At 40.4% G+C, this 288,358-nt stretch overlaps 1 protein-coding gene across 11 annotated transcripts; it reads right to left on the bottom strand.

The window, feature by feature from the left end:
• Positions 1–31,762: 31,762 nt before the first annotated feature.
• On the bottom strand, positions 31,763–217,586 carry CHL1 (cell adhesion molecule L1 like). 11 transcript variants are annotated; one of them, XM_039548074.1, is made up of 30 exons: positions 216,830–217,586; positions 216,163–216,349; positions 169,644–169,722; positions 109,185–109,369; positions 106,764–106,869; positions 104,743–104,933; positions 95,128–95,250; positions 93,288–93,458; positions 91,118–91,165; positions 87,912–88,032; positions 84,042–84,226; positions 80,743–80,775; positions 77,482–77,613; positions 75,304–75,441; positions 74,157–74,268; positions 73,539–73,705; positions 71,581–71,746; positions 70,436–70,560; positions 64,691–64,792; positions 64,268–64,465; positions 63,100–63,170; positions 58,839–59,061; positions 55,072–55,187; positions 54,707–54,911; positions 54,207–54,329; positions 52,616–52,795; positions 43,221–43,382; positions 42,400–42,531; positions 39,913–39,985; positions 31,763–36,096 (listed from the first exon to the last, which is right to left on the bottom strand). In XM_039548074.1, the coding sequence occupies exons 4-30, from the start codon at positions 109,273–109,275 to the stop codon at positions 35,880–35,882; spliced, it is 3,711 nt and encodes a 1,236-aa protein (XP_039404008.1). In that variant the 5' UTR covers positions 109,276–109,369; positions 169,644–169,722; positions 216,163–216,349; positions 216,830–217,586; the 3' UTR covers positions 31,763–35,879. The 11 variants fall into 11 exon arrangements, 9 of the variants coding, with proteins under 9 accessions (XP_039404008.1, XP_039404010.1, XP_039404005.1 ...); XR_005601363.1 differs by lacking the exons at positions 169,644–169,722; positions 216,163–216,349; positions 216,830–217,586 and adding exons at positions 39,721–39,799; positions 132,783–132,837 and having other exon boundaries at positions 31,763–34,875; XM_039548076.1 differs by lacking the exon at positions 216,163–216,349.
• Between the last annotated feature and the right edge of the window lie 70,772 nt (positions 217,587–288,358).

Here is a 288,358-nt window from a genome sequence, read left to right on the forward strand (position 1 = left end):
TTCACTTCTCAGGAGTATCACTCTTGAGACCAGCATGCATCTCCATGACCAAAATTGTTCTGCCAAGCCGGGGACATGGTGATACTTTGGGGAAGGACTCACCCGTTGTGACATTATCTGATAAAATATGACCATCAGGGCCGGCTCCAGGGGTTTTGCCGCCCCAAGCAGCCAAAAAAAAAAAAAAAGCCGCGATCGCGATCTGTGGCAATTCAGCGGGAGGTCCTTCGCTCCGAGCGGGAGTGAGGGACCCTCCGCCGAATTCCTGCCGAATACCTGAAAGTGCCACCCCGTTCCGGAGTTGCCGCCCCAAGCACCTGCTTGATAAGCTGGTGCCTGGAGCCAGCCCTGATGACCATGTAGATCATTGTTGCTACCACTGTTATATAATTGCAACAAATCTTGTACAAAGGTTGTCAAGTAAGGTGTCTATGGAAAGGTTATGATTTGCTGAATATAATTATGCTAGTTGTATGCATGTATTTTTGTATTTGAAATACAGGTATAGAGCTAATGCTCATAACTTAAAATATGTTTCCTCCTGTGGTAATGCCCACAAGGTATTTAGCCTGCACATCTTGAAGGGACTGTTCAAGTTAAGTGGCCCATCAAAAGAACACTTAGCACACAATGGAAGACACTCATCTACACTGAATGGACTGTACTGTGAATGTTTTGTCTGGGGTATAGGTAATGATTTCCTGCTATGACTAAGCAAAATTATTCATGGACATGTGACTTGCGCATGTGACTCCAAACTCCATCTTTTACCTGTAATTTTCCACTAGCTATGCTGAGGGCTTTGTTTGAAACAATGGATTTCCCTCCACATGGCAGAAGCTATAAAAGGAGCTGGCAACATCTCCATTTTGCCTCTTTCCTGCTCAAGTCTCTTTTCTGCTCAGACCTCTGGACTATGGATTTATACTAATAGGAGCATTCTAACCAAGGGATTAAGGACCTTGCAAGGATTTGGAAACAACCAGAGACTTGACTTAAGCCAGCAGTTTATTCCGTCACTGCTACAAGCCTGAACCAAGGACTTTGCAATTATTGTATATATTTAATTCTTTTAACCAATTTTAGCTCTCACCTTTCTTTCTTTCTTTTTATAAATAAACCTTTAGATTTTAGATACTAAAAGATTGGCAACAGCATGATTATTGGGTAAGATCTGAGTGATACAGTGACCTAGGTGTGTGGCTGGTCCTTTTCGATCAGAAGAACCCTCTGTTTGATTAAACTGTTTTTTAAGAAACCACTCATCTGTAAGTCTAGCGTTTTAGTGGTGATACAAGAACTGAAATACCTAAGGAAATTGCTTCTCTGACTTCTTGTTAGCCAGTGTGGTGAAAAAAAAGCTTACTTTTGTTGCTGGTTTGGTATATCTCATGGGGGGAATAACCACCAGCGTTGGGGTGTGTCTGCCCTCTTTCTCAGCAGTTTATCCTGAATTTGGTATTCTTAGTTGTGACTCACTGAGGCACAGTTACACCCATACTAAAAGAAACAGGTAGAGAGCTCTTCAGATGAGATATCAAACAGCGCTCTCAAGCTCATGTAGTCAATCCAGCTGTCAAGGCACTTTTTTCACAAAAAGCATGGATATGAATCTCGATGACTTCCCGAGTTATAAATTTGAGGGTGAAATCCCGGGCCCACCGATGTTAACAGGAGTTTTGGTCTTGATTTCACTGGGGTCAAGATTTCCCCTGGGAGTGATTCCATTCTTCTTAGCCTCCTCATGTTGTTTTAATGTTGTCTAAAATGTTGTATAGGAATCAAGTCTTACTTTAAAAAAATAGTTCCACTTTACTAGACAATTTCTTGTCTTGAGAGTAGAGAAGGTGAAAGACTGGAGAAACATTGAAAATATTAATGAGTACTAGTTCTGCACTTTCACACATTGATGTTTAGGTCCTTTAGTACCTGTGAATATGTGAGACTTCAAAACTGGTTAGCATGATTATGACAGATAGAGATATTCAACTATATGTATACATGCTCTTGATCCTGAATATGTGCATTCAATAATAAATGTTAATTAAACATCATGTATGGATGCTATACCCACAAGGAGACTTGAGGGATCAATTTTGGAGCTCTAGTACCAAATATTAAGAGTGTAGCCGTTGTAAAAAATCTGTAAACCACCACTGATTTATTTGTGATACTGTGAATATATGGAATGCTGAATTGATATACAAATAATGGGATGGATTTTCAAATATTTTGTGAATCCAAAAATAAAACATTTGCTGAAAATCTTATTTAGCAAACTCTTTAACAGGTCACCCCAGCTGTCCTCAAATGATTTGAATACAATTTCACTCCAGCTTTACTGACAGATTTTCTTCATTACGCAAATACTTTTTGTCAGTCCCTGAGGTTTCTTTTGGTGGGACAAAAGATACATTTATACTGCATGTGCACATATTTCTCTTTGATTTCAAATCACTTTATCATATATCATGAAAAGATTAATTTGGTATTTATGTATGGCAACAGGATCTATTATTGGTCTGGTTTTTTTTGCATTTTATTCAGATTTGATTGAATTTGAAAAGTTATGCACATATCTACTTTCTCCAGAATGAATTGTGGTCTAATAAGCCATACGGAACACATTTCTAATTTTGGAAAACAAAGATTAAAACGGAGAACTTGGATGTTTGGCCTACTTCTCAGCTAGTGTATGCTCTTTTAGTTGACCATTCTTTTCAGTGACTTGCTGACCAAATTAATAATGTTTGTCCACACACACGAAAAACAAAGTAAATTTAGTTATATGGGCTTGGGCTCAAAATGAAAGAGTTTAAAAAAAAAAATTGCCAAGAAGAAATTGACACAATTGGTAAGGAAATATTGTGAGCCTGATTCTCCAATGCATTACACTAGTTTTATCAATATTATAGTTATTATTTGCATTATCATAGTGTCTAGGAGTTCTAGTCTTGGATCTGGACACCAGTGTGCTAGGTGATATACAAACACAGACCAAAAGATTGTCTCTGTCCCATAGAATGTATAGAATTCCACCATTAGAACACTGGTATAATGGATTGGGAAATTAAGCTCATTCAGTTTAAAGGTTCTAGTAGTATATTTGAAGTATTAAGGGTTTTTTGGTAGGTTTTTTTAAATGTCTACTTGACTGTGTCCATGTGGCAAAACCTTTAACGTGATATTTAGTGATATTGACAAAGTTGCTAATATACATCACAGAGGATGTACACAAAAATAGATGAAGTACAACCTTTTGTATTGTCTCCTGGAAAGCTCAGCTCTTGCCTTTTCTCACCAAAATTCAGATAGCATCCCTGATATATGTGTTCCCCTAATAAAAAATGCCATAAAGTTCCCTTAAATCTGAGGCAAACATGGCAAAAAGAAACTTGGGAACAATATAGTGGAGATGATTGATTTAATATACTGTTTGTAGTGTTGCTGTAGCTGTGTTGGTCCCAGGATATTAGAGACAAGTTTGTGAGGTAATATATTTTATTAGACCAACTTCTGTTGACAAAGAGACAAGCTGTCGAGCTTACACAGAATTCTGTCCTAAAGAACTCTCTCCTTAAGATCTCTGTGTAACTTCGAAGCCTACATAGGTGATAAACAGGCCTTTAATCCTACAGACACCAATATTATGTATATATAATAATGCTTCAGATTTCATTCAATTTTCAAGTATTTTGTATAGCAGAATACTTCTAAGCTTTTGGTAGCCAAATGTGTTGTTCACAGACTAAGACTTTGCCATCATACTCTGAATAGACACAGTATTTAGCCTGAAAAGCATCTTATGATAGAATAATTTGTAGATTTTGTGGATTTGTAGAATAATTTGTAGATTTTAAAAGGTAGGTGCTTCCAAAACCACCTCAGTGCCATGTAGGACAAACTAAATATAGAATGAGTAAGTTTTTAGTTCCTTCCAGTGACAACACATTTCCCTATGATTAAATATCCATATAAGAGCCAGAGTAAACATGCACAGTGTTCTAAAAGCCATAGAACAAGACAAAATCATGTCCTGAGAAAACCATGGCCTAAGGACTCAAAGCCTGATGTTGCTCTCACTGAAGTTCATGGAAGTTTTGCAATTGATTGCAATGGAAGCCAGATGAGAACCCTGATTCTGCAATCTTATTCACATGAGTAATTTTTCCCCATGCAAGTAATCAGCATAATAATTTGTGACGCATGAGTTTGCAGATAAAGCCCTTACAGAGAAACTGCAGTAGAGGACCAAAGTTGTGGAAAAGGAAGCAGTGAGGAAATCATAGGTGAGGAGATCAACACAAAAAGAATTTGTGAAAAATGGATTTTATAAAGATTAAGTGCACAAAATCCTCTCAGTGACTGCACATGAGAAAGCCCAGACCTATTGGTTTCTGGAGGATAAGATGGTTTGCTCTATATTGTTATAATAGTTACTAACTAGCAGTCTGATCCTCTGAGCACCTTCTGCAAGGGCTCAAACACATGCAGCTCTCCTGTACTTGACAGAAGTTGAGGCCACTCAGCACCAGTTTAGGGTTAAGAAATCTGGGTCACATGTTGCACAATAATAAATTGAAGCCGATTGAAGATTGGTGCAAAATGCCACAAATTTCACACTTAAAAGCTCATTTTAAGGATAAGCTAATAATGAAGGATCACTAAAGGGAAACATTTTGCCCATGTTTCAGTGTGCGGTTTCGACGGCAAGTGATTTCACACTTTTTTGCGCTTTGTATTCTCCATATAAGCGATACTCAACTGAATAAACTGTCCCTCAGACCAGTGTAAAACATGTTATATGACAATAATACATATGGGAAATTTGCATTGGATATCAGTCAACTATAAGACTCAAATGTTAATCTCTTGGGTGTGCAAAAGTGCTCTATTACCTGAATCTTTATGTTACTGCATAAATATAAAAGCTAATGAAGGCCATTATCTCAGATTAGATGATATGCCTAACTTATTTGTATGTTATCTATCATTAAAACATTTAATCAATATACAATGCTGCTGAACCTGTCTACTGCAAACATACATACTTTTTTACAAGTGAAAGCTAATCAATAACATTTCTGGTAGCATAATTCAATTTGCCTTTTAGACTTGAGGTAGTTTATGAACCACGTGCTACCTGAGCCATCCCCTGCTAAACTAAACCCCATGCTAAGATTCTTGCTGGATATCATATTGTACTTTAATATCATGCAGGAGGCAGTTATTCTGAAAATGGCATCTGTCAATAGTCTGATTTTTTTTCCCCCAGTGCTGGATGACTTCAGCTACTGAGAATCACAGAAGGCAATTCAGATCAGCACTATCGACAAGGTAAATGACCAAAAAAAACCTATCTTGCTGTCGCCGTGCTTGCTGTCATCATGGTAACAGGGCCCTAGTCTCAGTTTTCCTCTCACCAAATGAAATCAATTATTCTCTCTCTTTCTCTGGCTACAAGAACTCCTCCACCATGCCCATGGTAAGAAATGTTCGCAGTCCAGTTTAAACAGACAAAATGTGTTCCCAGTCTTCTGGGTCACAGGATCTCCACTGAGGTGTGTGTAAATATGCACTCAACCCTCTCCTAGAAGCTCCAGGCACAAGCCCCTCAAAAATAGCAGATGTCCGATCCAGGCCTCAAGCCCACTCTGCTTCCTTGCACTAGGTGTCTTCCTTCATTTATCCCCATCACGTCTCACCTTCTCTGGGAGTCATAAACAAAAAGCTTAAATAACTCTTCTCCTGGGTTTCTTCTTGAGCCTACCCAGCTCTCTCAATAGTTAATGCCAGGGATCTTTCACTGGCCTCCTCTCTCTTGAGAGACCAATGGATCCTGTCTTTTCCTAATCTCCTACTCTGAAGAGACCCATAACTTGCACTTACCAAGGAGCAGGAAAACCTCCCAACCTTCCTTCCCGAGCTCTCTCTATACAAGCAAAAGGAATTTTGTATACAAATTCCCTCTTTCCTATCCTTTCTTGCTATTCTCTACCGCTTCTGGTCTCTCTCAACTGCAAGTTTTCAAATCCCACTGTTCTGGTCTGAACCAAAACCATGCTGGGGCCAGTAGTCAGTCTTAAAGGGCTAGCAGGGTTTGACTACATTCCCACTATTTAAATACCTATGAAAATTATTTGCTGATAGTAACATACTTTTCTACCAACACATTTCTGTTGTAATTGTTTGCTTGGGCTGCAGTTCCTCATGTGTATTATAGTAAATAAAATATGAGGAAACACTTTTGAGCTATGAGACCAAAATTCCACATCAGGATTCTGGTGTTTTGCTCACAACTCATTCATGTAGGCACCAGAACTCTGAAATGAAATTATAGCTCCATATAAGTCATAGTCATATACTAATGTATAGTAATATACTAATGTATATTAGTGATAACTCCAATGGAAGACAGCATGCTGTACACTCAAAACATGTCCTTTATAACAATGAAGCCTTCATCAGAGACCCTATAAAAAGTAACATCTGTATGTTCAGCAAAAATTGGATGTTATCTTCATTGATTTTTTTTTCCTCAATTGTGAAAAGCACATTTACAAACATTAAGACAGCAAATGACTTTTTATCTCTCTCAGAAATTGCAGAGGCAGCAGACAAGATAAATGTCAGATGGTGAACAGGACTTAAAATGTCTACCTTCATAAACTCAAATTTGGCTATTACTTGGCTTAAACTCGGTCAATAAATAACTGTCTAAGTATTGAGAATATGGTTGATCTCATTAAACAAATTCTGCACTTTTTAATGAAACAGACCTAGTAAAAGAATAGAGTTTCAGGCATAAAGGCAAAAATATACACAAATACAATTAAACAGGCTACCAAACACTCCTAGAAATTATATTGCAAATGTTCGAGACCTTAAAAAGGTAACATTAATTGAAATGAAAAAATTGGCCAATTTTTTTTTCTGAAAAACATTCACAAGCCCTCTTGATCTTAGTACCACTTGAAATATTGTTTACACAGACAAAGGATCACTATAATAGTGTTGGCAGTGATTTTTTTTTGCCTTACCTATTTTACCCTGTAGGGCTTGATTATGCTGTCACTTACACCAATGTAAGCCAGGACTGACTCCACTGAAGTCAATGATGTTTCACTGGTGTAATACCAGTGTAAGTGACCTTAGAAGCAGGGCCATTGACTTTGACTGGATGGCAACTGATTTACCATGTGTAAAGGAGAACAAAATCAGCCCCATATATATTTGCTGACATCCTCTCTCATAAAAATCTTGTTATGGATATATATTACTTGCAGGTTCTTAAAGAAGCAGTTCCAATAACCCTTTGTAATGTCTTTAGGAACATCCAAGCTAAATAAAAAAAGATTCAAGGGCTAATCAGAAAAGATTAATACAAATATATGTTGGGGAAGGAAAATAAAATCATATTTTAGAAAAGCAGAATCTAGGAAAAGCTGAAGAAATGAGAATTCCTGAAAGCAAATATATTCTAGGGGCAGGAGTAAAAAGTAAACTGGGGCATAGCAAGGGTTAGAAAGTGAGCTGTCAAAACTGTCAGAGGCTGCACATTACAAACATAGAACTGTGTACAAGCATGACTGTCTGATATGCGTAGGGGTCTCAGCATACTAACATACGTTTAATGGTAGTGCAGTTTTATAAGTGTAACAGGGCATCATGTTGTAGCTTGGGGGGAAGACTTCATTGGTCTATTGAAACTCAGCAGGGGGCCATTATATTGCAAAACAACATATAAAAATCCCTCATCATAAAATTCAGAGAACTTAGATTGCTCATCTTACCCTATCTCAACTAATTTTATATGTGAAGCATGCTTTCACAGCACCTTGGCTTTTCCCATGGAATCTAGATGTCATCCCATAGAATGGGCTTATGGCACCGGTTTAGCTTTTGCTTCTCTCTTCTCCATGGTACAGAAGTACTTCATTCTTGTGGGCACTCATTATATTCTCCCCCATGCTATACGTTTGCTTTTCAATAGTGTCCCTTATTGTGAACCAATGTTCTTCAGCTTTCATTTTACACCTCACCTATCTGCTTCACCTTTCTCTAGGAAGTATAGTAAGTATAGTATAGTATAGACAACATTGGTACTATAATTTGTGTTAGAGTGACCAGATAGCAAATCTGGACAGGGGGTGAAGGGGTAATAGGAGACTATATAAGAAAATACTCAAAAATTTGACCCGTCAATTTATTCACTGAGTATTTGGATGGTCAACATCTATTCAAGAAAAGGACAGAGGCCTCTGGGATTCCCACAGACAGTGGGAAGGAGAGGAGAGAACAATGAAGGAAACGGAATCACCAGAGAGGCAGGAAAAAAACCAAGAGGATGATGTCATGAAAGCTAAGGGAGAGCAAGATTGCATTAACTGAGCATGATGTAAGTGTCAAAAGCACTAGTGATGCGATCAGGGATGGTCATTGTTAGAGACAGGACATTGGACAGGGAAGCTAGGGCTCCAAGGTGACACAGAGCATTCTCTCTAGCAGGTGCTTGGCTGACTGGTTCTTGCTCTTGTGCTCTGGGTCTAACTGATCACCATATGTGGGGTCAGGAAGGAATTTTCCATCAGTCAGTTTGGGAGTGACCTTGGTGGTGGGTTTTGTTTTGTTTTTTGCCTTCCTTGGCAGCATGTGGATGTAATCACTTGCCAGGATTATCTGGGTAAATCTGACAATTTCCCTGCCATTTCAAGGTCTTGGGCACTGATGCACCGTGGTCCCTCCTATTCTCTGCCTCTGACGTGTACAAAGTATCCTGTGGGCTGTTATACTTTGGTCTAATTACAGTTTTTGGTTTTAGTGTGCAGGGGCCAGATGGTGTTGGTGGCCTGTGATATACAGAAGGTTGGACTAGACATCAGATGGCCCCTTCTGACCTTAAGCACTATGAATAATAAGCATGGGGGTTGAGGGCCCAAGATTTGGTCATTAAAGGTATGTCTACCCAGCAGCTAGAACTTGTAATTCCCATACATATACTAGCTCTGCTCACGTTAGTGCCTAAAAATAGCAGTGTGGTTGAGGCAGGATGAGTGGCAGCTCAGGCTAAGCCATCTGAGTACATACCAAAGGGTTGGGCAGGATTGTGCTTGGACAGCTAGCCTGTGCTGCTGCCTGTGCCACACTGCTAGCTTGAGTGCACTAGCTTGAGTGGAGCTAGCTTGTGTCTCTTCGCACTAAGAGTCACACCTCATGTCTTCACAGAAGCCAGATCTTGAGAGGACAGGCACTCAATGAGATCACCATAAAGAGGAATGGAATCCAGGCTGGAAAGGATCCAGGCTAGAATTGGCAGAGAGGAAGCCAATGTGGACAACTTATTCAATACATGCAGAGGTCAAAGTAAGGAGATAACTTGGGCAATAATTGGAGAGGCAGGTAGGATCAGAGTATGATTTTATACTGGAGGAATAATAGATGAGAGGGTAAGAAGAAGAGAGGAAGGAGTTGAGTGGGTGCATAGGAGGTCAGTAGCCAGAGGGAACAGGATTAAGGGAGCAGTTACAGATAAAGACCAAGCAAGAATCCTCAGTGGCTGACAAGAGAGAGTTGTAGGCGAGGATGGAAATGAGGGATGGTTTGACTGATCTTGTCAGATTGTGCTTTGAAAGGGAGGAAGGTATGGACAGAAGACTTCAGAATTGCCAGAGTGGGAATAAATGAAGGAGGAGAAATGTTCCGTTTTGCAAGGAATGCGGTAGAGGTGAAGAAAGGTAGGATAACTTAATCAAAGAGCTTGGATCAATATGGAACCTTCCCCACAGGCATTTAGCAGAGCTCTGGGAACTAATTTCTTTTCTCTTAATGATCCATTATCTCTGAGTGGACATTGTACCCCATGAACACATTCAATACTGATTTCTTTATTCAGGGCTCTGTGGCTACCTTTCTGAGAGGTATTAGTAGGAAAAGCAGAATATTTTTTTCTCCAGCAATTTTTCCAGTCGGGAATGTTGAAGAGGAACAAGCGGTCAGCTCTCTACCATGAGTAATATTCACAGCAGAGGAAACAGGTGTCCCAAACTAACTCCCAAACCTTGTTTTCTCCTCATTTTTTACTTCCCACATTCTTATGCTTGTGGTGTTCATGTTGCCAGTGGAAGTAATTTATCTGAATGGGATTTATTTAGTTTTGTGCCTTGTAGGTTTGAAAGTCTTTTGGGGGTAACCATGAAGACCTTTTTCTTCTAAAAGAATACACAAACAAAACCATCAGCCTTTAAAACCTTTATATTCCAAATCCTGGAACCCTTTTGATACCTCCAAGCTGCCTAGACAGAGTTATTGAGGCCTCTGATACTGCAAAAAAAAATGCACATGCTTAACTTTACTGCCCCAATTAACACCTGGTAGTAAAATTAAGCACATACAAATCTGTTAGCAGGATTGGGGGCCATATTTTGTAAATGGTCACAGACATATGGGAGGACTCATTATACTACACAAATAATGTGTATGAAAAATCACAACTTGCAAACTTAGAACTAAACTCAAAACTTTTACATGTGGAATCCCACTTGACTCTAGTCAAACCAGCTATTCTCAGCAGCTGCATTTCTTTATTTTGTTTATAGGAGACTCCTAGAAGAAAAGCTACACATTAATTTGTAGCAAGAATAATTCTTGTTTGCATAACACAAGTTTGCCTTTAATTAGAAAAAATATTATGGGTTTTGTTAAGATTTTCCCTCAGAAAAGTTTGAGAAATTATATTTTGTGAAATTTGGAAGAGTTCTGCAAATTAAATTTGTAACTTGTTTGATAAACTCCACAAACACCTCATCATTCTCCAAACACTAGCAAGGAGTAATGCAGACAGATTTTAATTAGATTTTACACAATGTCTTCACAAAATATTTTTATCCTAGGGGTGGATATTTAGACAGTTATAATGAATACAATGGCATCTGTAGGTGTCATCTAGGAGGTCAAACTCAACATCTATTGAACTTGAAAGATCAATTTTACTTTTTTTTCTGATGTGCGTTTTCCAATTTGCTATGTTAGGAACTGTCTTCTTCTGTAGCTCTGTAGCATGCTTTAGGCACCACACACTTACATGGTACACTGAAAAATGCCTCCCAACACTGTGGGCTCAATCTTGCTCCCACTGAAGTCAATTGCAGAAATGCCATTTACTACAATGGGTGTCAAGTGAAACCCTGTACATTTGATCAAAGAATTCCAACAACTTATTGGAATACGAGATCTGACCCAAAAGATTAAATAAAAAAAAAGGATTAGAATTCAAGACAACCTTGCAAACTTGGAGAATTGGTCTGAAATCAACACAACGAAATAAAAAAAGCACTTTGGAAAAAAATCAAATGCATAACGTCACAATGGGGACTAATCAGATGAGTAATAATAGCGATAAAACATCTGAGGGTTAGAATGGATCACATATCGAATATCAACAACAATGTAACAGTTGCAAAAACGACTAATATTTTGGGGTCTGTAAGACATGGGAAGTAACTGTCCTGCTCTACTCAGCAGTGATGAGGCCTCAGCTAGGAGTATTGTGTCCAGTTTAGGGTACTACCATAAGAAAGTCAAACAAATTGGAGAGAGTCCAGACGACAGTGACAAAAACGATAAAAGGTTTAGACAACAACATGCTATATAGGGAAAGACTGGGAATGTTTAGTCTTGAGAAAAGAAAACTGGGGGTGGGGTGTGTGTAGAGGGGCAGACTCACCCCTGCGGCACTTCCTGCCGGTGACTTCTGGGAATTAGCTCAATTCCAGCTCTGGAGCGCCCTCTGCAGGCCAGTGATCTGCCTGTCCTCTGGCCCCTATGTCCCTCCCTGGACCCAGTGCCCTTTTACCTGGGGTGCTGCCCCTTGGCAGTAACCTCTCAGTCTTAGGGTCTCCCCTCCCCAGGGAACCCCCACCCACTATTCCCATCTTGCCTCAGAATAAGGCTACTGCCAGTCATTGTCTAGCCCCCACACCCTGGGGCAGGCTGCAGTATCAGCCACTCATCACTGGCAAGGAGGGTTTGGACCTGCTGCCTTGGCCTGTCCCTGGGCTGCCCTCTGCAACCCCCAGTACCTATTAGCCCAATGCTAGGCCGCAGCCTGGGGCTTTCCAGGCTGGAGCTCCCCAGCCCTGCTTCACTCAGGTACCCTATGTCCAGCTCCCTGCAGCCAGACCCATCTCCCTCTATAGCTAGAAAGAGACTCCTATCTGCCCCCGGCTTCTGTCTTTATAGGGCCAGCTGAGTCTGTTTGGGGCGTGGCCCCAGCTGCAGCCACTTCCCCCAATCAGCCCAGCCTAAAGGCTGCTTTCTTCAGCCACAGCCCCCTCCCAAGGCTGTTTTTAACCCTTCAGGGCAGGAGCAGGAAACCACTCTGCTACAGGGTAGGACCTGGTAGCTGTTTTCAAATACGTTGAAGGTTGTTATAAAGAAGACAGTGATCAATTGTTCTCCCTGTCCAAAGAAGGTAGGACAAATAGTAATCAGCTTAACGTGCAGTAAGAGAAACTGAAGTTAGATGCCAGGGTTTAAAAAAAAAAGACTTTCTAACTATATAAGGACAGACAAATATTGTGATAGGTTACTCCGGGGGCTGTAGAATCTCCATCATTGGAGGTTTTTAAGACCAGGTTAGATAAACACTTGTCAGGGATGGTCAGAGTATACCTGGTCCTGTCTCATTATGTGGGGTTGCACTATATGGTCTTGAGGTCCCTTCCAGACCTACATTTCTATGATTCTATGTGGGCATTCAGTTTAAAACATGCTCATCTTGGTTGTCATTTGGTTTGTTTCCTTGTTGAATGTATCCTATGGGCATGGTCAATTCCACCCCACCCTCTCATACATGTTTCATGAGAAAATTTTACAATTTTTCTACCAGCTCTCTAATAAAGAACAATAACTGGGACTTACAGTACTTTTTGCTTGTGGATTGTAAAGTGTATGACAAGGGAAGAAAGTATCCTTACCATGTAGAAACTGAAGCACAGAGATTGTGTGACACTGGCAGGGCTGGGAACAGAACCCAGGGCTCCTTAGTGCCTATCAAAGCCCTCTCCACTGGGCCCCACTGTCTCCTAAAGTCAAGGAAGAGGAAGCTAACTAAAGATCATGCTAAAGAATATTATATATTAACTTGCTCAATGCAGGGTCCATAGGGAAAGTGAATTTTCAAGAGGTATTTAAGTGAAAGGGACCTGATCTTCCAGCTCAGGAAGGGCATTTCATTTATAGAAAGCAGCATGAAAAGAGGCATAGAGGTGCCTGTAGAGAAGCAGATGAGCAGGACATCAAGGCCAACATGATAGGAGGAGCCTAAGGTGCATGAAGCAATGCAATAAAATAAAAGGTTGATGGAATAGCTCTGCTGCCTGGGTAGTGCTCCATGGCCTGTTTTATTCTGTATCTCTGAAAGCTAATGATAAAATATTCACTTCATTATTGGAAAGTATGAAACATCTTCACTTCTGCTTTTTTGTAATGGAAATTAAAGAAATAAAGTAAAAAATAAGCATCTCGTTATTTTTGAGCTTATTGTTGATTTGTATAGTTCACATGGATTTACAGTCTTCTGGTAAAAAAGACCATGAAGCCCATGGTGACCAGGAAATGATAGCAAAACTACTGGGGGGAAAAACCAGACACTCCTGGGCTGAGCTGCACTGTATGACAATGACAGTGCAGTGTGAATTCAATGTACTGTATGCATTTATTTGGGGTTTGTGTCATGTCTAATTCACCTTGAAATTGAAGTCATCACATTTTACTTTTCATCAGAAGTGTAAAGAGAGTTTGTCTCCCTATGAAAATAGGACAAATGGGTAGCACAAAGGTAAATTATTTCTAACTCATTTGAAGAGAGTCATAAAATAGAAGTGACATGAAACTGTCAAGTAAAATTCATCTAAACAGCTCTAGAAGTCTCAGAGGGAAAACTTCCTTTTCTGTAAAATATTTTTTACCAGGAAGTGGGTCAGCTGTATAAATCTAAATGTAAATTCTAATTTCAGCTTGTATAAGTTCATCAGTCAAACATCACTACTATGAACAATAGGGAAGCCTCTGTTTAAGCACCTGACTTCGTTTGACTTTAAAAATATAGTTTTGGTTTTCTATACTTACCCTGTGATTTCTCAGTCACTTGTGGAAGCAAACATGTTTCCCTTTAAGGTGTTCATAACAATGAAGTGACTTACAGACTGTGGGCCTGATTCTAAGTTCATATTGTGTAAATCAGAAGCATCTCCATCTAAATTATACTGATGTTAGACCAGTGGGAAAGATCAGAACCCAGTTCCCTGTCTCTTACGGCAGAACTTTTCACATGAACTCTCATGCATAAACAATGCTCAGAATCTTCCGCGTTCCATACACAACTCTTTCCAGCTTAGCTTACTAGGCTAGATCCTGGAGTATGGGTCACAAGAGCCCAGTTAAGGGAGTTTTCATGCAAAGACAGCATACAATGCTTTTTTTCCCCGCAGCACTGAGCCTGCTGCAGCTCTCCACAGAGCCTGCCCTGTGTTAGAGCAACCCTCAGGCTGCTCTAATTAATATTGCCTGCAATAGACCACAGGGGGGCAGAAATTGCCAAACAGCACAAGAGAAACTTAACCCTGGCCACTTTCTTCCTACCAAACCCCTTTACCCTGTTATGCCTGTAGCAAGGAGAACCAATGCTGGTTCAGAAAATCCAGTGTACATGGGATTGCTTCTACCTGGGCTGGTTACACTGGCTTTAGAGTAGAATACACCAATGGTAGAGTTCAAATCAAACAAACAAGAGACTCTGGCCTGTTCCTCTTACTTCCCACAGAGGGATTCAGTTGGAGACTCATCAAAAGCTAATATGTTTCCCACTTCTCCTCCCTACTGATTGTTAAGGTGTTGAGAAGTTATCATCTAGGAGAACTGTTTAAACGTGTTTTCTGTATAAAAGCTTATTTGGAAGCTCTGATCCATACCTTTAAAATAGAGCAAGTGAAGTGCGGGCAAAGCTATCGGGGGAGGAAAACCTGAAAAAAAAAAAAAAAGGAACCAATTTCATAAATAAATCAACCAAATCCTTATATGGTCTGGAACCTAAAAATGTGAAGACAGTGAAAATAGATGTTGCGCTACAGTAAAAAACCCAACAACCAGAGACTAGAGTGTTAGATCACATTTTATTATGGATGGGGAAAATTGTCATTTAATCCACGGGGAGAAAACACAAAATAATAATGCTCGGATGATTTCTTACAATCAATATGCCCTTAAATCTTTATAGATGACATAGCCAAGGAGATCATACAGGTTGTTATTATATAAAATGACACAGGATCAAGCAACATACCTGACACAATCAGTAGTTATAATAATATTGAAGTATTTTCCAGAAGAGTCACACATATGACTATTTGCCCCGTGTAACTACAGTAACTCTTTTTTCTGCTGTATATGGCAAAAGAGTAGAAGGGGTTTGGAATGGCTGAAATAAATCTGTGGGAAATGAAGATGACCATTAGGGGATTTGAAGGTATCAAATCATAGTTTGGTTGCATTTCTCTCTCCTTTGCAGTAGAAAACCTTCAAGCTGTTAGTGCATCAGAAACTAAGAAGCTAAAAGCGATTGCTGTTTGCATCGTGAGGGGATATTTTGTTTTGCAGAAATTTAAGTGGAAGATAGATATATGTCACACTATGCTCCTTATTTACCTTCAAAGATTTGGGTTTAAAAATGTAACCTGACAATGCTTCAGGATTAAACTCCTGAAAAAGGCAAGACAAATGGCAGGACTTGATGACAAAGTCTGATTTAAAGAACTATTTTAAAAATATGACAGTGTCCAGGTATCTGTTCCATGCTAGGGGTTTCTTTTAATTATTTTCTCTCCTATGGTAAAAGCTGAAAATCAATCTGTTCACTTTACCCATTATATTTCCTCCATTGTGTATGCACACACATGCAGACACGTAAAATGGAGGACAAAAAAGTTGAGTCTGACCAATGCCGGTCTTGTGAGGTAGGGTGCACAATCAAGTAGCACAAACAACCATCACTCCTTCTGTCTCACACACACACATACACACAGTTTGAGAGAATCAGTAGCAGCTGATGGCACTTAGCGGCACTTGATTGGGCCTGATTTCTTAGGCAGAGAGCCAATGTTGACCAGACTCAAGTGTGATTTATTTTTCTTCTTTTATCAGTTTACTAGTATGTCTTTGTGCCTAAAATATTCTCCTTAACTAAGGTCTAAGAACACTCTGATCCTGAAAACACTTATGCACATGAGTAACTTTACTCACATTAGCGAATTCAGTGGGACTCTTCATTGCATGTACAAGCAGGGGCGACTCCAGGCACCAGCACACCAAGCGCATACCACGGGCGGCAAGCCACGGGGGGCGCTCTGCCGGTTGCCACGAGGGCGGCAGGCAAGTTGCCTTCGGCAGCATGCCTGCGGAGGGTCCACTGGTCCCGCGGCTTCGGCGGACCTCTCGCAGGCTGCCGCCAAATCCGCGGGACCGGGACCTCCCGCAGGCAAGCCGCCGAAGGCAGCCTGCCTGCTGTGCTTGGGGCGGCAAAATACCTAGAGCCGCCCCTGTGTACAAGGTTACTTTCATGTGTAAGTCTACAATACCAGAGCCAAGAGCCAGTCTCTGAACAGGCACTTGGAACTGCATATTTAAGCCACAGTTCAGCAGAGCATGTATGCACATACTAAGTGCTTTGACAAACTAGATTCTTTGCTGTGAAAAAAGATTATACGCTGTATATACACACATATATATATACACACATGGAAAATGTCACATCTAGGAAGTGATACCATTTAGTAAGACTGCAATTAAAGCGGGATGTCATTTTTTCAAAATGTATCTGATTGTGTCAGCAGTAAGCCTTGCTCTAATGAGCTAACGGGCTCTTTTTCTTAAGGAAAGTTTCATTAAAGGAAGAGAGATGGGTGAATAGCCTAAGCAGCAGCATAAAGCTTGTCAATACTCACATCAAAAACCTCATCAAGACAAATATTAAATCAGTTAAAAATCAAACTATCAGGCAGTCTAAGAAAATGAGCATAATTGATCAATGTTCATGGTAACTTCCCTGACCACCTGGGAGACTAAAGTGTCTTTAAAAGAAAAGGAATGGTGCTTTAAGGCTAATTGAACCAATAATCAAAGTTTGTCTCTCTAACTCCTGGACTAGGCAGTCGATTACTAAAATAAATTTGACAGCAGACAGATAATTGTATGCAATTACTCTGTAAAGACTTGATAATTATGGCAAGAATTAATCTGCATTTTCCATTGAAGTGAAAGATATCAATTTTTAGTGGTTATCATCTTGATTATAAGACGAAAGATTCAACTAGGTCTTGTCAAGCTGTCTAGAACCTGAAAATACAGTGTGGGTTAAAAACAGGCTGATGAAATGAGCCACAGTTTAAAGTTTCTTTTCTTTGGCTGGGAAGTTAAATTAGAGATGTGAGAGCATTTCAGCATTCAGAAGCACTGCTGTCTGTGAGCAGAGCTGTTCAAAAGCTATTTAAACACGTAGAGAGACTAGCAAAAGTGTATATATTTAATGTGTTTTGCAAATTGGAGCCATATTGTGTACCCCTTGCTAATGTTGGCAGTATTTTCTAGCCCAAGCATTCAGCAATCATGAGTCAGCCCCCCCTAAATCATGAGATTTAAAAAAAAAATCCTTAGTTTTGGGATCTTTCATATGCCTTCCAGTTTGAGCCTTTAGAGTTCATACTTTCAGTGTCTTCTCTGCAGTCATGAGGGAGACTTTTTTTTTCTTTTTAGTATGAAATCTGAAAGTCTCATGGGATCACGAGACTCCGGAAGTTGGAGATTTAAGAAAACCAATTAATATTGCAAAATTTGTGATAAAACGCTGAGTGTTGGCAACAATGCACTGGTGAACCATTACTCACATGAGTAGAGCCACTGACATGAGCTTAAGGGAGAATAAAGATATACATTGGGCTAAGATACACATTGAGGGGGCCAGAAAAAGGTGGAAGCTTCAGAAAATTAGAGTCCCTGTAGCAGCAACAGTGACAGTGTCAGGGCCAGGAGTCACACCATTATTGCAAGTAACCAGCTATAGAGGAGGGGGAAAGCTGTTAAATCAATTCTTGCCAGTGTTTCTATATTGTTACACATTACATGAATTAGTGTGTTAAATTATCTGATTTCACTGCACTTTAAGTTGATTTACTTACTTAATGGCATCTCAGTTCCATGCTGAGTTTGGCTAAATGTAATGTGTTTATTAGAAAATTAGCTAGCGCTCACGCTTTTTGGTAAATTACTACCATATTGTCAGTTTAAATAGCGTAGTGATTTTTATATATGACGCACAGTTTTATAAACTGCTGCTCGGAGAAAAATAAATGCACAGAATGACGACCTGAAGTAACTTCCCCCAAAAGGATAAAGCAATTGTTACACAATTGTTTATTTGACACAGTATTTGCACTTGTTGAACAAATCCTCATAAAAATAACTCACTCTAAAACATCAGCAACATCTTTAGATACCATGTGCCCAACCAGAAATGGTGCATGTCCCAGTGAATTTAATTGTGCAACAGAGAGTGCTATAAGCAATTAGAAGGGGATCCATGAGCCCTGCACTAGCACCAGGCCCCATAGAGAGACAATTCTCTGTCACGAGGAGGGATAAAGAAGGACTGCATCTAATGGAGGTTGCTACCAGAGCCACATCTTTCATCCTAGTTTCTGTAGAACTTTAAGTACCACAGCATAAAGATGGTTCACAATTTAGCTTATACCATAACAAGCAGGAAGGTTATCATGGCCCAGCCACTATTTGTTGACTAAAGAGACAGGGAGAATAGATGCAACTATGCAATTAGATAAAAACTTACTCGGGATCTCTTCCATTATTTTGGATGAAGATTTAAATGTACGAGGTTTAGCTTCTTACAAAACAAAAAAATCACACATGCCACCAGAAGAAAATGTAGAGGGGTAATTAACCATGGTTATTCTTGCTCACATGCACAGGATTAAATTGATCACCAAATCAAGACTCAGGAAGGAATCTTCCTCATTGGCAGGGACAATGGTAGTGGGGATTCTTCTCACTGCCCCTGGAAGAATGAACTAGGATTAGGGTTGTGCAAAATATTGAGCCCTGAATTGAAGAATCTGAAGTGGATCTTTATTTGTGGCTGTTCTCTGAAAGAGAGGTCACATGGAGCTTCTCCTGTCTTCCTAATAGGCTTGTCTCCCACCATGTGATCATAGCGTTTGGGTTTGACAGAGGGCATTTTGCTTACGTAAGTTCTCCCATTCAGATAGACATTTTATCCCAGTCTTTCTCCCTCTTCTGAAAGTATTTTTACATGTAAACGTTCATTATCCCAAAGTTGAATTAGCAACAGATTCTATCACCTTAACCACACAGTAGATGCACAAACTCTGGATGGACAGCACATTCCCCTGCAGGGAGTCATGTCCTGAACACCCACATGGAATGCAGCACAGGAGTCTCTCATACCTATCGGTGTGTGGTTTAGAGTGGTCACACTAGAACCAGTCAGGACCCAGCATATATAGCAATTGTTGGTTTAGCTAGGCAGCCTATATTGTAAATAGCAATGTAAGAGGTTATTTCAACAGCAGCAAATCCTTTTGGTGCATTAACATTGTCACTCTGATGTGGTGCCTCTTTGACCTTGATCACAATTAGTGACGCTTAATGGGCAATTTCTCCACCCCTGGTTATACCCTATGCAGCAAAGAAAATAAAGACGAAGAGGAAAGGTACTTTCAGTGGCACTTCTGCCTCAGGCATCTCAAAAATTCAGGTAAAGACTCTTAATGTGTCAGTCAAGAACCACCCACATGAATTCTGCATGCAGACAATCTAGAGGTACACAGCACAACAGAAGGAAGCAATGATATGCAGCATGCTAGAAAAAAACCTAATATATTTATTCCATTAATTTTAACCAAGCAATGAATAGCTAACGTAGGTAACAGCTCAGATTATTGTCAGCAAAGAAGGGTCAGATGGTGATTGTAAAATGTCCCTTTAAGAGAACTAGCAAAGTACTGTATATTCCCTACAGCAGTGTGTGTTCAGTGCACCACCGAATAGATGAGTTTGAAATGTTGATTGATAAACTGATTGTGCTTTATCATAATCTCAGTTTGTGAGACTGGAGCAGGCGATAGGGTCTAAAACATAAATAATTAGGATTCATAGTTTACATTGCGATAGCGGCCACTATGCTGAGCGCTATGCAGACATATGGGAAGACACACAGGAGGAGGAGGAGAAAGAATATGAAGTGCAGAAAATAAAGTGGCCTGGGCGGTGATAGGCATAAGTCTTGATACTTCTTATTCTATATATGGCTTCTGTGGCGCGGGGGGTAAGAAGCACTCATCTAGTTCTGACATGGGAGAGAGGAATGATAGGAAGGAAATTCTAGAGTAAGTCACAGGAGTTCATAAAAGAAGAGGGAAGACGCTAGGGAGGGAAGTACGCACTGCATAGATGGGGAAGAACCAAAATGGACATGAAGAATGAGGCTGGACAACTGAAGGGTTGCAGTGGTGGTAAAGTGGTGGGATAGAACGGGACCAACCACCAATGACAATTCAGCAAATGAGGGAAAATGTATTGAGAACCTGAGTTTCAGAGTCTCCTCCCATTGTTGAGTCAGTTACCCATGAATAAGGGGGAAGGGAAGTATTATTCAGGTATCCCATAAGGGAGAGAGAGAAGGAAGGGCTGGACAGCCCTGACTCACCGGGGCTGCTGTGTATCGAAAGTAACAGACACTTCATTTAAGTTGTGAATCTGGAGATAACATGAAGTATATGGGATCTCAGTTAGCAACTATAGAAATATCTTTACTTCAGAATAGCAAATGATTTTGACCCCACAGCTCCTGCTACAACTATGAAGAATGTGAGCTCAGTATGTAATGAAGAGGAGGAAGTCGAGGTTACAAGCAATAGAGGGAGGGGACTTATCACTGACGGTCCCTGTTAACTCAGACAGTACCCCACTGGGTACAGTGGAACTGGAAGCTAAAGAATCAGCCAAGAGGAGGACTCCTGATGTGCAGTCAATAGGAGAGAAAAGAAATTAATCAGCAGTGTGGAGAAGGCATTAAGGGCTATTTTGGTGATACAGAGGTGTGGGATGGAATAAGAAGTGATTGGAGGTATTGTTTCAAAGGGGAGGTGATTCAAGAGACACAGCACTTCCAATTATACTCAGTGGGTTCTAGAGACAGACAATAAGCAAATCATTATGGACTTTCTTAACTGAATAGCAGATTAGTATCCAGCAGTAGCAAAACTGATTTGGAATCATTCGTAATGAAAGGCCCATTTGCCACCATAGGAGTCCTGGGAAAATTGGTTGTTATTGTTCAATAAATGGTTCTCTGTGAAAATCACTAATAAAAGATGTTTTTGTTTTTCTTTATGCACAGTTAAAAACAAAGCACAATACAAACTCTGCAAATCTCTGACCACCAGAAAACATCGATGGATCTGGAATCGTCTTCTAATTGCCTTCCCTTATGAAGAATTAAATTAGATCCCTGAGGGATGCATAGTTTTTTTTTCTTCATAGGAAGTGAATAATCTCTAACCACAGTGAATTAAGTTTAATCTCTCAATAATTTGGAATGCCAGCTGCTAATGAAAAGCTGTTTCAGCCATCTCTAAATTCAACTCTGATTACCAGGGCAATCCTATGTCTTCATCTCTTCAAAGTCAGCATGTTAAGAGTGAAACATAAAAAAGAATGTTTTTGTCGCCAGTCCTACTCTGCAACTGCGTGGAACTCCATTAATTTAAACAGGGCTTGTTTTCCTGGAGACACATGCAGAATCAGGGCCTTTCAATTACATGGATTTATATTTCTTGGGGGGGGGAGGGGGATTAGATACAGATTTATTTATCTGGAACCAGTCTGGGTTGGTTCTACTGGGAATTTTTCCCCACCCAAGGTTTGGAGAGACCTGAATACAGGTTATTACATATACAAGGCATTATATGCTTGGGTGAATATTTCTGTGTTACATCACTTTAGAAAGGTGAGAGCCATATTATCCCATATTCACATGTGGGGAAACTGGGGCACATTGAGGCAAAGTAATTTGCAAGGCAACAGCAGGTCAGGGAATAGATCCCAGGTCTCCTACCACCTCATCTAGTGCTCGAGCCACTGAATTACAGTTTCACAATGAGAGGAAGGAAGTGTATTTGGAAGCCAGTTCTGGAATACTATTACCATTTTTTTCTGAGGCAAATAATAAGGTAGATTTGTTCTAGAACATTTAGCAATCCATTACTGATCATTAGGACCCAGTCCTGCACTCCTTATTCGGACCTTGCTCAGCCAAGTTGGGTTTTGGCCCATGCAGGATTTGACCCCTAGAAATCAGCTGATAATTGACTACTGATCCATATGCACTGGATGATTTCACAGTGGCTGATGCAACATGTCCTATGGAATGATAGAAAGTAGTTAACACTGTGGGCCTTTGCCAATCTGCCCTGGAGGAAAATTCCTTCCCGATCCCAACTATGGTGATCAGTTAAACTAATAATCAAAGATTAATTGCCAGATTAATTGCCAAAATTAGGCTATCCCATCATACCATCCCCTCCATAAACTTATCAAGCTTAGTCTTGAAGCCTCATCTGAAGCTGGTTAAGACAGTCATCCACCACAGCAGGAGGAGGAAGCTAGACGGGTGGTTCTCTGTGACAGTGGGGCCTCTTTCTTGTCCCACATTAAATCATGCCTCGAGCAGAGTTCCCCAGGGCGCTGTCCACTGACATCTCGGATGCCTTTGAGGAGTATGCCAGAGGGGTAGACGTGTTAGTCTGGATCTGTAAAAAGCAACAAAGAGTCCTGTGGCACCTTATAGACTGACAGATGTATTGGAGCATAAGCTTTCATGGGTGAATCCCCACTGCATCTGACGAAGTGGGTATTCACCAATGAAAGCTTATGCTCCAATATGTCTGTTAGTCTGTAAGATGCAACAGGACTCTTTGTCGCTTTTTGAGGAGTATGAATGCTATCAGGGATTCTTTGCTCAGGGTCCCCTTCTAGTTCCCTGATTTTTAACCTTTGACCTCACACCTGTTCCTGATTTTCATTTGTTACCCCAAGAATTCATTTTGGGCCTGGGTTCAGTGGTTCCTCCCCGTCAGTTGAGGAGGCCTAGACTCACCTTTCTTGGTACATGCATTAGGTGGATCTTGCCCATCTCTAGTATTTCTTGGGAGCTACCAAGGAAAACCCCTCAAATCTGAATGGTCTTTAAGAGGCTCAAGAGAAGGAACAACCCCATCCTGACAGAGAAGCAAGGAGCAGCGCTCAGTCCATCTATTGTTTATTTTCAGAATGGCTCCTAGAGAGCACACAAAGTGCATCTGCAAAAATGAGTCAAAATGCCTCTGCTGGCTTTCCTGATCACATGGGTAGGCTCAGCCAATAAGGGAATCAGGACCAACACAATCCCATGTGATTCATGTGACCAAGAGCAATCGACCCAACTTGAAATTCAAGAGTAGCCCCAAAGTTTGTTAAAATAAGTATTGCACATGCACTCTTCCTAACAGATGAAGCAGGAAGAATGTCCCAGTGGTTAGGGACCTCGTCTAGCACTCAGGAGACCCAGGTGCAACTTTCTGCTCTGCCACAGCCCTTCTGTTTGACCTTGGAGGAGTCACACAGGGTGAGATACACAAAAGCACCTCTCTTGTAAGAGCCTAGATAATTACTGGGATTCACACAGCCTGAGTTAGATGCCTAGGCTCCCTACAACAGATGGAGGGTGTATAAAATGGGATTCACAAAAGCTAGCACCCTAGGCAGCTCCCAACCTAGGCTAGCCAATAGGACAGGTGTTTCCTAATCCTGCCCCTCTCAGGGAGTTTGGCACCTATGTCACCTATGCTAGAGGGAGACACCTATCTCTGCTTGGATTTTCAGCTGTGAATACTCCAGTGGAGATAGGTGATTAAGGTTTTTATTGCAAGAAGCTTGGAAAGGGGATGGAGGAGGATCTCCCTAATAACATTTAAACTGGTAGTTGGTTAAGTCCCATCCTCTTTCTGATGGGTAGAAGAAATCTGAATAGGGCTTGGCCACTTCTCAAGGTAGTAACAATCACTGAGCAATAGGATAGTCTGATGTGGGGTTCCCTCAGTCTCTCCTGTTGAAGCTATTCTACTTTGGATTAAATAATTAAAGAATTATTGGGTCAGAGAGAAAGCAAGCATGATAATGATTCTATTGTCTGGCAGTTATATCACTTACGTGGTTTGTGGGAGCCCCAAGATCCAGTCCCCCTGTTCCAATGAAACTTTGATTATTAATCCAAAATGAAACAGCTTGAACTGGAGAAATTGAAGTCACCCCACATGAGAATAGCCCAGTGCTTAAGGCACTCACCTGAGAGGTGACAGATTCCTGTTCAACTTCCTTATCCCCCCACATATTACATTACATTATAGGTCCCTTTTGATTATAACAAATTGTTTCACATATGCTCCCCCAATCTGCTGTCACTGCCTGCCTTGTCACCATCATCTTCTGAGGTTCCGGGGAGGTAGACAACATAAACACTATGGTGCAATGATTGTATAATGTTTGCTGTGTAACAATGCAATGCAAGAAACGTAAACTTTACAGACTAGTTTTTAACAAAAGTGAAGACTTCCCCAGTCTTGTGGCTAGACAGTGGCAGTACCTCCCGAGAGCCTGTGCCTTCATCTCAGCAATAAAAAAAGGGGGAAATAACAGGAGTTAGGAGCTAGAAGACAGGAAGATACTACAACCAGTTGCAGAATGACCACTAGAGGGCTGCTTGTCTCCAAAACTTTAAAATGCCATCTTCAGAAAGCCACACTGGGAAAAAAAAAAGTTTCTATATGAAGGACACTGGGGAGAGCTAGTAAGGGTCAGCAAGTCCCTGTGGAAGGTACAGATTGCTTCTCTGTTCTGGATATTAGCACTATATCGCACCACCTGCATCATAGAACATCCACCCTGAATATATGATAATGGCATCAAAGGGAGAAAAATAAAGCTCTTTTTGTCTGACTGAGTCACTGCAGAGCTAACAGGTTAACATTTTCTATGGTATTGTGAGAGTGACATGTAATCCATCTCATGAGCACTGTCCCACATCTCTGCAGTGAAACAAACATGACCTCCTTCAGCTTGCTTTAGATCTCACATTGCTCTCCTCAGAGAACACTCTTAAAGAGTTTAGTGCACTGTGGGTGTGGATACGCAGAACCAGCCTACATTGCAGTGGAGTTTGCTCCCTTCTTAGTAGTGTGGGGGCAAGAAGGTGAGGCCATTACCCAACCTAATTCCATTCCACCATGTCCTCTTTAGCATGATGCATGACCTGTAGTGGTACTTGGAGGGAGCAGTCCTTCCATTCCCTTCAGTGCCTGGACCTGTCTTTGCACAGGTGTGCCAAGAGGACAAATTTGTCTGCCCTCACCTTCCTCCACTCTGCCACACACACAAGGATCAGTCACAATCTGGCCCTTCTTCATTGCCTGAGACTCTCACTAAAAGAGAAGCTCAATCCACAAAAGCATCGGATATGGCTGAATGTTTATTTACTTGGGACACAAGGTGGGTGAGGTAAATGTTTTATTGGACCAATTTCTGTTGGTGAAAGAGAGAAGCCTTTGAGCTACATGGAGCTCTTTTTCAAAGCTTACTTGATTTTCATTGTTACTCTTTACTGAAGAGCCATTTGATTTGGTCTCTTACCTCCCCCCAGTTCCCTATCCCCTCGTCCCACCATGAACTACAGAAAACCAATATGACTCTACAAAATAAAATAAAATAAAATAAATATAAACAGCTGCTAACTGTTGGGACTCGTACAATCCATATATAAAGTGTGATTAAGCTTTGAGGGAACACACAAAAAAACTCCAGGCTTTTTATTTAGAGCCAGATTGTGAGCTCTTACACCTAATAGGGAGAAATTAGACACACAAGGAATCTCACTGACTTCAGTGAGCTGCTTGTATGAGTAACTACATACCAGAATAAGAGGTTCACAACTGGGCCCTTAACTTGAATCTTCCTACTTCCATCTCCAGCTTCCTTTCCACACAAGTTTGTTGTTTCCATAACTTTGCCACAATTGACTTGTATGTCCCTTCTCAATGATATTTCAGCACTGATATGCATTGTCCTTTCCTGGCTTTAAATCTACATGGTAAGTTAGGAAAATAATGAACCCTAGACAATTTATGCTGGATCAGTGTTAAAAAAAACAATGAAGAAGAGAATGCTGGCATAGGCCCCAATCCTGCAAACACGCATATAAAAAGTTCCAATGACGTTAATGAGACAACTCACTTGAATACAGTTAAGAACGTGAGTAAGTGTTTGCATGGTTAGCATCTTATTTAGCATTGTGCTTTGCGTTTGTTCTTTCTATATTATTATTTTTGCATTGCTTTGCTTCTTGATATATGCTCTAGCTACAGCACAAATTCAGGAGAGTTACTTCCAGAATTTATTTCCTCCGTGGCTGTTTCCTTCTCTTCCTATCTTTCTTTGATAACTGAGAGCTGGCTCTGGCAAGCCTTTCCTGACTTTGAATATTTGTCCACAACTGAATGCATGATGTTTTTTGCCTGGAGTTGAAATGGAATGGGTGCTACAGCAAACAACAACACTGTATGCAACTTTTACAGTTATTGTAATGGATTTCTACAGTAAACCTTGGTCTCTTCTGATTGGTATTTAGCACAGGTAGATGAAGGAGACAGTGGGTGATACCATACTGTGGGTGATACCATACTGTGTATACTAAGAGGATGTATTTAATAATGTTTAATTATATAGCACATGATGTCTATTAATCAAATAGAACACATTTCATCAGTTATTTCAATAAGTATACATATCTTCATGTGGATGTTTATTGGACTAGATCCATAGCGAGTGTAAATTCGTGTAGATCCATTTACACCAGCTCTGGTTCTGACTGTTGGTACAGAACAAGAACAGCATAGGACTAACTGAAGTTTGATTTAAAAACCTGAGGAGCTTGCATATTCAGGGAAACTGAATATGCAAGCCAACACAATGGCTTGGTGACATTTTTATCTTACGATTGACTTTTTTCAGACTGAGCTTCTTTTCAAGACTATTAGCAAATGGCAGTGGTCAGGAGAGGTAAGATGTTATTGAAATATTGACCATACAGAGCAATAGAAAGAATACATTGAACATCAGAAATAAGATTGTTGGGGTCCTTTTAGCCTGGCTATACAGGACATTGAAGGAATTGAGGTATCATGCTCTAATTTAATAGGTCACCACTCTATCTACTCTGAACCTAAAAAAAAAAAATCTAATAAAAAAAGTTTCTCCTCCTTTTTCTCCTTTAATTTGTGTTAAGGACCTCCAGGTTTGGCATCAGAGGATTGAAGTGAATCGAAATCTGTAGCTTATGCATTTGAGGGTGGCAGTTGCATCTTTATTTTCACTCCACTGGAGCACATGATTGTAAGGCTTTTCCTCTCCATTATGTTATTGAAAAAAAGTGTAATTCTCATTATATTGGAATATGAATAATAATAACAAAACTTTGAATGTCCTTGATACCTTCCTGAAAGGTTAATACTAGTTATTATATTCCTAGCTGTATTCATATTTGCATTTAAAACTCTCCGAGTTTATGCAGCTGGAAAATGTGTTAAAAAACTCCTGAATTCCTCCTATTAAAATGAAATAGCTGAAAACCCAATGGGGAGAAAACAAATGAGAATTTGCTTTCACCGAACCAATAAATTCATAACACAGATTAATGTGTAGAATATTATCTTAAAATAGTATGATGAATATCCTGGAGACTAGAACCAGTAACTATTTGTTGCAAGCAATTTATTAATCAAATTTGGCTATTAAATCTGTCATTGTTCATGAACAGATTTATTTTTAATTAATTGGTTTATTATTTATAATTGTTTTACATTAATATTAGAGTCAATGAGTTCTTTGCCAGCTGTTAGTAATTAATACTCTTTTGCGTATCTGCTATTTGGAATTTGCTATTTACGGTGTGTAATTGTCTAACTCAGGTCAGGTAGTACATTTTTTGTCTTCAGATTGGATGACCTCTCGATATCTGAAGAAACCACTGGGCACTAAATCTTTTTTTTTTTTTTTTTTTTAAAAGGGTAGGGATAACTTTATGGAGTGGTTTAGAATAGGAGAGAATAAGGCCAGGGAAATTTTAGGATACTTTTAGTCTTTTCTGTCCAGATCTACAAAGGTATTTAGGCTCTTGATTTCCCTTGTTAGGAGCCTGAATACCTTTGGGAATCTGGGTCTTCCTGTCCTCTTTTGCAAAGAAAGAACATTCATTTCAGTTGGCTTTGTACAGGGACTCAGACTTTAGAATATCTAGGTTTCTTTCTGAGTAAAGGATACAAAGATGAAGGTAAGAATTATTGGGTGTCTGGTGGACTTTACATTCAAATGTCTTTTGAAACATTTACAGAAATATTTGTGCATGTGCACGGTCCTAGTGAACTTTGTTTAAGCACTGTCTAATGCGACCCATTCGGCCTACCTCTATTCCACCAATTCTGGATGGATAAAGTATTCTTTTCTTCCTTGTGCAGGTCTGATATGTTCTATTTAACAGATATACCGTTTCATACTAAAGATGAATGCATTTCTGTGCTGGGTAAAATGACATTTCTGAATAGTTTGCTCACCACTTTAAGTTTATAGGTGCTTTGGGGGACATATAACTTTGGTTATGTGTTACATGAAAACTATTAAGATATATTATTTATATGTGCTAGGTTTATGTGTGACAATTGATTTCTCAATACTCTGCCTGTGGACACCATTCTTGAAGCTGCAGTATGAATTAAATGAGCCCATTGAAGTTCAGGAGTGACTAGATATGCTTTTTCTGGTTCAGGTTCATCTCCAGTTTTGAGTAGCTCACCTCTAGAATCAATGGAAGATGCAGGTATTAAACACCTTGAGAAATTAGGCCCAAGATGAGAAGACAGAAATGTTGGCCTGTGTGCTGGAAGCTACAAATCAATGGCTTTATCTGCCCACATCACATGCCCCTTCACTCTCTTGATGTTCAGTTCTTTTGAAAACACTGATCACATTTTCTTGTACCTAATCCTAACAAACTTACAGTGCATTTATAATACTGTATAATGTACAGTAGAAGTAAGGCAGAGTTATGACTTTGAATGTGTCTCTTGTTGAGACATTCATTGTTTTCCATGGCTTGGATGCATATGTTCAAATGTTTAAATTCAATAGATTTTTAGGGCCTGATCCTCAGCTGGTATAATTTGTTCCACTGAAGCCAATAAAACTGCACCACTTTACACCAGCTGAGGATCTGGCCTTAATTAACAAACAAAACAAAATTCCTGACAAAGAAATGTAAGAGCAAAAAAAAAAATGTGCTGATCACAAGTTAGGCATTTGAAGAATACATCAAGTCAAACTTTTATTAGCAAAGTTGAATTCCATGTATAATGAAAATATCTTTTAAAACCATACATGTACATAGGCATGATACAAACAGCAACTACAGTACAAACACATTTTTCTAAACCTTAATAAATTTACATTAACATTCATCTAGTTAAAAAAAAAAAAGGAATGGTGTGAACTTAGTACCACATTTGTCTTGATCTTTTCACATGAAGTAACAAAATATCTTGTGTAAAATAAAAAATACAGTATGCTTTGGCTCATACCCATATATTGGTTCCTGCATGAAAACGGAATTACTGCAGATAACAAAGCTTGATATGATAGTCAAAACTTTTACATGAAAGAGATGATGGTGAAGTGTAAACATGTATATGCTTTATTCTGAAACACTAAACATTAAAAAAGATGCTTTTGAGGGCATGATATTTTTGTCAAGTTAATGGAATTTCTGCCAGCAAGCCCTAACAATGATTTCCCTTCAATTTCTCTCTTCTTACATGGTTGTTATTTAAAATAATTGAGATACACTATATACAGCATGTCTAAATATCCTTTTTATTTGTATAACTATGACTGCTTGATTGAAATTACAATGAAATGCCTCTTCAGATGTATATAAGGCTTAGAAAAAAGTACCCAATTAACTAACATTGTTTTCCATAACTATGTGTAAAATTATTGTCAAAAGCCTGGAAAAATGCACCCTGCTCGTTTTTATTTAATTCACTTGGGGAAAAAAATTCTGATCCTGCAAACTTTTATTTACATGAGAATCATTGGCTCACATGGTTTGTCCCATTAGGTCAATGGGAGATGGGAGTACTCATCTGAATAAAGGGTACTCATAAGGGTTTGTATGATCAGGCCAAAACAAAGTGACAAATAATTGAATCACTGCATCATGTTGAAAGCTGACCTACAGAAGATATGATTTCCTATTAATGATATATACTAAACAACCTAACTACTGTAATTTTAATACATTTATTAATGGAGTTATATGATGGGGTTGCTGAACTGAACTCCATGACCCAGAAGGTCCCTTCCAGTCTATTTTCCAATATATTGATTTATTCATAGGGGAAAATAACTTGTCTGTTGTCTTAATTGGAAGCAGACACATGACCAAGACACTTATCCTGTATTAGAATCCAGTAGCAAAGACTCCTGGGGAATCCCACTGATGTCAATAGGAGAGTGCACAGAGATGGGAATATGGTTTTTAAAATGCATTAACTACTTTGGACTTTGTGCCCTTGAATTCATAGAGACTAAAGTGGAGAAGGAGGCCTTTGCTAAGAATACATCATTATGCAAGCTTTCTTTGTTGGGTGGATTGTGCATATTTTAAAATGTATTGCTCTAATACACTAGGGCCAGATTCCAATACCCTTACTCATGTTGAATGGGCCATACTCCATGAGTATGTAGTATTAGAGTAAATGGGAATACTAGTAGAGGCTAGGAAAATCCAACAAAGCATTTGGTCCCTATTACCAGGGAGTTGTAGTGACCCCCTATATTTTCTTTACCTAAGACTTTTCATTATAAAATATTTTTGCAACCTTTTCTTTGAGTTAGCACTATCACCTCCATTGTTTAAAGTGGGCCTTTGAAATTCATTAGGGAGAAATCCCTGGGGCCAGAGAAGTGCCTTTTCTTTGTCAGATGAAATTCCATTCATGTGTGGCTGAGACATAAACTTTGGAAAATCATCATTACCCTTCTGTGACTTGTGCGGTCAGTAAAATGTTGGCAGCTTCCCTCACCTCAGGAAGGTTTAAAAGAGGACAGTTGTTTCACGCTCATAGTAATCTCTTCATTTTCCTTAGACCCAGCACATGACTCCAGTAACCTAGTCCCACCTTTCTATGGAATATCAGTTTTCTCTTACTGCCAACTAAAATGGTTACTGTAATTAAGTACTCAAGCTGCGCTGGAAGTTTAGTATTCAAACTGACTGATGATGTATGATAGGGGAGCTGTTCCATTTGCATATAATAGAATTTGTTTTTACTTTTTCCTGTAAAAGAAACTCAAAGTTCTATGTTTAAAAATATTAGTTATGGTTGTAAAGTCCAAATCAGAAAATTTAGGAAAGGCCAGAATTAAGGTTGCATATGCAACATTTTTTCAGTAGTGCTTAAAAATCAAAATAATCAATCAACATTTGTTTGATTTTCATTTTTTTTTTTTTGTAAATAAAAAAACTCTACGTTAACTACCTATTAAAACTGCACACATTGAATGAAACAGGGGTCTTGTGAAAAAAATGCCATGTGAGCATGTAATATATATCTCATAATACATACACACACGAAGGCTGAATTAAGGTTGCATATGTGTATGTATTATGAGATATATATTACATGCTCACATGGCATTTTTTTCACAAGACCCCTGTTTCATTCAATGTGTGCAGTTTTAATAGGTAGTTAACGTAGGAGGGGTTTTTTGTATGTAACAAATGAAAAACCATTACAGATTTCCAAAATGTTATTTGATTAAGAGGATTTCAAGCACTACTGAAAAATATCAGAAATACCTGTTCTCTTAATTATGGTACTATATTTATGGTGCTAATACTTTAAATGCAACGTAAGTGTCAAAATGTCTCCCTCTTTACACCAAACCCCACTGAAATGAATGGAACTGGCCTGCTTTGAACAAAAGGAAAAATTGGCTCCAAAAGTATAAACTGTTTTGCTTTTAAAATGACATCTTTCTTGGAAGCATATTTTAATCTTCTGCACATTCCAGGATATAAAGTAGACATAATGGTGCCTTTAAAAAAATCCCTGCTGAAAAAGAATTACTGAAGAAAGAGAATGGAGCTAGACAGAGACAAGAATCTCTGGGAATTTCAGACATTTGTTTAATATTCATTGGGCAGAGTCCTAAAAAGTCAGTGCACATTTAAAAAATTTCATTGCACATCTTTTTGTCACAGTGTGATTTTTAGGCCCTGAGGCATAATGAATCACAAACATTGAGATTTAAGAGTCTGAATAAAAAAAAAATAGAAAAAGTACTTGTACTGACACAGATGAATAGCACATCATAGGAATGTTGTCAGCAACTTTAAGCTACAGATGAGCAAGTGATAGCTCAGGATGTTTATTCATTATTTGATAAGAGGATGGCCCACTAACATGGTTTGAAATTTGTGTCTGTTTAACATAGATGTTTCTGGGACAATGACTCCAGCTAAACCAAACAGCCTGTAAATGTAAGAAAAATGCATATCGTTGCTGACTTTTAATGGGCCATAGCATGCCTAATGTGTGAGCAGCCATCCAAACTTGCAGATGGCAGTGGCCCACAATCCTTAAAGGTTTGACCCTATCAGAGGTCCAAACCCTTTGCACAGAGGAGTGGCTATGTGGGGAGCAGAAGGATAAGGGAGACTCCTGTAATTGAGTTCTTACCTAAGACACTCTAACACCCTACCCTGGACCTTTCCCTCCTCCACAATCAGATTTCACTCTGAGGATTTTGTGCCATCTACGGAAGTTGGCACAGCAGTAGGGGAGAAGAAGAGAGTGTCTGACTACTCAATGGACCATTAAAAACAAACTAGAAAGGCCAGCAATTTGTGGATGGGAGCACTGGTGGTTGGGAACTTATTACTCCGGCTTTCTGGATAAGGCTAACTAGGGACTCTCCCTGTCCTATTAAGAGTTTCTTTAGAGGATGGGAAGAGATAAGATGAAAAGACTAAATGTAACATTTACAAAATCCAAGGCAATAGAAACATTTCAATTTTTTTTTTAAAAAAGAATATCCAGTGGAAATAATGGAGAAGGCAAGGAAACTTTCCTCCACTAGCCAAACATTGCAGCTATGTGCTAGTGCAGAGCACCCTAAAAGTGAAATGGATTAGGAATAGACTAGCAACAAATTGAAAATTGTAACACAAGTCTGGTCAATTCTCAGATTATTTCACTTTCAGGTTCTCATGCACTAGTGTCAATGGACACTCATCCTGTTGGGTAATTTGGAGTCATCTGGAATCCTGAAAAAAAGTCACCTTATGTGACTTGGAACAGGATGTAAAGTTTCAGTTTCCTGCCAGACGCCATGTGTGCGAGACTCTTTTTTCCCTCCAAAACTGACCAGTCCCTTTTCAGTGATCAAGTTGAATTAACTGTATAAAGTAAACAAACAGTACAAATAGTGAGACATTTGTCAAATTCTCCCCATTTTAGAGATCTGAGGTGCTAATAATACAGGATATTGTGCTAATTATTTTAACCTATGACCATATCATACTTCTACAAGCCACATATAAGTAGTCCCATTGGCCATTATTCCAAATAGATGCTAGATTTAGGGACAGGTTTTCAAAAGGATTCAGCACCCAACAGCTACCATTGTTTTCAATGATTGTTGAGCACTTTTGAAATTCAAGCCACTTCATTTAAGTACATGAATAGGAGCTGGTTCCTTAGGTATTGTATAAAATTAAAACCAATGTTATAATTATAATATAATAATTTGCATCGTGCAGCTCATAAAGTTGTAATTCTGGGTCCGAGCCTGCAAACCCTTACTCATGTGAATAGTCTTTACTTAAACTATATTTCCACTGAAGTACTTGCAATGAAATCAATGGAGCTATTTGTCTAAGGATTACTCATGTATAAAAGATTTTGCAGGAATTAGCTTTTATATAGTAAGATTTCTGCTTCTAACAATGGCTGAAATGTATTGTAATTGCAGATACAACCGTTCAAAAAGAACAACATAGAACTGCAAGGAACATTTGCACTGTACTGAAGTTAACAAAATATAAAAGCAAAAAACAAAAACGTTTTAAAATAATTGGGAGACAAAATATAAAGAGGCCAAATGTGCACAGTGCAGCTTTGCTGAGTTTGTAATGGGAATAAGTAGCAAAGAAAAGAACAGCTCCATTGGGAATTTTAAACCTTATTCAGTAAACCACGTAGAAAAGAAACTCTAATGTAATCCATTTTTTAAAAAAGGAACAATGCAGGAGGGGAAAATAATTTTTTTTAAAAAAAAAAACCTAAATATTCAGGGTTTATTTTTTGGAGAAACAATGATTTTTTAAGTATTATCCAAAAGAAAGAGGAAACGCTAATCTATGACTGTTTTATACCCAACTTGTCCCTCTTTTTCTACATAGCAATACAGACTCGTGCTAGGATCATTTCTCACTTCAAAATAAAACCAGTCTGTGTTTTCAGTTATGTAAATATTAACATAATATGTACAAGAGAGACCAGGCGGATTGTCTTTTATTGTACCAACGTCTTCTTCTGAAGAACTCTGTGTAGCTCAAAAGTTGGTCTCTTTCCCTAACAGAAACTGATACAAAACAAAGATATTACCTCACCCACCATGTCTCTCTAGTATCCTGGGACCAACATCACTACTACAAAATTGCAAATAATATGTACAATGCATTCCTGAAATGTATGTTAGCATACAAATATACAGATAGAAGGCAGACAAAAAACAGTTGCTTAGAAATGCAGCTTTCAAGGATCTTGGGAGGCAGATTCAGGTGGCCGTTTTAGTAGTCTAAAGACCTGATCCTGCTTCTTTAACACATAGAATAGATGTGGGATGAGCCTCGTTATCCTCTGCCAAAGGAAAACTAGTGTAACTGAACTTGTTTAGGGTAAGAGTGACAGCTACTGGAGAGAAGATATAGATACCAGATCGGAACCTGTTTCTTTTGAGAGCAGGTTTAAGATCAAATTATTTTTGGATAAAGCTGTTTCTCTAAGTAATTGCAATCAGCTCTAACCATTAATTCTAGAATTACTTACACAGACTTTCTTTTTCTTCATGAACATTAAATAATATATGGAATGTATTTCTATAGTGTTTTCAATTATTTTTTTCTTGGCGTTAATTTTTAAAGTAATCTCCCTTCTCCCACCCCCACTACCTTCGGACCTCCACAATGTTAAGGTCACTATATATTAGGGAATACTGGATGTAAATGTATATACAAAGTGACAAAGCATACATGAAAGAGAAAGTTGTATAGAGAAACACGTAGGGTAGCAAGTAACTATATACATATGTAACACTGAGAAGCTATGGTTTTGGTCAGACTGAGTGGTATATATTGAATGGGAGAGTATTATTCACCTGTTCTTTAAGAATGAAAACACCTGAACAATCAGGACTGAACAGTCTCAAAAATCATCTTTTGATAGCAGCGACTAATTCCCATATTACCTGGAGGTTGGAGTCCTGACTGATTCATTCTGCAACCTACATCTGATCACCTATGGTAATAGTTGATTACTAGTCAAGATAAATATGGAGATTTGAAATTAATCATTTACATTAATATTTTATGCACGGAGAGGAAATGTTGCTGTAGAACTTCCAGTGCTTTCGACTGATGCTTTTTCCTTAGATCCAGCATAAGCGCCAATAAATGAACCGTCTTCATTAAACATCCCTTGGTCCCCTTCTCCATAATCTACCAAACTATCAGCACTTTCCGTAGCTTTAATGTCCCCGTTAAGTGACTGGAGGCTGCCTTTGAGTGGCTTCTCATCGCTGTCACTATGAAATAAAGAAAAATCTTCCCAAAATCTAGCTTTGTATTACAATTACAACAGCAATTGTTCATTTCCTTTATCAAAATAAACAGATATATTGAGGGAAGAGGGAATCAGATACATTTTGATTGGGATACAATTTCAAAACATTGCACAGAACACACTATTCACTTGATTCGAGGTCAAGTCAATGGATGTGGTGCAGCTAATGCACCTTGCTCTGTGCATTGTTTGCATTTTGCGTTTTTTGTAATTTTGAAGTTAGTGGAATAGGTCAAAAAACAAAACAAAACAAAAAATGTAAACATGACTGAAAAGAATGGATTGCAAACAGTTTTTAGTTTTCCTTTTTTGTCCCCTTTCCTTTTTTTGCCATTGAAAATGGAGGTAGGGGGAGGGTCATAAGGATGAAAGGGAAAAGAGGAAAAGCTGAAAACCAGCTCTACTGGTTCATCATCATATCTTATTTTGTATCTTAAAGAGAGGCATAAAGAGACTGATTTTACAAAACAAAGAGCCATTTGTATTGCCCAATGCAGGGTCCATTTGTTTCACCTAGCCTTTGAAGTGGGGTAGGTGGATTGAGGTAAAGGCTGATGTTTGGGGGTACTGGTATTTTATTGAGTCCTGCTGCTTTTTGGAAGGGGTAAGCACTTTGTTTTTGGAACTTTAAATGATTGGCATGGTGCTGGGTGGGCACTTTTATTTATTCTGAGTAATAAATAAAAATACATTTTGCATATCTATCTATTTCGCAACTGCACACTCATAATCCACATTCACTCCCTGTGAGACACTGTTTCCATCTAGGGACGACTGGGCCATGCTATCGGGGCTGATGAGCCTGCTACAGCCTTGGGTATGAGAGCTGAATCTCTTCTGCTTTCAGATGCAGAGATGCCAATGCCAATCTGTAACGCAGCAGTTATTGCACATGCCACAATGTATGTGGATCTTGACTCATCTCTGAAATATCAGGCCCAAACCTCACTTCTTCATACCATATTCAGTACAAAAGAGCCCTGCATTTCATATGCTCTAGAATTACTTGGGAAGAGTCTTCAAATCTGTTTTGGGCTGCTCTGGCTTTGCACTTAATTCACCACTGAGCCTTCCCCGGTCCTATGCAGGGTTTGTGGCTGGATTATCCCCATATATGGCTAATCCCCAGTTGCAGGAATGACCCTTATGTTGGCAGGCTGTGCTCTCTTCAGCTACACCTAAGGATTAGGGAGCCACAAAGGCCCCAGACTCTGGATTTGTGCCAAATACACCCTGAGCAGCCCAGAGCTCTGGGCCATTCCCTTTGCAGCAGAGCTGGTTGAAAGACATCCCAATTTTTCCATGACAAAGGGGACAATTATTTTGCAATATTTTTCACAAAGGATCTGTTCCATTTTTCAACTAACTCCATCTTGATAAAGTGATGGAGTATATCAGAGAGAAGCCTGTGCATATCAGAGAAAAGTCTTACTGACCTGATGGGAAAGCATAAAGCCTTGTCTAATGGAACCTATCAGCATCATGGCTTAGTTGCATATTGGTTACATTGTCACATCTCCAGCCTCAAACTCTGAATTTACATATGTATATGAGGAAATGATTCAATGAAGTGTTAAAAGACACCTAGTGTTATTTGGCAAAGCTATTTTTAACAAATTTATACTAATCTATATTAATTAACATCCTTTTTTATTAGGCATGGCAAAAATAGTAAATAAGACACAACACCTAATTACTAAGAAGCAGTCAAAAGAGGCAATTTACAATGGGGACCTTTGTAAGGCAGCTACAAAAAAAGTGTTGGAAACAGTGAAGTCTAAAGGAAAGTGTATCTTCTGACTAAGGTATTCCAGTGGAAATGGCATGGGAAATCCCAATGAGCCTATTATTGTATATTCTGGAAAGCCCAGCATTTCCTGTCTCAACAAAGCTGGCAGTTTGTCACAGAAGTTTCCTAACTGCCAGAAATTCTTATACTATTAGAAATGGACAAAGAAGCAATAGCATTTTTTAGTCAAAGACATGATGTTACAAATTTAACTGGAATCCCTAAGACATTAGTCAACTGGGACATATTCCTACTCTCATTTATGCCAATGTATGCCTGGTAACTCCACTAAAATCCATGGAGTTCCACTGGCTTTACAATGAAGAAAGTGACAACAGAATATGTCCATGTGCATCTCTAGGATATCTAAGCCTCCTGGAAAGCTCATGTCCAATGATGATCTGAAGTAAATCATCTTATGTACATATCCAAACACAAAATGGTCAAGACTGAGATACTCCAATTAGATGGTTCTATTAAAGTGATTTAATGAGAACCAACAAATGAATCCAACTTACCGTGGTTGCACATAAAAATTGAGTAACCTCAGCACAACTTCACCAAATTACCTCTCAAGATGTGAATGTAATGGCACTGCCTGCTGGCTATCCCCTCACACTGCAGCTCTAGGAGCCCAGACAGCCTCAATAACCCAGCTGTCTTCTCACTCTTGTGCCGTATCAATGGTATATAGAGACTGTCACACATTGGACTGTTCCAAGACCAGATATTCAGGATAGGCATTAGACCACAAATTTGCCCCTTTCAGACCAGTGCTTTGAAGTCTTAAGCATCTCCTCCAAGATGTGATCAGCACTTTTGACTGCAATTGACTTCGGTGGGAGTTGAAGTTGGTAGAGACCTCATAGGAGGTGTTCATACTGCCATAGGATCACCTGCTATTTTGTTGGGTAATCAAAAGATACTAGCCTGTTACTTTACATTAATCAGTCCCACTCTGTTGACTTCAGTGGACAGGAGATATAAAGATATCTCAAGTATGTTTTCATCTTTCACGAAAAAAAAATAACCAGAGAAAAATAGAAAGTGGATGTAGATACTACAAAAATCAAAAGTTCAGTTATGCCATTCTGACTTAGCTCATACTATTACTGAAGTTATTAGTAATGTTGACTGAATAAGGACGTCAGTATCTGGCCCCAAAATTTGTCTCTTCATAATCAATATACAAAATATGTCTTGCTCATTTTCCCAAATGCAGTATTTGTATTTCTAGAAAATACAAGCTGCAGTTGAGGGTGAAAGTTACTAACCACATGATATTCTTACCTTTCTAAATATCTGTCCCATTAGAAGGCATTAAAAATTAAATAAAGATGAAATTATGCAGGAAAAAACCCTTATCCTTTGTAAATAATCTAGTATACATACTGGATTTAGCCAGCAACATTTGTGTTTTAAAAGCTAGTTAACCAGTATTCCAGTATGGTTCATACAACGATGTATTTTCATATGTAATGTAAATATATAATGTAATTAATTAGCCTTATTAGTCTTGAATGCAGCCAAGTGTAACTATTTTACTTCTTATACAGAAACTACTGTACTAATATTTATTTGCTATTTTCTGTCCTTTAAATTTTTCTCTTCTTTTGCAGAATGAACAACCCCATGTTACTAAGGGCCCAATCAAAACCCATTGGAATCAATGAGAGTCTTTCCATTGACTTCAATGGACTTTGGTTTAGGCCTAATATAAACATCATATAACAATATATATAAAAGGTGCTAAATAAGAAACAGATGGAAAAATAGGACTGCTCCATCAAAGATTACCTATATCATAACTTGGGTGGATTAAAGTGTTCTGGATATATCTTTACATTCATATTATCATCCACTCCCATGGGGTTTGCTTTGAAAATGAAAACATAGTGTTACTTGCATATTATAATAAAAACACATCAAATAAATACTTGTGAAGATATTGGGGAAAAAAACCCATTTGATATAGTAGATCATATTTACCTATATTCCCCAAAGATCTCATCTTTAATTGATTGAGTTTCAGGATCTGGATGCAAATCCTCCTTTTCTTTCACTGTATATATGAAAGAAAGAATAGATCTGTCCACCATGCTGTTTCATGCATCATTTTTATTTTTGGCAAGTTCTATGGGAAAACTGTCAATCATTATCTACAGCTGGAGGGCAACAACTTTAGTTAAGTGTTTTGCATTGCACAGAGGAGTATGTTTTCAAGAGGTGTAGAATGGAGTAGCTGCCTAATTCCCAAGGACCCTAGTCAGAGTTTTGCCGCTAAATCCTTGTACATTGCTTTGAAAATGCAGCTCCTACAATTTCTTTTACTAAAACACATTTCTTTCCTGTGCAAGTCAGGCTCTATCTGGAACCATAATGTATATTTAATTATGACACTATTTAGTTGGAATATGAATTTTCAAATTGGCACGTTGGAAAAAAGATGTAAAGGTGCATCTAGTCAAATATCCTGTCTCTATCAGCAGTGGGTAATTCAGGATGTTTCCAAGGAAGGTGTAAAATCCATGTAATTTTTTTACAACCCTAACTGTGCAGTACCATGTGGGAAATTTCTTCCTCATTTCTGCTGATGATCAACATACACTACAGAATGGCATATTACAGTCAATATTACTTTTATTCTAGCTAGTTTAATTGTGGTTAGATTTGGAAAAAAAATCATTGTGGGCACACAATTATCATAACTGAGTATATAAAATAGGTAACTTGCACATGCAAAAAAAAAGGTTAATTAGAGGATTTTAGTCCAATAAACATGTGCAGCTCTAGTAAATATGGACAAGATCTTTTAAGGAATTTTGGCCCCAAACCCCACTGAAATCAATGGGAATTAGGCAGCTTAAGTAATTTTATAAAAATCTGGCCCTGTGTGTACAAGTTAGGGCCCCAGTCCTGCAACTGGATCCCCTAGCACGATCCCCTGTGTTTGTATAGTGCTCAATGAAATAAAATAATATATTAGCACAACTGCTGTGAAACAATAACATATAGGGCTGGATAGTAACCCTACCTGAGTAAGGGGTAATATGTAGCATTTAACATTATAACCTGTGAGTCTAATGAAAATTATTGTAGTGTCTAATACAGTGGTGGGCAGCCTGCGGCCCATCAGGGTAATCCGCCGTTTCTCGCAGCTCCTGATGGCCGGGAACAGCGAACCATGGCCACTGGGAGCTGCACAGAGCAGTGCCTGTGTATGGTTAACATCAGCACAATGGCTCGTGGCAAGCAATCAGATTACCCTGATGGGCAACTTGCCCACCACCAGTCTAATACTACCAAACGACCACAGCCTTTAATTTTCACTTCCATATCTCTTATCACATTGCTAATATTCCCATTAGTTCATTTGGAGTACAAAATATGGAGAAAAATGGAACAGAGATTTCTAATTGCACAGCTCCAACAACCCATGTAATGCAAGGACTAGATCTAGTCAGAAGACATTTAAGGAGTCACAATTCATATCAAATTACTGACAACGGGTGAATCTGCCTGGGCATAATCTCAAAATTTCCGTGTGTGAGACCCTGGATGAAAAGTGACCATCTATCAATATGATGATCAACTTGGTGCCCCTACTCACTTCAGTGATACAGGATCATGGCCTAAACCTTCCCTGTTAGAAGTTGCTTCCTGAATCACACGTAAAACACCCTCACTAATGAAAACAATGAAACCCATAGGGTCACTCTGGGGCATAGAACCCCTATCTTTCTAAGTAGAAAAAAGTTATTCAGATGTTAACTAGTGACAAGATTGCTAGTGGCACCGAGACCACTTAGAGAGAGATTAAGGAGTCTGCTCTACAGCCTTAGCTAAGAGCCATGTGGCTTTTAGCTCATGCAGTAGAGGCTCATGCTCTAGAGGTCACAGGTTCAATCTCGCTCGCCAACATCCAGGGTCTGTCAGTGTTACGCTGGCAGTACAGAGCGCACCCATCAATCTGCCTCCCAATGACCCCCTCACAAGTCATCGAGCATTCTGGGAGCAGAACTAGGAGTGGGGCCATATCCCAGCCCCATGGAGATTCTGAGCAGTGCAGCAGCACACAAAGTAACACGGGGAGGATGTTGTAACTCAGACAGGCCCCCATGGCTGGCTCAATTACACCAAGGAGTCCCGGAGCAGCCCAGGATCAGGAAGGTTCAAAGGTGGCTTAAAGCCATCATAGTGCCTCCTCTGGAGTGAGTGTTCTGTGCTACACCTCTTACAAATGGAGCACCGAATCTCATCAGCTGAGTAAAGATTTGCTAATGTTTCTTTAAATTCACTCAATGTTATATTTATTAAAAGTCACAAATACAAATTTTGTATTTCAGTTGGCATAAGTTCAACCATCAGGGACTGAAGGCAAAATATTGAGGCATTTCCACTTAAATAAGAAGTTATTTGTGTGAAGAATGACTGCTATTATCGAAATATCTCAAAAAGGACAACAGCGCCATTTACCTGAGTATTTTCCTCCTTTATTTCTTTTGACAAAGCACATCGTTAGCAGCACTAAGGTAAGCAACGCGATGGCACACATCAGTCCAATAAACCAGCCTTGGGTGGAAATTCCCTCATAAATGCCGGCATAAGCTTTGAAAAAGGAGAGAAGTAAAAACATTTAACGAGAGGAAAATAGACTATCCTAACCATTTAATATTTTCCGAACTAAACCTGAATCACACCAAACTATCGCTATTTACTGCTTTACTGATTTCAGTCTAACATTTTCAATGTAAAAAAGAAAAAAATACAGGACATAAATAATAGGTATGAGGAATAATGTTCACATTTAAGTAAATAAAGTGTCTGCAACATAACATATATAAGTAATTCCAAAGGAGTATTTGATTTAGAGGATTAATGCCAAATAGGAAAGTTGGACAGAAAATTGATAGTCTCTCATGCAAGCAGTTTTGGGACAGAAATAGAGTTAAAAGTGTTCAGGATACATGCAAACTGCTCAGCTAGCCACATTGAAGACGTAAAACGTAACAGCACCTACCCTATTAAAATGGCATAGTAGCTAAAACCTGTAAATAATATGTACTGGAAATTATTTACGTGTCATTATTTACTACTGGGTAGACAAAATACAAGGCTAAATTGAAAAATGATGGACTCATTCCTGCTCCTATTGAAGTAAATGGCAAGAAGAGGCTAAGATTTCACTTTCATTGCACCACATAATAGGTAATGTCATTATTTCTTGAAAAATTAAAAATAAAATAATCTTGTTTTATCACAATGGATTTATCACCCTAAACGGTTTCATATCTCACCTCTCTCCCTCGTCTCAATTACATCTTCAAAAATGCTATTGTTATCAACCCAATTCTTAGTCACTAGACGAACTGTATATTCAGTTCCGGGCTCAAGTGCCTCAATGGGGTGAAACTTTTGGGTGGGATTTACTGCTTCTGAAATCTTCCCGATCCCTTTACCTATGAAATGTACATAGTCAAGTCACATTAATTAATTCTATTAATTCAATAGCAGGACTCTGAAATGCACAGTTACAAATTATTTAAGTAGCAAGTGATAGTAAAACAGCATACATGGATATGTTTAACATTTGCTTTTGGATAGTTTTTACAGTAGACAAGAAAAAAAAAGTAGAAAAGCATTTTCTGTATTTGCTCTTTGATATTCTGCAGGATAAAATCAGTGTCAAACTAAGTAATCCTGAGATTTATGACGGGTTTGTTTTAAATTTGAAGGATCAAAGTAAATATTGAAGGAATGACATATAGGACTATAGATCTGCTTTAACTAATCAATGCTTAATCAAAAAAAAACCCAACTGAATACGGCCTGTGTTTATTTACACAATCTGTGGCTTGATCCATCTCCCATTGAACTGAAGTAAATGGGACAAGATTGAGGCCCATACTATCCTGAAACAGATTATTACTTCTCTCATATGAACAATTACACTGGGATTTATACTCAAATTTTCCTTAGACAATAAACCTCCTTGTCCCCCTTTATTTCACATTTGTACTGAAGCTATAACTAAGCTCTCTTTTAGGTATACCTGAAGTTTTCTTTCAAATGGATTTTCATATACAATCTTTACATGTTCTAACTGATATTTATTTATATGAAAAGTATTTGCAGTCAATTTTTTTTTCTGTGGGTTTCCAACAAAGTCAGTCTTGCACTCCTTTTGCTTTCAGAACTCTCCTTGACATGAATAGGTGTTTTACCTGAATCCAGGACTGCAGGATAAGTGGTTTATTATGTATGCTTTTTTAAAAAAGCATTTAATGTTAATTGCAAAAGGAAGCAACTGTTATTCACTGAAGTGAAAAAAGCAGGATTTGCCCTCATCCTGGATACAGTATAGTATGTCATACTAATGAATCATAACTGTTCCTCTCTTTCAGGATTTTAAGCAGTAACTTTTGCTAAAATTACACAAGGAATATAAAACAGCACCCACATTTAGGGCCTGATCCAAAGTCCGTTAAAGTCTATAGAAAGGCTCAGAATCATTGATGTCAATGGGCTTTCAAATCAGGCCTCAGTAGAACCGTGCCCAGGTCTGGCGTTAGACACCAATGTTTGGGGGAAAGCATTAAAACATATGCCTTTTTACTTCTGTTCAGTTGCTTTATTTAGCTGGTCAACATTCTAAAGTCAACTAATGAAAGGGATCTTATGGTTACTCATACATACAGCATAGCTCAAAAACTGCTTGACCAATTTGCGCTTATAACACGGACAGTAAAGCAGTGCTGATTACTACTGAAACTGGTAAGCAAGCAAACAAAAAAGCTTTGAGCGATTAGCCCTTCTTGATAGCTGAAGGAAAAGAAAGAGAGATTAAGAGTGGAATAGACATGGTTAAAGGTGCTGTACATAATATGTTTTCCAAGGCAAGTATACATATATTACAATAAGTTGTTAAATTAGTAGACCACTGGGAATCAGACAGAACATGTTCAATTAGAATAATGCTGATGGTGAAGCACAGTGTATTAGCATAACTTAATCCATCTAGTGGTACGTTTTACAAAATGAACTACGGTACATGAGGCTGAGTTATAATTTTTTAATCAAACTGCAAATTAAGCAACAAGACATTACAGGTAAATTTTAATTACATTTTGTAAAATCAGGATGTCAGAACAATGTGTTTCATAAAAAAGCTACCCATAAAGTCACAAGAAATAAAGCTCTTCCATGTGAACTTTAATCCTGTTGGTCAATAAATGCCATAAAACACTTAAAGATGTCAGCCAGACAAGGTAGTCATATATACCAGTGTGTATGCAGCATAGGTCTGATCTGGTAGCTCTACTCACTGAGATCATAAGCCTGCAAAGCACTTAAACTTGTCCTTAACTTTAAACATGTGATTGGCCACGTTGAAGTCAATTTCTTTAATGCCATGACTCACTTCTTTAAAGTTAAGCATGTGCTTAAGTGCTTTGCGGGATCAGGGATTGGGTGTTTTGCCTTATTGGGATGGCCTGATTGGGAACAAAGTTTTACACCATGAGTTCTGCAGGACCTTTGATATCTGGCACCACAATGTTGCATAAAGGATTTTCTGTATCCTAAAATGTAAGATAGGAGTCCAGTGGAGACAGGAGCGGCGCCAGGGTTTTTGGCGCCCTAGGCGCAGGGCCGGCTCTACCCATTTCGCCGCCGGTCCCACGGCTCCAGTGGACCTCCTGCAGGCGTCCCTGCGGAGGGTCCGCTCGTCCTGGGGCTCCAGTGGACCTGCCGCAGGCGTGCCTGTGGATGCTCCACCGGAGCCACGGGCTCAGCGGACCCTCCCCTCCCGGCAAAATGCCGCCCCCCCCAAATCCTGGCACCCTAGGCGACTGCCTAGGTCGTCTAAATGGAAGCGCCGGCCCTGAGTGGAGATTGCATGTGTGTGATTTCTTTCCATGTCAATCTGGTCTGCATTTATAAAAGTAAATACTGTGCAATACCCATAGAAAAGAAATAATGGGTAACTAGGGAAGGATTGGTAGAGGAACTAGAAAAATCCTGAGGGTGGGGAGGGGAACAAAGATATACTGGTAAGGAAATGTTTGCTCAATATACTGAAAGGTCAATGTGCAGCAGAAATTAGCTTCAGAAAACAGAGCAGTTAGGTTAGGTTTTTAATCTACAATACAGGAAATAAGCTTTAGTAATAAAAATATACCACCAGCATTTGTCATCTCCCCACTACTATTTATCAGCCATATCATGGGATTCACATGAACATTAAACACTGAACTGCAATTTTACAATATTCCTTTTGGATTTAGAGATTTATGAGAACAATGGAAAATACTTTTTTTTTTATTGAAGCCTATTAAATAATGGGAAAACAAGATAAACCTCCCCTAAAGACGTACTATAGTGCTAGTTCTGCAAAAGTTAGCACATCTGTTATGAAACTCACTTATTAAAAAAAAGATTGGGAATCTTACAGTTGTATAATAATTATAAGTAATATTTTGATTTATAACAGCACCTGTTTAAATACATCTGCCTGAAATAAATGGAAAGTTAAACTACACTTTCATCAGTTTGCCTACACTGAATGGCTATTAAAAGTGTATAAAGATGCATCATAATTACACTCTACCTTCTGGGCTTTTGTATTCCAGGAGGTAGTTTGTGCTGATTGGGAGAGATCTTTTTTTTACTGGTAATTTACAATTACCGTCATATTCTTAAAATCCATTAGATGAAAATTAGTAGGCTATCCTGCTTAGCTTGACAGCCAGGCCATCCACCTTGACTTTTGGGTTGTTGGACTTTTGGACAAAGCACAGAAGAGAGGTTAGCTCATTTTGTCTTACCACCATTTCTGTTTCTGTTTACCTTTTGCTCCTGGCCACAGTTTTACTGGCTGTAACAGGTGGGAGAGGTGTGATTGTATTTAACTATAGAAAGGATTCACTAGGTAATGCTTGTGATGCTTAGAATAGCAGTAGGTGATCACCCGTGCCCTGGTTCAGGAAAAGCTCCTCTGTACCACCAGGGCTTGCAGAATTGCTCCCAGTACATGTGCAGATCAGCAGTGTGGCTTGAGAGGGCAGAAGACTGCCTGAGGAGTTGTATAAATGATGGGGTAGTGGGGAAGACCTGTCAATCAGTTTGGTCATAGTTCAAGAAATGATTCTCTCCATTAGGATGTTATTCTATATGGCTAAGAAAACTGTGTTTTTAGTCTTTCAGACTGTTGGGTGGCAAAAGAGAATTGAATGGGATCAGACCTTATGTTATGAGAGGCTACTATCATGATCTTGAGAGATGTCATAAGGGTTAGTGTTCTCAGGCTGGGATTTTAAATAAAGCCCAAGGGAAGTAGGTGCCCGATTGTCACTGAATTATAATGAGATTGCAACATGTAACTTCCTTAGGCTCCTTTGAAAATTATAGCAATAGTTACTGTTTCATGTGCATGGATTTTTCATTAACATTTGGATTTTTGTATAATCATTGTAACATACATAATTCTGTATCTTGTCAATGCTGCAAATCACTGGTAGCTCTGGATAGTATAAAAATTGACAACAAAGATTATTGAGTCAGATGCCAGGATATCAGAGGAGGATTTAGTTCTATTTTTTTAAGAGTATCTTTCCTTTTAAAATATATATTAATGTTATGTTATATATCATTTCAGGTGGCTAATTACACGTATAGCAATATTGATCATCAGGTTTTCTTCTGTCAATGTTTTTGGGGCAGTTTAAGAAATGCTACATGAATAAAAAAGTAATAATCATTTTCTAAACAAAGACAGCCACATTCTTTCATGGAGTTAAGCCTGAGATAAGCCCATAATATTTAATCAACTCTCTAAAATACAAAAAAAAAAGCTAAAAGCTAAACAATGTTAAATCTATAAAGTCTACACCTAAGTTCACAATTGTCACAACAGAGAAAAAACTGCTGATCCTAAATCACAATTTGCTAATCTCCAATCATTCATTTTAACATCAAACTGAAAATATAATTTAACTTTGAAACTTTACTTTTTTAAAAATTTATTCTGCAATGTAGTGCAAATGTTACAGAGCGGCAGTAATTTCCACCATTAGTAAAAATTCTCAGATCAAAATGATCCCTGTTTTACATCTAACCTCCTTCCCACCCCTCCTCCCAAAAAAACTCTCTAACTCTATGATGACTGATTGAATCATTTCTCTAGGTGACTGAAAAAGAAACTCGAGAACCCATGGCAACCCAAAAGCATTGGGAAAAGGATTTCTGTAGAAAAGGACCTAGGGGTTACAGTGGATGGGAAGCTGCATATGAGTCAACAGTGTGCCCTTGTTGCCAAGAAGGCTAACAGAATTTTGGGCTATATAAGTAGGGGAATTGCCAGCAGATCGAGGGACGTGATTATTCCCCTCTATTTGACATTGGTGAGGCCTCATCTGGAGAACTGTGTCCAGATTTGGGCCCCGCACAACAAGAAGGATGTGGAAAAATTGGAAAGAGTCCAGCAGAGGGCAACAAAGATGATTAAGGGGCTGGAGCACATGACTTATGAGGAGAGGCTGAGGGAACTGGGATTGTTTAGTCTGCAGAAGAGAAGAATGAGGGGGGATTTGATAGCCACTTTCAACTACCTGAAAGTGTTTCCAAAGAGGATGGACCTAGACTGTTCTCAGTGATGGCAGAAGACAGAACGAGGAGTAATGGTCTCAAGTTGCAGTGGGGGAGGTTTAGGTTGGATATTAGGAAAAAAAATTCACTAGGAGGGTGGTGAAGCACTGGAATGGGTTACCTAGGGAGGTGGTAGAATCTCCTTCCTAAGAGGTTTTCAAGATCAGGCTTGACAAATGGCTGGGATGATTTAGTTGAGGTGGGTCCTGCTTTGAGCAGGGCATTGGACTAGATGACCTCCTGAGGTCCTTTCCAACCCTGATATTCTATGATTAATTTCAAGTGCAACTGTGAGTCATCTTTTTCTAGTCATGAAAGGCTTTAATCTGAGCTTTTGTGCAAATGGAGTGTTCCCTGTGGTTCCCCATGACTCTTCCATGCAACTCAGTAGGCACAAGTTCTGCACAGTGTTTTATCAACCACCTGTACAACCACTTCTTGTATCTCAGCTGGGTTTTCCCACTAAATATTCATTTCAGTTAGAATGCTGATTTAAGAAATCTTCCCCTCTATTGACTGTATATTACATACTGGATTTAGTTCTTAGTGCTATTGGTGTTAGGGTAGTGACATGCAGGGTATGAATGGGGGATTACATTTGGGGCCTGCTCCTTATAGACCATTGATTAATAGTACTGGATTTGACCCTAGACACACACATTGCAGAGGAGAACCACATTTTAAAGGAACTATCAAGAAATGGCTCCTTCTGACTCAAGAAGGCTCTGGGCTGATGGGGAATTCTCTCCACACCAGGACATGCAATGACTACAGAAAGCTGGTCTAGCTCATTGAAGGATAACACAGAAGATTTTCCTTCCCCTAGCCCAGCCTGTTCATTTCCCACTTCCCTGTGTGCTGTGATGCAGAAGTTCACCATGGAACTGTGGAATGAAGCAACTTTGGGGACCTGCCATTCCTTACAGGACAACCTACACAACCTACTCCCCTAGGTTAAAATGCATAAATTCAATGGTTTTCAGATATAATGGAAAACAAATGAGTATTTACTTTAATACAGCTATTATAAACTCAGGTCAAATATGCCAGGAGCCAAACATGACTGAATATGTATCCACAACCCACCCAGATATCTGTCTTTCTCTGGGACAGTGTATTTTACAAAGCCCACAATGTAGCCTGTGACAGCTGGGTATGGTAGAGTAATGGGAGCTATAGAAGCCCTAAAATAGATAAGAGAGGTGCATCTTTTTTCTTTGAAAATGGAGCACATTGAATATGGGAATCACAGAGACAAAATAAAAACTGGAGCCTATAATGTTATTTTATGGAGTCTCATTCCACAGTAGAACCACACTTTCAATCTGCCACTTTAAATCTGGGCAACTTTAACTGATATGCCTTGACTTTTGAAAACACTCCATTTTTTGAGAAACTGCGTAACTTGTTTAATTGAGATAGTTACACATTTTATCACCCTCTTTGTATTTTGCATGCCCTCCATTCCTAACCTCAAAAAAATGAGGAAGTCACAGAAACATGTGTTCCTCGGCCGAAGGGCATAGATTTTGCATACTTTAAATGAGTCTGGACCAATTTAGCCTTCAGATAATTGCATAAAATTCCTCTGGGATTTCAGTGTAAGCTGCAGAGCTGTATCTAAGGATGGACATTGGTACTGTCAGGTGGCTCTCATTTAAATTACTTGAAAAATTTGTGGAATAGGGCACAAAAGTAACAGCAGAATAGGACCCTTAGAATTTACAGAGATTGTGCTGTTCTATTTGATGTGCAATCTGCTGCTCTTTTAGTAGAATCCCTTGCTGCCTTTGCCAACAAAATCTTTTGAAAGAAAAGAAAGAAAACATGGGGAAAATTAAATGTCAAAATTTCTATTTATCATGTTTCCTAGCCACATGTTACTGACAGCGTTACCAACAAAGATCCTTTTAAAACCTAGCGTGTTACACAGGGTTTTGCAAATTAATAACAACATCCTAAATGACCAAATGGAGGACTCCTGATCTCAGCAAAGAATACAAGAATAAATGGCTAATGACGTTGCACTGTTGCACTGTATTTTTCTGGGCTCAAATTAAAATAAAATTATATATATATATATACATTTTGTTGTCAAAAACAAAAGTCTAACCCATTTTAATCTGATTTCTAAAGTTATCTTTTTCAATTTAGCCATTAATCTCATCTAGCAGCAAAAAAGTTACACTTCCCTTAATAGTATAATAAACAGGGGGAACAAAAAGGATGCTGGAAATAGAGGCCTTTAATTAATATAGTGCCAGATTCTGCATTGCCCTGAAATAGCTGCACAGTACAGTGGTTTTGGAGGACATATGCAGCGTATGGTGGGCTTGACTTAGGTCAGTGAAAAGGCATCAGTTCAGCCTTCTGATCAGTATAGTATATAACCACAGCCAGTTACCTGAGGGAAAGAATGTGGCAGAATAACCCAGGCTAGGGGGAGTCTGCTCACTTAAATGAAATAAGAACTGGTCTGTGGTAGAAAACCTTACCTATCAGGTATTGGGTCTGGGAGGGCAGCATTATCATTCAAGCAGTTTTGATGATGGGAGTCCACATGAACTACAAAGGGAGAATAATAGAATATTTTGCACCTTGGTATCTGCCGGTATCATAAGAACTTTCCTGAATGATTTCATGAGCAAGGGAATATGTTTATGTGTGGAATTAATTAGATATGGAATCCTGGACCCAGATTTGGATGCGGCATTCTGGTCTGGGTAAGTTGATTCATGGAAATAATTTCTCACAGACTGCAAGTATGACTGGGGATTTTCTGAAGTCCAAGGACGTGTGTGTGTGTGAGAGAGAGACACAAAAGTGGGAAATGTGTCTTTAGATCCAGGCATGAATTAGGAAGGATACTGAGAGGCATCACATGCACAACCAGGTCTTTATGCATAAACATTCATTAAGGATATTAAGGATTAAATTCATGTGGAAGAAGACAAAAGGAGACGGGCTGTCTCTGTTTCACAGATGGGGTCTTAACCACTACTGTGACTGGATCATTTTTTGCCAGGAACTGTGCTTTGGCTTCAGCACCTGAAGAGACTATGCAGGGTAAAAGTCAGCTAAGATATTAAGTTACATGGTTACAATATGTCATCAGTGGTAAAAATCATGAAGCCAGGCCATTTCTGTTTATCACATTCTCTTTGTCCTTTGCTGTGGTATGTCAAAAACAATCATTGTTGATTAATATCTAGGAACTTGTTTATTGCTACAGTAGAACTTTCAGAGTTGCCGAGCACAGTGGATTTTATTTCAGTTGGATGAGACAGCCTGGCTTGTTCTTCTAATTTTCTTGCATGGGGCATGGGTCACTTGCTGGAGGATTCTCTGCAGCTTGAGGTCTTCAAACCACAATTTGAGGACTTCAGTAACTCAGACATAGGTTAGGGGTTTGTTATAGAAGTGGATGGGTGAGATTCTGTGGCCTGCATTGTGCAGGAGGTCAGACTAGATGATCATAATGGTCCCTTCTGACCTTAAAGTCTATGAGGAGGACAGCAAGTATACTACAAAGGTATTTCACTGGGTTAGTTCATGGGAAAATAATGCTATTTATGGAGCAAGTGCACTACTGTTAGCCTTATGTTACTCTTGATTTGTGGGATTCCCAAATTCTGCCCTCAAATGACAACACATGGCTTCCATTAATATTTCTCGGAATCCAAACTGTCCACTTAAGGGCAGAATACGGCCATATAATATTATTGAAAACAGATTTTTGTTGTTCTCCAACTTCCTGTTAGTGGTTACTAAATGCAAGCTGCTAGTTTTGGTAAAAATCAGCTAAGATGATTGGTTGGTTTAAGCTGCTGTTTAGTGACATAGAATGGCTAAACTTTTTTTTGTTTTTGGAGTTCATTTGTTTTTGGGTTCCTATATTTAAAAGTTCATTGATTGTGCTAAGGCAAAGCAAATTTAAAAGCAAACAATTTCCTCTAATTAGAGAGGAAAATGTCAAAGCTGGAATGTTCTCAATGGATCTTCCATTATCATTAAAACTCATCATTAAATTATACCCCCATTAACTTACTCCCTTCTGTTATTGTTAGTCCTTCTTCTGTGATTGGTTTCCCACAGCCTTTTATAGTACAGGCCCTCACATAGAATTTATACTTGGTGGTGGAGCTCAGATTTGAAAACCTCCAGCTGAAAGTCGAAGGGTTTGTAATATTGACGTCATTCAGTGCTCCAATCTCATCTGTCTCATTTACTGAAAGAGAAACAATAGAGTTCAGTCAGGCTTGGCAGCTAAATGTTACCAAAATGCGAATGTGTCAAGAAAGCTGATGGAAAAGATGCAATTTACAGTAAGTAGGAAGGAGGGTACTTTAAATAAATGTGTATCTTACTACCCTGATACATTTGAGAGTCTTCAAATGGGATTTACCATGTCTAAATCAATCAACTACATGATTGGGTAGTATGATAGTTGAAAAGGCTCTATGATTCTAGAGGTTTAGTTACTGAAAAAAGAGAAAGGCCTGACTTTTAGAGCTATGCAAAATGTTTGTCTAGAACCCTAAATGCATATTACCTAAGTCCTTAAACTTTGGTAGGCCTGCAGCCATGATGCAAGTTTATGGGGTGCTTGCAGGAAGTATAGTAGCTGGCTGCTATATAAGGAGTGGCCTCTTGAACACCCATAGTTGGCCCTCTCCAAAAATGGAGAGCATCCAACCCCTATAAAAGTACTACAAAAGTAAGAGAGAAGTTGCCTTACTGCTGAGCAAAAACGATGCTGAGCAAAAAGTTCACAACAAACACGTTCTTTGGCGACATGTGTTGTATGCCCACTCCATCCTCAGCAGAATACACTGAATTAATATCCAAACTTACCCCCAGTGTTTGGCTGTACTGGTAACTCATAATCAATAATTCAACATAAACTTTCCTCCCTGAGCTTGGCTGCTCCAGGACCATATCTGTTCTATCTCCTTAGCTTCTTCTGGCCCCAAAGAAACATTTCTATTTCCTTGATATCCTGGTTATACATCACTGGACCCACTTGATCACATGACTCAGCAGTAATTACCCTGACTCTAAATGAAGGGTTTTTACAAACAGGAGGAGAGCATTTGCCGAAGTGAAATCATTAAAAAATCTGAATAAATATTCACAAAAAAAAAAGTTTGCATTATTTGCCCAGCTGTACCAGCTATGTGTGTTTAAAGATTCTAAGCCTATGCACATGACTCATGCATTATCACCACAAATTATTTCTTCTTTGAAAAGTCAGGTGCATTTCTAAAAACAGCTATACATTTTCTCTGCACTATTTAACTATTGGGTTAACTGTCTGTGAATTTGAAAACATTTATTACATGATTTGATTAGTCTGAGAGTCTGAATGTATCATGATTGCACTTTGAGCTTATCTAGATGGGAAAAAAATATGCTGAAATCCTTCTTCCTGGAAAATGGAATTGGCCTGCCCCCAGCAGGCTAAACTAATGTCTGTAATTTTGGAATATTTTTTCTGTGCTGAACAAATTGTTACTTAAATTTTAAAAGGATTAGTTTTAAGTTACGGTCTATTTTAAATAACTTTATATTAAAATAATGTTTGATTTAAATACAACCTATTTGCTAAAAGTCTACATCGAAGTAGAACATGTACTTACTTATCTGATATTGCAAAATGTAGCCAGTAAGGAAGCCATTTGGTTTTCTGGGAAGACCCCATGACAAAGTGACAGAATCCTTATCAAAGTTTAGTATTCTTAGAAAATGTGGCTGTTCAGGGACTGGAAAACATAGGAATTAGCTTAGTTTCACTGAATGTAGATCATATTTTAGCAGCTCGGTATCAATACATTCCTGTTAGTATGGCATATAACTTCATCCAATATGTACAATTCTCCATTCTCAGTCAACATATGTTAGATGCTTAGGATCTGATCTGCAAGATGCTTGCTAAACACCTTTTGAGAGTCCTCAGCCTTGTTAACTCCCATTTACTTCACAGACTTGGACCCTTCTATTGGATAATTGTATTAAATGCTTTTTTTATGCCAGCATAATAATTTAGAGTCACACAGAGTTCTTAGTGGAATTAATTGGTCTGGTTTCAAGGAAGATGTTTGTTTAATTTCTTCCATTCCCATATTTTAATTTTTCTTACCTCCTTCTGGAGTTTGGAATATGGTTGGAGAACTTTCAGGTCCAGCTCCTTTTGCATTGAAAGCCAAAACGGTTAAGTGAAATTCACTAAATGGCTCTAGACCAGGAATCATGCCATAGTTTCTGTCTCCTGTAAATGTTAGGAAGTGTTTGTCTGGGCGATGTTGTTTTCCATCCAGCAAACTCCTTGTTTTCCACCAAATGACCTGTATTGAGAAGGGTAATTCTGTAACAGATTAAGTTCTGTGGGGATGAACACTGCATTGATTTCCCCCAACCTCACAGCAATTACTTTAAACTTAAACAGGATTCACCTAACACAGCATGAAAAGACATTGGATTATTTAAAGAATAAATGATGACAACCTTATATCCTTTTAAGTGTCCACGAACGCGGTCTCTTGGAATGCCGGACCAGATCGCTTTAACTAGTGTACTATTCATCACTTCCACCATTACACTTGAAGGAGCAGCATCTGGAACTATAAATACGTAGGTGTTACATACTAAGGATACTCCCTAGGATTTATTTTCAAAGAGTAGCTCTACACTTATGGTGGCATATAAAGTACAGACACTGCATGCCCAACTAGCATGGGTACAAATAGCAGCACAGATGATGAGTATGGTAGAGAGCTCTACATGCCTGAAATCTGGGGTGTGTGCCTTATATGGGTCTCTACATGCCAAAGCAGTGCCTCTGATTTCTACACTGCTATTTTTAGCAGTGTAGAGGGAAAAGTCTGGCAGAGGGAAAAGTCTTTGGCAGCTCCCCAGAGTCTTTCCTCACCGCCTCCCCCATGTTGGTGTCTTTCATTGTCACATGTAGCTACACACTGCAGGCAGTGTGGATGTAGCCTTCCTTTCACTGTGCTGTGTAGGTACACATATCCTACACGCCACAGCTACCCAGCTTGGCTCAAGTTATAGAGACTCATGCTTTTAAGTTCGGAGAGTTCCCCAGTTCAGTTCCAAATGGGGGCCATCACCTCTGTATCAGTGAGGATAAAAAAAAATTGTGATCAAGATTGCTTTTTTGAATGAGGTGTTAGAGTTCTTTCTTTAAGCAATTTTCTTTTAATTAAGCAATTAAATCAACTGGTTAAAGAGCAGGGTTTTAATCACCACAGAACATCAAGAAATCTACTCCAGCACCTGAAATAACTAGACCCAGAGTGAATGCCACATCGGTGGATACAGGATCAGGTCCATAGAAAGCACATTGCAAGTGAAACTGAACACAAATCTCCCTTTTTATTTACTTTCATTATCTACCAGATGATATGTTGTCCAGTGTTAATATTGTGACCGTGAAAAACCACATGTCCCTAACCCCACACTCACTACCAGGAAGTAGGGGATGGTTATTGTTTACTACTATAAACAGTCTCATTGAGACTCACAGTAGTAAGTGTTTACAGGGTCAGGTTAAATTAAACTATCAGAAAAATGAAATATGACAAAAATCACTGGCCATGTAAAAGAGCTACTTTCCAAACATGAATAACTCATCTACTTAGAACAGGTCATTCAGCGGAATCTGTAAACAAAATCTAATTGAGGGTTAGTTTCTTTATATAATGTCCACAAGAGTTTCCTTTTTGAGCCATTTTTTTAATGTTATGATGATGATGGCTTTTATAGCACCTATTGGGGCTAGGCACAGACTAATTTCATGTCAAGAAGGAGTCAGATTAGAGAGGCTGGAGGAACAGCCCTGGACTAACATCTATAAAATAATTCAGTTCAGCAGTGGCTAGTGCACAGCATGATGGATTAAAGAAGGATTTTGGTTGTTTATCCATTTGAATAAGTAATAAAGTAAACAGTTGTCTCAGTTGGCTAATCTCTTGTAGGTCTTTTTGTAGGCCATTCAAGCTGTCCATCCATTTTGCTGTTAGGAAAACAACTTGAAGGTTTCAGACATGGGATGAAAACTGCCTGACTTTACATAATAAGATTAAGCTGCAAAATCTGAAACATGTACATTTGTAGACACTTCTAACCCTTGCTTGCCAGCAGTCCTGAGCCCCTGCTGCTAATGACTAATGCATTGGGCATTTGTCATTTGTATCAGGGAATCTTGGCTCCCTCTGGTAGCTGGCTACATTGGTGTTTACTCCCTCATTGATTTAAATCCCTAAATCCTAAAAAGATTTTTTGCTGCTCTTGCTTAACTGGGTTGCCTACTGAAGGAAATCTTGGCTTTTCATCATTGCAGCTGGGGAATATAAATCCTCCCAATGTCTTTTATACATTGATTCTATAAACAACAGAGGGGAGAAAAAATTATGATATAGTGTCAGGGGGAATTGGAAGGACTATTGTCCAATAGTCTAGATATTGTAGCAGGGACTTCCACAATCTTACAGTAGCCAGAAGCATGTTTGTATTAACTCCACCAGCTTTGACCCAGCACTAGTGCTGTCATTTTTGCACTAGTGTTCACTGGAGGAACATGATTACGAAAGAGCACTGTGGTGTGAGGGATTGGCAGGTAGAGGTAGATTGTTGGTATCACAGGCTGATGCTGATATTACAAAAAAAGTATCAAATAATCTTATGTGGGAAACTGGGGCAAACATCATAACAGTCCCTTAGGGGCTTCAAATCTAGGAACAGATGTTTGTGGCACAAATGCTGATTGCTTGTATCAAGGCAGTCATTTAAGAAGAAAGACACAGTACAGACATTGGAAAGAATCTTGTTGTCGATGATGGACCTCACTTTGAGAGCTGGCCTCCAATTATGACAGGAACAAAACTGGATCCTCAGTTATTTGAAAGATCAAAGTTGCACTTGCAAAATTAAAGACCTGTTTGGGACCCTTTTTAAAAATCAGGGACTCTGTCTCTCGCAATTGTAAGAGTAATTTCTATAAAAAGCAATAATACTGAGTGGAATATTGGTGTGGCTGCAAACTGTACATATTACAAGCAGGACAAATAGATCCAGTTTGAACGGGATGATTGTGAAGGTCATTTCATGAGAAAGTACTCTGTTTCTTGCATGATGCAGAAAGGATAGGTGTGTTGGTATCATGACAAAAATGTACTCAAGATATGGAATGTAAAATATACTGAGGTGTCAACTGCACATGCAGGGTTGTGATATTACTTGGAAACACTAGTGTTGACACATTCCTCAATGTTTAGGGGGGGATCCTTAAAGATAGTGCCACCTGCTTTCCTCAGTGTGGCTGGCCCGTTCTGTAAATTGTGTCAAGGAGCCATAGCCATCCTCTTCCTTGCAGCCTTTGGATACCCTACACCCCAGGGGTGCACTGAAGGGGCATATGTCACTTCTTTTTGGCATGCAAAAGCTGAATGGTCTGTATGCTCTGTTTTAATTCTAAAATGCCCACAAACTGAATATATGCATCTGTAGAGTATTTTACGCCCTGTAGTTTGAGGTGAATGGGTTAGGCCCCAGTCCAGCAAAGTACATAAGCACATACTTAATTTTAAGCATATAGATCAGGGGTAGGCAACTTATGGCATGGGTGCCGAAGGCGGCACACAAGCTGATTTTCAGTGGCACTCACACTGCCTGGGTCCTGGCCACCGGTCCGGGGGGGCTCTGAATTTTAATTTAATTTTAAATGAAGCTTCTTAAACATTTTTAAAGCCTTGGTTACTTTACATACAACAATAGTTTAGTTGTATATTATAGACTTATAGAAAGAGTCCTTCTAAAAACGTTAAAATGTATTACTGGCACATAAAACCTTAAATTACAGTGAATAAATGAAGATTCGGCGCACCACTTCTGAAAGGTTGCCGACCCCGATATAGATAGTCCTTCTGAAGTCACTGGTGCTATTAAAGTGCTTAACATTAAACATGTTTTGTTGGATTGGAGCCATAACTAGGTGCCAGTTTAGGCAAGCAATTGTACACTCATTTTTTATATGCAAGCATAACTGACCTTTTTTTAGATAGCTAAATTTCATAATAAGGAAATTGGCACATAATCCTTCTGTTTCTTTTAGTATTCCAACATGCTATCACTAGTGAGTGACATTTAAGCATTTTTAATTGTGAGCTGGTCTAATAATACTTGTTATCCATTTATATTGCAATGTAAGAATCATCTGCACCATATATTTTTACAAAAATATTTCAGTTACTTACTGTCCTCTCCTGAATATCCAGTGGTAACATTTGGTTCAGGACCAGATCCAAAATTGTTTACAGCTTGGACTTTGATATCATAAGGTACAAAGGTAGGAGTATTCCTCAATGTCAAGGAATGTTTTTTCACGGTTTCCTCGTTCCAGTCTGTCTCTACTCCCTGCTGTCGCCAGCTGACTTTGTACTCCAGTCCTGGTCCATTTTGCTCCATGGGTTTCAATGGCTACAAAAGAAGTTAAAGGGATACTGATCTGCCTTTGTTGCTATAATCATAAAATGGCAGATTAAGTGGAGAATAATTTTGAAGCCATACACTAGAATTTTTAGAGAGAAAAAAATAACCTTCCCTATCATGTTATTTTTAATATGGCTGTAGGAAAAGTGTTATAATTTTTAGAACAGCACGGGGGAACAACAGCTGGATTTAAAACAGGTTAATTACTGAAGCATATCTTTCTACATATAGAATGCACTAACAGGTTTTGCTGCACGTTTTCTTAGTTTTATGGTAATATAAATATATGTAATCTTCATTACAAGTAAAACACAAATTATCTCAATTTTTTATGTAGCACAGCAAGTAGAGTCATTACAATTTAGATTAGAACATAAGAACATAAGAACGGCCATACTGGGTCAAACCAAAGGTCCATCCAGACCAGTATCCTGTCTACCAACAGTGGCCAATGCCAGGTGCCCCAGAGGGAGTGAACCTAACAGGTAATGATCAAGTGATCTCTCTCCTGCCGTCCATCCCCATCCTCTGACAAAGGCTAGGGACACCATTCCTTACCCATTCTGGCTAATAGCCATTAATGGACTTAACCTCCATGAATGTATCTAGTTCTCTTTTAGTCCTAGCCTTCACAAACTTCTCAGACAAGGAGTTCCACAAGTTGACTGTGCGCTGTGTGAAGAAGAACTTCCTTTTATTTGTTTTAAACCTGCTGCCCATTCATTTCATTTGGTGGCCCCTACTTCTTATATTATGGGAACAAGTAAATAACTTTTCCTTATTCACTTTCTCCACATCACTCATGATTTTATATACCTCTATCATATCCCCCCCCTTAGTCTCCTCTTTTCCAAGCCAAAAAATCCTAGCCTCTTTAATCTCCCCTCATATGGGACCCGTTCCAAACCCCTAATCATTTTAGTTGCCCTTCTCTAAACTTTTTCTAGGGCCAGTATATTTTTTTTGAGATGAGGAGACCACATCTGTATGCAGTATTCAAGATGTGGGCGTACCATGAATTTATATAAGGGCAATAAGATATTCTCTGTCTTAATCTCTATCCCCTTTTTAATGATTGCTAACATCCGGCTTGCTTTTTTTGATTGCCACTGCACACTGCATGGATGTCTTCAGAGAACTATTCATGATGACTCCAAGAACTTTTTCATGATTAGTTGAAGCTAAATTAGCCCCCATCATATTGTATGTACAGTTGGGGTTATTTTTCCCAATGTGCATTACTTTACATCTATCCACATTAAATTTCATTTGCCATTTTGTTGCCCAATCACTTAGTTTTGTGAGATCTTTTTGAAGTTCTTCGCAGTCTGCTTTGGTTTTAATTATCTTGAGCAGTTTAGTGTCATCTGCAATCTTTGCCACCTCACTTTTTACCCCTTTCTCCAGATCATTTATGAATAAATTTAGATTATCCTGTAAGATCTTAAATATGCACCAACCACTTCCCCTCATCTTACTAGACTAGCAGGCAACCTGCGGCCCATCAGGGTAATCCGCTGGCAGGCCACCAGACCATTTGTTCACTATTCCTGGCCAATGGGAGCTGCGGGAAGGAGTGGTCAGGCTTCCCTCAGCTCTCATTGGCCAGGAACGGCAAACCGCGGCCACTGGGAGTTGTGGGCGGCCATGCAAATGTAAACAAATACTCTGGCAGCCTGCCAGATTATTACTCGGATGGGCTGCATGCGGCCCATGGGCTGCAGGTTCCCCACCACTGCACTAGACTCATTTCACATAGACCATCAAATAGCCATCATATGGGAACAAACCAACATGGGTTGGATTTGAATAGAACTGGGAAAATAACATTGATTTTTTTGTGGGGGAGGTTGAGGGGAAAGGGTCACTGGCACTTCCAAAACACTTTTTAAAACAATGTTTGTGTTGGAACCACAGGTTGAACAAAACAGGTTGAACAAAAAATATTTAATTGAATTCAAATATTTCAGTTTTGACCATTTTAAAATGTTTTTGAAAGAAACATTCATTTTTACCTAAAAAAATCAAAATGTTTTCTTTCGAAAAAATCAAAATAAAGACATTTTCATTTTTTTCAGAATTTTTTTACGTTATCTTTACGACCAAAACAATTTGGCAAAATGAACAGAAATTCATTAAATGTTTCAGTGTCACCACATTTGTATTTTTTATCAAAAAAAGTTTTGTGCAAAAAATTTTGCTTCGATCTAGAGTTGAACAATGTGTTTTTATAAGTCAAACTACTTTTAGAATTTAATTATAATGTATATAAATCACAAAAATGTTGAGAATTCAATCAACATTTTTTCCATGTATAAGAAGCATTAAGAAAAACACTATAGCTCCAATCCAACAAATCACATGAACTCTATATTCAAAGTATTTGCTGAATCACATTTTAAATTGACTTAATTTGAATTAATATTTAATTAACTGCATTAATAATGTAATTAATTGAATTGTCATTTATTAACAATTTTGCATAACGTTTAGGAGCACATGACTGTTTAAAATGATCATCATTATTTACACTCTGACTTCTTCATTGCATTGCCAAAGCATTATACAGGGATTTAATTTTGTAAATCCCCTTGACTAAAACGCATGAAAAAGAAAATAAGAAAATAAAATTTACTGCTGGAAAATAAATTCCAGTTTAGGGTTAAATTTCACTCCCATTCAGCTATTATTTTGATCTTGCTTAATGCTGCAAAGCCTTGACTGAAAATTCTATTGCTAATGCTCATCTGATCTGTTAATCCAAACTAGGCAGATTAACATCATTTTGTAGAATCAGTGTGTGTATATATATCTGGCCCTTGTCTGCTGGAAATAAAGCATTCAGTATGTATCAGGCATTGAAGATCTGCTGCAAAGCCTACAAGAAGCAAACTAAATAAAAATATTTGTTTCCAAAAATAATCTAAATGAACCCAGAATCCCTGTCTGTTCTTATTTATCTAAACCTATCCAATCCCACTCCATTCTCACCTTTAATTGTTGTGCTACAACTGAATTGTAGATTGTAAGATTTTTGGGCAGAGATTATGTCTAGCTAGCAGTACAAATAATTAACAACAACATATGCTGTCTGTGTTGGTAGCTGCCTCTATGCAACTGCTTATAAACATAGAATTGTTCTCACTGACTATGGAATATTTTGTACAATGAAGTTTCACAATAAAGTAATAGTCAATAGACTTAGAGGGTCACATTCACTTCTGGGCTACACCGAACTGGGTTAACCAAACAGCAAATGTGAAAAATCGGGATGGGGGTGAGGGGTAATAGGAGCCTATATAAGAAAAAGGCCCCAAAATTGGGACTGTCCCTATAAAATCGAGACATCTGGTCACTCTACACCCAACCTAAAATGAAAATTCAGGTTGTGGAAATTTGTATGGTTCGTTTCTGCTAGAAACAGAGTAGAAAATAATCTTTCCAAATCCACTGCAAAATGTGTTTTATTCCAGTTACACAAAATATATTCCTTCTACAATTATTAAAACCTGTTTGGAATTAAAGAGAAAATATATCCCTCTGAACAGATGGCACATAAATTACAGACAAACAGTCTGGAAATCTGAAGTCTGTAATTCTGTCCTCAATACTTCTACAGATTCTTTTAACACTTGCACTAATGACCTTCTCCAGCTCTTGCTATATATGGGATTTCTTCTCCCCACTACACACTGTGTATTACAGGCCTTCTTACATTTTTCCATAGCATTTGTCACACAGGTGTCAAAAATGTATTTTTGAATGGTAGAAGGAGGAAAGAAATCCTTGCCCCATTGAAGTGAATAGGAGCTTCGCCTTTGACTACATTGGTCCTTGGATTTCATCCATGGAGTTACTAATGATAACTAGAAGTCAGCTAGCAGGAAGAAACCCATTAAACCCATATTGAAAATGTGGGTACTCTCTTAACATGATCCTGATAACTTCAGTAATGCTCCAGGATCTTCAGCTTGAAAGGAGAAATCATTTCACATATAGTATCCCTGATAGGAACTTTTAAATTACCTCCCATTTCATAACCATTTCATTTGGTTCAGAAGCTTCGACTCGGATGTTTTCTGGGTTCTTGTCTGGAGCTATAACAGTAGAACAAATAAAATTAGTTTACACCATCTGTCCTTCATTAATCCTATCTTTTTTCCCCTCTCCCCCATGCCCTACATCTTCACAAAACAACCAGATAGATGTGAAAAGTGCCAGGCTAATTTCCTTACTTGAAATGATTTGGCTTTGTTGCAACTAACCAACATGTAAATAAAGAACCCATGATTAAACATAATTACTTGACACAACAGAGGGTTAGTGAACAAATATGTAGTTTGTATGGTTTGATCTTGAGCAGCCTTCCTAGTTAGTTTTAGTCGATATCTCTAAACTGACTTTTTGGATTTCAGAGTACCAGATGTAGGGGGATTATTCTGAAGAGACATTCCCCCTGTTGGGAATGGAAAACAGAAGGTGTATCATTAGTGTGTGACACAGAGCTGAAAAGCTGTGGAAGAAGCTGAGGCGAGTTACGTAAAAAAAAAAAAAAACCCTAAAGCAAAAATAAAGCCTGGGCAATGCAAATTACTATGCAATGCTGAACAGCTGGCCTCTGCAAGTGCTTTCAGGAACCAGTCATTTTGTGTTACAATGAGAAATGTGTTGTGAATGGAGATGTGTGACAAGTTCAGAGCTGCTGGGAGGCTCACCATAAATCTTGCTAAAGATCCTATCTAGTAACTGCTTGCATATAAAAGGGCTATATTGTGGCTTTAAGGAACAGAACCAGCTGAAGCCTCTGGACCATCGCGCCCGACTTAGTATGCTGTCCTCCAGAGTTTCAGAGGGTGCAGGAGAGCACTGCTGCTGTGCCATCCTTGACAAATGTGTGGCATATGCTCCCTTTCGCAGGGTACCAGCTCTTCTGGCTGGTGTGGGTCACAGCTCTGGCCTCTCTCTCTTTCAGAGACTATTGAATATAACTACATCTTCAGAGAGACCCATTTGGCTTCAGTGGGACAAATCATGGAATAAGGTGTTCAGGTTTGCAAGAGTATAAAAATCTGGTCCCAGATCACTTAAACTGGGCTGAAAACAACCCTGTCTAATTTCAAACCCTCATGGAACAAATTGGATTGAGCGTTAGTCTAGAACATATACAGCCAGGAAATGAGATGACAGTATTTACCAGTGGGAGGTGTTTCATAGCGTGTTGATGATGCGCTAGCCTTGCTTCTTCCAACACCATTAACAGATATAACACGGAACTGGTAACTTATATAAGGAGCCAATGATAAAACAACGGTTGTGTTGTTCCCTGGGATTCTTGTGAGTTCCTGCCACTTCCCAGGCTCCCAACGATTCGCTTCAAATTCTACAATGGACTCTGGAAGGGGAAAAATAAAAATGAGAAAGATAATATCAAAAGCATAACTCTGAATTAAAGCCCATATAAATTCAATGGCAAGCACAGAAGAAAACAAAATTTATAACAAAGGTGCTTCAAAAATAACATTAAGGATGTATATGAACCTTATTTGTTTATTCTAGTGCTAATGACATAATAAAGGACAAAATAAATGCAAGACTATGGTACAAGAATCCTTCATACCATAAATGGGACTGTTGTGACTGTCTCCTGCTTTCCAGGATAATCTAACACTTCTGTTCTGTTTTTCTGAGAGAAGCAGCTCTTCTGGTGGGTCAGGAACATCTAAGAATTAAAGAGAAAATAGCAGAAAGAAAGTGAGTTGTATGTATTTAGGGTAAGATTTCAACAGTGTTGTGCATTGGCCTAACTGCTTCAACTGAAGGCTGTGGTAAAACTCCCATTGACTTCAATGGCGACTTGGTTAGGCCAGCAACAATCACTTTTAAAAATCCCACCCTTATTATATAAACACAAAGTGGATCCTCTGATTTTATGAATTGCTATATTCATTTTCAGGGAAATCTCATGTACTCTTATTATAATAACTAGTGTAATAGATTTCTTTTTTTCTTAATCAATATAAAGTCTATATAACGATGAATATATCGCAGTGCTGTTTTTAACAGAAAGCTGCATTTGCTTCACTTATTTATTATGGTCCAAACCGCAATGATGGGGGAAGAAGAGTGAACTTTACCAGATATTAAACCTACATCCTTAAATGTTAGTGGGAGGAGAAAATTCATTATCCCTGATGGATTCCCAGAATAACCCTATGCTATGAGTGGAGAAGAAAGTTCATCACCCAGCTTCTCAGTTCATGATCCATCTAGAGGCCAGGACAAAAGCCTCTTGGGTGCTTAGATGCCATGATGGTGAGTATGAAGTAACAACCTGGCTAGATCTCTCATCTAGGTGCCACAAAAGTGACTTTTAATCTCTCAGCAGGGTCATTACAACCCCAGCTACTGCTCCATCATATGCACTGTCTGTGTCAGAGCTGATTTTCAGAGCTACATATCAAGGTCTGTCTATATAGGAGTTTAGAATCTGACTTGTAAAGCTTTAATACAGCATCTACAGAGATGGATTAACCAGCAGGAGAGCAGAAAAACAGCATGGGAGGACAGACATTTTTTGCAGAATGACCTTGTGTTTCTCAACAAGTTTATAAGAGGCAATAGAGACGATCTATGGTTTGGGATAACATATGTTTGTGAAAATGCATATACAACAGTGAATGCTTTTGATACAGGCACATTCAGACTGACAGATGTTTATCTTCATCAGTTATTGTGACTTGTTTTGTCATTTTTGCCATCCATTTTACAAAATGTATATGGTCTTAGGAAAAAGAACAATTTCTCATAGCAATAGTATTGTGGTGCAGTATGTTTGTTGAAATAACATCTAAATACAAACAAAAAAAAAACAGGAAAGAAATAAAAAAAATCATGTTAAAAATAAAACTATGTTCATTATGAACATGTTCTTCAAACCTCAAAGTGGAAATGGTTCCATCTCCTGGAATCACTTTAATCTATGGCTATGTGACATAGTAATTAAACAGATTAAGGAGCGGCGCATTGAGGCCTTGAGCAAACCTCCTTGTGCCTCAATCAAGTCATCTTTATAATTGGCTAAAACTAGGACTGACACTGCATTTTTGTAAACTAAATTAAAGGCGAAGGCACAGGATTTTTTTAAAAAGTGAGCTTGTGCCTTCTTACCATGCTTATGATGTGTACAGAATGCTAAAAACATTCTTCCCCTCACCCTACCTCTTCTCTCCTCCCCAATTGTATTACACCTTTGAAATACACCTCTACCTCGATATAACGCTGTCCTCGGGAGCCAAAAAATCTTACCACGTTATAAGTGAAACTGCGTTATATCAAACTTGCTTTGATACACCAGAGTGCGCAGCCCCGCCCCTCCCCTCCCCCCCCGGAGCACTGCTTTACTGCATTACATCCGAATTTGTGTTATATCAGGTCGCGTTATATCGAGGTAGAGGTGTATCAGAAATACCCAGTATGGCCTCCCTAAATTTTGCTAGTGGCCCTCTTGGGGTCTCAGAGCATGTCTGTTGTGAGTTCTTAGATCTTATTTGGAGAGACAATGGTCCTCTATTTTAATAAAGATGTTCTCCAATATGTCCATTAGTCACTAATGGGCTTAACAAAACCAAACAGTCTTAAACAGTCCAACTAAAAATTCCTTCCTGCTCAAATTGTGGTGTCTTGTTTTTAGTGAAGTTAGTTCTCTGGTCACCATAGAGTTTTCAGAAAAAGCTTGAATTATTAGTTTGAAAAAAACAGATTTTTTTAAAATCCCATCTGGCTATTTTTTATACATCATAATAAAAACAAAAAAGGATCAAGACCATTTCCCCCCCCCCCCCAGCAGGTCAACTTTTAAAAGGGAATATAGCCCTTCATGGAATTTTCATAAGTAGTATAACAAATAGTCAATAAACATGTTGAATAACACAGTATTATAAAAGTATGGTACTGTAAATAAAAGGCATGTCATGTTGTTAATTTATTTTTTATTGAAAACCAGCATTTATCATTAAAGCATGAAGTAAATATAAAACCCTGCAGGTGAGTGATTTAAGTCCTGCTGCAGCCTCTGCCAAGAAAATAAACGAATTACATCAAAACAAAAACAAAAGCTTGCCCTTAAACTAACATTCCTGTTAATATCCAGTTCCCTTGGATAGGTATGTAGGCTCCGATTCTGCAATGGATTGCACGTCAGTGCACCAGGTCGCCAACCCATGACTTCAATAGGGCTTCACATGGGCAGAGCAGCAGACAGTCCATAGCAGTGTCAGGAGAAAAGGAGGCTGGTCCAGTGATTATGGTGCCAGCGTGGGACTTGGGAGAGCTGGATTTCAAGTCTCAGTTCTGCCACTAGCTTCCTGTGTGACATTAGGTAAATCACTTAGTCTCCCTGTGCCTTCGGCCTGGTCTATACTAAAATGTTAGGTCAACCTAGCTATGTCACTCAGGGATCTGAAAAACTCATATAACCGGCCTAGCTACCACTTCCCAGGGAGGTGGATTACCTACACTGATTTGGGAGAACCTCTCCCATTGGCATAAATTGTGCTGCTGTAGCATTTCAAGTGTAGACAAGCCCTTAGTTCCCTTTCTGTAAAATGGGGGTGTAACTGCACCCCTCCTCGTGATGGCTGTGCCACATATAGAGACTGATGAACCTGCAGCCCGAAGCTGTCAGATGCAAGGATTGAACCTGGGACTTCAGGATCTTAAAGCATGAGCCTCAAATGCTTGAACTAAAAGACTCTGTTAGCCATAGCAAATAAGACAATAGCCCTTAGTAATTGACTAGTACATAGATAATAGTACTTCCCTACCTCACAGGGGATTTTGTGAGGATAACTACATTAAAGATTGTAAGTCACTCAGATACTATGGTCGTGGGGATATATAGGTACCTTAGGTTCAGGACTTTAGAAAACAAAATAAAGCTGCCTCACTATTTTTACAGAATAAGTATTCCCAATCATAACTGAAGAGGTGCACAGGATGTATTCAAATAGCAAGGTAGACTTATGTATATATCTAAGGCCTGGTCTACGCTAGGAGTTTATGTCGAATTTAGCAGCGTTAATTCGACTTAACCGTGCACCCGTTCACACCAGGAAGCTAATTACTTCGACCTAGAGGGCTCTTTAGTTCGAATTCTGTACTCCTCCCCGACGAGGGGAGTAGCGCTAAATTCGACATGGCTATGTCGAATTAGGCTATGTGTGGACAGAAATCGACCTTAGTAGCTCCGGGAGCTATCCCACTCTGTTGACACTCTGGACAGCAGTCCGAGCTTGGATGTTCTGACCAGCCACACAGGAAATGCCCAGGGAAAATTTGACACACTCCGGCGCCTTGTGGATGTTCTGCAGGACCGCAGGCAAGAGGACAGAGCCCCCCTGTACTGTATCTGCAACCGCCCTCCCCCACCACAAAGTCCCAAACCCCCCTCACCCAAAGTAACAAGAAGGAGGGGCGACAGGGGCCATGAAAACTGTCACTGCACCCCTGCAGAGTGCACAAATACAAGAAGGCTCTCATTCCCTAAATGTTGAGAAGTCCTTCCCTTCCTGGCTCACCAAAGCCCAAATCCCAGTTTCATTCCCTAACTGTGTAGTTGATTATTAAAAGTAGTTTGCTGTTAATTACTATTTCCGTCAAGTTTTTCTACAGAAGACTGTCTGTGAAGGGGGGAGGGGAAGGGGGTTGTTAATTGCATAGGACAGTCACCTTTACCAGGGTACAGACACGGGGGCAGGATCAACAGCAGGTCTCACACACACAGTGCAGTCAGTAGGCACCCTGGTCGGTCTGGGAGGTGTTTTCCATGTTCTGTGTGGGTGGGGGGTACGTGACTTTGTGGCATGGAAGGGCGGTTACAGAACTTATGCAGCGGTCCTTGTCCCGGACCACAGAGCCACGCAGCAGGGGAATCTGTAACCGTCCTCCCCCGCCACAAGGTCACGTAGCCCCCGCACACAGAGTCCCGAAAAGGAGGGATGGCAGGCTCCGTTGAAACAACCAGTCCGGCACTGCAGACCGCTCTAGGAGCAGGAGCCTATCATTCCTCGAGTGTAGAAGCGGTGTTAACATCACTGCACACCCTACCCACCACAGTCTGCGTCCCTGTTTCAACCCTTTAACGCAAATTCATTAATAAAGAAAACGTTGTTAATTAACAATGTTTCATTAACTTTATTTTTAAACGTGTGTTGGAAGGGGGGAAACGTGGTGAACGGGGTATGTAACTGCAGAAGAAAGTCAACAGTAACTGAAGCAGGGGCAGGTTCAGCTTCTCTGTAAAGAAACTGAACAGTCACAGGTTACCCTGCTCTCTGAGGAACCTAGCTTTCAAAGCCTCCCGGATGCACAGCACTTCCCGCTGTGCTCTTCTAATTGCACAGCTGTCTGGCTGAGCATAATCAGCAGCCAGGCGATTTGCCTCAACCTCCCATCCTGCCATAAAGGTCTTCCCCCTTGCTCTCACAGAGATTGTGGAGCACACAGCAAGCTGCAATAACAATGGGGATATTGGTTTCGCTGAGATCCGAGCGAGTCAGTAAGCTCCTCCATCTCCCCCTGAGATGTCCGAAAGCACGTTGAATGATGACAGTTACCCAAGACACATTTCCCCCCCCCCCCCAGCATGCATTGTGGGGAAATCCCAGAATTCAAATGGGCAGCGGAGACTGCGGGAACTGTGGGATAGCTTCCCACAGTGCACCACTTCCAATGTCGACGCTTGCCCCGTTAGTGTGGACTCACAAAGTCGAATTAGTGTCCTTAGTGTGGACACACAAATTCGATTTTGTAAGGTCGATTCCACAAATTCGAATTAAGTTAAATCGAACTAATCTGGTAGTGTAGACATACCCTAAGTCAAAACTGGTAAGTTCTCGTGGGTGGTCCCTGTAATATCATATTCTGGAACCAGCACATTCCAAGTGGCTAGGCTGTATGCCGGAGATCTCCGTGGAAGCTGGGATAGAGGAATCCTCCCCCTGAGGTTGCAAAGTGACAGCATATCTTTTCCAACAATGCAACTAGAGCTTCCAGCCTTCAATAGCTCCTACAGCTGGTGTGATTGCCTCTTGCACAAGAGAAAATGATGAATGGTGCTCAACAAGGACATTATTATATGTGTTGTTGTATCAGAATACTGTGCTCTGAGGCCCAGTTTTCACAGATGTTGAGAAAGCATAGTCCTAATCCAAATTAATAGATGCTGCAGGTGCTCTAAATCTCTGAAAATCAGGCCACTGATGTTCTATAAATTGAACTGAGTGTGTAGAAAAACTGGTCTGAATCACTGCATTGTTTAACTTTTTGGATGTAGTCTGCAAACCAGGGATAAAAAATTACTTACCAAGGACAATTAATTGGGATTCAGCTGTAACACTGTCCAGGGATGTACTAGCCACACAGGTGTAAACGCCTTGATCCTCAAATGTCACACTTGATATGAACAATGTATCCATTTCAGTAATTATCCTTCAGGACAAAAAAGAAATTACATAAGCATGAGAGAGAATTGGAAGAGAAGCATATTATTGATAGACATTTTTTTTCCTGAAGGCCTGTTCATGCACGCCTTTGATAACAGACTCATTTGGAATAATACAGTGGTGGCATATGTCTGTTATTTAAAATTGTGTCTTAGCTGAAGATATTTTATACATTGTACTTTAGAATATTATCTTTGTAGCAATTTAGAACTCGTAGTTAGATCCTCAGCTGGTGTAAATGGCATGGCTTCATTGACTTGAATGGAACGATGCTGATTTACCCCTCAGTGAGGATCTGTCCCTCAGCCTTTATGTATGTGCTCAGTCATATTATGTGGTGCGGCGTGGGGGGCTGAACCTCTTCCATGACTAAAAAATAAAGGAATTTAATCCTCCAGAATTGTCCATTCCAGACACTTCATAGGATTAGGGGCTCAATCCTAATCCTATCAAATTCAATGGCAAAAGTATACAGGGAGCAAAATTCAGCCCTCATTTCATTCATTCCTATGCTTAGGACACAACCACTCAGAAACACACTGCTTTTCATGTATACTATTTACGCTAATGTTTCTAGCTCTTGCTAAGCATCCAGCACCCAAATGTTGAACAACTGGAGTGAAATGCTGGCTCCACTGATGTCAATGATAAAACACTCAGTGGCTGCAGTGGAGCCAGTATTTCACACTTGGATTAAGCGTAGGCAGCCAAGTTTAGTACTTCATTGTGCAGTGTACCTGCCGAATGAGACATACTGCACCACAGTATAGCAAGTAAATATGAACCTACCTGCGTAGCTCGGTTAAAAAAAAATCAAACTTTAAAATGTTTGAAAGAACACAGGTGCATTCATAAAAATATGTGCTGCATGCACAGCTATGATATGCACAGACTTGGCTTAAAGTTATAAAAAACATCCTGTCCCTAGGAAACAAAATTAACCATGCTACACATAACACAGTATTGTTTCAGAGTCAAAACAAGGAGAGGTTTTTATCAAGATTACCTGCCATCTTCTGTGCTTTTGATTTGCAACTCATCTCCATCTTTCCTCCAGGATAATTTAAAACTTTGTTTCAAGTGTGAGTCATATTCAGACTGACATTTCAATAAAACTGAATGTGATTTCAACACTTGAGGGTTTTCAGGAGTAACAACAAGTTTTGTAGCATCTGGTTGATCACAGAAAGATATTCTGATTAGCAATATACAGGTGATTGTACTACATTTCCACCATCAATTCAAATGCAGAAAATGATCATACGAGCAATATACTGTAGTTTTTCTGCATACAAGTCAAATTAAGGAGGAATATTTTTGATTTGAGGTTGTGCTAACATTTAGTGTACTATAAAAGCATTTTCCTTTGAGTTCAATTCATGTCAAAGAGGATCATACAGCCAATCAGAAGTTTATAGGAAAATATCACAGGTGAACATCCTAGCTAATGGTGTGCCAGAGTATATGACAAAATAAATGAGATAGAAAAACTTGACTATGATTTTTATGCCCAATCCTATTTCAAATAGATTTTGGCAATGACCCAGAGAAAATGACAAAATAATTAAAGTCAAGTGGGGAAAAATATCAGAATCAAGTTTGTTATTTTAAAATCAGTCTGAATGAAGAAACAGAAGAATAAGTAATGGAAAGCAATTGGCTACACTGCCATACAGTGAAAAGTAGCTTTGTGAACATTTCATTGTGTGTTCCCATATTTATAGTCTCTCATTAATTTCTAAACAAGTAAAAGAAGGGTTTTTGTTTTGTTTTGTTTTCTTCCCTAACTACAAAACCTGCAAAATCATCTTTGGCTCAGAGTCAAACTGCAGCCTTTTCTACTCATGCATCATTAGTCGTTCTTCAGGCTACACTAAACCTTCCGTAACATGTGCAACCCATTGACTTTAGATTATGTTCTCAACTGTATCTATCCAGCCCCATACTCCATTTCAAGACACACACAAAAAACAACCCCAAAACCTGTGTTAAAATGGAGTTAAAGCTGAAAGTATATATAATTACAGGAAAGCTATAATTATCCCCAAACCCAAACATTACAAACCCATCATATCCACTAAGTCTCTGGGCTGTTGAGAGGAAGTAAACCCTCCCACTCCCCCCCCCCATGGTGCTTAGGCCAATATAGAAATATGGAAAAAACTCCTTCCCAGTCTCAAAAAGGCTGCTAGCATAATGCCCACAGCAAGGCCCCCAAATTCAGATCCTACTCCAATCTGAGAGGGTAGAGGGGGTTATCACTCATGTTGTTGAAACTCAGCAGGTGCCCAATGCACTAGGGGGTCCAATCCCCTGAAAAATTGGAATTAGTGGTAGAGGTTGGAGAAGACAACCCCCAAAGAAGTGGGGAATGGGGTGGGAGGTTCCTAATGTCTGGTACAGCAAGGGCCCAATACCCATGCCCTCAACAATCAAAAAGGGGGATTGCAGTGGGGTTGCAGCAATGCTGCTGGGACCAGGTTAAAGGTGTGGAAGGGGGTGGGATGAGGGCAGTCCTCCCTAAAGTGGTATGGATTACAGAAGGAAGTTTGATCTGCTCTGGACAAGTTATTGCCAGATAGCTCCCAGATGTGTTATTAAAGCTGTGACCTAGTTAAGCCACATTCCTTGTGCCTTGTCATTCTTTTTGCAGTGCCCAGGACAATGTGAGGATCATCCATTCATGGGGAAGGACCATGCACTAAATATGCAAGAGTGCATACCTTGCCTTGATTCTTTCATGTTCCTTGCATTAAACATTGAATAGTTGTCTCTTGCATCATCCATACATGATGCTGCTTCTTTTGCTGGACTGGGTCCTTCTGAATCAAGAATTGTCCATAAACCATGTAATAATTTTTGAAGCAATTACAAGAAGCAGAATATACCTCTGCTTTGGAATATATTTTCTCTAAAGACTTAACATATTTCAAAGAGGTGTCTATTCATAAAATGAGAAGTTACCTCTGATACCCAGATTGGCAATGATTGCACGTTTTCCACTCAAATTTGTCACCCAACAAGTGTACGACCCAGAATCTTCTTTCTTTGTCTCTCTGATCTCCAAGGTGCCATTTTCATATACAGTGTACCGCAGACCTTCAAGTGGCATGGTGCTGTCATCCCTCATCCTAGCAGTATAATAATGGTTACCAATTATTTCCAAGAGTCTTGGAACCAGGCTTTCACACCAGGAGGAATTTAGGTTTAGCGATTATTGCAAAGGAATAACATGAAAATTTCTGGATTCTGTTCCCAGCTATGTCACTGAGTGACTGAATATCTCTGAGCAAGTCACGTTAGCCACACCATGTCTCACCTTACCAGCCTATTGGATATTACAATACCTTCCTCAAAGAGATGTTGTGGGGTTTTATTAATCTTTGTACAGCACGTGCCTTGAGATCCTTGGATAAAAAGCTTGTTTAAGTCCACCATACTGATATTATCTTATTCATTATTAAATTTAACTCAAACATGATGACTGAAAAGTTTCAATGTGTTTGTACAGTTAAATAACATGTTCAATATAAAACTAGTGATTTAAAACAAGCAGCAGGCAGGCAGTTATCAATGGCTTACCAACTAATGACAGCGGGAGGTGAAGCAAAAACTTGACAGTGCAAGAAAGCATTGTAACCAACAACTGTGGCATAGTCTTCACTGTCTGAGGTTAGCACTAATGGAGCAATATCTGCAAAACAGAACGTAAATCAGCTATGTTACGCTTTGGAGTGAGAATCAAACATGTTATTTCTCAGATCCACTTTCCAGTGCCCTCCCCGCCACTAGCACAACAATGAGTTCAAGTAACTGGGCTGGTGCAAGAGGGAACTGCACAATGGGAAATGATTCCATTTCTGGAGCCTCCAGCTGTCCTACCACTGCTCAGTGCAACTGCAGCTCAGATGCTTCGACAGCTACTGCCACCAGCTCATAAGGATCAATGGCTGGTGTATCTACTTAATGAGAAATGCACTGCCATACTCTATCTTTATACCATGCTCCTTCTCTGGAGCTAGTCGCTGGCTTCCCTCTCAAGCCCCACTGTGTAAATGCATCAGGAAACCTTGTTGTGAAAGACAACAGGAGGTTGGTTCTCTGACATGCAGGGGCTGTAGGGCCTAGGACATGCTCCAGAAATCTTGGGCTGGATGGGGAAACTACATTGGTTCTGCTGCCGATGGGGACTGCTTCCGCTAAGTCAATTCCCAGCATTATGATTGTTTCTTAAGTGAACAAATTGGTAATAAAAACTGAAATTCCAGATTAATGATCTGTGTAATAATATAATTGTACAGTCAAGGGCACAATCCTGGTTCCACATCATCGGTCTCAACTCAACTATCTGTTATTGTTTTATTTAATAGAAGTCCTTGCGCGAAGCACAATTCTTAAAATAGAGTATACACATGAGTCATTGTGTGCTTACACTAAACATATAATACAGTGCACGTGATGCAAGGCTCTTTGAATCAGATTACACAATAAATAGCATCTCTTCAAATTTTGGACCAATGCAAAGTTACAATGAACTTGTTACAATCCTGAGATTAATGATGAAAGCCATAGAACAACTGCCAGCTTTGGTAAACATTAACAACTGTGGGCCTAATCGTGCAAACTTTTACTCCCATGATTTAGCCTCAAGCAGTGATGGGTGAGCAGGATTGGGTCCTGTGGCAACAGCATTTTTTCCATAAGTAATCTAATGTTGTGGAGTACTTACTTAAAACATTCACATTGGCAGTGGCAAGGATGGTGCCATGCTTGTTAGTTGCCTCACACTGATACACTGCACTGTCCTGCAGTTGTAGGTTGGTAATGCTGATCTCCCCGGCAGAGACTCTGCCCCTATAGGTCCTTTCTGAAAGGAATCAAAGCATGTCAGTAGGATGAGGAATGAGCATTTCTTTGAGTTCAAGAGCATCTCTGAACTGCTTCCATTTCAGATGCAAGCCAAAAGGGCAAGCTGCATATTCAGTATTAGGCTAGCAGTGATGTACCCCAACCACCAGAAAGCTGCTCTAAAGCACTACACATGTCATCATTCCCAGGGAGAAAAAGAAGTGGATAGCTTGGCTTCAGGAAAATGTTTATCTACAGAGACATTTTACCTATGACAGAAATAGCATGGTTTACATTTTGTATATGTGTGTGCTGATTTCCAGAAGCACCTAAGGCATCTGACTACCCAGTTCTCATTAAAAAGAATGTCCAAATCACCTACAACATTTTGAATTTCAGCCATACTGTATGTTCTTTACAACTATCGGTATGATGGGATAGACCAAGGATCGGCAACCTCTGGCACGCGGCCCATCAGGGAAATCCGCTGGCGGGCCAGGACTGTTCGTTGACCTGCAGCAAACATAGGTTTGGCTGATTGCAGCTCCCAGTGGCTGCAGTTCGCTATGCCAGGCCAATGGGGGCTGTGGGAAGCGGCATGGGCCTAGGGACACTTCCCGCAGCCCCCATTGGCCTAGAACGGTGAACCATGGCCAATGGGAGCTTTGATCGGCAAAACCTGATACACTGCAGGTAAACAAACCGTCCCAGCCTGCTAGTGGATTTCCCTGACGGGCCGCGTGCCAGAGGTTGCCGATGCCTGGTCTATCCCATCATACCGATAGTTGTAAAGAACATACAGTATGACACTGTATACTGAGTACAGTATCCTGAGTAACTTGGAGTGAGAATGGAGGGCCATGCTGCAGCTTGGGTCGTTGAGAGGAATTCTGATGTTCTCAGCTAGAATTCATTAGAGGGGTTCAGCGTACAGCCTGCTGTGCTGGCTGCTTCAGGTGTGTCTGTGGGGGAGAGAGAGAGAGAGAGAGAGAGATGGCCTAGCCCTTCCCCACCCTAATTCAAGCAGATAGTGCCAGGGAAGGAACAAGGAGGGAGCAGGACCTTTACTCTTCAGCCATTTCCTGGCTTATCTCTGTGCTAGTCAATGAGTCCTAGCAGGGCCCTAGTATTGTAAGAGTCTGATCCATGTTCCTAAAAATGAGAAAATTACACTGACTGGCCATAGGCTTTAAATTACAATTGTAGCTTCCATATTATTGTTACTGTAATTCTTCTCCCTTCATTATCACCCTAAAGTATTCACTTTGGCTAAACCAGACAAATCAACTATCATATGATGCATTTGGAGTTATGTGCCAACTTTTGTGCTGGGAGTACAGTATATGCTAATCTTGTCCAGCTGAGTGTAACCCACACGCCTTTTGGGTGTGGTGTTCTGTCCCATCTAATGGCACCGAGACCCCTCAGAGAGAAAGTTAAATGAGTGTGTTCTACACCCTTACCTAACAACCAGTTGGCTTTTACCTCATAAAAGGTAATAATTGGAGATATACCAATCTCCTAGAACTGGAAGGGACCTTGAAAGGTTATTGAGTCCAGCCCCCTGCCTTCACTAGCAGGACCAATTTTTGCCCCAGATCCCTAAGTGGCCCCCTCAAGGATTGAACTCACAACCCTGGGTTTAGCAGGCCAATGCTCAAACCACTGAGCTATCCCTCTTCCCCCAAATGTGGCAGAGGCTCATGCACTAAGCTCCAGAGGTCCCCGGTTCAATCCCGCCCACCAACGAACTGGGGTCTGTCATCATTACCAGTGGGGGCTCATCCAGGATTTCAACTGGGAAGACTCTGAAGCTCGGGACCTCAGCTAGGGGAAATATGTAACCCACACACCTTTTGGGTGTGGTGTCTGTCCCATCTAGTGGCACCTAGACCACTTAGAGGGAGAGTTAAATGAGTCTGCTCTAGAGCTTTAGCGAACCGCCAGTTGGCTTTTGGCTCATGCACTAAGCTCCAAAGGTCCCCAGTTCGATTCCATCCACCAACGACCAACGTCTGTCAGCATTACATGAGCACACTATTTTGTATCCTGTACTTACTATCAATAGGCATTCCATTAAGTCTCCACTTTATAGTTGGCTCAGGCTTGCCAGTAGCTTCACACAATAGCAAAGCAGTTGACTCTATGCTGTAAACATCACTTGTGGGTTTCTTTATCCACCGAGGAGGTTCTGTTAAGAACAAAAATAACATATTAGCAGATGTTACAACTAGCAGGAATGAAAGTTCATGAAGATGCTGCTATCACTAATGGCTTCCAGCAGATGGCACACTCTATCAACTATTGCAGAGCAGGTTCTCTCTTAAAGGATAAATATATTCTCCTATTTTATTTTGATTTATAAAATGATTCTACCAGAGACATTAAAATAATATATACACCATTCTCCTCTGTTTAGATGGTGTTTGTTGAAATTAAATGCCAAGGAGAGGCTGTGGGAAGTGGACAGTGTTTGAGTGAAAATGCCCAGCTGTAAGTGCAAAGCTAAATGTTTGGGGACAGGAAGGCTGGTGAAAATGGCAAGGTTGTTTGGTTTGATATTTTCAGAAACACCCTCAATATGGGAGTCTTAACAACAGACATCTAATGTAACCAAAATGCAAATATCTATTCAATCCAAATCCTCCCCTTGAATGTGACCATGTGGCTTCCATTGACTTCAATGGGACCTGGTATAGGTCTCTGATGGAAGAACCTACAGTGTTGAGAATATTTTGGTGACTCAGGGAATGCAGGAGCTATATCCAAGTTTATCTCTTGGCCAGAGAGGTTTCTTGTGGTTTCTGACACCTTTGCATCATCCTCACAATAGCCAGACAACTGGGATCCCAGGGGCCTGATCCAAAGATCACTGAAGTAAATGGGAGTCTTTCTATTGACTTCTGTCGGCTTTGAAACAGGCCCTAAATGTTCAAGATAGAGCAGTCAACATTTAAAAATCAACAGAGCTAAAAGTTGCCCACATGGTGGTGCCAGAGATGCAGTGCTGTACTGCCCTATTTCCTTGTTCTTAGAACAGGAAGTAAATATAATGTCTATGTTAATGAGGAGAATTGTGTGTGTAGTGTTAGTGTTTGTTTTTGTAGGGTTTTCCTTTTCTTTCTTAAATACGTAAATGCTGCTCTTGGTTCACATTAGAGAAGGTCAAAGCAGCTCGTCTTGCACTTGGAGCAGAAGGTGGGGAGATCCTTGGTTCTTATGGGAGTTTGTTCCACATTATGGAATCAGTCAAAGCTCTGTCTCTTGCGCAGACCAGCTGTACCCTTGTGGTAGAAAGTTCCATTGTGACTGAGAAGTGGAGTTGTTAACCACAGTCCTCCATCCTGGAGCTTTAGGCAATCTTTTAGATATCCTGGGCCCAGGTCATTAAGGGTCTTGAAGATAAGGACCAAGACAGAAATGAGATGGTGACAATACTCTAATACAAAGGTTCCCAAAATGTATTCCAAGATCACTGGTTCTCGATGGAGAACTTCTGATAATCCAAAAGAGGCTGCCTGCCACATGGTGCTATCTCCTTGTGTTCAGTTGCTCAGCTGATTTAAAGGACAGCTAAAAATACACAGCCTAAGTACTTTCCTAATGCTTTTCAAATAAGAAACTGCTAGAGTTGCCTCATCGATGTTATGTAATTGTGAGTCTATAGGTGTCCGTTAGACAATCTCAGTATTAAAATGTAGTCTACACCATGAAGACACTAGAGAAGCCCTTCTCTATTAGGAAGGGGTGCAGTGCTGCCTATTAATATATCAAATGCAATGGATGCGGCATCAAAATATGAACATGTACCACTTAAATCTGCAAAATCCCACATTTATGCCATCAAGTTGCTGATTCGTGTGAGCAAGATGAGTAAAAGCAGACACCTCCAAGGGCAATTTACCCCTCTTAAAAGGGCTGCGAATGTGGGGGTTGGGATTACAATTGGTGTTTGTTTTTTTTAAATGAAGCCCCTAATTATTATATTATTATTAATTACTATTATTCTGACAATAAAGACTAGACACCCCAACCAAGATCAGGGTTATGATACCAGGCATTGTGCTAGTTAAAAGCTTCAGGGGTTATAAGCATTTTAAATTTGGGGGATTATATTTAATAAATAAAAGTGTTTGAAATCATGACAATTTGTTGTTGTTGTTGTTGTTTTTTAAAAGAACCTCACTCTGCTCAAACAAACAACAAGCTTTTTCTGTCCACATTCCAATGTTCCAGGCTACATCACTTTTCAAAAAGAGAGATTAAAATGTTCAAGCAGTCAAATAATTTGCTGGCTGAACATTTTCATATGTTTTGTCATAATTGCCTGAATCTTGGCCTTCAAACTATTGTAGGATTAGTAAATAGGCTGCATGCAAATGCCATTGCTAGAGAATGCTGTTATGAAGACGGGTTTTGTTTTGACATGCTTAAGTATCAGCAAGAGGAACAGCAGGTATGACACAGTGTGGCAATGAGAGCTAGATCCTGATTTATACTCTAGCAATAGGAGAGAGAATGGGCAAAGGAGCAATGCCAGTTAATATTATGGAGAGTAATTTTTCTTACTTGTTTAATTTTCTCTCCCTATACACATTCTTAGAGGAAAATCTGTCACATCCTCAGATGCTATAAAGTGGCATAACTCCACCAAAGCCAATAGAAATACCCTCATTTACACCAGCTGAGGATCTGACCCTGTCATGTGCCCAGAGAGAGAATGGGACTGAATAGGTGGCTCGGTGATGGATGTTAGTGACATTTACTGGTTTGAAACTCTAGAAAAGGAAACTATTTGGGCTCAGTTGTGCCTAACGTGATGCATGGGAGGAGACTCCTAATAGATCAAAATCCTATCAGTGACATCAACAGACATTAATTATATGCAAGGGAGAGGGGTTTAATAGCTCTCATAAAAAGCATTCTTTACGTGGCAATAGCAGTTTTAGATTTTTGGGGACTTGCTGGTTAAAAAACAGAAACAATAATTCATCACAAAGCTTTTCTCCCTGTGGTCAACATACTGAACAACTTAATTCATGCTATTTCCCTTGTATTTTACTATTTGAAGCTCATGCAATTGAAAAAACCATGACCGGATTGTTAAAATATTCAGCTACTGTAGAGACGTTCCATACCATCTGGAATGCTTTCTAAGAGTCAGCAACTTCCACGACAGGAGCATTTGAAACCTCTCCAGGTCGTGCTGTCCCATTCCTCCCCACATTCAGGAAGAGAAATAAATATTATGCAAAACAAGGCTGTGTCAAATGACAGGGCGTGATCAGTCACATCATGTGACAAAATGCTGTGTAGATACCTGAAAGGCTGTTCTTCCTCTCTGGTTGCCTGCCTATGGAGAAGTGAGGAGAGATGGGGAAGTGAAGATTAAAAATCGAGCAGCTGGCAGATGTGGATGGCTTAACAGTGTAGGAGAACATTTCTCTCAGAAAAGTGGAGTCTCTTTTTTACTCATGGCAAGTGAAAAATGTTTTTGCCGAGTCTTTCAATTATGTTTCAGTATCTTCCTCCCAGAGCTATTTTAGGTATCTTACCCATTAGCACAGCTGATATTATCATTTGGTAATGTTACTATCACTAAATGTTGTACTCTGCTCTGTGAGGGGAACTGTGAGTCCTGTTGTGTGCCTGGACACAGCAATACGGGGAGTGAGGAGTCACCACACACTCCTGCATGGGTTACCCACATTCCTGGAGCTTTCCCAGTGATGGAAGGAGGAAGAGCAACTGCCAGCAGGCTGATAGTCCCCCTGTGAGCAGGTGGTGGGTGAGTAGGTCCCCCAATGCACACATGGAGCAATAACCTGCTACAGAAAGGGGGATGGTGAACATCCCTGTGCCCCGGAGCAATGGGAAGCAGAAATCACATTGTGACTTTCACACTCTGTTGCTACTCTGTTCCTGAAGCAGCAACGTTACATGCTATCCGGTCCTGGGGCTGGATTGCCCTATTAACTCTGAAGAAGAGGCATTTATCTGCAAACTCATTCTGTTACTCATCCTCTGTGTAACTATGGGGCAATGCTTTTCTAGACTTTATTTTGACCCTAGATTGTTTCTCATTTTTGATTTAAAATGGAAGTGTTTTGCATTGTTACCTAACCCACTCAGTTTGCAGAATGCCTATTTTAAGATACTACATTGGCTGGTTTTATGATTCCGTTTCCCTCCACCCATAAATAAATAAATACTGGATAGGAAAATGCACGTATCAGTGCAAGCTCCATTGATTTCAAAAGAGTTACCCTGGAGTAACTAAGTTACTGTGTTATGCTATGTGCTATGTTATGCTATTATGTGATATGATACTAATCACTATTTTTAGACTGAATCTCTGACATTATGCCTACGAAGCGCAGCTGGCTGCCAATGGCTAGGTATGCGGTGAGCTGAGACTTCTGTTTATTATGTGATAGTTTGCTCCATTAACTTGTGCTCCACCCACCACCGTTTGTTTGTCTCATCCAAATGGTACATCTTGTCATAGCATAGACTGCAAGCTAAACTGCATGTCAGGGAACTTCAAAGGAGCCACAAGCCTCTAGTTCTTGATGTGTACCGGACAAGTCAGTTTCCGAGCTTCCTGACTTTTTCCTGGGTATACACCGTGCCTTACACAGTGGTGCCCACATTCCTGATGTGTGTACCTAGGTGCTATCATCATATTATTATTTGCCTCGCAAAAGCAAAGAAAGGCATTGTGCTTTATTATTAATTATCGTTTAAGAGTTGACAGTGTCCTTGGCCTAGGGAGTTTACCACCTAAGTAAATCCAGAAAATACACTGGGAGACTTCAAATGTAATGCTCCTGTAAAATGATTCACGTGGGCAGGAAGGGAGCTGTTGCTGTCCATGGGGATAGAACCCCAGACATGTGGGTCTAAAAGCATGAGCCTCTATGGTCTGCGCAGAAAGAACCAGGTCTCTTAACCAAAGGCTGCAACAGACTCGTAAAAACCTTCATGTGGTTCAGCCACCACAGGTCAACAGAGCCATCCAGAGTCAGCAAGGGTGACACTAATCGAGCAATTTTTCAACAATGTATTATTTTAGTGAAGGACTGAAGACAACAATTTGTGATGGCATCTTCCTAGCAGGAGCTGGCCTCACTAGCCTTTGTGGAACCAGAGATACAGTTTGCAGATCTAAAGTTAGACAAGCCCCCGGGCTAACGTACACAGATAGTACAGGAGTAACGATAACATTAATGAGTGAGGATGTCAATAACTGCTGGAAGGCAAATTAGTAGGAGATACAAAACAGAGCAAGTGGGGAAAAGTAAGTAGATAGTGAGTTCCCTAGCTCCTGCAGTCAGAGTTATAGTCACTTAAATTGTCCTGTTATGTTAACTTTGTTAGGATTTTATAAATATTACAAGTTGTGAAGGTTTGTCATGTGAGACACTGGCTAAGTGTGCATGATCATGTCGCCTTCGGCTACTTCTACCAGCTAATGAAGTTACTCCTTCATGCTTGTGCTTTTGACGCTGAAGGTCATGGACACTCAATCCCTTTTGATGACCCAAGGTAAGTTCATTTAGGGATGAGAGTGTCACAGGGAAGTGCTCTAGTGAAGATCAGCGATGGCAGGAAAAAGTAGGCATGGGTGAGGGATTAAAAGAAGAACAGTGTCACTAGTTGCACTGGAGAGGAAGGAGTGGTTCCAGAGGTGTGGGATGGTGTGACAGTAGAATTTGGGTTCTGAAGAAGATGAGGCTAAGGGATCATAAAGATAAGCAAAATCAGCAGAGTTAAAAAATGAGTTCTACCACAGTGGCAGAAATATAGGTAGCAGCAGAGTCCTGCAAGTGAGGCTGAGAAGTTTCAATACAACGTGGAAGGAGCCAAAGAAAAGACCAGAGTCCTGTGGCAGGAAATGAAGCAGATTGTTCATCTGTGATATTTTGAAAAACCTGGAAGGGAGCGAGGCAAGGAAACTGCAGTAATCTAGCTGAGACATCACTGACACCTTTTAGACGGTGGCAAATATAATTAAAAACACAGAGATTACTCTTTGTAACTATGTTATGTTCCCATTATTGAGGCCAGGATTGTTTCTCCTAATTTCTCCTTTCTATGCAAGATGCTTTGGAATTAACAGACAGACCTTACTCTATAAATTAGGAGTTATGTTTGAATAAAGCATGAAAGATCCAGACAAAGTTACTATATTTCCCACATTAAAAAAAATAAGTAAAAATAAGTACCTCTGATAGTTTCATAGATTGTAAGGGCAAAAGTGAACATTAGATTGCCTAGTCTGAATTCTGCATAACACATGCCACAGAATTTAATCCAATAACCTGTGCTTGACTAAAGCATAACTTTATATTTTAGATTACTGTTTTTGCATATATTACCATTTTTACTTCCCATGCTACAAAATCTTCATGGTTTGTGAAAAAAATAATCATTTTACATGAAATGTAATGCTACACTATGCAAATATAAAATCACTGGGACAGATCCTTAGCTGGTATAAATCAATGCAGCTCCATGGACTTCAAGGGAATTGTGCTGATTTACACCGGCAGTGATTCTGAGACCCCTGCTTGTTTATTATTCAAAATCTAAAACCCATTAAAATGTAAATAGCACCTTCCACGTGAACTTGAAACTCATGTTTCGCTTTCCCCACAGAATTGCTTGCTGTGCACTCATAAGTGCCTTCATCTGCTGCAGATACTTGTTCTATCTTCAAAATCTTTCCAAAACTTTCTGTCACTGCTCTGTCCTTGGGCAAATCTCTACCAACCTTGATCCAGTTAAGATGCGGAGTTGGGCTAGCAGAAAAAGAAAGAAGATGTTGAGTTAAAAAAAAAAGAAGTTGTAACATTTCACATCAGTATAACTACAGAATGTTGAAGTTTCTACATTTCCCTTTGCAAGATCATGATTTCAGAATTCTCGAAATGGCCCTCCTTCATGCACATAGCTACCCATTTTACTTCTTAAAACATCCTGGCTGGAGGTTTGATATTGTCCATAGCTTGTACTGCCTGTTGGTTAAAAGGGCCCTGTGTACAACAAATCTTTCATAGCTGACAGTGGGCCACAAAACAGGTTTGTATCCCTTGTAAACATATTGGTATGAACTGTAGTAGAGGCACTGAAGCTTGTTTTGTCCTGTTCCATAGGGACTTCTTGCAGACAGACGAGGGGGTAAAGACGTCATTAAAATAACTCTGCTCTGTACTCTGCCTGATTAGACAGGGCTAACCACATGTCACTGATGGCTGAAAAAGCTACTTTATATTTTTAGAAAGTTAGGAGCGTGCTCAGAACCAGAGACACTGAAGTACAGGACAGATTGCGGTCTGAACATTCCCAGCTGGGTTTCCTGACCCCAGCACCACACATGATGCATATACACAGTGTCATATCTGCTTACTCTTGTGTCCATCTGTTAAGATGGCAGAATGCCCAGGCACAAGTTACTCAAAGCCCCAGGTACTGAGAAATTATGTTCTTTTATGAACAGCACGGATAATAGTTCAAGTGTCAGATTTTCTGCAAGAGAGTTCATCCCTGATATAGTACTGAAACACAGATACTATGAAACCTCTTACATTTCATCCACACCAGTTTAGATCTTTGTACTATCTAGAGGAGGTTGCCTGCCATTTTCAAGATCTGGCTAAAATCCTCCGAGATGACAAAGTGGCAATATATTTATTGCTGTTGATTATTTTTTGACTGACTGGTCCTCGTTTTCAGAGTTTGATACTTGTCTCCATCTAGCCAATCTAATTCCTCATTGACAGCTGCAGGGATGAAACTGCAAGGAGTGGTAGGTTGGGGGAATATACTTAAGAGTCTGTCAAAAAAATTTCATTTTTTTTCCCCAAAGAAAAGTATCTTTTTGAATACAAGATTTTTTTTTTCAATTTTGGCCTAATTTGTACATGTTTTGATGTAAACCTTAAAAACCAAAAAGATTGATTTAAAAAACTATTTTGTTTCAGTGGGGATAACTCCCCCACATTTTGTAATTCATCCCCACCCCGACTTTTTTTTTTAATACTTGAAAGAGGAAGTACTTTTTCTCCAAGGTCATGGGAAATTTTGAATGAAATGTAAATGTAAAGTGTTCATTCCTTTTTAACATTTTGATGAAGTCTACTTTCCTTTCTCCTAACTGCTTTAATTATTACAAGGGGAAAGTTTTATGAGGAAATGTGCAGAACAAGTCCCCATACTGTCCTTGTTTTAACCAATGTGATCGGTTCCTTACATTCCTGAGCATAAAATTTACACACTTTTTTTTTTTTTTAAAGAATCCATCTACTGGATCAAAAGGAAGTTCACAGGCACAGGTGGCCGTGAACTAGACATGGAGGTATTGCAAAAAGGAACAAGAACCCATTACAGTTACTTGGAATCAATCCAACAAAGATGAGCTGTTCATATGCTCTCAGAAAATGGCAACCAATTGCAAAGTCATAATCTTGTCTATTCAAAGAGTGAGTGATGCCCTTTCAAGCAAGCATGGACAAACAAGATGCCCTGAACATGTTTGCTCAAGCAGATAAACACCCTGATTTTGAGGTTTATAGTGGGAGATAATTGCACTTGCTTTAATATGGATCATTTATCTGCTAACCACAGTGAGCACACAGGGATGTGGAGTTCAACAATACAGGTTGTAAACATGATGATTTAAACACCCATTCAACAGAGAGTTCTATCACACATCACCCAGGAGCAAATGTGTTTTCCCTGTTAGGTTTAATGGTTGGAGGGCTTTTAAGCTTTACCTAGTTTTCCTACGACAACTCTTTTTGGGGAGAAAGTTGCACGCATAAGTACAAGAAAGTTGCACGCATAAGTAAAAAATGGTGATCAGGAGGGAGGGCATAGGTAAACCTGATCCCATGATGATGAAAGTATTGCTGTATGCTTGCCAAGTTACCCCTGCACATTCGCAGGAATCAGGACCTAGAGGAGTATTCACAGCTAAATGCCACATCATCATCATGAGGATTGCACTTAGACTTTCCCATTCCCCACTCATTTTCCATCCTGCGCTAATGGCAATAAAAAAGATGGCACACCCCTGCCTGTCTGTATCTATTTGTTGCATCTTGTCTTTGACTATAAATTATTTGGGGCAGGAATGGTCTTTTCGTACAGTGGCAAGCACAATGGGGTACTGGGCCAGGACTAGGGCTCCTTGGCACTATGGCATTACCAATACTAATAATTATGGGGTTTGAGATTTCCATTTAATGCTGTGGGCTACGCCTAGGCCTAAGGATTAGTTATACTCGCATCCATGCATTGAAATTGGCCCAAACTAAAACGTGAACACTCCCAAATATGAATCTATATCTAATTTTGCAGATGGCCCCTTATCTTTATCATGGGCCAAACCAAAAGCCCTGATTCATAGAATCATAGACTTTAGGGTCAGAAGGGACCATTATGATCGTCTAGTCTGACCTCCTGCACAACGCAGGCCACAGAATCTCACCCACCCACTCCTGTATCAAACCCCTAACCTATGTCTGAGCTATTGAAGTCCTCAAATTGTGGTTTAAAGACTTCAAGGTGCAGAGAATACACCAGCAAGTGACCCATGCCCCACGCTGCAGAGGAAGGCGAAAACCCCCCAGGGCCTCTGCCAATCTGCCCTGGAGGAAAATTCCTTCCCAATCCCAAATATGGTGATCAGCTAAACCCTGAGCATGTGGGCAAGACTCACCAGCCAGACACCCAGGAAAGAATTCTCTGTAGTAACTCAGATCACACCCCATCTAACATCTCATCCCAGGCCACTTGGCATATTTACCGCTAATAGTCAAAGACCAATGAATTGCCAGAATTAGGCTATCCCATTATACCATCCCTTCCATAAACTTATCAAGCTTAGTCTTGAAACCAGATATGTCAAATGCCCCTAGTCTTTTACTCCGTTGTTGGGTTTGTTTCTGAATGGGCATCACGGAAGGCATGAATCCTTGTACGATGGTGCTCAAGAAATTGAAATCTCATTGAAGGTGGAAAAGCTCAGGAATTTATTGATACTTAATCAATACTCTGAACTGGACAAGCTAGAAAAGAAAAACAGGGTTTTGTTTTTTGTTGGGTTTTTTTAGAGTCCAAACTGTGGAAGTTGAATCAATTCCTAATGCACTCAAAAAAGAATAATAATTTTGAGTGATCACCGTACTGGAACATCTGCAAAATCAGTGATCACAGGATGGATAAATAACTGTGATATGCCAGTTACTATGGTAAATGCTGATTCTTTACTTATACTTGTCTATAAGCTGTACATTACTCACTCGCCAACAGGGAAAACTTTCTCCATTGTAACTCTATGCCAGTTTTCAATAAGTACAATTTATTTAAAGAGAAACTGCATGAAGATTTGGTGTAAAATTATATACTTCGTTGGAGAATTATTAAAGGTGCTTCCATTTATTCTAACTTTATTTCAGAAGGTTAAGTGGGTGCAATACTCACAGCCCTTCAGCAATGCATTCAAGCAGTAGAACTCCCCCTTTGATGACAGTAACTGATGAGCTGCTACCAGAAGATTCGGGTGGTATCAGTATTTTGGGTTTTCTTTCCTTGATGAAATTAGCTAAAAAGGAGAAAAGAAAAGGATCAGACCTTGTGCACTAAGGTGATCACATATGCCCCTGAATCATTCTGTACCCTCTAACAGTGCTAAAAATATTGCTTTGGTCAGAAGATTTCTGGAATATTCATTCATTCATTTTTCTTTATATTCGTGGTATTTTTCTAAAGGACCCTACCTAGGGCTCTGTTTTTTACTTACATTCAAAACACAACTATAGTAACAGGAATAAAATTAGAAACTTCTCTCCCTCAAAACCAGAGTCCTGAACCTGCAAACCCTTAAAGAGATACACAACTTTACTCTCATGAGTAGTTCTTCTCCATCCAGCTTTCAGGGCTGGGAAATGGCTAGGCTAGAGTCATACAACAGTGGGGGATTCTTTCTCTGGCTGCTACGGTTGATGTCTTAAAGAGGCAGACCAACCCAGAAGATGTGCGGGGCGGGTGGGTGAGGGAAGAATTATGTTGGCACAAGAGCTCCTGGTTGCTGATGATGTTGGTTGGGAGATGGCACTCTGAAAAGGGATGGATTTGCAGCTGCACCAGTATGACTCCCAAATGGTATAGGGTGAAGGGGTGTGTTACAGGGGAGCTGGTCCCTCTGAGCAGAACTGGGCCCAGCTCCCCTGGGTCAGAGCAGGTGAGCCCAATCCAGCCAATTAAAGGGACCTAGGCTATCTCTGTGCCTATTAAGTGTTACCAGAGGGGAGGAAATGGGAGATGGAAGGGAATGACTGAGAAAGGCCTGGCCTAGGGAAAGGAAGGAAAACCATGGTGGAGTGCAGCTAACTCCTGCGATGGGTCCCTGGAGCAAGGGCTCAGGGAAGCAGCCCTGGGGCCACTGCTCCAGGGAGGGAGCAGAGCTGACTAGAACTGGGATGCTGCCAGGACAGAAGCACCAGAGACGCCTGGGAAAGGTGACTTGGAAGCCTGAGAGAAGAGGAGAGTTAAAAAACTAGTCTCTGTTGTTTTATTTGCCTACAGTAAGAGGCTAAACCATCCTAAAAGGAGACTGGGCGTGGCAGCGAGTTTTTGGAAGCTGGGGAGAAGCCAGGTGACAGGGTGACTGGGCCAGATGCTCTGTTTCAACTCTGCTGAAATCTCTTCTAATCCCTCCAAACTAAGATCCAAGTCCCATTTCTCCAGGTGACAGCCTAAGAAGAACTCAGCTTCCCACCTCACATTCCCTAAGAAGTATGCCTCATCCTCAAACAACCTCCCAAGTTCCCAGTCAGTTTTAAGAACCAGTTCAGAATTTCCTGCCACGCCTTGAAAAAACTCTGTGGATTTGCTCCAGCCCCTCTCATGGACCTTTTTTTCTATTCTCTTACCTGCTCAGCTAGTACTTGCCTCCTCTCTGCTTCCTTATTTCTCCCCTCGCCCACACACTCTGACCAATGGCAGTGAATGAATCTTTCCTTGTCTGTTCTTGCCATCTGGAACAGTCTTACTAATACCTTTCCCCTTCACTAACTTTACATTGTCTTCTAAATCTCAGCTGATATCATATCTTTTCTCCTTTGCCAGCAACTTTGAATTCTCCTTCCCTCTACAGTTGCAGAATTTACAACAACTCAAGAATGCATTTGGGAATACTGCTTGAAAACAAGCCACTGTTCATCACAAAACTCCTTTTTACTGTACTGGGTTTCAGATAACCATTTACTTTAGAATGCCAACAAAAAATCAATTGTTTCTTTGACAATACGTTTTAACAATTTATATTGTTAAATGGCTATTCAGTAATAATTAATGGCCAATATGTCATTCAAATGTTCACTGATTCTTCAAGAAAAGCGATTTACTGATAATTTGGTAATAGATCATTTCTATCTTACAAGCCAGCTTTCTTCACCCCTTCTTTAATTGCGTTGCGTCTCTTTGTACAGTGTGCACTACACATACCAGTGAGTACATATGCTGTACACAAATATTCGCCCACACATACCTAGATTTTCAGACATCAATATCACTCTTGGGTGTCCAGCGTGAGACACCTGAAATGGGCCTGATTTTCAGAAACTGTTCAGCATTAGTCCTCTGAAAAATCAAGTCCCTCTCAGGTGTTCTTAGTTGGGAACTCCAGAAACTGAGGCACTCAAAATCACTAGTTAGTTTTGGAAATGGTGGACTTAATTTTAAAATATATTCTCTCATGATAACCATGTTTGGCAAAAAATAAGGTATTTGGTAGAACTGGATGGAAAATAGATTTTCCATCTCATGAAAAGTTTTTATTTTGTACCCAAATTGGAACAAAAAGGCATAATTTTGAATTTTTTCAGAAAATGAAATACCTCCCAAAATATAATTTTGAGTCACTTGAAACATTTTGTTTCACTAAACTCAACCTCTTTTTTTATATTGAACCCCTTTATGGTTCAATTTGAAAAAAAAAAGTAAATTTAGGAAAAATCCAAAAATATCAAAACTGGACATTTATATATTTTAATAGCTTTTTCCTTTAAAAAAGAAATAAAATTTCCTCAAAATCAATCCATTTTGTGAAAATGTTCAGTTTTGTCAAAACAGCATTTTCCAATAGAAAACTTTAATCTAAAATCTTCCAACAAGCTCTAGTATTTGGGTTGAGAATCCAGATATATTCTGTTAGCTACACACCCTTATCAATCTTATCCAGATTTTCTGCTATTGTTACATTAAACATCACAGCATATTCTAACACTAGCTGGTCATCATAATTCCTTCGTGATTTTTTTTTCATCTAGCTTTAAACTCCCCTTGAAATCACTTTCTTGATCAGCAAAACTGCCTATTCTAAAAAATAGTTTCTATTTGTCAGGACCTCTTCTCTGAAATCTTTATTTCACACGGGAGAGACGCAGTAACGTGAAAAATCCTTCAGACCTCAGTCAAGCTAGTAAAGACTGAGTCAATATTGATGCATGTGCTGCTTATACCCAGCAAACATGTTAAAAGTTTTTTCCTAAGCAATAACAGTATTTCATCTAAATTGATAGAATATTTCATTTTACTAAAATTTCAGATTACCCAACACATTAAGTAGCTCTCAAGTATTCTCGTGAATTCAAAGGCAAAGAAACAAACAGGTACATTCCACTCACCCTTAGTAACAGCAGCATTAGGTGAGCTTGAGTCATTAGTACGTTTAACTGAAATAAACAAAAATGAAAACCAAATGCAAACGGAATAGTTGATAAAAGGTTAAAAGGTCAAAAACAAACAAAACATCAACCAAACCAAAAAAAAAGAAAAGAAAGCCTACACAAAATACTTCCTTAAAGGAAATGTAAATATATTTTATATAAAACCACCAAAAGAATATAATGCAAATCAACACGGACAATGAATTTATGTATGTATAAAGAGTATTAAAAAGAGTGTAAAACTCAGGAAAAGATTCACTAAAAAGTGATTTTATCAAAGTTATGTTGAATAAGATTGGTAGGTTCCTAGCATTCATTAAAAGATTCTATCTTTAACCTTTTCTCCTTTGTTATTTATCTGCTTCTGACTCTCTCTAATTTGTCCACATCATTCTTCAAGTGTGGCACCCAGAACTGGACACATTACGCCAGCTGAGGCCTCAAGATGGATTAACCAAGTATTACGCTATATGAATTTAGTATTATTAATTATTTATCTGTTTACTCCACCAAAAAAATATACGACTTGTAAGTTAAATATTGAGGCTTTCAATTGGGAAGAAAATATCCCTGAATTTTTAGGAAACATAAATCCCCCAAAGTCAGATATTATTGAAAACAGAAGGGTGACTTAAAGCCAGCCTAAAATAATATATATTTGCAATTGATTTTTAACATATTTATTCTTGCAAGTGACACTTAAAATTACTGCAGCTGAATGAGTCAAGCAAAATGAGAAAGATCTTCAGCTGGTGTAAACTGTCATAGCGCCACTAAGTTCAATGAAGCTTTGATTACCATAGCCTGAGATTGTGGCCTACCATATTTTCTCTGATTTTCTTTCTTTCATTTTTTGACTTCTTTCAAAAGCACAGTCTCACTGTTTTCTGTACATTCTGTATATAGAGTCACTTTGTTTCCTTTGTTGTTTGGTTTGAACTTTGATACAGCAAAAAGAGTAAGAAAAAATAAATATATAGGAAAATGTAATTGCAAAACCATGAAATTGCAGTGGGACTCAGGTGCAGGTATAGTACCTGAAACTACCTTTTTCTCATTTTTGGAAAATGAAAAGATTTGAAGTATCTGGTGTTCTTTTCATCTGCAGAAAACTGGGTAGCTACAATGCCCATGACTCAGAAAACAAACAGTTCCATGTCTCCTACTCGCCCTTTCAGTCTGGAAATGCAAAGCTCATTTCATGCCATATTATGCTCAATTCCTCCGTGCTTTTTACTTCTTACTAGGGCAGCCATGCAAACTAGTTTTCCTCTTGCTCTAGAGTAGGAGTACATTTCCTATGACTGGGAAAGCATTGACACCCAGTTCTTCCCAAGATTATGAAAGTTGACGCTTTTGTAACTTACAAAATAATGGGGTTTCTGAGGCTTTTTTCTAAGTGACAGGTGATTTTGTGCATTCAGAGATGGAGGGACCATTCATGACTTCCGTTGATTTCTACCTTCTCTTGGGCACCTATCAAAAGTGGGCAGGGATAATCTTCTATTGTTCGTTCAGTTCCTCTCACAGTGGGGCACCATCCTTGGCTGGTGCTTGGGCACTACTGTAATATACTGATTACTATTAATAGAAGTGAAGGCAAATGGTACCAATGGCTCTCCATGGCTGGGCTCAGGAACAGACTTGTCAGGTACAAACCAAGAACTCTAAGCTATGGCCATTCTGAAGTTCTCTAATATCCAGTCAGCCAAGCAAGAACCTTGCTGCATAATAGAACACCTGGAGTACTCCCTGATCATGTTAACTGAAGCTCCCTAATGTCATTCTCCAGAGCCCGATTGCCATATCCAGGCAAACCCAGGCTCGGGGGAAGAGGCAGTATGGAATGCCTAATGATCCACTCACTGGCTGAGAAGGGAGTTGATTTCCCCGATGCATCGTGATTAGATTTCGTAGCTGTGGAGAACAGGAGGCAGACAATAGCGCTTTTGCAGCCCAGCAACTACAGAAGCTTTTTATCGGTTGGATCTAGCTCTCAGAGTAAGGCTTATAATATAGGAATAAGCATATTAACATGTATTTTCTTCAGAGAGAATCATGTTAGACACATGGCACACATTTTCATTCAGTGACAAGGGAGAGTTAAAACAATTTTTAAAAGACTTACTACGTGTAACCATCAGTGTCATTGGCATTTTCTGTACAATTGTCCGCAGCCTGGGAAATGCTGCAGAGCAACAATAATCTCTTCGACTGTCATTTTCTTCCACATTTGCAAAGTACAGATCTCCCTTAAGGCTCATGGAGACCCTTTCATCTTGTGGAATGTGTTGTAAATCTAGCAAGAAAAAATAATTATAATATGGTAATGATATCTAGCCACCCCCCAATATGCCTATTTGCACTTCCTGTCATGTGTTTGCTTTCAGGTGCAGAATAGAACTTTGATGCAAAAGAGGAAAGAGGTGCAACATAACCATATGTTGTCCTTTTACAGCCATGGGAATGGGAGTTTATGAAACAAGAACCTAAGTAAACTTTCTACAGAAACAGCATGAATTCTCTGGAAAGTCAGTTTTGTTCCTGTACTTTAATTCTGTAATTACTAGGGGATGATGCAGTGAAAATTCCAGCAAGTTTCAGTGCTACAAAGGCTTGCAGCACTGCCACGGATGCCTGGATTTCTAGTATCAGAGGGGTAGCTGTGTTAGTCTGTGTCTGTAAAGGCAGCAAAGAGTCCTGTGGCACCTTATAGACTAACAGACGTGTTGGAGCATGAGTTTTCGTGGGTGAATACCCACTTCATCGGATGCATGTAGTGGAAATTTCCAGGAGCAGGTACATATATATCCATAGATACATGCATCTGACGAAGTGGGTATTCACCCACAAAAGCTCATGCTCCAATACGTCTGTTAGTCTATAAGGTGCCACAGGATCCTTGATTTCTACGTTTCCACTGTGCAGAACCCAAACGTATCTTTCCTGTAAGTACACCTTAGAGTATGTAACTCCTAGACATGCAAAGGTTGTTTTGGCTCATTGTCAAACCAGCCAAATGTGGAATGAGAGCAGTTTTCTATCTATCTAGTTTGGAATCCTGTCTCCGATAGTGGTAAGTCCTAAGGGTGAAATCTGAATCCCACCAAAGTCAGCAGGAGTTTGCCATTGATTTCTGTTTGGCCAAGATTTCACCCTAGACATTTAAAGAAGAATGTGACAGAATCCCCCAAAACAGCAAATTATGCAATAACCGGACAATAGAGGAAGGTTATTCGTAATCTTGTCAATTAATGGTTGGCTTCCCTTCTGAAGCAGGATGGTTTATATTATTGGTATATTTCACCCACTTTACTGTAACTGAATGTTCTGATTATCTGCGTGTCTAACCCTTTCTAAAATGCTGCTGAGCTCTTGCACTCAGTGTTATTTTGTGGCAATGAGTTTCACAGGTTAATTATGTGTTACGTTAAACAGTATTTTATTTCGTCAACTTTAATGTTTTGCCTTTCAGTTTCATTGTATGTACATCATGAAAGGTGCAGAAGACGACCTGATTCACCTTTCTGTACCATTATTACCAGTAGCTTTCCATGTGTCTAACCATTCTTGTTACCTATCTCTTAAATCCCTCTACTATATCCTTTTTTCAGATGGAGTGACCAGAACTAAACAAAATATTCATATTGAGGGTATACTTTGATTTATGTAATGGCATTATAACATTTTAAATATTGATTTATATCCCATTCTTTAAAAAACTCATGGGACTTTTGCCATTGACTTCATGGGGTCTGAATTTCAATCCTTATAATATTGCTTGTGCTTTTGAATGCTGTTGCACATTAAATAGAGGCTTTCACTGGGTTGCCTACAATGCCACCCATATATTTTCCCTTAGTGCTTACACTTATAATTTTCATCAGTTATGAATTTGTAATGAAACTGATCTTGACAGGCATTTTAAGAAAGGCCTGTTATGTGTTGTGTCATCAAATGTTACTTACTAATATTCATCCAATAGATATGCAAAGGTGGAATTCCTCTGGGAGGATTACAGTGCAAAACTACAGCATCACCATACTCGACCTCAATTGGATCAATCTTTTCTTTTGGGAATTTTGGTACACCTATGACAAAAACAAACAAACAGTTTCCTTCATTTTCTTATCCTTAGCCCCCTTTTATACAAACAGCACATCTACCCCATATCCTTCCTTTTGTTCTCTCATTAAGTACTATTATTATGTGCATAAAAGCAAAAAGTAGCTAGGCATTTTTTTGAAAAAAGAGTAAGAAGACAAGATCCCAGCAAAAGAGTTTGTAATACACAAAGAACAAAGGAATTGGTATAACAGAAAGCAAAGTAATGATGATGTTAAGGGGAAGTCTGGCATAAAATCTGCATGTATGACTCTACACCAACCCATCTTGATACACATTTCTTCTCTATCCTCCACTACTTTGGGGGGTACGCTGGAGGCTAGTAAGGGCAGGACTGTGCTTTGATGATCCTAGCTGGCATAATGGCTCCCAGGGAACTATAAGGCAATGCAACTTAGAGCAGCCTTTAGGCAGCTGCTATAACTCGAGCAAGGGGCTGGCTTGATGTTCAGTCAGCCCCAGAATTAGAAGAGGTAGAAAGGTAGCTTAGGGTGATCTTTGCTTCCCTTTCTCTCAGGTGTGCAAGCTTTGCTGTGGCACAGCTGCAGACTGACCCTACATAATCTTTAGGGTCTGATCTTGCTATCCTTATACATATAAGCAGTCCTTTTGACTCACATGCACAAAGGCTAATGGATCTGGCTCTTAAATACAGACCAGTTGATCCAATAGTTTAGGACCCGATTCAATTAACAAAATTCATTGAAGTCAATGGAAACCCACAAGGACTGTGTATAAAGGCTGGGAACAGCAACCAGCCCAGCTGCAAGCAGAAACAAAGGACTTTATCTTGTTTGCCAGTCTCATGCAAGCACCACCCCCGAAGACACTACATCCACAAGTAAGGGGAGCAAGATTTTATCCTGGAACAAGCATAGAGAAGCCACAATGCAACAAACAAATCCATTTGTTAAATGTAACCACTCTTTAAGCAAACCAAGTTGAGACTGTTTCAGGGCAGGCACTGAATCCTGCTTACATTCGAGGCAAGTTAAAACTGGTGCAAGGTGTAATGCTGTCAGTTCAATACATAGTTAAGCAATAGTAAAAAAATGAAATATCAAGAGCCTAAGGGAAATACTAAAAAGTGCCAGCTTTGCATACCAGTTATTAATGTGAACTCCAGTGCAATGCAACTGCATATTATAACACGTTTAAATGTCAAAGCTCGTCTGTGCCAGATCCTCAGCTGATGTATAACTCCACCAAAGTCAATGGGCTGTGGTGATTTAAACCATCTGAGGATCTGGCCCATGGTCTAGGAGTAGGTTACAGTTAAGGAACTGAATGATTATTGGGGATTTTGCATACAAATATTACAAGATAGATTGAAACTGTGGTCTGTATAGTTCTATAGCGAAGCAGGATGCAGGACCTACCTGCATCTGAAGTTTGGGTGCAGAGGAGAAAACAGAGGCTTTGTGCCTGATACTCAGAGTGGGACAGGAAGTAAGTATCTGGGAGGGATTAGGGGAGAGATGCGTGTGGGTTATGCGGGGCCACCTCCCTACAACATGTATGCCAGCAGAACTGGCATGTTGTGACTCTGAGAAGTGTTTCCGAGTTAGTTTCTTCTTAAATTTCCTTCTGTGGTAACACTAGCTAGTCTGAACTGGAACAATTACAACATGATGTTGATTGCTTGAGTAAGAATTGTGTATGGATATCACTGGCCTAAGGGAAGGCATTACTCTGCCCATAAGATAAAATGGAAGGAATGTTCTCACACCTACCATGGATTATGAGAAATTATATCTACCAATCTTCTATTGGCAGAGAGATTAACAATTTTTTAAATCTCCAGTTTATAAACAGAGTAGGGCTCCCTAACAAGCAATAAAATGGAGATCCCATGAATCTCACCCACTTCATGAAAGACAATTAGAGAGAAACAGATACAACTTTAGATAATGTTTTCACCCCTCAGCCATAAGGCCGAGAAGCTAGCTTCCTTCCAATAGCTTCTTCACTCCTTAAATCCTGTAAGGTACACCCAGTGACAATTCCAGCTCCTGAGTCAACCTGACAGATAAGCAGATTAAACTGGAATTTAGGTCAGCTTCCAATTGATTCTCTTGCTGGGGCCCTCTCTGCCTAATCAGCTGGAAGGCAAAATTCTCCTACGTTCTGTGTTCGGGGAGTTATTAAAAAACAAAAAATCTGATAATATTGTTACCCCTTTGTGACCCAACCAGCTGCTCAAGTTTGGGACACTGTGGGTTGTTTTTATTAAGAGAAACTGTTGATAGTCAGTTATTTCTTTGATGTAATCCTTATACAAGAAGAAAACAACAGGAGATAGTTTCTTGGCTCACCTTTCCAAGTCTCTTTCAGCCAGCACTTAAGCCAGAAGCTCTCTTTTTTATCTTTCTCAGGGACACACTATCAGAGGTTTTCTGTCTGGTACATGCACACATGCACAACCCTACCTCAGTCATTGTCCTGCCCCTGTGTTTGTTATCAGCTTTAGTCAGCATGGCCAGACCACCGCCTAGGCTTGCCATGCTGGTGCAGACCCTGGGCATTGGTTTCCATGGTTTCAGTTATCAGTATACCCCGGGGATGGAATGGTTCCCACAGTTAGCCCGAATAGAAGTTGCTTAGTACACCCATCAACCCAACCAACTCTGTGATGTATGCAGCCACCAGCACCTCTGAGCATAACATTATCTTAAGAACTGGCTGTGCGACATCACTCCTAAGTGCATATAGGTGTATAGCATTTTTGCAGTATTAATCATTTTAATTCTTGGATATTAGGTAATCGATTGCTACTAATTTGTGGCTGATCACAGAATTTATAATAATTGAGCTAAGCTGGTAAGTGGTTCTGAGCTCTATGCAAGACGTACTGCTTGATGATAGATTTTGAAATTGCATGGAGTTATCCATACGGCACATGGATAATGTGAAATTGGAAATCAATCAATCAGTTTGCCATGACAGCAACCAAAAAGGTCATGTCGATATTACAGGCAACTGCCTACATACAGACATAAAGAGCAGGGCCAGACAATCATTCATAGCTCAAGGTACTCGATCTCACATTTTCATTACACAGGGGGAGAACAAGCTTGTATAATGGGCCTTAGAATGACCTGTTGAAATGCCAGCAGGTGGATCCTATCATGGCCCAGACAATCCATTGGCAGGAAAAAAAAAAAAGCCACAAGATGAAAAACGTCCACCTGCATTCTGGCTCTTATGGAAACACTTCCCAAAGCACACTGTGATATATAACACACTCAGAACTGTCTTGGGAACGGTTCCTCATGCCACATTTTAATTCCTGCCGAAGTAATATCTTGAGTTCTCTAATACCACAGTGTCATTAAACTGTGAGACACATAAGGATCAAAATTGGTCTGTGCCCAAGTTCTCTGCTTGTGACTGATGGTGACCCAAGCAGTGACAGATTGTTGCTTTCAGTGTCCTCTCACAGTCGTGAACCTGAGTATATCCAATCCCTAGAGTGACTTGCGATGTAATGACCACACGCTACTGGAAAATTCAAGATTAGAGTTGAATGTTTTGAAATACCACTGATAAATGAGGGCAGGGGAGAGGAAAAATTCAGCAAATGTCTTGTGGATTCCGTCTCCTATTTTCCTAACTTCAGAAAATTCAAAATCTCAGCGAAAAATGAGGAGGAAGGGGGAATTATGTAATCTTATGCTAAAACTAATGAGTGTTTTTAGTATAGATCCTGGGCCTGAATCTGTTCTGTTTCACTGGTATAAACCTGAAGTTACATAGGTCACTTCACTGCACTCTAAACTTTAGTGGGATTAGTCCAGATTTACTCAAGCTTAGCCTGCACTTAATGATATGTCAGCATAGTTTCATTGGTCAGGGGTGTGAAAAAAACAAAATTCCTAGTGACATAGCTATGCTGCAAAAATCCCCAGCGTTGGAGCAGCTGTGTTGACAGAAGAGTGCTTCTGTCGACTTGGGTAATGTTGTTCAGGGTGGTGGCATTCCAACATACACAAACACATGCACACACACACACACACACACTTCTGTTGGTGCAGGCGCTGTCTAAACTAGGGGCTATACCGGCATAGCTGTACTGACATAGGCTCCATGGTGTAGACCAGTGTTTCCCAAACTTGGGACGCCACTTGTGTAGGGAAAGCCCCTGGCAGGCCGGGCTGGTTTGTTTATCTGCCCCGTCCACAGGTCCGGCCAGTCGCGGCTCCCAGCCAATGGAGGCTGCTGGAAGTGGTGTGGGCCGAGGGACGTACTGACTGCCCTTCCCGCAGCCCCCATAGGCCTGGAGCAGCGAACCGCGGGCACTGGGAGCCACGATTGGCCGGACCTGCAGATGGGGCAGGTCAACAAACCGGCCCGGCCTGCCACAGGCTTTCCTTACACAAGTGGCGTCCCAAGTTTGGGAAACACTGGTCTACACCATGGAGCCTATGTCAGTACAGCTATGCCGGTATAGCCCCTAGTTTAGACAGCGCCTGCACCAACAGAAGTGTGTGTGTGTGCGCGCGCATGTGTTTGTGGCATCCCAAGTTTGGGAAACACTGGTGTAGACAAATTCTCAGTGTAACTGACAGCAGAATTTGTTCCATTGTTTAAAGAAGGATGTAATTAAGGTGCCTGATTCTACTCTCTTACACGGTTATCACTCCATTGACTTTGTGGATTGACACCAGTGTGAGTAGAGAATCAGAAAAGCGTGGTGTGTGGTGTGGTGTTGTGTTCGTTCATTCGTTCTGTGGGGGTGTTACATTTGTGTGGAGTCTGGGAAGGTAGCACTGGGAAGCTGTGCTGGAGAAGCATGCACTGAGGAGATTCTCAGATGCAATTCAGCCATTGAATGAGTCTTTCTAGGCAGGTATATAGTTTTATATATTCCCTGCACAGAAGGGCTCATCCATTAGCCCATTCATATACCTGCATAGAAGGACTCATTCACTGGCTGACTCCACCAGGTTTATACCAACTTTGCACCAGCAGACTAGTGAGAGAGAGAGAGAGAGAGAGAGCACATGCACACTGTTGTTGCCCAGTCTTGAATAAGAACTGCTAAGGAGACAGTGGCCAGGAGATCTCTATTCCCTGGCAATCCCCAATACCCAGCGCATTCCTTGGCCATTGATAATCAGCAGTAAGCAGAGCAGCCCTAAGGTTGATCTTCTTTATGCCAGGGATCAATCCCATGGCCAGCAAACCAGAAGTACATAAATGTGACTTATAACTTCCTTCCACCTGCACTGTGCTGAGCACAGCTTGGACACAGCCTGAGATCTGTCTCAGTGGATCAATTTCAGTTCTGGCTTGTGCAGTTTGGAGTTAAATTAGTAATTCTCATTGCAGTCTTTGAACTGCTTACAAAGGATGAGTCTGCTAATTTATGGAATGATTTCTAATTTCCACACTAAACTGACTAATGTAATGGCTGGCTGTCAATCTAGGAAGGCATCTTACTATGGGGTAGATGCCAGTCCTTGCCTACAAGGTTTTTGCTATTACCATTTCCCAAGAAGAAGGGCATTTATCCCCATAAATGACTCAGGGATGGTCAAAATAATCACAGTGAATTGGTTGGTAAATTGGGTGACCAACAGAAGTGGGTTCTATTCCCGGCTTCTGCACAACCTGCTGCGTGACTTTGCTCCATTACTTTGCCACTTTGTTTTCTCATCTGTAAAATGAGGATAATATTGATCATTCACCTTTGTAAAGTGCCTTAATGGCTAAATGTTATTTTAGCTCAACTCAAGAATCCTTTTGGTCTCTTCACTACAGAGTTCAGTATGCCTTTTCAAATTTTAGATACAGGCTTTGCCTTCTAGGTAGACTGTGCAATCGATAATGTGAGACACTGTATGTGATTTTATTTCTTGGTTAATTTATTTTCATGCTATGCTTTCATCCTGTAGTTTTAAGTGTTTTAAGGAAAGTAACTATAAATATACTGTAAATGAATGTTGTGTACATTTCACCAAGGAGGTGGTGTTACCTTGTGATCAATTAAATACAAGGTTTAAATTTCCAGTCCTCATTCAATTTCTCCTTCTGACATTGGGCACATTCAATAATTTAGAGTAACAGAATTCTAAGTTCAGTAGTTCAGTGGTTGTTGTCTGCATCCTTGTCTTTTTATGGCATTTAATATGTGTCACACTATATAGTAATCTCTACTTCCTGTTTTTTTCACTTAATTGTATATGGATACTACACAGACATATATGCTTAGATAAAGATGCATAGAGATTCTGCTACAGTTCTTGGTCAATTCAGTTCAATACAATTAAAGAGAATGGAAATCTACTTTTAATATGAGCACCCTTATTGCAGTGAGGGAAGTCTTGTCCAGCACACATCAAGCTATCAACATGTCTTGCCTCAATTACAGGTTCCAAAATTCAAGAAACAGGCATCGACTAAGAAAAGTATTCACTGGTATATTTAAGTACCTCTTCTTTTGGAATCAGGGTCAATGGATCGCCAGAATATCCAAAGACTTTGTACTGCTGGAGGTGACATACTTTAGAAGGGACATAAAACTGATGTCCTCACCATTTTGGGAAATTAAAGGCCCCCTGGCACTTTTCTTATGAGTAGTGGTATCAACCCCAGTGCCCTGACCAGATTCCAAAGTGAATAATTGTGTTCTGCCTAGAGCTTTGAATGGCAATGTTGCTCTTTTCACCCTGTCCAAAACTGTTGGGTGACATTAAACAACTACTGTGTCCCCTCCAGTAATGACTAGGTCATTTTAACTCACACCATGACATTCAGTTCAGTTCAACTGAAAATACAATTTCGAGTCAAACTGTTGTGTAGTGCTGATAAGTTACACCCCTACAGGCAGCTGCAATTTAGTGATGAGGGAAGTAATTCCTATCTATACACTCCTGACCTTTGTGACCAGGGTATCATGAGGCTTAACTGGCTAGTTAGTGTATACAGCACACCTCTCAAGAAAAAAAAATATCCATAAAAGCTGGTCAGTAAAAAAGAAAACCCTGGGAGACTATTCTCATGGATTTCATTTCAGAGTATTCAATCAGGAAAGAATCTCCCTGAAAAAGGAGAAGTTCCACAGACTCCATGAAGTTCACCAAGGACTTCACTGTTGTTTCTGATTTCAGGCAGGAGGTACTATGGGTAAAGGCAGCAGTATAAAACCAGAGATAGATAGAGATTGAGAGAGAGAGAAATAAATGTTTTTTCCCCACAGAAAGATCAAGAGGTTCTGCTCCCTGTGTATCTTGGAGGATCTGTCCCAACACAGAATAGTTTATGTGGACTCTCTGGGTCTCCTTTTCAGACTCTTCTATGCTTCTGTGACCCCACAGCTCCAATGAAGCCATGTTACCAGGCTTTCCCCTATTTATAGATGCCTTTAGATCACTTCTCAGGAGATGGTCCATGGCACAGAAAGAGGATGCTAGAAAAATAAATAGCCTTAGGCTGCATAAACTTTTCTACAGAGCTGGGAGAGGGATGATGCATGTTCCCTATTGTCTGCTATCTCTGCACTCAAATGGCCAGAAATACTGCCAAGGAGATAGGTGACCGCTCCCATCCATGGCAAAGGCTGAAATCAGCATGTGGAAGGCCTCCATCACATGCAGATCTCAGCGGGACCCACTGGCCCTATGTCTGTCAAGTGCTTTGGGATCCTTTGATAGCAGGAAGCTATAGAAATGCAAAGTACTATGACTGGCAGCATTGAATGAGCAAAACTGCTGTTTTAAACACAGAACAAAAAAATTCTATGACTTTTATGAAAAATGAAAAGAAAAGGCATTAAAGAGGTGTTTATTTTCATAGCCTCAGAAGAGAAATAATAGTCAAGTCAAAGCAAATCATTTTCTGCCACCAAATACTTAATTCTCCTAAGGACGCCATTAAAAAAGACTGTACTAACAGCCCTGCTGGCTTATTCTCTAGAGATAAAGCATGGTGAATTGTATTCAGCAAGTATCAGTGAATAATAAATGCTCTCCAAATTAATATAGCTGTGAAAATATGTACATAATTTACCCAGTTCCTTTTAAATTAAATTGTTTTGAGGATGTTCTTCAGCATTTGTACTAGAAAACTTAGAAGGTACTGATGGTTCAGTGGTAATATCTTGAACTTCCATGCTATTTACTCAGATTTGGTAATTAATTCCTAGCAAACAGGAGCTGGGAATGTTGTGGAACAAACTTTTAGTGAGTCAGTGGGGGGGGACAGAAGTGCCTCATACTACTCAATAGCAAGTGGTTGGAGTGATTACGAAGTAGCTAGGGATATGCTGGACTACCACATCAGGATTCCCAGATCATAAGTGTTTTTAAGTGACCCACTATTCAAAAAGTCTGAAATCAGTTCTGAGGCCTGTGAAAAGTCATCCCATTGGGACATTACATCTCAAGAGGATAATGGTTTGACACAATGTCATTATGTTGCAACATGGTGGTGCTTGGACACAACATGATGACAGCACTTTAAAATGTCAGAATGCTGCATTGCAAGGGCCTGTCAAACTGACTCACAAGTGTGGCAAACAGCGCCACAGGGATTCTTGGTTAGGAGGATAGTAATTTCTAGAACACGAGGACTTGAGGATATTGTGGTAAAACAGAGAAAAACCTTGATGGTTTCTTAGGGCTCCCTAAGAGATATGGAGGACATTAGGAGAAATATATGACATTCTGAAAATTAATAACTATAGCTTTCAGTTTCACTTTTTAGACTGATATCACCATGCACATTAGAATAAATAAATATCATAGCATGCCATATATGACAACAACCTTCACTGTTATACTGAGATAGCATCTAATATTATCTCCCTTCATTAAAATTTTGACTAATATATGCTGGCTATGCATACATACATATATAAATTCATTAAGCACCAACAACATTAACCACAAATATTGGAACAGTGATATAGCCTAAACTAGCCTGTACCATAATCCTGTTCACTTATGCTAAGCACCCAATAACACCTTGTATTTGCTGAAGTAAACATTTGGCACAAGCAGCTAGGAAACTTGTCAAAATCAAGATACATCTATTCTATGTCTTAGTACAAGCTAGGGATATACCTTCACAGATAAGTAACTGGAATGTAAAATAAAGATAACGAAGGAACAGAAGAACAGGTTAGGGAACTGTAACAAACTGATGAGTTGGATTTTAGTGACATGTAAAGAAATATGTAATTTATAAAATCATATAAATGATATCAGCTGAAATGTGTAACTTGGGGAACACACCTTCTGCATAAGGTGAATGTAGCATCACTGCATAGGGCTGTTCTTTGGAGACTGGTATCATATCAAACCTTTCTCCTGTACCATATTAATAAACTTGACTGACATTGGTTATTTGGTCTCGAGTATATTTAATGAAGAAATAATTAACCAAAGTATGGTCAAGCAATTGACTATGCAATTTATCAACAAAAAGAAACACAGCATTTCATTTGAGAAACTTACTTGGAACTATTATTTCAATTTCTTCTGACATGGCAGTTCCCAGTTCATTTGAAGCATAACAACGATATTTCCCTTGAAAATCAGCTATGATCCCCTGATTTTGGATCACAAATGTTCCTGAATTATTGGATGCAATTATCCTGGGATCGGATAGTAGATCGAATGGTTTCTCATCTTTAGTCCAATTAAAACTGAAAGGTAATACAAATATTAAACATAAGGACTTGGAAAATAATGTGCTGTCCTACAAGCATAATGGTCATCAAAGACCCATTCCTGACTCATTACAATGAATGGCAAAATTCCCTTTGACTTTTACAGTGCTGGATCCGGCCCCAAGAGAAATGTAGCTAACATTAGCTATGGGGCACATCTCTCCTATTGAGCACAGTACTTTGAGATAACTGACTGTGACACAAAATATTAATCTGGGCTGAAGGCAAGGACAATAAATGAAAGTCACAGTCTCAAAATACTGGCCACAATGAAAGGAACTACAGCGTTTGGATTAGAACCAGAGCTGTGAGAAACTTGGTGCTGTTCGTTGGGAGGGGTCCATGCAAACAAACAATTTTACTGGTTCTGGTTTCTGTAGATTTGAAAAATTTAGTTGAATCCACTGAGTTTCCCTTGGTTTGGCACATAAACATGAGATGTTTCAAGTGGCCTTTGATTTTGACACAAACTTCAATTTGGGTGTGATTTTGACACAAACCCATAACGTTATCTACCTTATTTACCCATAACTCAATCCAAGCTGGTTTGAAACTGGGCCAGGTGCATTCAGAAGTAGAGCTGGTCAAAAAATTTCCAATTATACAGGTTTTTTTAAATTGGAAAATGCAGTTTCATTGAACATTTTGCAGGAACACGTTGATTTTGAAGAAATTGTTGGCTCTCAACTTTCTCATTTTGTTTCAATAGTGTTAAGAACTAATTGAAATTATAAAGTGGAAACGAAACACTTATCAAAATGAAATGTTTCGTTTAGACTTATTATATAATATTATGTGTAGACATAGATCTATTTATATATCTATATAAATTCTATACTATTTTTATATTATTGAAACAAAGAGTTTTGATGGCCCCAAATCAAAAACATTTTGAATTTTATTTTGTGGGAAATTTTGACTTTTTACTCCCATTCAGAATGATCAATAAAATATGAGAATGTCTTAGTGAATGGACATTCTGTTTTCTGACCTGTCCTATTCAGAATGTTAGGGAACCTTGGCAACGGTGAACCTAGGATGACCTTTCAGTTAGTAACAAAACATGAAACAGGGCAAGTTAGTTGTTAACTTACTGCACAGCTCCAATCAGAGCCATCTTGAAAATGACTATGTCTTATTTAATATAAAAATGACAGTAATCTTTAAAAAAAAAAAACCAAAAAGACAAAAAAACCCACCAAGTTTTAAACTTTGCTCACTTTGTGGAGTAACGAATATCACAGAGTATTTTATTACAACCCCCCCCATAAATTTATATTAAAAATATTTGATGCAAAATATTATCCTGTGCTTATATTTGAGAAAACTATTGTGATATTAGGCACATACAAAATATCAAATTAAATGTAAATGTGACTACTTGGCACTTGGTTTAATGAGCTTGGTATTTTCATGGGGGAGAGGAGGCTAAGCAGTGTGAAAAGCAAGTTGACAGCTGGTACCCTTCGATTGCCATTACACACCTCAGATCTCTTGTAATACTGCTGAGTCAGCCTTGTGTGAACCTGAGAGTAAATTTAGCACACACTTGAGAAATGAAATATTTCCAAACAGGAAAAGGCATGTTAATCCCTATTCATGGAGTGAGTGGAAGAGATCAAGCAACAAAAGTTGGGTGGCCTAACAGGGAACGCAAAACTTAATTTATCCCCCAGATTCTGAGCAGATTAGTGTGCATCAATTCTCCCTTTCCCTGCCAAGTAAGAACAATGTTTAGGCAACAGTTAACAGGTAGAAAAGGAAAACAAACTTTTGATTATGCCTCTAGTTTAAAGAAACACTTACATGGGTTGTGGATTTCCTTTAGCTTCACATTTAATTGTAAAGTCTTCATCAAAAGGGTATGCAACTTGGGTCATGGATTGCTCTGTAATTGTTGGAACCTGTGCAACTGAACAGAGGACATTTGATTAGATCAAGTGCTATTCAAACAGAACTAAACACAGTTCAGATTATTTAAAGGGATCAAGGTTGCCAGACCCCATTATATTTTCCCGGCAAACATTTCAGATGCACTTTTATACATATTCTCCTAATGATAAAAACACTGTCAGCATTCTGAAGTCAGTGCTTCAACTGTCTCAGCACCAAAAGGGAGGTTGGACAGCGCTTGGCTGCAGCACTCCATGACATGGAGGGAGTATAATGGGATGGAGCCATAATTACATGGCTCTTGTCCTACCCTCCTCAGGCATCAATCTTCACCTGGAGCCTGATCCAAAGTCCACTAAAGTCATTTAGTGTTTTTCCATTGATCTCACTGGGCTTTGAATCAGACTCCTGTAGAACAGTGATGGGGGCTGCATGAGCAGAAGAAATTCTGCTCTGCCGTTCCTGTGTTCTCCCCTCTATGGCATCCTAACTTGTTCTCCAGTCTGAAAATACAACGTATCAAGAAGTTGCAACATAGCTGGTGTTCCTGCTTCCACGTCCCTGCCTGGCTCCAGCTCATAGAGCCATAATAGAGACCACAGTCTCTTCCAACATAAGCTAAAGATAGCAAATCTGGAGGCTGACTTTCTAATGCTCATGACTGTACTGAGCTCTGATTTGTTTTATGAGAGTTTGAGGGTGAATTTTAAAGCCAGGTGACTAGAAGAAAATACTTTCCCTCCTCACTCCTAGTGAGTCAAGCAGGTAGCGAATCCGCAGATAAATCAAATATGTGCAAAACACATGCGGGTTTCAATAAAATGGAATATGGAGGATTATACACTTCCCAGATCATGCCGTCCATTTCATTTCTGAACATTTCTGAACATCACATTGTTTGTTATACATTTTTAAGTCAACCACGCCATGAAGCTCAAAGCTCAAACAAAATGTAGTATCTTGCTGCACCATATCGTATTGAACCCTTGCATCTCTACTGTGTCCACCCTTTCCCACTAGCTTATAAATATTCACACATAATTCCTTTTTATTAAAATATAAAATGCTTCATTCAAATAAATTAAGGGACAGATGGTTCCCCCGAGTTGGTGCTTATGTTTAGGTGACTGCACAAGGAACCTGTTCTATCCTTGGCTACAAATGCAATCTTGTACACAGCTGAGTGCCAGGACTGCTCCTGGCTATCCACTGGGGCTAGCCACTTACGAAGGAAGGAGGGTACTGCCTCCCTGCACTGGTATGTAGAGCTAGCTAGGCATGGAAGGGAGTGTATGCTGAAACTCCTAGAAAGTGCATTTTCCATTGCAGATGGGATTGCTGGGAGGCATGGGGGTCACTGAGAGTTCTTGCTGGGGCCTGGAAAGGAGGGAGAGGTGTGCCCTAAAGAGGGCCAGTGCCTTACATTTATAGCTGAGCCCTAACATGTTTTGAAACTACTTATACGACTGGCTGCAGTGTCTGAGGCACAGATCCCCAAAAGGAGTTTAGGCACCTAAATCCCATTGAAATCAATGTGACTTAGGCGCCTAAATATGTTTGAGGATCGGGCCCTGAATGCCTAGGAAAAAAGGCCAGGTTTGTTCTTTTTTTATGAATAATTGATGAGACAATTCATATAACAAAAATATTAATGGGATTAATTTTCTTTCCAAAAGAAAACTAGTGGTTAATCAGCCTTATTTTTTCCCCTATGATGAAAGGTAGTTTGGGGGGCTAAATCTTCCTCCCCTTGCTCCTTTAGTCAGCTCCACTGACCTCAGTGGGATTGGCCTTTTATGAGGTTCATTACATATTTTACACATGCACTGAAGAAGAACCAGCTATGAGAAATATGCCGTTTGATGTGTACCGGGGCCAGACACGGGTAAAGCAGGTGCTCCTGCAAGCGGCATTCAAGTGATGGGAAATATTCTCCTGTGATAAAACTATTCCTTGAGATCCACATATGTTTCCTTTTGAAAATGAAACAGCAGGTTGCAAGGCATATAAATAAATAAATTGATATGTATATCAGACCAGCTGCAGAAAAACTCTCAGCCAAAAGGAGAGATTTATGCACAGGACAGAACTGAAACTTCTGAGCAGAACAGAGGAGAGGATCTCAAAGGTCAGTGATGTGCTATCTAGATAAGTTTACTGCAGCATCTAAATGGGTCTGAAGAAAGTAAATTATCATTTTATCATGTATAAACTCCCAAAAGGCCATGTTAAGGCAGAATAAAATTCAAAATGGAACATCTGAAACGGGGGAGAAAGCAAAGTGTTCTTCAGGGGGGAAGAAAGCAGAGTGTTCAGTAAATAGCTACAACTCACCTGATAATGGTATTTCAATACCTGCTGCCAAATTTAATACAAAGAAAAGCAGACATATGTTGATCCTTTTTGTGCTTAATAGTATCTCCATCTCTGTTCTGTAAAGAGGGAGTCCAAACAGAATGAAAGAATGTTTTTCTCCCACCTTCGGTTCAACGCAGACGTAAGGATGTGAACTTGCAACTCTAGTAAAGAGGAGACAGAGCCACGTTAGCTCACAATATTAACTTGACTTTAATGAGGTTATTAAATTAAAGCAACACTCATGGGTTCAGAGCTAAAGCAAAAATGTAAGCACATTAAAGGTGTATTAAATTGTACAGTTCCCCCCTTTGCTTCTGAAAGGTACTATAATAAAACTATAGCAACAGAAAAAACTTATGCACATTAATTATACCACAAAAATCTGATTACTTTTTGCTTTGAGTTTAAGAGCAGGGATGGGTATATTTGTAATCATTCCAGTTCATAAATTTTTCTAATTGAGAATAGTGCTAGTTGGAAAGCAGTGTAACAGATCTAATGAGAAAGTTTCTGTACTCCAATGACCCTATTCATAAATCTCATATGTTTTTTATCTTTCATGTATGCTTAAAACAGGGCATTTAAACAAATTTGATTCACTACTAAGGACCATCCTATGAAACCTTTGCATTTCTTCCATAATCCCAATACTACTATATGCAAGCTTTACACCCCCATTAGCCATCTTAGGGTAATATGTTACAAGGCAAAAATGTCAGGAGTCTGCCAAAAGGAGAAAATTTTCATCTCTAATTAGCATTTAACTGCTATTCACAGAGGAGTAAAAAGAGACAGTTCTGAAAATGCAGATTGTCAGTAGTATGGAAAATTCTGATTGTCAGTAGTGCTTGTGGTATCTCAGTTAAATATTAACCAACACAAGGCTGATACGTTTTTTAGCTATCTACGTATCTCTATCTGCAGTATTTATAGGGTATCAATCACCACTGTATGCCAGATATCATATGTTAGCATTACCTAGACAGGACAATTTTCAGGCAAGAAATGACCAAGAATGAGATAAAAGCCAGCTCAGGGACCAGCAGCAGCTGACTGCCAAGTGGCAGGAAAGTCAGACAGCCTATTTCCCCTGCAGAGGTTTCCTCTATGTGTAAGAAGGTGACAATCTGTTTCCTCCCTTACCCCAAGAGAGACGATAGTGAAGAAAGCCAACCAGCCAGCCTTAAAGGGCCCAAGAGGGAAAAGAGGAATAGCTGACTGACCTGCAACGCTTGTGGGCAGGTGTCATAAGCCATTGGTTTAGAACAGGGTGGGAATTGTGGCTTTGTAAGGTTCTGACTGAAGCTGGGTGGAAAGTAGAGATTTTTGACTAAGTTCTATTTAGAGGGAGGAAAATAATCTGGAAGTGAAAGTCAGGGAGTTTGAACACTGGTAAAATGAAAGTGGAAACAGGATTTACAAGAGACCCCTGAAAAATCATAATTGCAGTTTCACACTTCAAATAATCTTTGAGAACTCTCCAGTTTATCAGCAGCATGGAAGAGACAAAGGAAGAGGCTGACTGATAAGCCTCGTGCCAAAATCCCAGTCTCACTCTTCCGCAGGAGAGAGACACTTTTCCGAGGATGTGCTCTATTCCAGAAATGCCAGAACACGAGTACCAGAACAGTTGTAAGACTCTGTTGTGGCTCCCCAAAAAAGGGCCAGAACAGTGTCTCGGAGCGTTCCAGCAGGACTCAAGTACTGCCACTTTTAAATATTTATGAGACAAGGGTTTATATTACATCCACTAAATGGTCTTTCCAGGGATTTATTCTAACTATCCAAACCATTGAGAAGCTTCAACAAGCCACCATATTTTAAATCAACATGCCACAAAAATGTCTATTTCTTCTCTCAAATGTGAAAATTAACCTCAGATTACACGGTCTTTAGCTCAGCATGAGCAATGCTAAGTCTTCTATTAGCAGCTGTAAGATCTGATCGTTCATTGTCCATTACAGCTAGGAATGGAATCTTTAAAATCAGTGGAAAGAGGAGATTCCCATCTTTCCATTAGGACCAACAGCACCAGTCTTTAGGCCTGGAAGGCTCAAAAATGTTGAATGTTGACATTTGACACTTTTGTGCACAGGAAGTTATTTTAGCTATACTTTAGAGGTGTATGAAATGTGTTATTTCTGGTTTTCAGCTCACTTACACTGGTTTTACACCAGTGTAATTCCTTTGATTTCAAATGAGTTGCTCTTCACTTACACTTGAGTAAGTGTGAGTAAAGTCAGGGTCATTATTTTCCACTTCTCTTCCTACTACAGTTGGAGTTGCTGTAGAAAGGATGCCTATCTTTACCGGTGAAGGAAAGAGATGCATTTAAAGGGGACAAAACCCCCTAGAATTTTCTATATAGATTCTCCTCTTGGACCTTGCATGGTACCAATAGAACAAGTGCTAGTGTGAAGCATGAAGGCTTTACCAATTCCAGGTTTACCATCTATAAGTACACAGTCACCAGACAATCAGTGCGATCAGCCCTTTTATACCTGATCACATCATCAGCTATCCTGTATATACAAAGTACATAGTCTTTTCTTAGGTGACAGTCACTCGATGGCTGCCCAATACTTATTTATTCAGTGTCAGGTTCTCCTCTGTTCACTGCCCTGCTCATTGTTGTCTGACTTGTGCTTAAAGGCAATAAATCAAGACTTTTATCAGTGCTATTTATAACAAATGTATGCCCTGAATGCAACTTCGATGGTCAGAGGAACTGCAGTTTACACTGTGATGCGGGACTCAGCGATTGGGGGGAGGGTGCTGTAGTAAATCAGTCCCACTCTAGAGAGTTTTTATTCCGCACTCAGGTTTATTTTTCAGTATTTACAAGGTTGGCCCAGGGTAGGCCCACAGAGTACTCTTCGGCCAAACAAAAAGAAACATGTTCATAATACAAAAACGAAATATCTTTCCTTGCCCCCTCTTTGGGGTTTTGCCTTCTTATGCAGGCCTCGGATTCCAGTCCTCCCCCAAACTGTCCATTAGCTCAGTTGATTCCCTGCATAGAGAGGAAAGCAGCCTTCCACCCAGGAGAAACCTTTTCTCCTAGCTGCCACTAGCCCTTCTACAGTTTCTCTCTCATTTCTCCTCCCTCTCTCTCACACCAGAAGGGGTAAAAAAAAAGGTCACAGACAGCCCTTAACTGAGGTAACTTCTTTCCAGCTCATGAGGAAAAGGGCCTTTACCATTCTAGGGCTGATATATCTGCCTTCCGCCACTCTGTGGTAACTCTCCGGTATGACTTAGTCACAATGCTCACAAACATCTGACCAGAGAGTTGCTTGCCAGTTGTATGTTACTGGTAACAAAGCCCAACTTTTGCATATAGTGCTCTCAAGGTCCAGTATTCATACTGACAAACTCATTGACATCTGGGAGAAAATTCAAAGTAGAGGGAGCCAGAGTTGCAGAAGCATACTGAGGTAGCATGTTGGGAGGGAGATATGGAAAGGAGGTGTCCCTTTATCTGAACTGTATCAAATCTAATCGAATTTCAGGTTAAATCCAAGGAAGATGCTAAGGTTTAGGTGGCTTCCGTTACCTAGTCCATTAGCACACCCATACTACTTTTCATAGAGAGACAGACAGACAAATGTTTAGAATGGAGACATGATCTTTTATCACACGACTTGTCTCTGCAGACCACTATAATTAGTTGGTTCGTCTAGCTCTCGCTCTCTCTTCCCCTGTTTTGAATACTAATGCAGAATGCTGCCTGCACCAACACTGGGAACTAGTGAACACATTGAGATGGATGATGCTATATTTTCTTGAGCGAACTGCAACTGTGTTGAGCCCATCATTTTTGTTTTTTGTTTTGTTTTATGAGGTAAAACCCAGCTGATCTGTGAATTAAGCAACAGCATCTTTCAGGAGTATTTACCTACAGGTAAGTATCTGGCAAGAAACTCGAGAGGCAATAAGTGTAACACATCAACAGGCAGAGTAACAGTGACATTATTTTACTTGTGCAGTGTGTGGTTTCTACAGAACTATTATGACCAAACTGTTTCCCTTGTAAACTCAGTTCTGATTTAGATCTGGGAGTGTGTCAGATTCTCAAGGCTTATCACACCTTCACATATAGGAAGAAGTACACTAGGCTAGACTGTCACTATCTTTATACACCCACACAAGGAAGTAAAGAAGCATAGAGTGTCCTCTGCCACTTTTTCAGGGGAGCTACTCACACCAAAGGGCGGAGGGAAGGAGACGTAATGATGCCACTTCCTCACCTCCCTGCACCGGTTGATTGGGGAGGCATCAGAGGAGCTTAGGAATGGGCACAGCCTTGGCTCCATCACCTCTTCAGCGTGATGGCTCATGTACCTGAACCAACATGCTGGGTGCAGGCCTAGAATAGGTTACTTCTTCCCCAGAGCAGGCGGGGGAAGACTGGGAGGCAGGTTGTGATTTTCCAAGTAACAATAGGCTTCCTGGGCTGCTCCTGGGGCAATGCAATTGCCTTGCCCCATGCCTAAGGCAGATTTCAAAGCGATGACCTAGCCCTGGGTGAGGTTCTCCTTAGGGGGTGAAGAATTTGACTCTGTTCAGCTGCCTATTTGCAATCACTCTTTCACAGTAGCAGGTGTCAAGTCTAAGAAAGGATCAAGAGCTAAGTACCTCAGTGTGACAGGGCTAGCTCTTAAAAGCATGTCTTCTCAGACATGCCCTTCTCCATCTTTGCCAGCTCCCATTCAGCACTAAGCTCCGAACAGTAAGATAGTGGTCAAGCAGGGAGGTTAGGTCATATGTCTGCTCAGCGAGAGGGCAAATGATTCACCTTACTAAAGTTGACAAGTAGACCAGGCTGCCAAGTATTAGGCAATTTTCATGGATGTCATGCAGTAGGCAGCCCTGTCATGTCTCAGGCCCACAGCTAAGCTAGATATCATCAGCCCCTTCCACCTACCTTCTAGCATCCACCAACCCAAACACTCCAGCATCCATCCATCTAATCTAGCAATCCCTGAAAACCACAGGTGTTCTGTTACCTGAAAACCTCCAGGTCACAGAACACCCATAGAAACGCTCCAGCTTACCCACACGTTTTGTGCAGCACCATGTCTGACCCACACCATAACTTGGGGCAGAAGTTTGTGTCATATGCAAATTATTTGTAAATGTGCAGATTAGCTCATTAAATAATTTGCATAACATATCACACATATAGCTGCACAAAACCTGGCAGCTATGTGCAGGGTTTTAGTCATTCTTGTGCTAAAGTACAACAATCTCATGCTGTCTGCTATGTGCCAAGCAAGGATTTGCAAAATCTAGGACTTGGTAAAATTAACAGTTCAATTCACCAAGCTGGTAGCTAGAGCAGCCCCAAAGTGCTTGCCTTGGAAATATGTTTTTGTCCAAATGGTATCGTGCTACCCTTTTTCCTTGTGATGCGTTTTATTCGGGAGTTTGCACTGAAGGGGCTGACTTGGAGGAAGAGAAACCCATTATGTTACAACAAAAAAAGGGCTAAATCCACCACAGCTACTTTTCTTCACAACAAAATACAATATGAATGCTCTGTATATGAATTATCTATATTCTATGCCTTATCCTCTTCTCTGTCTCTCTTTATTTTCTCTTTTCTCTGCCTGAGGCTTAATTTGAATTCACTTCAGATAATTATCCATAGTTCCTTACCTGCAATTCATTATTTATTATGCTGTTCAGTTAATAGTAAATACTGATGGCTTTAAGGACAGCTCATTTGTTTATTTAATGAGATGTCCTTTACTTAGAGTGAACAAATCTTTCAACATACCTGTTTTATTAAGGAACCATGCAGTGTCAGTTTCCTGTATTGTATATGACCCTTTCCAAAAGCATGTAGTAAAAATATTGGGCAATCAAATAGGAGAGAAAATATTAAATTTCCATTTGTCTCCTAAACCTAGGGAGCAATTTTCACTACATGTAATTACTGTATTAAAATAGTTCATAAATACCAAGAGTGACAGCCAAAAAACTCAGATTACTGCTCTACAGCCAGCAAATGAAATTATATTGTACAGCTAAATACATCATCAGCCCAGCAATTTTGTTTCCTCTTAAAATATTTAAGTTTCCATCTCTGAGTAAGTTCTGTACAGTCCAGCAAATATTAATGAAACTACTGGACTCCCAGAGCCTAGTAATGGTTAATTTCAGAGATGACCTTTTTGTTAGCTAGGTTCAGATTTAATTTACCAGTAACTTATATGTTTAAAGGTTTATACATAAAAGTCATTGGTAATTAGAAAGTACAGCCTTCAGGCATGGCCCCAGATATGAGATGGGGGAGTAATAGAAAGGAAGTAAGTTGATTATTTAGTTATACAATATGTGGAAAGATAAAGGGACTATATACCACAGGGGCTTAATGAGCTACTGTTGCTCTTTCTTAGACATGACCATAGTCAGAAGAGATAAAAATACTGCTTCAGCCAACATTTGTGCACATCACAAAACAGTAGCGTTCTCTGCTCAAAAGAAAACTAGTGCTGAATTTCAGTTACGGCAAATACAGTGGCACAGCTGTGCTGGAAATCCATACACATGTGCTGGGAAATCATACACATATCCTGCCCACTCTGTGGCTAGTTTTAGAAGACGTTTTTATATTTAGTCTCCTTCTTGTATCTTTTGGGTTTCTTTGTGTGACCCCACCAATTTTGGGATCCCCTCTAAAGGGCCCTGACTACCATTTAACTCAAATCTCATGTGCTTAAGGAGAATAGTCCCAGAGCACACTAGATTTGAACAACCTCTTAGAATGAATTAAGGACAAATGTTCCCTCTCCATGGCTTGCATCCTCAAACAGTGTCACCCCTGTCCCCAGCCTTCTAGCTCTTGTTCTATTCCTCACTTTAACAAAAGAGCTCCTCTGCCTCCATTCCCTCCACAATTCCCCTCATGAAGTGCCTGAAGTATCCTGGTCCACTCCACCCATCAAAATGGACTAATTGCCCCACACTCCCTGCACTTTGCACTGCGAATTGTTCTGCCTCTCAACTGACCTCTGCCACACATTTATTCAGTGTTGGTCCTTCTGTGCATGATTCCTGGCCGGAGGTTAGCTGAGAACTAATAACAGGGGGAGTGGGTCATGTTTGGTGAACAGGCTGGGGGAGGAGGGAAAAAAGGCCTCTTGGAAGAAATCTGTTGTATGGAAGGTGGCAGGGGGAGTGATGAATCAGGTCTTGAAGACAATCTGAGTGGTTAGGATAATTTCAGTAAGTCAAGAAGTTTGGATGTTTACACTGGGCAAGATTTTCCCCTCATTGGTTCACACACTAGCTGCTTGGAACAAGTATATTTAAAGACCATGATTCAGGGGGACACACAGAGCTTAACTCTACTGATAATGACCCCTATTGGGGATTGGGCCTTTTGGAAAAGAGAATTCCACTGAGCATGTGTAGGTCATTAAACTGGCATTTTTCCATGCAGTGAGCAGGTGAGATCTCCTGTGTTAACCTGTGAGCTCCTATTAGCTCAGAGAGAGAGAGAGATTTATGCTAGTGAAGCACTGGCTGCATTGTAATGCAACAGCTGAAAGGAGTTTACTGTATTCTGTAGCTACAATATTAAAAAAAACAACATTTGGCCAGGGTGGAAGGTGAGCTCCATGCTGACTCTTATTCTTTAACTATCAATATCATAGGGATCATTTCCCCTGAAAGCTTTTAGACATCCAATATCAGTGTTAGGGGAAAATAACCTTCATTTAACACTATACCCAATGCCTATTTTGGATATTGCCAGTCATCTGAAACAATCCATAGTGTAAATGCTCATGGAGGTTAAAATATTCCTCTAAATCAGAAATATAGTCCAATGTGTGAGTCAGAGAACATATTTTCGTAAGCGCCAAGGATCCTCTCTGTCATTCCTGGAATTAAGTATTTAAGGGAATTTTTTTTTTCTAGTGGCCACTGATTTCTCACTAGATTTGGAGCTTAGAGTCAATGCATGACTTAACCATCAGAAAACTGTTTTGCTGGGTGGCCCTATAAACTCCATCTGTCTCTGCCTACATCATAGCAGTTTTCAGAACAATTACCCAAACAACATTTAAGATTTAACAAAATCAGCACAATAGATTTAGAATATATAAAGTTCTTATGTTTTCTATATTTTTTTAATTTTTGTACCATTCCTTTTTTATTATAAATTAATAAATTCCAAGGCCAGAAGGGACCATACTGATCATCTAGTCTGACCTCCCATAGTTCAAGCAGTAGAACTTACCCAAATTAATTCAGAGAACTTATATTGTTTAGAAAAACATTCAGTCTTGATTTAAAAATGTTCAGTGATGGAGAATCCACCCTGACCGTTGGAAAGTTGTTTCAATAGTTAATTACCCTGTTAAAAAGTGCATCTTATTTCTAGTCTGAATTTGTCTAACGTCAACTTCCAGCCATTGGATACCTTTTTCTGCTACTCTGAAGAACACACTATTAAATATTTGTTCTTCATGTAGGTACTTATGGACTATAATCACCCCTTAACCTTCTCTTTGTTATAATTAGATTTAGCTCCTTAAGCCTATCTCCATAAGGCATGCTTTCTAATCCTTTAATCATTTTCATAGCTCTTCTCTGAACTCTCTCCAATTTATGAACATCCTTTTTGAATTGTGGACACCAGAACAGGACACAGTATTCTAGCAATGGTTACACCAGTGCCAAATACATAAGCAAAGTAACCTCTCTACTGCTAATCAAGATTACCCTCTTTATGAATCCAAGGATTGCACTAGCCCAGGGATTGGAAACCTTTGGCACATGGCCTGTCAGGGAAATCCGCTGGCGGGCTGGGACGGTTTGTTTACCTGCAGTGTCTGCAGGTTTGGCTGATCGCAGCTCCCACTGGCAGCGGTTTGCTGTTTCAGGCCAATGATGGCTGCAGGAAGCGGTGGCCAGCACATCCCTCGGTCCACACCACTTCCCTCAGCCCCCATTGGCCGAAAACAGTGAACTGTGGCCAGTGGGAGCTGCGATCGGCCAAACCTGCAGGTAAACAAACTGTCCTGGCTCGCCAGCGGCTTTCCCTGATGGGCCACATGCCAAAGGTTGCTGATCCCTGCACTAGTCATTTTGGCCATTACATCACACTGGGATTTTATGTTTAGCTGACTAACCCCCAGAACCTCCAAATCTTTTCCAGTCACTGCTTCTCAAGATAGAGAACCTCATCTAAGTATGGCCGACTTTCTTGCTTTCTAGATTTATACATTTACATTTACCCATAATAATATTGTTTGCTTGCACCCAGCTTACCAAGCAAACCAGATTGCTCTGTGTCAGTGACCACTCCCTCAATTTTTGTGTTGTTTGCAGACTTTATCACTAATGATTTTATGTTTTTTCCTCAGGTAATTTATATAAATGTTAAATAGCATAGGACCAAGAGTCAATCCCTGCAAGACCTCATTACAGGGGTTGGCAACCTTTCAGAAGTGGTGTGCCGAGTCTTCATTTATTCACTCTAATATAAGGTTTCGCATGCCAGTAATACATTTTAATGTTTTTAGAAGGTCTCTTTCTATAAATCTATAACATATAACTAAACTATTGTTGTATATAAAGTAAATAAGGTTTATAAAATGTTTAAGAAGCTTCATTTAAAATTAAAGTAAAATGCAGAGCCCCCCGGACTGGTGGCCAGGACCCAGACAGCATGAGTGCCACTGAAAATCAGCTCGCGTGCCACCTTCGGTGCACGTGCCATAGGTTGCCTACCCCTGCCTCATTAGAAACACACCAGTTTAATGATGATTTCCTGTTTAGAATTACATTTTGAAACCTATTGTTTAGCCAGCTTTTAATCCATGTAATGTATGCTATGTTAATTTTATATCTTTCTATTTCTTTAATCAATATATTATGCAGTACCAGATCAAATGCCTTACAGAAGTATAGATATATTACATCAACACTATTGCTGTTATTAACCAAACTTTTAATATCATACAAAAAGTTATTTTCCATAAACCCATGTTGATTGGTATTAATTATATTACCCACTTTAATTCTTTACTAATCGAGTCTCATATCACCTGTTCTATTAATTTCGTGGGATTAATGTCAGACTGGCATGCCTGTCAGACAGGTCATCCCATTTACTATTTTTAACTATTGGCACAACATGAGCTTTCCTCCAGTCATCTGGCACTTCCCCAGTGTTCCAAGACTTATTGTAAATCAGCATTAACAGTCTAGCAAACTCCTTATCCAGCTCTTTCATAACTTATGCATTTAAATTACAAATGAGGAGCTAGACAAATACTGGGAAAGGTATGCAAAAAGTGGATAAATATAACTGAATATGTGTATAGAGGAGCAGAACGTTTGCTTTAATTAAAAGAAGGAGGTCATTTAATTTCCTTATGGTAGGCCAAGGTTTTCCAAAATGACTAGTGATTCTCAGTGGCCAGTTTGAGATGTCATAAAGGGGCCTGGTTTTCACAGAGTGGATGCTCAGAATTTAATGGAAAATTCGAGTTGTGTCCAATTCAGCATTAAAAAGTTGAGGCACCACTATTGTTTTTTGAAAATCTTGGCCTTAAATTGCCGTTCACCAGACCTGTATGACCTAAAACATTCACCCTTACCACAAATTCCCATCTGAGAGAAATCCCACAATCAGAGGCCTTTGCCCTCCCTCCACCTATGCCCACTCAGACAGACAGGCTTTGCAACATACCCAGACAATCAATGACTTTGGGATCTTTCAGACCAAGGAGAGACAGCATTTCCAAAGGAAGAGACTCGCTTGCAGAGCATTATCTAAGAAACCTTCTCTCTTTTATGCCAGAGGCAGCCCAGACCACCTTGCTGATCTTAGCTCAAGTAGAGTGCCATAGAGAGAGAGAAGGTCTCTGAAGGTCCTAAGCTATTTGAGGCTTTATAAGTCAAAACTAACACTTTAATCTCTACCAGCAGTCAAAAGACATAGCCCATGCAGATCCCAGAACACCACTGCCATATGTTTACAGCAAAATATACTGCTTACAAAGATGGCTGCCACATTCCTCACTAGCTTCAGCTTCCAGATGGATTTAGGTTTAGCCCCAGCTAGGTCTGATCCAAAGCGCTTTTAAGTCAATGAGAGAGTTTCCCATTTAAGAGTGGTCCCTCCACAAAGAGCTTACAATATAAATAGACAACAAATGAGAGAAACTAGGTATTACTATCTCCATTTGACATATGGCAAACAGAGGCACAGATAAAATAAGAGACATGTCCAGAGTCACAAAGGGAATCTACAGCAGAGCTCTGGTGGTAGCTAGGGGATTCTTCATGATGGCTCTCCCCTTTGTTCTGTTCCACCCATTTATATCTATTTTGCATAAGGCGGGAATCCTTTGTCCTTCTGGGTTCCCACCCCCCACTTCTCAATGGAAAAGCACTAGGTTAAAGATGGATTCCAGTTCAGGTGACATGATCACATGTCACTGTAAGACTCCAAGCCTTCATTCCTCCCAGCCTGACTCACAGGAAGGCTTGCCTGCAAACAGAGCCATCCACTGTCAATTGTCCTGGTTGATGGGAGCCATCAAGATTCCAAACCACCATTAATGGCCCACACTTTGCATAATTATAATAGACCCTCAGAGTTATACTTCATATTTCTAGTTTCACATACAAGAGTGATACATTTATACAAATAGGATGACCACACTCAGTAGATTATAAGCTTTGTAATGATACCTTACAAGAGACCTTCTGCATGAAGCATATTCCAGTTACATTATATTCACTCATTAGCATATTTTTATAAAATCATATAGACTGCAACGTCACACACGGTTTAAGCCATTTACTTGTAAGTAAAAGCTTTACATTGACTTCACTGGGGGCTACAAAGGCCCCAGCACGTTTGAAAATCTGGCCATCTACTGAGGTGCCTAAATATGGACTTAGGAGCCTAGCATTAGCCACCACGGTTGCCAGGAATCCAGTTTTTGACCGGAACGCCGGGTTGAAAAGGGACCATAGAATCTCCGGTAGGCACTGCCGACTGGGCCGTTAAAAGTCTGATCAGTGGTGCAGTGGGGGTCCAGGGTTAAGGCAGGCGCCCTGCCTGCCCTAGTTCCACACAGCTCCTGGAAGCGGCCACCAGGTTTCTGCAGCCCCAAGGTGCATGGGCGGCCAGGGAGGTGCCATGCACTGCCCCCGCCCCAAAGGCCAGCTCCACAGCTTCCATTGGCCAGGAACCGCAACCCATGGGAGATGCAGGGGCAGTGCCTGCGGGCGCAAGGGCAGCACATGGAACCTTCCTGGCCGCCCATGCATCTAGGGGCTGCAGGGACCCAGCGGCTGCTTCCCATGAGCCATGATAAGTGCCACCAGCACCCCATGCCCCGAACCCTCTCCTGCACCTCAACCCCCTGCCCCAGCCCAAGTCCCCTCCTGCATCCAAATTCCCTCCCAGAGCTCTCTCCCCCTCCAACATCCCAACCCCCTGCCCCAGCCCCCTCCTGCACCCCAAGCCCCTCATCCCTGGCCCCAGCCCAGAGCCTACCCTCCCAGCCGGAATCCTCCCCCCGCCCATACCTCAACTCCCTGCCCCAGCCTGGTGAAAGTGAGGGTGGGGGAGGGTGAGTGACAGAGGGAGGGGGGATGGAGCAAACAAGGGCGGGACCTCGGAGAAGAGGTGGGGCAAGGATGTTGAACTTTATGCTATTAGAAAGTTGGCAACCCTATTAACCACATATTTTTGCACATCTTGGCCTTAGATATCTGTGCCAATCAACTTTGTTCCAATCAAACTACAGGCACAAAACCAGAGACCTGGTTAGACTGGATTGAAAATTTGGGCCTCTGTCCATAAATAGTTATAATTTTGCCATGGCAAATTCAGTGCTTTTTAGTGTGTTCATTAGTTACTTCAGATAATGTCATATACCACTCCTGAAGTTTTTTCACTTTGCAACTGCCTACTCAAGTCTCTAAGAGAAAAATTATAAATATCTTGTTGATCGTCATTGACTATGTAATGGAGATGTTTGGGTATGTTTGTGACTTGTTGCTGTGCATTTAAATCCCTTCATTGCACATAATCCTAAAATAAAGTCTTATTAAAGGCTCACAGTATACTGCAACCTATGTTTTCAATCTGCTAAAAAGCTGTCTACAGTAGTTGATATTTTCCTGCCACTATAGTCACTATTCTGCCCTTATGATTGCCTCTGACAGCCTCTGTGATTTAATTTGTTTGGGACATCTATGAGCTGAATCACAGCACTGCTAAATTACAACCTACAAAGGGCCTATTTTGTAAGGCCTTTCATGCCTTTTACACACCCGTGGTGACTGAAAACTAAAGAAATGACTCAGAAAACATGGATTCTAATGGTCACTAATGGACTGGTTTTTCATATTTACAATAATTGATAATACATAGCCTCCTCATTAGCAATTAGGAGTGTATGTTCCGAAAGAGCACGCAACCTTTGGTTTTGCCAAAATAACTCATTTCTCTTTACAGGCCTGATCCAAATCCCACTGCAGTTCTTTATATCAACTTCAACTGGGTTTGGATCAGGTCTTAAAATTACAAAGGCTTGGAATATTTTTCCAGTAACTTAAGTTACCCCTTCAGTGGGAAATCATCCCCATATTTTCAGCTTGCTTACTCTCAGTGATGCCATGCTTGCTCCTCTTAAGTCAATGGGGTTTTGTGTCTCTAAGAACTGCAGCAGTAGGCAACATTCCTGGCAACACATGATCGCTGCTGAGATGATAATTTTATAAAGAAAACCAGTCAGTATTGATGTGGTCCTCTCAGTCTTCTTGACCAAACAATTCTATATGTATTATGATTATATCTGGGTCAATACAAATAATGGACAGTCAGATTGTGCCTTCAGTGATACCAACACAGCCTTAATTGGAGCTCTGTGGGTATAACTGAGAGCACATTACGCCTTTAAAAATATACATGTGTTCCATTACTCTCTTGCTATTACTTTTTGACTTATAATACGAGATCGAGGAAGTGAGCTGACAACATTTCTGGCTGAAACTAGTTTTATGTTAATTGAAATTTTCAACAGCGATTAGCATTTTATCTCATAGGTCAACCGTGAAGTATAATACAAAGTAAAGTATCAACATGATGACTAGAAATGATGGAATGTCAACAGCACAGAGACAATAAACACAGTTTGCAGTTTGTTTGTTTTCCAACGGACATGGTTAACAGCAGATTTTCCCAAATGAACTTGATGCAAACTGTCATGATCGGAAAATAAATTTCTGTCAAGGGCATTTTTTCTTATTGTCCCCTCCTACTCCCCAGTCTCTCTGCTTTTTAAAACACAGTATATTTAATTGCATTGAATTATGACAATGCAACCTTTCTAAGGTTAAAAATAAATATATTATATTGAAGTAATACACGGCTTTATTTGGAGTTGTGCATGAGTAAGAGGAGCAGGTTTTAAGCTCCCATAGTTCGTTTTAGCCATTAAGACCCATACTCTACAAAATGCTCACTAGGCAGACAGACATGAAGTGTTCCAGTGTCTTCACAATGTAGTGATAACCATAAGTGTCAACTTCGTGGGTGCTCCGGGGCTGAAGCACCCACAGGGAAAAATGGTGAGTGCTCAGCACTCACCGGCTGCCCCCATCAGCTCTTCCCTCTTCTCCCAGTGCCTCCCGCCTACCAGCGGACCTTGCCAATCAATGCCTCCCCCTTCCTCTGAGCACCTCCCACCTGCTGCGGATCAGCTGTTTAGTGACATGCAGGAGGCACTGACAGGGAGGAGTGAGGGCAGGGTGCACTCAGGGGAGGGGGCAGGGCAGAGGCAGAAAGAGAAGGGATGGGTAGGGGAGGGAGCAGGAAGAGCCACGGCAGGGGTGGGGCCTTGGGGAAAGGGGTGGAGTTGGTCAAGCGCCCCCCAGGAAAGGACCAAGTTGGTGCCTGTGGTGAAAAGGGTCTATCTGTGCATAACTCCTTGCAGGATTGGAGTCAGATTTAATTGTTCATCCAGTGTAAAGTTTGGGTTAAAATAGCACACTTTCTCCTCCCATATGCATATGTTATCCATTGTAAGTTCATCACAAGATGAACATTGTACTTTATCAGGTAGTAAATGAGAAAAATAAAATAGCAAAGTGCAATCCATAAGCTCTCCATTTAAAATACATAGCAACTCACAGTATGGAAACAATTCTGACGCCATGAAAATCATTTGACTCCAGTGGTGGTAACCACTGTACTGCAATGAGGTTTCCATTCTGTGTAGTGATTTTCACAGCATGGGGCTTGTGTTCATTCGAGAGTTCCCTGCACTTGCAACTAGATGACATTGACTATAGGAGAAAAAGGTATTTAATTACAAAAGAATTACCTCTATAAACCATAGAAAATAGCTATTATTCCCATGTGATCCATTAGATATTAGTTGTTTCTGATGTAACTCAGGAAGGCAGACTTATCTGCAAGGTGCATTGCTCTGGTAGCAGCAGGTTTTGTTTGTTGCCTTTTATATCAGAGTCTTGAGTCTGAATTCACTGTCTTGTGATATGAAAGTAGCTTTCTCAACATTTCTCTCCCCTCCCCCTCAACGAAATATATTTATAAGCAATCCCAGCACATTCCCCGAGGATTTTGAGAGGAAAATGCTGGCTGCTTCTTGTTCCAAAGTCTTAAAACAAAGCAGACCTTAACATCAAAAATCGGCACAAATCTCTGCTTATACGGATACCACACTTATATCTAAAGATAGTGCTGCTACTGGAAAGTGAAATCCACCAAGACATCACGTAGATCTAATTTAAACTGCATTCACTCACTCATAACAATGGAAGGTTTCATGACAACAGAGTCTTGTGTATTTACTTCTTTCCTCTGATTTTTCCCCTTCCCTATGTAATGAAAGATTAGCTCTTCCAGCTTCAGAGAGGTTTTTAGAGTGCTTGCATTTCCTGATAAGTCAAACCCATCAAGCTTCCATCATTTCTTACACTACAAGAGCTATGAGGGATTAATTCAACAAAATCAAGTGGAAATTAATCATTTAACCATATAAATAATATGAAAAATATTTTAATGGTGTAAGTTAAATTTCAGATACATCACATTAAGCCAAATACTGCAGTCCGTACTCATTCCTTATTTAGGCTAATCCCAGTGAGTTTTGTCTGAATGAGGAGCAAGACCAAGCCAGCATCCCCTTCCCCATCAACACTTCCACCAGCCTCAAATAGTATGTCAGAGCCCAACTCAGAGATTCTTGTTCTCTTTTATGAATGGCTCTCCCGTTCATCTCAATGGAGCTGCACTATACAGAAATACAAAGAATTTTACCTTGGGTAAAGAAAATGCAGAATTTGGGCAAGTTTGCCCAGGTGGTTTCAACTTCTTAGGTAAGAAATCTTTAATACCTACATGTAATATTGTACTGAATGAAGGATGGATTCTCAGCTTTAGCATTTCCTAAGTTACAGGCTTACGGTTTTTTTTCTAAATCAAGGAGCATCTTTAAAACTTAAAAATAAAGGATAAGGAAGAAAAATAACCATACATAATGGAAGTGCATGACACTATTCTATCGCATTTATCTTCTTTTAGCACCGTTATGATCTGTAGCCCTGAGGATTAATCTGTTGGTCTGTATAAAATGTCTTTTTGATAAAAGTGTGTAGGCTTTATAGATTATAGAATCATTTGCAATAGCTGTAATGCAAGACACCTATAGACATCCAGGCCAGACACCCTGGCCAATTTCCTGTGTGACGCTGAAAGCAACCTTTAGGACCCTTACTCAGAAAAGTAATAATAGAATATAAACCGACGCAAATGTCTGGGGACCTTTTGAATGTCTGAAGATCTTTCACCTAGTAAGGGTGAAAAGTGGGGATTTTTGCCCACAAATCTAACAAGTACACCACAAATTGCGTACATATCTGTCACTCATACGCATATCTATGTGGGCCTATGAGGGATGGTACCCTAACCTTTCCGTGGGGGAAAGACAAATTTGGGCATAGGAGGAAGGATTTCTCCCTATAAAAAGGGTGACAATCCACCATTAGGCAGGCGATACATCCAGCTATCTTTCTTATCGTCTCACCTTGTCTCCCCTTTGAAGGCTGTCAAACTACTGATAAGTCATGGTATTATTTCTTTTCAAAGCTATAAGTATAAAAGAATCTAATTTCTGCTTTACCTTTATAGAAGGTTTAACTCATAACCATTTTCATGACTTCCTCTATCTATCAGAGGTGTGAACAACACCCTAGTGCTACTGCACTAGTGAATTTAGAACTGTTTATTATCATAGGTATATTTCTTATAGAACTGTGATATTTGTAACTTTGTAATCTCAAACTGCTTTTAACATTTTACATTTTTTTACATTTAACATTTTACCTATTGTTTCATTGATTTTAAATAAAAGGTCTTGATTGACTAATTTTGTCTCAGTGTAAGTTCCTGTCATATACCCCAATCTTCTTGTATAAATTCTGCAAAGCCTGATTTAAGATGAACTCTTATCTTTTGATCATACATATTGGTAAATTATACCCATATTATTAATATCTACTAATATTATTAATTAATTAGAAAATTAATTATTAAATAAAACTAAATTAAGTGGATAAACTCCACTGACCCTACTAACCCACCCCAAATCAGGCTACAGATCTCAGATAAGGTATATGAGGAAGTGTTATGGTACAACAGACATCTCAGCAGAGTACAGTGTATACAATGTTAATGGAAGAGTCTGAGATATTATATTAAGTAGTATACTATTACAATTTATCAGGTCATCATCTCGTTTCAATAGCTGATGTTAATGGATCTATTTTGTTTTGAGGCTTTCAGGGGAATTGAATGGTTGATAAGAGGAATTAATTCTGAACATCAGCACTAGTAACTATTTGTTTAGGCTTATTTTATTGTATTTGTTTAACACTTTAATGATGAAGGTGTCTTCCAAACATTGCTCTCCATTAATGCCTTTGTCCTTAGAGTACTGTATCAGATATCAATCAATTAATCTGAAGAAATCTGGTGGACTTCCATGCAATATGAACACAGTATCTTTCAGAGAAAGGAAAAGGACTTGCTCGTAGTTCTGCTTCTCTAAATAAATAATTTGACTGGATCACTATTCATTTGCCCCCTTCCACTAAGAATTGGAAGTGAAATGTTTTCAGTGAATGATTTGTTTTCAGGTGCTGTTATCCTTTATACATGTGTGTTTATTCGAATATTCACATACAAGGTATTTTATGCTAATTATTAAATTTACTACTAGATTCTGACTCAGACTACTTGCCCTCACAAAGGATTAAGAGGAAGTCAAATGCACTATACAGACTACCCAGTTATTGAGTCTAGAAGCTTTCTGAAATACACAGGACTACACACATGCGTACCCGCTGCATGGATCAGATGGGTAGGGAAGGGAAGACAATGGGACGGGACTTGACAGAGCCTTACCTCTACTCCCTTACTGGTTGGCATGGGGGATTGGTGCTGCTAGGGGCCAGCAGTAAACCCTTGGCTCTCAGGAGAAAGCAGGGATGGAATTGAGAGTCAGGCTACACCTAAACCTTAAGTTGACCTAGCTACGTCACTCAGGGTGTGAAAAGTTAAGAGAGCCTAAGCTCCAGCAGAGACACTGCTAGGTCAATGGAAAAATTCTTCTGTCAAACTAGCTATTGCCTCTCAAGGGGATGGATTTATTACAGCAATGGGAAAAACCCCCTCCGTCACTGTTGTAGTGTCTACACTGCTGAACTACAGTGACAAAACTGCAGCTGGGCCACTATACCACTTGTAGTGTAGACATACCCTCAGAAAGGACTCAGGGACTACTCCACAGTTGGTGTAGCTTTCACATCCCCTTCCTCAGGACTTTTCCAAAAGTCTGAATCTAGTCCAGGGATCAGCAACCTTTGGCATGTGGCCCATCAGGGAAAGCTGCTGGTGGGCCGGGACAGTTTGTTTACCTGCAGTGTCTGCAGGTTCGGCCAATCGCAGCTCCCACTGGCTGTGGTTCACTGTTCCAGGCCAATGGGGGCTGCGGGAAGTGGCACAGGCTGAGGGATGTGCTGGCCACCACTTCCCGCCGCCCCCATTGGCCTGGGATGGCAGCTCCCACTGGCTGTGGTTCGCGATCGGCCAAACCCGCAGATAAACAAACCATCCCGGCCTGCCAGTGGATTTCCCTGACAGCCCACGTGCCAAAGGCTGCCAGTCCCTGATCTAGTCCTTAGAGTTTATCCTATTCTAATGTTACATGGATGTTATCAGGAGCTTATATTTGCATGATGGTGTTCTTAATATGCAGCGTGCACTGAAATGGAAGGAGGGAGATTAAATGGAAAAACTCTGAAGCACTGTCAGCGTCAGGAATCAGGGCCCGCAGCAGATCTAGTCTGTGGGCAACATGATGAGTGCAGCTGGCCTGCATTAGGCTGCCTGATTGGTGGGAAGGTAGTCAGCACACCAGCAAACCAGATCAGCATTTGCCCCTCACTGCAATAGCTCTTGTGCCTGCTGATTTCTAGCTCTGCTCCTGCCTTGATTCTCTCCCGATAACCCAGCTCCTAACTGTAATGCTGTCAGACCCCCGGTCGTCGGTGGGTGGGATCAAACCTGGGAACTCTGGAGCAAAATGCATGAGCCTCTACTGCATGAGCTAAAAGCCACGTGGCTCTTAGCTAAGGCTGTAGAGCAGGCTCATTAGTCTCTGTCTAAGTGGTCTCAGTGCCACTAGATGAGACAGACCACCACACCGAGGTGGTGTGTGGGTTACAGAAACTTGGCTCCAATTCCTGACCTCTGACTCCAGCTCTGATCCTAGGCACCGATTCCTGTCTATCTGACTCCTCTTGTAACCCCTAGGCATGACTCATGCGCCACGACTGCCCAAGTCCCCAAGTTTCTGACAATCCGACATTCAAAGAACCTCCCTAATCCCAGGAAATAAAACAAAAACTTCAGACAAATAGACCTTTAACTTATCTCTGATCTTAAGAGATGTTGAATGCTAACAACTCCTATTGTCTTCAAAGGTGCTGCTGGGGCTCAGCTCCTCAAAGCATCAGGCTGCAAGGTTGCAAATTGAATCCCAAGACATATCCTACAAGGTGATTGGTATCTTCTGGAAGATACCAACCACCCTCTCTTCTATTTGGATTCCAAGGACGTTAAGGGGAATGGACACTCTTCCAGGAGGTGTTGAACAGTTTGGCGGGTCTGGCCCAGAAACACTGAGCATCAGGTACATTGAGCAATGTTGCCAACCCCAAATGTTCAAAAATCATGAGTCAGGCTTACAAAAAATCTTGAAATTGGCTTTAAAATCGTAAGATTATGTAACAAAATAATAGATTTGGTGTTTTTATTTGCCTTCTGCTTTATGGGCCTTTAAAAAGGACTGGGGTAACATTTTGAAGCTTTCTGTGCAGCCACAAGGGGTAAAAACTCACTTTTTTTTTAAGAATGAAGGCTGAAATCATCACATAATCCACTTGACTCCAGGAGTTGGGACTTTAAGGAAAGCAAGAATTATCATGAGACTCACGACAAAATCATGAGATTTTGGCAACGCTGGTGAGTTATAAGTAGCCATGGAAGTATATTGTTCACAGGAGCTTGTACTTAACAAATGGATTCTTTTTATGTAAAGATTACACAATAGAGAACACAGCCTGCAGTTCACAGCAGCATGCAGCTCACTCTCTCCCTGCAGCCCAGGGCCCCGCCTTCCAGTACAGAATGAAAGCACTTGGTGAAAAAAGGAGCAATTGACTGCTAGAGCCATTGCAACATGGGCATGAAGGCCAGGCTCCTCCATTATAGTACATGTCCTTTGAGCTTTTCTAGCTATACTCCTTTTTTCCTCCTTTTATTTAACTGGAGTTATTTAAAGGACAAATCTCTGTTTAAGCAGCTGCTGCCATGACTCGCCAGCCCAGGCAGCAATTTTAATTAAATATTTGCTGCTGTGCGGGGTCCTCTCTCTCACCCTCCCTCTTCCCCACATCCCCATCTTCTTTGCAACAGCATTTGTTCTTGTGAAGATAACAGGTCTGTCAAGTATCCTCTGGCTTTGCTTTAAAGACCTCTCTCTTATGATATGCAGTACGTCAATTGCTACCAGAGAAATCTATCAACACAAAGGACAAGAAACAAAACTCATCTGAATTTAATAATGATAAATGCCACTTACATAATTAAACTTTACTAATTATTATTACAAATCATTTCTACAGCACTGTACATTTTCACAACTCTTCACAGAATAAGATGTGTTCCTTCTCCCCAGTAACTTATGATATAAAATATACCAGACAAACAATTCAAGACAATACAAGGACACACGACAGTTTTGGGAGCAGGATGGTGTGGAGAGAAGCGTAGCAATGTGAGAGGAACAAGAGAGGAAGCATTCCTGGGAGAACTGGATTTCAAACATGGTTCTACTCCTGAAAAGTGACTGAGCAGAAATAGCTCACTCTTACTCAGCAGATTGGTGCCCTGTGTGTATTCAAAATCACATCTGTTTAAATTTTAGACAAACATAGGTTTGCACTTTCTTGTGTTCCTGTTAGGCCTGCAGAGCTAACCCACCTACAAATGACTGAGTTGACTACTACATGCATCAGCGAATTGTTTACTATGTTCCAGTCAGTTATACCTCTGGATTGACCAGGTGTCGATCGGGTCCTAATTTGGCCTGCAGACGGAATGGGAGAAAGAAGGAAAGACCTCATCTTGTCTCTTAGAGCCCAGACTGTCTGCAAGATGGACAGTACGGATGTTTTCTTGTGTTTTGGTTTTAGGTCTTTTTGCTGGTAAAATGACTGGTTATGGGCATTGAGAGACAACTAACAACCCATGATGCCATTTAACGGAGGAATCAGAAAGTAGGAAATGGGATGTGTGGCACACTGAAGTATGGAAAGTATTCCCAAGCAATAAAGCAGCATTAATGAGTGCATGATTCAGAATGGGAAAAGGCGGTGAAGATAAAGAAGCAGCCAGATGGCACATAGGAGGAAATGAGAGCAGAGACCACAGGGTGGCCAGGACCACCAAGACTGGGTTCAGAGCCAGTGAAAAAAAATTTTCAGGCCCCCCAGCAAGGGTGGACCAGGCCGACGAAGCTGGGGAAGCCGGGCCCCGGGCCCCCTTCCAGACCGCTGGGCCCCGGTAATTTGTACCAGCTTCCCACCCTCCCCTTGTCAGCCCAGAGTAGGTGGCTGCTACTCTGTAGGGCAGGAGTAGGCAACCTATGGCACGCATACCGAAGACGGCACGTGAGCTGATTTTCAGTGGCACTCACACTGCCCGGGTCCTGGCCACCAGTCCGGGGGGGCTCTGCATTTTAATTTAATTTTAAATGAAGCTTCTTAAATGTTTAAAAAAATCTTATTTACTTTATATACAATAGTTTAGTTACATATTATAGACTTATAGAAAACGACCTTCTAAAAATGTTAAAATATATTACTGACATGCGAAACCTTAAATTAAAGTGAATAAATGAAGACTCAGCACACCACTTCTGAAAGGTTGCCGACCCCTGTTGTAGGGCTTTGAAGCAGCCTTAATAAGATGTGGAAAGACAGGGGGCTGGTGAACAGGTCCCAGAAGCTGGCTGAAGTGGTTAAAATGGCAGGAGAGGCAGATTCATTTAGAAGCAAGGGACTGTACAGACTGAGTGAGGGAGAGGAAAAGCAGTGAGGTCAGAGCAGCAGGTAAGTCACTTGGAGGGAAAGGGGCAATGAGAGTCATTTGGAGAGGAACTAAAAGGAAATTAAGAATCTGGGAGAAGCAAGGGGCTCAAAGTAACAAGATCCCCAACACAGCTGCAGGAGTCTTCCAGGAGCCAAAGAGAAGGAGGGTTCACTGAAGCAGAGCACAGCAGCAGATTGTTTAATACAGCTGAGCATTCTGCACAGGTTAAAGCTCTCCAAATTGACAGATATATTGTATAATCATTTTTGCAAGAAAGGCTGAGTTGTAGCAAGCAGGGATGTGTGTATATATAAGCAGGCTACATGAAAAATACAAATGTATACAAAATTCACATACAGACAGAATAGATTCTGCTCTCAACTATTCTAGGTTTATATCAGCCCATCTCCTTTGATTTCAAAGTAGATACTCCTGACTGACACCACTGTGAGGGAGCGTCTGATCCTGTGCTTCCATGGGACACCTGTATTGTTGTACCAAACGGCTACCATCCCACCCACCCCCAGTAAGTGTCATCAGGCAGCATAAAGCAAGTAATGAAAATAATATATTGTTCCATTTATTTAGTATTTTAGCATTTAACACTAATTTAGACAAATATTTACACTTTTAAGACTTACTAGACTTGCCATAGAAATAACAATAAAATTGTAGGTCACCTTTCATTGTAAAGGAGGCTAGCACATGATAAAAACTTACATTTAAACTATGCACAGGGAATCACATCATCAAGTAATGAAATCGAAACACGACAACTGGTTAGCAGCACACAACAATGCTCCACAAGAGAGGAGAAAGAGAGAAGAACAATGTAGCCAACTGATACTGACCTGTGCTGGAATTTGGCCAGAACTCTCATTAACCACCATACTTACAAGGAATGTCATGTGTTCCTTAATTACAACTAGTCAGGACCTTGGTTTTAAGTTTCCTCCAAAAGATAGTCTTTTCTTTGCCCCTAAAAGTCACACTGGAGCATTGGTTCAGAGTTGACTCCCATTAGCATAGCTTTCCATTTGTTATGGATTTAAAATGCTTATTTTTTGCAGGGAGAACATTAATATTTGGATGCCTTGCAGTTTTCTTCTGTAACCACTGCACCATTACTTTATTTTATCAGGCTCAAATATCTATGTAGTATCATACTAGATAGGACACTAATATTATGTGGTAAAGTCAAGTAAAGGTTTGTAGTAATTACACGCCCAGGAGATTTCATAATATTCTAGAATTATCAAGTAGTTCACAAAATTATATATCACTTAATCTGCAATTAGTACATCTCAGGGAAACAATCCGTTTTAAATTACAAGTGACCACATAGCACATCACTGTATATTGCAAACCTGTAGAGTAATTGTTCTGCCTTGAAATTAGTTACCATGTAATCTACTAATTGTTCTTTGTGAAAGATGCAAGGAGCAGGAAAGAATTTTCATAAGCTGTTATTTTAAAGAAGCCGTTTTCAAAATTCTGATTTCAGTATCTGCTAATTTAAGGGAATTTGTTAATGAATGCAAGAATAGACAGTTCAAATTAGTAAAAAAAAAAAGAGGCAGCTTACTCACATCATGCAATTTGCACTAGAAATCACTTCCAATTTTTCTTCAGTACAGAATAGTTTTTTTAATGGACTGGCTCAATTCAAGGGTGATTAAGTCCTAGCTTGAAATAGGTAGCTTGAAACATTTAAAGGTTACATTTATAAACTAAGCAAGGAGATAGTGCTTTCCTGCTGAGAAGTACTATATGGCAAACCAGCATGAGTAAGATTTTTTTTTTTCCTGGAGACATATGTTACTAAAGCTATTGGTCTGGCATGAAGCTCATTAAGCTCCCTGACAATCATTTTGACAAAGCATAAGCCAAAAGCTACTGCATGTTCTTCATCTGCTGTCAAAATATTAAGCAAACAGAATGGGTTTAGAAGGTTTTATATGCAGCAAATGTTGGTTTTAGAAGTATTATTCTAAAGAATAGCTTCATGAATCCAATGTAATCAGGAGCAGGGCTGCCCGGGGGGGGGGGGGGCAAGTGGGGCCCACACGAGAATATAGTATTCTATATTATTGCAACTTTTTTATGGAAGGGCCCCCCAAAATTGCTTTGCCCCAGGCCCCCTGAATCCTCTGCGTGGCCCTGATCAGGAGGATCTCTTAATGATCTATTTGATTAGATCTATAGGCACTGCAAAATGCTGTTAAAGCAGCTACTGCATTTCACCTCAGAGGAGGCTGCACTTCAGTACTGGGTAAAGTGATTTCCTACAAACTGTATGTAGTTTGTCAAGTCAGTTGATAAAGCATTTTGGAGTCTCTGACACCAACCATGCAATAAAGGACAATTAAAATGAGACAGAAAGAAATGTGTTCCAGATTTAAGATAGAGATATTGGGGCAGATTGTCTCCTGCACTAGAATGCACAGAGGAGTGGCCTGAACAACAGGGAGCCGTTTCTCAGAGCCAGGTCATTCCTGATGTGACTCAGAGCAGCTGCTAAGCTGCTCTAAGTTGTACTACTTCTTTAATGTCCATTAAGAAGCTTTGCCATGCCCCTATCCCCACCCCATCTCAAACAGAAGAAAGGGCAAGGCAGAGATATAGACCTGGAGAGTGGCACAGAGTACACCAGAAAGAAGGTTCCTTTCTGAGGAGGGAATTTTTTGCTGGCAATTTTCAGCCGCAGTCCAGCCCTTTTATGCCAGCTGAGTGATGCAGAAGAGCTGGATCTCAGAAGAGAATCTTTGGTTATCTGTGGTTTCTTTTTACCTAAATTAGTTTAATTTCCTGGTTTTATAAAGGGATAGAATGCTAATTCAGTGGGCAATTTCTAATAATTTACAACTATATAAGTCTACGAAAAGGTATACAAACAATGTGCTGTAACTTAGTGCATTACCAGTCTCGCAACAGCTGACCTGGACAACCAGCAAGTAGGGAAATGACACCTATCATAATTTAAAACCTTCCCCTAAGCATATAATACTAACCAGATCACTCTGAGATCCTGATTTATACCTTTGCAGGTTTCAAGATACACATTTGGGGCTAAGACTTATAATTAACCCTTGAATTGATCTGGTCTTTTAAGAGATCAGTTCTGTAGCAAAGAAAAATGAAATTGTGAAAATAAAATGAACATCCTCCCAGGTAAAAATTCTGCAAGAAATAGCACATACATGCCTCGCCCCATTACAAAACTCTCCACTGTATTGATCAAAAGACCAACAGGCTGTGAGACATAAAACTGTACAAAAAAGGCACTGATGCCCTAGTGCATAATAGTCTGGAATGGTTTATGCCTGATCAAGTATATTAAAACATACAGGTAGTGAAACATTCAGGTGGAATATGTAAGGAGACCTGTGGAGAGCGGCAAAGCACCTGATGTTATTAGTGTCAAGTGACAGAAATGTGGAATAAATGTCAAGACTCTCTAATCTACTTGGCTAATATAGTGCTTCCTTTTGCAGTGTTCAGAGATGGTTCCCATGTTTAGTTCAAAGTCCTGGGCACTTGGCTGGGTTCTAGGACCTCAACTCAGCAAGACTTAAAGTTAGCATTTGTTTAAGTATCTTGTTGAATCAGAGCCTAGAAGAGGAACCAGATTCTTCTTCCACTGAAATCAACAGCAAAATTCTTTTTGACTTCAATGGGAGCAGTAGCAGGCTCTACAGGAATTTCTCCAGGGTGTCCGAGCCCCCCAGATGTGTGATGAGGGAGCTTACCATTTTTTAACTGGAAAAATATGAGGGATTTGGACACCCAGTTCCCATTGAAATAAATGGGAGCTTGGGCACCTGAATTGCAGAGATGCTTTTGAAAATCTCAGCTTATTTGTTTTGTCCTCTGTATTTTGTCCATGGTGTGTGGAAGCAGAACCATGAAATAAGGCACTTACCAAGCTTTCTCCATGGTCCCAACAACAGTTTCCTGCTCAGCACTTTATTGTATAAAGATATAAGAGATTGATAGAAACACCCCTCACCCCCACCCCCTGCAAAACTGCATTAAAAAACAAGAGTTCAATAACAAACTTTTAAGAGCCACCCTGTTTCTTCTGAAATTAGAACATGCAATTTAACTTTACCTATCTCACATACTCATACTGAGCCTCTCACACTCTTTAAACGTATTTATCCTTACAAACAACCTTGTGAAATAGGAAAGTGCTAGTATCCCAGTCGTACATACAACACAGAGACTAAGGGCTTGTTATTCAGACCAGCAATGTGAAACACTGCTGTAAGAAAGAGGCAACTAGAAGCAATGCCCTAAACAGCCGAATGCTGGCATAAGTTTGCCAGGCCTTGGAGTGGCTGGTAAGACCATGTGCTGTGTCTATGTTTTTTCCAGCAATAATTGCAAGTGAAAGTCAACACTAAAAACAAAAGCTGCATTTCCTCTTTGCTGTTCTTTCCTTTCTCCTTTCAAGTGTATTTGTCTGTTTTTTTCTCCCAGAAAACGGAATTGGTCTGTAACAGCAGCAGCAACAATGACTGTGCCTGCCCATCTCAACTAACTTCTTCTCTTTTTTACAGAAGGACAAATGTCATCTTTTATACCATCTTAACAGACTGTCAGACAGGTTTAAAAAAATAAAAATAAAAAACTCTCCAGCTGAAGGAAAAGGGAACAAAAGATTTTGTCAAACTGAAAACCTTACTTGATACTTTACATTTTAAATGCTTTAACTGTTTTTCCTAGTTCTGTATCTTTAATAAAAGGTTAAAAAGATGTTTTAATGGTGTGTTTGCCATAGTACCACACAGGCTGAAATCTCTATATCAAACCCGAACCTCGTTTAACACTGTTTAAAGCTGGACAGTGAGAGGCTCACATTAACACCTCTGACTCTTTGGGTCCATATATTCCCTCTGAATTAATACCCACCTTAATCACTAGATCATCCTTTCCATCCTTTTTAATAAGATCATTTTATTAATATCTCTGTTATTCTTTGGATTCTGTACCAGCATCTGTCACCATAGTATCCAAGTGCTTGCTCTGATAATTAGAAAAGGCTCTATATTGGAGACTCGTCCCAGAAATGGATAGCACAGGAGCCCATCTTCCCGGGAGCAGAACGTTTGATCAGTGTGTCCAGTAAGCTGGTTTAAGTGGATCTTTACACATTAAAGTTAATCTTGTTTCACGCAGCAATTAGCAATTAGACTGCGTAGGGTGGATATTTTAGTGACTTGGAGTTCAATTCCTGCAATGGCACCCCGATGTTGACCTTTCATTGGAGTAAAACATGGGGTAGGGAGAGATTCTGCTAGCAAGGAGTGTTCAGAATGGGGCTCCCCCCACATTTGCTGACTAGCAGGGTGACACTAGCCACCAAACTACATTATTGATAAAGAAAAGTTAATTCTCCTTCAGAAACAATGATCCTGAGGATGTTTGGCTGCTGTAAAGGGGAGCTAATATCTAACAGAATTACATAACCAAAGGGCAAATTCTGCCCTGCTTTAAGATCTTGCAACTACATTGAAGTTATATGGGGATTGGGGGATGCAGAGCACAACATAGCCTAAGATGTTTCTAACTCAAGCCAGTGTTAACATATGCACTCTTCAATTTGCAACTGTCCTAACTTTTGCAACGAGGTATAAATACTTATTGTTCTTTAGTGCACACATACACCTACTTTTCTCCAAGCTCTTTTTGGCTTGTGCACTGGCTGGCTTCATAAAGACGATACCACTCTTTTTATTAGAAAGGCCTGTATTATTCCGAAGTCATACAAACTCTCTAGAAAACACATTCTTTAGGAATAAATCTCTGTGTTTTAGCCCTGCCCAGTTACGAAGACTGTCTTAGTCCCTATTGATACAAAAGTCTAACTAGCTTTCGAGGGAGAGTGACCAAGAAAAGTCTTGGTGTTTTACAACCAGTGATACAATACAAATCCATCTTTGAAAAAAAAAATATTGGCTACAATATATGCTTAGCCAGCTAATGTAGGATGAACCACTACAAGGCATATTTAATTCAGAATGTGTATCAAATCTAACTAATGCCAAGTTACAGAAAACATACAATTTTATTTTTATTTCATAATTTGGTGAGTAAATGTACTGCTTACTAAAGTGAGAGAACTAATAGAACTGCCTTTAGGCACACACACATAAAGTCATTGTACAGGCTTGCTAGCACAGCTCTAGGCTACTAGAAACTGCCAATCAAATCAAATTTGTGCATGTGTGTGATTGAAATCACAAATGAAAATGAAACAGGTTAACAAAATTAAGGATTGATCTCAACTTTCAAAAGATAAAAGTGGTAGGGCACTATTACATTTTGCCACCTAGCCCTGGCCCTCACGTAATAAGCAATGGCTATGATGGAGATAAACTAAACAACATCTGAAAAGACCAAATCAATATATGAAAGTTCAAAGAAATTGAAGAATATATAAGTAGGCACATCTCAGCACACATGTCATGGCCTGTTCAAGGGAGAAGACTATTTATAAAAATGGAAGCATTTTTTTCCTCCCACCAAAGAACAAAAATGTAAGGTGAAATAAAAGGACTATTTTCTATGAGTTTGCCTATCCACAGCTTTCTGCTCTTTTTCTGATTAGCAGCTCCTGCTGTAGCACCACCATAGTATGGGACTCCTTAAACTGCTCTATCCTGACAAGATCATATTTCACTGATCTCTTCCTATCTAAATGTCAAATATGAATGTCCTTTTAGCAATATGGGTACAGTCAGGAGACACTCTGACATGTCAGTGAAAAGCACAGCCTGCTTTTTTGATAAAACAAAACCAAAAACCAAAAAGAGATACAGGCTTCAATGTGCAACTGTCCTCAGAACAACCTTGCATGGTTTTCACAATGTCAAAACTTTCTTTGATGAAATTCCAAGTTCCTGACATTCCAGACCAAGAAGGCAGCAATTTTGACATACAAAAAACCCAAAGAAAAACAAAACAAAACAAAAAATCCAAAACATAAGGATATCTTCACCAAGGGCTCAAAAGCAAATCCACTGGGAGTTTGCAGGACTGGATGAAGATTTCCCTTGACTAATAAAGGTATTACTATGATATTACAGACTTATGTTTGAAATAGGTGATTCTTGGATGATTGTTAATTTACTATGATTTGTCTCATCATTGAGTAAGCTGCCTATCCAATCCTCTTGCCACCTATGCCATATATTAAATATACAGAAATAAACAGCTGCATTCATCTAAAGAAAAAGAAAATAGCCCCTCCACTAATCCCGGCCGTCAGCTCACCCCTGGCAGAGCTACTGAAATCTTGTCTCTTTGTAGTGCTGTTTAAATGATTAATTGCTTTCCTGTGCACCAGTGACGTACTGCAAGTGCTCCACTTGCTTAAAGGGGATTGGGAAATTTTCCCCACACTTCTGTTTCCTCCTTAGAAGGAAACTTGATTAGGACTCGTTATATTTTTACATGGAGGCGAGAAGGGGCATTCCACTGTTTCATGCCATTGGCTACTTGTGCCTGTCTCTGACTCTCTAACTAGATCTAGTGAGCAGTGGCATAAAAATTCTGAATTATTTGTTTTCAATATTCCAATTATAAAGAGACTTTTGCATTCTAATGCTGTGGTGTGTACAGGCAGACATAAAACAACAACAACAAAACCCACAGACTTTGGGTCAAGTCCCTTAAAAGCAGAAGAGATAAGAATGTTGATCTCAAAGAAAAAAATCATCTTGTTTCTTTTCTTTTTGATTGTAATAAATTCATCTCTTGTTTTCACCACTATTTCAACACGATCGGTAATGAGGGCTGTTGCCTGGTTTTGAGAATCTTCAAAATGCAAAGCATAAACTTTAGTAAATGACAGAAGTGATCATGAGATTTTATTAATCTAATTGCCATTTAAACCTAATTCTTCATATTGTACATCTAATTCTTCACATCTTATTGTACGCTATTCCATTAATGTTTCCAGCATGTAAGCCAATTACAAATCAAAGATATGAGAAATTACTTATCTTTATCTACTGTTTATGTATGCATAGGCATGTAATTTCAGAATAAATTAGCTTGTCTAATACTGCATTGCATCCGAGTACTCTCAGGCTACCTCTACACTACGAGCTGGGGTGTGATTCCTTTGCTCGTGTACACACATACGCTAGTTCTCACTGAGCTAGTGCAAGTATAAATAGCAGCGTACTACCATAACATATGTGCCAAGTACAAACCCGCCTGAAACCAGTGGGCATGTACTTGGCATGGCTCAGCCATACGTCCGCTGCCGCTACCAGCTAGCACGAGAATGTGGACACAAGCAGGGGAATGACACCCCATCATAGTGTACTGTGCTTTATCAGGCTACATGCTTCCACTTTTCCCATCATTCATAGTTTCAAAAAAAATCATTTCCTTATAGGACTCTCATGCAAGAAAACCCTGAAAGAAAAGTCACTTTCCTCTAACACTGAACAAGGAACATTATTAGAATAAGGAAAACAGTATTATTCTCCAAAGCCATCTCTGTGTTTCACTGCATTTTCTCCCTCAAACCGTCTCCACTTCCCAACCTCCTGATATCCTGCTACAGTAAAAGAAATAGTATTCACAACCTCAGAGCCAAAAGGTCTTAATTCTAGATGATGGAATGTTAGATGTGAGCATTTAGAGTTACAGTGATCCAGTGTGTGTTTTGCAAATGATAGATGATAACTGATTGCAACATGAGCTGCAACAAACAACATACCCGTCACGTATCCCCATGACCAATCTACGATAGAAAACGCAGATAATATAAAGCATGAAACATTTGATGCCAGCAATCAGTGGCATTTGAGTACAAGTAAAACACTGGAGTCTCTTTAGATCTTCTCACAAGTCCAAATTTTCTTCCTGGCCTGTTTTCAGGAATGTTTGGGCAACTGATGAATAAAAGACTCGGTTTTATGTCTAAAATGTTGCAATTCTTCCTTAGAGTTGAAATAAAGTAGTAGTGGACATGAGGACTGGAGGGGGGGAAGTCTGTTTGAAGGTTTGGGGCATAAAATTCATGTTTTCAAAACTGAAGTATGTCTTCACTGATATGAAGATGGATTCAAAGGGAAAGGGTTGAAATGTCAGTTAAACATACATGTGCAGCAGTCTGGCTCATATAAAAAAGGGGGTTCCCTCTGCATTTATTACATTATTATTACATTACCATGCAGACAGTTTAACTAGGACAGTATGAACATCTATCATGGTGACTTATCACCAGGGATGAGTTAATCATATAGGAAATTTACCCAAAGAGCTCAGATATTATTTCTACTTAGTCAGACAAATATTACTTCAGGGATATTCCCCATCAAGGAGTGCAGGGATGCCCGAGCTGCATAAATTGGGGAATCTCAATAGGAGTACAGAGGTTACTTTTACCTCTGTAATTGGCATCAGTGCAACTGGTTCTGGAATACTGAGTCCAGTTCCAGTGACCACAATTCAAGAAATTGACAAATTGGAGACGCTTCAGGGTAGAGCCATGGGGATGATTAAAAGTAATAGAAAACATGTGATAGCCTCAAGGAACTCAATCTATTTAGCTTAACAAAGAGAATGTTAAGGGGTGACTCGATTATAGTTTGTAAGTACCTACAAGTGGAACAAATATTTAATAATGAGCTCTTCAGTCTAGCACAGAAAGCTAGAACATGATCCAAGAGCTGGAAGCTGAAGCTAGACAAATTCAGACTGGAAATAAGGTGTACATTTTAAAGAGTGAAAGTAATTAAGCATTGGAGCAACTTCCAAGAGTCATGGTGGACTCTCCGTGACTGAAAATGTTTAAATCAAGATTGGAAGTTTTTCTAAAAGACATGTTCTAGGAATTACGTTGGGGAAGTTCTGTGGCTTTTCTTATACAGGAAGTCAGACTAGATGAGTTAAGTCAGATGTTACAAAAATTCCAAACAAAAATGCTAGACTCAGACTTAACTGTGGAGCTGCTATCATGCCTCCATAGTATATATGTAATCACATGATTAATTTTATTAGTATGTCACATTATTTAATATTAATTCTCCATCTCTGAGAACCCTTAATACTTGATTATTTATTGTATTTTTCATCAAATGATAGAACTTATTTCAAGAAGTACTGTTATTATGGCTTAGTACCTGACATAATGAGGGTGACCAGACAGCAAGTGTGAAAAATCAGGACAGGGGCTGGAGGGTAATAGGAACCTATATAAGAAAAAGACCCAAAAATCGGGACTGTCCCTATAAAATTGGGACATCTGGTCATTCTAGACATAATGCCTACTACCATGAGTAGTTCCACTGAAGCCAACTTAATTTGTTAATAGCACTACTTGTGGTAGTAAACACCTATTTGCTGCTTCTGGCCTATGTTAAAAATGTAGACGTCTGTGGATGGTCAATTTACTTAGAAAGAATATGTCCTTCATTCTACATAAAAGAAAAGTCTAAGGATATATCAATAGTGACAAGTTAATTAATTTTACCACTTGATATACTAGTATGCAGAGAAACAAGTCAGACCATTGGAATAAAGGAATCAACTACCTAGTTAAGTGTCTGCAGTACTGCAGCTAAGCCATTGTACAAACCAAATTGTTAGTTTGCTGTACAGTAGTGACATATTTCACTGCAGAAGGCAATATGTGCACTCTCCCTACGTGGAGATCAAAAAACTAATAAGAAATTCCTTTCCACTTTGACATGAGGAAAGTGAAGCTCAGTTATGCTTAGAAAAAGTGTGGCATAAAAAAAAATGTTGTAAGACCAATGTTTTAGTTATAGTTAGAGTGTTATAGTTCCAGGCCAACAAGTTGTATTTATATTGATCATTTATATTGATCTTCAGGCATTAATGTTTAATTATTTCTTGCATAGTATCAATGGACAATATTTTCCCCTAACCATTTGTCTTTGGATCAAATAATTAAGTCTTTATTCAATTTTTATTCAGACCTTTCTCTAGCAAAATTCCCACTGAACTAATGCTGGAGAAAGGGTTAAAAAAACAACTGAAAGAGAACTTCAAAATTTCACGCTTTATTTGACTATCTATGGGAAATAGCCCTCTGTTTAAGCACCTGATTGTCCTCTCATGAACACAGGGTTTACTTCAATGTAATGTCACTGATTTCAATGGAGTTGCTATACACCAGTATAACTAAAAACATATATAACACAAGATGCGACAGCTCAGGAAATGAACAATCATGCTATTTTACTCTGAAATATCCAAGAACTAGTTATGACTGTGTTCTGAGTAAGGCTATTACAGAACTGACTAAGACTGTGATGCATGTGATTATATGGTTTTTGCTTACATCTTGTGGAAACATGCCTCAAAAATGTAGGTGGCATTTGACTATACTTTGTAGTTCAAATCGCTTTGTACTGACACAGTAGGACAGTCTGTTCCCCTGCACTTACCTACAGACAAATACGAATACCTCAAATCAAACAACATTCACAATCTTATGGGAAGGATTTAAGATGAAAAGTTAAATGAAATATGGCTGTGAAGAAATGAATGACTGAGATAACCGTCCATAGATAATTAAAGGGTGTGAACACCAGGCCCAGAAAGTCATTATGGCACTGCACTGTCTTCCCCATCCAATGCCACTATCACTCCTGTCCCATTTATACCTATGTTTAACCCACTGATTAATATGCAACATGGCCCTCTCATGTAATAATTGGAGATATACCAATCTCCTAGAACTGGAAGGGACCTTGAAAGGTTATCAAGTCCAGCCCCCCGCCTTCACTAGCAGGACCAATTTTTGCCCCAGATCCCTAAGTGGCCCCCTCAAGGATTGAACTCACAACCCTGGGTTTAAGCAGGCCACTGCTCAAACCACTGAGCTATCCCTCTCCCCAAAGGCAAATTGATGAATTGATTACATATGCACATAGAAAATACGATATGTTCTGCTATGCCAGGTTGTCTGTTCACATTCATATGTCACCAGACTTGCTTCTGGAAGCCCCACCACATAAGCCATTTAAATTTATGCTGGGCATAGTTCTCAAAGATATATTGTAGGGAAAAGCCCTGCAGCTGGAGGAGGTTTGGCCTAGGCGACCACATGACAGTCCTCTCCATCTAGAACTCTAATTGTACGCACAAAATATATGATCATACACAAGCCTATACATATCTATGTATGACTTAATTAAGAAAGTAGGGGACTGAATGGACCAGAAGTGACACCCATTGAACCCTTAACTTGTAAATCAAATTCAAATTCAGAGAAATGTGGAGCAGAAAGAGGGTTTTTCAAGTTACTGCCTATTAATAGCTAGGAAGTTGAATATTCATTATTTCCAATCCATTTAATGTTTTATTGCACAGTCTATAATGAAACAGGAAATTGGACCAATAATTCCTAATCACATAAGTGGTGTGCAAGCAGAAAGTCTGTAAATTGGACCAAAACAAATGCTCTTCTTGGATTGGGTAACTTTATGTATAAGCATCCAGCTGTGGTCATTCTCAAGTGCAATGATCCAATATACATGGGTAACATTTGCTTGTATGCTCAAGACTACTACAGAGAAGGATGATCTAGGGTACAATTTTAAAAAATGCCCAAATGACTTAGGATCCTAAGTCCCATTTAGATTCCTAAATCACTTGAGTGCTTTTGAAGATTTTGCCTCTTGTGTCTAAGGCATAGTCTGTGATTCAGGAAGGCTGAATTCAATTCCCTGCTCTTACCCAAACTTCCTATGTGATCTTGGGAAGTCTTTTAATCTCCTAGTGCCTCAGTTTCCCATCTTCTGCTTGTCTTATCTATTCAGACTGGTCGCACTGCAGGACATGGACTGTCTCTTACCATGGGTACGTCTACACTGAAGCGAGGAGGTATAATTCCTAGCTTGGGTAAATGTACACATGCTAGCTATGATCAAGGTAACACTTTAAAAATAGCAGTGTGGCCAACTGATGCTAGATACATACTTGAGCAGCTGGACTGAGCTGCTGTGACCACGCCGCTGATTGAGTTAACACATATACGTCTAATCAAGCTGTGAATTACACCTCTCAACTGCAGAGTAGACATACCCTATATGTCTATAGAGTGTCCAGTATAATGAGGTCATAATTTCAATGGGACACTTAGGGGCCATTGTAAATAATAATAATAATAATAATACATAATAATGACAAGTTCCACTTCAGCCTTATTTGATTAATGAAATGGGATTTAAGTGGTGTATAGACCTCATGAATTTCATCCTGTGAGCCTACCATGTCTGAAAATCTGGCCCTTTAATGTTCAAATAAAAGGATGACATTTCATACATTTGTTAAAATATTGGCATATGTAACTCATGACATCATTCTTGCCACAGGCAGTTAACACTACAAAGAGATTTAAAGAAAGGCTGGTTGATGTCTGTGTTCCTTTTGTGACTGTAAACAGATGGATCTGTAGAAGGGCGTACTGACTTGGAAGCAATAAGAAGAAGAATTAAGAATATTCAATAATGTGAATTTTCCTGGAAAAAGAGAGCAATACAGCTCTTATTTCCAGCATGTGAAGTAACACCTCAGTATCATTCCCACTTCCCCAGAGACCAGCATCCATCCATATGAGAGAGTAGATTGTATACTCTTGGTAAAGAAGCAACTGTGGAATGGCTACAATGCAGCATTCTGTGGAGGAGTAGCTTTTGAAACTTCATCACTTTCAGGGCCAGCAGCCCTTAATTTGTACTGGGCCTCTATTACAGCAAGTGTGACTGGAGGTGCTTATCAAAAATCATTTTAAAAACTAGATGTACATGACCATCCACTCAGGCTCCTAATACTTATTACTGCTAAAGGATGACTATGAATCCACATGTAGCATGACACTGCTTAGCTGAAAGTCTTGGGGGTTCTGATTTCTAAAGGAGCCATTGCTGCTGAGGAGACAGGAGGGAAGTACAGAAAATCAGGGGGGATGGCAGGAGCTCCTCTCTTCCCTACCTAACACGTTCTTCCTCAGAGCCACATGGTGGAACTCACATTGGCCTGCACCTTACTCATTTTTAAGTCTCATTCATGTCAATAGGCCTATTCATGGATTAAGGTACTACCAAATATGAGTAAAGGTATCACTCTCTGGCCCTCAGTCAATAGCTTTATGGGAACGTTGATAACATAGCAACTCCTCACTGTCTCTTTCACCCTCTGCTCTGACAATCAAGCAGAGCGAAGATTTTTGCTGTTCCTCAGTCCTTGAGCCTTTTCTCTGCCCTCCCCCTCCTGCCCAGGCCTCCAGCAACAAAAATTATATGGACCTGATCCAAAGAGCCATTCAAAAAGCAGAGGTTATGCTGATAAGAAAGCCTTGTGGGATGTAAATGAATTTCAGATTAGCAAGAATTTTAGTAACTTTGGTTCAGATCATCAAGGTTTTATGATAGTGTACTTCTGTTCAGTTATAGTTCTTGATCATTTATTATGTGGCACAACCTGGGAGTGCAGATCTATTTTGCATATACCATTAAATGCAAGAGCATTTAGTAATAAGACTCTCTAGAGACAGTATTACCAGAGATTATGGACTAATTTGGCCAAAGATGTCCCTTGAGACTCTCATTGCTTCAACAGAGGAGACAGGCTTGACGAGTATAAGACATAGTAATAACAGAATTCAAGAAAGCTTTCTACATTTGGAGTCTATATTTACTAAACTGGTCTCTAATCCCTAATAATTTATTTTATTTGTATTAACAGATTATTGAATCAATGTTTGCTTTTTCGACTGTGCATACCATTTCCTTAATGTTTCTTTTAAATGTGGTTACATATGCTTACATCTTTATTTTTCTCTTAGAAATACTTCTTAATACACTAATAGCCTAATTAACATTTTTATGCTAATTAAACCCAGGTCTTGCAGTCCTTACACCAATAAAACTACAAGAGGTCACACAGGTTTGAGTCCTTAATCTCTCTTTTAAATATAGATAGATAGATCATATTTCATTTAATCATATGAATATTTATGTTTCAGCGGTTTGAAAGTTCACTATCAACCTGAAAAGCAGCATATGTTAGAGAAAATTCAGTGCTGTCTGTAATTATACCTCATAAAAAAGGACAAAGGAAGTAAACTTCTAGTTTACAAAACCACTAATAGGAAAAAAAGGAATTTATTAATGTATAATAAAGCCTTTGGTAGATCAATGTTACAAATCCATTTAGACACACACCCATTTAATACAAAAGAAATAATAAATAATATATTACATATTTTGTTTTAAATGGATGTGTGTCTAGCTAGATTTGTAACATAACTCTACCAATGTCTTTATTATAAGTTAATTTTTTTTTCTATTTTCCTTATGGAGGAATATTTCTGGAAATGGAGGCTCAAGCCAAATCCTCACAAAACAACAGTCACTGCATTCCATCTTGAGAACAGGAATGCTAAGCGCACCCTAAAAGTGACCTTCGGCGGCAACAATGTGTGATACAACCCTATACCTATCTATCTTGGTGTAAAGCTGGTTTGCTTGCTAACCTTCCATGACCATCTGAAGAAGGTAGCTGCCAAGATGAAGACAAGGGTCAACCTGGTCCAGAAACTGGCAAGCACAATCTGAGGAGCATCAGTATCAGTGTTATGGACACCAGCAGTGACTCTTGTATACTGGAGCCGAATATTGTGCACCAATATGGATCAAAAATAGCCATATTCGACTTGTTGATGTCCAACTGAATACTGGATTGTGGTGCATCGCTGGAACCCACAAGTCAACCCCAACACCTTGGTTGCCAGTGCTGTTGCCATGATACTGCAACCCTTTGGGAATTCCAGAGGATTGTAGAAAATGAATGTCTTCCCATCCACCAGGACCGTAACAATGTCCCTCACCACCGCTTGAAGTCACATAAGCCCTTTTGGACCCACGCATTTAACCTGATGAAGTTTGGAAAGCCGAATGGGGTTCAGAAGTCACAAATAAACACCTTGTGAAAGACCTGATGGCTTCGATCTCCCACAAAGCTCATAGGCATCCCTAAACCATATCTGCACAGTTTTATATTACACAACAGTCAAAGAGAAAAAAATTGCAGTCAAGCAATGTTAAATTTATAACAAAAGATGCAAATACCCAAAGGGGGATTTTTGCCTTTTTTTTTTAAATCTAGATTTGGATTGCATTAGCTATGTCCAGATCTGTCCTAATCCAGGAATTAACTCAGAAAACCAACCTGAATATATACATATATTTTTACATTCTTGTTCTGTACATCATTAATTTACTGTGCTTGCTTAGTGTGTAAAAAAGTGTGAGGATTCTACATTATTGTAACTTTTCTGTATGACTCTATGTTTAGAGGACTATGTTCATAGGTTTCTGGTGGGGAACTGAGAACCCTGTTGTGTCAAGCACTGTCCCCATGCCATATAAAATATACCAAGTGTGAATACCCACACATGCAAGCTTAAATTTGCTCTCTACAAGCAGTCATGTGAAGAAAACCCAGTTGTCCCAATGTTCATGGAAAGTGAAACAAAGTTATTTAAGAAAATCAACTGAATAGTCATGGCAGTTTTTGTGGTATTTCCCTAGCCATATGACTTCATCCTACTTCCATGGAAGTAAATGGAAAGACTCCCATTAATCCAACAGTGCAGGATCAGGCTATTAGCATGCACACATATATGTGCCTAGGCACAGGATTTTAAAGAAGCTTCTCACCACTTGCATCTTGTTGTCTCAGTGGAGAATTGTCAACATAGTATTAAACTTATAGGAAAAATAGAAAACTGACTGAAATACTTTTCCACGGAGAAATATGCACAATTCAGTGTTTTCTAGAAGTTCTATTACAATAAAAAGCAATTATGGAATATAGGTTTATATGTCATCCAATTTCATAAGAATTCAAGTCAGATTTTTCAGGCAAAGACAAAGGAAAAAAATAAATTATATATATATATATATATATATTTAGTGCCAAAGTGGTCTCTGTATTATTCATCATCATATAGGCTCTGACAGATCCAAAATAATTAGTATTACTCACATTAATTAAGTTATGCAATTTCCCTGCCTAAAAGAGAAACACAAAGAAATGCAAACTAATTATACACTGATCACACGCTCTTCTGTCAAACTGTATCTGTAACCTCAAATTTTTCTCTCTGTGAATGTTGCATAAGAAAAACAAATGTCATCCAGGTGCCTAGTTGTACTAGAATGCTGCATTATGCCCTACATCCAGGAAGTTTGACTTCACAGAGAGATACTGCATATCAAAATGTTAATGCAGAGAAAGAGGAGATTATTCTCCTAGATAGGATATGAGGCTGCCTGCTGAAAATGTCACAGAAATGTACAATCCCTAGCTCACAGAACAAGGACTCCCCTGAACTGCGCTAGAGACATACTGCATTGACTATGAGAGAAGATCAAAGATCATTTATAGTGTATAGTGATTAAAATTGGCACTGAGAAATTAAAAGAAAGTGATGAAATTTTTGGTTGATTATTTACAGCTTAGCCAAAGCTCAGAACCTGCAGAAACCACTTCATTTCTTCCTTCCCGCCCAGAGTCCCCTCAATTGTTGCACCCTTTGGGAACCCAAATGTGATTCCAGTGGACACAGAACCTATCTCACACTCAAAAACCATTGCTATTAGCATGCCTCTTCCTTCTAATGCCAAACCCTATGCCAACTCACATTTAACCACTTAGTGTGTGCCCAAGAATACCAGTCACAAAACTCTGAAATCCCAGCTACTTGATAGCAGTTTGCACTGCAACGTTCAAGGAAAACCCCACAGTACCCAAGATTTCCTACCAGGCCTCAGGGATTGCAGTTGTGTCTTGGCACACTGAGAGTTACTTTAAGTGGTGTATTCTGGCCAATAGTGAGGCTTCCAAACCTGCTGTAACACCCTTGTTCCCAATCTTATGAGGCCAAAGGCAGAAAGAAAGAGACTTAATAGTGAGTGGGGGGCAGTCCATAGGGATTGGGTAGGGAGGTCCAGCAAGTACTGGAGAAGATGTGATCCAAAGATTTGACTTCTGTTTAGAGGATTGGAGGTTTGTTCAGACACTACCTTTGCCCAAACTAGCAAAATAATGCAGAATATTTTGTGCATAGATGTTCTTAGGTCATCTTCTCTCTCTTCAGTGTCCTATAAAGTGAAATTATTCTTGCTGATTTTGCTTTCAGTTCTCCTAAGACGTGAAAATCTACTGACATCTAACCTTTAGAAAAGACATTTTTTTATCTTGAGATTAAGGCCCTGAAGCATCATTTAATGGGTTTTCCATGAAGAAGAATGTATCTGAAGCAATTTTCTCTGCTTGTAATTTGCAGGGGGGAAATACTCTATTAGTACTATGGTAAACATACATCTGCAGAATGTAAAGCAATCTTCTGTATAAGTATCTGAATTCCAGGCTGTGAAATGGGGAAGTGAAATATATGTTATCAGAGACAGATGTGATTTAATATCTGAAAATATAAAAGAATTCTACAATGGCTATGGAGATTCCACCTTTCCCTCCCTAAGTCAGGGCAAAATAAAAGATATTAGATGAGTCTTGTATTTTTTCTATTCAAACATTTCTGTTAAAATATCAGAAATATACTGTCTATTTCATGTCCTGTATTACACTGCCTAAAATGACTGATATCTGGACTATAAAGCCATATCCACTTAGACCTGGGTCTTAAAATTAGATTTCATAACTTAAGAATGGTGGGTTCTGGTCAATATTTGGTTGGGTCACCTATAAGCAAAACCAAACATACTTATAGAAGTGTTGATATTGATTCTGTAGGTGTCGCTCCTCCAGCTGAATCAGCACTGAACCTATGGTGACAGACTGACAATAACTTGCAATATCCTGAATGAACTTTATCTAATTAAGTTTAACATCTTTGGAGCCCATAGTATTAAGAATGCAATTGTGTAGTGCATTATATCTGGACGGTATTAGGAACTCCAAAGGAGTTTTTGGAACAATAGGTGTGAAGTGGATTTCCTGGGGAATGCAAATGACCCACTTCAAATCCTCCCTTTTCAAGCTACCACCAGAGGAGGAAAACCCATTGTCTATTAATTCCAGGAGCAGGTGAATTCCAGATCAAAGACCCCTGAACTATATAAAAGGTGGAGTAAACATGAACCTGTGTTTATCAGGTCAGAGTTTGCTTCAAACTATGGGGTGGGGGCTGGGGAGATGCCTATGTCATCCCAGACCAATCTTTGTTTCTTGATATCCCATATACCCTCTTTAAAGGGCACCTTTAATCTGTGTCAAACAACTGAATTCAGGGCATTAAATGGGTCCTCTTATAACGTAAGTCCTTTACTCTTTGTGTCACTATTAGCATGAAGTGAAAATATCTATCATCCTTTCACAAACAAAAACCTATATACATTCAATTTCTTTAACCTTTCCTCTTCAACCATATTCTCCAGTTCTTATTACTTTGGCTGAGCAGTGATTCTTTTTGATGTATTTTATAGAGTGAGGGCACAATATGTATGCGCTTCCTCAGGGCATCCTCTTGCTCCCAATGAAGGCAGTTGGACTTTGGTCACTGACTTCAATGGGAGTGAACTCAGGCTCATTCATTCAAACTCCCTACTCTGAAAAGACAGTTTAGTTATTTTCAAAGTGTGAGAACACAAAATGGACCAGAGTAAAGAGGAAAATTAAGCTCAAGTTAGTCTAATGCTGAACAATCCCCTCCTAAGCTCCCCACTCCCCTCCTCACGTTTTAATACTTTTTGCACAAAACAAAAATTAAGTTTCAGGTCTACGAATTGCAAGTAAACTACAAGGAGTCCATTGGCTACAGTTCTAACATGAGAACGACAAAAAATATGTCAAAAGCATTAACATCATAGAAGGAGATGAGTGGCTATGCTTGTCTTCAAGCCCATTTGCTAAAGAAAGCATTTAATAATGACTGGCATCTAGAGCTAGTTTCCCTTGTTAATAGTGGCATACTGTGCAACAAACGAGAAAAAGTTTTGGAAGCACTTTCTTAACATTGCCATTTTTGTGCCTCTTAATGTTTCCTCTGTATTAATAGGAATTGTACTATATGCTTTATTAAACTGCACTTTCTAAAATATTATTTTAAAGAGTAATCCCACTCCTGTTGACATCCATGCCAAAACTCCCATTGTATCAATAAAAGCAGGACTGGGCTCGAAAACTTTACTGCTGGACCCCTTTAAACCAATACCTAAATTGAAAAAAAGCTTCCAGTTTTGTTTTTGTTTTTTCTAATAGCCAACATACCCATTGTACCTTCAATTCATTGCTTCTGTGGTCTACCAAAAGGCAGCAAACTCCTAATAAATAAAACCACTGAAGGAAACTATTTTCAATTATGACGGTAACTTATAATAGAGCACGTTGGGAAGGATTTACACGACATTAAACACAATGCTTTATTAAAAACCAAAGGCCAGATTATGTTCTCCATTTCCCCAGTGAAAATCCAGAGTAACTCCTCTGAAGCCAGTTGATTAATAACAGTGAAACTGATTTGATTGAGCTTTCTTTCATATTAGAAGAAAAGTTTTATAATTTAGTAAATTAAACTCAAATCTACTCTCTTTCTTGACTGAGGGTATGTCTACATTGCTTGCAGCTCATCGACACATACCTAAGCTAGCTTTCATTTAGCTAGCTTGGGTATTGGAGCAGTGAAGCTGCAGCAATACATACTTCATCATGGACCAGCGCCCGTAATTCATTACCCAGAATTCCAGGCAAGTTTGAAGAACCTGTGCTGAAACACATGCTGCTGCAACTTCACTGCTCTGGTACCCAAGCCAGCTAGATCAAAGTTAGCTCAGCTATGTCTACACAAACCGCAATCACACCCTGTGGTTGCACTGTAGACATACCCTGTGGGGCAGCACTTTCATTCAGCTTGAAAACTGAAACTAGTGCAGAAGGTGGCAGTTTGCCTGTTAAATGGTGTGTCATGCCATGAGCACATGACTCCAAAATCTTCATTGGCTGGCTGTTAATTTCCAGGTGGAGTTTAAAGGGTTCGTTCTGACTCATTAAACCCTATGGGTCTTCCAACTCCCACTGAAATCAACTTCAATGGGCGTTAGATCAGGCCCCAAGGGTAAGTCTACATGCAGCTGGTAGGAAACCTCCCAGCCCAGGTAGACAGACTCACACTAGTGGGGCTAAGGTTAGTAACTGTATAGATGGTTGTGGCCCATGGGGCAGCTCGGGCTTGCAAGTCCACCCGACTCTCTGGGTCTGAGCTCAGGTGGCTAGTCAAAGTCTCTGCTGGAGCCACAGTATCTACACAGCTATTATTAGCTCACTAGCTAATGCTCCACCAGTGTGTGTCCATCTACCTGGGCTGAGAGGCTCTCTCCCAGCTGCAGTGTAGACATACCCTAAATGACATAGAACCTGGCTAACTGAAAGCTGCCGCTCCTTTGCTTTAGGAGGGCTCTCCTACTCTGGAATTCACTCCCTGTGTTTGCTCAGACTAAGCTCAAATTCCTTGACTTTTAGAGTAAGCTGAAAATCTTAACGGGAAAGGCTGGAGACTTCTCTTGGGAATGTGGATCTTTATCTGAGGGGATTTCTTTTTGGGGAGTGCTGAGATAGGCAAAATTTGGTTTCACTTAAAAGGGCTTCTGTGGTGTGGAGAAAACTGGGCTATTTTTTCTGTTAGTTGGACTGTATTATTATGTCGAGGGATCCTACAGCCTGCTATTGCTTTACTCTATGTCTAAATTAAAACAAAGTAATATTATTAATATCTTTTTATATAAATTACAGAAATGTAAAGAAATATCAACATACTGTAAAGAACAATCCTACAGTGGCAGGGCTATTGACTAGATGATCACCTAGGTCTTTTTCATCTCTAATTCACATGATTTTATGATACCAACTTAAAAAAATTAAGAGGAAGTGAAAGACTGAGCACTTTTCGTACTATCTTTATAAAGCATTCTTCAGAGGGTACATTTCCCCAACTAGTTCACCCATAGCCAGTATCCAGCAACAAAGACTGACTTAACTTTGAGACTTAATCATTAACTAGAAATCACATAATGGGAAATTAATGCTTGCCTAATATGAGAAGTTTCATAGGCACCATGCTCATAAGCCCCTATTTGTTCATTAATATTCAAACAACAGATTCTGAGCAGAAACAGTGTGCCTTTGTTTTTCAGTATGGCACATTCAGGATACAATGCTGAGTGCTTTATTATTGGGTGTTTCTCTCACTACTAGCAGAGAGCCAAGATTACTCTTATGATGACAGGGAGAGTAGCTAAGTGGTGATTTTCAGACACTGGAGATTGTCAGATGACTGGTTACCAGAAACTATTCATTTCATAGCAGCTTCATCCGAGTTCTCAGCACATACACACGTCTCCTTTGTACTATCTTTCTGTTCTCACATCTCAGGGCTTTCCAACAGTCCCTCTTTTAAATTTAGCAAGGCAACAATCCTGATGACATGCAAGAATACCCGGAGCATCTGTCAAGTACTTCTTAATGTTATGCAGCAGATTACAGAAAAACAATCCCTTCAAAAAAGCCCACCTATTATAGCTGGAGGAGTCATAATAATATCCAAGTTCTTCAATTTAACGAGGTACCATCACTTAGGGATGACTCTTAATACACATCTATAAGCAAATAATTCACTTCAAATGTATTCATATGGAAATTTGGCTTTCCTTTTCAGTATATTAAATAAATTGTATCTAACTTCAGCAATTAAATGGTTATAAAGCTGTATTTTCACTAAACTCTATAACGCAGGACCAAACCACAACCACACTGGAGGGGAAGAAGATAGGTTCAAACCACTTTTATTAGAGGCTCTCTCTTTCAAGCTATCATTTCTCCAAGAGGGCTCAACCAATAATTCACTGGTACTCTATAAAACTTTAACCCCAGCAGAAAAGTGTATAGAAACCAACTCCTTTGTCATAGGATGAGACTAAAGAAATACACAGAGCAAGATATCTGTAAAAGTTCATTTTCTCTACCCACTCAGGTTTCAGAGTAGCAGCCGTGTTAGTCTGTATCCGCAAAAAGGACAGGAAAGCCCACGAAAGCTTAGGCTCAAATAAATGTGTTAGTCTCTAAGGTGCCACAAGTACTCCTGTTCTTTCCACCCACTCAGTAATCTTATTTTATACATTCAAGGAGGACTATCACCTTTTTACGCACCAAATCAATGAACAAACCTCAAATACAAATGAACCATGATTCTTTCATATAAAGAATAGGAGAATTTTTTTTTATATGTAGGCTCGCAAGAAGAGAATTTATGTAAAGAAATATATGAAAATGATGACAACTTTTAGAAAATGCCTGTCTTAAGAGCAAGACAAGGTGGATAAGGTAATATCTCTCACTGGACCAACTTCTGTTAGTGAAAGAGACCAGGTTTCAAGCTTCAGGTCAGACTTGCAAAAGAGTTGTGTAGCTCATAAGCTTGTCTATCTCATCAACAGAAGTTGGCCCAATAAAAGGTATTCTCACCCACCCTGTCTCTCTCATATCCTGGGACCAATACAGCTACAACAACACGGCAAACAACAATGGAAAATATCTTAGGAGCCTAAGCCCCATTTTCAAAAGATACTTAGACATTAAGGGGCTAGATCAGAGGTGGGCAAACTACAGCCCACGGGCCACATCCGGCCCGCAGGACCGTCCTGCCCGGCCATTGAGCTCCCGGCCGAAGAGGCTAGTCCCGGGCCCCTCCCACACTGTCATCTCTTCCCCACAGCCTCAGCTCGCCGTGCCACCAGCACTATGGCCCGTCGCTTCTGATGGGCAGTGTGGCTGGCTCCGGATGGGCAGTGGGGCTGTGAGCTCCTGCTGCTCTGAGCGGCATGGTAAGGGAGCAAGGAGCAGGGGGGGTTGGATGGGGTGGAGGTTCTGGGGGGCGGTCAAGAGACAGGGAACAGAGAGGGTTGGATAAGCGTGGGAGCTCTGGGGAAGCTCAGGGCAAGGGGGTGGATAGGGGTTGGGGCAGTCAGGGGACAGGGAGCAGGATGGGTGGGATATGGGGTGGGGTTCCGGGGGGCGGTTAGGGGTAGGGGATCCCAGGAGGGGGCGGTCAGGGGACAAGGAGTGAGGGAGGGGGTTGGATGGGTCAGAGGTTCTGAGGGGGGCAGTCAGGGGGCAGATAGGGGGCAGGGGCCAGGCTACTTGGGGAGGCACAGCCTTCCCTACCCGGCCCTCCATACAGTTTTGCAATTCCAGTGTGGCCCTCAGGCCAAAAAGTTTGCCCACCCCTGGGCTAGATCCACAAATAGGACTCAGATGCAGTGTTGCCACACTTAACGTTTAGGCCCCTTTCCATCTAGGAGAATCCACAGTCCTGAACTAGGCTCTTAGGCTCCCTGTACAATGCATGGGAAGAATTAGGAACCTAAGAATGGGATTCACAGAAGCCAGCATGCTGAGCATGGAGCTGCCTATACTACAGTAGGAAACGCTGAGGAGAAAGGTGGGACCTAAGCCGCATCCCAAAAGGGAATAACAGAAGGTGTTCTGCCACCAGGAGTTAGGCTCCAAAGCCAGGCCAGTCCTTTCTCACAAAAAATGAAGGAGGAGGAGCAGCTGCTGGTGGTGCCCACCCCTTATACCCAATATCTCAGCATACCTGGAAGGCAGGAGACCCAGGTTCAAGCCCCTCCACGTCCCTGAGGTGAAGCAGAGACCTGAAGCCACATTTCCCACCTCCTAGGAATGCCCTAACCTCTGAGCTATATGGTATTCAGGTGTGGGGGAGAGATTGCATCTCTCTCTCTCCTGTTCCAGCCCCTACTCCAATCAATATTTAAATATTTCATACACAGTGGAACAGCTTCAATAGGCGAGCCTGAGAAAGACTCCTCCTGGACTTTCAGTGAGACTGAGGAGCGTAAGTGCCTGAGGGTTAGATTTACAAAGGTATTTCAGCACCTAGAGAGACAAATATGAGCCTAATGGAATTGACAAGAGTGCCTAAGCATGTTTGGTACCTAACTCCTATTAAGTTATTGGGCTTCACACAGATGTGCAATGGGAAGTGTGGGGCAGAGGAGTGGAAGAATATAAGGAGCCTGCCTCATCCCCAATCTGTGTGTTCACCTAATGGCCAGGCACAACTGCAGTTCCTATTCTCAGGAGAGCACAGGGATCCTATGTCCCTCCTCACCTGGGCACACTTGGTGTCCCATAAAGGGCAAGGAGAGGCATGTGTAAGTCAGGGTCATAGCTCTATTCCCCAATGCACGCGAGGTGGTGAAAAACTACAACCCACAAAAGTGTGTGGCAATGAAAGAGCAGTCTCCATGCACCTGGGAGCCCCTTCGCTCCAAGCATCCTGGATCTCTGAGACACTTCAGCTGGGTCAGGGCTATCATTAGCCCACAGTGACAAGCAGAATTCTTATAAAGGGTAGAGGATAAAGGGTCAGAAAAACAACTGCCTCTTCCACGTTTTCCTGCTGTCTCTTGCACCTACATCTTTCCCTCTTCTTCTCCAGGTGGGAAAGCAGAAAGGGAATGGTAAATCCTAAATGCCTAATCCTGCATTGTCTGTGCACCCATAAATACCTGTGTAACCAATGGGAGCTTTGAGCGTGCAAGGAATACTGGGCCAGATTCTAAGGGACAAATCCTCCCTGCATGGAACTCCTATAGTCTTCATGGGGGAACTCTGCACGCACAGGCAGCTTTGGATGACTGGCTCCTAGCTGCCGACTGTAGGGCCGTTTCTATAGAAATGATAATATTTGACTGTACTGATGGACATGCTATGTTTGCTTTCGAAAGAGTGAATCTCACAGAACGCATTGCATGGGAATAGACATTTTCTTTTTATTAGAATTACTAAGACTTATTGGGGCTTTTTTGACACACGAGTCTGCACCATTTTAACGAAAGATGTGTTTTTAGTGAAACTAGTGCACGTTTGTGAGTCAACTTCATCCAATAGAAGCTGAACTGACACATGAGTGTATACACAGAGTTTTGCATATGTTTAAAAACAAAGTTAAACTGCTGGAACATCAGTACACGGACAAGGCCTTAGATTGTTAATTACTGCAGATGTGACTTTTTGTATATAGGTCTTTTTTATTAATGTACACTAGTCACAATTACCACAAGACAGCAAAACTGCTTCTATCTACAGATTATTTATTATTATTATTACTCCTACTGCTGTAAAAGCCGACTATTTGGGGTGAGGAGCAAATCCATATGGAAACAATGAACCGTGAAAAGATGGAGGAAAAATATGTCCACTTATACACACATTAAGCCGTGTAACTTTTGGATAAAATCCTGATTTAATTTGCTGTACATGGAGTCAGGACTCAGGAACACTTTTGCAAAGCACAAGTGATTTGAAAGGAAAAACTGAGGACTGATACTAACAAGAGCTGGCATACTGCCACAGTCCAGGTTGGCCACAGTGCACAGGGGCTGGAATTATGAACACTGTAGTGACACAATCAGATTGACGCAGCATGTTTTGTTTGTTCATTTCTGGAAAATGTCAGTTCAACTAATTCAATCAGAAATGGAGCAGGCAGTCAGAATGGGTTTTCAAACGGTCAGAAAACCAAACAATTTCCCATAATTTAAAGATTAAAAAGCTCCTGATGCCTCATGGAAAAATACGGAAAATAATAATAATAATTTAGTTTACAAAGCATTTTGGTTCATATAATCAAATTTCTTATCTAAGTCTCTTTCTTGTTTATTACCATCATCATTCATAGAAAATTATAGTATCCCATTTTTCAGACTGTAGCTTGCTCATTTCTCAAACCGTTTAACAACTCACCCTTTGAACCATAATTTTGGAGGAAAAACTCCAGCAAACCTTGAGATAAATTAGTGTAGTGGTTCTCAACCAGAAGCCCCTGGGGGGCCGTGAGCGGGCTCCAGGGGGTCTGCTAAAATAAACCAGAGAGCAGGGCTGGCCTTAGACTTGCTGGGGCCGGAGTAGAAAGCTGAAGCCCAAGCTCAGCTGCCTGGAGCTGAAACTGAAGCTCAAGCAACTTAACTTTGGGGGGGTCTCCTGTGGCTTGGGGCTCTGGGCAATTGCTCTGCTTCCTACCCCCTAACACTAGCCCTGGCTTTTAATCTACTGGATATGCAGAAAAACAAGCGTTGTGGCACAGGTGGGCTGCAGACTTTTTTATAGCATGTTGGGGAAGGGGGGCTCAGAAGGAAAATGGTTGAGAACCCCTGAATTAGAGCATACCTTTAAATAACCTTCTGAAGGGGACTTCATTTAGGTTGAGTAAGAGTTGCATGAATTGGCCTCAGGACTTATCTAAAATAATTATGAAAGGTAAATTTATTAGTTAATTCCTTTAATAACATAGGATGCAAATCATCCAGATGAGCCAATTTGTATGTGTAAATGTTCATCTTTTCCAAGCATTCCCTTTCTTGCTTTTTAGCACTCGTTATTTTTAATGGTTCTTCATTACTTCCTAATTGTACAAACCTCTTTCCTTTATTTTTCTACTTAAGGACGGATTTACAAACACAAAACAAATATGTACAATCCAAAGCAATGATTAAGCAATGGCTAAGAGGTTTTCTGGGCCATGCCAATGTTTATTTTATTATTTATATATACACACACATGTGTGCAATGGGCAGTGTCAGACAAACTTAATTATAGATGATGCTATCAGCCCAGTCTATTTCAGGTGTGCGCATGCGTGTGCACACACGCACACACACCACTTCCCAATATAAAACCCTGTTTTTAGTTGCTTAAACCTTTGCAAAAGTAACAGTTTGGATTGAAATTTTCCATGCTGCTTGTCTACCTCAAATTAATTATTATTAATTATTATTATTATTAGAAAAGTTCAGCCAAAACAGGTGAGTTATTTCCAAGAACAAAGCTAGGGAAAAATATTATTTTCCCCATGTTGCAAATGTTCTTTGAAATACTCTAGCAACCACATATTTTGAGAGGGAAACTGTGAATGGGAGGTGGAGAGGGACACAGACTGGCTGGCAAGTGGACTGGGCCTGGTTAGGCGAGGAAGCTAGGACTGGGAGCTGGTGCGGCAAGGAAAGACTGCACAAGGAGACTGGAACTGGGGGCTTGGAGGGAGGGTAAGCTGGAACTTGGAATGAGAGGATGAAATGAGGAGCACTAAGAGCCACTTGGCTGGTGGGGAGAGACAGAGACCAAAGCTAGGGGGAAGGTGGGGAACTGGGACTGGGCAGGTAAGGAGACAGACTTGGAACCAGTGTGGGGGAGAATGTGAGTTGAGGGGGAGGAGAGGCAAATCTTAAAAGTAGCTGGGGCGCTGGGGTAGAACTGCAAGTGGGCGGGCAAAAGACTGGGACAAGGAACTAAGTGGAACATGTGCATTAGACAGATTGGATGAGAGCACAGCGAGGAAGACTAGGACTGGGAGACAATGCAGGGGAAAGGGGGAGAGAGATAGCAAACAAGGGAGCAGGAGGGAGAACTGGGACTGGGTGGGCAAGGAGATTGGGACAAGGAGCTGGTGTGGGAAGGACACTGGGGCGGGTTTGTCAAGATGACTTGGCCTGGGTATTGGGAAAATGAGATGGGGAGTCAGTGTGGAGAATGGAACTTGAACCGTGAGCCTGGGGAGGGAGACTCGGACTGGTTGGACAAGGAGACTGGGACGAAAAGCCTGAGGAGTGGAAATTGGGACAAGGAATGTGAGTGGGGTAGAGACAAGACTGGGCCAGAGCCAGGTTGGAGAGGATAGGACAGAAGGGGTTGAGCTTGGGAGGAACAGCCAGAAGAATTTGTGCCCCCTCCAGAGTCTGGAATGAGAGCTAATATTATACTGATCACATACGGGTTTCTCCCCATGCCCCCTACAACAGGACCCCCACCTCATTCAGTGCCTTGGGAGGGCCTGCTCTGGGCCGTGAATTAGGGTTGTATAGTGAAGGAGCCTGTTCCCTGTAGGACCCCTGCCTCATTGTTGCAGAAGCTGGAAGGTTTGTAGTAAATAAGGCAGGAGACCTCAGGAAAAAAAAAAGACATTCTCATGGATAAAACAATTGAATGCTACCCTGGAAAACTGGCTTCTATTCCTGCTTCTGCCACAGAGGTCCTGTGTGATGTTAATCAAGTCACTTAAATTTAAACCAAGCTTTAAACCAGTCTAAATATTGAGACTGTCCCTATAAAATCGGGACATCTGGTCACTCTATGTCACTGAATACTGCGTCATAATGCATATGCAAAAGGAAGCCAGATTATGGCTGCTAAGGTAGCCTTAATTCCAGTATTTCCTAACTTTTGAGCACTTGACTTTTCAACCTCAATAATGTTGTTTTAATGTAGTTTTTGTGTTTATATATATACATACATATACACACACATAAATCTCAAAACTAATTAAGACAAATTAAGAGATAAAAAGCATTTAATATAAGCCTTGTGGTGGATGAATTAACTATAATTAATTAAAAAAAGATAGTAATTTAGTTCAAAGAGTCATTTTTTCGCAGTAAATTTAAAGAAACTACCTTGAGAACTGTTACACATGCACACACACATTTGTGAAAATGTTTTAATTGTTTGAAGAGCCGTTTTTGTACAAAAATACTGATCAAAAATTTTTGGCCAGCACTAATATCTGAGTACATAGACACAGCTATACATAGTTCATTTTTATGTCTCCTATCAATAAAAAATTCTATTTTATTCAACACATTCAGGCATAAAAAATGTGTCTGGTACCAGCTGAGAAAAAAACCCTTTTCTTCTAGGAAGGGAGAGCAAATACAGCAATAAGAATAAATTATTCTGCCTCCTCTGTGCTCCATGGAACAGAGCCCTCTGGAGTTCTACAGAATAGTCAAATTCCATTGCCATAGAGCTCAACTGGAAACAGGAGGTTGTGGGGGCTTCCTTACTCAGTGGTTGCTGTGAAATGACTACATGGCCCTTGAATGCTGCCTTTCCCCTTTGCCAGCAAAGGAGATTAAGACGACCGAGTGAACACACAGATCCACTCCAACTCTCTGGAGCTGGAGGAAAGTCACTGCAATTGTCAGTCAAATGTCCCTAGACGCTTATGAGTTAAATAGGAATAGTGGCCAATCGGTACAGAATGGAGCTTTCAGCTCAAGTGAGGAATTTCCCCAGCCCTCAGGAAAATGAAGGGCAGCAGGCACAACAATGCCCCCTGCCCACCTTCCACCCAACCTTCCCGGATACACAATCACTGGGTATCACCTTGTTCCCTACCCCTACTTTCTCTCTTCACTCTCCAACAGAGTCACCTCAGAAATGCTTTCTCCAGTCCCACATGACTTCCACAAGAAAGAAGGCAGGGAAGGACCTATAGAGCATGTTTGTATTCATTAGCACCCCCATAAATCAGCTCCATGGATTGTGACCACGAAGCCACTGTTGAGATGCTCTGTGTCTTCGTCTACTGGCATTAGTCTGTTAAACTTCAGGACAGACCAGGTCAATGCAGAGCCTACAAAGAGTTAAGGTGCTAATAGAGCCCACTATAAAACAAGAGCAGGATCTAGTCTTTTAACTATGAAGGACCAAATTCTACATTTATTGAACCCCATACGTGCTCCAATCCAGTTGTACATCAGCACAGAGCCAAGCACAAATTCTAATTTGTGACTGAATATACAGAACAGAGACTGACTGTTATAGGAGGAGAAAGTTAGGTGCATTTATCATGTACAGCAGGGGCCCTTATAGAGTTTCTCGGGGGGAGGGGGGAGAATATAAATGATACTAGCACTATTTCTCATTATAAGTGAAGAGGGAATATTGTACCTAATTGCAAAAAAGGAACCTAAGGGCTTCCACTGGAATTTTCCTTTATGGGACAGTCTGCATATTTTTTTCAGAAGTGGATACATTCCTTCATAAACTCATTTCTTTATGGAGCCAAGGCCTCATAATGAGCTATTTTGATCCAGTTAATTAGCAGCTTCCATCCTCACCACTTTGATTAAAACAAGTGTGATTCTAGGGTTGATAGGAGGCAGTAAGCTAATGCATTTGAGTAGCTTTCAGCTCATTAAAAGTTGGGCTGAAACATGCCCGAAGTCAGAAAGAACAAAATCTTGGTGGTCTCATCAAGACTGTCTCTAGTGCAAAACATAGCATTAAAACAAACAAACAAAAAAGTACATGAAGCAAAACTTGCCGTCTCTTCTCAACATACTGCAAGGTTTGTAATGTGGTAGTGTTTTGCAGCTCAGATCAGAGATGTATTATTAGAGCTTTGTGCTTGAATTTGCGCAGCACCTGTGTACAAAAGACATTTTGTACACAGGTGCGTTGCCAGTCTCTTTTTACTGATACTCACATTCAAACATTAAAAAAATTAAGAAAAGAACAGGTTTCATCTCCATTTTCACAGCCTTGTATGCAATACACATAAGCAAGAGCAATATGTGATGTGTTTCTCAAAGGCTGCTTTGATGTATATACCATATATATTTCATTTATACTCTCTTTTGTTTGGTGCAAAGGTACTTAACTTTGATGTTTATCTCCTTCTACCAGTGGCTCATGTGAGGGAGGATGCATTAGACTTTGATCAGGGGCTTTGATTTATTATAGTCACTGTTTGATCAGTTACTTGCCCCATGAGTATTTGATCTACTTGGTAGCCTTTCCTATTTCATTTAAATTCTTTGTTATACACATAAACACCCCATTTTGTTTGTTTTGTTGTTAGGGTTTTGAGGGCTTAAAGACTCATTCAGCTCAACAACAAGTTTTTTTTTCTAAAAATTGATTTAAAAAAAAATTTGGCAGAGTTATAAACTGCTGTTCTTTGGAATTTTCCATTAGCATGGCCTGCTCTGGATTTCCTTAGGGCAAAAAGTCGTTCCAGTGGCAGGGTATGTAATTTGCTTTCTTCATTGACTTTTCCTCTGGTGATTTGTATTGCTGTGTTGCACATTCTTACAGATTTTTCCTGGTTAACCCCAATATATTCAACATTTCCATATGGTTCTTTAGAGACATGCTTATTTCAGTATCTAAATAGGATTTCAGGTTTCAATTTTTTGAAAACACACAAGCTTTGAGGGGATTTGTTTCATATATTTTGGCAGTAGTATTTTTCTGTTATTTCATGAACATCTATGTATTTGATTTATAGTATATTAGCAATCTACTCTCTGTCTCTCTTTACGTATCTATCTGGTGCACATCTCTATGGGAAAAAAAACACACAAAAATGCTATTCTTTCATAGGTTCCAAGGGACCATTGTGATCATCTAGTCTGACCTCCTGCATAACACAGGCCATAGAACTTCCTCAAAATAATCCCTAGAGCAGAGCTTTTAGACAAAATATCGAATCTTGATTTTAAAAAATTTTCTATGATGGAGAATCCACCAAGACCCATGGTAAGTAGTTCTAATCATTAATTACTCTCACTGTTAAAAATTTACACCCATTATGTACCCTAATAATGAAATATATAAAAATCATTAATATTAATAATACTTAATAAAAATAATCATATAAATGCCATTTTAAAATTGATTTTATACGGCATATTAAAAACTTGCTAGCTCAGGAGCTTGGTAATGAGATAGAGTGTCTTTCTTCTCAAGGTCATCAATTCAAACTCAATTCAGGCTAGTAGTGACTGAAAGTTGCTTGGTGGTGGATGTTAGTGATCCTAGCCCAGTTTCTAATGGACAGTTACTTGCCTCAGCACAAAATTCATCATCACAATTGGTGCTAGCTGGTACCTGTGTTGGAATTCTCAGCATAGAGGCTGAAAACTGAATGGGGTTTTGGACTACCCTCATTCGTCCCTTCAGGCCTGGCTTGCTGGGGTAGTGTGGGGAAGCTTGGACTGACATTGTCTGTTCCATAACTGTTTGTAGCTCAACAGAGCACTTCTCTCACTCATTTGACAATGTACTTTTGCAACTGTTGTGTGTCAAATGAAAGAATGTGCCAAATTCAGGCTGTATATTGAGTAAGCGGATAGATACCTCCTTTCATAACTTGGAACAACTATTTGCTTGCCCTCTGTCATGTTTACCAGCAAATAAACCAGGTCACATATTGTGTTACTTTACCAGCCAAATAAAACCTTGTCTTAGGGATAAAGCCTCTAGAATGCTGATCAGTGTAACGCCCCTTGTCCCAGTATAATGCCCTTGAAATGTTATATTCAAACTTGCACAATTTGCACTGGCTGTAGTCCTTGCCTGATGCAAATCATTGGTAAGCAAATATTTTATGTTTTCCTTTTGAATGCCAAATGAGGCCTTTTGTTTTTAAAAAGCAGCCCACTGGGCCAAATTTTCAAGTTCCTTCAAAAACGCACTCTCAATATTTCTTCTGCTCTCATATTTTGCACATGCAAAACCCAACACTTGCACATGCAGGTTGGGTAGCTGTGCATACATCTACTGTGAAAGCACAAACCACTTGTTTGTAAGTGCATATGTGAAAGGTTGACAGGTGTAAGTGGGAATGAGTACATAAAACATGTGACTTCTAGTGTTTATATAGTGGAAAGACATTTCCTCAGTATTCTGCATATGAAACCCAAAGGTTCTTGCATATTTAATCTAAAAATGACTTCCCTAATGATTTCTAACTTAGACAAACATTTCCATTCACAAAACTCCTGATAACAGGTATGTTCAGAAGCACGTAAGTGACTTATGAACCTAAGGTAAAATTTTCAGAGGTGCCTAAAGTCCCAGAGACATAGGATCTCTAAAGCCTAAATCACTTTTGAAAATGCAACTTACGTGCTTTTGAAAATTTTGACTCGACATCTCTGATAGCTACGGGTGAAAATTGCCCTGTACAAATGATCTACACAAGGCTTTATGCACCACTATAGCCCCACACTTCAGGCCAGTTAGGGCACAACCGTGGACAGGTGTGACTCATACTTGTGCTACTCCAGGGGTAGTTTGGGAGGGGCTTGGTCTCCCTGGGGAATGCATTCACCACACCATCTTTTAGGACTGTAATTTGTATGATCACCACTGTGGAGGGAGCCATGATCTTGTGCAAGTGTGAATTTCACCCAAAAGCTTCCATCTTCGACATCCTTGTGTTCAAATCCAAGTTTGTGGAGAGATCTGTGTATGATGGGGCAGATAAATGTTATCAAATTCCTTCAGATCCATATATGCATCCCCATTGTGATGATGTAGCTGAGGATAGACAATGGCATCAGATAGAAAATCTACTTTTTCCTAGCATGTAGTCAGGTGTTCAACCAACAGATAGCTCAGTACCTGGGATTATAAGGAAAACTGGTTTGTTTGTTCAGAGAACCTCTTCTTGGGTTGCAAACACTGAACACCCTAGTCATTTCACTCTGTCTTAAGGCGTCCTCATTAAATCCTCATTAAATACTGATCTGGATTTAAGCAGATTTTCAAATGTGAAAGAATCTTGAATGCATCAGTTGAGGTTGATAGCCCACGTGATATACCTCAATGAGGTCAATTTTCAAAGATAACTGTGTGAAGAACCGGCTGAAAGATTTTTCCCTTAATGCCTTAATAAATTTCCTATTAGTGTTGTTATAACCTTTATGCAGGATACTGAAGCTCAATTTGTCCTATATCAGTTGGGGTGGGGAGGGTGTTAATAAATGAGCTATTTTTCCCCAAGACCAAAGCTACTCACTTTCTTAGGCTAGTTGTTTGCTTTCTTAAGCATGTAGAAAAGGGCATATCTATATTTCATATCCACAAATATGGTTACATGAATCATGCCCTGATTCCGGGGTTCTCAATCTTTTTCTTTCTGAGGCCCCCCCAACATGCTATAAAAACTCCATGGCCCACCTGTGCCACAGCAACTGGTTTTCTGTATATAAAAGCCAGAACCAGCGTTAGTGGGTAGCAAGCAGGGCAACTGCCCAAGGCCCCATGCAGGGCCGGCTCCAGACTCCAGCGCGCCAAGCGCGCACTTGGGGCGGCGTCCCGCGGGAGGGTGGCAGGCGGCTCTGGTGGACCTCCCGCAGACATGCCTGCGGAGGGTCCGCTGATCCCGCGGCTCCGGTGGACCTCCCACAGGCGTGCCTGTGGGAGATCCACCGGAGCCGCGGGACCGGCGACCGCCAGAGCGCCCCCCACGGCGTGCCGCCATGCTTGGGGCAGCGCAAATCCTAGAGCCGCCCCTGGCCCCATGCCACAGGGGGCCTCGCAAAGCTAAGTTGCTCTAGCTTCGGCTTCAGCCCTAGCCCCAGGTGGCTGGGCTCAGGGCCCCAGACTTCAGCCCCATGCAGTGGTGCTTCAGCTTTCTGTCCTCGGCCCCCATGAGTCTGATGCTGGCCCTGCTTAGAGGCCCCCCTGAAACCTGCTTGTGGCCCCCCCCCAGGGAGCAGTGGACCTCTGGTTGAGAATCACCACCCTGATTTAGAAAGAACACTAACTTTTAAGCTGGCAACTACCTTTTGACAGAGATTAGCATCATGAACTTTGAATAAAAGGAAAACTGTTACAATCACACTTTCTCTTAGTTATAATGCATCAAAAGCCCTGTTATAATTCTACTAAACTACTATGAAATAGAAAAAAAAAACCCTAAAGAGTTTGTCTGAACATATATATCCCTATGTGGCACGGTTTTATAGCATATATTAACATGGGTTCATGCGGTGGTCAGGCAGTGTAGAGGGTCACATATCAGATTGTGCATTGAAAACAGTATAAACACAATTTGGGGAATCGGCACATAAGAGAGAGAGGAGCAATGAAAAATGTAAAATGAGAGAAAAAAGAAAAGTGGAGCATTCCCTGAACATGTGTTTCTGACATTCTAAACCAAGTTCATGGTTGGACCCAGGTGTCTGATTGGGTACATGGACAATAAAGTTAGGTAACATTTCCAATTACTTAACATTGAAAAAGCTATAATATCAAAAAATATAGCTAAGGTTACACTCAGAATTCTTTCCCAATGTCACCCGCTCAAACTTTGTAAATATGTCTCTGATTCAGATGAACCATTCAAGATTGGGCTTCAGTTTCATGGTCAAGGGTTTAGAAAAATCCATTCATACATTTTTTGAGTTACATGAGGAGGAATAGAATATATTTTCCAATCATAAAGACTGAAAAAAAAAAAGTATGCTCTTTATTCTTGCTTAACTAAATTATGGCCAGCCTTTACATACAGACTTTTCCAGGCGGCTAGTCCTGAATGAGGACTAATTTGCAGGCCAATTTACAAACAAAGAAAGGAAATGTACTTCACTGCTCACACCTAAATTTTTTTTTTATAATGATCTGAATCAAGACACAGAATTGGAACATACCTAACCTTTGTGGAAGTCCAGTTTCAGATAACATTTGAAATGAGCTCTGCAGCTTTGTCCTAGATCTACTATGGTTATTTTGGACTTATAACATAAAGGGGTAGCTTCTATTTAGCATGTGACATTTATTGGCTGGAAAGAACATCAAAGGTTTGTCAATGGGTTGACTCAAATGATGAACACTTGTTTCTTTTTAAAAAGACAAAGTGCAATTTACCAGCATATGTAGTATTTTGCAGTTCACTAAAGTAGAGAAAGTGAGCTTCAAAACAGACACATATGAATAGAGTTCTCAGCCCTCTTTCTCTGTGTGTTATTGTTTGCATTAGCAAAGGCTGGGGAGTTGAATAAAAAAAATCCCATGAATGGCATTTCAAAAGAAAGTTAAGGGGTAAATCATCAGCATGATACGTGAGGATTTTGCCACATGGCTTCCATTAAGGTGAATAGGAGTTACACAGTTAAGTCTCCACATACTGAAAAAGTAAGCCCAATTTCTTCTTTTTTATATTATTTAATTCGTCAAAATATAAACCTCAACAAAAATATACATTTAAATTCAGAGCTAAGACAGAAATATATCTTTTGGTAGCATGGATGTTTTGCTCAGTAGCATATCTAGCTATATTAAGGGTTCCGAGGTGCTTAAATCCTATGATAATGGGGTATCCTAGAGAAGCCAAGGACAGAAATAATTATTTGGCTTCACCACCTTCTTTCATTAAACTACAGTTGTTGGCAATGCCATTACTAAGGACATCACTTTTGACTCTTTCCCCTTTCAGCACGTCCCAGGAGTCCTTCGTAAAATCCTAAAGCCACCACTTCAGATCCAGTCTTCTTGGATGTTTGGAATAATGTATATGTCACTCATTTGTCTACATGGCAACCATTAGCAGAGTTAAAAAGGAGAGAACTGTAGACTTTCATTCAAAAATTACACCAAATCATGATAGGGCTCGGTCAATCAGACTGCAAAATTTGGTTTTCAGGGAAAACCCCCATCCCTTGACAAATTAGAAGTCATAAGAGGATGGAAGTCCTGACTTGGCCATCTAGCTTCACAAAGGTAGCTATGACTTGTTTGGTTAAAAAAAAAAAAAAAAACTTGTGAACTAGGCTTTGGCAGCATGAAACTTTTTATTTTGAAATGATCTTTCAGACGCTGAATGTTAATGTTTTCCAATCATTTTAAAATTATATGCTATTTAAGCAAGAAGTTTTATACATGGAGAGCGAGCGAGAGAGAGAGAGCGCACTACTATACAAGTATAGAATATGTCAAAAGCAAATTGTTTCAGTGAATTTAGAACCATGTATTTAGTATACTCCAGAAATAAATATTAGCTAACCATATGCAAGACACAAATCTTTATTTAAAAGAAGTTTGCTAACCAGTGAATTCAGCTCCTTCATCAACTCCTGCCACAATCTGCAGTTTTAAATCTGGATCATTCTTCCCACTTTACTGCATCTGGAGACAAACACACAGTTGTAATTTAAATAATCAAAAAGGACTTCAAAAATAAGCAATCCCACAAACAGGAATATATCAGTCTTTGTCTCTATGTGTACACAGCTTTTATAGTGATAGAACTTCTCTTTGTTCTTGTTCTGTTTCATCAGATCATTGAGTTTGTCTCTGATCTCATCCTCTTTTCTCCTATGTTTAACTAGAAAGGAAGGCTGATTTTCCATGTTACAATAAGAGCAATAACATGGTCCAGTAGATAGGGAACTGGAGGGGAAGTCAGGAGATCTGGATTCCAGTCTTGGCTCTAACACTGACCTGCTCTGAGACCTTTGGGCAAGTCACTTTTTTTGTGCATCGGTTTCCCTTATTCACTCTTAACCTGCACTGTCTACTTAGATTGCAAGCTCTTTGGAGCAGAGATGGCACAATGGAGTCTCAGCTTTCATTTCACACATGCTTTTGCAATATAAACAACAAATCATCATACTAAAATGCAATAATACATTCTGAAGCTTTGAATCAAAATACTACTTTTGTTTTAATTCCATCCCATCACAACAAGTAGCCTGAACAAAATTATAGAACATGAAGTTTGATTCCAAGAAGCTTAGCAGTTAGAGTTCGAAAAGACCTGTTAAATCATCCTGACTACCGTAGTTTCATTGCATTCCCTTAGTAGCCACAAGAGGTGATTGAACCCAGTAATGAAATCATAAGCATTTTGGCAAAAAAATAGTTTCTACTATTCATCCAAGACTGCTTCCAAAAAAAAAATCCCACCCCCATCCACTCTAGTCATCACAGTCAGTACCACTAAAAATCCAAACTGTGAGGCATCTATCTATACTCAATTTGTTACAGTTATTCCAAATAGAAAACCTCTCTCAATCTTTCTGATATTGCTAGAAAGGTGCATTTTCAGGGATGATTCATGTCAATCACCACAGTGTAGAATTTCCTTTTTTCATGCTTCTATCCTTCAATCTACATAATAACTTTTTAAGATATCTAGACTTCAAAAGGGTAAAAAAGAATGGTCTGGAAGACCTGTGATCTTCTGACTAGGATAAGGTGTCAAAAAATATATTGTTCCTGTCTCTCCTACTTCAGTTCACCAATGCGGAGCAGGCTTGAAAGGTGTTCCATTTAAAATAATAGATACAAGGTGCTATAAAAAGTATATGATCAAGAAAAAAAATAAGGGAATATTTCTTAACTATTTTCTTCAGTCGTGTTCTCTCCATTTCAAGCACATCTTTAGTGATCAACCTGTTTGTATCTCATACACACACACACATGCTATTGTGCCTATCCTTTAGCATTTATACTACTGGGCTGTTTTTGAAGGGCTATTTCACACATTGGGCCACGTTAACAGGTGCAACCACTGCTTTGCACCCTCGGGCTTCTCTGACGTGTGCTGGACCCTGGAAATGGGGAGAGTAAGGTGACTTAAAACCACCTCTCCCAAGTCCCACATTTTAATCAGGGAGAACCACCACAATATACATTTCAGGCATTATTTCCATATACCAGTAAAGAGCAAAAGAAGGACATCAGACTTTTTTTTTTTCTATGCAGGTCACCTTTACAAGTGATTTACTATCAAGAATCTTTGCATGAGTGACAAGATATTCAGTGAAATATTTTTAGGGAAAAAAGTGATAAAGGGAAATTCAGCTAACCTTTTTTTTCTTCCTTGACACTACTCGATAGTCTCTTTATCTGGTCTTATTCCAATAGAGTTAGAGGCAGACTGTTATTTCCCCACAGACAAATCCCACTCCCCCCCGCTACACACACCTTAGTACTTCAAACTGACGGCTACATTTTAAAATAGTGGTTAGCTCCTTTGAGATGCATGGCCAAATTCTGTGTACACACATACTTCAGTAAGGCATGTCTAGCTAGCGGGCCTCATTTGGTGCATTGTAGGTCCATGCGAGAGACCAGAATTTCGATAGTTCCAGATGCACTGTGGATTTTAGTTCAAAGCCCTGATGGTCAGTGTGTTGCCTTGTTATTTAAGAGCTTGATCCAGTCAATGGAGGGTTTAAAAATAATAATCAATCATACACAGAACACATACAACAATCTCTGCTTCAAAATGAAGAATGTAATCCTGCTCTGACACAATGGACTGAGTTGTAGACAAGCCCTTAAATATACATGGAGACTTAGTACGTGGCAAGCTCGGGTGTAAATCTGCAGGATATTAGACTAAGTTCCTATATGGATCCTGCTATCACACACTAAAAGTTCTATTGTTTGCTGTGTGGTACTGCTGTTTGGAACCCAAGTACATCAAAGCATGCTATGGAACTTTTAATGCATAGTAGGAGGTCCATATGGCAATTTAATGCACAGCAGGCTAGAGTGACACAGATTTACACCCCAGGTTGTTGGTTTCAGCCTATTGCTTGAGTCTGTTAAGGTTTGTTTTTTCTTTTTTACCTTACTTGTAATTCACACAGGAAAGTAACTGAAATGCTTGATAGGAGACCATAATTTAATAAATAAAATAAAATAAAAAAGGCATCTTCAAAAATCCTCCGCTTCCTTTCTAATTATGTGAGGTGCACCTAGACCTATCAATCGACCTTTAACTCAGAGCCATCCATGACAAGAGTATAGCAAGGCAGACAGGAAAGGACCAGAGAATGATATAAAGGAACTCTGTAGGAGTATTCACTTTTGCTGAAAGAAGGCCTTAACCTTCTTTTCTCCAGCAAATTCACTTAACAGGTAATAGAAATGAAGGAAAAGATGTTGTTAGAGAGATAATGAGGACTGCCAAGGAAGGTTTCGGAAAATGACTGCCCACTTTGTGACAAATTTATACCAACAGAAGATTCCACCAGAGGTACAGGTGAGAGGCCATCATTTCCCTTTAGAAACTCACTCCTAGCACCCTGCTTTCCACTTCGAACCATCTGCTCCTGCTTATTGAAAACCATAAACTATATCATTTCATACCAGCTGAGGATGTGGTCCCCTGTATATGGAATGATATGACACAATTAAAATGTAAAAAACAAAGTGGCAACAAACCACATACCCAGACATAGCCAAACCAAGCACTATGCTTTTAAAATAGGTTCTTCCCTCCTTAGCAATTCTCTGCAGATGATGAGTGGCCTCATCTCCATTGTAGTCACCACTGCAGGGCTTGGATCGATGCTGCTTTGTACCCTGTGTAGTCCAATGTAATTCAGTAGCATTTTATCACTCTCCATAGGTTTAAATGGCTACCCAAGGGGCAGGGCAATCTAGTGTTAGGCCCCTACTCTTTTGTGTTGTGTAAGCTCCAGGTTTTTGTTTCCTCTGATCCCTGAAATGAGGGGAGCACGTCCTATGACTAATGGAAAAAAATAAAATAAAGTGAAGTTGTAATTGCGAGCTTCCTTACATATCAGTGCAAGGGAGCAAGGGGGTGTAGTGAGCCTCCTCACGTCTTTGCTTGGGCTACTTGCATTGCTAATCTGCTCGCAGTGGGGAGAACAAGAGCCAATATTTATTATCCCATTAAGTGAGTGGGTCCTTGGCTCTGTGCCCCCAATATGCTGTCTAGTCCAGCAGAGTCATAAGCTATAACTAGCTTAGGGTTGGTGAAGTAATTCACACCTGTGCAAAGTGCGTGTAAAATTATGAGAATGGCACCAAAATGCACCCTCTTTGCTTAGGCATAAGTGACTATTCAAGATAAAAGGCAGTGGAGAATCAGCATATAGGAGTCTAAAGTAACTCTGGATAACAGTATAGTTATTATGCTTTATCACCATCAATGATGCTCTTAAAAGGGGATAATCATGATCATTAATATAAAATTAGGTTAAAAATGTATGACAATATATGAGGAAAATATATCCATTATTTTATTGTATTAGATCTGCAAGTATTATGCTAAATGGCTTTTGCTTAATGTTCTGATTCTTTTTAATTTGTGTAAGGTACCCATATGCAGAGGCCAGAGACACCACTAGAAATCAGTCAGTGCTTCTCTATTGTTACAGTAGGCTGAGTTTACTTTCAGAACATAGGGAAATGAATGTGGCTTTGGACCTGATCCTGCATTCCCTGTGCCTCCAAAAACCTCACACATACAGGAATGGGATATTTAGAGGCACAAGGAATGCAAGATTAGGAATCGATTCTGTAATGACAAATTTATTATTTACCATGTTACTTAGTTGTGCCTATGGGCCAAATTGAGATTGGATTCCCATTGTGCTAGCCTTTGTACATACAAAGAATGAGATAAGCATATTTAGAGCCTAACGTTAAAAAGGGACAGGATTGTCCATTGATGTAAACCAGCAGAGCTCCACTGATTTCAAAAGAGCTTCTCCAATTTACACCAGTTAAGAAATTGGCCCAAAGATTTTTACAAGGGTGTCCATTTTAAGACATTCTCAGGTTTCAAGCATTCCTACTTCACACTCTACCTCTCGCCCACCTGAACCTCCCTGTGAATCTAGTAGCACTTGATGGAATATGGGACTGTGTATTATACTGTTTCATTGGGAAGATGACTTGAATTCCTGGAAAACTGCAAGGAATGTACCGGTCTACAAGAATGCACCTGTCTGCAGCACAGACTGAATTATGCTTTCCTGTGTCTCTTTTGTCATCCAAATATGGGAATGTTATTCTGTGATCTATTTCTGAGACTCTTCAGTGTGGAATGATGCTTTCCACAGAAAAGCACTATTATTCCTGGAGGCGTGGGATACCCAGCAGGCATAAGAAGGCTGCTGTTTTCCCTTGCTCAGGGAAATGCATAAATATCTTTAAAAAGCTGCTTGAGTTTAAAAGTCAAGTGCCTATTTTACAGAGGGCTAAAGGAGATGATTTGTGAGAGACGTGGGCTATGGGCTTATGGTTTCTTAAATGGGGAAAGGACAGTTATTATTATAAGTGTTCATTGTGTGTATCAGTAGCCATGTGGCTGATTCAGAGCTGCAATGAGTTCACAGCTGCAAAGTCCAAGTGATTGCATTTAGTGTGGTACTAGAAAGGGCAGTATTACTGGAACAATGTATTCCTTGATGGAAACTAATGTCTGCTGTATGTGCTAAAAACTTGTCTTGGTGTTTGAACCCCGGTTGCTAAAGAGGAGGGGAAGCAAGCCTTACATTTTAACCATATCTATTGTTCAAGGTTTGCTGTGGCTAGAATATATTTTTAAGTGGTGAAATGCACCTCTCTCTTAGATCTGCAGGGATTAAATAAAAACAGGAAGTGTGTGTGTGTGCGTGTGAGTGTGTGTGAGAGCGAGAGAGACTAACTAGATTCACATGCTACTTTTGCTCCCTGCTTTGCAACTGCATCATTTCATTAATTATTACTACTGCTACTAGAATTGCTTCATGTCTTCCAATTTTCCAAAGGGCTAAAGGGGTTAGATTCGTTTCCAAGCGGGGGACTGAGCATTTGAGGATTTTACTCATATCAGCTGCTCACTCGCTGTTATTCTCTGTTCCAGCTGAGTTGTGCTTGGTGCAGAAATTGAAAGAGGAAGGGGACAAAAGTGGCTTGAAGCCATCTTTGTATTTCCCCTATTCTTGGGGGACAGGGGCTGGGGTTTGACTGACCTGCTGTGGTGTAAGTGAGCAGCCCAATTGCTGCAACTTAAATCTAGCCACCTGTGGTCTCAAGGGGCAATTCCAGCAGCCAGGAATAATGGGAGTGCAGCTCTGCTCTGGCCCTTTCCCTACGCCACATCACAGATGGCAATAGAGCTGTGTTACTGGATCTCTGCCACCTTGAGACACTTCAAATGGTGTTTTATTGTTCCACAGATAAGTCTAGACTCACGTAAGATACATTATGCTAACTGGAATCTGAACATTTAAATGGTGCTTGTATTTGGTCTGCTGTGGAACTTTGTGTCATTGCATGCCCATAGTCTTACCCATGGCTGTGAGATACTCCATAAAAAACTAACCTTCCAGGGCAAAGCATCATTGTTCTGAGTTATATTGTTCTTGACAGCCCCAACACTGCTCTGGGGGTGGGGCAAATTGCATCGTCCCCAAAGGAGCACCAGGAGCAGATAATCTCCTCAAATGCCTGACTATACATATGGAGCACCATGCCCCTGCATGCCCTTCCTATTCTGCCAGCTATTGAGCAAACAAGGCGGGGACATAACTCTACTTTCTTCCTGGCCCTCTGGGGCAATGGATGCTACCAGGAGTCCCTCTCAGCTTTGCACACAGGAGACCAGGCCCAAAGTTGCTTTGTATTATTGAAGAAAATGATGACTAGGCTTTGGCACTGAAAGGTTAACAAAGCGTGAAGATGTGAATGGGGGTGTGGTAGCCAAAGGTAAGATCAGCCTGTTGCTTAGGCTGCAGTGAACCACTCCTATAACCAACTCACTCATGCAGCCATGTATATCTGGCTCCTCACACCAGACACTCCGAGACCAGAGCACGTCCTACAGGGCAGATCATAGAAACTTTTGCCACTGCTCTATATATAACAGGGGAGTGAAGAATCAAATCCCACAGTCCTTACTTGGTCTTTACTTTAGTAAGAGTTATGGAGTAATAAAGTAAGGAATGAGCCTGACACCTGCATATTAATATAGAAGTTTTTGAGGGTGAGGGTGTAGTCATAGAAGGAAACTATTTATGAACCAACTTGGTAAACAGTGCAGCATCACATGAATAAACCATGGTCCTTTCAAAAATTCACTGTCTTTGAAATGACAAAGCATTTTAGTGGTGTTTTGGATTCCACCTAAGCGGGAAATGAACTGGAGAGCAATTTGTGATTAAGTCTCCAGTTTAATTCAAAGGCCATAAAATTAATATATGCAGAGGGAAAAAAAAGAAAATATGCTCTAACTCTTAAAAGAAAAACATGAAACCAAAGTTTTAGAAATGATCATCATCCACTTACATAATGAACGCAAGACATGCCATAACTGCAATGGTGACATAGGTGGTAATCCAAGAGTAAAGATTTTCACATTTTTTAATTATTTTGATTATTTAATCTTTAAGAAGTGGAGTAGAGCTAACTTTACAACAATGAAAAATGAACACATACATTTTAGTTGACATGCAATGTAAAATTAGTGTTGGATTATGATTCATAATTGCAAATCCACTGCCAAAATGCATTTTTGAGTTTTACCCTTTATACATTTGTCATGCTACTTTTATACAAAGTCACGAATATTGAAAAAGTATACTTCATAATAAACATGTTCTTTTTAAGGGTCTCTCTTTCAATGTAGGGTTTGGCCATTCATGTCAATATAAGCAGAATGTGGTGGGAAAAAAAATAAATCAGTAGATTTGCTTTCAGTTGAACTCTTAATTTTGGACTCTCATTTTCCATTACAAACTGTAACAGAACAAATCAGACAAGAAGTTTTCTCAAAGTCACATATTTAACTTAGACATAATAGTCTTATAAAATGTACACATTGTATGCATATTGCTATATGCAAGTGCTGTGATATTTCTGTAAAATATTTTGAGAAAAAGGTTTAAAATAATGACATGAAACAGTTGCTTGGTAATCTATTAGCATTGACTGGAGTCAGAAAATGAAGTCTGTGGATCAAAATCATATAGCAAGTGCACATGAATCCAGGGCATATTAAGGGGAGGGTTGACTATTTCATTTTTGTTGAAGGCTTCTTCGTAAGTAAAGAACCCTTTGGTAGGATTCTATCCAAGACCCATTTATTTTTAATTTACTGCTGGGGTGAAATATTCTCTTCTACATCACTCCAGAAGAGCTAGTTGGGAGCATTCTGTTGCAATGGTTTTTCATTAGTAGATTCCGCTAAATTAAAATATTCTATGGGAAAATGTCTATTCTGCTGAAATGTTTCAATTGTCATCTTAAAAAAAATACAGTGTTTTGGATCAGTCCAGAATCAATCTGCCTTCCTGAGCAGCCACTGTACCTCATACACCCAATCTCCTCTACAGACCAGACTCCCAGGCTGGACTACCTATACTGTGATACACCTCAGACTTCCCTCTGTTTCAACCAGTATGGTGAATCTCAGAACTCCCATGAGTGACTCGTGGGAGATGTAGTCTGACCAGGTTTCTCTGACCACAGAGGACAATGATGGCATTGGATACCCAAACTATCGTACATCTTTCAGGAGGCACCCTACAGCTCAGATGGATGCAGTTCAACGTTAAACGAAGCCTAAATAAAACATTTCAACTTGTTTCAACAAGCTGAAGTGAAATGTTTCAATTCAGGAATATTGGAAACTTTCATTTTTATAAAAAATGTTGAAGTGAAGCATTTCAACATTTTCTAGTTTATGTTTTTTGGAACTTTCTATTCTGTGAAAAATTGAAATTTCTTCTTTTTGTTCCAATTCAGGATGAAAAATTATGAAATATTGAAACTTCCCATGGAACATAAATTCCTATTTTCAACAAACTTTGCCCTCTAGAGTGTACAAGTCACCAATTTACTCTTACCTAAACTGAACTGAAAGTTGATAAATACTGAAAACTCTGATATGTATCAAATAATGAGAATAATTGAAAATACAATAACTTGTAATGACTGTGGCAAAAAAACAAAGCAGCTAAGTATCAAAAATCTTCCACTTATTGTCCAAGAGCATTATTAAAAATGAAGAGGATCTTGACATGCTCAACTTAGCTGTATAATCAGTAATAAGGGCATAAGAACATAGAATGGCCTTACTGGGTCAGACCAAAGATCCATCCAGCGCAGTATCCTGTCTACTGACAGGGGCCAATGCCAGGTGTCCCAGAGGGAGTGAACCTAACAGGTAATGATCAAGTGCTCTCTCTCCTGCCATCCATCTCCACCCTCTGACAAACAGAGGCTAGGGACACCATTCCTTACCCATTCTGGTTAATAGCCATTAATGGATTTAACCTCCATGAATTTATCTAGTTCTCTTTTAAACCCTGTAATAGCCCTACCCTTCACAACCTCCTCAGGCAAGGAGTTCCACAGGTTGACTGTGCGCTATGTGACGAAGAACTTCCTTTTATTTGTTTTAAACCTGCTGCCCATTAATTTCTTTTGGTGGCTCCTAGTTCTTATATTATGGGAACAAGTAAATAACTTTTCCTTATTCACTTTCACCACACCACTCATGATTTTATATACCTCTATCATATCCCCCCTTAGTCTCCTCTTTTCCAAGCTGAAAAGTCCTAGCCTCTTTAATCTCTCCTCATATGGGACCTGTTCCAAACCCCTAATCATTTTAGTTGCCCTTCTCTGAACCTTTTCTAATGCCAGTATATCTTTTTTGAGATGAGGAGACCACATCTGTATGCAGTATTCAAGATGTGGGCGTATCATGGATTTATATAAGGGCAATAAGATATTCTCCGTCTTATTCTCTGTCCCTTTTTTAATGATTCCTAACATCCTGTTTGCTTTTTTGACTGCCGCTGCACACTGCGTGGATGTCTTCAGAGAACTATCCACAATAACTCCAAGATCTCTTCCCTGCAATACATAGTTCAATTTAACAATTTCTGTGGCTCTATGATTTATAGTACCAATAAAATAAGGCAGGGCAGAATGATATTTTGTCAATCCAATGCACTGGACCAGATTCTGGTTGATAAAATAATAAGACCAATAATCAGAAATAAGGCTGTACTGACACATACCAGAAGTAAATCAGGTGCAATATTCATATAAGCATATGGTCACTTAGGCTTCTTACTTGCTAGGTACATGTGTTTTTTTCCCCTCCATGTAAATTCGGTTTAGGCAAATAAATTCATGCCCTATATGTAGCAATATTTAATGATCATGGTAAGTGTTCAGCAATTAAACTCAATTTATGATACCTGTACATACATTGACTTTAAATTTCAGTGAACACCAAGATTTATGGTCTCTTGAGGAAAATTCTGACTGGTAGGAATCACCTCTGTCAATATTTACCTCCTGGGTCAATAAATCCTGATAGTCAATAAAAGTCAGTAAACTCAGTTGACAGCACTAGGGTGGGCTGCGTACACTTTAGGGTAGGATTTGGCACACTTAGTATATGCTTATTAGTTAGAATGATTTTGCATTTAGAGTCCCTGTGGTATAGGGCACACTTCCATTTGCTTTTTACAACATATCAACCATAAGTCATTTCTACTGTTATTGCTTTGCCACTACCTCCCTTGAACTCCTTTGGAACATAAAGTACATGCAAATTGAATGGTATGCATTTTTTCTTTTATATAGCAAAAAGAGGATTCCCTCTGGGCTGGTAATATAGAGTCACATAATGCTGTATGCTACAACTTTATATCAGATGCTGGAGCACAATTTTTTCCACAGTGCATATGTATTTATATTCAAAATGTTGGGATTTAAGGGAAGAAAATTTTCATACAATTCACTCTTGTATTTTGAATACGTAGTTGTGGGTAGATATTCTGGGCCAGATCCTTAGCTGGCATAAATCAGCATAACTCCCTTGGACTTCAGTGGAGCTATACCAATTTACACCAGCTGAGGCACTGGGTCTCTAATTTCTCCCATTTCTTTAAAAACAACAACTAAGTAGAACTGCATGAGTTTGAGCTGCCCTTTTCCACGTCTCCAACATAAACGTAATTCAAATGACAACTATTTCACACTTATTATATAGTAGCATTGAAGCACCGTCCCGTCTTCCATTTACAGTATTTATCAAACTGCAATCTGACAGGAATATCTAAAAAGGTTATTCACATATTTATTATTCAAGTTGTACAACTAACTTGCTTTCACTGGGTCAGCACCCCTTTCATGTTCACTCGAGTGGTGTTTCTAGTGAAGGAACAATTTGTGCTAGTTCAAGGACTCAAGCAAAATGAATTGTAAGACTGAATTTTGAATATTTACTAAAAGTGAATTCCAAATGGCATCACTGACCACTGCAAATTTTCAATGCTGAACTCAAAATTCACACTGGACTATATAGTTGTAACTTAATGCTGTTGTTGGTCAGTTACACAAATGACCACCCTGCACCTTTAAGCGGGTGTGTGCTTAAAGCTGTATGGCCAAGTGCTTTATGGCTGGGGGGGTAGGGGTGAGAGAGGAAAACTGCTGCAAAAAGGGACAGCATGGTTGCTGACTTATCCTCTGGGAATGCAGGGTTTAAAAGAGGCAGCTGTGCACCTAAAGCCTTCCTTTTTTGCATGGACCAAGGCTGAAGCAGGACCCATCCTCCCTCCCTTTTAGGTGGTAAAATGCCAGGTTTGGTCAACACCTGCTGTGGGCATTACACTAGCTGCTCCCCTTTTTAGGGGGGCTGGGAAGGCATTTTTTCCCTTATTACCATATTGGCTTGGGTGCAGTTGGGGCTTGTTCACCTTCCCCACACCAGGCTTCAGGAAGGGCTCTGTTCGAGCATGGCATGACAGGTGGTAGGCCATAGGTCACAACTCATTATTTAAGTGTAGGCGGATGTCCAGTGCAGGTACTCCAAAGGAAAGGTATACGTGAGCGGATAAATGGCTTGTAGAAGGACTTAAAAAGAGGTGTTCATTAAAGGAACGAAAAGGGGGATAGTTGGGAACTCCTATGATTGGTACAGCAGGGAGCCCACCCCCTCATTCTTATAGCCCACCTTATAGCAATGGATTTGTTGTAGGGACCTGGAAAAAGCTCCCCAGGTAATTACAGAATAAACATGGGGTTACCTTCATTGTACACTTATCTGCCAGGTAGTCCCAGACATCTAATAATAAAAATTGCAGCCTGATTAAACCCATGTCAAATGTCTCCAGTCCTTCTTTCGGCATAGCCAGACAATAATTGATCAGGCCAAAGAAACTGTAACATATAAGTTAGGTAGTAAATGTGAATTTTAGAACATTTCCAAAATACTACTGGCAAGGGATTTATAGACTAAAAATTACCCTCCGAGGACAATTACAGATAATTCAGATGAATAAGGACATTTGAGATTGTCCATGAACAAATTAAAAACAATCTGCAAAGAGAAAAAAAGGTGAAATACGTTGAATAAAATTGTTTGTTATGAATCATTTGCCTAGCTCCAAGCGTGATGTGGTAATCGGATCCCTTCTTATTTAAAAGAAGATATGCTCATGGAGAGTTTTGCTACCATAAAGTGTGCCACTTGGTAAAGATGGACCCTTCAGCTTTGCAATTTTTGAACAGCTGGGGGAGAGAATAGTATGAAAATCATTTGAAAATCCTTGAAACAGTGAGTGGCATTATATTTCCCTTTACCACTGCAAGCATAATATTTACTCTTTATATTTCAGCATAGGGGTGAATACATATTTTATAACCCAATGAAGCAAAGCATTTAGGCACATGCTTAACTTTAAATATGGGATTATTCATATGCTTAAAATTCAATACATTGTTCAATATTATCTTGGATTGGGGCTTTATAGACTTAAAAAATAAAACCTATATATGTCTACTGGTATAATCATTCCATAGGATTACAAGCAGGTAAAATGTCTGCCCAGAATAAACAGTTTCGGCAAAAATCTCTCACCTCAGTGGAGGAAAGACTAATGATTCAGATTGCTTTCCAAAGAACTGGTGCTAATGTGCTTTCCAATCACCTGTCCTGATCAGAGGGCATTCAGTTGTAAGGAACAAATTTAGAAGTAATTATTTTTAGTTTGTGTAATGTCTTCAAAGGCAATTAAAAACCCCATACTTTTTTGAGGGGCACTCAACTGCAGGTATAGAATACCACAGCCTGTGGGAATGCCAGTTAGAGCCAATTAAAACCCGATCAACCTTCCATGACACTGACATGCCTATTTGAACTTTGCCTCTCTTTGCAAGATGGAGATATTTTGCTTCTTTGCAGAAACACAATTTCGGAAGTGCAATGGATCTGCCCATTGTGATCATAATACAGATTTAACAATCAAAATGGAAGATGCCCAAATTGATTCTCGTAACTGGATTCCACTGTATCAAAGAGTCATTGCTGCAAGAAAAAAACCTCAGCTCTTTAGTCACAGATACGCATCTTCACCTCAGTATAAAAGTAGAAAGTGAGAGAGAAAGAATGATGCACATGCATATTTAACATAAACTTCAAAAGCAAGGGGCTCATTAGGATAACATAATAAAAAAGCAAGCTGTTCTTGAACGAATGGCTACAGTTTAATAAAACATGACTTCAATTTTTAAAAAAAAAAATTATGTTGCAGACACATTTGGACTGACATAGGGAATATAGTAAATGATGATAAAATCAATTACTCAACAGATATGTATAGATACTGAATAATGCATTCATTATTATTCATTCTCATTACAATTCCCTCACATCACAAAGAAACTATGGAGGATGAGTGACAGCTTTAGGAATATATTTACCAAAATAGATGAATCTGGAGTCCTGAGACATTTAAAAAAAAAAAACTGGTGTACTGTCAATATTGTGTTATTGGGAATTTAAAAGAGCTTAATTGTTTTGCTGTTATTTTTAACTAAATAAACAGATCCACTAAGTTATTAATCTGAATCTTCCCTCTCCCCTCCCCTGCTCTGAAACAGCCCAAAATTTCAGAATGTGCAGGTTTCATTTTAGCTCAGTTTTACTGAGCTATAAAAATGTCTGCAAATCAAGAAAGGTACAACCAACAAATATCTTCTTAGACCATGAAATACGCTATCTTTTTTAATGATTCAAATAGAGATGTCAACAGAATGAGAGAATTGGTAATAAATATAAATAGAAGGGCTGAGATAGACATCCTGTTGAATAGTTTGCTAACTGCTACCTATAGCATTTTGGCCATTTATAAGGCCATGTTTCAGACAAGGTAGGTGGGCAAAATAGGCATGCTTAATTTTTGTGTACAATTAATCAGATTGCACACATTACAAACCTGCACTCCTAGTCACAGCAATTGTGCATGGGTTTTGCCCACACATACATTTAAGAACCTAAAATGTGTGGGAAAAAATCAGACCCAAATCCTCAGCTAGTATAAATCAGCATAGCTCCATTCCAGTAAAGGAAGCTCTGCCAATTTACTCCAGCTGAGGATCTGACCCTAAATCTTTACTCTGCTCAATTTTGCCGCTAATATAGTCCATTTCCAACATCCATAAAATAAGAAAACCCTTTCTGTCTTCATGGAGCAGTAACCAATATTATCACCTACTCTACGATGTCAGAGAAAGCGACTGGAGTTTTCACTGTCTGTATGACTCAGTTACAGTGTTTTTTTGACAGATTTCCCTACACTTATACTTTTACTACTGTGTTCTGTGTAGGCAGTGCTAGGAGACTCTGGTATCAGTAGCAGATCGGGGAGGGAGTCCTCTTTTTCAATTCAGCCTTCCAGCAGAATCAATAAACTCTTTGAGGAAATCTCTCAGGGTCTGACCTTTGGGGTGGCCTCTTTAGGCCCCAAACTATAGTAACAGCAGCAGTTCTCCCAGGCAACCTCCTAGTGAAAGATTCAAAAAGAGATTGTTGCCTATTGGAGGCACCAGAATCCTCCAAGCAGGCGATCTAAGAATGGAATTAATCAGCCTGCGAAGCTTTTAAACTCAACTTATCATTCACCCAGAGCTCTACATATATTCTTTGTGACCTTGTGTTCCTCCATCTCCTTTGATCATATATTGAAGTACTCTCTTGTTTAATGCATAAGTAACATCACTTCATGGTAACATTGAAACAAAAGAGAACATAAAGAACATGAAAGAATATAGTGTCCGTCACTTGGCCTATCACAACACATACAAAGACCTAGTAAAAAGCTATGGTATTACAGAGCTGTATTTATGCTATTACAGAGCAGAACTAACAAAGCTAAATACGGCTTTAGGACAAAACATGATCTGAAACACTTAACTAGAACTACTGTTGATTGTTTCTCTGTTTTCTATGTGAATTACTGCACAGTTGGGGCAGCTCTTTAACCATAGAGGCAATTACTTATTAAAGTGTAACCAACCTTGTCCCTCACTCCAGCTGATCTAACGCATCAGGCTGAGGATCCAGCCCTCAATGTGTTGATTTCAACTGGTCAACTCTAAGCTCAGTGCCCTGTTTGAAAGAAGTGATTCATGGGTTGTAGGGCATGGAAGCTGCAAAAGCTGCAAAAGCTACATGACACCTCACCCTTTTGACTTTCACATTGTCTTTCTGGCAAAATCAAAACCATTTCATAACCAGTTCCAAAGGTCCATTTGACAAGCCAGAAGGGGACGCAACATTCATTTTAATACCACTTGGACTCCTCTGCAGAACACTAATCACAGTTCAACAAAACAAAAACTTGCCTTATGTGGTTCTGTTTTCATTATGATTCCCAAAGTTAATCCAGTTTTATCTTTAATTTAAAACCATATGGCAGGTGTTAGAGGCCATATGGCCTCTGATTTTAATATCTGTTGTCCACAATTCATCTTAAACTTGGTTTTCATACTTAGTTTCTTGGCTGCCTAAACTCATGTTAATCCATTAAGACCCTTTTGCCCATTCACAAGGTGACATATCACTGGCCCTCAGTTCTATTATGCATCAAACTACCAGGAGAGGAGTTTAATATCTCACTGTTAATTATTATTTACCATTTTATTTCAGACACAATTACATTTTAATCAGTGATTTACTTTTTGTATAAAATCATGGGGTGTAATGCTCACTCCATTGCAGGCAATGGCAAAACTGCTATTGATTTAAATGGAGCCAAGATTTCACCCCTAGAGTTTAGAGATAGAAGAGACCTATTAGATTATTATGTAAATTGTGGTAGCACCTAAAGAGCCCAACTGAGATGGCTGTTCCATTGTGCTAGGCAATATACACTTACTATTATTACTGTAGCACCTATTACTGTACATAGCACCTAGGAGCTCTAGACTCCATTATGCTATATTAACAGATATCTCTGCAGGGCAAGGACTTACAGACTAAATAGATCAGCCAGAAAGTGTTGAGAGGGGGGAATAAAAACAGAAGTGAAGGTACTTGCTTGAAGTCCGACTACACGGCAGTGGTGGAAATAACCACTAGACCACACCGACAACTGGATTAAAATGTGCTAAGTACTTTCACAGAAAAAGGCACGATCCTTGCCCTGGAAAAATGTTTAATCTAAAAAGTAGACAGATGAAAGACAGGAGAAGAACTTGCAACATGTAAGCAAGATGACAGGGGTGGTGATGGCACATCTTGTTAATTCTATACTTTGATTTCATTAAATTATTATTGTAATATAAACTATGCCTAACTGCTTGCTTACTTGGGCATTATTAGCACCTGACTCAGCCATCACCTAAAAACTTCAACAGCTTTAGCCATCTATTTTCAAATCCACTAGAATCCTAGTTAAATTATCACCTTACCCATGACTTCTGTCCTCCTTGAACAAAGCATGCTCTGCCTCTCACGCTACACCTCCCTTATGAGAATCTACTTTCCTCTTCTGCACAAATCCTCACAGTGCTCATCCCCTGCCACATCCTATAGAGACAGACAACATTTTAAAAATAGTCACTGCTGACATCAGAGGAGATGTTATGACCGTGAACACCTTCTTCCACCCCTCACCACACTAATCTGATAGGTGCTTGGGAAACCAAGGATCTTTCCTCAAACCCACACCCCAGTTATGCTCAATCTCTGCCTATTATTTAGTCCCTTCTTCAGAGCATCCAGCCCATCTCCAGTCCAGTTCCCGCCCCAATGCAAGCAATCAGATGTAGTGATTAGGATTTCTTTTACACTTCAATGAAGTCTCCCTTTAAGAAAAAAAAAATCAATTTTCAAGGCACTGTGTTTCGCTCTCTTAGGCTACATCTACCACTGGTAGCACCATGTAGGGTACGCGTAGCTTCAGGCCACAGTGAAAAGCTGGCAGCCTCCACAACACAGTGTGTGGCTAAACATGTCAGTGAAAGTCCCTGGTGTGGGAATGAGGAGGGGAAAGGCTCTGGCAGCAGGCCCACTGCCTTCCCCCCTACTTAGGCAGGCCACTCAGCCAGTTTTGAACTGGACAGTCCTGTTTTCTGTAACTTTTGTCCTCTATCCATTACTGAAACAAAACCAGATGTCTCCCCGCACCAGTCTGATTCACACCATAATGGAGAGTGCACCGGCCCAGCCCTACTGATGTGACCTCACACACACCAACGGGGGCAGGATAGCATTGCACAGTCTTAAAATGGCACACACACACACACACCCATGTGGTGTGACCTCACATGCACCAGGCATACAAAATCATGCCAGCGGGAGCATGGCCATGCTGTTCCTAGAAGCCGCAGAATGTCCGATATTCCAGGAATAAGACAGTGGGCACCTTGCCCTTGCCAGAGCCTTTAACCACTGCCAGTGTCATTCCCTGAGGATTCAGGTGTGTCTTTACTGGCCTAAGTGTAACCCACACACCTCCTGGGTGTTCTGTCCCATCTAATGGCACAGAGACCATGAAGAGAGAGTTAAATGAGTCTGTTCTACAGCCTTAGTTAACAGTCAGTTGGCTTTTAACTCATGCTGTAGAGACTCATGGATTAAGCTCCAGAGGTCCCCAGTTTGATCCTGCCCGCCAATGACCAGGGTCTCTCAGTATTACGTAAGCAGTGACTCACCATCTACACTGCAATTTATACCTGTGCTAAGGAGGCGTACAATGTGTGTACTCTGTATGTCACCGTAAGGAGTGTGCAGTGTAGACATACCCTTAAATGCCACACACCACTCTTAATTGAGTCTGGACAGCAACTCATACTACTAACTCCCATGGCGTTACACCAGTTGAGGATGCGGCCTGTAATGTCTACAAACAAGGCTGTGTTTTCAGAGCTGAATCGCTATACCCAGCATTTTGTGCCTTATGGTAGTCCACACACAGTGGAACCCTTTCTGGGTATAGCTAGATGCCAACTATGAAGTGGAATGAAAGTCTATAATTAACATGCAAAATTGGAATTCCATGACTCTACTTAATGAGCCCACCTTTGCAATCCTTGTGCACTCAAAAATCCCACCATATCCATTAAGATATTGTTCTAGATGGATTCCTCTGTACTTTTATCCAGTGCCTGTCTGCAACAGATGGCTCTACTGCTTTTTTTGGACATTTTCGGTTTTCTACAACACTACAGAAGACAGGAATCTGAACTCTCAGAACAAGTGAAATCAATTGTGTTGATTCCTGGATCAACATTAGGCTACATGGCAGCTAAGCCACATAAGCCCATGAAAGTTTGAATTTGTTTTTCTGCAAAAGGTCCTTTGGCAAATGATGTTTTTCATGCACTTATGCAAGAATCCTCTAAATTAGCCAATTTCCTCTGAAATATTGAGAAAAAAGAATAAACAGTATGAATAAATCATACTTTATATGCAATTCATGTTCTGACAAAGTGATATTAATGAGAATTGAGAGCCAAAACTACCTTAAAAATAGGAAGCAGAATTCACGAAAGCAAAACATAAGGCTAATGCAAAAATCAATGTTCACTGCACTGGTTGTTGGCAAAATTAGACAATTAATTCTGTGTAAACTAACCTATCAGGAAACCACACTGTGGGGATTCTGATAGCTGTTATTGCAGTACACTATATTAAGGAGAGAGCACTTTAATGAGATCCCTGGAGAGTCTATACAGACTCGGATCTTTTTCTCAAAAAGAACATTTTACCCCATTTAACTGCCACTATGTTATATCACATACACACATGAACAAAACAAGCTATTAAAACAATTATCAGTACCAATCAGCATGGTGCTTTTCAGGATCAAAAAGACATTATGCCATTTTCAACATATATGATCCATCAGAAATACCATGTGCATATTAAAAAGAACAGCATTTCACAGTCAGAGCAGCATTTGACAGTGCAGCAGCACAAAGAAGAGCATAATGCACGAGGACAAAAGATCAGATGTTGCCTACATCAGAACCTGTAATTTATATTTTAAAAGGTTCTAATTTCTTGCATACATGGATTGGTACAGTATGCCATGTGCAATAAAGACCCTAGCTTGAAATTTAATTTTCCAAACAGGTGTTAAAATAAACCTTTTACAGTCTTGACTTCAAAATGGCTGTATTTCAAATTGACTATATGCTGTAAAATAGCAGAGCAGAATATCTTGACTGTACTGTAGTGGTAATACCAGAAATAGCAGCACTAAATCCCACATTTTCATCTGCTTCTATCTGCAACTTCTGCATCAAATATGCAAGCACCAAATTTACCTCTGAAATTAAAGCAAGCAGTACTCTGAAGTTGTGAAAGGCTAGTCAGTTTAAGCCTTATTATCTTAATAAAATTTTATTAGAAAGATAATATGAAAATAAAGTGATGCCTTGGGAAAAAAAATTGGGGGGGGGGGGGAGCGCCACAAGTGAAATAAAATTATTCTGTCCCTTTAAAACAGTAATGAAATGTTTTGTTTTTTTGTTTTTAAAAAGACCTATGCACCTGTAAGGGATATCTGTTTAGATAGCTGAGTACTCCATATTCCCCCTAGATGTACATACTGGAAGAAGGTTCGCTATGCACACTTCTTTTTATTAATTAAATTGGATCAGAGCCAGATAGCCTTAGTGATATTAAATAGTATGTGCGTGTCACGTTCGAGTTAATGGAACAACTCATAAATTAAGTGACTATTCAATGTGAGTAATAACATCAGAATTTGGCCCATCATAGAAGATTAGGGTTGGAAGAGACCTCAGGAGGTCATCTAGTCCAACCCCTGCTCAAAGCAGGATCAAACCCAACTAAATCATCCCAGCCAGGGCTTTGTCAAGCCTGACCTTAAAAATCTCTAAGAAAGGAGATTCCACCACTTCCCTCAGTAACCCATTCCAGTGCTTCACCACCCTCCTAGTGACACAGTGTTTTCAAATATCCAACCTAGACCTTCCCCACTGCAACTTGAGACCATTATTTCTTGTTCTGTCATCTGCCACAACTGACAACAGCCTAGCTCCATCCAATATGCCATTAGTCTTCTTGGCAATAAGGGCACACTGTTAACTCATATCCACCTTCTCGTCCACTGTAATCCCCAGGTCTTTTTTGGCAGAACCGCCACTTAGCCAGTCGGTCTCCAGCCTGTAGCAGTGCATGGGATTCTTCTGTCCTAAGTGCAGGACTCCGCACTTGTCCTTGTTGAACCTCATCAGATTTCTTTTGGCCCAATCCTCCAATTTGTGCAGGTCACTCTGGACTCTATCCCTACCCTCCTGCATATCTATTTCCTCCCCCAGCTTAGTGTCATTTGCGAACTTGCTGAGGGTGCAATCCATCCCATCATCCAGATCATTATTGAAAATACTGAACAAAACCAGCCCCAGGACTGACCCCCTGCGGCACTCCGCTTGATACTGGCTGCCAATTAGACATGGAACCATTGATCACTACCCATTGAGCCCGACGATCTAGCCAGCTTTCTATCCACCTTATAGTCCATTCATCCAATCCATACTACTTTAACTAGCTGGCAAGAACACTGTGGGAAACCATATCAAAAGCTTTGCTAAAGTCAAGGTATATCATGTCCACCATTTTCTCCATAGCCACAGAGCCAGTTATCTCATCATAGAAGGCAATCAGGTTGGTCAGGCATAACTTGCCCTTGGTGAATCCATGTTGACTGTTCCTGATCACCTTCCTCTCCTCCAAGTGCTTCAAAATGGATTCCTTGATGACCTGCTCCATGATTTTTCCAGGGACTGAGATGAGGTTGACCAGTCTGTAATTCCCCGGATTCTACTTCTTTCCTTTTCCAAAGATGGGCACTATATCTGCCTTTTTTCCAATCATCTGGGACCTCCCCTAATCACCATGTGTTTTCAAAAGATAATTTCCAATGGCTCTGCAATCACATCAACCAATTTACCCAGCACCCTCAGATGCATTGCATCTGGCCCCATGGACTTGTGCATGTCCAGCTTTTCTAAATAGTCCTTAACTTGTTCTTTCACCACTGAAAGAACAAGTTACACCTCCTCCCAATACTGTGCTGCCCCGTGCAGCAGTCTGGGAGCTGACCTTGTCTGTGAAAACTGAGGCAAAAAAAGCATTGAGTACTGCTGCTTTTTCCACATCATCTGTCACTAGGTTGCCTCCCCTATTCAGTAAGGTCCCCACACTTTCCCTGACCACTTTCTTCTTGCTAACATGCCTGTAGAAACCCTTCTTGTTACCCTTCACATCCCTTGTGAGCTGCAACTCCAATTGTGCTTTAGCCTTCCTGATTACACGCCTGCATGCTCAAGCAATATTTTTATACTCCTCCCTAGTCATCTGTCCAAGTTTCCGCTTCTTATACACTTTCTTTTTGTGTTTAAGCTCACTGAAGATTTCTCTGTTAAGTCAAGCTGGTCACCTGCCATGTTTGCTATTCTTTCTGCACACCGGGATGGTTTGTGCCTGCGCCCTCAATAAGGGTTCTTTAAAATAATCAGCTCTCCTGGACTTCTTTCCCCCCACATATTAGCCTCCCAGGGGATCCTGCCCATCAGTTCCCTGAGGGAGTCAAAGTCTGCTTTTCTGAAGTCCAGGGTCTGTATTCTGCTGCTCTCCTTTCTTCCTTTTGTCAGAATCCTGAACTCGACCATCTCATGATTATTACCATCATGCTAACGGGACAAACCTATAAGAGATCTCACTAACGGAGGAAAAGTGCTTCCAAAGGGGCTGGCGTTCAACAACAGGGCAACCAGAAGTGACAACAGGTGAATTTTAGACAGTGGGTCAAATTCAGACCCGCTGTAAGCAAACCGCTCTGCATGTTAGACTGCAGTACATACATACCTAGGACATGTGTTTCTGTGGAAGTCAGTTCTCAATATTACAACACATCTAAATGTGTATTAAGTGACCCTAATTGATTTCGTGATACTTGGAAATAGAGAATTCAAGTATAATCTCTAAATCTTAAGAGTTACACTGACAAACATTTGTTTACCTGTTAACCACATTGTCTAATGAGAAAAGGACTTGGGATGAACTGTACTTATGCGGTTCTCTACATTTCTGGTTAGAGGACTCTGTACTCTGTCCTATAAATATTCTTAACATTCTCACCCAATGGACCAAGTATTATTTCAGCAGACTAATTGGTTCACAACCTGCTAAGTATCAACCATATCATTCCTAACTGCCATAGGCTAGTATCATCATTAGCTGAGTGACAATCTCCTAGAGCTTTTTGATTCTTTAATCTCCATACTCCCCCAGGAATACAGGCCTATTAAGGGTTAAAGCTCCCTCTTTAATTCTTTTCTTATCCTGTGCCTCTGTGTAGAAAAGCAGGGTAAGGTAATGACAAAAAGGAAATAGAAGACCATGTCTCCCTAAGGGGGAATAGTGAGAATCAGATTATAGGAAATTGTAAATAATGGAGAAAAAACAGAGGTCCTCATCCTCATCTCAGCTGACTTCAAAGAGTCAGTATGTGATCTCACATTAGTGTAAGTCAATAAAGTATTTCAGTGTCAATGAGATCAGAATTTGGCCATGATTCTTCTTATTAATATTTATTATTAGCACCACTGTAGCACTAGAAGACCCTAGTCAAAATTAGAAACCTATGACAATGGGTAGTGTACAAATGTGTGGCAAGACACGGTACCTGCTTTGAAGAGCTGAATATAAAATGCCCTGATTCAGCAAAGTACCTAAGCCCGTGCCTAACTTTAAGCACATGAATAGTCCCATTGAATCTGACAACATTCTCCCTATTCCATCTGGAAGTCAATAGAACTACTCACATGCTTAAATACCTCTCTAAATAAGGCCCTAAAATAGGACACACAAAAATAGTGGGAGAAAGGGAAATCCTGTAGCAGCAAAGAAATCATAGTGGTGGCTGGCAATCAAGTTGGTTTCACAGTTATGTATTTTTTCTATGTTAGGGGATGTGTCCTAGGGCATGACGTGAATTGAGGGGAGGAAGGGGATGAGTTAAAAGAAGCAAGGGATAGGAAATGAAATGAACAGAGTGAGGGATACTGAAAGGGGAGACAGGAGAAGAAAAACAAGGAAAAGGATGGAAGGAAGGCTGGTAAGAAGCATGGTGAGGGAGAGTCATAATAGGAGTGTGGACCTGTATGACAGAGAGTGGGAGGAGGTCAGAGTGAATCAAAAATACATCCTGGAGTCTCAACTCAAAAAACCAGAGTGCAATGCCCTCACCAGAGTGGAAAGGAATAGGAAGGTGCTAGTGCTAAGCCTACTAGCCTGTCTGGCTTTAAGGGCTTGCTCGGTCCCTGTGAGTTTTTGCTTTTCCTTTCTGTGAGCTCACAAGAGCCTCTCTGTCACTTCACGTACAGAGTATTGACTTAGGGATTGCTGAGGCTCCAGTATAGCCAACCACCATCCATTTGCCCTTTTTGTGGCCAAGTGTCTCAGTTGGCACATATGACTTCTTTATTGCCAAGCCCAAATACTTAAAAATCAAGTCTGGCCTCAAAAAAATTGAGACCACATAATAAAGTTGAGTTCTTTTTACTTGGCTTCTTTGCCTTTACGGTTCATGTTTTCAGGCTGTTCTCTTCACTGTAAGGGCTCGACTCTGATTTTTCTTTTTAAATGAAAGCAGATTTTATCACAATCATTCATTTCCTAGGGCTTTACGAAAAGACACAACATATGAACAAGACATGATAAAGTTGCAAGAATTGGAAAAAGTGATACTTTGACCAGTGGGAGACAGCTTCGCATGAAAACATAGCCAGCTTTACTGTTGCCTTGTCTCCCTCTCCATTTCTCTGTTTTGTTGCCTCTTAAAATTCTAGACTCTGAGCTCACAGTAGCAAAGGCCATTCATGTTTTACTTCTTTGTTAAGTGCCTGCTATAATGGGGTCCTGAACTCTTATTGTGGCCTCTAGGTGCTACAGCAACAGAACTAATAATGGCTACTACCAGGTATAACAGAGGCTTAGAGCTATGCTGTGCACAAGCATAAAAATATCCAAGATGTTATACTTTGTGCAAATAAGTCAAAATTCTTCAAATATAATGTGTGCTCATTGAAAATATCCTTTTATCAAAAAAATAGTTCTTGAAAAATTGGAGTTTTTAAGCATTTTCTGTTTTTTGTAAGATTTTTCACATAATTTTGGTTTTCACGGAAAACAGTTTTTGAAATTTTCCATATACTGAAACCCATTTTTACCAAACAAAATACTTCATTAATAAAAATGTTGATAAAAATGTTTCACAAAAACAAATAAAATGGGTCTATTTTGAATCCTGTGAAACAACTCCAAATTCTGAAAATGTTTGTGATTTTTTGGGGGGGCAGGCAGCTCTAATTTTAATAGTTGGACTTGCCACAGGTGAAACCTGATAGCTAATAAAGCTAGCACTAGTGTTCAGACAGAGAGAGGACTACCCTTTTTTAAATTGTCCTGAGATAAGGAAAAATCTAACTAGACAAGAATTCTTATGCACATCGCATCTCTCAAACCCCAAAGGTAAAAATAATTGTCTTAATACTGGCAATACCCTCATTATGCCATTTGGAAAGTTTTCCAGACAGAACCTCTCATGGAACTTACACTGGTAGGCTGGATTCTTTGCCCTGATTAAAAAAAAATCCTGCATTTTAAATGGTGTTATAAATCTCTAACATGAAAGAAGATGTAGGGAAAGTGCAATTTCTTATCACTGGTCACAATCTCAACCTAGCTGAAATCTGTAAATTATTGACAAGCTACTAAATCCAGTTTTTGATACACTTTGTTCTTGTATTTGGATACTGACACTTTCTTTTCTAGGTCAGGCAGTCACCTGTTTCTGGGTGATTCTTTGTCAAGTTTCAGGTCTCTTCTTTCAGCTGTTTCTAGACAGGAGGAGAATTCTCCTTTTTTGGAAAGATTCCACTTCTAATGAAATACCTGAACTGTTCAGGTCAAGAAATCCAACACTGGCCACGGATCTCAGATAGTAAAAATAACAAACACAGAGCAGAAGGAGCAGTCTCTTCTGTGTCCCTGGATCTCAGAGCAGGTAGCCTTTGAGCATGCTCCAAATAAAGTCTACACACTATATGAAAAGTCAAGCCTACCTCCTTCCTGTGTTTTGCTTTACTGCTAACTAACAATGTTAACAGAACATAAGCCTCAGCCTAATCTTCCTCCCCAAACCTAATGATTTCAACAGTTTCTTTCGAGACCTCCCTGTCTCACACTACTTCCCTCCCACCAAAGGGTCACACCAGCCTCTCATAGCATTAAAAAGCCATGCCTGCCACAATGAGTCAGCAGAATTTACCAAGTAGCTTTCCACTGGGTTCTCGCTCTAGTTAACACGGTGGGTCAACAAAAGCACCGTGCATCCCTCAGAGACACTGGCTCTTACTGGGCTTCTCACTCGCTATTTGATTTCTTTGCCCCATACAGTTTTGAAGCTCTTCTGTTTCTTACTCACGCTTCTTGCTCTGTGCGCTGTATTTGTTGCCCAAATACTTCCAAGGATCTTGTTTGAGTTGGTTAAAAAAATTCCACTATATTCGCTATTTTAACAAGTAATATTAACGAAAGTGGCCAAAGCAGTGAGCTGTTTAAATAAAATTATCAACAATGAGAGGGAGAGGAGGCTGTGCACTGGGAAACACTGCCTCCCTTGTGGTCTAAATTTTGGCTTTCAGATCAGAGGGCAAATCCTGTTCAAAAGTCAGTAGCAGGGCAATAAACTACTTGTTCTAATGCCCACAGTCACACAGACACAGCAATACCCTACCACTACAGCAAGCACAAGACTTTTTTTCCTTGAGTCATGCTGAGAAATCTCTGCAATTTGTGGCTATGGTTTCTAGCCCTTCACATTTACTTTCTAATTTGAAATCATATCCTCCCTGTCAGAACACGCCTGGGGGCAAGCCGCTTATGAAAGGGAAAAGCTTGAATCTCAGCGTGTCTAGTCTGAGTCATAACATCTGCCACAATGAGCTTCTACTGCCAAATGCAGGAGTGCTCTTTTGTACAGTCCCTCTCATGAGATGGTCAGAAGGCACTTATCAGCCAGCAATGCCAAAATTGAGGTTATAGTCTTCCACCACTTCTTGGGGTTTCTGCACAAGACAGAAGGACTAGCATTTTTTTTTCCCCAAAAAGGTATACAAATGTATACACCCGGATTAGATCTAAAAAAATTCATATGCTTCCATATCAGGTTTCTTCATTTTTGTTTGTTTTCCTTTCAGTCATGTAGAAAGCTGCCAGTACTCCGATTACTTTCCAGGAAGATCAGCTAATATCATATGCAGGACCCTGAGGCAAAAGCCAAGCCACTGCACGCAGCGCAAAACAATCTGGAAAATATATATAAACTAAATTGGGCTAAATTTATATAAGGATTTAGGCACCTAAATCCCAGAATCAGGCCACAGTGAGAGTCACAAAACCCCAGCTCACCTGCAACCAAACTGGTTGATGCCTAAATTCACTCAGTGCCTAAATTTGTGCTGCAAAGATTCCCTGGGTGCCTATGTTTCTTCCTCTGAGCAGGCCTAAGCCTCAGAGCTAGCATTGCCAGGCGTCCGGTTTTTGACCAGAACGCCCAGTGCCCTCTCCTGCACCCCAGACCCGTCATCCCTGGCCCTGCCCCAGAGCCCTCACCCCCTCCTGCACCCCAACCCCCTGCCCCAGCCCAGTGAAAGTGAGTGAGGGTGGGGGAGAGCAAGTGACAGAGGGAGGGGGGATAGAGCGAGAGGGGGTGGGCCTCGGAGAAGGGGCGGGGCAGGGGTGTTTGGTTTTGTGCAATTACAAAGTTGGCAATCCAACTCAGAGCACAAACAAACAAAGGGACAAGCTTCTGCCTAACTTGCTCAGAAGGCCTGATCTGGCAAGCATACTCAGATCTCACCTACCAGATCAAGCCACATAGGTGAGCTTATATAGCTGGAAGAGAAGGCAGCTTTCCCTCATAACTTCTAGGGCAGTAGTTAAGCTATTCACCTGGGATGTGGGAGCCCCGTGTTCAAGTCCCTCTTCCCCCGGGGTGGGAGAAGGGATTTTACCTCCCTCGCCGCTGATCTATAGGATATTCTGGTGGGGAGGGGGAGGTGTTATGGCTTCCTCTATCCCTTCTGTGAAGTTGTTGCACTGTGGCTAAATATAAAAGCATAACCGGGGGTGGGGGGAAGCGGGAGAGAGACAGACAGAGACTTTGTAGCCTGATACTTAGAGCACTCATCTGGCAGACCCAGAAGCCAGCCCCCAGGCTCTTTTTTTGTTTGTTTGTTTTTAAATTGTTTAGCCACAGTGGAACAGCTTGAATGAGAGAGACAGAGGGCACTCCACAATCGAATACCCGATAGCCCAGTGGTTAGGACGCTCACCTGAGAAGTAGCAGATCCCTATTCAAATCCCTTCTCTCGCTCAGATGGAAGTGGGATTTGAACCAGGTGTCTCCCTCCTACCAGGCAAGTACCCCAAACTCTGCTCCCGAGGGAGGGCCCTAACTGCTCACCCCCCCCCCCCACTGCTTTTTGTGAAAACTGCAGTTGCCTAATGCCAAGAGAAGGTTTTTCAGCTCAAGCAGGTGGGCTCCCTGCAGTCTGGACTCAGCAGGGAGGCTTAGCACCTCCCCCTCCCTCTGCTTACCTCTCCCATTTGCTACCTTAGTCAGGGAGCCTCCTAGTGTGCTGGCTTTTGTGAATCCCATTCTGAGGCTCCCGTCTCCCTCGATTCATTCAACAAGGAGCCTAGGCTCCGAACTCAGGCTTTGTGACACTCAATGTCACCATGCCAAAGTTTCTTTAGGAATCAAGCCCTATGTGTTGCTTCTGTTTTCCAACTACTTTTCTTCTGGGAAATAGTGTAGTTCCAACCAAAAGAGCCACACAATGTAATGGTTAAGCTACTTTAAAATATTAATTTAATACAGAAATTGCTGTATTTTATTAGGTCAGTGGTCCAGCTAATCCAGTATCCTGTCTGTAACGGTGGTCATTACACTTTCCTCTGAAGCAGCTAGTAAGAAACCTTGCGGGAGGCAGTTACAGAATAATCTGCCAGAGGGAAATTCTTCCCAAACCCCATTATTTAGAGGTTGATTTATGCTCTAAAGCATGAAGATTTTAGAGGACTGTATTAGATTCCCTTAACTATTTTCATTTGTATATAGGGTCAGAAGAACCTACACTATTCAATGGCTCCAAGCCACTGTTTCTATGATTGAAATTTCTTAAACTTCACCTTCAGAAATATCTGTCAAACTTTTATTACGCTTTCAACATATTATTGGCAATTGTATGAACCATTGCATTTTATTTCTGAAAGACTGAATTCGCCCAACAGCATTGGGTCCCTGGAAAGCTATCGGCGCAGCAGAAGCACTGATTTTATTGTTTTTAAACAGCAAAACCTATATTTTAATGTAAAGTATCAGCTCAGTGCTCATTGATGGTCCAGAAAGCAAACAAGCTGATAGGCTGCTTGAAGAAAGGGTTAGAGAAGAATAAAAATTATGGTATTATATGTACTGACAATAGTATTCCAAGTGAAGGCCTGAGTTCAGCTGTGTTCACCTTACCACCATAATGATAGAGTAGAAATGGAAAAGGACTAGATAAGGATGACAAAACATGATGGTATGCAAAGATTTCTGTAAGAGGCAAACAATAGGATTAGGACCAGTAGTTTAGAAAGAAAAGCCTTAGAGAAGTCCCATGATTGAGGAGTATAAAATAATAAATGGTATAGACAAGGTCACATGGGAACTCTGTTTACACAGTGAAATTAGAAGATAGCAAATTTAAAGTGGGAAAATAAATTCACACTAATTAACCCACTGCATGCACTGCCACAAAACATTACTGAGACAAAACACAAACAGTTCAAAAAGAATTAGCGCTTTATATGGATAATCAAAATACACTCACTCAACAGGATAAAAATGTAAAAGAGTTATAACCCGTTTGTTTCATAAGACAAACACTAAGTGGTTGGAATTAAGGTGAACTTCCTCCATAGGCATGTTATTACATGACTGTCCATTATGGGGACTTTACACTGTCTTTGAGTCACCTGGTATTGGTTACTATGAGAAACAGGACACTGGATTAGATGGTCCACTATTCAGTTATGGTAATTCCTACCTCTACATTCCCAAAGCACTTCACAATGTAATGAGTTTAAAACGGGTAGTGCAGTTTTGTGCTAAGCAACCCCATTCACACAGGTTTAGATGCTGTAACCTGTCAGAGTAGGGATATTGGCCAAGTCATTCTATACACTTCAAAAAGTACTATAGGATTAGAGCTCATCTTGGGCCTAATTTTAAAGCCCGGCCCACACCCAAACCCAACCCAAGCACCCCTGACGGTCGAGACGTTTTCAGACTCACCCCAAACCCGAGTCAACATTCCCACTGTCACCTCGTCCATGGTGCTCAGCCTGGTGAGGGCTTCATGCTTCCCATGTCCCTTGTCCATGATCAGTCTCCAGCCTCCTCCAGCCAATAGGGTCACTGCAGGAACCTCTGCATACCCCGCACCCACCAGCCACCACCTCGCCGTGCTGTGTGCGCTATGGAGTGACGGGGCTGCGACTCTGTCACTCTCCAGCACACAGAGACCAATAAAGTGGCACGAGCCGGCAGAAGCAGGGCATCCACCGCTGCACAGACCTCAAAGGCAGGAAGAGGAGGAGCTCAGAGACAACCCATCCCTGAGAGAGTTGGGTTGTTTTCAGACTCGACCCCGACCCTTGCCATCAGTTCCCATCAGGTTCCAGTTGGGTTGCAAGGCTCGACATAGTATATTTACCTGCCAGCTGATCAGATACCAGACATGGCCAGGAATGTTTCTTCCACAAAGCAACATAACAACATACCACTTCTGTAATAATGCAATGGAGTGTCATCATCATGAGCCCAAGCTCTAGCATGGTACTGAAAGCTATCACCTTCTGGCCCAGAGCTACCAACCAATACATTTATACTTATTCCAACATCAGGCACATCATTTGCCTCTTCTATGTTTTCCAAGTATATTCCATGTCCTACTTAGTCACTAATGTTATGATACATTACATGCCATTTTTAGCCAATTCACACAAAACATGGAACTTATTTCCACAGTAAAGATCCTGCAATAACTCCATCTTTAAAACCAAAAGCTTTCATGTAAGAAATATAACAAGTCACTATAATCTTTGGCTAATTGCTATGTTTTAGGTTTATGAGAAATGAAAGATTCTAGTTATTTTTCTCTGCCTAGCTGCTATAAGAATAAATAGGCAATAATGCTCTCCTTCACTGAAGAAAAAAAAAGTACAGGTGAAAAAATTTCTAGAATATTCATGTCCACAATTTGGGAAGGAGACTTTTACAGTACAAGCCCTGATAAAGTGATACAGATTTCTTAAATGACTTAATGGGCAACTGCCTATGCGGAAAAAGTACAAGGACTGAACCAATAACTAGCTCTGCACCTTGCATTTTCACCTAAGCATTTTCTTTTCTTACAATCTGGTTTCCAAACACAGAAGCAGCTCTGTAGCAATTTTAAAATAACGATCACCCATCTGAGACTATCATTATCTGAAGCACAGTTGTGCTTCTGCCAAAAACAAGTCAAGGTTTCACTGTTAATGTGAAATTATTTCATAACGGGAGCTGGACAAACATATGCCACAGAGCAAACCGACAAAACAGCATAGATTTCCTTTCTGGGTTCCTCAAACAATTCATTCTTAGTGACTTCAAGAAGTCACATTCTAAAGAAAAAAAATCAGGAAGAAGTTGCAATATTTCATGGTACATAGCATTTCTGTCAATGGAATGAAGGGCACATCAGAATCAGCAATGGCAGGCCACAGCAGAAAAAGCAACATGTGACAGATTCCAGGCAATGTGTGTCATGCCCTTCGGTTCTGGTTCATGGAGGCGTATGTCACATCCTAAAATATGATGCAACCCTCCCCTTACATTATGTGCAAGCAATCTTGATTCCACTGCCTTCTCTCATGCATGGCAGAATCTAGAAGTTAAACAATGTGAAAATATGGTTTTACATGGGATTCATTTCAGAAGTTTGTCAAACTGTGATATGGTCCACTGTCATTAACAAAGGATAGGGTCTAAAACTGCCCTGGTGCTTTTTACTTAGCATGAAACAGGAAACTCAGGCTCCCCCAACACTCTTGCCTTTACCTAGAACTAGTTTTTCCAAAGTGACTATTTTCCATATAACAGTGACAGGAGGTGCTGTTCCAGCAGCCAGTTTCTACCTCTTTTTCCCCCTCCTCTGCACTTCCCTTTTTCCTGTCCTTTCCACTGTCACCTCTACAGGGGCAGCTCTAGACATTTCGCCTCCCCAAGCAGGGCGGCATGCCGCGGGGGGCGCTCTGCCGGTCCCGCGGCTCCGGTGGACCTCCCGCAGGTGTGTCTGCGGAGGGTCCGCTGGTCCCGCGGCTCCACCGAACTGCAGGCATGCCTCCCGGCGACCAGCAGAGCGCTCCCCGCAGCATGCCGCCCCAAGCACGTGCTTGGCGTGCTGGGGTCTGGAGCCGCCCCTACACCTCTAACATCTCCCACCACCCCTTATATCCTCTTACCCCAGCTATTCTATCACTCTTCTAGAGGTTCTTCTAGCAGTAAATACTAACTGCAGAAGCTCTCAAACCTGACAGCTAGAAGCACTAGCAAATGCAAGGAGGACAGTCACCAGATATTTGGTCACACCATGAGGCTGTATATGAAAGCTGATGCTAGTAGAGTACCATACTTTCATAAGCACTCATCGTTGGCCTAAGGACTTCTATTAGTATAAATCGTGAAATTCCTAAGGATCTGAATGGGAGACGAGTTAGGCCAACGATCAGTACTTTAAAAATATCAGCCTCAAACTGCTCTTAGCATGAAACACTAATAGCTCTTGTGAAATTTAACATAAGTAGCAACACTCAGTGATCCTGAAAGGACAGTACATCATCCTCTCCCAAAGGGATAGAGCACTGGGAGATGAAGGATATGAATTGTGGAACCAGGGTGCAGTCCCGTATCCTGAAATGAACTTGGCTTACACCACTTATTTGTACTGGACTTTGGTTCATTTATTTACACAGTACCTGACTCGGGCAGAAAAAGAAACAAAACACGTGCACATGAACAGATGAGTTTCATGCACTGAATTTTAGTTTGTGTGCCTAAAATGTTCCAGGAACCATCCCCTTGCTCAGGGAAATTTTGAGTTTGGACTTTTGGGTTGAAAGATGCATAAAACTCTAAAGGCCAAACACCTTGCTATTGACTAGACATTAAAGGAGTTTACATGTGCATTGTTTATTCCAGTAAGTGCCTGGTATAAATAACAAAACAGAAAAAAAAATAGTCCTTTCTATGGTGGTATTTGTATAAGGCTAAAATATTTACAAGCGTGCTTAGCATACATTTTGGAGGAAAGCAGGATTCTACTAGAGTGTTTGGTTTTTTTGTTTTTAATTTAGGCTGTCGCTGGCCTTGTGAATACACAGATATTTCAATATATTCTGATACAGAAGGTCAGTGCTCGGAGGAGAACTGAACACTTGATGTTTGTTCTCCCTCACCCCACCCCCAAATACATCTACACATATTTATGATGCACAGAGAATTAAATTTTCATCTTGATGTGCAGTTGGAATTACATGAGGTTTCACTGCATAGTAATGATGAAGCAGACTGAAATACTGACAGTGAAAACTGGCTGTACCAATAAGATAATTAGATACAAGGCTTACATGCTCTCACTGATGTAAATCAGAGAGATCCCTTGGACTAAAGAAGGTGCAGGACTTGATTTTACATGGGTTTTTTTGTGAGTGCCAGTGTATTCTGTAGTTACACTTCTTTATTAAAACTATGTGCTGTATTAGAACTCAAATTGATTTTGATTTCCAGCAGTTCACTAGGATGTAACAGGAAATGAAGTTCAACATTCCAATTACAGTACCTCCCAGCAGGTGCGCTCAGTTTGGGGTAGGTATTACCATAAAAGCACCTTCCAGCAGGGCATGTAGCATATTATCCAGATACAAACAATAGTATAATCAGGGATAATACAGTCCCAGATTTAGGTAAAAGTCTGAGTGATGGAAATGTGTGTTTCCCACAAATGTAGTAAAGCCTCCATTTGTTGAGCTCCTGTTGATTTCAGTGGGAGTCCTGTGAATATTGGGATGGGTCCTGGCTTTGTAATAACTATGGGAGAGCGATTTAATCGCTATCATTTTATGGGTCACACAACAGCAGTGTAGTTACTCATCTGACTCAGTAAAAAATTGCACATAAAACATTCACTTTGTTTTTTTTAATTTTCAGTCAGAATAGGATGCAAGTTTAAACCAAAATAGGACAGACAAAGCATTTTTTTTAAATGTCAGTCTACAATAAGTATTCAAATGCAGCATGAACAAAATGGTTGCAGATGTGATGAGACTAATGTAGTATCCATGACACAAGTGGGCAGATCTCCAAATGGTGTAGATCAGTGCAACTCAATCAACTTAAATGGTGCTATCGTGATTTATACTAGCTGAGAGTCTGGCCCACTAGATTTATTTTTCAAACTGCTCAGGTTGTAAGTTATATATTGTCACTGGTCTTGGGGTGAAATCCTAGCCTAAGTGATAATGGGAATTTGGCTATTGACTCAATGAAACCAGGATTTCACCCTTAAAGATACATGTACACTGGAATAAAGGACCCAAGGCACAGCCACGGCTGGCCCTGTTCAGCCGACTCAGGCTCACAGAGTTTGGGCTGCAGGGTTAAAAATTGCTGTGTAGATGTTTGGACTCAGGCTGGAGCCCAAGCTCTGGGACCCTGCCCCATTGTGGTTTCCCAAGACCAAATGTTTATGCAGCAATTTTACCGCCCCTCAGCCCGAGCCTGAGCCAGCTGACCCGGGTCAGCTGTGAGTGTTTAATTGCAGTGTAGACGTACCTTTGGTTTCCATGTGTAATATAAGTATTGATAGAAGTCATATAGATAAGCCACTGTTACATTATACCGACCATGCTTACTACTGCCACATCTTCATCTCCCAGGTGTGCTGGAACTACGGGTACTGCCACACCCCCTGGATTGAAGTAGTAACAACAAACACTAAATACATGGTTTCCATCATCAGCACCCTCACTATAAAAATTATTCCAGCACCCCTGCCATCTCCCCTAAGTGTCTGATAAAATAAACATTCTACATGATATGGAACTGGGAACAAGCATCCAGTTACTTCTCCTCCCCTCCCTCCCTCCCCCACCCATCCATAATTAGAGTTGCAATTTCAGTGAATGACTTTATAAGTATTATTCCCCCACACCAAATTCAGTAAACACCAAAGCAGCGATGCTCCTTGTGATGGGTTGGATCACAGAAACCACCTTTGGGATTGCTACCTAGTGTGTTAAGACGACCCCAGTCTGAGCCAGTTTTCCCTGGCAGCTTGGGATTTCAGAACCCTGCCTGGTTCTGCCAGACACGCTAGCCTGCTATAGACCGGAGTCTGTGTTTGACATCCCCCAAAAGCTGTAGGCTTAACTAAAAACAGCTTAAGACGTGTTCCTGTCTCCAACAACCAGATGCCAAGTTCCCAATGGGGTTCAAACCCTTAATAAATCCATTTTACCCTGTATAAAGCTTATACAGGATAAAGTCATAAATTGTTCGCCCTCTATAATACTGATAGAGAGATATGCACAGCTGTTTGCCACCCCAGGTATTAACACACACTCTGGGTTAATTAATAAGTAAAAAGTGATTTTATTAAATACAAAAAGTAGGATTTAAGTGGCTCCAAGTAATAACAGACAGAACAAAGTGAATTACCAAGAAAATAAAACAAAACATGCAAGTATAAGCCTAACAGAGTAAGAAAACTGAATACAGATTAAAATATCACCCTCCAAGATGTTTCAATAAGCTTCTTTCACAGACTGGATGCCTACCTAGTCTGGGTACAATCCTTTCCCCTGGTACAGCCCTTGTTCCAGCTCAGGTGGTAGCTAGGGGATTTCTCATGACTGCCCTGCCCCCTTTGTTCTGTTCCACCCCCTTATATATCTTTTGCATAAGGCAGGAATCCTTTGTCCCTTTCTGGGTTCCCACCCCACCTTCTAAATGGAAAAGCACCAGGTTAAAGATGGATTCCAGTTCAGGTGACATGATCACATGTCACAGTAAGACTTCATTACCCATCTGCCAGCACACAGGAAGTCTTACAAGTAAACAGAGCCATGTACAGTCAATTGTCCTGGTTAATGGGAGCTATCAAGATTCCAAACCACCATTAATGGCCCACACTTTGCATAATTACAATAGGCCCTCAGAGTTATATTTCATATTTCTAGTTTCAGATACAAGAATGATACATACATACAAAGAGGTTGACCACACTCAGTAGATTATAAGCTTTGTAAGGATACCTTACAAGAGACCTTTTGCATGATGCATATTCCAGTTACATTATATTGAAACTCATTAGCATATTTTCATAACATCATATAGAGTGCAATGTCACACTCCTGATGGACACTTCAGCTAGACTGACTCAGGATAAGTCACCTGGTAGCACAGGTAGTAGAGTATTTTCAGTAGCAGAACTTCATCTTACCAGAGAAGATCAGATGAAGTGTAGTTTGGAACATGTTCAGGTCAAAATGCAAGACTCATAAGATCATCCCCCAGTAAGGTCATTTTGGAAGGTCCAAATCACTACTGGAGAGAGATGAAGAAATGAAGCAGAACGCTGCGGGAAAAGAACTAGACCCTAATTGAGCAAGATACTTAAGTACATGAGTAGTCCTGATAAAAATCAAAACAATTACTCATGTGCTCACATACCTTGCTGAAGCAGGATCCAGAGAGGAGAGAAAATAAAAACCTACCGAAACATGCACTGGGTTGTAAGCACATTGAGCACTCTGTTTAATTGCCATGTACCATTTAGATAGGACAGTGCACCAGAGTTATCAATAATAAATTCTTGAAGAATTTTACAGTTGCTAATTCTTATCAGCAGCAACCCACACGAAAGATTCTGAATGTGAAAGTCTCTGTTTTGTTAGCATTTGTAAGTTAGCCATTGATTTATTCTGGCCTCTGAAGGCCAAATCCGGCTCTCCTTATCCTTGGTCTTATTTGAACAGACCAATTCTTCATTAAAGCTAACACCTTTGGGTAACTAGATATGGCAATTACAACAACAACCCAAGGTGAAGTGTTTTAAAGATCCATCAGACTTGTAACAATGCAACATGCTGGAGACAAGCTGCATGATGCCTTTTAAAAAGTGCACTTTCAAGCTACAGGAATATGCCCCAGGAGGCCAGCCCTTCCTTTTCTCTCTCTTTTAAAGTGCCATGGAAGCACAATATGCAGCATTTGAGACTACTTCTTATGTGTTACTGGCTGAAAATCTGACAGTGAAATGCTACCAAACTGTAAAAGTAAGAGGTGTGGGAGAGATATAGCTGGGTGGGAGAAAGAAGCAGAGTGAAAGGGAGGTTGGTCCAATCCTGCAACTCACTCAAGTAATCTTACAAGAGTAACCTCACTGACTTTGACTGGAATTCTAGCCTGAGTACACTGTAGGATTTGACCTGTGGAATGTGCATGCTGAGACAACTAGCTTTTAATGATCATTGCTAATTATAGGCACTTGGGGTGGGATTTCCATAAGCTCCTAAATTACTTAGGAGCACCAGTCTCATAAAAACTATTGAAAGTCAAGGGGACTGGAGTCCCTAAGTCACCTAAGTGCTTTTGAAAATCTCATCCCTGTCTTGCATTTTACCACCAAGACCAAATATTTGAAGATTTGGGCTTGAACTTCCATGCTATGTGCACATCTACTTCCTACCCAAGCAACCGCCAGTGAAATGCATACCCTTAACATGGAATCACCGTGTCCCCCAAGAGCCAAAAATTTAGCCACCTCTAATCAAGATCAATGGTTACAAATGAACTTATTCCATAAACGTGTGACCCTTATGTAGCCTCCTGCTCCCAGAGGATGGAGCAAGTTCCAGCAGCTACAGAAGGGACCATCCCTGAGCAGTCAATAAAAGGCAGCTCAAAAAGGAAGCCACAGCTGCAGATATGTGGACATCCATGGAGCGAAGGAATTTCTTCCTCCTTACTATTCAGAATTCCCAGGCAGATACACATTGAAGGAGAGGAGAAGCAGGAGGCAGGTTGCCTGAAGAGGCCATAACAAGGCTACAACTCACCTTTTCCCCTTTCCTTTCTCACAAAGCTTAGGTAGAAAAAGCTATTGAGGAGCTCGTCAACACTGGCCTGACTTCTGCAATTAAGGCATTAAATTTTCTCAGTTCTGAGCTGTTTTGACATCAAGCGAGTTTCATGCCTTTCCTCCCTGGTGGGAATAAACTACCTGAAAATAACAGTTGCTGGTTTCTCATCAGGTGGAAGGAAGAGCCCAGAGGCTGAGTGTCAGGAAACATTCTGAAAGTTTGAGAATCCTAACGGGGCTGTTCTTGGCCACTGGCACCCCTTCGCAGTTGAGGAGGTTGCTTCCCCTTTGTTCAGCCAATTGCTGTATAATCCCACGTCTGATTGTTCCTTATAACAACACCAGCCGTCCATCAGGATCATTAATCATCTCTCACCTCATGGGGTGGTAAAAAGACTGGTAGGTCAGGAGGCTGGTGGTAACCCTAGCAAAGGACCAACAGTCTCTACCTTGAGATTAGCTCTGCCTGGAATTCGGCTGCCTTTGTCCTTCAGGCTTTACTAACCCCTCTACTGGGTTGGTAGGGTAACCCAGGCCCAACCCCAACTCTGGGTCCCAGCCCAGGGACCCTGTGGGAAGCTGTTAGAACTGGTTTCTCCTACTCCCTTACTACTTTCCACCATACCTCTCTTGTAGGCTTTCCCAGACACACAATCTATGATCCTCTTTTTCTAGAAGTCCGGTTACCTAGGCAGCTTCCTGCCAGTCCATTGCTGAAGGAGCCTGCTTTCTGTGCTTCTCAGCCTCTCTGGCAATCACCCCTCCCTTCCAACCTGCAGCCTTTTTATCGCCTCAGCTGTTGTAGGGCCACCATTCAGCCCCAGCTGAGGGGGCAACTCATCCCCCTGTTAATGCTTTAGCAGATGGGACAGTATGGGGTCTGTACACCTCATGACAGAAGGCAACATGCCCTTGGCTCTCAAATAAGCACTAGCCTCTCTGGGATGACCCATATTTGCACTGGGTAAATAATGAAAGCTAAGATTTATCAAATACTGTATTCAAAAAAAGTGTCCCAAAATTGTTCAAACACATGATTCAGACACTATAGTCACAAATTATTCAGCTGATTCAATAGGCTGGAAAATATGAAAAAATTCTGTGTCATCATTTAGCCTAAAAGTATCACAAACACAAGGGAATTCATATGAACAACAATGAAGTCACCGTACTACTCACAGACCTAAAAAAGCTTCTAAACTAAAGCCTTGGTAATTCTGTCTGCATCTATGCAAAACCCTAGTGACTTCCATGAAGCTTTATGAGGGTCCTGCTGGATGGAACAGCTTGCAAGATCGGGGCCTGAGTTACGCTGATTAATATAAGCACAACTATAACACTGTATAATGATATAAACAGTAATGCTCATCCGGTAGAGAACATTTATAATGTATGGCTTCCCCCCTCCCTCCCCAGTTTCAAACTCCATCTCCTGTATTTGGGGATGGGGTGGAGAAAGGGAAACAAATACTTGGAAGCCACATCTACAGGGCAGGGCACAAAACAATCTTCAACAAATATTAAAACCCCATAAAAGTCCATTGTATTTCTAATTGTGTTGAATGTTTGGTACATTTACCCGGAGGAAGCAAGGGAAATAAATTGGAGACCTTGAGTCAACACCATTTTTTACCATGCACATTTACCTAACATACACAGGCAATTACTGCCACTACATACATACATGAGGCATTTGTGCATGCAAGTGCATGCACAAATCAGGAGCAAAAAAAGAGCAAACAACCATTCTTTTTGTCTTTGGGCCTCAGCTTCATGGGAGAAAAATAAAAAAAATTCAGACCTTAAATGATGCTCAAATGTCAGACAGCACTAGCATTAAAGACAGAAATGCTTGTAACAGGCTTTTCCTAGAATGTAAGTAATACTTTTTTCTCAATAAGTGTCAGGAATCAGGGCCTGCAGCAGAGCCAGTCTCCCAGCAACCTAAGGAGTGCAGCAGGCCGTCTGATTGGATGCACTGCCAGATTGGTTGGAAGAGTCAGCCGACCAGCTCTCAAGTTGCAGTTCAGCAGCTACTCAAAGCATTTGCCTATGGCTATAACAACTCCTCTGCCTGCTTGTTCCCAGCCCTGCTCCAGTTTTGCCTCACTCTGGGTAACCTGGTTCTGACCATGGACTCAGATTCTTGACTCTGGCTAGGACCCTTGGCTCTGGCACCTGGCCTCTGACTCAAGCTCTAACACTGGCCTCTGATTCCTGGCTACCAACGCCTGCTCCAACCAGCAGGCACAACTGTCCGTGTCCCAGTGATTGACAATAAGGACTAAATGCCTTTAGTGGTATTGTACCTTCCTTTACTACTTTAGGTACTGGGGCTATTCGTAATACCTCAGAGGAATGTATACCAATGCCTTGCTCTTTGGTTGTCACAAAATGATACATTAGGCATTATGTGCTACCTCCTATAGTCCACCAGATTCCATTACCACACCCAGCCCATTTGGTTGCATCAGGTTCTCTACAAGGACATCAAATGTGCTTGGTCAGGAAGTCACATGAGGGATAGGAATTGTTCCAGGAATGGGGAGATAACAGATACAAAGTAACAGACAGCAATTCCATACATTAACAAGGAACGCCCTGCAGATGAGACTGTCATGTTTTGAGGGGATTTTTCCCCCTTAACAATAAAGATAAGGAGACTTAATGAGCTAAAAATATCCATATCCATCCACATAAGACTACTACGATCTGAAGTCTTATGATTTTTCACTGGTTTGGGGCTTTAAGTTGTTACAGCAGTGTTTTTGTGTGTGATTATTTTTTAACAGTGGTTTTATTTTGCAGAGTTCAGATCTGTCAGTCTACCTTTGAAATTCCCACTGACCTTGATGGGAGAACTAACAGCAGAATGATGCCAGGATCCAGTCCAAAGTTTCTTGCTATGCATACACCTAGGTTGTTTGGAAACATGACCACGTGTACATAGTTTGTAATACACTCCTGCAAGAATGGTTTTATTAACTCTTATTTACACACTCTGGGGGTTAATCATGGAAGTGGACCTAAAACATGTGGACATTAATGTGATTATTATGTATACTGTGAAAGCATCTATGAGCCCCAGTCATGGACAAGGATCCCATTGTGCTAGGTGCTGTAAAAACACAGAACAAAAGACAACCCCTATCCCTAAAAGCTTTCAATCGAAGCAAAAGAAACATTATTGTAGCCACCATCATCTCTGATTCTCACCTCAGTACACCCCCACATGGATTATTTTTACTAGGAGCAAGAATGATCAGCAGGGGTGCTCAGAACCCACAGGGATAACAGCGACATAAGAACACAGATAAATAGTGGGGATGTACAATTCACATTGAGATCAATGGACACATACTCACACAGATATGCGCACTACCATCCTAAGTCACTAAGCTCCATCCTGGAAAATCTCTCCATGATTCCAGACAGGGGCCACACGTGGAGAGCTCTCTCCACAGGTTTTGATTTTAGCCTGAATCTAAACAGAAGTGTCTGCCCCGTGTTCTACCCCATACCAGGTGGTTTTGGCATTGTTGATCAATTGAATAGTCAATTGCTTGACCACACTTTAGTTCATTATGAAATATATTCAAGACCAAATAATATCAGATAGGTTGATTGCTATAAGCTGATAATATAGTACGGGGAAAAGGTTCAATACAATACTGGTCTCCGGAACTCTGTCTCATAAGCAGCATTGTTACATTTGCCTTACATAGAAGGTGTGCCCTCAACGTTACACCCCTAAAGTCATCTTTTTATACCCAACCTGTTCACAAGGAAAAGGTTACTGTGTGCAACTTCTGAAACTAAACTTAACCAATCAGCTTTCCACCTTGTTTTTTGTGGTACCATAGTGTACCCCTTATCTCTTTGTTATGAACAAATACATTCCTAGTACCAAGGGGCATGAGGACACCTCCTAGGTTTGTACCAGGGTAGAATATTCATATATCTTGTCCTTTTCCTTTGGGACATTCAAATGCTGTCCTAGGAGACTAACTCCATACCCCTTCCTGTGGGGAAACACTTTATGTTCTGATCCAGGTCAATTTTTCTATTTACTTAAGCCAAAAGCTTACGGCAACTAATGCAAAGTGTTATGGGATACCTGAGGTGGGTGAACAGAATTGTAGGGAAAGTATAATACATTCAGTTAACTTCCCAACACTTTTATTCATAAGATGCCCAACATCTAGGGATTGGCTGACGGGGTGTGCAAAAGCACATAGATAGCCACAATCGGGCCATATACCATATACAGTAGAACCTCAGAGTTACCAACACCTCAGGAATGGAGGTTGTTCTTAACTGAACAAAACGTTATGTTTTTTCTTTCACAAGTTTACAACTAAGCAGTGACTTAATACAGCTTTGAAACTTTATTATGCAGAAGAAAAATACTGTTTTTAACCATCTTAATTGAAATGAAACAAGCACAGAAACTGTTTCCTTACTTTATCTATTTTTTTTTACACTTTACATTTAAAAAAAAAAGTAATTTACATTTAACACAGTACTGTACTGTATTTAGGGGGGGGAGGGTTGGGAGGGGTGAAAGTAACAGGGGCCCGGCTCTGGGCCCCTATAAGGGACAGGGCCTTGGGCAGAAGGGGTGATGCTAGGGGTCAGCCTCCCCCAGCCACCGCCACCTGGGGCTCCAGTGGCGATTTAAAGGGCTCGGCACTCTGGCTGCTGCCATGGTAGTGGGGGCTGGAAGCCCCGAGTCCTTTTAAATCACCGGACCCCAGGGCAGCTGCCCCTTTTGCTCCCCCATCTCGGTGGCCCTGGGGAGGGCAAAAGGGGCAGTGACGTTAAAGTCCTGCTGCGACAGCGCTTCAAGGACCCTACTTGCAGGGCCGCCGATTGGGGGGGGAGGGGACAAAAGGGGCAGCGACGTCAAAGTTTAACATCGGCTGTGTTCAGGCCTGTACCAGCGGCCACTTCTTACCAGTACGCTGCCCACTTTCACCTGGGGGAGGGGGGAGTGTGTGTTTCTCTGCTGCTGCCTGATTGCGTACTTCTGGTTCCAAATGAGGTATGCTGTTACAAGTCAGTTCATAACTCTGGTGTTCGTAACTCTGAGTTTCTACTGTATCAATACATATAAGGAGGCAGAAGTATTTTAGTGAGGAACCCTTCACAGTGAATTTACTGACTTCTCTTCAACCAAAATCTGAACTTTAGTTTTACATTGAATCCCTTTTGTTTTGAATTCATAAAATTCAATTCTGATCTATTTAAAAATTATACAAAAAACAGTTTTCTACATTCCATATGAAGGAATTATGCATCTAGAGTATAAGGCTGTATCTTGCCATTATTCCAGATGCAGGAACTCCAAGTGGAATTATGGGAGTTTTGATTACCAAAAAACAAAAACAACCATTGGATATTGTCTTAAAGACACTCTTCAAAAATAATGGCCCAGATTCTGAGTGTTATTGAGAAGAACTATATTATAGTGTCTTGTCAGATGCTGAGTGAAAAGCAGTTCTTTAGTTAACCGTACAATACATTTTAAAAATAGGTTATATCTTTGTCACCTGCTGTAATTTAGACTGTCTATGTTTATCTTTCTTTCACTTTGCTGAGTCCTAAATCTGTTATTTCCTCTGGACAAAACAATACACAAAATGCATCTTAAAAAACACATTTCTGCTACTGGGAACTTCCCAGCAAAGTTCTCCAGTCATATGAACTACAGGATGTGCCAAACTGCCCTGATATAATTCAGATAATCATCAACCTGCATGTTCCATGTTATGTTCCATTTACTCATAATGAAGTATGATGTAACTCAACATGACCTATCAGGACCTCACATTTCAAGACAGCATGACAAAAAGCATTCAGTGGATGAGTTTCTTTGTTGGGATTATGCTTCCCACTGATGGTTTCCTTTCAACAGATGTCTGACTGAGAAAGGACAAATATTTAATTGCAACTTATAAAACACCGAGAGTTACAAATTCTGAGTTTCCAAGTAGCAATGGTAGTAATGATTTGTTGTCCCTTCCCCGCTTTTTCATACACATTCTGCTACCCAGCTTCAATACTAGAGTAAGGCACATCATTTTTAGTAACATATAATCTGAATTAGTTATGGTGAGGCTTTTCTACTGGCAAAAAATGTTCTTTAACTAAAACAGAATTTTCTAGTTTACTGGACAAATACCAGAAGAAAATTGTGGAATCATGTGGGGTTGCTAAGCAACCAATAGTTCCAGTGTCACTTGTTTGTGATCAATTCAAGTCATTCATCAGGCTCTGAAGCACCATGCTAAGGAATTCCAACAAATTTGTTCCTTGGGAAAGCCAGAGACTTCCTGCAACACAATAACACTTTCATTCTTAGAAGATAAATTTAGATGTTCTTTTGATGAAATGTGATATGTTAATTCATTATTCTTAACATACTACTAATGGGCAAAGCTTTAATTAACTAACTACACCATTATAACACATGCAAGATAAAATGGAGTAATTAGTACTGCTTAAAGTAGTCACTATACTCTCCCACTGGGAAAATGAAGAAGAAAGCTTCCTTATCATGCAAACAGTTGTCCACAAAAATCACTATATGTAATTTGCAGCTAGCTTTTGTTGATTTGTTTCCCAGTGATATGTGATAAATTACATTTTTAATAGCAAACAAAATGGCTGCAGTCCAAACCGCACTAGGTAGACCTAAAATGCTGTGAATAATATAATCTTTCATTTAAAGGGAATGCTCATCTCTGGGCTTTCTGGAATAAAGGGACATACTATTATGCCTTCACTCATTAAGTTTAATTACAAATGTGGCACATAGTAAATGCCCATAATAATTACATTCTCTATAAACAGTCAGTGAGTTAAGGATAAAACTGCAATCAAAATGCACATAATTGAAAACATAGTATCCTTACTGTCTTGTTTCAGTCTCTGGTTCAGAATTCAATGCCTCATATTCTGATTGTTTAAAATGTTGTAGTGTATTATCAATTTCAAAGAGTGAATGTAAAAGCTATGCTTATATTTATGGTAAAACTTTTACAAGACCAACTTGCTTACAATTTTTTGGACATGGACATTTTCCAGAATTTTCATACAAATCCTGCAGTTATTTTCTCTCTTGTATTGCTTGCATAAATTATTTTGTCCCATGCCTTGCCCTTATCATAGGACCTGGTCTTGTAATCAACTTACTCAGGCAAAACTCCCATTGACAACAAAAGGACCCGTGCTTGAGTAAGTAATACAGGTTCACAAGCCTTTTCAATTCCATTAAAAACAATTTGCCTTTCTTAGCAAATCATTCAGTAATTTTGAAGTCACCACAAAAGGTCATATTAGGACATCAGTGATATATCACATTATTCATTTTAGGGAGGATTTTTGTTTTTATTCTATATTTTTCTTTTACAAGATGCTGACCAAATTTGGAAACAAAATTTTGTTAAGTAAATAAAATCTGCATGCAAAGCATCATGGGTTATAATGTGCCAATGAGCAAATGAACAACTCCAATAAAACTATGACACCAATGTTTTCAAATTTGGTCAACATCTTTTAAAAAATATATAGAATATTCATTTTAGGGAGTGTTTTTTAAAAAATGTATAAGTCACTATCTTTCTCTTTGAGTAATACTAAGGGTCAATTCATTCTATTTATTCAGTAGTGCTCAGTGGTGCTTATGACGTTCTTCCAAATACGGGTCCATTAACACTTACTTTCAACAATATAATTTAACTTTGTCAGATAAAATAGAACTCCAGAGTCAAACAAAATGAGATTTGTCAAATCACTTGTGCAATTTCCCAACAATGTGTATCAGACTCAACTACTTCTAATTACTAGAAATAAAAACATATGCATATATATGGTTTACCTATTAATGATGTATGAAAATGTATTGCATTTTCAGACATGATTTAACAATTTCTGTCCACCTGTCTAAAACATGTCATGTCAAAAACTTGAACCAAATAATGTTAGTGATGAGCTGTGTGAGAAAAGGCAAGTCCAGTTTCCTGGTGCAAAGCCTTGTGTGTGGGCGGTTTGTTAATTTATTCTACTACATTGCATAGAAGCCTACTGAAATTATGCAATCAGAAAAAGTAAGTGGAACCACTTATTAAATAAAACTTTGTGGTTATCAAAATTATTATAAACAGATGCATCTTTTGATTAATGGTATTCTCATTGTACAATCCAAGTTATTAAACTACCATACATCACTAATATCTATAGGTTCTTGCATTTCTCCCTACTTTGCAGTAAAATGTAGATGAATTCACCCAAAGATGAATTACCACAACTCTAATGAAAGATGTTAAATGTTTGTAAGAAAAAGAGATGACCATTGGGGAAAAAAACCCGACACGTCCCTCCCACCCACCACCACCAAAAGAATCTGAAAATATATATCCCCAAAGGAAACTTAAATTGAGGCTTTCAAACTTGAACTTTCACAAAGAAATGTGAAATTCAGAAGAAACAACCCTAAAAACTAATGGCCATTTCAAGCTATTTGCGTTTGCGATCTTGGATACATAAACACAAAACAGATCTTCTCTTCTTCGCCTGCTATTGCTACTGAAAGTTCCCCCTTGTGTTTCAAAGCTCTGCAGTGCAAACTTTCGCTGGGCAACAGTTTTGCACAGTGTCACAGCATGCACTTAAAAAAAAAAAACTGCATCAAAAGTGCCTAGACAATAAGGACAGACCATCTCAAAAGGCCTCTGACTCAGAAAATGCGTAATTGGTGTCTTGCTCCCCACAACGTGTGAGGTGACGATCTCTGTCCTAGAGCCACTGTGAAGCGAAGCCAAAGAGCAAAAAGAGTCCAAAGCCCAACTAAGACCTGCCAACCCAGCTCCCTCGCACGGCGGTACTGAGCTGAGTCCCCTTGGCACTTTCCAAGGCTCCAGCGAGCGTTAAAGCGTTTGCATCCCGCTAATCAAGCTACGCCGCGGCTGGGGTTTAACCCCAGCCCAGCCGCTGTGTTGCAGGGAGCCCCGGTTTGACACACACACACACACACGATGTTTCAGAGCAATCAGCTGCTTTCCGAGCGCTTTAAACCCCCTGCCTTAGCATCCCCCCATCGCCTCCCCCCTCCCCATCGGATCTGATGGTTCCCAGGGCAGATCGGCTTCCCTCAACCTCCTGTCAAAGAAAAATGCCCCCACCCCGCTTCCCACCTTCCACCCGCGCCCAGCCACACCCCTGCCCAGCCAGTACCTGGGCTCGCTGGGTCCGCCTCGGGGAGGGTCGCGGCGCTGGCCGGGAAGCGCCCGGAGTTGGCAGGGGAAAGGGAGAAGCGCCCGGCTGGGGCTGCGGTTCGCGGGCAGCAGCAGCTCCCCAGTCCCAGCGCTCCGAATTAATCACTTCGCCTCCCCCGCGCGCGGCCAAAAAACGGGGAAACGCGCTGAAAGGAAGAAGGCTCCCTCCGTGACCGGCATCAATATCTCCTTCGGCGGAGCTTCCCGGGAGCCATGGCAACGAGCCCCTACACCTCCCAAATCTCCCCCGGCTTCGCGCGCACACACACACACCGGGGCTGGCCCGGCCGCTCCCGCTCCCCACCGCCCGCACAGGCAGCCCGCAGCTCCCCGGCACACGCCCCTCTCCAGCCGCGGGAAGCTGTTGCCTTCCTCCCGAGGGATCCGGGGCAGCCTCCGCAAAGCAAAAGCCGGCGGGGAGGGGGCAAATTCCTCCCCTCCAGCCGATTCAGCTGCAAGGCGGGGAGCAGTTTGCAAGGCAGGCGGAGCCCCCACCCCCACTCTAAGGCAGGTGGGGAGCTCCCCACCTGATGCAGCCGCTCCCTCGGGCCGCGGCGATCACGGATCAGCGGCCGGGCTGAGCCGCGGGAGGGCAGCCCCTGGAGGTGGGGAGCAGCGAGCCGTACCGTGGGAAGATCGGGGGTCCCCCGGCTCCAGCGCTGGTGCCTCTCCCCCCTGGCTGAGGCTCACCCCTCTCCCCCGGCGGGCTGTGGCTAAGTGCCTGGCTCCCTCCCCAGCTGCCGGAGGGCGAGGAGGAGCGCAGGGTGCCGTCCCAGCATGTTCACACTTCCTCCTCCTCCTCCTCCTCCCTGGACGCTTGGGAGCCCGTGGAGAGCGGGGAACAGCGAGCCCAAACTCCCCGGGGGCTGGCACCGTTTCTACAGTGAGGGGGCTGCCGCTGGAGCCCACCCATTCGGTGTCTGCTATGACTAGTCCGGCCAGGGAGGCGGCAGTACCCCCAGCACCCCTGTCCCAGGGAGCGTGGCTGAGGAGGGGCACAGGGCTGGAGATGCCCGAGGACCCCTCTGGTAATCAGGGGCCAAGAGCTGAAAGCTACAACAAGGGACCTTTGGGGCCTATGTTAAGGGCCCAGCTTCAGAAGCCCCTGAGATGCGTGTCTCGGAGGCCACCACCAGAGGACACAATCCTTGACCCCAAGTGGTTCGGTCCTCTTCAATAACTGTACCCATGGATGGCACAACCGAAAACCGCAGTTTGCATATAACTGGAAGAAAAGGGGCAAAATCAAGAAAAGGAAAATAATGGCTGAATGGGGGGGGGCGAGACACGACAAATCAACTGGCAAGACTCTTCAAATAATGGACTGAACTGCCAAGGGAGGCGGTGGAGAGCCCACTACCTAAGTTAATTAAATCAATGAGACTAAATATAACACCAGACTCTTTGCTTGCATCTAAATCAGACCTCTCCCTTTTCCACCAGAGACAAAACTTTATACCCTCCCCATACAAGGCAGGTGTTGTAAGCAATTATTATCATAACAGATTCGTTAAATTAGAGTGTTCTGAAAGTTAATTAATCCCACATCATTTGAGGCTCCTTACAGCATCGTTTTTCTCCACCTTTCTTTTCCCCCACCTAGCCAAATTAACTCCTTTTGAATTAGTGAGCATTTAGAATCTCTGGAACATATTGAAGGAGTGGAAAGGTTGGCTTTTACCTTTGTGTATTTTCCTTGAATAGCCTGTTTATTCCATAGAGTAACATTGAATTTTCCCCTGTGTTAGGCAGGCAGGTGAAGACAAACTACCACCAGTCTGTCAGCCATGTTCTTAAAAGATTTTACCCAGGAAAGAGGGGAGGGGATTTTGTGAGTGCTTAGACTTTTTACAGTTTCCTACTTCACTATTGCCTTGGAAATGTGACCTTTCCATTTTTTCCTCCCTGAGCTTGGTCTGATGTGATGAACAAAAATGATTATAAACACACATTAAACCATAAAACCAGACGGAGTGGAGGGCTAGCACTGATGGGGATTATTACCACTGGGGTTACAGATTTTTAAAATAGTAACAATTAGAAAGTGTTGATGTACCAGGGAACCATTGTTGTCCACCTCAGGCAAAATTGTTTAGGTGAGATTATTTTTGGACAGGAAGTGAATAAAATGGCACATTAGGATTAGGAAAAGATGTTATAAAGCAAATGAGGTAGTAGGAGAGAAATTCTGCAAGCTAATAAGAAAGATGGTAGTATAATTTAATATATTTGTTCTGGATAAGGAAACTGAATGGAAAAATCTATACTGAGTCAGTGCTATGGTTTACATTTCAATCACGTAAAATCAACCAATATACAGACAGAATTTTCTCAATAACTGTAACTCAGCCAATTTGTGACTATACGGTTGCTGAAATGTACAACCAAATGCAGAGGGGGATAACCTACCTCTGTGCAAAGGAGCGAAGTTTTGGTTGCTTGTAAAAGTCACAATATTGAATTTGTAGTTTTATCTGCAATTAGGGCCTTGCCCAAAGCCCAGCAAAATAAACAGGAGTTTTTCCATTGACTAAAGTGGACACTGGATCCAGCCCTCACAGCTAAAGCCTAAGTCTATTTGCTGATTGTGGGTATATTCAGTCCAAACACAGTGGGAAAAAAAATGCTGCATTTACATGGCACTGCTCTCCAAACCAACTGAGAACTCATGCAATGGGTCTCCACACCTTTATGCACAAGAAACCTCCACAAACTAATGTGAATAGATAATGGAGATATCAGTAAAGCAATCTCCTATCAGTGTTAAGGCCCTTAATGAGGAATGTACTGTGAATCCACAAGGCCCAGTATCAGCATTGGAGTCAAATAGCAGACTATACCCATTATCAGCCATTTCCTCATATACACAGCAGAAGCCAGGAGTGGGCTGATTCTCTGACTTCTCAGAGCTTCACTGCATGGCTGGTTAATCTAGCCCCAGCTTTGCTGTGTTAACTCAGTTTCACTGAAAAGACTGACTCCTTTGCTCATTTTTTTGAGTTTCAGCCTATGTTTCCCTTGCCTGTAGAAAAAAACAAACCAGATAGATAGATGTAAAACAATCAAGAATACTTCAGCTAAATAAATAATTGGCTTACAATTATAATGCAAAGTATGTTATTAATACTAAGATAAGACACTAGTGAAAAACTTTTCTATCTGGAGGCCACACTTTCTCTTAGATGTAGTTTAAATAGATGTATTCCATCATCCTTCAGACTTCAGCAGATAATGAAAATGACCAAGTGTTACATGCACTCAAATCATTCTTAATATGGGAAAAAAACAAAGACAGTTCAGTAACATGGGTACTTCTAAACAGATGGTTCCTCTCTCTCTGAATTGCTTGCCTGAAAATAAAAGATGTGCTTCAAAATATTATCCATTTGGCTAGAGACACATAGATAGGAACATTGGCCAAATCTCTCAAACCCAGGTGCCTAAATATAGGCTCTTACATTCATAATAAACACCTACATGAAAGTGGCTTGATTTTCACAGGTGCTGAATTTTTGCCCATTGATTGCATTTTAAAAATACAGTACACATTAAATAAGTATTGTCTTCCCAAATCAAATGCCAGAATAAAAGGTTGGGTAATTTAGCTCAAAGTTTCGCCAAAGAGAGTCGAGCTATATCTGACTTTATTTTAAAAAATAGCTATTACTTTCATGTAATAAGTTATCATTCAAAAAGGCCATTTTCAAAGTCATATATGAGGATCAGAGGTTAGAACCTGGATCTTCAAGCTCCCAGTATGAGTGGTCAGTACTTGAGATAAGAGAACAGCTGGATAATGTCTTCTTTGAAGGAAGAATCATTCTGCCCATAATTGTCAATACATGCACAACTATCATGTATAGTTGTTAAGAAAGATTATGTATTTCTGTGTGCAAACAATCTCAGAAACATTTAGGTATATGAGTAGGTAGGTACACCAACAGCTGAATGCATTTTGTTACTGATAACATAGCCACAATTTGATGTAATTCCTAGAAGTATTACTCCCCAAAGCAACATTTCTGAGAAACACATAGCGGTGATGGAGAAGTTGATCGGTTGGCTTAAGTAACATCATGCCTACAAACATTTTATGAGAATGACTTTTTTTTCTGGCAGTTGTATTTCAGCCCAGCATTTCCGAGTGTCACATGAATTACAGAATTTTCAGAGTAACCACTGAAGCACAGTTCAATTGTAGCCATTATACCAATTCAAATGATGATTATTGCTCTTATTAAAAATATTACAGAAGCACTCAAAATCTTCTAGGAAGTCTGTAAACACATATGAAGACACACCCCCAGTCCCTAAGAGCTTTTAATCTTAAAAGGAAAAGCAGAGATAAAACAACAGGGAAACAGATACAACATACAGCAAAGAGGGCAAGGTGATGACTGCTGCATATTTTATGAGTTCCTTTTAAAAATAAATATGTGTACTAATATAAAGCACACACCTTTATCTTTGAAAGGCAGAAAGCTTTAAGGGTCTTGATTGGCATAGTGAAAGTTACAGTAGGGACATAATGAAAACTGCTTACTTCCTGCTTCATAATAAGAACAAGGGGAAAGTCAATGAGATTAGAGGGCAGCAAATTTTAAACCAAATAGAAGGACATGGCATTTCACACATTTACAATCAACCCTTGGAATTCAGTCTTCAGAGGTCATTAAGTCAAATGCTGTGGCTTTTTAAAATTATTGTGTTTTTCTAAAGGCCAGATAATTTTATGACTGCTAATAACATTTGTAGCCATGCAAGCTAAGACAATAACGAGGGTAATCAAATCTCATGCTTCAGGGCATAAATTGATTACTTGAGGGGGTCATGAAAGATTTTTTTTCTTTAAACCCCAGACTACAAGACTGCACAATTGACTAGGCACAGAACAAGAGGGTTTTGCTACTGTAGATAGACCAATGATCTGATCTGTCTGACAAATCTGGTGCTCCTTCAGGGAAGCTAAGAAACTTAAGTTCTAGTCCTGCTATTGACTTTGATTCAAAAAATTGGATTTTTACTGATAGGGACACCATCAACTTGAATCTAGTCAATTTTAAAATGAATTAAAAGTAGTTTCAGGTGATACTACACCTACTTGAGTCCAGTTGCCAATTTTTTGTGATTTTACAGTCACATTTTCCTACTTTTAAAAACATTTAATCTCTTATTGAAAACACACACAAACAATAGAGGCAAAGGTTAATTAACTGATTATATAAGGGAAACAGTGAAGTTGGCTAAATGAAATTGCATAAAGAGTTGCACAATTAATAAAGTTACTTATGAAAAAGAAACAAATATTTGTTTTTGTCATCTCTTCCAGTTACAGTGATTCTAGGTGTCACTTGTAACAATAGCAGGTAGAAAGAAGTGTGACTTTTAAGCTGATGGTATCCCCTTAATTAGAAGACATATCTCAAGTAAAATTCATTTTCTCAGAGAACTTGGTCATGGCACTAGAATTGTCTGTAAGGCTCTTCTCTGCATTAATACAAAGTCTCTGGTTGTAATTTACAGTACATTACATTACTTGCTTTTGAGGGGGGTTAAGTGAGACCTTTAACATTCTGGAGGGTAGAAGGGGGAAGTTTGTACTGAGTAATGGTGACATTCCCAACAAAACACTTCAATACAAAATTGTACGGTACAGTAACTCCACAGTATGAGTTCCAAGTACATGCATGTGTTGAAAGGGTAGACTTGCTGCCTCAGTGTAGTTAGTCCCTCCACCCTAGAGTCCTTCTCCTTTTGGTGCATTGCCCAGTTATCTAGTTGGTGTTTGCCAGCTTTTAGCATGGAACTACAGAACCAAGGGTTTGATATGGAAATAGAGATTCCTGGCAACCGTGTGCCAGAACAGAGTGTGCCTATTCATATGTCTCTGAATGGGCCAAGTTCACTTTATAAAGAAAAGCCATTATGGAATAACACAAGTTGAAAACACACACACACACAATCTGAAAAAGTTTCTGTTGCCACTTTATAACTTCAGAGGAATCAGGCAGATTTTTTTCTGCAATGTAAAAAAACAGAATTGCCCCAATACTGTATCCTTATGTGATTCCATTCTGAAACCAATTTGGACAACTAAACTACAGACTCCCTCCTTTCCCAAAAAAGCTTTCATACCCTTCAAAATACAGCAGTGTGAATACTACCAATAGAATACAAAACCTGTAATGTGATGGCCAAGTAATACTGTCATATTGAAATCAGAACACCAAACTGGTATTTTGCTAATGTGATGCATTTGCATAAATATAGTGTTAGATACAGCATTTTAGCATAATATTGGCATTTCATATTGTTTGATAGTAAGATTCTAGTTCAGAAGGCCAGTTAAGTACAGCACTTTTTCATAGTGATCAGGCCAGTTAGATCAATCTGAGAACACTCCTTTCAGATCCAAATTTTACTATCATTACATGGCTGAGAACAGATAATTAAAATTATAGTTCACTCACTCCTTGCTGGTTAGAATGCAAAATATCCAAAATTAGCATCGGAAAGCAAAGCATAATAAATAAAGCTACAAGGCTTAAAATGTAGCACTTAAAATGCAATTTAAAATGTAAAATACTTTTACTACTACTAATATGGTAGAAACAGCCAAGATGAATTCGTTTACTATCCTATTCTGAAACCTCAAAAGAACATTGAGGCTAATATTTCAGGGTTTCATAATACAGCAGCATGGAGAATAATAAATATAAATTGATAAATACTATTGAATACTATTTTGTACCTGTAAGATTCCTGTTGAGAAACGTTGCTTATTTCAAAAGCATACATCTGACTGTTATATCTTAAACACTTTATCAGATGATACAAGATTTGATAAAGCCCTAAGTTTAACAATGATTATTAATATCATATGGCATTTTCAGGAGCCCTGATCCAACTTACAATGAAGTAAATGGAAAAGCTCCATTGACAGTAATAGGAACCGGATCTGGCCCTAGATGAATTTCACTTTTTTTAAAAAAAAAGCACAAACTGGATGTAGGGAAAATGTACTTGAAAGTTAAAATACAATCCCTGTACAGTAAAGATAAGAGGCGGAGTTCTGAATAGAGGTGTTCCCTTATGAAACTTGCAGAATGATCTTACATTAAAATAAATTCCTAAGAGCTTTATAAACTGTACATACTGGAGCAAAAATTTAACACTGCTTCTTCAACCACCACAGAAGTGCAGCCACCCTTCAGGCGAAAACACGAATAGTACCACATGACTAGGTAAGGAGTTCTTCGTTTTCTCTCTTTTTTCTTTTCTCTAACCGGCACTACCAGGGAATTGTACATAGTCAGAAGATAGCCAGATTCCCTGATGTGGTTTAAGGCACAAGAGCTCTTTATCTTGTGGAAAAAGTGCCCTTGGATATGTCATAACCACATGAAGTCAGAACCTTGTTTAAAAGTCTTATCCAAGGCAGCGTCACACTGGGGGACTAGGGCAACTATTATACCTTCAATGTCGCTTCCCTTGTAAGGGTCTTCCTCCTTACAAGTAATGATCCAGACAAATGATGCTTTGTGGGTGAAAACAGACAACTTCAGGTGGTATGGCTACAGTCTATAACTAGTGCTCCCCTTTCCAACAAGAGAACATAAATACTCAAACACTGATTATTACCTGGCCTTCCCAGTGATTAACAGTTTTCAAACCACCATAGTTAAAACATCCATCAATTTCTTACCATTTTTAACCATTTAATTAATAGCACTTACAAACTGAGTTATATGGAGGTTTGAACCCCATGAATAAAGTTGAGGTCAACACGCTGTCTCAGGAAGATCAGATGCATCTGCTGGACAGGTTTAAACCATTCCAGGAGACTGAGAATGCTGTACGGGAGCACAGTGCAGGAAAAGTTCCAGGTGAAAGTGCCTTTGGAGCTGCCTTTGCTAAAACATTCCAAGCACAGCTGGTACTAATCCTAAAAAAAGTGATCAAGGACATTTATCGAAAAGGAATCCTGTCTCATGACATGAGTATGGCATTGATCTTACTTATAAGAAAGATAAAAAGGGGAGAGATATGGAGATTTACAACACATCTTCCTCCTGAACTTGGAAGGTTAGACACCAGACAAATTATAAGCGACAAAACTTATTGAGGTTACTCCTATACTTATATGTGGTTTCCAGGTGGGGGTTGTAAAACAAAGGCTACCAAAGGGCAACACATGAAAAATATTTAATGGACCAGGTACAATGTTTAGAAATTCTGGATGAGATTCACAGGGGCCCAAGGCGATTAGGCTTTCAACTCCAATTGAATTTCAAGGATTTGGGTGCTTTTTTCCTTTAGGCCCTTTGAAAATCCCAGCCTCCAGCTATAGCTTTGTTTCTTGATGCTGACAAGGCCTTTGACAGGATCAAACAATATTATTCAATTTAAGTGCTAAGAAAATTTGGATTCAGTCCAGTCTTCTTAACATGCGTAGAAAACTTTCCCAATTTGCATCAGTCTTAATGATTGGTATTATGATAACACCCTTGTGAATAAGACAGCAGCCAAAAATTAAAGGCATCTCTGTCAATAAACATAATTTAAGATCAGTCTCTGAAAAGATATTTTCCTTCTACCAGATAATGCAGGCTCTTTAATTTCACTTTTATTGGCTTCAAATGATCCATTTTCCTCTATATTTGGGATTCCTTCTAAATTGGAATAATTCATACTGAACAGATACATCCAAAAGCCAGACTTATACCATACAATACTCATGTCTACCCTTCAATATACACAAAACAATTATATATTTGGGAGAAAAAGTGTGAGCACAACATTCCACTCAGAATTACTTGAATTTGGATCCCATCATAATACAAAACCAATATGCAAAGATGGTTTCAGCTATCACTGTCAATACTGAGTAGGGTCACAACTGTAAAAAAGGAACATATAACCTAGAATTAATACCAGTGAAGACCCCCGCTAAGTATTACAGACAACTGATCAAGATCATTATTAGTTTGTTTTTCTATAGGAAATTAAACAACCTCACTGATCTCATAAGGTGTGAAGAAGAAAATAAAATAAATAAAAACAAAAAATAAAACATAGCTGTCTGGACAAATGTGATCACCTATACAATTTATAACAGGAGTACCTGTTCTTTTGTGGATACAGACTAACACGGCTGCTACTCTGAAACCTGTACCATTTAGCTTTCTGCACCTACCCTCTCACAAAGTGGCTTGATTTTTTTTAAAACTAGCTATATCCCAGTTTGGATAAGAATAGATAGGATGTTGACTGAACCATTTGGAGCTCTTGCATTCACATGTCTACTTTCCCTGACCTCCATATCCAGGATGTCAAGAACACAGCTAAATTCAATCTAGACAACTTGCTGTTAGATACTACCTGGAACAATCCACACTTTCCAATTAAATTTCAGATCACTTGCAAAGACTACTGGGTAGATAAAGATATAGAAAAAAAAAAGACCTAATGATATTCAGGAAACTGGCAGCCTTCAAAATCTATATCATAATTATGAAATGTTTTTGTCATGCAGTCCAATGTATCAACAGTCATGTGAAGTTAAAGCAGGAAATCAATAGCGCACAGTAACTTGCTTGCCAATAAAGTATTACTTTAAAAAAAAAGTATTGGCAATTCTCATATAGCAAAGAACACACATAAATGGCTTAGCTCTTTTCAGAGCCCTTTGAACCTTAGACTCCAGAGAAATAGGAAGAAGAACTATGAATATCTCTGACAATAATTGGGAAACATTTAGCAAAAAGTCAAGTATATTTCCAATTCTTTACCCAGGAGATTTTACCAAAAATGCAACTCTAAATTGATATTATTGGAGCCCAGAGAAACCCCTTAAAGCTAAATTAACAAAATATAGCAAATACTGGAGAGGCTGAAAATAACATGCCAAATGATGTGCCTGTGCCAGAAATTACACCTGTTAGTCCTGATACAGGTTCTGAATCTGCCACTCAGCAATTTTTAGTGGGGTCCCACAGAAATTGGTTTGCGGCCATTAATTATTTAACATTTCTATCAATAATCTGGTGAAAATATAAAACCGTTACAGCAGATGACACAAAGATTGGAAAAGTGGTACATAATTGAGAAGATGGGTCACTAATCCAGGGCAATCTGGATTGTTTAGTAAACTGTGTGCAAATAAGCAATATGCCAAATGTACAACCATACACCTCAGAATAAAGAATGTTGCCATACTTACAGAATGGAGGCTTCTATCCTAAGAAGCAATAACTCTGAAAAGACTTGGGGTCATTATGGGTAATCAGCTGAGCATGGGCTCTCAGTGTGAAATTGCAGACAAAGGGACTTGTGAAGTCCTTGGATGTATAAACAGGGGAATATCAAGTAGGACTAGAGAGGTATATTACCTCTGTATTGGCACAGATGCAACTGTTGCTGGAATATCGTGTCTAGTTCTGGTGTCCACAGTTCAAGAAGGATGTTTAAAAAACTGAAGTTGGTTCAGAGAAAACACATAAAAATGAGGAACACAAAGGATCGGAACACATGCCTTATACTGAAAGACTCAAAAAGATCAATCTACTCAGTGAAACAAAGATACATAAACTGATTTATTAAAAAATCTTGTAACTATGCAACAGCAATATTGATTTTGTATTAGAATCATAGAAGATTAGGATTGGAAGAGACCTCAGGAGATCATCTAGTCCAATCCCCTGCTCAAGGCAGGACAAACCCCAACTAAATCATCCCAGCCAGGGCGTTGTCAAGCCGGGTCTTAAAAACCTCTTAAGGGTGGAGATTCCACCACCTCCCTAGGTAACCCATTCAAGTGCTTCACCAACCTCCTTGTGAAATTGTTTTTCCTAATATCAAACCTAGATGTTTCCCACTGCAACTTGAGACGATTGCTCCTTGTTCTGTCATCTGCCACCACTGAGAACAGCCTAGCTCCATCCTCTTTGGAACCCCGCTTCTGTAGTTGAAGGCTGCTACCAAATCCCCCCTCACTCTTCTCTTCTACTGACTACATAAGCCCAGTTCCCTCAGCCTCTCCTCATAAGTCATGTGCCCCAGCCCTCTAATAATTTTCATTGCCCTCCGCTGGAATCTCTCCAATTTGTTCACATCCTTTCTGTAGTGGGCGGCCCAAAACTGGACGCAATACTCCAGATGTGGCCCCACAAGTGCCTAATAGAAGGGAATAATCACTTCCCTCTATCTGCGGGCAATATTCCTACTAATGCAGCCCAATATGCTATTAGACTTCTTGGCAACAAGGGCACACTGTTGACTCATATCCAGCTTTTTGTCTACTGTAATCCCCAGGTCCCTTTCTGCAGAACTGATGCTTAGTTATTCAGTCCCCAGCCTGTAGTAGTGCATGGGATTCTTCCGACCCAATTGCAGGACTCCGCACTTGCCCTTGTTGAACCTCATCAGATTTCTTTTGGCCCAATCCTCCAATCTGCATGGGTAACTCTGGACCCCATTCCTACCCTCTAGCGTATCTACCTCTGCACCCAACCTAGTGTCATCCGCAAACTTGCTGAGGGTGCAATCCACCCCATCATCCAGATCATTAATGAAGATGTTGAACAAAAACCAGCCCCAGGAGAGACCCCTGGGGCATTCTGCTTGATACCGGCTGCCAATTGGCATTGAGCCGTTGATCACTACCCATTGAGCCTGACGATCTAGCCAGCTTTCTATCCACCTTATAGTCCATTCATCCAATCCATAGTTCTTTAACTTGCTGGCAAGTACACTGTGGGAGACCGTATCAAAAGCTTTGCTACTCTCAGCTCCCTACTCTCCTCCTCAACCCTCCACAAACCCAGCCCCCAAACCCTTTACTTGGCTTCCCCTAGCCCCCTCACTTTTGCTATCATAGCCCTGCCCTCTCCTGTAGCCACAGCCTTCTCTCCATCACCGGGCCATAATCACTACCAGACGGCTGTTTGCTCACTAGCTCCATCTGCTTCCTCTGTGCTGCTGCTGCCCAGATCCCACTCCCCATGCCACTGTTTGCTGCACCAGACCAGCAGAAGTGACAGTGCAGGGGCAATGGTTCTGGGGCATGCACGGGACAAGGAGTGACCTGGGGAGAACCACCTAGACAGTTCTCATGGCCCACTGGTGGGTCGGAACCCACTGTTTGATAAACACTGGGGTAAAGGGTTATTTGATCACAAGCTGTAAATACCTATATGGGGAACAGAATTTTTGTAATGAAAGGGTTCTTCAGTCTAGCAAAGATAGAACGAGGTCCAGTGGCTCAAATTTGAAATAAGATATATATAGGCTAGAAATAAGGTACACATTTTTAACAGTGAGTGTAATTAACCACTGGAACAATTTACCAAGGTGATTTCCCATCACTGGCAATTTTTAAATGAAGATTGGCAATGTTTCTAGCTCAGACAGGAATCAATTCAAAACAGTCCTATGGCCTGTGTTATGCAGGAAGTCAGAATAGATGATCACAAAAATCCCTTCTCCCCTTGTAATCTATGAATCTTCAAACAAAGCAGATTCCTGTGGCACTGATAGTGGATATAGTGCAACGACTGGTATTAAGAAGATGTAGGTTCGAAGTATTTATTGGAAATGCAGACGAGTTGGATGAGATCTTTTTCTTTGGTGTTGGGTTTGACAATGCTCTCTGGGCTGTCATGGCTGAGCTATATTCCATAGTGCTTTAAAGCTATGGGGCAGATACTCAGACAGTCAAAATGATCATAGCTCCAAAGAGTTCTCCTCAAAGTCAATGTAGCTATAATAATTTACATCAACTGAGGATTTGCCCTATAGACTTTTCCAACAGCTTTTCTAATTTCATTGCAATTGCTCTCTCAATCCTTCTGTGATCTGATTTCTTGCTGTGCTCATCTGTATTACCCTGACAGTGCTTTTATAAAATATATCACTATACTGAATGGTACACTGGACTGTATACTTTTAAAGTGTCTTGCTTCATTTATGAGCTAAATGTATTATATAAGACAAATGAATAGAGATGTAATGGCAAAAAAAGAAATAGTACATCTACTTTCGGCCGCAAGTTCCTCTGCGAGGTATTCATGGTGATTGCTGACAAAACCAACCTCTTAAAAGGTCTGTGAACACAGCCTAGCATATGTTCCACACTTGATGAATTGCACACATCCATCGTATCACCAATAAAGAAAGGAATCCCTATGCCAACAATGAAACTCTAGACAGGAATGCAAGAAAGCCATAACTCTGCTCGGATGACAGTGAGCACCAACAGAAAATAGGGACCTTTCCTAAAAGGAATTGTCTATAGATGGGATATACTCTTTCTCATGTACAAAGCTGTGTGGTTACCCTTACCATTTTTTATTCCTTTTATGTTTCTTGGAATAAACATCCTTTGCTAGTGTTATATGATTCCCTTGCCACAATGTGCCTAAATATGTCAAAGAGCTTTGGCTTTAATATGTGCCAGTTAGAATATTTTCAGAGCACAGATAAAATATAGACTCATTAAGTATTTTGTTTTCGCCCACATGATTACAGCCCTTTCCGGAATAAATAAACCTCCTGCAGGGTTTGGTGGTTATATTGTCCTCCCATTTTGCAGAAAGTATCACAGTTTCTCTCCTTGCTGCAGTCAGTAGATGTAATCTTGTATATTTGTTGAAGATGGATGACTTTGTTTTCAACCCTGATTCCCAAGAGATTGGATTCAAGTGAAAATTCAGAGACAGGGATGTTAAATGCAGCAATTGCAGTAAGACCAAAGTCATACAGAAACAGGTACAAGTCATTAAAAAGGTATCCTCCACAAGATAACCTGTTTATCCAAGGGGGAAGGGGGGAGGGATGGAGAGACAGAGAGAGATTACAGTATATAAAATTGCAGCTGGTTTGAGTTTGTGTCCTTGTTAAAGTTTGGGTATCTACAGGTGAAGTAGCGCTTCCATTTCTAAGCTATATCAGACACAGGTATCAACTTGAACAGTCTCTGAAGATAGCCCTTGTATTCTGACTCCCTATCAACTGCAAATTAATCTGCCAGTGTGCATCAGAGTAATGGGGTTCCCCGCAGATGCAGGGATGGGCCATGACCCTGCAACTGATACATCCTGATGGACTCCTCTGACTGCACAAAACTGCACTGAAGCCAGTGCAAGACCAATGCTTTGGCTAGTATCTGACCCTATATTTCAGTCTTTTAATGCTATTTGATCAGCTGATGTCACTAATGTATTCATTAAGGGACTAGATTTACAAATGTTGTAGTGCAATCGTCATCAACTTGATGTAAACCAGGAACCGTCCTCAAACATCTCTGGCATTCATCCAGTCATTAATTATTATTATTTTATTTATTACTAATTGACAGTTTATTTGGTGCTGTGTAATATACAGAAGAAGACACGGTCCTACCTGGGAGAGCTTTCAGTCTAAAGAGAATGAGAATAGATTACAGCTCACAGAAAGATTTTAGGCAAGCACTGTGATAATATTATGTTTTTTATTTGTGTACATGATTCCTAGCTTGCATAGACCTACTCATGCCAGCTCCCATCTGATAGCATGATAAAAATAATAGTGCAGCCATGGAAGCATGGCCAGCGGCAAGCGATGGCAGAGGCTAGCCATCCCAGGTGCATACCCACTGGGTTCAGGCAGGTGTGTATGCAGGGCAGCTAGCCTCTGATGCTGTTGATGCTGCCTTTGCTCTTGTAGCTACATAACTAGTTTTAGAATGCTAGCTCCAATGAAAGCTTGCATGAATACGTCTACGCGAGCCGGGAATCAGGCCCCTAGATGGTGGTGTAGACATTCCCTTAGCGAGACAGTCCCTTCCCTAATAGCTGACAGTCTAAATAAGCAAGATGGACATGGGGTGAAGCAATTTGCCCAAAAGCATACAGTAGGTCAGTGGCAAAGCAGGGAATAGAAGCCAGAAGTCCTAAGTCCCAATTCATTGGTCCATAACATAATATGTCTCATTCTATCAGACATAATACAAGTAAAAGATCAGTTAAAAATAATCAAGTTTAATACAGCTACACTTTCTCTCCTCATATCACGCAGGTAGTTTGGCTCACATATAGATTCAAACGATAGCCTCTTTTTGCTGCACATACACCCAGTGGGAATGTTTCTGTTAACATCACTGGGCTTTATGAGAGCAACTGAGAACAGATAGACCAAGCAACCCAAAGAATCAAGTGGGTTTTTTCACATTTCATTTTACTTTAGTTTTGGTGAAATAGATCCTAGTTAATATGTATCTAATAATACAATCAGTGTTTGTGTGTTTGTATGGATGGGTTGGTTGCATGTTTTATTTCATTTACATACAAATCAAGATGATACATAACCGAACAATTATATTCAAATTTGATTTACAGAATAATATTATTATTATGACAATAATTTTGTTTTAAGCTTTACGAGTTAGATAAAAGTTTTGTACCATACTTGTATTCTAGTTAGAATATATATATAGCAGTGAGAACAGTGTACCATACACATTTGAGTAGTTGATAATGAGTATGAAAGATGTCCCAATGCTTCTGATTTCAAATGAGAAATGGGTGAGAAAACTGTGTGTGTTAGAACAGTTTCCCACATCTTGAAGTTCAAAAAGTTTTCACTGGAAGCCTCTAACCAAGAAATGGGGTTATGAACAGTCTCACTGGTTCATACAAGTTTATATGGAATACCCTAGGGATGAGAAGTGGACTAATAACCACATGGGAAAATGCCATCTGATTGGACCTGTGTGTTTTCTCACTAGTGAACATCCTTTGACCTTAAAATTCACCAGTAAACTGGAGCTTCAAAATGTTTGTGGATAACAAGATAGAGCAATGAGTTTACAAAAAGCAACAACGGACACTTTCTGGACACACAGAAATTCTAATGATGAACCACTATTGGTCCATGAGTGGTCAAAACAAGGCTGATTTTGAATATTTTTGTATTTCAGGTTGAACATGTCAGAAGGCTCTTATGAGCGTCTGTAATGATGAATAAAGTACTATCTATTTACACAGTTTAATAAGAGAAATAGAATGACTATATTATAAATATCAAGTGCTGTCTCCTTAAAATATCTTTGCAGTGTACATTATTTCAGTATAGCAGCCATGAATTATTACAATATTGATACAGATTAAATAATAGTATATATTCTCCGTTACATTGGTTTACAGAAAGTATTCAGATCTGGGGATGTGCTCTTAATCTGTATCCCAATTGTAGGTCAATGTACCATCCCCAAGAGTATGTTACCCTTAATGTCCCCAGGACAGAAGAAGACAAGGTTACACAGAAGAAATATGAAAAGCCAGACATTTCCAGTAACTGTCTGGATTGACAAACCTGCTCCTCAGCTGAGATGTATGCAAGCCATTGTGATAAGTTCTGGAATGCAACAATGAAATTCATGAAGTGCATTCGGAGTGCATGCTACTGAAAGACAAGTGAGAGCAAAATATGGCTTGAATTGTGATGAAGTGGATAAGGAATGATTATGGGTGTTTATTCTGATGAGTTTAGTAGCTTGGATTGTGACCAAGCTAGTGAATAAGATGAATTGTTATACTAGCACCTTCTTTATCTCATGTAGGAGTGATGATGAATAATGGTCCTTAATTAGCAAAGCCCTTTTCACCTGAAGTGTATAAAATACCCTCCTCCTCCAGGAACTGCAGATCCCTAAAAGGGCAAAGTCAAGCTGGAAAAAAAAAGGGAGGGGGGGGGCTGTGCCTGATTCTCTGTCACATGTATTGGTGTAAATCAGGAATAATTCCACTGAAGTTACACCTCTGTAAAACTGGGACAAATGTGATCAGAATCAGGCTGTTTGCAGCTTAAATGACACATACCTTTTGTTTCAAGAGGGAAACAAATAGCCCTTTAAATTTGCCCCAGAACAGACCCAATTTTTCAAGTGCCAATTTACATGATTTCATTTTACACACAAAATTAGTTGTTATTATTATTATCAGTTATATGACCATAGGCCTCAGTGACCCTTAGGGCTCTGTTATTCTAGGCAAGTGGTGCCCAAACTTTTCCTCTCATGCCCCCCATTACCAGTAATGGAATGGGACCATACCCCCGCCCTATCCCAGCCCGGTGCAGAGTCATGACGGGCCAGGAGTGGAGCCGCGGATGGAGCCAGGGCTGTGGCCAGGAGCCAGACCACGGTCACAGACAGGGCCAGGGGGTCATGGCTGGAGACGGGGGCCGTGTGTGGGGGCCGAGCACCAAGCCATGGCTGGGGGCTAAGCCATGGCTGCAGCCTGAGGCCTAGGAGATGGGCTGTGGCTGGAGAAAGGAGACAGGGGCTGGAGACAGGGGCCAGGAGTCAGCCTGGAGCAGAGCTGGGAGCAAAACAGGGCTGGGTGGTGCTGCCTCCTTAACCCCCAGGGGGGCTGGCCTTGGCCCTGCCATGCTCCCCGCCCCAGGCATTTCTTTGTGCCTCCCTGGGGGCAGAGCACGCCCCAACTTTTGGGAACCCCTGTTCTAGGCACTGTACAGGAGTTTAGGAAAACACAGCCCTTGCCCCAAAGAGTTTATAATTTAGAGCTTGTCTCTCTCACCAACAGAAGTTGGTCCAATAAAAGATGTTACCTCGCCCACCTTGTCTTTCTAATATCCTGGGACCACCACGGCTACAACTACACTGTATATACTCTAAGAAGACAAACATCATATGAAGAGTGGGGGAAAGAGAGAGAACATACAAAAGGATCAAGGTGGTGAAGGCACATGATAGAGTAGCTCTAGGTCTTCTTAAAATGTATTGGTTTTTCACGTATTGTTTGTGTTACCAACAAAATGTACCTTTAGTGGGAGTTTCTTGGCTATCTTCTGTATTGGGGATGCCCTCAGGTTGCAAGAAAGGAAGGGCTCACTACAGTAAGATAGAGGAGTGATTAAGCGGGGAGGAGACTGGGGAAAGAGGTAGAGCAGAAAGGAAGCAAAGAGCGGGAGGTGAGAATCAGAAGCACGCTAAGTAATGGGTGGAGGGTGAGGCTGGGCATCCGGAGGGTGGCTGGTGTAACCACCCTCCAGTGACCATGGCCTGATAAGTCTGTTTTGAGGGCACTGAAGTCCACTATCATGCCATAGCACAGCAGAGGCAGGATGAGCTGTCCAGCAACATCCTGCTAATGAGCCACACACTATGTTAGTGAAATGAGAGTGCCTATAGCTCATCCTCCAGACCAATTAAATCCTCAGCCTCTCTGCAGAAACTGCTAATCAGTGTGACAATTAGTGTCAGCTCTGAGGGTGGTTTTGTTATGTGAACACTTCTCCATGATGAATTGGTCTGAGAGAGTGATGTCAGGCCCTGGAGAGCTATGGTTGATAAAAATCTTTCAGGGCTGGATCCTCAGGTGTGTCTGAACTCTGGGGACCACACACACACACATACACTTCTACCATATGCTCCCAATACTAATGGCACAAGCTGAAGCAGTCTTGGTTTCTAATGCTTTCTCCTGGCCCCAGGAAACCATGAGCTTGGCTCTAACCAGGAGGGCCAATGGTATAGTTCTGGCTATGGCAGCTTTATGCCACCTGGAAACACCCTTATGCCACTGGATCCTTAGCTAGCCTTTAGGGATGTCTATTTTACATAGCAATACTTGAATATCTAGGTAGTGCCTCTAATAAGTAATAAGATGTGCATGTATTAGCAATATACAGGTAGGCTTTTTCAAACAACTATTTTATTTAATTTATTTATAGGCATTTCTGTGATACTCCTCAGCATAGCATCTGCACACCTCACTCACTAGGTTAGGGGAGACTAGTGGTTGGAGATTAGAGGGCACCTCTTCATCAGAGGACACAAAGTGCTTTATGGGCCCATTCCCTTCCACTTGGCCACACTGACGTTGGTGGGACTACTTTGCAAGGAGCTGCTCACCGGCATGAGTCAGGGGTTCACTGTCTGGCCTAGGAGCTGTTCCCAGTTTGGGGGCTCTACCAAACAAATGAGCCTCTTGTTCATTAGACTTTTAATTCAGGCATCAGTGACCTGTCTAAGTGATTGAGAAGCAAATCCAAGTAGCTCCAAAATGCTGGTAATTCAGTGGGTTCCTGTGAGTGCAAAGTTAGAAAAAGCCTTTGAACCATAAAATGATACTCGCAGCACTGACATACCCTTCTATCCCTAACCTTTGAGTAATCCCCTTACACACCTAAGAGAGGAAATTAATAAAATATTAAAAAAAAAAAACCCTGCCCAAAGCAGGTTTGACCCCCAAAAGTTAGAAAAGCCAGGGACACCATGAAGATCCCTAGGGGCATCACTATTGCTACTTAATGTATGCAACTGGCCCATGCCTGGATCCACAAAGGGACTGATGCATTGCAAGGCTCAGCGTCACAAGGCCTAACTTTTAGGGGGTTAGAAAAATCACAGGAATGCCACCAATCCACAAAGCCTGAGTTAGGTCCCTAAATTCCGTATACAATGAATGTGGGGAGAGAAGCACCTTAGATTGTGATCCACAAAAGCCATCCTGTTAGGTTGGGAGCTGCCTAAGATAGCCAATGGGAGATGTGTGCTAAGCTCTGCTTCTCTCAGTGAAATAGGTGCATAAGTGTGGGCTGAAGGGAGGTGCCTATCTCTGCTAGCAATCCACAACTGGGAACCCCTCTCCTAGGGCCAGGCAACCTAAGTCATTTCTTGTGAGAATAAGTTTGGTGCCTGCCTCTCATATACTGGGCCCAGTTCACTAGGCATGCTCAGAGGTCATCCGCTGGATTGGGTCCCATTCCAAATCTGGCAGGAGGAAGAGATATCACCTATCTTATAGTTCAGTGGTTAGAGCACTTGCCAGGGATAGGGGAGAGCCAAGTTCAATTCCCCTCTCTGCTGGAGGGGGAGAAAGGATTGTGAACAAAGGTCTTCCAGTTCTAACCACTGAGCTATCAGATAGCTAGCCTGACCAGATCAGTCATTGGACCAGAGACAGTGAGACTGTCTGGAGGTCCAGTGCAGTGGTTAGGTGACCGAGGTAGGAGACCCAGGATCTAATTCCTGCTTCTCCAATCACTCGGTAAGTATTTATAGAAAGCTTCAACAGGAAAGAGAGTGAGGAAGCCCCACATCTGACTATCCCACAGCTCTACAGTTAGAGCAGTCTGCTGAGAGGTAGGTTTTGAACAGGGATTTCCTTTCTCCCTCTCTGTCTGAGTGGACTTGAGCTTGGGTCTCCCACATCTCAGCTGAGTGTGATCACCACTGAACTATAAGGTATGTGGTGGTAGCATCACCTGCTCCTGCCAGATTTAGAATGGGACCTGATCCAGTAGGGAACCTCTGAGCATGCCTACTGGATTGGGCCCTCCAGGTGATAGGTAGGCAAATACCTAACTCAGGGCTTAGGCAGCAGGTAGGAATCTGGCCATCTAGAGTGAGGCAGCCAGTGCACGTGCCCAGAGACAGAAACTTAGGCACTAAGGGAACTTTAATCCTGAAAACCTAGGATATGCTTACATGGCAATAAAAGATCTGTAGCACCAGGTCTCAGAGTCCAGGTCAACTGATGGGGGCTCATGATGTGGGGCTAAAAATAGCAGTGTAGATGTTCAGGCACAGGCTGGACTGAAACCCCAATAAGCGGGGAGGTTCTCAGAGTCCCAAGCCCAAGCGTTTATTGCTGCATAGACATACCTTTAGGTGTTGCATGAATTTTGGTGCCTAGAGGGTTTGTGGATCACAGTGGAGCCTAGGTGTGGATATAGGTGTCTAGGTACCTTTGTGAATTGGGGTCTGACAATGATGTGATGGGCAGCAATATAAAACCCTAAGGCTAAGAGGTGGTACTCTATTGCCTTACAGTAATAACAGGGCTTGAATTTCATTGCAGGATTGGTGGAATCCAATATTCTTAAATCTGCCTCTGCCTTTTTGCTTCTAATCTGAGAAGGAAAACCTGACTATAATTTTCAGCAGTGTAATCTTGTGTTTGCTCCTGAAAAGTAGCACTGTCCTAAATTAATCTGAATTGAATTGGAAGATCCGTTATATTCAAAGCCAATTTCACACGCCAGCCTGCACCTTGGAGAAGAGATTACCATGCAAGAGCAAGATTGTACTAATTGCAGAAATCAGTTTTCAACAGCTGGTGTCTTGGAGTAAGGAGATGAATAAAAATAGACTGAGCTGAGGAGAGTGATTACTGATGAAAAGAGCAAAAGCCAGGAAGAGAAAACAGAGTTGTGTGAAGGTGAGGACAGCAGTGGTAAAGCTGGTTTTTTGGTTGTTGTTTTGTTTTCTAACATATAAACTAAAATTTTCATACTTGTCTATTTGTTTAAGGAATTGTATGAACTGTGAGGTACTTGGACATTTATTCACTTAGCTGGAACCAATGGGGAAAATAAGTGTTTCCTCTGCTGTTCATTAAGGAAATGACATCCAATTAGAAAGTTTTGGCTCTATCTCCTCCCTCAGTGTTCCCAGTCAACACCTCCTACTGGGAACCATTTTTTTTCAGGCTTTTTAAAATTATTTCAGCTTCAGTTTTGTTTCAGGCTCAGCAAGACAAGAGATTCAGTCTGACACAGCAGCAGCCTAAGGAGCTAAGATGACATTATGTGCCCAAAGTTTTTCCTCTTTTAAGGGGTTCCCCATGTTTACAATGCATATCCCCCAACCTTTCAACTGGCTATAGCAGGACTCTCCACCAGTCAGTTTGGCCTGTCCACCTCTCTATCTCCACTTACAGAGGAGACAATGGGCTAAACTGTTTGCATCCAGTAGCTCTAAATACAGACGTTCCCCTTCAACCAGGACAGAGAGTTGTGGGTGTGAAAGCAGGACAGCCCTGAAAAACCCCATACTTTTGTGAGATATGGCAATGTGATGCTCAGGTTCTCTGCAGCAGTTCACTGGGGACAAGCCGCAGCCATCTACCAGTGGGAGCCATAAGGGGAATACTAAAAGGGGGAACTCACTACCAGAGCAACTCTTCAAGCCAGGATTCTTCCACTCTAGTACCTGCTTTTGTCAATTAATCTGGTTCTGCAGCAGCCTGCATTTTCCACGGCCCAGCCCTCCATTCAGCTCACCCTCAGTTCAGTCCCTTTCTAGCATAAGGAAAGTCCCACTGAAAATCCCAATAAATATCTAAACAAACAGCTCTCCTTTTATCTGTCTTGGGCCACCCGGAAGTTCCCTGCTCTTTGCCCCTACTCTCAGGCTCTGCAGGTCAGCAATTGCCTCTTAAGATGTCTGCTACCTCCCAAGCTTTCTCCCTGGAGACTCCTTTTCTTCTGAGCAGGTTTCCTACTGCCTCCACTAAGCAGGGACTCTAGCAGCTTCTCTAGGGAGCTCATACTTCTTACATACCTTCCTTCTGGATCTCCCACAGAACCCTATAGGTCCTCACCCTGCAGCAGCCTTCTGCTCTCCACAGTTTCCTGTTCATGTCCTCTCAAGCCTGTTTATGAGGCTCAGGTGTTCACCATATTATCACTGGACCCCATTAGTCCCAACTCCTCAGGCTAAGAAGCAGCTAATCATGACACAGATAGGGTTAACTGCAAAGCCCTTGACGGCCCACAAAGGGACAGATTCCCTGTTACAGGCACAAAATGGTTAAACATGTAACTGATCCTGCTTGGGCCAACAACAGGACTTGAACTCTAGCCAGCCACTACTAGTAGGATGAGCTGCTAATACTTGATCTAAAGGACCGATTACTAGAACTAGGAGCAGTTAGTACATGTGGAACAGCCAATAGAGGTGGACAAAGACACACTCTCTCCTAGTGTGAATTACAAGTGCACCATTAGGAGCTGCTTCTAACTAGGGTGAACAGAGAGCAAGTGTAAAAAATCGGGATGGGGGTGGGGGGTAATAGGTGCCTGTATAAGAAAAAGACCCCCGCAAATCAGGACTGTCCCTATAAAATCAGGACATCTGATCACTCTACTTCTAACCAGCAGGGGAGAAGGGCAAGGTGATAGTGGGAACCTAAGTAAGCCACCTTTCCCAGCACAAGGATTGCTTGCCCCAGAAGCCAGGGCCTGCACTTAAGAGTTAAGCAACAGTCTCAGTTTACTTATAGATTTTATATCTGTTTTGCATGTTTGCCTGTTATTGATCAGTATTAAACTAAAATAGGTAAAGAAACCAGTGTTACGTTTAAATGAATGTCATGTTCATAGTAGGGGTGTGTGTGTATGTGCGCGTGTGCACGCACAACAGAATATTGACAAAATAAGGATTACCACAGAGAACTACCCAACATTTCTTGAATTACTTTCTATATCCTGGTTCTAACCTGTTCATCATATTAACTTTCACACCTCTGGTGATGCTGACAACAGTAAAGGTAGCTAACATTTAACTGAGAAACAACTGTATTGAAGTATTCACGACTGCCCTTGATTCCATCAGAGAGTTACATCTGAGGGATTTAGGTGGGGCAAAACTGGAACTTGGTGCTAATAAACTGGGGGGTATTACATGAAAATATTGGGAGGATAACACATTGTGAGAGAAGAGATGTTCTCTCTTCTAATCACTCATTTGAATAGAGGAATAGTCTTTGAATAAGGATTATAATGCCTGAATGCCTAATTGAAACAAGGTTCTGTAGTTCACATAGTAACGGCTTAATTTTGAACCTTTTTATTATCCCCAAATGTGAATCCAAATTTAAATATGGGGCGGGGAAGTCTCACAGAGAATGTATGTAGAAAATAACAATGGCATCGTCTCACATAAGAAGCTTATGTAAATGTAGCACAGGAAAATTGTATTTAGTGTAAAGCTTTCAAATACCCAAATAAATGATGGAAAACACTTTCTTTTAATCTAGGTTTGCATTGTGGGATTTCACCTCGCCACTATGGAAGAGACAGCATTATTCAGCTAAATAAGAGCTTTGTATAGCACCTTTCCTGAGCAGCAAGTCTGCAAACCTGCATCTTTTTTTTTTAAAATGATTTTCATTATTCATCCACTACCTATAACCCTAAAGCAACAAATTTAAAGACAATATAGACATGGGGCATTTTTAGATTAAAGTAGAAATAAAAGTCCATGTGAGATTGGTTTAGCAAGACAGTGAGGTCCAATGGATAGAGCACAGCACTGAAGGGCCAGCATACCTGTGTTCTATTCCATCGTTTGCCTCTGGGCTGCTGTGTGACTTCAGGCAAGTTATTTCTCTGTGCTTCTATTTCTGCTCTCATCCTGTGTCTGTCTTTTCAACTTAGAACGTAAGCTCTTTGGGCAGGGACCGTTTCATACTACGTATCTAAACAGGGGCTAGCATGATGGTGCCCTGATCTCAGTTATGCTAGTACAAATAATTATGTGTGTAGAGGTTTCATATGGATGGATGACTGAATGGCAAAAAAAAAATTAACATTTCTTTGCTCAGGATAATCATCTTAATTCTACTGTTGGTGAGATCACTCTCACTTATAGGGGAATCCATGTGTGTAGCCAAGACAGCAGAAATCAATCCTAATTTTTCCCTGCCTATAAGCAGGGTCTGTTGTGAGGCTATTTCAGGGGCTACGGGAAGGGATGGGATGGGATGGGTTGGGTTCGAGAGCTACATTGCTCAAATGGATGGTGATGGGAAGTAGCACTTTTGTAAATAGAGGCTACTCTAAGGTGAGCTGGGAGAGGTGGGTTTCACCTCTGTAGCCCCCAGGAACAAGAAAATGGGAAAAATAATATCAAGCCACTATGCTCACCCATAGAACACCTGCAAAATTGTGTGTGTAAGTACTGTGTTGGCACCCACATTGTGTCTGTGTACATTAGCTGAATTCATAAGCCAATGGTTTCAATATTTTATCTGATCAGCTTTATTTTTATATCATTTTATCACTGAATGTGCCCCTCTATATCTCGTAACTAAAACTGACTTATTTAAAAGTCTCTTTTAACAGCATGTACCCAAAACACAGATATAAATTCTAGTCAACACAGATGGCCGATGGTTATCACTCCCTCATTTAATTGACGAGGTGCACCTTGCCACATAAGCCATATTTTATTTTTATTTTCATTGAAACCTGGTTTCAGGTTTTTTTTTTTAAATGTCTGGTATAAAACAATGACTTTGGTAAAGTCACACAGGAATTAATGTGGACCATTGGGAGCCATGTGCCTGTCCCTGGGAAGGCAATTTTTGTCCACGTTATTTACAAAAGTCAGACGTTAATTAAGATTCCACACAGCTGAGAAGGCAGAGAAAGATACTGCAACTGACAAACTCAGAAATGTTAAACATAAATTAAAAACCTGATAGGACAAAATGCCTCAAATACAGAGGCTACTGCCCTACTTCATACACACCCTAGTATATTACATATAAGCTAGAAGAGATGCTCTGAGATTTTATTTCAAACCTGCTGTTTTAAGATCAAAAGTCAATTTCAAGTTTCCAGCTCTTCTTGTTCTAATGACAGACTGAATTATGCTGCTCTTCTCCAGAGCTATATTTGGAACCAGATATGTTCCTTGTTATAATTTACCACTGTAATCATCTCCAATGGTGGAGTTTTATACTTTTTGCCAGAGTGCTATTATACACCAGTTTCCATGACATCCTTCAATAGGTCCTATTGCCCCCTGCTGAAAGATGGTAGGGTGGGAGAGGTAGATGACAGTTAGTGGGAGATGGGAGGAAGAAAAATAATGACAATACTAGTGGATGCACACATGAGAAAGAGATGCTAGAACAAGCAGGCATGGGTCTCTTAAATGGAGGCTCTTAATGGGAGAGAAATATAACAACTTTGGACATTTTCTTTCCAAGAAAATACTTAATAGTCTCAGTTTGCAGGGGAAACTAAGGACCGATACCTCAGGCACTACAAACAAGTCTTAAGTGTCTCATTGGGAAGCGGGGCATGTCCCTTTTCCAACAATACAAAGGTCTCGTTATTTGAGCCCTGATGATGTCTGACTTTAACAGTTAATCACAGATCAGTGATGGGTTAACTCATATTGGGCATTGGGCCAGTGTAATTTTGGGAGGAGAATATCACAGATGCGGGGGGGGGGGTAGGAGTGGGGAAGGAAGGGAAACATGCAGGCTGTTGTCTAAAAAGACAAGCAAAACTACAGTAGCTGCTCAGAGCTTTGGAAATTTAGAAGCCACAGGTTAATTATGGGCAGAAGACATATAAGATGGTCAAAGGTGCATGATAAATGCAATTTAACACAGTTCTTCAGTTGAGCAGGATTCCACTTTTTAATCACAGGGCTCTGCAGTTAATCATAGCTGGGATTTCCAGAGGGGCCTAAGAAAATGATGATGATGATCTCTATTATTGTGGTGCCCAGAGGCCCCAGTCAAGGGGCAGGGACCCATTATGTTAGGTTCCCAACCCCCATTGACACTCAGTGGGAGTTGGGCAGGTAACTCCATTAGGCTCCTTTGAAAATCTCATCCTACATGGATATGACTACAATATGCTGCTCTATGCAGAATTTCACTGGGGACCACAGTGGCACCCGTAATAAAAGGAGTTTTCTTTTAGTGATGCAACATGTTTTTAATCTACATAGCAGTACAGTCTGCTGCAGACAAATCACTGCACTGGCCCCTAATTTAAAAAAAAACCAACAAACTAATCTATAAGTCTAAGATGAGAAACCTTGTTTTTAATAACCCTGTGCCTTTTAATCCCAGCACCAGTTATGTAAGGAACCAAGTCTCTGTCTTAAAACCCCTTTTGCACAAAAACTCCCATTGACTTGTGGGAATTTTGGATATACAACAAATGCATAACCAGTCTAAGAATGTACAATATTTTAATTAACAGAGATCCCTCAGTATTTCATTTGTCATAGTTCTTTATGCATTCACAATCTCAACAATTAACATTGAGCTGAAATTTTGAAATGCTATTACTTATACATTTGATCCCGCTTATTAGGGGTGTGTAGTGAGGTTGAGATTCACCAGTGTGACACCTCCTGCTGGTCATTTTTGGAATTAGCTCTCCAGCATACAGAGCACCTCCTACTGGCCCCCCTCCCCCCATGTCCCTCACAGATCACAGTGCCTTTTACTTCAGGGTTCTGCCCCTGCAGTACCCCACCACACTCTGGGTCTCCCCTCCCAGGGGAGCCCCTAATCCTCTCACCCACCTTGCCTCAGTGGGTGCTGCCAGTCATCATCTAGCCCCCACTCACTGGAGCAAACTGCAGTCTGCCATGGCCACTCATTATTGGCAAGGAAGTTGGACCAGCGGCCTCTGCCTATCTCTGGGCTGCAATTCCCAGCCCCAGTGCCTGCATAGACCTTTACCAAGGGCTCAGTCTGGAGCTCCTCTGGCCTCTCCCTCTCCCTAGCCCTGCTCTGCTCCAGGTACCCTTTTCTCCCAGACAGCCAGGTCCTTCTCTCTCCACAGCTAGAGAGAGACTAGCCCAGCTTCTCCCTCAGCCCTTATAACAAGGCCAGGTGTGGCCTGATTGGGGTGTGGCCCCAGCTGAGGCTGCCTCCCCAATCAGCCTAGCCTTTTCTCTCAGGAGAGGGGTAATTGCCCCGCTACAGGGTGTAATACCGTAATAACTGAATGTAATGCTCCTCTCACTTATACCTTTCATTCACCTCAGTAGAGTTATTATTACTTCAATTTTAAGAATGAATGAGAGGGGACTCGGGCCCATTTTCTTTAGTTTTGCTTTTTCCATCCATTCACTTGTTCTGGCCAAGATTTTCAGAAGTGAATAGTAATTTGGGGTGCTGGTAATTTGGGGGGGCTCAACTGGAAGCCTAATTTTTAGAGTGATTGTTCAAAATCAGGCAACTTAAAAGTATCTCAAGCTTGACACCCCAAAATTAAGGTACCCCAAAACCACTAGTCACTTTTTAAAATCTTGGCCTCTGTTGCCTTTGACTACAAAACCATTGTCATCATTTCCTTTCAACAGGTGTGTTTTTTAAGCCACTTACCTATAAAACCATTTTGTGATTTTATATATAAACTGCTAAGCTACTTTTGGAATATTTCCAGCTTTTTCATTCATTCATTCTGATGCACATATTTAAACAGTTTCCACTACTGCAGTTTTCTTGGCCAAGCAGAAATATTCATCATACTTGTTAAAGTTTATATTACCCCGTAGCAAAGCAATTTATCATTACTATACATGAATGACTTTCCTGATTATTAAAATACTGTTACAATGAAAACTGTTCAGAATATACCACACTCCATCTAATTTATTCTTGTTGTTATTTGACCTGAAGCACAGTAAAACTACAAAATAATACATATGATTCAGAAATTGAGGTAGTCAGCATGGTGCAGCTGGTATCTGGGGAGAATTTGCTGGCATTACCTCTTGCTGAGAAATTTGAGTGTAACCTGTTCTCCTTTGCACGTATTGACCAGGGTCATTTTTTGCTCCTGATGTCAAATGGGCATGAAAGGTAGATTTTAATTGAGAATTAATCCATTTTAAACTTGGATTAGTGGTGCCATATCCCTTTAACTAGAGGCAGGCAAGCCAAGGATGGCAGCTGCTGTGACGTTCCCAGTGGGGAATCCATCCTCAGTAAATACACTTGATGAACACAGATTTTTCCCTTTGCTGCTCACACTCATACCCATCTGTTAGGATGGCACTGTGCTTGCTGACAAGTTGGTTGTATCCTGGCTGTAGGGTACAAGTGCAAAACTATGATGGTCTTAAAGAAGCAACATGCATAATGTTACAATTGCTAACTCTACTGCAGGATGTTCCACCTCTGTACCTTTCTGAAGTTGCTATGTGAATCCTTAAGAATGATCATATCTGATGTCACCTATATCAATTCCCTTCCCATTCTGGGGTTTGCATTTGGTCTAACTAGGTTGTAAAATCATGGAGGGCAGGAACCTTGCATTCATACTTTGTAAAATACCTGCTATATTGCTGGTGTTATGCAAATAAATAATAAACTACAGTGAGGAAATAGCGAAGCAAAGGAGACAAGGAAAGCACAGAATTCATGGCACTTAGAACAGCCAACTCGATAAGTGATAGCATCTGAAACACTCTGGAAGAACACAAGGGAGGTGAAAATAGATGCTTAAGAAAAGTATCATCTACAAAACTAGGCCTGCTAGGGGCTATGATAACACAATAGTAATAAAACACTGTATACATTAATTTTATTTATAGAAGACAGAAGCAACCAGGAGGACAGTGAACTAACAAAAGAATGAGTCTCCTCTGGAGTCAATGGAACTACACCAGTTGAGCATCTGTTTCACAGTACTGGCCTCAAGAAATGGGAGCTCTTCTATGTTATGGAATTAAATTCTGACTGTTAACAATACCACGTTTGCTGCCAATTCACAGGGTAGAAAATACCAGGTGGAAATATTTACGTACTGAGTGGGGCATAGCTGAAGGGAAGCATACAAAGGCAGAAGAGATCTCTCTTAAGATATGTCTATAGTGGAAATTACACTTTCCTGCTCCAGTATAGACATACCCCTAGCCATAGTCAGCCTATGGCCACAAGTATATTGATATGACAGGTAGCCCCAATCTGAAAATGTAGCTCCAGCGTCTGATTCTAAACCAGAACTATGTGGCAGAATGAGAAGTGGGGAAAACAATGATGTTCCCTGCAGCCAAGACTGCGAAAATGGAGCTTCTGTCCAAATCAAAGCATTTGTTGTTTCTTTCACAGTGTATACTTTTGCAGTATGGGAAACCTTCCTTATTACGCATCTGTCTTTACATGTTTTGTAACTAGAGCTGAACCAATTCTTCATTATGAAACTGGAAACCACACACTAGTAACCTGATTTCAGATTTTGTGGCTAATTTTAAATCTAGCCCAGGTACAGGTGGTCAGATACTAGGGTGGGGAAGATGCTATATAATGGAATGTAGCTATTAGACAGAATGTTTCACCAATAGATCTCAGAGCATTTTGCCAAGGAGGTAAACATTGTCTACATTTTACAGATGGGGAAACCAAGGCACAGGAAAGCGAATTGACTTGCCCAAGGTCTCCCAGCAGACCAGTGACAAAGCCAGGAATAGAACCTAACTTTCTTCAATCCTAATCTAGTGCTGGATCCAGTAGGCTATGCTGCCTCCCTCCAGTGTAAATGCCTAGATAAATCAACATATGGTATATGGACAGTAACTAAGGTTAACGAACGTAGGATTCCCATACTTGATCGGAGCAGGTTGATCATCGAGTTCAGTATTCTGATTCTGACATTGGCCAGTGACAGATGCTTCAGAGGAAGGTGCAAGTAACGCTGCAGTGGGCAATTACAAAAAAAAAGAACTGCCCACTGAGAAAGTGTCTTTCTGACCTCCATTAACTAGAGGTTGGCTTATGCCCTGAGTCATGAAGGTTTAGAAAACCTTGACCCAGTCTCCTGAGAATCCGGGGGATTTATGGTGATACTAAACAGTTTTGACAGAGTTTTGGGGGTCAGTTGGAATGTAACTCACAGAGTGTAAACCAAAGTGAATTTAAATAAAAAACAAAGGGCACACAGATGCCTATAAACAGTGGTGCCTAGGTCTTTACATCTCTAGTGTAAATTACAACTAATACTTTTACTGGAATGATGAAAATTATTCAGTGCACTACATGGAAATGCACATATATTATTTGAGGTGCCTTTTAGCTTCCATTTAACTAGAGCTCAATGCAGGCTTGGGGAGGGGGGAGGAATGAGTCTTTCATTATATAGAAAAATTTCCCTGGGACCTAGAGTTTGGATTTAAGAGTAAAAATTATTAGATCTAGGTGTTCTCCTCGACATAGGAAAATACAATGAGATTTTAACTATTCAGAAGGGATGATGTAAATTTACACTCAGTTTAAATTAAAATTTAAGAATTATTTCACACTTATTTATCAGTGCTGGTCATGTGACTTTCTTCTAGAAAAGAAGCTTACACACCAGTATTTTAGCTGGTAGTAATTTATTATGGTTGAGTTATAAACTCTTGAAAATAGAGATTCATAATGAAAATGCTGATAGAACACAATCCTTAGAAGCTGCAATGGGTTCTTCTAGAAAACTGTCTTTTTTTTTTAATGTGAATGCTCTTCTGCTCTTTGTGGAAATCTTGTAAACTGAAAACATGGAAAAACTGAAATGCTTTTAACAATATAAGACCACAGATCTCATTATGGCTTCCCCTTTCCTTCACTTGCAATTACATTTTTCCCTGTGCTTGCTTCCTTTGTATCAATAACTCATTTAATCATTGCTTGAAATAGTGTGAAATACGTTTTTGGCCAAAACATTATTTTTTTTAAATCTGAATCACCAAATTTTAGATGATGTGTCCACTTCTTCCCACCCCCCTTATGCAAATGGCACTCAGGTCACGATATACACCATTGTGCAAAGCATCTGTCTAGTCAGGTTATAGGTTTTACTTCTTCCTAATGAGCTGAAATTCTTCTGTCTTTTCATCTCTGTTATCTTAAATTGCAGAAGATGGTATTTTGGTTGCCATACAACAAACCACATCCAGTAGCAAATAGGTTCTTCTGAAGCTATAGTGACCAATGGCAAATAAAGTCTAGTTCTTTAAATAATGTCAGAATGATGTCTTATAGTTACAATGCCGGCTACTTTGATTTATACTGCCCTCCTCTAGCAATACAATCCAGCATTCTGTTTGCCCTTTTCACTGCAGTTGCACATTAAGCGGAATGCTTTAGAGATTTTCTACAACTCCCAGATCTCTTTCCTAATCAGTATTCAGCAGCATCTTTCCTTTTAGCAGATGCGCTATTTTTTCCCTTTGTTCCAAGATTCATTGTTCTACATTTATCTGCATTAACTGCAGTTGCCATTTATTAGTCCAGATGCAGAAATGATGCAGAGAGAGTGTGTGTGTGTGTGTGTGTGTGTGTGTGTGTGTGTGTGTGTGTGTGTGTGTGTGTGTGTGTGTGTGTGTGTGTGTGAGAGAGAGAGAGAGAGAGTGCTTACACTGAATCAACAGACTGTTTACATGAGAGCCAGGATGCAGGATTTATGAACAGTTCCTTGGAACAAGAGATAATTCTCAATCTGCATATCAAAAAAGGGCAGAATTCTGGACCAGCAGAAGTGAGCCTGTCTCAAGCATAGTCCTAACCACTCCCTTTTCTCTGCTTCACAGAAGATACAAATATACAGGGCCAATCCTCAGCTGGTGTGAAGCACGCCATTGGCTCCAGATTTACACCAGCTGAAGTTTTGGCCCATTATTTCTTTGCTGCTGAATGTACCTTTTTGAAAGTGTTTCAATTTAAAAAATAACTTGTAGCCCTGGATCATAATAGTTATTTTTCTGAAACAGGAAAAAATGAAGTATGGAAAACTTAGGGGGAAATATGCTCAGAATAGACAAAATCATAAGGAAATGGAGAGTGTGATGTTTATTCAAAATATTGACATATAAACAGATGGCAACAATAAAGTATAAAGAATATTCAGCTGGAATCCTGTGCACACTTTGGAGATAGGAAAATAGGATTTAACATACCATACTAGTTCATTGGTCTATGAAATCCTGTATCCTGCCTTCAGCAATGGTGAACAGATAATGCTGTAGAGGAAAACAACCTCTCCCTTCATAATGCGCCTAGGGTAATGTGAAATACTATTAGAAAGGGGAAATGAGAGAAGCCAGTGACTTAAAATTTTAGGGATGCAAAAGAAAACAGTCTTAGATTTAACAAAGAGGAGAGTATCACTGGCTAAAAATGAAATCACAGTGGAACTGACGATTATTAGTGGGCTAGAACTTTTCACTGCTAGGTCACAGTTCAAATCATGCCCTGGTCAATGGTGGGTAAAATTTATTACCATGGAGCAATTGTTCAGTGGCCTTTGTGAATTGAGCTGATGGTCTCAGGCTAGTTTCTGTGGACAGGGACATCACAATTAAACACTAACTGGTCTTGTTGTCCTAGCAGGAGCATAGGGGACAGAGACTGAATGAACCAATTGTCACAATGGGTGGCCCAGCCAGAAGAGCACTGAGAGGCATTGATGAGGTGAGGTAGGTAAGCATGTAGCAGAATTACCCATGTTATATCTACCCTGGTGACTTCAGGATCCAGAACTGTTACTTCTCTCTCTCTCTCTGTAATAACATTTAGAGACCTTACTCAGGGGACTAGACTTCATTGTATTACGCATTATACAGATGAGAAAAGCAAAAAGACATTTCCTGTCCCAAAATACTCACAATCTACAATTTTAACAAGGCACAACAGGTAGATAAACAGGCACAGGGGATGGGGTTGGAGTCCAGCTAGCCAGAAGTGCCAACTTCCCCAGTTCCTGGGGGGTGCTCGACCCTTGGTCCACCCCTTCCCACAAACCCCCAGCCCTGCCTCTTCCCACTCCACCGCCTCCTCCACCTCTTCCTGCCCTCACTCCCCAGCTCCTCCTACATGTGGTGGAACAGCTGATCACGGCAGGTGGGAGGTGCTGGGAGAGAGGGGGAGGAGCTGATTAGCAGGCCCTGCCAGCGGATGGGAGGGCTGTGGGGAAGGAGGAGGAGCTGATCTGTGGGCTGCAGGTGGATGCTGAGCACCCAGTATATTTTTTTCCCTGGGTGCTCCAGCCCCAGAGCACCCACGGCATCTGCGCCTATGCAGCTAGCAGTAAAGATGTGAACCTCTGTAGAAGGATATGGTGTTTATGAAATTTCATATGTTCTCTCAAATACTGTGAAGCAGGAGGTTGTGCAGATGGATAATTGCTGTGATGTCTCACACAGGCCTAGGTTAGCAGAGATGGGGCAGGTTCCACTGCAGATGAAAGGATGGTTCCTCAAGAATGGGTCCGTCACTCAGGCAGGCATTTGGAGTCATCAGGATGAGGGAAACTTCTACTCAAACCTGCTGCAGCTCAGCCACTGTAGAAGAGCTAATAGTGGCCCTTTCAGGGTCCATTTCAGTAAGAAACATTTCCCCCCCCCACACACACACACACAAAGAAAGAAGTTGGAAAAGTAGGAAAAACGGTACCTTAATTCAGACGTATCAGACAAAGGCATGGCCATAAAGATCAGCTCTGTGTCATGTTCTGAAAGCTAACGTATATGGGCCAGGATGGACTGTGAGAAGGAGGGTGTTCCACACTCAGGGTTCCTGCACTCACAATAGAAAAGTTAGACACAGCAATGTAAATCAGAATAGTGATGCTGATCTGGCAGAGTTACTCCAGATTTATACTGGTCAGAGCAACATTTGAACCCAAGGCCTGACCAAACATTGAGAATGCACAACCAGGGAGTGTCAGCAAAGTGGCCCACCTGGGCGCACCTGCCGCAAAGTCATTAGGGAGAAAATGTAGTCCAATATAGCCTGGCCTCAAACCACTTAGGGAGTTACAGATTAAAGTGAGATACTAGAAGCTAACAGACAAACAATGCAAGGTGTGGGAAACATATACAGTATATTGATACAGAGCCACTCTTCTGCCTAAATGGGCTGCCCTACAGTACTAGCTAAAATGTCCGAGTGATCTTCAAGATCTTCCCATTCAGAGCACTTTGCAGTAATCCAGTCTAGAGGCGACAAAGGCCTGGGTAACTGGCAAGGTCTTCACAGTGAAATATAGTGAAACCAATAAACAGTGACTATACCAGAGCTAAGGTGCATTTCAGATAAACTAATTCAGATGGACTAGAGTTGGCAATTTCAGAGAAGCAGTTTCAAAAAACAAATCTGCGCCTCTAGCTGTGCAACTTACATTAGTGCTAGGGTGACCAGACAGCAAGCGTGAAAACCAGGGACAGGAGGTGAGGGGTAATAGGCGCCTATATAAGACAAAGCCCCAAATATCGGGACTGTGCCTATAAAATTGGGATGTCTGGTCACCCTAATTAGTGCAGCCATTAAAAAAAACAAAGGGCAGATATAATGGAAATACAGATCCATTCAGATTTAGGCAGACAAATTTAAACAAAGAGAAAATTAAGATGAAATGAAAAATTGAATAGTTTTCTGAAACTTTTATTCACCACAAAAATTATGCCCCTGGCTGACTTCTGGCATCTATGTATCAGATTTCTGTACTAAATACATTTCTGGACCATTTCTCTCCTAGGACTGATAAAACCACTGCAAATGCCATATCGTGCAGTGCTGAATTAACTACAACAGAAGCAGGGCCTGTGTCACTAATCTGAAGTGCCTCTGCAGTGCCCCAGCACAGCAAGGTTATTACTGCTAAGCAGGGGTAGGAGAAGTTGGAAGGAATTAAAACAAAACCAAACAACCTGTTCAGGGAACAAAAAGAGGTGAAGGGACGTGAAAAGGAATAGGAGCCACTTCCAATGCCCAGATAAGTGAACTGGAGCCATACTATGATTTTAAAGGGGCTTTGGAAGAGTAATTCACAACTTTTGGGGGTTGGTGACCCCTTATTTGAAGCCAAAAATGTTTGCAACCCACTTGCATTTACTATAAAAGTATGAATTTTAAAAAAGTATCAGTGCTAAGCCTATATAATTTGTTTCTGTGTGTGCGTTTCAAGAGGTTGACAGAGAACACTTGACTTTGAAGGGGACAAGTGTCCAGAGAGTAGGGGAGTGAAACAGTGGGAGAGAGTCACCTGCACAGACATGAAAGAGAGAGAGCTACTACTACTGCATTTGACCTCACAGACTTTGAAGGTTTTAGCAGCCCCAATGTTATTTTTGGAACATCTATTATCTTTGCTTTAGATTGTATTAAAATGGTCAGTGCCACATACCTTTCATAACGCTCCCACCCCAAAGATTGCAACCCACCAGTTTCTCTTCTCTTTCCTGCCTCTCAGTCTTCTGCAAGTGCACTAGAGGTTTATCATCTGCTTGGTCATCACATAATGTGAGTAGGAGATCACATAGCTTTTCTACATATACATTGTCTCAGGAGCTGCTGGTCATTTTAGCAATTGCTATTTGTTACTGGTAGTGTTATTATTTACACAATGCCATTGAGCTGTGTGTCATGAGATGTCAAGAGATGTGCATGTATAGACACATATGACATGTAACATACATGCCTGAACAACATTCATGGGCACAATCAGTCTCTGATCCCTCTGGTATTCCTTTGACTGGCATAGTTGGCTCCCCTCTCCACATTTGGACTCATGCTTCCCACCCCCCCAAGCTTCCTCTAAGTTGATTTGCACATACGGGTGCACACAGAGAATGGAGCCCTTGCACTCCTCCAAGCAATTATCTCTGCCTCTTGCATGTGTCTTGCAAGGGGCTGGGGAACATAGCAAAAGGATCTTTCTGCTTTTCCCTCCCCTCTGAGGTACCCTCACAAGGGTCAGGAACAATCTGGCCTCTTCTGTCTATCCATAACTTTTTCTCTCTCAAGGTAACATAAATACCTGCATATATTCAAGAGCTGAAGTTGCAAGGAGACACTGCAAAAAGAGAACCCATTGCAATGCAGATAACATTAATCTGCTGTGGATTGCTGCAAGGAATGTGGCCAGAAACATTTAAATAATACCATTTGTTTTCATGAGTTTGGGCTAAACCACAGAGCTCATCTATTACCAAACAAAGTGAAGTCATGGGAGGGTTGTGTTAGATCCTCCTGAGCAAGTCAATATAAATTGCTTATTGCCCTCCTATCATCAGAACTTTTAGAAATATATATACACACTGACATAGGATCAGGGAATATTCAGATTAGGATGCTATGGAATTTATTGGACTCCAACCAGGCATACATATTAATTGGTGTTATGGAAAGGTCATTGTTGCCATTTTTTTGTTTTGTTTTTTTTTGCAGCGAAAGGCAATAATATGACAGTAGCATGAGACAGTGCCCTATTATATTGTATCTCGCTCATAATGAGGAAGTTATTCTCATTTATAGGAAGAATAACAGGTTTTCTTTTGGGGCTTTGGCTCCTGACTCATGTGAGTAAGTAGGGAGAGGCATTCATTTCTGTACATGTGCGCGCGCACACACACACACAAGATGAAACAGCCTTGGGTTAAACGGCACATGGGTGTTTGGAAGATGAGATGGCTGTTTTGAAGATGAACAAGAAATTAAAGGGTTTCCTAGCAATGATAATAACACAAACAATCTAAGAATGTCACCTTTCCCCACTCTGCTTTCATTTTCTCCATACTCTTTGTGGCAGTTCGCACACTGATTGACATGAAGAACCACAAAACTGGAGTCTAGGGGAAGTATTTTAAGTGGCCTGAACCAGAGCTAAATTATTTCATTTTGTTTACAAATTTAGCAAACACCAATTCATTGCTAATGCTGGATATGGATACTTATTAAACAGCAAGGGATTCAGTATTTTTCTTTGTTTCTTTCCAAATTGCCATTTTGCTAACAAACACTGACAAAATGATTGTTTATATGAAGAAAAGAATGAGGTAAAACTAAAAGCTATTCTAAGTGCTGAATTCAGGGAGAGACTGAGGATGCAATAGATTCACTAGACCATAAATTGGCAAAAAAGGGTGTCTTAAAAAAAATAGTGGCTGATACCTTTTTTATAGTTTGGATGCAACAGTACACAAAGCAGCATCAATTGATATACTAAATGATCCATCTTGTCATGTTATGGCTTCATTTGACATGATAAATCACGCTATAGCATGCTATTCTGCATTTAAAAAAAATCAGATTGCAATAAATTATCACAGTATCTGTTTGCTGCTGCTTCTTTTTTTAAAAAACACAAAGGCTGAAAGACCATTGTGGGAAAAAAAGAAGATTTGTTTCCTAATCATTGGGAACTGGTTGTCAACATGAGTCATAGGAGGCTGACATGTCTCTGGATGACAGAAAGTTTTCTCAGCAGTGTAAACTCAACACTTGACCACTCTCCTCGAAAATCTTATTGATATGTGTTAGCATTAAAATGAGTCTCCATCCCTCTCTGAACATGATGAGCAAGTCAAAGACTGTAGATACCAGTGGCGGATTTTAAAGGCAGGAAGTCAATGGACGTAAGCTAATTAACTCCCATTTGTGCCTTGAAAAATCTCCTCCACAATACTTACTGTATCCCCAGCAAATCTACCTAAAGATACAGGGTTTACTCCTGAATCGCATTCTGGTCCTTTTGCCATTTCCCTAAGACAAGGAAGCTGAAAAGCATTTGGATCTCCTCAGCTGAGTATTCCTCTTGCAAGGGTGAGAGTTCCACTAGCATAAAGATGCCTGCTGTGCTTCCCCTACCATTAGAAGCTTTGACAACAGGAAGGTCACTCAGTTAGAGAGCACTGCACTCCACTGGTGCCTGGTGGACAGAATGCCCCTGGGGATCATAGCCTGACAAGCGTAGTTTAGAGCAGCCCTGGAGATGCTCTAAACAATGTGCCTTGGAGACACTCTAAACTACTCCAGGGCAAAACCAGTCCTCAGCTGCCCCAACATTGGTAGCTACAAACTATTGACCATTTCATTTGCTAATCCTCGGTGTAGCTGAGGAGCAAAGCCATAATCTCTTGCCTTTGGGAACTTGTAATAGGGGAGGGGAAGAAGACTTACAAGTGACACTGATAGCTGCATTAATGTTTCTTGTTATAAATTGTTTAGATAAAATAGATAAAATGTAAGTTAACACAAGGCCAAATTATTCCTACTAGATTCAGTATCTAAAGTACAACCCCCTCCCAGTTTAAAGACAGTTATAGGTCAGATTGCTTTTAGAAATTATGGAATTTAATGGATGTTATGGGTTTTTCCCCCCCTCAGAGAATTTCTGCAAAATTCAATTAGTTTTTGGAGCCTGCTTGAGTTTATATCTCACTGTTATGATGAATTACCTATTGTAATACTAGACTTAAAAACAATATGAAAAATCAATTGTTTGACAAAAGGGAAGACAGAGAAGAGCATAGATTGGCACATTGGCATTGTGTTTGGAAATGAAGTAACTTGAATCACTGATGGGCCCACATTTGGTAGCAGCATCTGATAAATTTTAAACTGAGTATTTTATGCAGGCTGATTTTGCCACCAGTGTAATTAGACACCAAGAAATTGTAATTAATTTAATGAACTCTGTCTTTGAAACAGTTGGATTTTAAAGCTAAGAATAGCCATTATCACAAGAATTAAATGGTTTTGTTTAAAACATATGTATTCTGTGACAGCCTTGAACAATTTGTATGCAAACCTTTTCACAGGCAGTTATCTCTGCCTACATGTGAATGTGGTATTTAGGATTACAGATCCTCTAAAGTAAGGATAATATTATGGCATGAATAATAGCAGTAGTAATAACAATAAATATTATTGACATGGCATTTTAAGTAATGCCAGTTAGAACAAAGCTCTTTATGACTCAAATCTGTTTAGAAAAGGGTGAAGCATATTGTATTGCAGGGGATCCAAGTCAGTGTCCTTCTACAAAGCCATAGGATGCAGTTTCAAGCCAACGTCTTTATAGCCCCACATTACTTCAGACACTTTTGGCTTGAGTAGCATATACATTAAGGGGGGGGGGGAGAATCATCAGCCTGATGCTACCAATAAAGATGGTTGTACTGCCCAATGGTTAAAATCTATTTACAATCATTTTCATGTTAATCTCAGGCTAAACAAATCTTTTTTTAAAAAGTGTTGTTCTGGTGTTTAGTCTGTAATGATAAAAATCTTTCTCCTGAGCTGTGATGTGATCCGACACACAGAATACTAGACTTCATCTCATCCTTACATGATCAGATGTTACATTTGACTTGTGCCAATAACGGTTAGGGACAGTTAGATCCAAAGAGTCTATAAAAAGATCTCAACAATATTCCAAAATATTTCAAATTTTTGGAGGGCAAAACCTCCATGCCTTTGACTCTAATACCCCCATTGGTTTGTGCCTTGCGCAGTTATGGATACCTGTTCTTTGGATATTGTCAGGAGGAAATGAACCACTAATGCAACCAGCACATTCTCCATTCCATACCTAAACTAAACCAGATTGATAAAATTTCAGGAGATCTACAGCAGTTAGATATTTAAAAACTATCTTGCCTCAAGCTTTTTGATAATCTTAATTGAAAATGGAAGATTAAACTAGGGTAGTAGTTGATTACTAGTATCAAGGGATTTTATTTTGAGCAGTAGCCACACAGATGTTTCTTTAAGAGATGCAGGCAATCTGCTTTCCTTCAAGGAAATGTTGACAGTTCACCACAACAGGTCCAGTACTTTCCAACTGTCCTCCACCAGCTGACAAGGACATTGATCCTGAACATAGCTTGTCATACAAAGAATTTCCAACATCACTGGTAACTCAGAGAGTGACACTAAATGAAACTCAAGCAGTGAAAACGTTAGGCAAAATCTTGAAGGGACAAATGCTTTCTCCTACTGTATCAGACAGCTCTGACTGTTTATGCACTGCTCACCACAATGGGGCACTAATCCTGATTGAGGCCTGGGGGTGCCACTGAAAAACCTGATGGCTCGAACTTCTTTTTTCTTATTCCTTTTTAAACTTTTCTATTTGTTGAAATGCATAGTTAGTTCCTAATTTGAAAGTAACTCTATGGAATTCAGATCAATACAGCAAACAATGATATTGTGCTTCAAAAGTAACCAGGGGTCCAGTCTGGAAGCCCTTCCACGCATGAGCAGTCTTACTGAATAAGGGCTGCAGGATCAGGCCCCTAATTACTTAGTACCTCTGAAGAGTATTATAATGCTACTAGACTCTGTCTCAGAGCTCCATTGGAGTCCATAATGAACTTTTCACTTTATAAAAGACTTTGCTATAACTCATGAAACACTTACTATAACTCCCAAGAACAGCTATGCAGAAATCTCTGTGTTTTCACAGTTTGCTTCATCCCTGCAGAGGTGATTTAAAAGCCACTGCTGAGAGCCTACTGTTCAAATTCAACTGTTGTAGTAAAGCTTTTCCAGATGTACGTTTCCATAGTATTTTTCACATTGGTAAGCTACAAAGGGGACAAGCACGGAGCTGCTCCCATGTCCCCTAAAGTCAATAAAAGTTTTGCAGTTGACTTCACTTGATGCAGGATAGGGCCATTGTATATGTTGTATTGAATGGCATTTGCCTACAAGTCAATGCCACACTCACTGTATCAACAGAAGGTCTTGTCTAAACTAGAAAGGGTTTGCCAGTGTAGTTTTGCAGGTAAATACACAGTTTACTTAACAACAACAACTTTTGCTGTTATATCATTTCCCCAAATGAAAAAAGCTAGACTGGCAAAAATAACTGGGTCCACACTAGGGCTTTTGCCAGTATCAAAATGTCCTAAAAAGTAGTCCCCTCCCTCCATTTGATACTACTGTACTTACAAACATTTCTAGTGTAGGCCAAGCCTAAGGAGGAAGGAAGAGCTTCTCAACCATTGTGACCAAAAGTCCATTTCAATGAATGATTTCAGTATTATTTCAATTATTCACAATATTAATTGGTTCCATAACCATGGTTAGGACCAATTTCTGATGGCAGCTTTAAGAAAGGGGAGGAAGTATAAGATATCCAGAAATAGCTACTTACCAACAGAGACGAACCTAGCACGCTCCTGGCTTGGCTAGAGGATTGCTTCGTTTCAGTTTACATTGCAGGATTTCAGCTAAGATTTACACATGTATTTAAATGTATGCACTGAAAGCAGACCCACTGTCTCCTTTCAGTACACAAAGCATATGCATAAGACTTTGTGGGATCAGGAGCTTAACAGGGCCGCTCCCAAATAACAAAAGAATTTTGGTGGTAGCAGTGCTAATGTCAGAATAAGCACACAGAGGATCCAGCCGCAAGACGGGGAATCCATGGATAAGTCTGCCTCAGTCTCTCTCTGGTCATCAGGGCAAATGCAGCAGACTCCATCTTGATAAGAGAAAAGAAGAACATAAGTGCAGGGAATTTAAATATTAGATGGCAGATTTGCACAGTGAAGCAGGAATGGTGGATCAGCAATGAGGTGCCAGGACTGTGAAATCACTGGATAGCAGGAGATAGCTTACAAAGTCAGCCTATGTATTAAAATCTAAGGTTCTAACTACAGCTGTATGTTCACAATCTTGTTTCTAATGTAGTTAGGAAGGGTCTGATAAAAGTAAAAACTCCTTCCTTCCAAGATGTAGATTCTTATTGGTGCTAGGAAGATCCCTTGGGTTTGCACTGGGGTGTTTAGCAGCAGTGCAGGGTGTTACAAGTAGAGATGGGTGACTTTTTTTGCTGACTTTTTTTCTGACAAAAATGCAGATTTGGGTCCACTGAAACATGAGTCCATGTCAAATTCCCTGAATTGTTAAGGCAAGAAGAAAAGTTGAAACATTTTGTCTCAACATTTCCTAAATGTAACATCTTGCTTTTTTTTAAATTTAGAATGACTTTTTCTTTCAAATTTTACTTTAGTTAAAAAGAAAAAGGTTAAACTCAAAAATGAAATGAAACATTTTGTTGAACCAGAAACAAATTTTATTTTACTTTTTTCAGTTCAGCCAGTGAACTGAAAAAAAAATCAGTAATTCATACAGTTCTAGTTACTAGCAAATTTTCCCTGTGTGAATGGCATCTTTCAGTAATCCCACTGCTTAAATGGATTCATACTGCTAATATAATTACAGTCATAGAAATAGAAAAATCCCATTGCTTTATTACCAATAGGATTGTGGGCAATATTGATCGATTCTTTAAATGTAAACTATGTAAAAGCAGTTTTCCTAAAAGCTGGTAACAATGGCAAATATGGCCTAGTGTCTTAGGAATCTCAGTCCCATTTCCAAAAGTGACTTGGGGACCTAGGAAACTAAGTCAGATTTTGGGCTAAGTGCTTAAGTCCACTTTGAAAATGAGACGTAAGCTTCTAGTCACTTAGGGCCAGATTTTTAAAAGGTATTTAAGCACCTAAATATGCAGATAGGTGCCCAGTGGGATTTTCAGAAGTGCCTAGCTGCCCAACTCCCATTGATTTAAATGGGAATTATGCACCCAGGCACCTTTGAAAATCCCACTAGGCACCAATCCCCATCTTTAAGTGCCTAAATACCTTTAAAAATCTAGTCTTTAGGCACTTTTGAAAATGTTGCCCTAGAGCTGCTATTGGCAAGCTCTGAGACACAGCATAATGGAAACTTTCCCCAATGCTATGGCCCAGAAAGAGAATGAGGCTATGTCTTCACTGACAAAGAAAGGTGTGCTTTGACCATGGAATAACACACACACATTGCATCCGAAGAAGTGGGTATTCACCCACGAAAGCTCATGCTGCAAAACTCCTGTGGCACCTTATAGACTAACAGACTTCTTTGCTGCTTTTACAGAACCAGACTAACACGGCTACCCCTCTGATACTTGACACACACATTAGCTATCTCACTGTAGAAACATAGTGGAGCCAAGGTACCACAAGACTAGGACAGCCAGGTGAGGGTATAGTGATGATCTCAACTAGCTACCTCTCAGTGAACACTACAAATGTCTTGTCTCCACTTGGGGTTGTATAGCAAGAACAGTAACTCACAAAGTACAAAATAAAACCTATTTCCTCATGCTATTTTTTCCCCTACTGTTGTCAACTGTTGGAAATGGGCCATCCTGATTATCACTACAAAAGTTTTTTTTCTCCTGCTGATAATAGCCCACCTTAACTGATTACTCTCGTTATAGTTAGTATGGCAACACTCATTTTTTCATGTCCTCCATGTATATACATCTTCCTACTGTATTTTCCACTGCATGCATCCGATGAAGTGGGTTTTAGCCCACAAAAGCTTATGCTCAAATACATTTGTTAGTCACTAACACTAGTACTCCTCGTTCTTTTATTTTTTTGCTGTAAAAACAAACAAACAAAAATACCTTTATGTCGGTTGAGGACAGAGCCTGAGATTGCAAAGTATGATGATCTGATAGTGTTATCAGACAGATACCTCAAAAGCAGAAGTGAGTTGCACTGGCTGGACGCGCCTCTAAGTAGCATTTATGCACCTATATTCAAAGCAAGTCTCCTAGTAGCATTATTTTGGTAGTCTCATTAAGAATCACTGCAGAAGTGACACTCGGGTTGTGTTAATTTTGATGAAATACCTGAAAAATGTCATGGGCTCAATTATTTCGATTGGGACTTTTTTAAAAATCTTAGTTTACTACAGGAGGTCCTCACAGGGCATTGGGTGTCTGTGGTATTCACTCAGAATACTTACCAGCCTCTTCCTATAAACGCAAGTATTAAAACGGCCGACCTAATTTATGGTGGCAAGCAGATGCATTGCAATTCAGCCATGTTACCACTCGGGTTCAATGCCTTAATGGGCTGAAATAGGAGAGATCAAGAGCTATTATGCTTGGGTGGATGAGGACATTGTCATCATTCAGTATCATTCCCCTACATTGCCAGGGGCATATACATTTCCATACAGCTGGTGACATTAATTAAGGTTGCCTTTTAGGAAATTCCTCAAGGGTCCCATGCTAGTCCCATAATTAAGTACTGTCTAAGCATAAACATGCAATCCAGGGCAGTTTTAAAGTCAGTGAGCCAGATCATCATCTCAGCTACACTGAGATAATAATGGAATAATAGCGACAGGAGAAGAGAAAAATCAAACCTAAAGAAAACAAGAATAAGAAAAAAAAATCCCATCCTTTTAGTGCCATTGTGCCTATTGCACACAGAATTGTCCTGTCTATCCACATGCCAGCACTATCGTTTAATTGATTTTAAAAAAAATGCTAATACAAGGTGAAATCCTGGTCCTACTGAAATCAGTGGGAAAACTCCAATTGACTTCAATGAGGCCAGGATTCCACCCACCGACTGCGTGGGACAAAATCATTTTGCAGAATCAGAAACCTCTCTCTTTATATTTCTATCTTCATTCTCTGTCCTTGCAAAGATTTTCTGATGCTCCTTCACCGTCCTCCTGCTTGGACTCAGTAGTGCTCATTAAACGGCACTGAAACAGGGTTTTAGTGAAAATGCATTAAGAGCCCCCAGAGAAGGAATCACTGTTCTGCCCTGCCCTTTGCTGCTCTCATAAATAACATGGTAAATAAAAGGCAGAAGGGGGTAAATCCCTTTCCCACAGCCAAGGAGGCTGCCTACATTAGCCGACTTAGCACCACCTGAATTCTTCTTCTCAAAGCTTTATACTTAAAATACTAACATTACAGACCAGACCTTTGGCATACTGGTGGCACACAGGGGATGTATGGCTGCCTTAACTGGCCAGCTGAGGATTCCTCTGGCATCCCCAAGAAACATACAGCCAACTCTAGGCCATCCTCATCCAGCCCCCCCGCCACTGTGTTGGGATGGCATGTCAGGGGGAGAGGGGCGAGACGCATGGCTGATTAATGACCACTAGGGGGCTGTTTCAAGCTGATATAAATTGGAGCAGCTCAGTTTACTCTGAGCACCACACCAGTGCAGGGCAGCATACAGCCACTTTTGCCCTTCCCCTCACCTCTTATCTCTGCTGAGCTGTGCTCAGCTGGATCCAAACACTGGAGCTGTTAATTGCCTATTTTATGAAGCTTTCCGCTTGGTCTCTATCTCTCTGGCTCAATGGTCCGCACAACCTGCTCACATCAAAGACAAACACATACTCTGAACTAGACGGCAATGCCTCACTTTTACTCTGAAGGCAACTGCCATTTTAGTTCCAGTGCTCCTCTATCACTTCCTGCTCTTGGAAAGCTTGATATTGCCACCAGCCTTGTATATGGCACATCCCAAATGTAGCGAGCTAGGGTAAGTGCCCCCAGAGGCTCACAAACAGTTTGCCGCAGCTGTGATTTTACACACACATTTCTCACGGAGATAAACTGGAAATGCAATGTGTTCCTCAATGAAATCGCAGTTAATTGTGGCTAATTCCATGACTATCAAAGGGAATGTCTGCTCATTTTCTTATCACAGCCCCATTGCAAGACACATTCCCTGTCTTCCTATTTATTTCAAAATCCAGATCAAAACTGCCTTGCTTAAAACTCTCCATGGTCTTGTTCCAGCCAGCCTTACAGAGTGTCCATACCACTTCCCATTGAAGTCAATGGCAAAATTCCCATTGATTTCAATGGAACAAGATCAGGGCTTTTTCCTTTGGCTGTGAAACAGGATTGCAACCACACCACAAACGATGTGAAATTCACCAGGTCTCCTGTTTCATTACAAATCTGAAAGGTTTTAGCCATCTAAAGATGTTTTCTGAGGTTTGGAAATGGGCCCAGTTTTAGGCAATTCTGGCCCAGTTTGTGTGTGTGTGTGTCTGTTGAAATGTACAGCTTTTCATAGTTTGAATGTGAAACAATATGACTCCCTGCTGCAGGCTTGGGGGTTGCTTGAAGAGGACTTATTAAAATTGAAGAAATCTTACATTATACAAGTAGTGAAAACAGTGTTTTGGGGGGGGTATATCCTATGTGGTAAGTGTACTTACTAGTATTTTCCAGACAAAAACAATTAGTGAAATAGTCAACATATAATTATAATATAGGATTAATTTTAAAATAAAATTGGGATTGGGGAATGGAAAATTCATAACTGTCTATCTAAGGTACCCACCCACATCAGCGGGTAAGGAAAGTTGATGGAGCCGATGGTAACAAAAGGGACATTCCCAGTAGTAAGGAAGGGAGACAATTACCAAGGGATAATAGGCAGATGCTCCCCCTAGGAGTCTCTGGCACCCATTGGCCAACTGGGGGAGACATATGCTGATTGGCCAGCATTCCCCAGCTCCTCGGATTTAGCCCAGAGCAGGGGCCACATGGAGGCTCTTTCGGCTCTGTTCCAGCATCCCAACCTACCCACCCAAACTAAGAATGGGAACCCAGACAACAGATGCTGAGGGTTTTGCTGATTGCCTGTTTAGGGGATCAGGAAGGAATTTTTTCTCCCATATGCCAATTGGCAGAGAACCAGGGAGTTTTGTGAAACTTCTTCACAGCACCTTCAGACCACAGTAAATGTTTTTCCATCAAAAAAATGCTGATTTATTGAAAGTGAAGTGTTATGTAAAAATGTATCATTTTGATGAAAGCTTATTTTGAAAAAGCCAACAGAATGGAGCATTCTGATGAGACTGAAACAGAACATTTTGAACTTTTCTCAATGGAACATTTCAATTTTCAATTTCAAAAAGACATATTTCATTTTTTTTGTAAATATATAATACTATATAATATAGAATTAAAAATGTTAAAATGAAGAAAAATGTTTTGGAATGGAAAAAAATCAAAATTGTGGAATTTCCCTCAAATGGAAAACCTGATTTTGAAACAGCTCTATCCCTAACCACTGCTCCATCTTTCCTCTAAAAAAGTCTGCATGAGCCACTACAATATGAGACCACCAAGCTTCAGACCTCTCTCTCAAAACACTTACCTTTAACCTCCCCTCATCTAGCACTGCCCTCTTCTCCATCCTTCCCCACAGTCTCTCCACTGTTGGTGCAAGATCCTTGCTCTAATGGGTCAGATTTGTCTACCCTCCACTAGAGAAAAGAAAGGGCAAAAGAAGACAGCACAATGAGCCCACTCCCCCTTTTTGACTAGGCATGAATAGAAAGCAGCTCTAATTTGCCTGCAAAGTACTGAAGTGCTGGTCTAGCAGTACTCTGTACCCCAAATGGGGTACAACTGGATAAGGGAGGGGCATATGCACTGGTGAGTAGATGCAGAACTGGGCCAGGGAGAGTGATTGGATTCCTATAGCACAGGCTATAGCGAGTGCTGGCAGCAAGGGTTTCCTGGTAGGCCCCTGAGATGGATTGTGCCTTATTTTAGCTTCCGCACACACCACAGCTATAGGTCCTTCCAGCGGAATATTGTCCCTCCTCACCATGATAATGTCTCAGCGGGAGTACTGTGTCCAGTTCTGGGCACCACACTTTGGGAAAGAGGTGAAGAAATTGGAGAAAGTCCAGAGAAGAGCAATAAAAATGATAAAAGGTCAGCAGAAAACACGACCCATGAGGAAAGTTTGAAAAAAAAAAGTCTGTTTAGTCTGGGAAAGAGAAGACTGAGGAGAGACAGGGTAACAGTTTTCAAGTACATAAAAGGTTGTTATTAAGAGGAGAGTGATAAATTGTTCTCCTTATTCAGTGAGGACAGGGCAAGAAGTGATGGACTGAAATTGCAGCAAGGAAGATTTAGGAATTAGGAAAAACTTCCTAACTGTCAGGGTAGTTAAGCACTGGAACAAATTACCTAGGGAGGTTGTGGAATCTCCCTTGCTGGAGGCTTTTAAGAACAGGTTAGACAAACGCCTGTCAGGGATAGACTACATAATACTTGGGGCATCTAGTCCAATTCCTTGCACTGAGGTAGGACTATCAATGTCCTTTCAAGATCTACATTTCTGTTATTCTATGTTCCCTGTGCATCTCAGACTGTAAGGGTGAAATCCTGGTTCCATATAATTCAGTGAGAGTTTGGCTACTGATGTCAAGAGGGCCATGATTTCACCCCAAGAGCCTTAACATTAAGGCTATTATTATTATTGCACTAATGTTTATTACAGTAATGGTGGCAATAAGAAGTCTTATGTGGTGATCAAAAGGAAAACCACAGAAACAAGAAGGCAAAAAAAGTTCAAGTCCATCGTGTGCTGCTTGGATTTCTGTGACACACTTTGATGCTATTCACTTACCCACACTGAAGTACTGCATAGCTCACATAGTTTCTGTTTTATGTTCATTTCTATTTGCAAAACAAGGCTGATTCAATCTGAGAAGCAACCGAGAGCTAGTTCTCTTTTGTTACTTCCAAGTACCCTAATAACACAGAGACCATGCACATCCACAGCTCAGCTAGATTCATTAATTACTTGGGCTGTTCATGAAATAAAGTCCTGTCCTAATAACGTAATATTTCAGAATTCTTGCCTCAGCCAGCAAAGCATAGAAAAAAAAAAAGTCCCCACAATAACCAAGAGAAATAGGCACTGCTTAATAATTTAGATTCTCCTCAGTGCAGCAGTTCGTTTATTGTGGAGTCTGTTGTGCTAGGAGTCTGGGGGACTAGATTAAAAAACAAAATATCTGTAAACTGAGCTGAGTATTTAAATGTGGGGGGGGAGGAATGAAGGCTAAGAACTGTGTGGTGAAGTGCATCAAGAATACTAATTGAATATAGTCACTTGCTTCATCAGTGTTAAAAGAGAATGAGGATCAGGTCTAGTAACATAGCTTTTCAGACAGCAAAATATTCCCTAAGGGCAGGTTTCTGGTTATTTGTTTTGAAATGGAAATAAATAGTTAAGATTTCATTGCCACAAGGAATATCAGCCACTGGTTGGACTATAATAATTACTGCTAGTTTAGAAATACTGGGTGTCCTCTGGCCAAATCCTGAAGGGTATTTAGGCACATAACTCCCATTGATTTCTATGGGAGTTCACACTAAATACTGTTGAGGATCTGAGTCTTAGGGTCACCATTTACTCCTCTACAAAGCCATTTTGAGTCGCAAGCCTTTCTCTGTGCCAGATCCTCCAGTCCAGCCCAGCTTCACTGAGTGCAGCTCCAGGGACATGAGGCAGCGAAGGTGGCTTTACACCCCATCCCAGGACAAACCACAATTTATAGCAGCATCAGGGTTGCTCTAAGTTGTACCCAGCTGTATATGTTTCAAGGGGCTGTTCTGGCAATCACAGTTCACCAGCACATAGCCGCACTCTGACCTAGCTTCTTTTTCTTCAGCCTCTACTGTAAGCACAAGGCACCTGGGGATTTCTTATACACCAAGAGAATCCTCAGAAGGCCAGTTAAACCATCTTTATGACCCATGAGTCAGAGTGCTGCAAAAGGACAACAGCAGGGCCACAGTTCAGGCTCTCTGTCCACCTGCTCACTGACCAACATCTGTCAGGTATGGGAAGGTGTATGAATCATAACTAAGAATGCAATACTTAGCATATGTATAGTGAGAGAGATCAGATGAGCTCAGGGCCAGATTTCTGGGGGCATGTAGCAGCTTCCATTGTGACACTTATGGCCAGATCTCAAAAGAGCTCAGCCCCCAACACGCTAAGCAACTTTGAAATCTTGCAACTTATTTTAGTGCCTAATTGGGATACGAGTTCTTTCAAAAACCTGACTTGTCTTCTGGGTTCTGAGCCCTTCTGTAAACTCTGGCCCTACCTCCTTCCAATCCTGAAGCATTTTACAAACATTTGAGTACAGGTATGGCCTCAGTACTGACTTGTGTGTTCCCTGTGTGCATTCCAAACCACATCACCTACTTACCAGAAACATAAAGGTTAAACTATTTGTTACTCCTGTTAGCCCTCTAAAGCCCAATCTTGGAAGGTAATGACACTTTCAATCTGGTTTGCGCATTTGTACCAAAATTGGTAACTAAGTTCCAATTGCAAAATCTTTATTACTGGTGCTGATGCACAAACCAAAAAGAACCAAGCTTGTCTTTTGGGTTTGCAGTGCTGGCTGTTAGACAAAATATATTTTTCACTGGTTCTCATTTCTATCAGATTACATGACAAAAAAACCCATTATGACATTTTTATGGAGTCAGTGTCCAGTGTAAGCAGCTCAAGCTGCCTCCCATTAAAGTCAATGGAAGAAAGGTCTATCAGAGTTTGATGAGGCCATCACTGTCGTTCTCAAGGTCACACAGAAATTCTGTAACAAAGCCATGAATAGATTCTCCTGACTCTCATCCCTGTGTCTTAACCAAAAAATGTCCTGCCTCCTCTTAAATATCATAAAATGAATTTAGAGAAATGAGAGCCCAGGGAATCTTAAAATGTTATAAACATGCAAATACAGTGGATTATGTTCCACATGGAGCCATAATTTGTGTGCCTTTTTGTATCCCTTTTAAATTAAAGTCACAGTAGGTAAAGCTAGCCCGGTGTGCATGGTTTAAAGAGTTTTAAAAATCTATGAACAAAAATATTTTGGTTCTTTATATACCAGATGCTATTCAGGACACAGTTTTTCTGCTCCTGAAAGATAAAAGAATTTGTTCTGAAAACTAAATTCTTCAGGAAACCAGTTGGTAATTTGGATTAATGTGTTTGCATGCTTTAAAATACAAGTAGTACAGTTAACAAAAATATCCAATTAGTTATTTAAACATACCTTGAGATACAAATCTCTAGGTGCAGGAGAAGGGTTAAATTAGAAGAAAAATTGTAATCAGTGTTCATTATGCAAGGAGAAATTTGCCATCCAGAAGTGTTCTCTATCACTGTAATAGCAAAGAGAAGCTATTGCCATGCCCAAAGAAATGTGGTAGAACTGTAGATTTTATCTAGGGTTTGTCAAAGAGAGAGTTAATACTCTCAAGCAGTGTGTAAAGCCCACAGTTAGATTCTTACCTAGTGCAAATCAGCATAGCTCTATTAAATTCAATGGAGCTATGCTGATTACACCAGCTGATGATCTGAGCTCTTATCTGCCTGCCCTAATTGCTGGGATTGCCAGAAGAGTAAGGTTGAGCCAGCTGTCATGAATCAAGTAATTTCTCCCACTAAAATATAAGAGGGGGAGGCTCAAAGTAGTTAGGTGGTTTGTACAAGGAGCCAAGCTTGAAGGAAAAGGATCAGATCGATCGATCGATCGCCATGCAGGCTGGCTGGCTGTTTTGTGATCCTCTAACTTCTGAAGTGTTGCAGCTTTGTTTATTTAGGGTTTTGAAAGTGAGTTAAGGGAAACTTAATTCAAGTCCTGGCTCTGAACAATTTTTGGTTATTTTGGTCTAATTCTGAGAAGCTGGGTGCACCTGCAGTCTAGCACAGTGGGCCTGGAGGGAAAAGGGTTCTTGAACTTTACAATAGCAGGTCTGCCCCCTCTCAAAATGTGAGAGGATATAAAGGGAGAAGAGTGAAAAGAAACTAAAAGGAGACAAAAGATCTCCCAAATTTATTTCTCTATTAAATAAATCCCTTTTGGGAATACACAAATAACTTGAGGGGAAAAATAAGGGTCAAATCTCCCTCTCTTCCAACCCAAATTGCTCTTAAAAAGATACTTCCTCAGAAGTCCCCTTCTGCCTTCCATATTGTGATAAGCCCTGTCTGCTAGGTGTATATAGGCTCTTGCAGAGAGGAAAGTTGAGGACTTAAAAGGATTAAACACTTATATGGCTAATGAAATCATCCACACTGTCACCTTAAATAGGATTTAAAGCATTGGGATAGAAACCTTGCTTCTTCAGGGTATGGGCCACTCACTAACTGATGGCATTAGTAAGAAACTTCTTGTTTTGGCAAGTTGTTCTGTAATTCTTTATTCTATGAATTCTTGAATCTTCCTTGGAAGAACGGATACATACACACACAGAGTTAGATGGACCACCAGTCTGATCAAGTAAAATAATTACTATGTACCTATGTTCCAACTTAAATAGTTGTTTGTTTATACAATTTTTTTCCCCATTAACATCTCCAAGGGAAGAGGCAGTACACAGGGCAAATGAATGTATATTAAGCTGTGCTTTTCAAGAAGGGCTCCTACTTCTTTATTCCTGACTACTATGATTAATATAGAGAGACTACAGTATTTAATTTATAATAATTGAAAGAGTGGGATGAAGAGATTACAGAGATACAGAATATATCTAGGTGCCCTTGGATACTTTTGAAAGTACCTGCTCACTTGATATAATCTGGTCCATCCAAAAACAAAATGTTCATAAATATATATATTTTTGAGCCCCAGGAAAGTTCACCTCAATTAAATGGGGTTTAAAAGTATTTGGAGATGAGGTGGATTTCAGTAGAAGCAGGAAAATCGTCCCAACTTTCCTGTCAATTAGGTGGCAGAATTTTCCAGCAATCCCTGAGAACACCCAATGGTTTCATGTATATTTGGAGTTGAATTAAAATAAAATCTTTAAGGTTCTGAAATTATCATATAGTCTGTGTGCAGGGGAAGGGGGTCACTTCTAATTTCCAAGTGGGACTGGAAGAAGTAGTTCAGCATATAGCAAGAGAGGCTGTTTTTGCAGGGTTTCAATCCTAATATTACAGAGGAGTTCCAAACAGTTCAAAGCTTTGGATGAAAAGTCCAAACTTGTAGACTTATCAGCATTTCACATCATTTTTTTTAAAGTTTGATCGTAATCAGACACTTTTTTCTACTCACTGTCCTAAGTCAAGCAATGGAGATGTGGTGTTCTCTGCTTGGCACTTTGAGGGTACTCACTGAAACTAGCACAAAGGAGAGAAGAGGGCCAGTCATTGTGAGGACAGGTTATCAGAGCACTTCAATGTTGCAGAGACTGGTGAGCTACAAGGACCTAGATAAATGGATAGATTTTACCAACAGTAGAAAAGGACTCTCCATGGTCAATTTAGCTCTTTAATACAACATGAAAACTTGTCTCCGCCAGTGTTCAAAACAGAAACAAACTGCTTGCACTTCCTATAGTTCACGGTACTTCAAGGTAAAGTTCCTTTACACCTTTTATCCAAGGGCCTCAAAGCACTTTACCTAAATTAAACAAATACCTAAATAACCAGAAACCAAGGCAGATGGGTTACAATCAGGGAGAGCAGAGCCAAAAATTAAACTCTGACCCCAGTCCACTCCCAGGCCTTTGCTCTAACCAAAAGATAAATACCTTCATCCCAATGAGCTAAAATACAAAGCAGCATAGTTCCACTTGCTGTGATAAAAGGGGGGGGGGAAGAGATTCCTCTTTTCTCTCTTAGCTCTCCCACAGCACCTGTCCTGTTTCAGTTTACTCTAATTATTGTTCACTCACACTCACCTGATAGACTCTCAAGTTCCCAGCCCTCTTCTTACTGAGTTTATAACTCCACCATCTGGGAAGAGACTGTCAATTACCCTTGGTTAGCATCAGTTACCTGAGGGAAATGTTAACAAGTGTAATTACTGGCTGCTTTTTCTATGGTTTTAACCTCTAGCTTGCAGGGTCCATCTGCCCTGTGACAGGAAGATACTGTAGAACTAATCATATACTGCCGTGCATAAATAACAAACATTACAATAAAAATAGATATTTTTATTGGCAAAAGTTCAAAACCATTCAATTCCTCTCCCAATCACAATAATCAATGGGCACAAGTACCCTAATTTGCAGTACATGCAGTGTCTCATTAAAACTTGCACCAGTAGCGAATGTAGGTGCTAATAGAAAAAGTTGGGAGGAAAGGTAGTTATGCAGCAAAATATTGCATGTTTAGTTGACAAGAATCTACTCATGTTTGTTTAATAACACACAGAGTGTGGTTTAAAATTGACAATCCATTACTAGAAATCCATTCTTTATTTAGGATGATAAACTGAGATTGAATTATAGATTTCATGGCAGCATCTTCCTACATTGTGCATTTAAATCCATACCTTCTGCTTTCCTAGTTTTTGAAAATCCATTCATTTGAAATGTGTGTTCATGGTCAAAAACTACCTCAGCTTAGGAACATTTTCACTTTAGGAAATGTAACACAAACAATCTCCAAGATATGAGTTGTTCAGAGGCTGCTGTGAAAGGAGCTTTGCTGTCACAGTCTATTTCACAGTATTTATTTGATTCATTTGATTTCTGACCAAATATATATCCCAGACTTGCACTTTTGGCAAGTTCAAACTATAGGAAATAAGTTAATATCAATACAATCAAAACTATTATTATATAATGGCATTATTGACAATATCACAGTGCTGTCACCATGATATAAAGGTAGTATAGCACACAGGCATCCCAATAACCATCTTCTAACAATCTAAATATTTAGATATCCAGATATTCCCTCCCCAGATGCTGGAGAAAAGTGAGGTTTGCAATGTGCCCAGAAAGTTAAAAAATCCAGGTTGTGGTAGACCAAGGGAGAAAAGGAGTTCAAAGATGAGGAACCTTCATGAAGAATGCTCTAGGGCAGAGTTTCTCAAACAGGGAGTCGCCGCTTCTATAGGGAAAGCCCCTGGCGGGCCGGGCTGGTGTGTTTACCTGCCCCGTCCTCCGTAGGTCTGGCTGATCGCAGCTCCAACTGGCCGCGGATTGCTGCTCTGGGCCAATGGGAGTGGCTGGAAGCAGTGGCCAGTATGTCCCTCAGCCTGCGCCGCTTCCAGCAGCTCCCATTGGCCTGGAGCAGCGAACCGCAGCCAGTGGGAGCTGCGATCGGCTGGACCTGCAGACAGGGCAGGTAAACACATCGCCAGAGGCTTTCCCTACATAAGCGGCAACTCCTGTTTGAGAAACCCTGCTCTAGGGCTTTATTTCAAGTGCCTCCGCCTATGGCAGATGAACCAGTAGGAAGCCTCCCAGGGTACCAAATCCCAAACCATTTATGGCTTTATAAAGAAAAAACACCACCACAAACATCACTCATATCTAGACCCTCAGCCTGTGAAGATCACAAATTTCCCAATGGATCTGCTCTTGAAAGGAAACCCAATCTGATTCATAAGAATATAAGACTGGCCATATTGGGTCAGACCGATGGTCCATCTAGCCCAGTATCCTGTCTTCCATCAATGGCCGGGTCAGAGGGAATTAACAGATACAAGGCAACAGTGATCCATCTCCTGAGATCCAATCCCAGCCTCTGGCAGTCATTTTCTATATGGTGTCACAGATTGGGCCAGGTTCTGATACTTTTACCTTTATGTAAATATTGAGAGCCACAACGAAACCTTGAATGCATGTTAGTGATCAGATAAAGTGGGCTTCCTATATATAATAATTTAAAATCAAGACTTGTATTCACTAGATTCCCCTTGATATTTTCCCAAATAAAATTAGACTGGACACACATCTGCAAACCTCTTCAAACTCAGGCTGCCACAGTACTTGTAGATAAATGCAGAAATATTGGTAGCTCAATGAAAGAGGAGTGAAACAGCTCAGTCATCATGAAACACAGTTACAGTTGAAAGCTGGTTGAACTGGCTAGTCTAAACATTCTGTGTTAATGATCTTAAATGTGAATCAAAATCTAGTAATAAATGTGAGTGTATTAGAGAGAGATTTCAGCCCAAACTCACATCAGTACAATTTAAAATAGTTGAACACTTAAACTCCAGTGGATGTTAATCAGTCTGTTACCTTTTGTTATTGTTATGAATGATGATAGTCAGGCTATTTAAAGCAACTGATGCATTCAGTTGTTAATTGTAAATGCCTACTGAGGGTACCTCAAATGAACCACAATTTTCCTTCAGTTCTTTTCCCCCCTAAGCCAAGGGTTACACAATGAAAGAGTTTAAGAGAGTACAAGAAGTACATCTGTTAAGCCATCAAAGGCCTTCAGAAAGGAACAAGAATGGGAAGGAGGGTTAGAGGGAAGAGGACACACAAAACACCTCACTCTCTTTTAGATTAGGACACACACTGGCTGATGCTCTGTCTTTTTGCTCACTCTGGGTTGGGAAAACCAATGTCAGGAACATTCAGTCAGGATGGGGGAGTCATATGATAAAGGTCTATAAAATTATGAATGGTGTGGAGAAAGTGACCAAGGAAGTGTTATTTACCCCTTCATATAGCACAAGAACCTGTGGTCACCTGATAAAATGACAAACAAAAGGAAATACTTCTTCATGCAATGCAAAGTCAACCTGCAGAACTCATTGCCAGAGGATGTTGTGAATGCCAAAACTATAATTGGATTAAAAAAAGAATTAGATAAGTTTATGGAGGATAGTTCCATGAATGGCTATTAGCCAAGATGGTGAGGGATGCAACTCCGTGCTCTAGATGTCCCTCTGGCTGTCAGATGCTGGGACTGGACAATGGGATGGATTACTCGATAATTGCTCTGTTCTGTTTGTTCCCTTTGAAGCATCTGGCATCAGGCATTGTTGGAAAATAGGATATTGAGCTAGATGGACCATTGGTATGACCCAGTATGGCCATTTTTATGTTCTTATCTTGAGCTAATTATTCCAGACTGTGGCTCAGCCTGAACTCGATGGCAAACAGATGTAAGGAAGCAGTACACTTAACCTCACAGACAGGTCCCATCATTAGCATAAATGTAGTCTGTAAAGCCATGATTCTGCAAACACACATGAATTCAAGACCATACGTAAATATTGTTGGATCAGGGCCTAAAGTGTTGCATATGGGAATTTTTTATCCTGGTATCCAGTTAGGAACCTCCTCTTGGCACAAGTGTACTGGAACACCCGTAACAAAATGAAGAGGCAAAGCTAATATAGGTGATGAGGAGCTGAGTCTCATCAGCACAGTAATGCTAATTCAGCCCATATTGTTACTTAATGGAAGCCAATGAGCTCATATGCAATAAACATTCATAATCATAGAGCCTTAGTCCTAGAGGGCCCATAAGGGACATTATCCAAAGCACAAGCATATTCCTGTAATGCACAATCTACAAACTGAAACGTAAGTAAATAGGAAGAATATTGAGTAGTAATTCTACCAGACAGTCTTATCAGACATATGAAGTGACTTAAAAGGACACACTGATTCTGATCATCCTAATAAAATATGTGCCACAAACATTAACTTTAATTATTTTGGCTTTTCACACTGTTTCCAATTCCAGCCACTCTCCAGCACTCACTTTGGCTTCAGTCAACTGTGATATACAACAGCCATCTCAAAGCCCACCCACAAGCTCTGAGATGCACAACTAAGAGCCAGATTCGACAACAGAGGGCAGCTGGGAGCAGCACACATTGAGGTAACAATCCCATACTATTTAACAAATTAGTAATATTTCTTTTCTTTGACGGTTTTTTGTCTGTTTGTTTGTTTTTAGTTTTAAATCTCCCCCATACCTGAGAACCAGCGAGTATGGACAGGAAGGAACAAGTTTCCAGAATTTATCAAGGAAAATTTGGATTTTAAAATGCAATAGGATGAGGAACAGAGAAAAAAAAGAGAAAAAATATTAATAGTACTGGCCTCCATAAGGTGGTACTTCAGGTATTCATGGTTCACTGTAAGCCCATTATCATATTTGACACTGCAATGTAACTTCTGAAAATATAGTTATGAGATACATGAAAAGTGCCCTTTCTCAGTGGACTAGTTCTCACCTGAAATGTGTAGGAATAGGATAGTATGTGAGCTGTCTGGTAGTGCTCGTAACGTTCCATGTTCTAGGTGCTGCCATAAATGAGGCCGAGCCAGCAGTATGTCTCTAGCCCTTGCATGTTTGTGTATATTAGTAAATATGGGTCTTTGAGATCCATGTGGTTTATTCATATTGTCTTCATTGTGTACAAAGCATTAGACACCACCACCATGAACGTATCTCCCCAACACCATTTCTTTTGGCCTTAGCAAAGTTACCTGTAGTAAGCAAAATGGGTCGAATGGAGTGCTCATAAATTTTTGTGCATTTTGACCACTGCAATTTGCTCTCTGCAAACACTCAGATACATGGATATTTGTTCTCATGAATGTCTGCTCTGCATACAAACACCCATAGTCACATGACAATATTTTTTTTTATTTGCTGTTCATTAGTTGTCAGTCACTATTCTTCTACTTAAAATGTTTCAGCCATCTAATGAGGAAAACACAAGAAATACCAAACATCCTTTGCTTCAAAATGTTCAATCAAACATTGAACCAATAATTACAAATACCTTTTATAGAAGCCAGGTTTGAATCAGAAATGGGACAAACAGGAAAAAACCCAGAAGCTAAATGTCTCAGCTAGTGTGCTCCCAAAATTAATTAAACTATCTCTCTCTGTGAAAGCTCTGCAAAAACTGGACAGGATGGGATCAAGCAAAAACATTTCATGTTCCATGGACAGTATCCCAGGCAGCGGGTCTAACAATGGGGCATGTGGTGTCATCAGTAAGGGTGAGTGGAAAAGCAGGTGTTTTGAATCTCTGTGGGGTGTATTAGTAATAATTTTAATAGAAAATGTTTTAAAACCATTTTATGCTTAAAATGCCTGCATAATTATATGCTGTTACTCAATATTTGTGTTTATAATTTTCTATCCATCAGGTTAATTTGAGCTGTTGAGCTCAGTCCTGGCTGTGATGTACTACATTCTCAGTGTTCATATCATTACAATTAATTGCCAAGAGAAAGAAAATGCATAACTCTTTGAAGTATAGTGCTCTCCATAAAGCTGAACGTCTAAAGGAACAAATATGCTGCATATCAGCTAGCTGGCACTCATTTCTACCAGCTATCATAGAATGCCAGCTCCCTAGTTTATTGAAAGCTGGTTGTGTCCATCAGACAAAACTAATTTTGGTTATAAAATCTAAATCTCAATCATGCTTTATCAGGTGGTGCTTTATTAATAACCATTTTGCTAATGATTTTGATACTTTGAAAACTGAGTTCACTTCTAATCATGTGAAACAAACAACCAACTTCAAAATTTCACTTTTTTTTTTCAATTTATTTTTTTTAAATCTCTATTGCCATAGTTCTCCAGGGAAGAGAGGGAAGCTTGAGGACACGATAGACTATATATATTTTTCCAAAGACCTTCTTTGCATTTTGTATGTGTACTGCCTTAGGCAATGGGACCCTCAGTGTCATTTTAGGTGCTACTCTACTGATAATATTGATCATTATGAAAATGTAAAGCTATTTATCTACATCAAAAAGAAGCAAGAGAATGCAAAAACATTTCCAATTTCCATTCATCTCACAAGATAGACCAAAATAGATTAATTAGAGGATTTTATTAAATAGATTGTCCTTTTCTTTTGTGAGTACACACGGTAAAAAACCTTTTGGTTACCAGCACCCATCGAGAGTTTATCCGGATATCAGCTAATTTTGCACCTGTCTAATGAATGTAGTTTGTCTAAGTAATAAGTAAACAACTTCATTTTGTCTCCAGTTGTTGCCTGGAATTGTTTCTTTATAACACGAGGGACACTTGTAGGGCAAAAGGAAGCAACACAGATATTATACTAGAGTTAAAAACAGTTGGTCAGTGAAGGGTCACAATACTAAAGCCTAAAATCTGTCATTTTTCATGGTCTGATTTACCAGCTACTGCACATTGCAAAATATGAGTTCTGATACAAAGGGACCATGACATGATATTACACAGCATGAAATCACTCAATCTCTGGGGCTCATTCTTCTCCCATATCTCATCTTCTGAGGGATTGACATGCCAAGAGGAGTCAGGAAATCTATGCAACCATCATTTGTCCAAAAGTTTTTCCACTTCCCATCTTAAATCAGGCACAATTCTGTTCTCTGAACCCTGCATATATTTCAGCATTGTTTGGCACCTGGAACATTTTTCTCTTTGATGAAAAATCATTTGGGGATTATACATTAATATAAAAAATTCAGCACGCTCATTGTCCTCATAAAGAAATGGAGTACTGAGATCCATCTTGAAAGGACAAGGAATTACAGTGGACATACACTACAATTTCTAGTATATTGTTTTTAAGAAAAACGGAATAACAAAACCCTAGGGAATTATCAATATGCCAGTCTAACGTGACTCAGGCTGCATTGGCCTCAATGTTTTCTTATTGTTCTCAGTGATAGAAGACCTTCATACCTTATATTTCTGAAATTGCTGAGGATCCAAATCAGCAAACGGACATATATCTGATTTTGGCAGCGATCCACCCACTCTACACAGCCAACACACTCTACAGCATCACAGATAAATGTAAAGCAATCACCTTCTATTAATAAATGCAGGGGGTTGAAGAAAAATATTGTTAATCTCACAGAAAAGGAGGGAAGGATCTTATGGGCTTTTGCTCACCTGCAGAGTACTCCATGGTCTCTGAATACATCACAAATCTTTAGTGTCTTTAGCTTCACAACATCCCTATTAGCTAGGGGAGTGCTATTATCTCCATCTTTACACAGGCACAGACAGGGACTAAGTAACTTGCCCAAAGCCAAACAGGAAGTCTGGACTGGAACCAGGGCCGGCTCCAGGCACCAGCGCAGCAAGCAGGTACTTGGGGCGGCCAATGGAAAGAGGCGGCACGTCTGGGTCTTCGGCGGCAATTCGGAGGGAAGGGCCTGCCGCTGAATTGCTGCCGAAGAATGAAGCGATGGCAGTGGAGCTGCCGCCGAAGTGCCTCCAATCGCTGCTTTTTTTTGTTTTTTCCACCGCCGCTCAGGGCGGCAAAAATGTTGGAGCCGGCCCTGACTGGAACGAGGAATTGAAACTGGGTCTCAAATTTCCCAGGATAGCACTGTATGTGCTGGACTAGCCTTCCTTTCTGGGGGAGGAAATGATTTGTCCAAGCTCACACAGCAGGTCAGTAGCAGAGATAAGACTAGAATCCTGGTCTCCTGAATGCCAAGTCAGTGCTCAGTCCAGTGAACCATACTGCCCTGTGTAAGGAAGTTCAGCAACATTTTGAGTTTAATCACAGATTACAATGCTATAGTTTTGAACAGCTATTTCCCTATCATTTGATTCGGTTTCCTAAACTATGTGATTGCTGAAATGTTAAACAATTGGTGGCATTATCCAAAAAACAAACCCAAAAACAAACTGCCCTTGAAATACAGAGCAAGCACTGCCAGTTTCAATGTTTTTTTTTTCTTTGGATCTAAAACAATATCTGCACCAAGCTATTAAGCAAGGACTAAATCTTTCAGTGAAGCCCAGCCAATTTTTGAACAAGCCTGGGTTGATACTGGATTGAAACTGGGAGAAATTTTGCAGTTCTGGCCAAGATTCTCTGAGTTTTTGAAATATGTTGAACCCAAGATGCAAAAACTTAGGGGATGTGAACAAGCAAGAAGTAAACCAGAATGAAAGGTGAGTAGGAAATCCAGCATAACAAAAATCTGAGTTCCATGAAGGTAAAGCTAAAAATTGTTTCCTTAAAGTTTTATTTTAAAATTTTATTTTGATTATTACAATTTGAATATATAATACAATTAAACCCAATGATAAGAAGATCATATCAAATGATACAAATAATAATACCATAAACCTGATATAAGTTGAAGACATAGAGGGCTGTACTCTATGCTTGTGCATTTGTGGTTATCAGCATTATGGCCCCAATTCAGCAATCTATCGCCATTCAGCAAAGCACTTAAGCATGTGACTAGGTCCCATTGACTTCACCCATGTTTTAAATTAAAATTAAGCATGTACTTAAGTGTGTTGCTGAACAGCAATGAATTTAAACACATGCGTAAGTGCTTTGTTGAATTTGAGCCTAGAATTTATTTAGCTATCTGTGGATTAAGTGTGTGGAGAAAGTGAATAAGGAAAAGTTATTTACTTGTTCACATAATATAAGAACTAGGAATCACCAAATGAAATTAATGGGCAGCAGGTTTAAAACAAATAAAAGGAAGTTCTTCTTCACACAGCCCACAGTCAACCTGTGGAACTCCTTGCCTGGGGTGGTTGTAAAGGCTAGGACTATAACAGGGTTTAAAAGAGAACTAGATAAATTCATGGAGGTTAAGTCCATTATTGGTTATTGGTCAGGATGGGTAAGGAATGGTGTCCCTAGCCTCTGTTTGTCAGAGGGTGGAGATGGATGGCAGGAGAGAGATCACTTGATCATTACCTGTTAGGTTCACTCCCTCTGGGGCACCTGGCATTGGCCACTGTTGGTAGACAGGATACTGGGCTGGATGGACCTTTGGTCTGACCCAGTATGGCCATTCTTATGTTCTTATGTGCCAAAGTCTTTGATCTGTTAATAAGTAAATCTTTGATTTTGCAAACATCTGGGCATGTGTTTAACATGAACTCAATGAAACTGCTCACATGAGTAAAGTTACCCATGAACAAAGCTGGTTGAAGGATCAGAGGCAGAATCATGGACCTGGGTTGGTAACAATTGTCCTGTCCCTTTATATGTATCTGCATAAAAATATTCATGCAGGTTAACAACAAGCTGCTACAAATATTCCAGACTACCTTATCACAGCAATGCAGATATAAATAAGTAAACAGCATTTAATGAATAATGTTCAGTCTTAGCAATGATAGAAGAAGAGAGAAATCATATAGTGCAGATTGCAACTATAGCCTTTAATCTTCATTAAAGATTCAAATACAAGCATCTAAAAATAAGATTCAAGTGGAATGATGAAATTCTTTTTGTTTAATGGATGACACGCAAGTAAAACCTTGTAGCAATAATTCTGCAACTATTCTGTTCCTTTTATGTGAGTAATATATCTTAATAGGTTTTACAGCAATTTAGGACATAAGACAAAGCATCTGGTGAAGACTAATTTACAAGAATGTGGCTCCTGAGTAACTTGTGCCATCCATATCACTGAAATATAGGAGATGGGGAGGGGGTGGGAGGTGAGCACTTAATCCTACTGTTATACAGAAGTCCTGTAAATACTTTTTTAAATAAATGTACATTTCCAGTAAAAATAACACAACTTCCCTGCTAAGTTGTACTTTTCCAAGGAATTGCTTGTTTGCCAATTACTATCCTTTGCATAAAACTTTTTTCTTGCTTATCTTTTTTAAAAAATGGTCTTGCTTTTCTTCATTAAAGAAAGCCATTAATTGCATTCTGTATTGAAACTCGTGAAAATCACCAAATGTATGGTACCAGAGAGAATACCAGACATTTCAGAGACTCTAGAGATAGCTTCATTAGAATTGCAAATGAAAAGAGAGATTTCAAACATAAAATCTAAATAAACTCAGATTAATAAAAACAATAACCGATGAAAAATTTATAATACAAAATGTACAAATGTAGGTTATGATGTGATTTTAGAAACTGCTGGTTTAAAACAATGACCACCTCACTTCATCTTTTCAATGGATCAGTTATGTTCCTTTTGTCTCAGGTTGCATTGGTAAGTTTCAGTGTCTGTGCTGCTTGCATCTGAGGGGTATTGTCATTTTGGAGATAAACATACTGGTAAAGGGTAGAGTGAATATCTTTAGAGATACAAGTCTATTATTTTTTGGGATCTCCCACTTTAGAGTGGCCTACTGTATTTAAACATTTGTTACTTGAGCGCAGTGAAGAGAGACTATAGAAGGAATTATGACATTTTAGCTAATTCATAAGGATTTTAGCTAATGTGTAGGGGAAGTAGAAATGGGTGGCAACCTAGGCAGCAGTGACCATGAGATGGTTGAGTTCAGGATCCTGACAAAAGGAAGAAAGGAGAGTAGCAAAATATGGACTCTAGACTTCAGAAAACCAGACTTAGACTCCATTAGGGAACTGATAGTCAGGATCCCCTAGGAGGCTAATATGAGGGGGAAAGGAGTCCAGGAAAGCTGGCTGTATTTTAAAGAAGCCTTATTGAGGGCACAGGAACAAACCATCCCGATGTACAGAAAGAAGACCAAATATGGCAGGAGACCAACTTGGCTTAACAGTGAAATCTTCGGTGAGCTTAAACTCAAAAAGGAAGCTTACAAGAAGTGAAAATTTGTACAGATGACTGGGGAGGAGTATAAAAATATTGTTCGAGCATGCAGGGGTGTAATCAGGAAGGCCAAGGCACAATTGGAGTTGCAGCTAGCAAGGGATGTGAAGGGTAACAAAAAGGGTTTTTACAGGTATGTTAGCAACAAGAAGAAGGTCAGGGAGAGTGTGGGGCCCTTACTGAATGGGGGAAGCAACCTAGTGACAGATGATGTGGAATGTACTCAATGCTTTTTTTGCCTTGGTCTTCACAGACAAGGTCAGCTCCCAGACTGCTGCACTGAGCAACACAGTATGGGGAGGAGGTGAGCTGCCCTCAGTGGTGAACGAACAGGTTAAGGACTATTTAGAAAAGCTGGACATGCACAAGTCCATGGGTTCAGATCGAATGCATCCAAGGGTGCTGAGGGAGTTGGCTGATGTGATTGCAGAACCATTGGCCATTATCTTTGAAAATTCGTAGCGATCGGGGGAGGTCCCAGATGATTAGAAAAAGGCAAATATAGTGCCCATATTTTAAAAAGGAAAGAAAGAGAACCCAGAGAACTACAGACTGGTCAGCTTCACTTCAGTCCCTGGCACAATCATGGAGAAGGTCCTCAAGGAATCCATTTTGAAGCACTTGGAGGAGAGGAAGGTGATCAGGAACAGTCAACATGGATTCACCAAGGGCAAGCCATGCCTGACCAACCTATTGCCTTCTATGATGAGATAACTGGCCCTGTGGATATGGGGAAAGCAGTGGATGTGATATATCTTGACTTTAGCAAAGCTTTTGATATGGTCTCCCACAGTATTCTTGCCAGCAAGTTAAAGAAGTATGGATTGGATGAATGGACTATAAGGTGGATAGAAAGCTGACAAGATTGTCGGGCTCAACGGGTAGTGATCAATGGCTCCATGTCTAGTTGGCAGCCGGTATCAAGCGGAGTGCCGCAGGGGTCGGTCCTGGGGCCAGTTTTGTTCAACATCTTGATTAATGATCTGGATGATGGGATGAATTGCACCCTCAGCAAGTTTGCAGATGATACTAAACTGGGGGGAGAGGTAGATAAACTGGAGGGTAGGGATGGGGTCCAGAGTGACCTAGACAAATTGGAGGATTGGGCCAAAACAGTCTGATGAGGTTCAAAAAGGACAAGTGCAGAGTCCTGCACTTAGGAAGGAAGAATCCCATGCACTGCTACAGGCTGGGGACTGACCGGCTAAGTTGCAGTTCTGCAGAAAAGGAGCTATGGATTACCATGGATGAGAAGCTGGCTATGAATCAGCAGTGTGCCCTTGTTGCCAAGAAGGTCAATGGCATATTCGACTGTATTAATAGGACCATTGCCAGCAGATCGAGGGAAGTGATTATTCCCCTCTATTTGACACTGGTGAGGCCACACTTGGAGTATTGCATCCGGTTTTGGGCCCCCACTACAGAATGGATGTGGAAAAATTGGAGAGAGTCCAGCGGAGGGCAATGAAAATGATTAGGAGGTTGAGGCACATGACTTACGAGGAGAGGCTGAGGGAACTGATCTTATTTAGTCTGCAGAAGAGAAGAGTGGGGATGGGGGTTGATAGCAGCCTTCAACTACCCGAAGGGGGGTTCCAAAGAGGATGGAGGTAGGCTGTTCTCAGTGGTGGCAGATGACAGAACAAGGAGCAATGGTCTCAAGTTGCAGTGGGGAACGTCCAGGTTCGATATTAGGAAAAACTATTTCACTAGGAGGGTGGTGAAGCACTGGAATGGGTTACTTAGGGAGGTGGTGGAATCTCCATCCTTAGAGGTTTTTAAGGTCAGGCTTGACAAAGCCCTGGCTGGGATGATTTACTCATAGACTCATAGACTTTAAGGTCAGAAGGGACCATTATGATCATCTAGTCTGACCTCCTCCACAATGCAGGCCACAGAATCTCACCCATCCACTTCTATAACAAACCCCTAGCCTATGTCTGAATTATTGAAGTCCCCAAATTGCGGTTTGAAGACCTCAAGCTGCAGAGAATCCTCCAGCAAGTGACCCGTGGCCCATGCTGCAGAGGAAGGCGAAAAACCTCCAGGGCCTCTGCCAATCTGCCCTGGAAGAAAATTCCTTCCCAACCCCAAATATGGCGATCAGTTAAACCCTGAGCATGTGGGCAAGACTCACCAGCCAGCACCCAGGAAAGAATTCTCTGTAGTAACTCAGATCCCAACCCATCTAACATCCCATCACAGACCACTGGGCATACTTACCTGCTGATAATCAAAGATCAATTGCCAAAATAATTGCCAAAATTAGGCTATCCCATCATACCAACCCCTCCATAAATTTATCAAGCTTAGTCTTAAAGCCAGATATGTCTTTTGCCCCCACTACTCCCCTTGGAAGGCTGTTCCAGAACTTCACTCCTCTAATGGTTAGAAACCTTAGTCTAATTTCAAGTCTAAACTTCCTAGTGTCCAGTTTATATCCATTTGTTCTTGTGTCCACATTGTTACTAAGCTTAAATAATTCCTCTCCCTCCCTAATATTAATCTCTCTGATATATTTATAAAGAGCAATCATATCCCCCCTCAACCTTCTTTTGGTTAGGCTAAACAAGCCAAGCTCTTTCAGTCTCCTTTCATAAGACAGGTTTTCCATTCCTCGGATCATCCTAGTAGCCCATTTCTGAACCTGTTCCAGTTTGAATTCATCCTTCTTAAACATGGGAGACCAGAACTGCACACAGTATTCCAGATGAGGTCTCACCAGTGCCTTATATAACGGTACTAACACCTCCTTATCTTTGCTGGAAATACCTCGCCTGATGCATCCTAAAACCGCATTAGCTTTTTTAACGGCCATATCACATTGGCGGCTCATTTAGTTGGTGTTGGTCCTGCTTTGAGCAGGGGATTGGACTAGATGACCTCCCGAGGTCTCTTCGAACTCTAATATTCTATGATTCTAAGATTAAATTACAGAATTCCCTTGAAATAAGGTGCAGGTTGGAGAACCAGATATGCGTGGTTAATATATATTAGCATTCATATTCCAGAAGGAAATGGCTAAAGACTATAATTAGCTATGAAGCTGTAGTATGAGCAGCATAATAATGCCTTTTAGACTAAAGGAGAATGTAATGAATAAAATCTAAATCCACAAAGGAATACAATGTTAATATTGAAATTTGGACATTTCAGAATGGTGATTGGCAAAAGAGTAATGATTTTCTGTGATACTCTGCTATGGAAAGTTAACTGAAATATAAAAGCCAGGGAAGATATAGTTGTACTTTGAAAGAATTCAAACAGGGTTGTGCATGTCTGTTTTACATTATATTCTATTGTTATGACCTGGGTGAAACCTTGATCTGGGGCCTGGTCTACACTACGCGTTTAAACCGGTTTTAGGAGCATTAAACCGATTTAACGCCACACCCGTCCACACTAAGAGGCCCTTTATATCGGTATAAAGGGCTCTTTAAACCGGTTTCTGTACTCCTCCCTAACGAGAGGAGTAGCGCTAATATCGGTATTACCATATTAGATTAGGGTTAGTGTGGCCGCAGATCGACGGTATTGGCCTCCGGGCGGTATCCCACAGTGCACCACTGACCGCTCTGGACAGCAATATGAACTCGGATGCAGTGGCCAGGTAGACAGGAAAAGCCCCGCGAACTTTTGAATATTTCCTGTTTGCCCAGCGTGGAGCTCCGATCAGCACGTGTGGTGATGCAGTTAAAAATCAAAATAAAGAAAGAGCTCCCGCATGGACGATGCGGACGTGATCGCTGTAAGGGCAAGCAAATCTGTTCTATCAGCGCTCCATTACAGAAGACGAATTAAAAAACATTTTTAAAAAATCTCCAGACAGACGCCATAGCAGGGACTCAGCGCACTGCTGCGTGACAAGCGTAACGGAAAGCCAAGGAATCAAATGGACGCTCATGGACTGGAGGACTCAAGCTATCCCACAGTTCCTGCAGTCTCTCTGAAAAGCATTTGCATTCTTGGCTGAGCTCCAAATGCTTCTAGGGTCAAACACAGTGTCCGCGGTGGGTCAGGGCATAGCTCAGCAATTTACGCACCCCCCCACCCACCCCCAGAAGTGAAAGGGAAAACAATCCTCTCTTGACTCTTTTACATGTCACCCTATCTTTACTGAATGCTGCAGATAGACGCGATGCTGCAGCACTCATCACCAACATCCTTGCTCCCCCCTGCCATGGGTGGCTGATGGTGCAACACGACTGGTACCCGTCCTCATCATCAGCCTATTGGCACATGGGGCAGTGCAAAAGGGCTGGTAACCATGCTGACTAGCATCCACCAGGTCGATCAAGGGCGCCTGGCCCTAATTTTTCCTGGTAGATGGTACAGTATGGCTGATAACCATCGTCATCATAGAAACAGGGGGCCGAGCTCCGTCAGCCCCCACCCTTCATGTGTAAAAAAAAGATTCAATTGCCCCTGGACTAGCAGAGGGATGCTGGGCTCCTCTCCTCCACACTCCTTACTGTCCTGTCTGGACTATCATAGCAGCTGGAGGCTGCCTTCCACTCATTTCTCACTAACAAGGCACTGTGTCTTATTCCTGCATTCTTTATTACTTCATCACACAAGTGGGGGGACAATGCTACGGTAGCCCAGGAAGGCTGGGGGAAGAATGGAATCAACAGGTGGGGTTGTTGCAGGAGCATCTCCTGTGAATAGCATACAGCTCATAATTTCTGCAGGATCTGACACAGAGCAGCTGTGCTCTCTGATACAGTGGTTCTCTAGTACACTTGCCCATATTCTAGGCAGGACTGATTCTATTTTTAGATACCAAAAAGGAGGGATTGACTCAGGGAGTCATTCCCAATTTTGGCTTTTGCGCCCCTGGCTGATCTTAGCCAGGGGCACTTATGACAGCAGCAAATGGTGCAAAAGGACCATGATCATCTTATTACCAATTTATGGTATGGTAGATGGTGCAGTATAGCTGGTTACCATCTCTGCTGTCATGCAAAAGCAAAAGCATGCTTCTGTGTAGCGCTGCTGAATCGCCTCTGTGAGAGGCATCTAGTACACATACGGTGACAGTCACAAAAGGCAAAACAGGCTCCATGATTGCCATGCTATGGCATCTGCCAGGGCAATCCAGGGAAAAAAGGTGCGAAATGCTTGTCTGCCGTTGCTTTCCCAGAGGAAGGAGTGACTGACGACATTTACCCAGAACCACCCGCGACAATGATTTTTGCCCCATCAGGCACTGGGATCTCAACCCGGAAATTCCAAGGGGCGGGGGAGGCTGCAGGAACTATGGGATAGCTACGGAATAGCTACCCACAGTGCAACGCTCCAGAAATCAACGCTAGCCTCGGACCGTGGACGCACACCACCGATTTAATGTGTTTAGTGTGGCCGCACGCACTCGATTTTATACAATCTGTTTTGCTAAACCGGTTTATGTAAATTCGGAGTAATCCCATAGTGTAGACGTACCCTGGATTGAGTTAAAACCCCATTGAGGTTGGTAGGTGTGAACTCACCCTTCAATTAACATAACTGTAAAAATAAGTCCACACCTAAGACAAAAATTATGTGTAAACCCATCCAGGAGCTTTTGCTGAGTAAAACTGTGGTCAGACAAGACGAGATGAAGTGAGAGAGAAACCAAAGGTCACCTGATTAAATGAATAGGCAGCAGGTTTAATACAAACTAGAGAAAGTACTTTTTCACACAATTCACATTTAATCTATGGAACTCATTTAATAGGATGTTATGAAGACCAAAAAAGAAACTAGATTAAAAAAAGAACTAGATAAGTTTATCGAGGTTAGGTTCATCAGTGTTTATTAGCCAAGATGGTCAGGGATGGAACCCCATGCTGAGGTTGACCCTAAACCTCTGACTGCCAGAAGCTGGGAGGGGAAGATGGTGGGTCACTCCAACTGCCCAGTTCTGTACATTCCCCCTGAAGCTCTGGCACTGTCCACTGTTTGAGACAGGATCCTGGGCTAGATGGACCATTGATCTGACCCAGTATAGCAGATGTTAGGTTCTTCTGAGTGCACAATTTCAATCGGTGTATATGAGAAAGTATTTTATTCCCATTCACATAACTCAGAAACTGCTGAGCTGGTTTTGCTCACGCTTTCCAAAATAATTCACCTTTGGGCTGAGACCAACCATAATTTAGGTCTGAAAGGAACTTGTATAAGGAAGTTTGGGCAGCTGACAAATGAGGTTACAGTAGAAACCAGATCTGAAACTTTAATATATAGCACTGCCTAATTGTGAAAGCTATACTATATCATGCTGTTGTAAAACAGGGCTACATTAGCAGTTAATAAAATAAGCATTAAAGCCATCTCATTTTCACTTCCACTCTCCCAGACTCAGAAGAGACTATTTTGTCCTTTTCAGCATGGATTTGGTATATGCAAAATTGTGCAACTTTCTTTAGGCTGAAGTTTGTGTAAGTGTGCAAAGGGTGAGAGATTTCAAGAAGCTCTAACATGACACCAAGCCCACTATCACACCAACCTTGGCCCTTCATCTTATATCTATTTGTGTATTTGAAGGTATTCTGGCTACTTACTAATGGCACAGGAGAGAAAATTTCTGGCTGGCAGATGGAAACAAAAATGGTCAAACAAACTTTTTTGCCTCAGCTAGCTGAAACACATATCAAATAGTAAATAATACTACCATTAAAGTATGGCTGGCTAACCATCTATTTTGCGCAGCAGACATGGAAATAAGAGTCAAGGAAATATGGTCTCATCACTGAACTGGAAGGAACATATGTGCAAAAAATGTTTTTGACTCCAGCTATCCTTCTCTTTTCCAGATATCTCCAAAATATCATGACCTTGGTGCATTATGTAATTTAACTAGATTAGACTGATTGAGTATCTTGAAAATTTCATAATACTCCATTCAGTAGCCTCATGTACTTCTAATGAACTCTGTGATTACTGTCTGCCTTTTTTCATAGAAACATTTATAAAATCAATTAAATGTGACATGCAGAATAACACCAACAAACTCAGTATTCCAGTCATTCATGCTGCAATCAGGAAAAACCATGCACATAGGAGTTACTCAGAATTCCCATGTAAAATTATGGTGATAATGACTATTAATTGTTTTACAAATAAATTGTTGAAAAGCCAGAAACATAACCTGCCACGGGCTTGGAATATGTGCAAATGCTGCATAGAATCATAGAAACATAAGGCTGGAAGGGACTTTAAGAAGTCATCCAGTCCAGCCCCCTGCACTGAGGCAGGACCAGGTATGCCTTGACCATCCCTGACAGGTGTTTATCCAACCTGTTCTTAAAAACCTCCAATGATGGGGATTCTACAACTTCCCTTTAAAGCCAATCCCAGAGCTTATCTATCCATATAGTTACAAAGTATTATAAACCTTTTATAAATTTAGTTGCTCTCTTCTGGATTATCTCCAAATTGTTCATGTCTTTCCTAAAATGTGTCATCAAGAATTGGAAACAGTACTCCAGTAGAAGCTTTTCTGTGCCGAGTGGGAGAATTATCTTCCATGTCTTACATATAACACTCATAATAATACACTCCAGATAATTTTAGCCTTTTTTGCAACTGCATCACATTACTGACTCATATTCCATTTGTGATCCTCTGTAACTCCTAAACTCTTTTTGAACAGTACTGCCACCAGTTCTCCATTTTCGCATAGAGCACATGAAAAAAAAAACAAAAAAACAAAGGCACCTGAGAGTCTTCCAAGCGCCTGCACCAGCTTCTACCCCACTCAGCCATGCCGTAAGATGGGCACGTACACCACTGCATCTCCTCCCCTGCACTGCACACTGCAGAGTTCTTTATGAAAAATACACTGATTTTTCTCCCTGGCGGTTGCTACCAGTTATTTCTCATTTTGTAGTTGGGCATTTGATTTTTCCTTCCTAAGCATTTTGCCCTTGTCTTTAATG

The sequence above is a fragment of the Mauremys reevesii genome, linkage group 7 (genome assembly GCF_016161935.1).
Source record: "Mauremys reevesii isolate NIE-2019 linkage group 7, ASM1616193v1, whole genome shotgun sequence".
Classification (NCBI taxonomy): domain Eukaryota; kingdom Metazoa; phylum Chordata; order Testudines; family Geoemydidae; genus Mauremys; species Mauremys reevesii.

Bases quoted from the DNA above. Each gene is read 5' to 3' on its own strand.
- CHL1 (XM_039548071.1), bottom strand. From the start codon at position 132,811: ATGAGAGTTCTGGCCAAATTCCAGCACAG. The intron at 95,251-104,742 runs GTAAGTTTCTCA...TTTTTGTCATAG, and splicing joins AATTGAAATAATAGTTCCAA to GTGTACCAAAATTCCCAAAA. The intron at 64,466-64,690 runs GTATGAAGGATT...TTCCCCTTCCAG, and splicing joins TCACAACAGTCCCATTTATG to AGTCCATTGTAGAATTTGAA.